This window comes from Colossoma macropomum, unplaced genomic scaffold, assembly GCF_904425465.1.
Source record: "Colossoma macropomum unplaced genomic scaffold, Colossoma_macropomum, whole genome shotgun sequence".
Taxonomy (NCBI): Eukaryota; Metazoa; Chordata; class Actinopteri; order Characiformes; family Serrasalmidae; genus Colossoma; species Colossoma macropomum.
The window spans coordinates 23364838-23615739 of NW_023494801.1; the positions used below are offsets into that span (position 1 = coordinate 23364838).

Below are 250902 nucleotides of genomic sequence, written 5' to 3' on the forward strand. Positions count from 1 at the left end.
TTACATGGGCAGGCAATCAAACCCTAGTCTGCTGGCTGGAAGGCAGAGGCTACCTGCTGTACTATACAAACTGCAAGCAAAAGACCAGATAGTGATGGTTTTATTATCTCACACACCTCAATGCAACAACTATTTAATAAATAAGTTCATGGCTTTAGCTAACAGTTGGAGTGGTGTAGTGGGTAACACTGCTCCACTCAGCAGACTGAGAAAATTAAACACTAAGAAATTCTGAAAATTATGTAAATGTTTCAAAGATTGTACTGCCACTGTGAATATGTATATAGTACGGGAGAGTGGAGCTCAACACATTTTAGTTTTTGCAAAATAATTTAAAATATATTTAATCTGGAATAATCATGTTTTCTACAAGCAACATATACATGTCTGCTACAAACAAACACTTGAACTTTGTTGCTAGCACCTACAGTTTATGTACAATTCCACTGAAAATAACAGGAAGCACAATGTTACCCCAATTTACCCCATAGGTGGATTAACTGTAACAGACAGAGGGTCTGTTGTCTTGCTAGAAAAGTCTGATGAATCAGTGCAAACAAAGTTAATTCAATACCTAATATTCAATATTGTTGCTAGGAAATGTGCAACGTTCAGGTAATGTGGCCAGAAGCACACAATGCTTGACCTTGTATAACAACATAAAAAGTCTGTGTTAAAATGCGCCGTGTTAGGTTATTCCCCGCGCCCCACTATGCACTTAGTTTCAGACACAACATTGGATTAGTCACCCCTGATCTGCACATTTCAGTGTTTTTGCTGCTCCAACAGGCCTCAATTAACCAGCTCATTGACTAGCCTTTTCTCAGGTGAACCGGTGTTATAAAGCTGGGAAAACACTAAACTGTGCTGAGGCAGTAAAGGACCAGAATTGGGAAACACAAGCTTAAGGCTTGTAGCTTAAATCAGTGGTTTTCAGCTCCAGTCCTGGGGACACACTGCCCTGCACAGTTCCTACTGTTTCCTGCCTTAACACACCTGATACAGCTTATCAGGTAATTATCAAGGTCATGAGCTGGAGCAGGTGTGTTGGAAGCAGAGAATATTGTGCAGGGCAGTGGGTCCCCACCAGAGTCGAAAACCACTGGCATAGATGACATTGATGTCTGGAGTGCTGAGGGCTCAAATGCTGCATTTCTTAATCCTCCTGCTCCTGGTGACCCACAGCACTGCAACATTTTTTCTTGATTTGACACACCTGATCCAGCTGAAGGCGACACAGTGGCGCAGTGGGTAGCGCTGTCGCCTCACAGCAAGAATGGCCTGGTTTCGATTCCCGGCCGGGTGACCAGGGTCGTTTCTGTGTGGAGTTTGCATGTTCTCCCCGTGTCTGCGTGGGTTTCCTCCGGGTACTCCGGTTTCCTCCCACAGTCCAAAGACATGCAGTCAGGCTGATTGGACATGCTGAATTGCCCCTAGGTGTGATTGTGTATGTCTGTCTGTCTGCCCTGCGATGGACTGGCGACCTGTCCAGGGTGTATCCTGCCTTCCGCCCAATGACAGCTGGGATAGGCTCCAGCACCCTACCGCGACCCAGAAGGATAAGCGGTTTAGATGATGTATGTATGTATGTATGTATGATCCAGCTGATCGACTGATTACTGAACTCTTCATGAGGTGAATCAAGTGTGTTCAGCTGGAGAATAGTTGAAAATGTGCAGGGTAGTGCATCCGCAGGACTGGAGCTGAAAAACACTGATCGACGCTACAAGCCAAAGCCTTAATAGGCTCAGATTCTGCATTTTTCTTATATTTTATTTTTTTTCAAGCTGAGATCCACTTATAATATCTGTCTGGGTTTAACCAAAAGGAGTCATAATTCATTTTCATATGGCCATTTTCCAACCTCTCTTCATACCTTTGCCTGAAGATGTCATTGCACTGTTTTTGTGTCAGTGGTTGTGCAAGACATTTTTGACCCCAAAGGTTGATGCTGATCTGATCTATGTGGAAGACTTTGGGAGGTAATTTTGTTGCCTTGCCTTTAGAAGCACAAAAGGAAAAATAAAGGAAAAATGTGATAGATTTTGAGGGAAAACATCAAAAAGGCTGTTTTTGTTACTGTGCCTTGAGCGATATATATATAAATGAACTATGTTCTGATTGACTGCACTGTATTTTGGCCCATTCAAAAAGCAGTTTGGACTGAAACACTCCTTATAATGGCAATAAGAATGGGACAATAAGCTGTCAAATTAAATTGAGTCATTCAAAGTGGCATCATGTGAAATGCTCCATTCTAGAGAATTACTTTCATGATGACTGAGGGTTTGTTTTACCATAGTTTTGAGATAGAAAATTTAAGATTTTAGCCTAACCTTTTAAAATCTGTTCATGGTAGAAAGATAGGTATAGGGCAAAAGAGTACCCAAAGAAAATGTTTTTTTTTTTTTTTTTTCAGATTTTCCACTACATTACCATTATCAAGATTTCGTATAAACGTCAGAATACACCTGAAGGTTCACATATGTTTTGGATGGTTAAGAAAATGTCTATATTTGTGTCATAGATATTGCAGCCCCTGGTTCCTACCAATGAATCAGTGCAATTCCATATAACCAATGCAATCCTCTGCAGTGAACCATTTCACATCAACTCTGTATGATTTCTGTTGATGTTTACATCTTAACCATTGAATTGTACAGGAAATTCGAAATGTCGGTGGAATTCCCCTTCAATGAACGCTGCTCGAATGGAACGTTGTGCAGTAGCACACACTGCTAAGTGGGTTTTTAACAGGAAACATCCCAGCATTCACAGCGTTCGTCTCAAACTCATTTCCACTTCATTGCTGGTAAAATATAAACATATGTCTTTTAGAGTTTGAGCACATAAAACAGCTTTGTAAATCACTACCATATTTTAGGGTTGTTTTCTTGAGTTTTGGGGTTGATTATCCCAATTATTGTTCGATTACTCGATGTAGCAAAATACATCGCTGTTCCTTTAAAACGGACCCACTTCAACAAGTACCCTCACATCTCTCTCTCTCTCTCTCTCTCTCTCTCTTTCTCTCTCTCCGCGCTTTGCCAAAGCACACTGTTGAGTGACACTCGAGTCGGTGTCGGTTGAATCTGCACGCTGTGTGTGTTGTGAGCGCTCTGAGACGCGGAGCTGAGGAAAGTGAGTGAAGCTGCTCATCGAGTGCTGTACTGCATAAAATCAGGTGGCTCGGCTGTAGGAAGCGGAGAAAAGCGGGGAGTGAGCCTGAAGTGGACTCGCACCGACATCCGCCGCTGCTTGTTCCAGTCAGCAGAAAAGTCGGCGTAAAGTTCCTCCAACAAAACCCGATGGCAGCAGAACTGGCGTGCAGGTGAACAGTACCTGGCTAAGCCCGGCTAACTGGAAGATTCGTCTACACGTTGAACCCCATCGTGCTTTTTGTTCCTTCGAGCGGCTGCTTCGTTTACGACTTTTCGCCCGAGAGAGTTGCGTCGCTTTTCGTAATGTCCAGGAAAAAGGCGTCGAAGGGCAAAGGCAGCAGCGGCAGTCCATCTGCCGCCACTCCGGCCAAAGAGAGCGGCCGCTCGACCAGGAGCAGCCTAGTGCCCGGGGTGCAGGCCAACGGAGTGGTCCACCCTAGCCGACCTCCGGTCAGCAGCAGCAGCGAGTTCTACGACATCGCCTTCAAGGTGAGCGGATAACAAACGGCACCTGGGGTTTGTGATTTTAAAGCCCGCGCTGAACAATTTTATTGATTCGGACGAGCACATCTTTTCCACATTAACTGTATTACATCAACACAGTTTCCAGAAGTAAACAAACGTGTAATGATGATACTGTGAGCCATAACATTAAAACCACCTCCTTGTTTCTGCGCTCATTGTCTGTTTCATCAGCTCCACTTACCATATGGGTGCAGTTGTAGTCCGTCTGTATTCCTGCATACTTTGTTAACCCCCTTTTACCCTGTTCTTCAATGGTCAGGACCCCTGCGGGACCATCACGGAGCAGGTGTGATATTATTTGGGTTTTGGATCATTCTCAATACTGCAGTGACACTGACGTGGTGGTGGCGTGTTAGTGTGTGTTGTGCTGGTGCGAGTGGATCAGACACGGCAGTGCTGCTGGAGTTTGTAAACACTGTGTCCACTCGCAGGGGGGCGCTGCCCATTATTTTCAGTCCAGCAGTGACGCTGAGGTATTTATCTGCTCTGTGGTGGTCCTGACCATTGAAGAAAAGGGTAATAGGGGGCTAACAAAGCATGCAGAAAAAGATGGACTATCTATAATTGAACTACATCTATAAGTGCGTCTATATGGTAAGTGGAGCTGATAAAATGGACAATGAGAGTAGAAACATGGAGGTGGTTCAGTTCAGTTGCATATGCATAGATCACAAAACTGCTTGGCAAACCCTCTAATGAGCAATCTGGGGGTGACAGTGGCTAGACTCCTTTGGAATGAGAAAGAAACTGAGAAGAATCAAGATTCAGAAAGGGAGCTGGGGTTGACTACAGATAGTGGAATTATTATAGAAACAAACCAAGTTTACAAAATTTCCAGAATTGAACAGATACATTTGAATCAAAAGTCCTGTGAGATAAGGAAGTGGGCAGTGTTCACAAATCTGACCATCTTGGTCATAAACGTGCTGGTAGATATGACCACATACTAGATAAAGAGCTCGATATGAGCATAAGGCAGGATTACTGTGACAAAGAACAAGTTCATGTGGGCTTTGGCAGGCAGCCTACTTAAACTACACGTGTAAAGATTTTGTGTTATGAGCGACAGTGCATCCTGGACTAGAGTTTTAAATGTAAGTTAGGCACACATTTGTGTAATGCAATGTTTTTATGTATTAGAGCTTTGTGTTTTGCATCACAGAAGCTCTGTGTTATCACAATTATATAGTAATACCAATGCTACAACACAGTTATACAAGGACAGGCAACAAAAGATAGAAATGCAAACAATGTGTTACAATTAACCATACATTATCATGCTAATAAAACACAACCCATGCAGTGGCCTGGATACTGCACTGCAACTATGGCACTTGTTGCCCTGTAATACACGGTTGTTGTCACACTTTGGACTGTGATTGCGCTTGCTGGGCAGCTTACTGTTGTGGTTGATAAGCGTAGTTTATGTGTGCAGAGTATTTGTTACACACGGCGTGGGCGAATGCATGAGTTAGATAAAGGCTCTTTGGTATTGTGCCCAAATGGTCGTCCCTGCCATGCGCTTTACCAGATCCACGAGCGCAAACAGTATCACGGCACACATGCAACAGCTGTGTCAACACACGTCGTCGATGGCAGGTGACCTGGAGCGGTCAGCCCATGCAAACAATGAAGCAGCAAGGAATAAAATACATTTGCAGGTTGAGCACAGATCGCTGGTGTAGCTGTTGGACTTTCACTGCAAGCGCCAGTTCTGTGCGAAGACTAATGATGCTCCATTACGATGGAACGTTCCATAATCTGGAACGTCCAGATCATAATAAATCACAGAGATCATAATGAATCGTAATCCAGACTGCATCCTTATATTGCTCTTAGTAGGTGGTCAGAGATGAGAGTGGAATTGGCTATATCCTCCTTCCTGTTAAGGGAACACTCCAGCCTGAGCTCTGTTTGATGCATCTGTAGTGTACAGTCACGTTACCATGGACAGCAATGTCCCTGTGCTTGGCAAACAACAGAAAAAACTGTTGATTTATAAAATAGACAATGGGTGCTTTAGCATAGACTAATATTTTAAGTTTGTTTTGATTTTTTTTTTTGAGTTTTTAAGTAAGCGCAATGAAAGGTATTAAAATTATTGTACATAGTCATTGACTGTGCTGGGCTATGGAAGATTTGGTTGAAAATTGCTGGAGTATCCCCTTAAATGGCTTGTGCATGATTTTAAATATCTCAGTCAGTCTGACAGAGAACTCTAAATGGAATGCATTCAGTTCACTGCAGTTTATTTGTGTAGAGCTTTTTACAGCAGGCCATGTCGAAAAGCAGCTTTGCAGAAATCCAGGTCCAGACCAGCGATGAGCAAGCTGGCAAGACAAAGAGACTGGCAAGGCCATTAGGAAGAAACCCAAACCCAAACCCATCCGTCTTTGATTGTGGATAGTGTAATTTAAATAGAAAGTACAAGATTAGAGTGCAAGAGCACGTGTGAAATGAATGTCAATGTAAATCAGAAATCATAATGCTTGTTTCTTACCTAGACTCTGATGTATTTTTGATTGTGGTACAGTATTACTGAGGGTCTCTGAGCTAGCTGAGTTTTCACTCAGAGTGGTGAGAGGAGGAGTATTGGTTCATATTATTTTTCCCCATCTACTGGTGCACTCGAGATTTAGAAGACATTTTAGAGGCTCATAGAAATCATTACATTTTGATTCAAGAGTACAGGAAAACAAGAATTTGTGCATGAAGTAACAAACTGAAAAGGTCAATTTTGATTTCAGATTGACTTTAACTGAGATTAACAGAGCAAAGATTTCTGAAATAATCGAAAAAATAGAGTTAGAAGTCTGAAAAACTGTCAGAAAACAGCTCAGAACAAGCTCTAGTGGGCTACTGATGTGTTAGACACATATAGAATGATATGAGATTACGGTAGGTAAGGAATGCAAAATGACTGGCTCAGAACTGTAATTTGTTCATTGTTATTACAATATTGGCTTTTGCAATAGTGATATTGCAGAAGGCTGCATTAACAAAAATCTCCTTTGTTGTACTGTGTGCTGTGAGCTTCTGTACCAAACTCAGACATTCCAGATGAGTTTTTATGTTGTTTTTTAAGCCATTCATATGATCCAGGCATATCATACTGTAATGCAGTCACCACATCATCTCAATTTGGAATTTTGTCCATATTATGCAGGCCTGGTCCAGAAACATGCAGGGAATAGACCTATCCATGCACTACTCACAGATGCTTGCTTTTGTATCATCTGTAGTGAGGTAGGATAAGATTTACAAGACATTCACAATTGTCCCATGCATCCTCATGAATTTGCTTTAGAGTTTAGATACATAGTGTTGAGTTTCCAGTTTAAAATGCTAGGATAGTGAATATGATAGCTGGAATATGTTTTGACTAATCGAAAGTAGACAGATTGGTATCGACTGTGAATTTGGCACCATTAGCTTGACTTCATCTGCACCTGTGCTACACAAACAGTGTCAACCTTCACTTCACATCCAAAATAAATAAATATCATTTGAACTTAATAACACACTATACATTTTAGTATTTTAATAAATTGTGTGCTGCAAGCTAATGTGTAGCCAATTATAAATCATAACAGGAGTTCAAAAGGGGATGCGATGTTTGTCTGGTCTCCAGAGCAGCCGGGTGCATTAGGAGAGTGCATTTTGTGCCAAATGTTTCCAGTAAATTAATAAAATCCTCAAGCAAAAACTCAAGTCAAGTCACAATGTCCAACAGATGTCGCAAATACAAATAAAGATGGTTCTGACTCAGGTCTCAGAGTGGGTGTAGTTATGTGTTCAGAAGACCTGTCACTCCAAATCAGTTGACCAATAGAGAGTGCCGGTGAATGCAAAGGAGAAGCAAAAGAGTGATTTTAGTAGGTTAAAATCTATCAGCATATAGAAAAAAATGAAATCAAAGACTTGCAAAATGGGTAATCCATTGATTTCAAAATGAGTGAAAATGTGTAGTAATCTTTTTTTGTCATTATTTGTGTGTGCACCATATTTTGGACATTCTTGAGCATTTTGCCTGTGGACTTCATAGAAGGTGGATGGAACACACAGCTAGCCCCAGAGTGGTCGACTAGCAGGTCTGACCAAAGCTCTCTTTTTATAGAGCTGAAGCAACAGGTCTTGAAGTGGGGAAATAAATCCATAGCAGGCGTCCCCCCAGCACTTCAAAGTGTGGCCTCCTCTGTCTGTGTACCCAACGAGCCGCCAAACGCAGCACCCTCCAGCTCACCCTCCGGGATGGAGTGCCTTTGAAGTGCCTTCTTCCTTGTTATGCTGTTGTGCTGTGTTTTATAGATATGAATTAATGCGTTCCTCAAGAATGCGCTAACCTGTCTTACGCCATGAAAAGCTTCTTTTTGAAATACTTATATAGAGACAACAGTTGAGGGGTCTTTAAGCTCGAAATAACTACACTCAGAGTGCTGTGAGAAGCTTCAAAAGAGGCGCTATAATGAGAAAACAGCTAGGTGGTTTTCAAGTGGTTCCATTTTAGCATCGCTCAGAAGTTGAACTTTGGTTATCAGCCAATTATCACAGTGAATTTACTGAGAAAATGACATATTTTAAAGCCTTAGTTGGGAACTGATGAAACAGCACCACAGCTATGCCATGCTTAGCTCTGAGTTTAATGACAGTGAGTATGGTAAACAGATTAGAAGTATGCAGAATCCAGTTCTCGATCAGCACCATGCGAAAGGCTTAGGCACCTAAGCACATTGTTTAAAACCATTTATTTTGGCAATATGTGTGTTTTTGCTATAAAAAGCATATGTCATTAGAATAGATGCAAGTAAAACATAAATACAGTAAATAAATAAAGTAACAAGAATGACTTATTTTGAAAAAAGTTGTTGACTTTTTGTAAGCAGCTTTGCTGAAGAACAAAGTTTGCTCCCAGACATCTCATGTATGCTCCCAGCCATCACATATATTTGTCAAATTCCATCACTAGCACACTTGATTTAACATAATAAAGCATTTATTAGCCAAACCAGATATAAGATGATAACCGCAAGCAAATATTGGGCTGCCAGGAGATGATGGTGGGAAAGGGTTAAACAAACATACTACATAAAATCACTACCTACTGTATTCATATTTTGTATAAAATTTGTATTTATTCTAACATTAGTGTTTTGAGCAAATAAACACTTCCTGCCCAGACGTAAAAGCTTTATTCTTGTTTTCTCAAGTGCCTAAAACCTTTGCACAGTACCCTGTATCTTCTGCATGTCCAGGGGACTGTCAGTTACCACAAACTATAATTTGGGTGCATTTCCCAGTACTTATTAAAACAAACAGAAAACTGTTGACTCAAAACACATCTAGTCAACTGGGTTTCTGTTCTTTTCTGCAGTACAAGGAAATTGTTGTCTTTTGTTATCGACTTTATGCTACAGATGTGGCAGATAGAGATTAGGTTGAAGAACACTGGAGTATTCCTGTAATGACGTTGCAGTGCATATAAACTTGTTTCTTTATGATAGTATTGCCTTCGTGTCGCATTACTAACAGCATTCACTGACTTAATCGGCTTTATGTACTCACTGGTCACTTTATTAAGCACACCACCTTGTATCTGCACTCGTCCATTTTATCAACTCCACTTACTATGTAGGTGCACATTGTCATTCTGCAGTTATAAACTAGTAGTCTGAGATCTGTTTTTATAGATCTGTTTCCTTGGATAATTAGTTAGCATTCTCAGCACTGCACTGATGGCGGTGTGTTAGTGTGTGTTGCGCCTGTATGCGTGGTTCAGACGCAGCACTGCGGAGTGTTTGAACACTGTGTCCTCTCTTTAATTGTCCACTCTATTAGACACCTACCTTGTTGGTCCACCTAGTAGCTGTAAAATTAGAGATCATCTGTTGCTGCATAGTTTGTGTTAGTCATCCTCTAGTCACTCTTTAGAGGTCAGTTTCTGGTCACAGGCTGGATATTTTTGGTTGGTGGATTCTGCACATTCCAGCAGTGAGACTGACTTTGAAACCATGTGTCACTGCAGTGCTAAGAAATGATCCACCACCCAAATAATACCTGTTCTCTGGTGGTCCTGGGGGGTCCTTTGAGTTTTCTGGCTTTTGCTGAAGAAGGTAAATGGAGCTATTAAATTATACAGATTGACTAGAGTCTATAAATGTAGAACTGCATAGTGCACCTAAATGGGCAAGTGTAGACACAAGGTATGAATACCTTATAAATAGGCCAGTGAATGTAAATGTTAGGCCATCTCAGTTTTGGTAGAACACTTACCACTGCATAACCATAGCATAGTTACTGAAAAGGGTGATTTGAAACCTGCAGCTGCAGGTGAGAACAGTAAGAATCACACCAGTGCTAAATGAACAGTGTGAAGTTACAGCATTAAACTGTAGATGATCCCTTTCACCGTGGCAGTTTTACAGCATGTTTTACAGTGTGCTTTTGGTGCTGCCCTGACCCTGAGATGAGAATTTGGGGGCAGTTCCCGAGTGAGACGTTAGGAGGGATGATTTGTGGGAGCTGGAGTGGCATTTCAGCACACGAGCAGCTGGAGGGAACGAAGGAAGGGGTGTTTATTTTATTGTGGCTGATTTGTGGAGACGTGAAGAGGAGGATGATGAACAGGGGAAATGCAGCGCTCCTCCTGGCTGTCTCAGTGGGATCCTGCAGCATGAGGAGAGAATTGTGTGTGTGCCTCTGTCAATGGATGGCTGATCATATCGGCCAGTACTGAGGTCCTGTAAATGTATTGGTATTGGAGAAAATTACACAGAAAAAATATTTAGTGGACTGTTTTGTATTGTGCCTTTGATATTGTATTTATGCAGTTTATTTTAAATTAAGAAATGTGACAGTTGAGATCTAGGGTACTCGAGTACTGAAATTACTATTTGAGTATTTGTTATGGTGCATCACGAAAGTCAGGGAAAAATTAAAACAACCAATAACTCTGAAATGCGGCAAGGGTTGTAAAGTGCAACAGCGCTGCTTGTATTCAAGATTAATTAAGTGTATTGTATTATACTTTGCTGCAATGAAACACGAACACAATACCAAGGACGCATTGTTAAGAAAGAGATAGCACTGCTGTAATTACTAGAACCACTACAGCTGGCATTAGCTAGAACCAAAACCAATGAAAGGACATTTCTCTGTTCTCCTATCACCTCAACATGTTGGCACATGATCCACTGAGGAGAAAAACACATCACAAGTCATCACCATCTACTACAGCACCAGTTAGCTCTTGTGTTCATTGAGTTCATTAGGTCATCTGAAGATGCAGCCTCTAATACTCAAACACAGTGATCAGAAGATTTCCCTTGGCTATTTTTGAATTCTACTATGTTTTTCTACTCTACACTTTTATGAGCTGCTTAATTTCATTAGTGCTAGGCGTACTTATTTTTTAGCATGCTAGCACCAGTGCACTAGTAACTGTGTTTATGTATTTTGATACATGATTATCAGAAAAAAGCTCATTTTATTCCCCACGGTTAATTAAGCATCTGTTTATTATCTCTTTCAGATATATAGTCAAAATTAGGACTGTCACAATTGCAAAATTGTAGCTGATAATTAATCGCCACATTGTCTTTTTTGTTTATTGTACATAGCTATAACAGTACAAGTCTAAAGTGGCCAGATTGCCTGATCAGCTGTCTTGCTTTCTTGCTGTCAATACTTAATAGCTCCACATAAACCTTTGATTGTGAAAGCTAAAATCTATGGAATTTTTTTGTGATCAGTTTAAATAATTGCAATCAGTTCAGATGATTAGGCGATAATCATGTAATAATAATGTAATAATAACCAGGAGAACTACTACAGCTTCTGTTAGCTAGAGCCAAAAACAATGAAAAGACTTTTATCTGTTCTCCATGTCACCTTGACATGTTGGCACACGATCCACTGAGGAGAAAAAAACTCATCACAAGTCATCACTATCCACCACAGCACCAGTTAGCTCTTGTGTTTGTGTTTTAGGTCATCTGAAGGTGCAGCCTCTGATACTACAACACAGTGATCAGAAGATTTCCCTTGGATATTTTTGAATTATAAGATGGTTACATAAATCTTTGATTGTGAAACAACTGTGGAAAATTATTGTGGTCATTTTGAATAATTGCGATCAGTTCACATGAGTAGGCGATAATCATGTAATAATAATGTAATAATCATGACAGGCCTAGTCAGAATACACATCCCTTTTAAGAACTGACAATTATGTTTGATAATTTGATCAGTCGATGACAACCATATCAGTAAAGCTTTGTTTAATAAATTTTCCTCAGTTGTTTTAAATTATAGAGTTTGGTGTGTAAACACTGTTAAAATTCAATGGAAAATTCAACTCAATGGAATAAAAAAATAATGACAAAAAAATGTAGCTTAGAGGCCCTTCTAAACTACAGGAATCTGTTGATGGAGGGGTGTCCAGTCTTATCCACAAAGGGCAGTTGTGGCTGCAGGTTTTCATTCCAGCAAAGCAGGAGCTCATCTAATCAGTTGTTCGAAGACTAAGTCTAATTGATTAAACAAGTGGAATCAGGTGTGCTCCTGCTTGTTTGGAATGAAAACCTGCAGCCACACCGGTCCTTTTAAGACTGGACACCCCTGGTTTAGGGAATCTGTTTAACCATATTACATTGGTTACTGAAGTTGTTATCTTCTTAGTATTGGCATTAGTATTGGTTTTAACATTTTAAGACTGTTTGTGTTCTAGTGTGTAATAGGGCAAATGGGACAGGGGATGAAGGATGAGAGGAATAGAAGGGCATTAAATGATGCAGGAGATGAGAGCAGAAAAGTGGATGAAGGGTCGCAAAAGCAGAGGAGATGAAAGAACAGGATAGAGAGTGAAATGAAGAGTGAACACAGCGAGAGGGGAGCAAGCAGACCAGAATAAAGCAGATAAGAGGCAATTTCAGCACACCTCGGTGTCAGAAGCTCCCTCTCTCACTCTCTCGCTCTCTCGCACACTCTGGACGATGCCCCGGTCACCGGGCGGGCAGAGCTGCACGCCGTCGCCCAGCTAACCCAATAACACTAATCACATCAAGCCTCTCTGCATCAGAACACTGCATGCAGCCTGGAGGAGAGGAATCCACAGCTGCCTGGCCTGCTGGAAACCTCCTCCACCCGCTCCCGTAACTCACCATTACTGCTCAGACACAATGACCAGGATGCAGCCCCATTCACCCCCATTCATCTGGTCTGCAGAGGCCTAAGGGAGTGGGCTAATGAAGTTACGCAAATAAGGAGCCAAATGAAGGCTAATCAAGAGGGCCAGATGTCCAGTGATGTCAAAATTAGCTTGCAAATTGAAACGTGAACATGGTTGTTACGTTAGCGGTCTAAGCAAATACTACCAGTAAAATTCCCAGTTATATAATGTACAATTTACAAATGTATTTATTGCATGTTACACTGTACAAGATGCTGCATGTGAAATCTTGACCAAATTCTGATGTCAGCTGTGAGAAATCAGTTATGTTCATGTGTGTAGAAAAACAGATTATATGATGAAGATTTTCTGGCAATAGACTTGCGATTCTGCTTGGGTCATCCATCACCTTCTGTTTTTGGTCCAAAAATGGGGTTGTGCAACCCAAAAACTCTCAGCATGAAAGTGGAGATGTTTAAAAGGTGTGGAAGGAGAGTTTGGAGCTGTTTCTGGCAGGGGAAACAAGGGCAACATGAAATGGCCTCTCTCCAATGTGAGCTTAAAGTAAATATTAATAAAAAGTAAAAAATTTTCGGACCGTTACATGGTTATGTCCTTTCAAGGCCGCTCATTGTAAACTGAAGGATGTGCCACTTTCATGTATATACAGTACCGTTTCAGTTGAAAAACTCCAGTCAAAGTGACCAGACTTTGAGACTTGCTCTCAGTTTTTGCAAGAAATCTGCAGGAATACTTTTCCACACCTCCAAAGTTTAGTCTTAGAAGTTAGTTAAATTTTCTTCTTCTCCTGATACAAGTAATCTGAATTACACATTTAGACTCATCAGCCCGTAAAACTTACTCCACATGTCAGATGTCCAGTTGTGGTGTTGTAATGCAATCTTTTAAATCTTTTTTGTGGGCTCTAAGGTGTCCTGGTCATTGTTCTTTGTAAGGGCTTCTTGGCAACTGCACACCCTTTCAGACTCATTATTGAGTTATTCTTCTCACAGTGGAAGGATGGACAGAACACCTGTAGATTTTTTCAGATCTATAGCAAGACTGGAGCTTGATTCTCTGAAAGCTTTAAATATTGTTTATCAGATGGTAACTATTAACTTTTTAGAACTTCCAGTTGTATTTTCACTTATTTTCCTTTAACTTTCCTCTTCCTCATGCAATTGGATTATCAGAGATAACTTCTTTAACTGCAGGAGAAACCTAAGAGAAATCCTGCCCTTAGAGGTGATTAAGGCAGTAATGGTAGCAGAACAAGGCCTGCAAACGTAGCCCATTGAGTTGCATAAATTAATCAAACAGCATGGTTACATATTAACCTGGTCACCTTCCTGGGTGGTGATTTATTCCACAAATTATGTGTAGACTAAATGCTTTCCTCTAGGTCTGTACGTTATGTGCCATGCCTGATTAGTCACACATAGTTAGATGAAAACCTAACCCCTAATAATGTTACATTCATGGTGTAATTTCACTTTGGCTATAAAGTTCTAAAGTATTTTTGCTTGATTTTCTGTTATTATTCATTATGGGGAAAATGTAGTTATGATTTATGAGAAGAGTAAAAAACTATTAGTAGCTGTTATTATCACCGCTGCAGTAGAGTGGAAATTATTTGTTTATGCTGAACTTCGATATTATGATGGAGACCAAGATTCTAAATGCATCCTAATGCATCCAGCAACCAGCCTAGTAATGCAATAAAAAATATATATATATAATAACAACAACAGTAATAATTCTACAACCCCATTTCCAAAAAATTGTTGGGACGCTGTCCAAAATGTAAATAAAAACAAAATTCAATGATGTGCAAATCATTTAAACCCTATATTTCACTGAACATAGTACAAAGACAACATATTAAATGTTGAAAGTGAGAAAATGTATGTTTTTTGAAAAATATATGCCCATTTTGAATTTGATGCCATCAGCGTGTTCCAAAAAAGTTGGGATGGGGGTATGTTTACCATTGTGTTCCATCACCTCTTCTTTTTGACAACACTCTGTAAGTGTTTGGGAACTGAGGAGACCGACTGCTGCAGTTTTCAAAGTGAAATGTCGTATTTTTCATTTTTTAATGTGCCAAATGTTATCAGTGGTGACAGGTCTGGACTGCAGGCAAGCCAGTTTAGCGCCCGGATTCTTTTAACTCGGAGCCATGCTGTTGTAATACATGTAGAATGTGGTTTGATATTGTCTTGCTGAAATAAACAAGGCCTTCCCTGAGAAAGTCATCGTCTGGATGGCAGCATATGTTGCCAAAACATGTATATATCATTCAGTATTAATGGTGCCTTCACAGATGTGCAAGTCACCCATGCCATGCGCACTAATGCACCACTATGCTATCATGAATACTGGCTTTTGAACTGTGCACTGATAACAAGCTGAGTGGTCTTTAGCCTGGAGGAAACAGTGTCCCTGATTTCCAAAAAGAAATTCATATGTTGACTTGTCAGACCACAGGACACTTTTCCACTTCCCCCCAGTCCATTTTAAATGAGCTCGGGTCCAGAGAAGGTGGCAGCGTTCCTGGATCCTGTTTATATATGGTTTCTTCTTTGTGTTTAAGAGTTTTAATTAGCATTTGTGGATGCAGCACCAAACTGTTTTCACAGTGTTTTTCAGAAGTGTTTCTGAGCCCATGCAGTGATTTCCTCTACAGAATCATGTCTGTTTTTAATGCAGTGCCACCTGAGGGCCCAAAGATCATGGCCAGCAAATACTGGTTTTTGGCCTTGTCCCTTGCATACAGAGATTTCTCCCGATTCTTTGAATCTTTTAATGTTATTATGTACCACAGATGATGAAAAGCAGACGTTCTTTGCTATTTTATGTTGAGAAATGTTATTCTTGAATTGTTGCACTATTTTGATTGTGCAGTCTTTCACAGAGTGTTGAACCCCTCCTCATCTTTACTTCTGAAAGACTCAGCCTCTCTGAGATGTTCATTTTATACCCAAAGTTATTGACCTGTTGCCAATCAACCACCAGGTGTTTTTTAGCATTACACAACTTTACCAGCCTTTTGTTGCCTACGTCCCAACTTTTTTGGAACGTGTTATTGGCATCAAATTCAAAATGGGCAAATATTTTTTAAAGAACAATTTCTCAGTTTCAACATTTGATATGTTGTCTTTGTACTATTTTCAATGAAATGTAGGGTTTAAATGATTTGCACATCTTTGCATTTTGTTTTTGTTTACATTTTGCACAGTGTCCCAACTTTTTTGGAAATGGGGTTGTAAAATGAAACCAACGTTTTGGTGAACTCTTGACAGTGAATGCAGGAAAGCTCAAAACTGCTGTATACTGGAGCACGCTAAACTCAGCCACATCCGCTTTAACGTCCGGTGCACTTTCCTACAGCTCTGGACAGCTAGATAGCTGGCACGCTCTTGCTTATTATTGAAAATAAGTGCAAATAATAGCCTGCTAGCTAGCAAGGCAAAGGGGTAGAAAACTTATTTGAACTGCACCTGGAGTTAAAACTGATACTGTCACCTGGAATTGTGAGAGTCCAGCAAGCTGTGCCAAATCCCAATGAATCCACATTGAGTGTGATGTGCTAGCCTATGGGTTGGTAAACATTTGTTTCTCCACAGAGAAACTGGGTTCATAAAAGTGGCAAGTGTGTTGTTTATTCACATTGTTTTCCCATTTTCAAATAATTTATTTATCTAATTTGTTGAATATAATTAAATATTTGTTGCTGCTCTGTTGTTAACCTGCATATCACAAAAACTATACCTCGGATTCATAAGTAAATAAATAAGCACTTCAGCTCAGGCCTAAAATGCCTTAAACTTGCTGATTACTTAACCCTCCTTTATTTGAGCTAAAATGTGTATTAAAAGTAATATATGCCATGCAGTCTGTCAGTAATGAGCTCTGGTGGCAGACTGTGTGTGTGTAAGAGATAGTCATGCACTGTCTGTGCTGCAGAAAATACTTAAGGGACAGTGTGTGTGTTTGTTTTTGTGGGACAGTCAAGGACTCTGAGCTATAGGGCACACTGTGTATGCGTGTGCAGAATCAATGATGATGGGCTGTCTTTGCTCTAGGTGATGCTGGTAGGGGACTCAGGGGTGGGGAAGACCTGTCTGCTGGTGCGCTTCAAAGACGGAGCCTTTCTGGCGGGCAGCTTCATCTCTACAGTGGGCATTGACTTCAGGGTGAGTGTGACAGATGCACGCACATATGCATACACTTACACAACTTCTCTCCACAAAGCTCTCAGGATCAAAAGGACAGTTCCATTGAAAATCAAATCCTCTCTCACATGGAAGCAATCTAAGAGGATGGAACCTGGTAAGAAGTCTATTAGATTACATTTCTTTAATGAGTAGGTCAGTCTTTTCATGTCAGAGACTATTACCAATCCCCTGTTGGGGCCATAGCTGCCTCCCATCATCTGGGGCCTGACCTTGAAGAGTTTATTACAGAGTTTTTACTGCGCTGATTTCTCACTGTTTTAAAAGCCTTCTGGCTAAAAAGGTATTTGCCAAGCAGTATTGATTCTTAAATTAGTTCGACATGCTTTCGTTTAGGGGGTTCCCTTGGTAACAGGTGTGTCTGCTGTGCTAGTTTTGTGGGTGGCTTTAAGCGATAAAAAAGGAGACGTGCTCCCCGAATGAAGCACCTGGGAAAAGCTCAGCTTATCTATGATGAAGTTACAGCTGATATTCAGGCTTCAATTTGAGATGTGTGCAGTTGACCACTGGACAGGACCACTATGCTGTTTGTCATAGAAAAGGAAGGGGTGACAGGTGCACTGCTGTTTGATGGGATGCAGCTATTTTACAACAAATCCATCAAATGGAGCTGTTAGCACCTTATTTTAGCTTGATCAGTTCTGACTTGTTGATGGTTTGTAAAGGAGTGCACCAGTATGCCTATTGTCAATACGTAAATTTGTATAAAATGTAGAAATTGAGACTTCGTCCACTTGGATTAGCCTTTCAGAGAAATGTCACATGTATTTATAGCAGGTTATACATGCAGTAAAATGAATAAACTGCCGACAGCTTGTCGCAGTAACCCAGCATCACCTAAACATTCTGCTCTCCTGGATTACAGTCATCAAATGTTTGAAATATTGATTCAGTCTGAATAAATGATGTTGTGAAATTATCAGGTGATAATGATATGATGCTGCTGTCAATGTGCATCCCAAATTTTGTAAAGAGTCTGTCTGATATGGCCATAATAATGGCTGCCTGATGATATACTAATATCTCACAGATTTATAAATTGCAGTGAAAGCTCTGCTGATGCAGTACTGATGAGAAGTGTTGCAACTAATTTCTCTGATGTTAAGAAATCCCAGGTTTTAGAAAGACTGCTTGCAGTCACCCCTTGCTCCCTTCTGTAATAGAAAGGCACGCAGGACTGATAAATTTAATATTTAAAATCATGTTTAAAATAACAAAAAAATGTGAAATGCATCCAAACCTAACCTTATGAGGATAACACATTATAACACTTATAAAAACTTGTGAAAAATAAGCAAAATAATAGATAATTATCTGAAACAAACCAACCCACCAAGAATTCCAGGAAGCTCCACCCACTCATCTCCTGCTACATTATTTATATAATTTAATCTTACCAGTTACTGTGTAATTGAATAATTAATCATTAAAATGTAAACAAAGTCAGAGCGGTAAAATGTGCCAAGCCTAATGATTGTTGATGAATGCTGCTTTATTGCTTTCTTTTATTTCCATTTATTTGCCTAAACCCAACACACTCAATTCACATTTTGTTTGTTGCAGCATGATACGACCAAGAAATTGAACTGTAGAAAATGATTTCAGTCTTCTTAAATAACTGTGATCATGTCAAAGCTCAAATAATTGTGATTAGGCAATTATGTAATAATTGTGACAGGCCTAGTTGTAAGGAAATCATAAGTTTCTCTACAAGGCATCATTTCTCATTCTGAACTGCTTTGTTTACATGTCAGCAACTGCTGTTTGAGGAATCGTAACAGTTAAGAGCTGTCAATCATCAAAAAACCTGACAATTTACAGTCTGTTTAACTAAAGCCCTATTTGAGCTGAATTAGTTTTACCTGGGAATTTGCTTTGATTTTAATCAAGTATGAATCAGCAAAGCCATAGTTTTTGCAAGTTTGCTAAGCAATAATTCCAAAGTGAATATTGTTCAATAATTCGCTGAACTTGGAACTCCCTAACAAAAATGACACTTCCTTTTTTTTTTTTTTGCGACCTAAAGACAAGGCTAACAGCTGAAGTGGTGCTTGATTTGATCCAGTTTTTTTTATCCTCATGTTCATGACAAGACTGCTGAAATCCACAAGGTTTTTGCTGATGGCTATTATGAAATATCTCTAAAGCATCTTTTGGAAAGGCAAGGTGTTTCCTGTCTTGTTGGGTGGCATTTGGTAAGTTTAATGAGCCCACTATTCTAGCTTAATGCACAACGTTTAGCCACACATGTTATTGTTTGGAAGTGTAAAGCCTGTCTAATCATGCTGGCGTAAAAACATCTGTTTGTAGTAATTTGGACAAATTACACAGATCCTTGATTCTGCATAAATCGACCAGTCAAATCATGCGCAAATTACATTACCTTGACCTCCTCTTGTAAAATGAGTCCAGCTCGAATACGGCTTAAAACTACTGGTAACATTATGTTATCCAATATTATATGTATTTTTAACATCTTAAAATCAATATCTGATAATTCACTAAATGTTTTATGTGGGTCAGGCCCTAATCCTGTGTTGATATCATGTTTTTTTATTGCTGACCATCCATTTGTTGTCAGCTCCTTGGAAACAAAGTGGTTTGGCATGATTTTCCGGCCTGTTCCTGTCTCCCATTGTGCGCTCTGCAGTAAGAGATTGCCACAGTGAAATGTAGAATGGTGTGCTGAACCACTCGCTTGTTTGTCATATTGAATTATTAGGTAATTGTTACGCAGTGCTGTGTTGCATTTCATGCACCTTTTCATTATGAGGCTCAAGGTTCCACTTATTGTATTTACTGTGTGTATATGCTCTGTTTTATCACTCCCTGCAGTCCTCACTGTGTAAGCCAGGGGTGTGTATCATTCAGCAGAAGAGTAGAGAAGCTGTGGAATGACTGAAAGATCCTTTTGACTGTTAGGAATGTGTGTTTTTCTATTGCTTGGTAAGTGTCACACAGACACGAATTGCCTGTGTGCTCACAGAACTACAGAAAAAGAGATAAAAATATAAGAGAGGTAGAGAGAGAGAGAGGCTAAACAGCAGTGTTACACAGTGTGTTATTGTGATATTAGCCTTAGCATCACTGTGAATATAGAAGGCTTCAGTATGTAAATTAGTGTTCACAGACCAATTTTCTCTTGTAAGAAGAAAAAGTTCAAATTGAGCAACTACTACTTGTTCTTATCATTCAAAACAGTAATTTGCCTTAGAACCCAAATCTTAGAGTCCTCACAGCCTTAAAAAGTGATGCAGTCAGGTCTATATATATTTAGACAAAGTTATTGTTGTTTTGAGTGTGTACCATAGCATATTTCAGTTAAAATTAAATAATGAATATGAGCTCAAAGTGCAGACTTTCAGCTTTAAGTTGAAGGGATTTACATCCAAATTAGTTGAATGGTGTAGAAATTACAACCATTACACAACCATTGTCATACACAGGCCCCATCAATTTTTTTAGGGGCTCAAAAGAAATGAAAAGACAAAATTACAATAAATTTAATTGTCTGTTTATCGCTTGGTTGCAAATCGTTTGTAGTCAGTGACTGCCAAGAACCCAGAGACATCACTAGACACAGGGTTTTTTCCCTGATGATGCTTTGCCAGGAGTTTATTGCAGTTGTCTTCAGTTCCTGCTTGTTTTTGGGCGCTTTACATTTGGTTTTGCCTCCAGTAAGTGAAATCCTTGCTTGATTGGATTGAGGGGAGGTGACTGACTTAGCAATTACAGAACATTCCACTTCTTTGCCTTAAAAAAAGTCTTGGGTTGCTTTTGCAGTATGCTTTGGTTCCATTGTCCATTTGCAATGTGAACCTTTGAGGTTTTGAAGCATTTGGTTGAATCTGAGCAGATTATATGGCCTGCTGTACTTAGAATTCATCCTTCTGCTTTTGTCAGCAGTCATCAGTTAATCAGTAAATACAAGGGGGCCAGTTCAAGTGGCAGCCATACATGCCCACGCCATAACACTACCTCCACCATGCTTTACAGATGAGGTGGTGTGCTTTGAATCATGAGCACTTGATCTGTGATCAGACAGGAAATATACAGGCTTTTTAGATGTTTGTTCTGTTGACTCTAATCCAGAAATCCTGTTTTTTGAGACTAACCAGTGGTTTACATCTTGTGGTAAACTGTCTGTATTTACTCTGTCGAAGTCTTCTCTTGGTTATTGATTTTGATACACATACACCTGCTTTTGAACTGGCCTGTTGTGAAGAGTCTTTCTTTGTTCACCAGGGAAAGAATTCTTCTGTCTGCCACCAAAGTTGTCTTTCGGTGTTTCTAAACTCACCAGTGCATTCTTTCTTTCTAAGAATGTACCAAATAGTTGATTTGGCCACACCTAATGCTTTTTGCTTTGGTGAGTTTGTTTTGATTTTTTCAGCCTAATGATGTCTTGCTTCACTGGCCGACAACTCCTTGGACTCTGTGTTGAGAGTTAACAGCAACAGATTGCAAATGAAATCCTATACTTGAAATCAACTGTAGACCTTTTATCTGCTAACCTGTAAGTGAAATAATGAGGGAACATCACACACCTGGCAATGGAACAGCTGAGCAGCCAATTCTTTGGTTACTTTTGAGGCCTTAAAAATGGGGTGGCTTTGTATGAAATTGTAATTCCAACACCATTCACCATTCAGATTTGGATGTTAATACCTTCAGACTTAAGCTAAAAGTCTGCACTTTGAGCTTTCATTTGTTATTTAATTTCAATTCCAGGAAGTTAAATTAACAGAAAGTTTGTCAGTGTCCAAATATATATGGATCTGAATGTATTTCCAAACCTGCTGCTTACATATGGTGCTTTTATCTATTAAAAATAGGTCTAGAAAGTAACGTTATAGGTAGTCTTTTTTCACTTGGAAAAACAACTTTGGCCTGTTTATTGGCCTGTCTGTGAATTCTCTGCTTGCAGGTAAGCGAATGGAAACAGCCTTAACATAAATCTAAGACAGCCTATCAAACAAACCTTATCAGTTATAAGGTCCTGTACAGTTGGCTTAGAGACAGTTTAGGGCATCTGTAAGTGTGGCGTATCACATTGCATAGTTAAATAGATTTCACAAGGACTGTACTATATGAAAAAAGGTGTGACATTCACTTGAGTGAGTGTTATTACAGTATCTGCTTGGTGTTCTCATATAACAAAGGCGCTGGAGCTATGTTGTGCACGCTTGAGCTCAATTTAACTCTTGCATATACCCTTCCAGTAAGAAAATTATATTAATACAGAACATTTTTGAAGAATAATCTGCGAAATTTCTTTCTCTTGTTTTATAGGCATTTCTGCATGTGTTTCCTAGTCTCTATCTACCGATTAAAGAGCCCGTACAACAGCCTTGTGTGGAGACACCTGAAAATATATGCTAATTTCCAGTTGTGGGCAAGTGCTGACTAAGTTAGAATAACCCTGATTGATCAACATTCCCACAAAGGTTAGAACAAATGGGGTTGTGTCAAGTCTTGTGTTGCGCACAAAGACAGATCATTTGTACTCAATGAATAGAAAATGAGACTCAGTATTTTTTACTGTGTTATGTCTAGGGCTGTGCTGTCTCATTCAGGTAATCTTGATAGGCTTGAACCATCAATTACCATCAATTTCCATTCATCACGATTGTTAATCAAGTTGGATGATTTAAATGTCCTCAAAAACGCTGTCCGTGGCTTTAAAGCATTATCTGAGAATTGGTGCTTTTTTACTCTTGTGCTCCCCCTATAGTTGCAGAGTGTATTTCACTTTTAAACCACTGTCATAAATACAAATCGTGCTGTGAGCCCCCTTCATGTGCATTTGTTGACGGGTTGGAGGATACAGAATCTGATCCGACACGCGTGCACGCAATGGGGATTCTGCCAGCGAGACAGAACTTGGCACGACGCCAACAAAAAGAACATCAGAAGAGAAAGAACAATGTGGTAATGAGGTTGCAAACTTTATTTGGCATGAGACTGACAATGACTGACCAAACGTTTTAGTGTGAGATGAATTTGTTCCTTTGCATGCTAGCCTGAAATGGAACTGAGGTTAGGTGATTTTTGGCATCTGGAGACAGGGATGACACAGATAAGGTTATAGCCTTGTTAGAATCTTTTATGAATAACATGGACAGGGATGTACACTCGTTGTTTTTCCGTTAGCTGTGAGACAAACGAGTAAACTAGTAAGAGCTAGTGCAAGATTTCCTCTTTTCCGGTCTCTTGCTATGGCACTCTCTTTCTTTTCCTCTGATAACATCTTCTTCAATATCATGTTAGCATCCGAGCACTAATCTTAGCTTAGATTACACTGCACTAGATTCATGTATGACTGTCTGTTTTGTCCTTTTAGCTGTCTCGGTTGTGTAAGATTCAGTTATTGCAATGGTTACTGCTGCACCATGCTTTTCAAACCTTGAAGCAAAACTTCAGCTTCAGTGTGGAAGGGGTGAAAAGGGATGAGGATGTTGCTCTGTTTCTTTTTGACAGGTAGGTAACATTAACTTATTTTGGCTGTTTCACTGAGACAGTCGGTCAGTATTTTGTTGTCCTGTTTAGTAAGGTTTGTCGGTAGCTTTGCAATTGTAGCAATTGTAGTGACAGTTTGCTAACTCACAACCTAGCTAATGTTAGTTATTTACTTTACTTGTTAAGTTGTTGTTCGCTGTAACGTTGTAACATGCCGTTTGTCCGTACAACATTTGCAACGGGTTTTATGGCTGAAGGGAGGGGTGTACTTGTTTTGCTTTTGAGAATTGCTTATGCGCCTTCAAACGTGGCATCCAACCCCCACCCTAGATCGGTACTGGCTATTGGCTGATTGTACTGAAAGGCGATCAGTGATCAGTATTGACCCCAAAACAATGATTGATCCATCTCTAGCTATAATATACAGCAGTAAAAGACTTCCCTAAGATTTATTAGGCAAAAGCAGTATCAGTCAAATTACTTCAGTAATTTGTTCATTACAACAAAGGTGATTCCAGAGGAGCGTGCCCTAAATAGACAAAATTGCCTGAACACAGACTATATTTACAACAGAAACAAGACATGTTTGTTTGTATGCCAAATAAATCTAAATGTTGACTAATGACATCCAAATACATCCAGGATACATATTTGCTGCTCAAATTGATGTTGCTATGCAGCATTTTTTTTTACCATGAGGCAGTTGTCAAGGAAAATCTGACTATATTTTTTGGATTACATTTTGGATAATAATTTTCCATGAAAATCTGTCTAATCTCTTCTGCTGCTCTGCATATGAAGAGAGGACACGGTTTTGTGCACTGCAGCCGTCCAGCAGGCTAGTTTTGCGAGTGCAAATTCAGTACAGCCTAGGTGCCAGGTACTTTTCCTAATAAAAAGTTTGGTTTAGGTCTTTACTCTGTCACTTTCTTCCTTCATTCTTCACATCATCTCTACAGTATCATGCTGTCTAGGTGACTGGCAGAAGAGTTAAAACAGAGTGACTGGGTGAGTTAAGGCACCAGCACACTGAGTTAAAGCAAAAAAGTCTTTGACTGGCTCTGTGGAACAGCAGTACGACAAATGCGGTGTCGATGTACAATATCCCATCACACAACATGTTTAAAAGTTCAAAGAAGTTTCTAACTGGCGCAGTTGAACAACAGCCTCCTTCATTCTTCACATCATCTTTTCAGTGTCATGTTATCTAAGTGAAAACGGTAGCTAAGTACACTGCATATCATTCCATATCACACATAGGCTTGTAAATTAAATTACATTAAAACCAGAACAGAGAACTGTCGACTGATTTAAGATCAGCAGTACCCAAACATTGGTGTGTATCACATTAATTAGTTGAAATATCACATATATTTTCTTAAACAAGTTTGTTTCTTTCTCTTATGACTTCAGAGGTTGTAAGTGTGACTCAATGTGTGTTCATGTGGTCTGAAACAAAATGGATGCACTGTGCATAATGCATTTTTAGTTTTTTAATCTTTGCTTTTCTGTCATCAAATAGAGTGTGTTCATTTTGCATTATTGCAGCAGAATACATTAGAGAAGTAGTGTTTTTATCCCGTTAGAAGCATCGTACAACACGTGTTTTTTCCTGTGTGGATGAGAATAAGACATTAAAAAATGATTTTAGCCTGCAGTGCTCCTGTGGCTGTTGAGAAGGCAGCATCACAAGCAATGCATCAAGAAAATGATGAATTGTTACAGTGCTAAATAAATAAAAGTAAAGTATTTTGGTCCAAATAATGCAAGACCATGTTTAACCATGTCACGTAACTGATTCTCCACTGCATTGTAATGTATTGCAGGGCATGTCGCAATCACAGTGATTGCAATGCTAGTGTTTTGTCCATATTATGCAGCCCTGCTAGGTAGAGCTGGCATAATAGCTACTTGATCACAAAGAGCCAGGAAAAGTGTATGCAGCGTGGGTGTGTGTGTGGGTGACTGTGGGTGACTGTATATGAGTGTGTAGGTGTACGATGGAGCAGACTTCTCTGAACAGTGTGCGCAGAAGGCTAGCCATGAAGTAGTGAGTGGGGGGTGGGAGCTGCTAAAAATAAATATTTTTAGTCTTGGACACAAGCCTCCATGATAGAGGAAATACATCGCAAAGGGATTTTGAGCAATTTTCGCAGGAAAACATGTGAACATTTTTTGTTGCTTTGATGTTGGTCTAGGGCTTAGTCTGATTAATTATACAGTCCCAGTTATAAAAATAAAAGCATTGCTGTGAGTTTTTACCGGATGCAGTTGTACCTCCCAGTTGGGTTCAGTGGTTTAACAGTGATAAAACTGTATGCGTATCAAGTCAAGCTTTATTGCCATTCCTCTTATCACAGTCAAGTGTTGAGGGAGCAATGAAATATAGCTCCCCCAGAACCACGGGGCTACATTTAACATGATAAAGCAATAACAGCACAGAAGTCAATGAGAAAAATAAAACAGAGAATACTGCACTCCAAACAATGCAACTGTACAGAATACATCTATACAAACAATGAACACAGGACAATAACAGATATACCACCCTTGTTAGGGTTGTCCCAACATCAGAACTAAAGTACAGAGTGTAGTAACCCAATGCTTGATATTAAAATGACACTTTGTCAAAAAAATGTAAACATATCATTGTGAAATCTAACGATTGTGGATATTTAAGATTAGAACAAATAATTTTGGTCAACTCAAATAATTGTGCTGTGCTCACTTTGGCTTATATGGTCTTTCACATTAGCTGGGTAAGTAAGTATTTAAGGAAAATCACAGTATTTCAAAATTATTTGATCTTTAGTGTTTAAAGTTGCGACTCAAACACATGCATCATTTTTACTCTTTAAATAACATACACAAAAGTGACTTGCATGCTAGAAAGAGAAACTTCTAACCGCTGCAAATACATAAAGCCATGTCCATGTGGTCTATATTTAAAAAAATTATATATATATATATATATATATATATATATATATATATATATACAATCTCTGGTGGAATTCAGCTGTAGATGCCTCTGGGAAACCATGGAGTATTTTATTTGTACAATTGTATACAAATAAAACACATAAGCTGTGCAAAAAAAGCTAAAAAAAAAAAAAAGGTTTTTTTTTCAGGTGGTATGTAACACTCTGGGAAACCTCCAGCAGAAAGTAGTGAATTTACTATGCAGTTTGGCAGCCTCTAGTTCTCTGTCAGTTCTCTTTTCCAACACAGCAGTTATCACCTTTGAAGCATCGTCATTATCGCCAATTATGTCACCCTATCAACCAAACTGCATTTAGGCTCTCAAGTACTAGTAGCCACTGGCCTAAATGTTCTGTTGCAGTCTAACATTCATCAGACTGTTTAAAATGCAGAACATGGGTTATACCTTCTGTTGATTGTTCTAGAAATGCATTTGTATGTTACTGAAAAATATTCCACCTGTATGTTTTAGATTTGCTTACTGCTGTGTGCCCATCTGAATTAAATTAACGTGCACAAGTTAATAGAAAACAACAGAACTGAACAGTGTAGAACTGAAAAAACTATTGAACTTTTAATACATTGTGCAACTTTATCGCCTTAGTGTTAGATATAGTGTACAATGATGTGAACTGTCATAGATACATAGCTGCATGTTTGTGTACTAAGGATGTGCACAGGTACTCAAGTACTTGGTTAACCTTTGAGGTGCCGGTATTCAAATACTGAAATCACAACTTTGGTATTCACAAACAGGATCCAAGGTTGTGCCAGTTAGCTGTAGTTTTAGCCCATTAACTCATCTGAGGCAGTCTACGTCATGTTACGACATGAAAACATAACAATTTCCCTTGGCTGTTTTTGAATAATAAAGCAAGACATGTGTTTCTATGTGTGTTGCTATATTATTTGTGCAACACCAGTGCTGTCACCTTAAAAGATAAGCCACAGCTCATTAATTTCATCGCATCTATTTTTTCTCTTTTCTCATGGTTAACCAGATATCTGTTCATGAACTATTATGTCATATATTAAAGTGAGTCAGAACGCACATTGCTATAATGTACGCAGTGTGCTGAGACAGAATCAGCTTTTGCCTTTTACATTCTAATGAACAGAATTCTATTAGCAGGAAGTTTCCCTGGCTCAGCACTCTGATTTGAAAAAAATTGGTCTTTTGGGGACAGATGTGGGCACAGATTTAGGAGCTGTGGGCGTCTATCCTTATAAAGCTTGCTCACAATGTGATGACAAGCCAAACAGACCCAGGGCCTGCAGCACTTACCAGGTCCTGCTTCATGAATATTACTGGTGTCGCCAAAAGCTGAGAGTAGTGAGTAGGTAGCGTCAAAGGTGCTGCATTGTCAACCTGCTCAATTTTCTGTCCCACACTCCACTCTTAACATCACTGTGAGACCTTTCACAGCAGTCTTTCATCATCATCATCATTTACTATTCACTCACTAGCACACAGTCAAGGACAGTGCTCTGCCCCAAGCCCATCACCATGGCAATAGCGCTCTGGCCGCGGGCAGTAGGCTTTACTAGTGCAGTAGATTGAAATAGGTTTTTGTCTGGCTTCTGGTTGGTCGGCAGTGTACTATGATGTGCTGTTCACTTTGCTAGAGCTCAGCTGGACTGTGTATGAAGGACTGGAATGGTGTAGGCTCTCTACTGGGGAATGATTGTGAGCATCTGTCTAAGAGGTCATAACTACTCCGAATGGCAAGCTGTTTTCAACCAGAGCTCTGCTTGTCAGCTAGCCAAGGCTAGCACCCTAATGTTTTGAAGGGATGACTGTGTTGCATAACATGTTTGTGGCAGAATTTCTTTTAAAAACACTAATTACTTTTTGATTTCAACAAGCGCATTCAAACCATTCTGTATGGTGATAGAAGAGTGAATTTGTGTTATCATCTTTTTTTGATGAACGTATGAAAATAATTGCATATACAAAATCCATGTGAACATATGCACATTGTGCAGTCTAAACTATCTCCTTTAACCAATGCTTTCTATCTGTCTTCTGTTTCATTGCTCTTTTGCACAAGGCCAAGTGGAATATAACTGTGTTCAGACCTACTCTGCAGTTTCAAGTTACTGGCCTTTATCAGGAATACTGATAATAAATAATAATACGTTTTCTCCTCAACGCAGTGCCGTATGTGACTACATAAGTGTAGCTCCTGAAAATCATTTTCTGTCATTTTCTCTTATGTAAGAAGGATTCTGGTAAGTTACTATATCCAGTCTCTGCGTGTCAAGAAAAGATGGATGTCAGCCACTTTCGTAGACTGACTGACATCATTCTAGCATGTGCCATTCCCATAGCCTGTAATTAACTTTCTTTTTATGAACTTGTTATCAAACTGGTCACATGACTTGTTGCTGAAAGCACTCTGGAGGATAGTGGTGGCAGTAGAAGGGTGCCACTGTTGTATTCACAACTCCTGTTTCTTAGGCAACCGCTTTTTACAGCTTTCGCTACAAAAGAGGCTCTCTTTCCCAAATGACAGTTTTCACTACATTGTCTTGTACATCTCCTGAGTGACATATGTCAGCCTGTTTTAAACCTTGAGCTACAAAATCTGTGTTAACCTAATGTTAAATGTTGGCAGATGCCATACCTGTCAAGTTGATTTTACTTGCTTTATTAAGAATGGATAAACATCATACCATGGACGATGGTTGTATTGGTTGATGTTGATTTGAAATCTAGCTTTCAAGCAAATGTCATGCTCAATTCATCACTAGTCAACCACATATTAAGCTTACACCTATATTAAAAAACCTTGAAATATCTACACAGAAAGATCTTAGCTTTAGACTTTGCTAGCAAGAACAGGAGTTCAGCAATTGCTACTACCATTCCTGAAAATATTGACCGTCCTTATGTGTTGTTCTCTTTGCATGATCTAACCTTGTGTTTATATGAACATCCTTTGTTTCAGTATGAGTCATTGTGTTCCATCGAATGACAACACCACTCTCCCCCCAGAATGAAGGTAGTATATTCATATAGCCCAAGTCTCCAGTGGAGTAAGCTCCCAATTGCCATGACAACCATGACCAATGACAAGAATGGATGTGTTTGTGAAACTAGATCAAAAAACATTCAGCGTTTGTTCAACAAAGAGTGTATCATGATTATTTATATTTCTGATAGCCTCTTCTGCATGTATCATCATAACTAGAAGGCCAGTTTTTAGGATGAGAAAAGGCCATTTAGCACCATAGTATGCTATGTTCTCTTCTGGCAATTCCACATTGGGGCTTTAATTCCACATATATAAATTATATATATACACTCATATGCACACATATATATATATAATATCCAAGTAAATAAATTGAGTAACTCAGGAGGTCACATATGCTACTTAGAAATAGCTTCTTAAGCTGGTCTTAAGAAATGTTTTTTAGCCCAATTTAAACCCCTATTTGCTCTTTATGATAAATTGTGACAGTCACAAGTGAACTCTAAAGGGAAGTCGGGAGCTCTGTCTGAAGTGGTTGGTGACACGGATGATCTGACTGGAGAAATGAGTCAATCTTCAGCCTTCCAGTGGAGCTCTAGCATAATTGGAGGCCTTCTGATATTTTCAATCGAGACCTGTGCTGGTAACAGTCCTCTATTTCAGGTAATTGTGTGTAATATTACTGCAGTAAGTGGTTAAACCTGGTTGGCGGGGGTACTTTTAGGCTAAAGTTAGAAAAGATATTTCTCTGATATGAATATTACCTCAACAAGCGAACATTCACATCTTCCACTGTGCAGAAAATAATTTACCTCATGTACAACCCCATTTCCAAAAAAGTTGGGACAACTGTGCAAAATGTAAGCAAAAACAAAATGCAATAATGTGCAGATCATTTAAACCCTATATTTAATTGAAAATAGTACAAAGACAACATATCAAATGTTGAAACTGAGAAATTGTATTGTTTATTGAAAAATATTTGCCTATTTTGAATTTGATGCCAACAACACGTTCCAAAAAAGTTGGGACATGGGCAACAAAAGGCTGGTAAAGTTGTGTAATGCTAAAAAAACACCTGGTGGTTGATGGGCAACAGGTCAGTAACATGATTGTGTATAAAAAGAGCATCTCAGAGAGGCTTTCAGAAGTAAAGATGAGGAGGGGTTCACAACTCTGTGAAAGACTGCACAGGCAAATAGTGCAACAATTCAAGAATAACGTTTCTCAACATACATTAGCAAAGAACTTTTGCTTTTCATCATCTGTGGTACATAATAACATTAAAAGATTCAGAGAATCTGGAGAAATCTCTGTATGCAAAGGACAAGGCCAAAAACCAGTATTTGCTGGCCGTGATCTTTGGGCCCTCAGGCAGCACTGCATTAAAACAGGCATGATCCTGTAGTGGAAATCACTGCATGGGCTCAGAAACACTTCTGAAAACCACTGTCTGTGAAAACAGTTCATCGCTGCATCCACAAATGCAAGTTAAAACTCTAAAACACAAAAAAAAAACTACATAAACAGGATCCAGAAACGCCGCCGCCTTCTCTGGGCCCGAGCTCATTTAAAATGGACTGGGGGGAAATGGAAAAGTGTTCTGTGGTCCGACAAGTCAACATATGAATTTCTTTTTGGAAGTCATGGACACTGTGTCGTCCGGACTAAAGACTGATGGTATTCATGATGGTATGGAGGTGCATTAGTGCACATGGCATGGGTGACTGGCACATCTGTGAAGGCACCATTAATGCTGAACAATATATACATGTTTTGGCAACATATGCTGAAATCCAGATGACGTGTTTTTCAGGGAAGGCCCCGTTTATTTCAGCAAGACAATGTCAAATTACATTCTGCATGTATTACAACAGCATGGCTCTGTAGTAAAAGAGTCTGGGAACTAAATTGGCCTGCCTGCAGTCCAGGCTTGTCACCCACTGATAACATTTGGAGGGTTATAAAATGAAAAATACGACAAAGGAGACCCTGAGCTGATGAGGAGCTGAAATCCTATATGAAACATGAACGGGAAAACATTTCACTTTGAAAACTGCAGCAATTGGTTTCCTCAGTTCCCAAACACTTACAGAGTGTTGTTAAAAGAAGAGGTGATAAAACACAGTGGTAAACATGCCCCCGTCCCAACTTTTTTGGAACGTGTTGTTGGCATCGAAATCAAAATGGGCATATATTTTTCAAACAACAATAAAATTTCTCAACTTCAACATTTGATATGTTGTATTTGTAGTATTTTCCTTGAAAAATATGGTTTACATGATTTGCATATCACTGTTTTCTATTTTTATTTAAAATCTGCACAGCGTCCCAACATTTCTGGAAATGGGGTTGTAGAAGACGAATGAGTGCATGCCCATCTACTGTTGAACTGACTGGGTTGTGATGTAACCAAAAGTGGCTAAAACAGTTCCTTTTGCTTTTGAATGGCCGATGCAGTTTGGTTAATTAATAAAAAAATCGTGTTTACGAATGTATTCCTCTGTCTGTCTCATTTGTGCTCCTGAATTTGTTGCACAGCCCTGTTAAACTGACGACTAACAAAGTACCTAAAGGAGCTAATTAAGTGGTCTGTTTTTTGTTCCATGGCAGCTTGCTAAACGTCTTCCTTTCCAGTCTAAATACAGCATGTTTAACCGTACCACTACACAAGCAAGCTCTTTATACAAGTTTAGTGACATGTACGCTGTGCACATGCAAACTTCTTATGCTAGTTTAAGCTTAACGCCTCAACTTATGACAGTGCCAACTATTTCTGTAACATCGGCTTTTGTGGAAAAGTGTTGTGCATTACAGTTGAGGGTGTAATGATTTCAATAGAATATCAAAAAGTTTTAATTACAAAGAATTGACCTTTTAAATCATTCAATAGTCAGTGATCAAGACTCTTTACTCGGAGTAAAGTGGGCAGGGAGGGGTTAGGCTCATGCCACGCACGTACCCAAGATAAAATGATTGGGCTTCAAGTGATGTCACTTCGGCTGGTAGCATCTGTTTATGAAGTGAAAATGAACCCATTGTTTTTGGCCACAAGCTATCAAGACAGAGGTTTAGCCCAGATATGAAAGGCCAAATTATACTGCCAGGAGCTATAATATTGTCATTTTCTTGTCAATATCATTTTCTTTTATTTTACCCCAAGACTATTCCAAACCACAAAAATATTTAGCATAAGTAACCTTAACTTCACTTTCCAAAAGATTATGTGCTTAAACCAGCCCTGCTGCATTTGCACGTTTTATACTGTCCCCTTACACGCCTGACACACAAAAAATCTCAACACCAATTCAAGTACACCATTGCAGGCAATTTGCCTCGGTGTCTCACTTTTCTGCTGCTGAAGTAGAGGATGATGTGCAGGGTGAGCTGAAAATGGATGGAAAAAAGCAGAAGAGATAGAAAGATTTATATATATATATATATATATATATATATATATATATATATATATATATATATGGATCCGAGCCATCACAGAGTCGTGCTTCTCCGTTTCGCTCATCCTTCAAAGCCAATTAACAGCTCCCTCTGATGGGTCTCCCTTGCCCCTCCAACACTCAAGTGCCATGGCCAAAATTGGCTCTTTCACTGCCTCCTTCTGATGATCTCCTACCCCCTTTACCCTTTGTGAGCACTTTGCCCTTAGATGTTAGCACTCAAGCACAAGCTATTCTCACTTCCCAGAAAGACAGAAGACTGGGCTTTTATACTGTATTAACTGGTCAGGTCTACCTTGCCTCTTGCTTTGCATTAACTGCGTGTTCTGAGATGACCTTAGCACCTTGTTTATTGAGTGAGACAATTGAGAGAGAAGAACTGGAACAAGCTTTCTCCTTAACCAGCTTTACCCAGGCATCAAGTTAAAAAATAAGCACCAAGCATAGAAAGATAGATATGGCTAGTGGATCTGATCAGTCCTTGTTGTGGCCATGCCCATGCTTAAGAATAGCTCCAGATGCCTTTTTCCACATTTGATCTTATACTTGATTCTTTACTTGATTTATTTTAGATTTTAGCTGGCTTTTAACTACTGTAACTGTTTTCTACTGTGTCCGGATTTGATGTAACTATACTACGTGCATGAGGGCAGTGCAAAAAAATAAAATCTCAGTGCTTGAAATTATTGTTTTCATCTGTGGTTGAGATATATGGACTAGTCTAGAGCTGTGTGGATGAGATTATTCATCTAGTTTTGGGAAAAAAAACAGTTTCAGTGCACCTTGTCCTAAATTCTTTGGAACTGTTCAGAAGGGAATGAAACTCCACTCTTCTAAAAAGAGATTTTTCCACTTTTTACACCACCGAACTCTCAGATGTGCGTTTGTCTTTGTAATGAGAGGTTTATGGACTGCAACCTTACTATAATATCCCTCTTTATGTAGTTGTGGACGAACTGTTCTTGCTGACACAGTTTGATTACATCTTGTACTGACATGCTCCTAAATCACCTTAGAAACAATTGCATTTTTTTCTTACACAGCGCACTAATGCACAAGCATCATGGTTATTTAATGTGCATTTTCGACCGCAAATTTCAACCAGCCATATTTACTGGTCTATTTTCCATAGATTTAAGTGCAGATTAGCTATGGTTCCTAACGGAACAGTAGCCATTGGCTAAAGCTCTTGCCATTCGTGCCCTAATAATAAACCCTCTTTCAAAGTCACTGAGAGATGAACTGGGCCTGCTCAGGATTTCTGTACATGCTACAGAGCATTGTAGGATGTTAATTGTTGAAGTGTATCATAACATACACCTGTCTGGAAGCATCTTCATGAGTTATGCTTCTCTGCTCCATTACTAAAGTTTTTCCTTTAATTTTTCACTATGTTCTGCATGTTCTCAACTATCTTACCTGGACAAAACAACAAAAACTAGTTGCAATGAAACCTTAAAAATGAAGACTTGTTCCTATTTTCGTGTCTATTGAGATGAATTGATTAGTATGCAACTGTGTATATGATTTTATTCAGCTACTTTGGAGAACACATATTTTTTTGGGGGGGGGGGCAGAGTATCATCATTTATGAAAACAAAGCATGCATCAGCATTGAGATGGGTCATGTATTTACTTGTGAGTTGCTAACCTCAGACCTTAGAGGTTATGCTCTGTTAACCTTTTTAACATTATTATTCCACGCCTCAGCCTGTTCCACCACATACTTGTATTCATCTGGTACCACAGCATGTTCAAGGTTCAAGATCAGTCTTCCATCTGCTCGTCTGTGTCTTTCAAAAGAGTAGCACTTTATTTAACCTCAGTGGAGTTAACTCACTACTTATAATTTTCCTTTGTACCTGTGACTCAGAAAGCCACAATTGCTCTTCAGCCTACAAGGAGCTCGGCCATCAAGACATTAGCAATAGAGTCTGAATCACCCTGCTGTGGAGGCAATGGTTGAAGCACCTCCACCGCAGGACATCTTGATCCTGTGGTGCAGCAGCAAGGGTCTCTGGATGGCAGGGAGAGGAATGAGGCCTTGACCCAGCGCTTTATACCCAGGAGGAAAGCTCAGGCTTAATCATCTACAGTGGCACAAGCCTCCCCCAGCTCGATTTCTCCTGAAGGATTGCTGTAGAACTATTGGCGTGATTAATGTGGTAGATGGGAATGTCCTCAGCGCTGATATATGATTCGTCCCAGGTGCTATGATAAGGGTCTGATGGTTTTAAAACTGTCCTGGGATCTTATAATCAGGATAACATGATTGCATTTAGCTTTGATCGGACTTGCAAGGTGACCCTCAGTGTTGTACACATGGCAATGTGAATGAACTGAACAGATGAGGCAGCTGAAACACTGGTACATATTAGGGCTGCACATTCGAGTATTTTCTTTTTCAAATACTGTTTAATATCGCATAATAGGAATGCGCCTGGGCATGCGAGTACCCGACTAACCATTCAGTGTGCCAGTATTCAAATACTGAAATCACTGTTTGAGATGGAGAAAATAAACAGGCTAACTGTTCAGGGAAAGACAATGTTATGTTATAATAGGACTGCAAATTGTGACAGTTTTCCAATTAAGTGTATTGTACTATGAAACATTATTAAGGATGTGACTGAGAAGGCTGAGATAGCGTCACCGGCTCTGGCATGGCTTTTTCAGTAGCTAGGCTAACTATTCTAGCTGATTTTAGCTAGATCTAGAAACAGTGGAAACATATTTTTCTGACAAACTACCAGGTTGAGACGTCGTCCACTGAGGAAAGAAAATACCTCGGATGGAATATAACAGGTCCTTAGCAGCTTCCAGCTCTGTACTGGTTAGTATTAGCTCCTCTGAAGAGACTTCTGTTACCCATTCAAATCTGAAACCTACTGATTTCCCATGGCTATTTTTGAATAATAAAATGTGTTTTCAGATTTTACCCTTCAGGGCTATCAGCTAAAAAGTAAGTCTTTTGAGTGGTTAAATGGGTGTCTGTCGATTGTGAAATTGTAAAGAGATCCACAGTTTAGTTATAATAACAGAAATAATGACAGAAAGAAACTCAACACCATTTAGATTTTTACAAACTTTAAAACAGCTTTAAAATGTTTCCTAGAAGATGCAGGTAACCAGTGCAGTTATTTCAAATAAGGATGATACTTGTTCCCCGTTTTTTGGTTGTTTTTGTTTGAAGTGTCTGTGCTGCTGTTGCGTCTGTGCTGCTGCATTTTGTACAAATTGTAGGGGATGTATTGTTTGAAATTTGTATTTGTTTGACGTTTATTGAATTTAGAGATCTAAATCAGATAGAAATTTATAATGAATACCTTGTTTATCTCTAGGTTCATAAAAGTGGTAAAAGTATTGTTTATGAATGATTTAAAATGTATTCGAATATTTCCTTTATCACACTTGATTAAGCTCCCACACATAAATACAGCATATGCAAACCCTTGGTTGCTGAATCTCTGTTTCTCATTGGTCAGCTTTCTTGCAGGTGGAGTATGTTAGAAAATGCAGTTTTAATGAGCAGTGGAGCTCTCTCTTCTGGGGTTCAATATTGATCCTGCTTTGGGCAAGTTTCTCTATATTTTTCTCTTTCACTGAGCTCACAGGCCTCTGTCTTCTTCTTGGCTTTTAGATAGAGATGATATGGATTCCTGGTAGGGTTACCATCTTGTCTTTCAAAATTCCTGGACACCCAATCGATGACACCATGCAGTGGGTATGATGGTGCTGTGGTGCTTCCAAAATGTTTCCAAAATTCCAAAACAGTTGCTAAACCTGTCCTAAACCAGTCAAACCCATCCTTTATTTTGGAAATTGTTTGAGTGGGTGAAAAAACACCCCAGGAGGAGTTTAAGCTTCGTTAAAAATGCCACGATATAAAAATGTTCGGATTCTGGGACATTCTGTGGAAAACAAGTTTGTCCACTGGATGGTTGGCAATTTAAAAATAATACTTAAATCTGAGAGAATTGTCCTTTTCCAATATGATTTACAAGTCACTCAATGAAATAATTATAACAATGAATATGATTAGATAATATTTAAATAAGATTATATTAAGTCATTAGTTACTCCTTTAACTTTTAATGCAATTAAGCAACTTTTTAGGGATGTTTCTGTTATGTCTATCAACGCCTGATCATTTTACAGCTTAAAGTGGGAGTAATGACTCCCACATTGTTGTGTATAGAATGAAATGATTGGTTAGCAAGGTCCCTAATTTGTATACTTATCGCAGAGGTGTTCCAGTTTGACATTTCTGGTATGCTAACCTAGTCAAAAAGTTTGACCATGTAACTATGTATATATAACTATGTAAAATGCAAGTTGGAGAAAATTAAAGTAAAAAAAATTATAATGAATTCTGAACATCACCACTCATACGTGCATTTGAGGGCTGGGACCACATATATCGATTTATCTCTAATGATTGAGAATAGCCATGCAGCATTGGCCGATACATACATGAAAAATATAGGGTATCAGTATCAACCCAGAGATTCCATGTCTGTGCATCCATAGGTTAGTTGTTAGTCTTTTCATTCTCTATTTTTATAAATTTCGTATGCTGAAATCTTCACATGAAGTCTGATGCATTGTTTTTATTGAAGACTGAGAGCATGGAAAGAAGATACAATGTAAGAAAAAAATGATGCAGTGAGCAGTAACGGTGATGAGGTTATCATTTGTCTTTTAGCCAGTGCAACTCAGAGACGCAGATGCTGGGCAACAGCCCATTCTGCTAAGAAAAATAAGCAAACAGTGCAAGAAGACCCACCCACTCACAGGAGCTGGAGCTTACTAATTGTATTATGTGTGTGGAACTCGAGGTTCTGCTTCAGCTCAAAGCTCTGAGCATTAAAATACTACTAGAGCAACCATGAACGCTGATGTTTTGTCCGTGGCTTTGTCACAGATTGGAAACTGTCTTAGATATACAGGTAGTATGTAACTGCCTATAGTTTTACATAATGAAAACAATCTCTGTTTGTCAATAATTGTGTCCCAATTTATTGATTGCCCTAGTTTTATACAATTCAGCGTTTATTTTCTGTGGGGAGATATCGTCAAGTGCAAAGTTCTACAAGGTCTCGCTGTACATTCCTGTAGTAGAAATGAGCAAAAAGCAAAAACAAAAGATTATATTATCCTCTACCACATTTAAACTGTTCCTAGAAATAGTATCCTGAATAATTAAATGACACATTTGATTCTGACGTTTGTAGGCAACTGTATTTTAGGTGGCAGTTCTCAAGCTTGGGATAATTTTGAAGGGCTGGAAAAAGTACTTAATCCTGTAAAGTTGCATTTAAACAGAGAATGGCATGAGTTCCTGGTCAGTTCTGCATCCCTCCGTAGAATTTGAAAGTGGTTTGTTTTTCTTTTATGGGCGAAAGAGAATTATTCTAGTTGAATTTTTGAGTTACACAAAGGCCCTTTTAGTAAAGGTGAGGATATTCTGAGTATGTACTACATTACATGAAACTGCTCTTCAGAAAAGATTGAATGATGTTTAACATATAGCCTGTAATGTTAAGTAAGGGTATGAGGCAGGGTGAGCTGGCATGTTGGGTTTAAACGCTGTAAATGTCAGGCTCACAGCTGTGCCGCCTCCCTCTGGACCACTCTCCCACTCCCTTCCCGTCACTCCAATCTGAGTCAGCCATTCAGTCTGCCCTGCGGCCGCCCTCATGGCGGTTAGCGTGACCTGTCTTTATCCTCTCGACTCCCTTCCTGTGGAGCACGGAGCAGCAGGCATGGAGCCCACACCTTCCTGCTGTTTCGCAAGCCTGGGGTAAAGAGCTGAAGCAGTGGGCCGTGTGGTGAAGGTGGAATTGGTTCTGTGGTGGGTGCACAGTCAGTGGCCTTGGCTTGACCTTATCCTTCTTTTTCTGTGTGGCTCCTGAGGGCCGAGGCTGCGTTCTTATTGTGTGTGTGTGTATATAGGGGTTGAATGGATGGGTAGATGTGTGGATGGATGGGTAGATGGATGTGTAGATGGATGGATGATTAGATGCCAGAAGCCTATCTGCTGCATCATTAACCTTGGCCAGAAGGAGACATGCTAATTTGGACGTTTTCTCTGTGCTTGTCAATAAAGCATAATGTCTTTGCCTTTGGAATCGAAAATCTTCAGTATTCCTAGGAGAGAGCAAGTGGTGGAGAGTGAAAAGATAGCAAATTTCAGTTCAGAAAAACAGTGATTTGTCCACAAAATGAATTACATTAATGGTTTTCAAATTACTTTTGGATAACACACCACCCCATGCACAGGGGAGACTTTGTTTCCTTGTTCGGGCAATTACTTGCCAAATGCTAAAGAAATAAAAATATCAGCAAGCTTTTATCAGACCGCATTAAAAGACCGTTTTTTTTTTCTGTCGGCAGCTGAAAATGGTGGTGTGGCCATACAGTGAGGTCATATACATTGTATACATCATATACCGTCGCACAGAAAATTTTGGGCACCTTGGTCAAATTGCATGTTTTGTTGATTGTGGAAATACATTAACACATCCTCTACAGCGAAATTATGGACATTTTAATGCACATTTGCTGTTCATTAGCAGAATTTAGCATGTTAACATGAAGTGCGGCTTGTGCATTGGATTGATGTTTAGATTTGACCAATATTTCAAACTGAGATTTGATTATTCTGGAAGAGCAGGATGTTTAAGTGATATTGGTAACTGCACTAAAGTACTAGTTTAATGTTGCTCTAACAATCTATGAATTATGGAAGCATATCAGTATCAAAATGAAAATGTAATATGTGAAATGGAAATGTATTTGTATGTTCGCATTCAAATTTCCCACTCATTTATGCAATGTTGAGTACAAATTTAAAGCTCTAATTAAATTTCTAGTAGCTTTATTTAAATTAAAATGTATTTCCAGAACTGCGTATTTATGCTTAATGTGGTTATGCAATAATTGAGCCAAAATGATAATTAAAATGTAATTTATCTTAAATATATTTGCACTTTCTAAGAATCAAAGAGAACACCAAGCTAGAAAGATGGCAAAATTCAAATGTAAATGGGAAACAGTGGCTCTTGCCCACATATTCTTGCCTACTGAGCTCATTCTGTGTCAAATTGCCTTTGAAAATGTATTTGACCAGATTGCATTTTCATTTTCATTGTCTTTCCAACTTGTCAATCATTCTGTCAGTGCAGGGCCAGCAGCACATTCAGGAAAAGACTTTATCTGACAACATGGCAGCCGAAGAGTTTATAGCTACTCTTACATTAGCAGGTGAAGTGAAGAAGAGAAATAGAGCCACTTGTGAGGCTAAATGTCTTTATACACGACCCCATGAGAAAGTGTTTAATTGAACAAGGTTTCTAGATCAATCTTGCTGATAAAAAATGAGGCTGAACTTGGCTTCATTCTCGCTTCATTCTCGAATTTGTGGTCCACCTTAAACAGCAGCAGTTATATTCTGGTGACTGAGAACAGTGTCTGAAAGTGAGACATAGAGATTCCAGTTAATGCCATGCAGAGATATCTTCTACAATGTCAGCATCAGAAGTGGATATATTGCTCTGCTAATCTCCTACGTGAATTGTGGAGGGATGCAGCCATTGTTAATGCCAGCTAACATTACATTCACAAACAAAGCCCCAGTCTGCTGATTTTACCAGCTGGCTATGATCCAGCTCACTGTGTTACACATATACCTGAATTCTTGCATTATTAATTTCTAAATGCAAAAGCAGGACGTTAAAGACCTCCTAGCTGAATTTGGTTGAATTATGACACAGTACCAACACAGTACAGCAGCTGTGTGATTGTGTTATTTACATGTCTGTGTATACCAGTAAGATTACAAATAAATACTTTTATGAGCACATTTTTGGTAACAAAAAGGAGAACGCAGCAGTATATCCACATCATTATTACATTAGAAGATGCCTTTGATGCTGAATTAATCTCTATCTGCTGCATCTGTAGCTTATGGTCGGCTAACAGTGACAAGCATTTTGACCAACTAATTAAAACAGAAACATGTGCCATGTGTTTGATTAAAGATTCTTTGTGGGTCGTGTATAAAGAAAAAGTAATCGTCACAAAATGATACATAACCCTGTTTTGCTTCATCTTAAGAAAGAAAAGGCTATGAAAATGAAAAAGCAGTCTGCATTTTCAAAGACACTCTGATACAGAATGAGCTCAGTAGGCGAGAGTATGTAATTGCAAAAAGGAGAGGTGCTGTTTCCCATTTACATTTGAATTTTTTTTCTTTCTAACTTGGTGTTCTCTTTGATAAAGCGGTTTAAATGCATTATTGAAGAGTGAAAATGCATATAAGGCAAGTTACATTTTAAATATCATACTTATAAAGCATCTAAATTGTTGTTTAAGTGAAATATCAATACTAGTATACCAAATGGCAAATAGAAATCACAGTATTAAAATTTAATTTTCATTTTTGAGCTCAAAATTTAAATGCATGCAAATACACTGCCATTTTACATATTACATTGTTGTTTTACTTTTGATACTGCTATACTTACATACACCAATACTCGTATTTATATGTAATGCCAATCCAATCCAATTTTTTATGTATCAGCATCAGTATCAACATTGGCAGATCTGCACATGAAACAGATCAGATATCAGCATCAGCCCATGTAAAAAGATGAGCTATAGTCAGTAACTATACATCTACAAAATAATGTAGTGGCTAGGAAGTGCCTTTTTGAGTGACAATAAGTCAGTTAAAAAAGGTGTTGATTACAAACCTTCATAGCAGCGAATTTTCATACACAGCTCCCTTTTCTGACGATCATACAACCCCATTAAAAATGTGATGAGATCTGATCTCTCCGGGTCATAACTCTCTGTTATAAAGTGTAGCTCAGGTTTAGAAGATCAGGTGTGTGTTTGTGTGTGGGAGAATACGAGGGCGCAGATGTGTTTGTATGCAGAACAGGCGATAAGGATACCAGTGGGATTAACACAGTGTTATAGCTCATTAATCCAGGTATCTCTCGTATAGAACAGCTGTCTACACTGATTCTCTACAAAACAGAGAGAGAGTGGTAAAGAGAAAGAACTGAGGCATGTGTTGTTGGATTCATGATCAACTGAGCATGGTGGTACAAAACATAAGGAAGAATATTAGCTTGAGAAAAAGTTCATTATGATCAGTAACCAGTGATTGGATTTTTGTTTGATTTTACTAAATTGATTTACTTTTTAATAAATTGATCATCTGGGTCAACTGATTCATTTTGCACTGGGGTGGGTGCTGCTGTGGAGCAGACCGGCCGATTTTCTATGAGCACAGGGCTACGTGACGATGTAAATCAAAGCCAACGTACAAAACTATATCAAACTTCATGCTGTGATTTCTAAACAAAAACAGGCTCTCTTCATATTCTGTATTTTACCTTCTCTTTATCTGGTCTTTATTCTGCACTCATTAAAGTAGGCTAATAGGTCAGCAGAATGCTAACATACTAAGATACTAACAGGCCAATAACATTCAGACAGGATTTGTAGTCAAATATTTCTTTTCAAGCTCATTGCGAAACTTCAGCATACAAGTTAAAAAGAACACATATTGGAAGCTTCAAATATGTGTTTAAGCAAGAGCGTAAATGCTAATGCTGATGCTAATCTGTTAACCCTACCCCTCTACTCATGCATTGTAAATAAAATGCAAAGGTTATTGAAATGACTGGAATATTATATGCTTCATGTAATGTTCATGTTTCTTTTATCAGTTTGAGTGCCGTCATAAGATCGCAGTGCTCTGTGGGTTTGGTTCCTTTGAATTACTGAACCATTTCCTGTTGAATGTGTTTAGAAACTGCCTCTCCAGTTCGACTGACTGAGTGAGTGAATTACGTAAAGTCAAATATGTTGAAGAACCAACGAGGTTCTGCGCAGTCTGGAACCGCTGCAGTGTCATTCAGGATCATTTTTTGGTTCTTTGGACTGCACAAATGCCTACCAGGAAGTTACAGAATGAAAATATACACAAATTCAAAAAGGTAATATATTAGGTTAAATTGTAAAAGGTTATTATTAGAATTTTATTTGGCGCTTCAGCCTATAACACAGACATAAACATGAAAAGGACCAATGCAAAAGGAAAAGCACAGTTCAAAAGAACGATTCATTCACAAATTGGACATCACTACCATGTGCTTGTCAGTCCTTAATAGTATTGTACCCAATCCCCCACAACAAGAAATAGTCATGTTTTCTTCCTGCCACATGGACCTGATTGATGTGGTCTGCCAGATGTTGTTTTCCAGGTGTCAGCTGTTTTATTCCATGTTGACAGAAAGCCAAGATCTAATCTTCTTCGACAAGATCAATATCATTTACAACGGCTCAGTTGGCTGAGTAGTTTTTACTTTAATTCCATGGTGAGGTCAACAAACTGGATCAGACAGAAGAGTCAAATTATGGTTTGTCCACTCAATAAGCCTGAGTCTGCTAATAGGATGTGGCATACATGAGCACTGGAGATTATGCAAATGACATGCAAAATGAAATGACCTCTTTTTGAAAATACTCAAGCAGGCAGTGTTGTGTTTTTGGAAGGGATGACGAGAAGGTCAACCAATTACCTACAAGTGTTACAGTGTAAAACAGCCACAACTTGGATTACATTTGTTCAGCCTAGCTAATGTTATGACTTAATAATAACCATTACAACATGGTGAAATTTGCAAGATCATAATTAGTTTTTTTGCCTAATGACTAATCTTTAAACCAAAAGCATAGATAATGTTGTATGAAGTAGCCCATTTTGATGTTAAAAACACTGAAAGCCTAGCTTTAATGACCTGGTAACAGCCAGGTGTTTCCTCATTATTTTCTGATTATTTACACTTCAGCCTAATGCGAGTTTGTCAAAAGTGTGATAATTTATAAAAGCACACTCCAGCACATATGCAAATGTTGCTAATGAGTTGGCAAGAGCCTGGAAGCACCAGTGAAGACTCAGTGGTATAATTTCAGTGGACTGGCTCTCAGATTTTGCATTGCACTAGTTCATTTCGACTGTTCACATAAAAAGGGTTTGAGATGTGTTCTCTGGGACGTCAATAGGCGCTTCTCAAGGTGAGGAGTAACATGAACTGAGAATATGGGGAAGACACATGCACAGGGAGGGAGGTAGGGCTGTAATATTTATTGTATTTCTGTCGTCATTGCAATGTAAGTTTTCTCAGTAAACATGCATTCATTTGCTACAACAACAAATTACGTTGCACTTGTGCATTATGTGACTCAACTGGGTTCCCTTTATAAGTCACAGCCATGTAAGGTTTCGCCCTTATCAGGAGATTGTATGTTGAAATTCCTGCAATGCAACCAAAAGGCCAGTAATTACTGGCTTATTATCATCAATATTCTGGAAAAATACATTGTCAGTATCCATTGATATTATAAGCCAACTAATACACTGTTAGAAATAAAGGTTCTTTGCAGGTACATTTTCTATTCATCGAGGTACAAACAATGTAAATGTGCCCTCAAAGGTACCACAGTGGTTTTAGAGTCCAATTGTGTTTTTCCCAGGTGAAAAGTATGTATTTGTACCTTTTCATAACCGAATGTTTTAAAGCAGAACAATAAAATGAAAAGTCTGGAGACGAGATGGGGTGTATGGAGTCAATACAACTTTGAAAATATAATTTTAGTGGATTATGGTACAGTTATGTTCCCTGACTAAAGGTACTGAGATGTACCGTTGAGGGCACCACCCCAGTGACATGAGGGGTACTGCCCCGGTGACAGTTTCATACCTTTATTTGTGAGAGTGTATAATGATTGGGCTCTAATGTGCATAGGACAAATGCACAGCCTTTGGGACTCTTATAGAGAAGACTCCTTAGACCTTGGGTTCATCCTGATGCTAATATCAAAAGGTTTGTTTTGGTATAAATTTATGTCAGTGAGAACCATAGGCCACATTTAAAATGGCAAAACCCAGCAGTCCAATAGATTTTTGACATTTACCTTTTATAAGTGGATCTTTCATACTAGATAGTAGGTGAAAACAGCCCTGCATGTGAATATAAGAATCTTAGTTCTGATCTCTGAAATAAACTGGGCTTCTAGTTCAGGAAATGAGAGTGCCACTGATGACATGACTTCTGGGAGAAAGCCTGAGAGCTCAATGTGAGGCTGACTCAAATTTATTAAAGCATTGAATGAACTGGGGTTCATAGTTATTTGATGTACTATAGGACTACAGAGGCTTCCAGTAACTACTGACGACTAGGCTTACTCAGCACAGGATTGGCCTATGCTAATACCTTCAGGGAGTTGGCTGCAGAGGATACTGAGAAACAGAACATCTTTCTCACCTTTGAAGTGTCAGGCTCTACTCACCACTCAGCAAATGATTCCACTTCACTTACAGCCTCTGACAGTGTGATGGGTGTCGACAAGGCTGGCAAGAAAGCTTTGGCTATCTTCCCCCAAATAGTCCTATAGATTGCAAGCTTGAAGAAATCTCTCAACCAAATAATGCTAACATGACACATTATAGTTGAAGGCTAGAGGGAACCCATTAGCATGATCTCATTTACATATGACAGCATTTAGATAATGCATTTTTGGGCAAAGAATTCCTTTAACAGTGCAAGTACTCTTACCATCCACTTTGTTAGAAACACCTACTTCATAGGTGTACAACCGCAGATTGGAGCCCATCTGTTGTTATGCACAATCTGTAGCCATCTGTTGTCATGAATTGGTCACTTTCTGACCACATGACTACTTGTGACCAGGTTTTTGTGTGTGTTGTCAACACAGCAGTGACATAGTGAGTGCAGAGCCATCAATGGGGATTTTATACACCGATGAACCAAAACATTATGACCGCTCACAGATGGAGTGAATAACATTTTAATCTCATAACAGCGGTCATACATTAGACCACTGTCTACAGTACGAAACATTGGTGGATATGGATGGCGCAGGGCTTGAAGACCTGAATGACTTTGACAAGGGCTAAATCACTATGGCCAGACGACTGGGTCAGAGCATCTCTGAAATGGCAAGGCTTGCGGGGTGTTCCTGGTCAGCAGTGGTGATTACCTACCAACAGTGGTCTCAGGAGGGACAAGCCATGAACTGGCAACGACAGCTGTCCCATCCAGTTTGAATTGACAGATGGGCTATTTAAACTTTTCATAATGGCAACAGGAGAAATGTGTCACAACAAACAGTGCACCACCCTGCTTTATGGGCCCGCATAGGATCAGACCAGTCAGGGTGCCAGTGCTAACACCCTACCACACTGCACACATTGTTTGGGAACATAATAGAGAGATCAAGGTGTGTTGCCCTGGCCAACAAATTCTCAATAATATTGAGGTTTTGGGGGCTACAGTTTGTAACTCTACACCAGTAAGTGGCCATTGTAGGCTCATGTGCATATAGTATGAGGTAGTAGAGGGGGTGGGCAATATAGTATGATATATGATTTGGCAAAAATATAATAGGACATTTTAATATCATAACACATGAATTACTCATACTCATTGTAGAGTTCAAGATAACCTTTTCCCCAGATTTGTTTGGATAAGTGTACTAAAAGTAAAAAAAAATAAAAAAAATAAGATAAAATAAATAAATAAAATAGACACGCACATGTCTTAGACTATTAATTTATTCTTACAAAAGCTAGTATTATTACTTCATTGTTATATGTATTATATATATTTATTCTTCCTCATGTCATAACAAAGCAAGATATCTATGCACTTGCTTTATGTTTTCAAAGACCTCTTCTGTTGTCATTTTAGTGTTGGGGGGAGGGTGCGTGAACGTATGTCTTCTGTACTTTTATATAGAATTGTTGCTGTATGCTGACACGTATCCAGTGCGCCTGATGCACGAGCGGTGTTTTCCATTAATATACCTGAGATGACACATATTTTCATAACACTTTAGTGATTACTTTCAATAAACAGCAGTGCCGACAAACAACAACCCAGTTTTGTCTGCCTGGTTAAGGAAACACCTACAATCTGTTCAAAATGTCTCTGATGTGGATGGATCAAAATCAACCCACAAAAACTGAAACTCACTCGCTTCGTCGAATTCTCCTGCTTTCCTGACATTTTGAATCATGCCTCACACTACAAACAAGTGTTTGGCTGACAGCAATGTGATTGGCTAGATTTGAGTTGGCACACGACTGGAATACACATTTTTCCCCGTGATGAGGTGAAGGCGAATTAAGGCAATATCACGTACAGTTCTTCACTGTCAAAAGTACACTTTGGTTGATTGTCAGCTTGCCAGACCGGTAAGTGAATCAGTGACCACTGATTAAGGTCTAGAGGATGACTGGTATACACCTAAGGTACACCTGATGTACCTAAGCAAAGCTGCGCTCTCAGAAAAGGTCCTGAACTGTCACTGTCACCTCTAGTGACTGGAATGGTATCCTCAAGGGTACGTCTTCGGTGCATTTAGCTAGGGAACATAATTGTACTATATGCAACTGATTATAAATGTATATATTTAAATAGCACCTTCATCAAATCCAAGGATGTTTTAGTAACCAAGACAGGGTGTGTGGGGTCAATACAAAATATATATATATATATATATATATATATATATATATATATGTGTGTGTGTGTGTGTGTGTATATATATATATGTATGTATATATATATATATATATATATATATATATATATATGTATTGACCCCACACACCCAGTCTTGACTCCAGCCTGTTTATTTTATTGTTCTGTTTTGAAATATTAGGGTATGAAAGGTTGCAAATACATACTTTTCTCCTGGTAAAAAAACTTATTTAAGGTTCACTGTTGGACCTTAAAACCTCTGTTGTACTTTTGAGGCTACATTTATGTTATTTGTACACTGATGACTGTAAAACATATCTACAGGGTAGCTTTTTTCTGACAGTGTACATCACAGCTTGAGCAACACAACCTCTTTGCAACTAAGGACTGTCGTGTCAAACTACTAAGCTTAACAAAGAAACACTTTGAGCAAACCAAACATGAGGTAGTCACACAACAACTACATCTAATGAAGTGACAAGTAGGCCAGACAAACACTGACCCGAACAAAGGGTTCGATAAAGGCTAGAATGAATGGGGAACACTTGGGAGAGGGAGGAGACAGAGACTACAGACAGGTGAGGATCCTAATAGGGAAGGTGGGAAAAGGGGTGGGACAAAGAACCAATAGCACAAACACATGACAGAAAGCACATGGCTACAAAACAGAGCAAGAAACAGACACAGAAACAAAGGGGAACCCGTGACAAGGACTTTTCAAGTACACCGTAGTTGTATAGCTCCCCAAGCGGAGAGGGACCATAAGGACTTTTTCTGGGCTAACTAAGTAACTCCATGTAACTAAGCAACATGGTCTTGGGAATCCTCCCCCTGCAAGCTGCGGAAGCTGTGTGTGCTGCATGCGTTGTTTTATTTATTGCTGATTATGTGTTTTGTTCCTAAAACATCCTTGGATTTGATGAAGGTGCTATATAAATTAAACATTATTATTATTATTATTATTATTATTATTATTATTATTATTACACAACCACTGGCATTTTTGCTATACTTAATATTATTGTACCAGTGGAACATACATTAACATGCCACTATCATCTTGGTATCAATGCTGTGCTAAGAGTGGTGCACCAGCCAAAAAATCTCCCAGTGATAGGGCCAAACCTTAAACAGCTGCACTTCTTGAGAGCCACTGTTATGTCCCTCTCTGTTTAATGAAACATACAGTACTGCACAAAAGTCAGAGACCACTCTGTTTATTTCATTTTCAGTTATATATTATTCAGGGTCAGAAAATAAGATCTCTGAAGATATTAAAGGATGTTAGTTTTGGTTAAAAATAAACTTATATACTTATTTGTTGAAACTATGTAATTTTCTGTTATTTATGTTTTTTTCTGATGCTGCAAAAGGACTCATTTGTACTGAATGGCCATTTTGACAGGAAATTAAAGGAATGAAAGGGTGGTCTCTGACATTTACACAGTACTGTACAGTTGTTCAGTGTTGTCCATCATATGGTCCCTAGGCAGTAAGTTGGAAAATTATGGATCCAGACCTCTCCTTCTGTTCGTGAAAGAAGTGCTCTTAGAAATCCATTTCCTAACACACTAATTTTGCCTCTCCACTCTTTTTCTTATGACTGTTTGTTTCTCTCCAAAGTGAAGTGGAAACTCTTTATGCTTTCCCAGACAGGCACAGTGATAATCATATGCATTATAAGTTTTAAAATGATGGTGTGTGCAGATGATTCAGTCTGAAGACAGAAACAGAGAGAATGGAATGGGAAACAGACAGAGAGCAGACACAGTGTCCTGTACATTGTATTAATGTGCACACTAAGAGTGAAAAAACTATGCAGGAAATAGACTTCTAAAGAGGATGGACAGAAGTTGTTCTATGTTTGCATTCAGGTTTTTCCAAGAACCGTTTTTGTGATCTTTCTGTGATCTCAGACAAAGCAGGCTTTGTAGCAGCGACTGCCCTCATTCAGGGCGCCTGTTTTTTTTCCAGTCGCACTTGGTCGATTTCCTGCTCACAGTTGTGACTGTGATTTCTCCATTCTGATCTGTCTTATTCGCTCTTTCTCTGTGTTAACATCCCTCTCTCTCTCTCTCTGTCTCTCTCTCTCCGTTTCTCTTTTTGTCTCTCTGTCTCTCTCTCTCTCTGGGGTCTGCAGATGTGAGAAATGATGCAGCTTTGAGGATGCAGTTGAGTGACTGTTCTGTTTTTGTGCCTCCCAAATGAATGGGATTAAGATGAATAATAAAATCAAACAGAGAGAGAGAGAGAGAGAGAGAGAGAGAGAGAGAGAGAGAGAGAGAAGCTGCTCGTGTTTGCTTGCCCCTGGGTAGAAACTCATCGTTTTCTTTCGTCACCTCATTACCATAGCTCCTCATAATAGAAATCATATTCATGTCTTGGAGCACCTTTGCGATTAGCAAACCTCGTTACATTATTTATTTAAATGGATTTGAATGTTCTGTCTCGACTCCATTATGTCTTTGTTAGTCGTGCTGCCTTCCTAAAAGCATTTTAACATCTGTAATACTCCATTAACCTGGTAGATGGACAGACTTTTTAGTTGTTGTAAGATGGAGAGACAGATGAAGAAAGATATCTATGTGTTCTCCTCTGCTCTGTGGTGGATTTATTTCCTCTAGGTTTGGCTATGATTCTAATTAATGGAAAGGACAATTGCCACCTGCCACCTTAATGTCAACAGGATGTGGAAAAGGCCAATCCAGAGGAGGGCTCATGAATATTTCAGATGTTCATGTCGGAAGGATACATTCCTACTGAAATTTGGATTACTGTTCTGCTTCATGACCGTCTTCTCCAAAGACTGTCCATTAAGGGTGGGAAATATGCAGTTTATAGCATGGTATTTTTCACAATGATTATGTCACAAAAAACAAAAAAAGATTTGTTGCATGTTTAAGTGTGTTGGTTGCTCTACCATTTAAGAAGTGGTTGAATGTGAAACATGCCATTCTATTAAAACTTACCAGTTATTTACAGCAGTGCTGATAGAAACCAGAAGTGTAAAGCATTTAATGCCTCCAAAAGCTTCTTTCACGGAGATGAAATGGTTACAGATATGTTTTCTGATGCCTGGGGAAATAGTCCCCAAAGAAATCTTTACTAATTATTAATTACTATTGAATACACATTCGATAGTAAGTAAAATGGCTATATTTGTGTTGTAGACTCCTGGTTCCTGTCATCACCACTGTAAAGAAATCTGAGGTGGTTTCTCTACAATGCAAAATTTTACTTTAAACCAGTCTCACAAACTTTGCAATCTCAATGACTGAATTATGTAGAAATATCAGAATTCTCCCTTAGGCTGCTCTAATTCATGTGTAATTTGTCTTGGGGGTGGAGCTAAGTGAAAATCATTTTTGGATTTATGATGAGATTCACCGTACAGTAAAATCCAATGTCACACTGGTATTTATTTTTATGCCAGTATACCTACCACTCAGTTCAAAATAGAAATAGATTGGATATGTTGACTGTCTATGACACCTTCATACACTGCAGTTGCACATCATTAGGACTGCACAGAAGCCTATCTCTGAAACCCTGTATTACAATCTCAGCCTACATCACTGACTCACCCTGAGAAGGTGATTCACAGCATCTTTCTATACTCAGAATTCTGAGGAGTCTGCGATTTGATTTTTGTGTTAGACCCTGCTGATAATGGCTGGCCTCCTTGGTCCAAAGCACCTACCCACTTTGGCTATTACCATAAAGCCTGTTCCATGCTCGGTTATCCTCCCTGCCAGTGTTCGAAATGGAGATCCTTTCCTCTCAGTGGGGTTGGGAATGAGGATTTGAACTCTCAATCCCAGCTCAGCTTATAGAAAAAAGAGCAAAAACAACACAAGGGCTTAGATGTGTTTGCCTGGATTTGAATATGAATTTATTCAAGGACATGTGTGAAATCCCAAAGGCCTATCTGGCCTCAATCGATGCGCTCTCACTTGCCCTGCTCAAATAGGCACCGCCCCTGCAGACTCTGTCAATAATAGAAAGGTTCCGGCACATTCCGGGGATAGGCTGCAGAGTCAATACTCATTTGGAGAGTTTTTGGTGGCTTTGCTGCTCTGGGAAATTGTAACAGGGTGTTTATCACTCCAGATGACTACACATGCTTCTGTAACAAAATAAAGGAGGATTAAGCTGACTGACAAAGGAGGTCAGAAGTGAATGTGCTTGCTTAGCACTTCAGCCCACTGTTAGTTTGTGCAAATGGGCTTATGAAACAATTTTGCAAACTAATGTGATTAAGGCACTGACTTGAAATGAAGCTAACTTTTTGAGCGCAAAGGCCATGATGAGTAATAGTGATGTTTTACGGATACTGTCCCGGGAGTCAGTAGCGAGTGAGTACCATTATGCCAGCACCCAACTCTATAGTGCCGCGTAGTGTCCCAGAGCACAGAGCAGGCTGGCACCCAGTTGGTCCCACCTAGTGCCATAGAGTTCACCAACTGGCAGGCTCCCCCCATTGATTGCCTAGTACCCCAGAGCACACGAACCTGCCAGCGTCCAGTTCCCTAGTGCCCTAGAGTGCACAACAGACCTGAATCCAGTTTGCCTAGTGCCTAGTGCCTCGGAGTGCACCAGAGGGCCAAGGCTCATGTCCCATGCTGCATTTAGTGCTCGGGAGGGCACTTAGAGGCTGGGGTCTACTCCTCCAGCACCACCTATTGCCTCGGAAAGCACAGAGGGTCCACTGCCCACTTCCCTAGCATCGCTCAGTGCCTTGGAGCACTGCGGCAGGCTGAAACCAGTGAGGCCAAGTGCTCACTCGCTGCTGTTTTCAGGGCCAGGCAGTGCTCAGTCACATTGCTTGCAGCATACATACATCCATACATCATCCAAACCGCTTATCCTTCTGTGTTGCGGTGGGGTGCTGGAGCCTATCCCAGCTGTCATTGGGCGGAAGGCAGGATACACCCTGGACAGGTCGCCAGTCCATCGCAGGGCCTTGCAGCATAGTTTCTTTTCATTTTCATTTGTTTATGAATAAATAGGGACAAGCTCATTATCACTCTTTATGTTAAATGTGACCAAGTTTTACTGCCTTTCCAGCGATGTGCATTGTAGATCAACACATGAGACAGCTGGATTCCTCAAATTCAATCTCTTAGGTGTTTGACAGATTGTTGTGAGTTAACACATGCCTCAGGCGTCGTACAAACCCAGCAGCTAACAAAAAAACAAGACATTGCTGAACAGACAAAAATAGTCAGAAAGTCTCATCCATGCCCATGCCTTACCCCGATATGTTTTGGTAGCATTCTTTTGTTTTTCTCTTGGTCAGCAGCAGAGACCTATGATAAATAAATGACCATCATGTTGCATAAAGTATTTATGAAGGATGAGTCTGGGGAGGATCGATGGTGTTTTTGTGCTTGGACTGTGTCTAATTGAGGCTGTTTGGAGTAGGGAGGCAGGGACATGGAGTACAGGACTTGGGGCGATGAATGGGGCCAGGATGTGCTGACACTGCTCTCTTGCTCACTCTCTCTCTTTCTCTCTTTCTAAGGGCTGTCCTTGCCCTAATTAAGCCCTGAACACTGTGCCCACACCGCTGTTCTCCTGTGCCCTGGGCTGAGAGGCTTAAAGGAATACTTTGCCTAAATGTGGCTAACATGCTTGAAAGCTAATGAGGACCTGTTAGCATGGCGTGATTTGCATTATGTTAACTAGGCCCCAGTAGCAATCATTATTCATGGAGCCAACCATGCTTGACTAGCAGTCATTATTCATAACGTTAACTTGCCACTGCTAAATCTCTGTTATTAGCAGTGTTACAGTATAAATTAATCGCTCTTAAATGAATTTCTACTGGGGGCTCATGAACTCTGCAGGAGTTACTCATGGTTACTAATGGTGTTACTACCTAGCCGTTTTGGGAGGAATGTAGAGAGAGGGACAACTCTATTCTCCCCTAAAAGTGAAAATGATGGCCTCAACTTTCAGACTGCCTGTAATTGTGTGCAGTTGCTTACACTGACAAGACTGCAGTAGGTGCCGTCTGTTAAGCTGCCACTTAAGCTGAGACCTCGGGCAAGCTCTCTGTCAATATGGGCTGTATTCTGACAGAATAACTTAAACGTCCAGCTGGGAAAGAAGTGTAGCATGTAGAGAACTGATGATATATACACCAAAATGTGTGTAAAAAGCAAATTGCATAGTAATTTGCTCTATAGAAAAGTGTTGCATGTGGAAAAGTGTAGCATGTAGAGAACTGACTGTGTATACACCAAATGTGTGTACAGAGCAAATTGCATTGCAATTTCTTTTTTTTTTTCTTGCTCAAGTGAATTTTCCTGGCCCAGATAACTATGCAGGTGTTACACTCTTTTCAGCAAAATTTTCTTCTAGTTCTTGTTTCTTTTTTTAGATCATATAAAATATGTGGTCCATCTCAGAAATGACTCTTTTCAAGTTTGCTTTTATGTTGCATATAGAAGAACTGACAATAGTAACATGCCTGTTCCGTTCATTGCTCTTTGTAGTGCCAGCCTTTGTTTGCTCACACTGTCACGTACAACAATTTTTATGTTCCATGCCTTTTGGTGTGTTGGAACCGTGTTGCCTTTGGAATGGAAATAATTTAAGAGACTGCAGTCTTAAGGATTAAAGCTGTAAACATTTCGTAGCCTATATTGGGGGTGGGGTTGTGGTGGCTTGGGGGGCCTTAATAAAATCCAGTGGTTAGATTCAGTAAACCAGCCATTATGCCTCACTTAACAAAATCCCACCTGTATTAACTGACTTATATGTGTAACAGCTCCAGTATGTAGCCCACCGGTAATTTTTACTGTAGCCAAATGGCCCTGAGTGAAAAGCACTAACTACTCTACATCACCCTACTCACCCTGTCTGTTACTATAATCAGAGAGCATGTACTACTGTAAGTTCTTGGTTCCTTCCGGGCCAGTGGTCCAACCCAGAGCAAAGTTACAGGCCTTTTTTTAATAGGGGCCAGTGAGACATAAATGTCTTTTCCAATAAAGGAACTCAGATAGTGTAGATCTGAACCTTCTTGGTTCACATGCTTGCGTTTCTGCTTAACTGTACTCCTGGGATTAACTTCAGCCTTGAAGTCTCTTTGATTTGGTTGTTGTTCTTCATTCCACAACACAGTTGAACACAAGAATCCTAGCATGTTTGCCTCAAACAGTAGGGGTAATTGTGTTAGTTATATTAAACTTTATTTACATCTACAACAGTGTGTCTGACAATACAAATCAGTTGGGTGAGAAGTGTACTGGCTGTACTAAGCCTGGATCACTTCTGATCCTTTATTCTTTTTTATGTTCTACACCACTGTGATATTAGGGCCATAAATGGACATCGTCCACAACTTGAGGCAATGGCTTTAGAAGTTAAAAAGCGGTTGAATTGTCTGCATTGTATAGCTATTTTGAAATAATATGTGTTTAATTCTATGTGTTCTGTTAGAACATTGATCAAAGGATAGGCGCATAAATCATGAGTGCAGCTAAATGCTTCGAGCCTGTTTTCTGGCATACCACATGAAGCATGTATAAAATACATCCTACGATGTTTATAAAACAAAACAAAAATATATCAGAGAGTTTAGTGTGTAACACTATGCACTTAGCAAAAACTAAGTGCTTTTAGTGTAGTATTTTAAAAATAACTGGTAGCCAGACTCTTCAGATCAGGTCAGTTAATCAAGTAATAACTTTTATCAATATTAAACACAGGAAGAAAGCATATTAGTTCAGAGTGTCACATTGTGCACACACTGAAAATGAAGTGATTTTTATTGTAGCATTAATTGATAACCGAGCACTAACCATATTCCCAAACCTGTTCCTGGAGGCCCACTGCTCTGCACATTGCAGTGCTTTATTTTCTTTAACACCTGCACCTCAGCTCAGGAAGGGGCTGTTAATGAGCTGATTAGTTTGATCAAATGTGTAGGGAAAACATTCAAATGCGCAGAGCAGTGGGCCTTTTGGACCAGGACAGGAAATAGCCTTGGGCTGATGTAATAGAATATAGCAGTAATTTAGTAAGTTCCAACGTTATGCAAATGATCATTCTTTTGTTGTGCTTCTTTTATTGCTTCACCTTTATTTAACCATTCCCTTCACAGAATCATTCTAATCTGCAGTTAGTAGAAGAATGTAGACAATAGAAAAGATTGCACTTAATCACAGGCTGTACAAACACAAACACCACCAACTAATTGCTTACACACATGCATACCTTGAATGTCTCTTGAAAAGATTATAATGTAGAAAATTATAATGTAGATTTTGTGAGGCAAAGAATTCTGGTTTACATGCAAATGATGCAAAAACTCCTCTAGATGAGATCTACTCTCTGGTAGAAAGTAAAATGAACAAGCTCGTCCAGATGAAAGGTGCCAAAGTACCCTTGGATGTTAACAGTGTTCCATTGTCTGTGCAGAATGTATTTATATATTATAAATTATTCAGTAATATTAGAAGCTAGACCAGTTTGTAATTATATAGTAATTAAATTACCATCTGGAATAGGGGTGTCATGATACGCATGTTAATATTTTTTTTTTTATAATATAGATGTTGCAAGACAATAAGCGCTGTGAGCTGAGTCCAGTTAGATTTCGTGCTATAAAATACATGGAATGGTTTCTGTAGTTTCACAGAAAGTTACAGAAGTTACAGAAAAAAACCTTCCACTGTGCAGCTCTGGGAACTGAAAAGTAACTGGATGGTTGATTAGCCAGGCTGTTTGAAATGGCGAAGTTTCTCAGTAAACTACAGTAATGATGGGCAAAGAAGTGGTAGACAGAGTGCCGACATTGCTCAATGTGAGGATCGAATACCTGTGCTAATACTTCAAATATGCTAGCTCATTTGTGAAGACATCACCAAAATGTGTCAGTTACCAGAGCGAGGAGAAAATATGAAGCTAAAGTTAGCTAGTTCTTGTTAAAATTTTCTGTTCCACTTTGAATGGAGTGGCAGTTACATGATACTACTGATCCATTTAAGGTGGAACAGAAAGTTTTAATAAGAAACGTGCAAATGTGAAGCCAACTTCAGCCTTGTGGAGACAAGAAGTCTCAGCAGCTACTTCTACCCACAGGAGTCAAACAGCTGCTAAGTGCTGATTCTGTTTGAGGAAAACAAATAACTCGCTCTGTAGAGATGTTAGTAGCTATCTCTATTCAGTTGTAGAGTCCACCTCTATTCGGTTGTGGATTCTGTAGTGGAAGTGTTTGAGCCACATTAGAAAATCCCCTTTCACGCTCATTTCAGCCAAAAGGTAAGTGCCACCTTTTGTTTATATTCTTTGTTATTTCTTCTATAAGGAAATGACTTGTGCCAGTGATCCCTTCAACAAGCACTGTTGCTATTAAAGACAAATTACAAAAAAATTATAACGATAATAATAATTTTGAGAATTAGCAAGATAAATAAATAAATTCAAAATAAACATTAAAGTTATGTTAGCATTTCTTTTCTTATTCTGTGTCAAAAATATATCGTATTGTGATGCTAAACCAACAATGCATACTGTCGATCAGTGCAAGCTATAGGATAAGATTCTGCCACATAATGATGTCGTTTTTGTCTGATAATGCTGCAGGGAATAGTTGTTTGTCTATTTTTAAAAATTTCATCCAAGCTTAGTTTAGCTTACATTAGCCAGTACTCAGTATTAACGTACAAGTCATTTACTTCTTTACCTTATGATGCAAGTCATATGGCAGTGTTCTTGGAGCTGTATATTGACTCCGATCGACGTGGGAGATGTGGAGCGTCTGTACTGCTACTGATGTTGTGCAGGGGTAATCGCCCTGTTCTCATTTGATAGTGGATCAACAGTTGTGACTGCGCTAGCTAAAAAGATGTGGGAGTCAGAGTTAAGTTAGTGGCAACTAAAAGAATTTTTTTTTGGGGGATGCTGTGTAGTCAATAACTGACACGCCTGTTATCATGATCAGTTTACATAGAATCACTTGCAGCTGAAGCTGACGTTACTGAAAAAGTGTCAGACAGACAGCAGTGCAGCTTAACCAATTATTTACTCCTCCTGGTGAGGACCAAGCACTATTACAGCAATACTAAGTGCTGCAGAATGGAAGCTAGAGTCATATGGACAACTTCTGTGTTTAGTATGTAGTGGGAATGCTATTGATGTGTATGCTACAACCAAAAACAGTTATACTTCAACCAGTATTTATAATAAAAAGAAAAATAAACACTAATTTTTGGTCATGTTGACAATGCCTGACAGCAATGTATTTCACTCTACTTTTCCTTCAGTGTCTCTCTGAAGTCTTCTGTCCTTTATAAGGTCTTCTGGTTCTTTGTTGACGCTGATCTCTTAGGCTATGTTCACACTTGGTATTAACGTCCATCTTGAGTGGTCTCATCGTAAGTGGACGGCGAGACGTGTAGCTGTTCACACCTGGCACTTCCATGTGTTTCATATGCGCCTCCAGCAATTGAATTTTATGAGTGGGGGAGGGTACCACCCACGTTTACTATGTCAGTTTCTCACTGCATTTATTGTCAGACAAAAATATACCATGTTTGTAGTGTTTGTACTGTATACCTATCAAAGTAGTGATGATCCTCCATGATCATTTTTTACATTCACTGTTTCACAACATGCAGCTCACTTGTCAGGTACTGCATTGAATAACCCATGGGAAAGTGACACAAAAATATTTTTTCTTCTCTGGTTTGACTGGCTGTTGCCGTATGATCTAAACATATTGTTATGTCATATGTGGACCTACAGCCTAATAATGATAAAATGTTCAGTCAAGCCTATGAAGTAATTTGAGTCTTCATCTCAGATGAGTCTACATTATGAAAGAAACTTAAAAACAGTGTCAAATCACTTTTGTACATAGTGTTTTGTGTTTTTTTGGTCATAAACATTGCTTGTTTCTTTTAAGTGTGGCAGCACTTTGGGCCATTTGACTTCTCTTGTCCTTCCTATAAGGGCAAAGGTTTTTCGGAGGTCCAGCAATGGAAACATGACTGATGATATTCCACTCATGTCACAGAGGCTGATTAGAATGCAACCATGCTCAGACGACAGGGCGCCATTGCCACTGAATATACATGAGCATTCACTTCAAATGCATCTTTGTTTTAGGCTTGACAAACAGAGATTGCATTTTTGGCTTGATCAGCTTTTTTTTTTTACGGGGCCTTTGAGCTGTGAAGTCTGAGGGCAGTATAGAAAGAGCTGCCAGTAGAGAAAGAGGGAAAGGTGATTTTCTTGCCACATGGGTATTATGTCTGCCACAACGGGGTGATGGTGATGAAATCAACAGTAACGTCTAGCTGAGTAGTTCAAATAAGCAGTGTTCTGTTGCTATATATAGAGTATGAGAGCTTGAATTGCTACTAAATACTATCTTTCTTCTATCTAAATATGCTATATTTGTAGATGTGATGCCACCGTGTGCTCGAGGTGAATCATCAGCTAATTAGCAGACTGATTAAATTCAGTTGTGGGCTGACTGTTTGGACAGGGATTCGGAGCTTGGCATCAGTGCTTGCAGTCAAAGATCAGTTGGGCCAGAGGGACAAGCCTTTCAGTAATTATATCAGTTTTTGGGGATGCTCACTGCCAGCTGACCTCTTGCCACTCGGGAAATGAAGGAGATTAGTGCTGTGTCATTGTGTTGACTGGTCAGTGCCATTGGGGGTTAAAGGGCAGAGGGCAGCCTAGAGACAGCATTTTATTCTGTAAGAGGCAGGCAGAAATCTCTGAGTGTATGTGTAGAGAGAGTAGCTTTCTAAACTTGGAAGATCAAACTGTAAGTGACCGATGTTGTTCTCCCTTAAATATGTGTGTGTGTCTGTATGTGTGTGTGTGTATGTAATGAGAATTTTTCTCACTTTTTTGAATAAAAGACTTTGTATTGCTATGTTTGCTGCAAAAATAATAGAACCAAATGAAAAATTTTAAATGTAGTCAATATATCAAATATTTCTCAGTATGAGTTTGTACTAAGAATATTGTAAGGTTGTTAAACTTGAACATATTTTACACGTTGTAAGTAATTTTATGCTATACAATGTTTTATTGTATTGGTAAAATATTTTACTTGTTCCAAGCATTATGTTTTGAAATAAGCATAAGTATATGCACTTTTTCTCTAAACATGCTCTACGAGCTGATATGAACATTTTGATAAAAGCATTTGATTTAATACAAAATTTATACTGTGTTTTATACTCAAGCAGTACTATATTATGTAAGAGTATGTAAATATTATAGTACTGGGGGTGGAGCTACCTAGAATTCTCTATATAAGAAAAGAAACCATATATATATATATATATATATATATATATATATATATTAATGAGTATATTGCACACACATATATATATATATATATATATATATATATATATATATATATATATATACGTGAGGATGTGTTACTTATTTTCACTTTGAAAATCTACAAAACATGTCATTTGACCAGGAGTGTTCAAACTTTTGCGCACGACTGTACATGACTGTACATTACCTCATATTTTTCTTGATAGTGTTTTGTGTTAAGATTCACCGGTTCAGCCTGTCTTGCTGTGATATAGTTAAACAGGGGGTGATTATCAGTGCATTACTGATATTTTTGCTGATAATGATAAAGCCACAGGTCATCAATTTTAGCCAATGTTATCGGCCAACTGATGTATCGACTGGGCTCCATACCTGTTGTAAGTTAATTGTGTTAGTGAAATCAGAAACACGCCTATACACATATTCGGCCTACAGCAGTGTATCCAGCCCCTTCATGTTGAAGTATTAAGAAGTATTTCAGTTTGGACTGGTTTTGGATGAGGCACAATACAAGACAGCCAGTCAGAATAGAGGTTGTTTAGAGATGAGTTGATTAAAGGCACAGTAACAAAAACAACTAATTCTAAAGGATAAAGAGAGGTTAGAAAATGGTCATGTAGAAATGCATTACAATGCATTTGGTAAACAGACCATGCAAATACTGGACAGTTATGATTTATTTAAATAAAGTCAGAATGCTAACATGTTTTAAAAGATGCATTTTGTAGATGTTTAAAGCTGTCTTTTTAAATATTATTTATAGCCCGTTATCTGTTTTATTTATAGATCAGGCTTCAGATGCAGGCCAGGCTAGAGTAGAGTTAATGTTAGGATTAACCAGATTTAATTATGGTTCTAGAGTATACAATAGCAATATAAGTAGAGCTATGTGTGAGGGAGAGGGGAAGAAGGAGAGATTATTAAAAACGAGCCGAAGAGCTTGGAGTACTGCATTATTGATAGTCTGGAGGGGAAGCAGCATGTGATTGGTCAGAGGAGAAACACTCAGCTGGGCTATAGATGAGGCTTTCTTCTGCAGAATTACTGCTCTCACACACCACATAAGCATCTATGTGCTCTTTTACCCTTTTACTCTGCATATGGCTCCAGTTTTCTACTGTAAAAAACTGGGCATGCATCAATATCGGAATTGTGGACATATACATATATATGTGACTATATCTGCCTGGATTGGCATTACGGAGAAATGGTACCTATTGTAAAGGGTTACAAATGAAGTAAAATTGATAAATTGCAGTTTATTTATTTCAGTAACCCATTACCTTAACGTTCTGCGCTTCTGGAGTATGATAAATAGATAATCAAATGTTGGTTTGAAGTATTGGTCAAATCCAAACATCTGTCCGATGCTGAAATATTTTCTGAGGCAAATATCTGCCGCTACTGATATGTTGCGGATATCACTGTGCATTAGGCCTGGGCGATAGGGAATGAAAGAACTAACACTTGTTAAAAATGTTGGGAATTTAGGGTTCACTTTTCCTTTAAGAAGTGTGCGGGCATACGCCCCAATAATCGAGAGAGAGAGAGAGACAGAGACACAGAGAGAGACAGAGAGAGATTTTGTTAAAATCTGCCTGTTCTTTCTGCTATGCATTATGATGCTAGCTTTACCATCCGCAAGGCTCTTCCCCTTCTACTTATTTCACTTTACATTAAGTTCAGCTTGAGTGCATGGAATCGAAAATAAATGCTGACCAAGTAAAGGTCTCCAAGTAAAATTTGCAGTATATTACATACAGCTTAAGTCTGGTGGTGATGCTCCAGATTGACGTTATAACAAAGCAAAACACCTTGTTTTTAAATATGGAAAGCATGTGGGCACGGTTTTGGAAATCACTTGCAGCCAGACTGCAGTATTAGCACACAAGTTCAAATAGCACAGCACAGTTCAAATAGTTTTTAAAGGATTTTGGGCTACTCATTATTGTATTATTTAATATGTATTTATAATATAGAGTTTTATTAACGATTTTCAGTTAAAAAAATGTTCATAATAAAGCATATAAGGTAAAAATAGAATAGGAAAGTAGGTCAAAGCTGCAGTAGAGCGCATGTATTGGTTGGGGCTGGGGTTGGCAGCGACACAATTGATAATCATGATTTTTTAACAGGAAAATATTGTGCTAATAATTTTGTATCGATATCACCCAGGCCTCCTGTGTATCCCTACAAAAATACCCACAAAAATAAGCAAAAATATTCACGTTTATCCACATTGCAATTGATGTACCTTTCCATTTCTCTCTTTCTCTCTTTCTCCCTCTCTCTCTCCCTAATTTCAGAACAAAGTGCTCAACGTTGATGGGGTGAAGGTCAAGCTCCAGGTAAGGTTCACTCTCCTACCCAAAACAGTACCACATCTAGTCCATTCCAAGGGCTGTAATTGTGCTTGTATTGAGTAAAATGTGCTTTTAGCTTTAGCCTAAAAGACATGAGTGATTTAGAGAACATGTACCTGGATGCTCCTTTCGCAAAGACTCTAAGCAATGCTTTTAACGTCGCTCAGTGAGTGCTTGAGTTTGTGCAACATGCCTTTTAAAGATTCCTGCCTTTTTTGCGTAAATTCAATCAATGTCCTCATCTGGAGACAAATGTCCTATTAGTGTTTACTAAGACTGAGACAGGCTCTTCACATTAATTTTGTACAGACTATTAGTCTCATTAGCCTTTTCTCCAGACGTCTTTTTCTCTTTTCTCTCTCACACACATATATAATAGGCTACGTCTCTTGCTTTACTTGCTTTCTCATTCTGTCGATTACAAACCTGCAGTTGTGCAAGTTGTTGTGAAAAAAACCTTAATTAGGCCAGAGATGGAGGGTTTTGCCGTGTGATGTGTTCATTTGAGCTAATTGGCTCAGAGCTCCCCCTCACGCAAACGCCGCCAGGCAAATGAAGCTCTGTTCCTCATTAGAGCCACATAGGGTGGGAACCACGTGGGGTTAAGAAGGATGAAACTTCAGCAGAAGTCACCTGATGGAGTGTAAGTAACAGGGGAAAACAGCCTGCACACGCGTGCATGTGCTTATATGTACACTCTGTAGCATTAAGTGAGTAAAAGCCTGTCTCTGAAGGAAAGCACTGAGGGGGTTTCATTAGAAGAAAAAGCACTGGCTGTAATCAGCGTCACATCACCTCAGGCAAGAGGAGGGGGCGAAGTTCATTTGTCCGTGAGGGAAATAAGTTATGGGGGAAAAATGACTGATGAAGACGAAAGGCCTCAATTACCAGTGATGAGGGCCGGAACAACGGGGGCAGAGTGACAGTCAACATCAATTTCTATACTTGACTGGGACAGAGAAAGACAGCCGTTGTTGGTCCTGCATAAACACTCCAGCTCACTTTGCCTTCATACAGGCAGGAAAGAAAAGAGATAGATGTGAAGAGGAGCTTAGCTATGAGATCTTAGTTTCCAGTTGATATTTGAATGATATTTGAATTTGAATGTCAAGCTTGTCCTCTAACTTAAGTTATTTAGAGTGAAGCACTGTAGGTGGAGTTGGCACTTAGGTACACCTACCTTGTAACTACACTCATTGGCCATTTTATCAGAAACACCTTCCAGTTTGTGCAGTTTGTAGGTTTACAGTTATTGACTGTAGTCCATCTGTTGCTGTACAGTTTATCAGCCAGGCAACAGGAGGAGAGGAGGCAACATAGTATAAACACTGACTAGATTTTATTTGGGTGATGGACCATTTTCAACTCTTAAGTGTTGCTAGGATTCTTAAATACACTAAAGGTGTAAATGCTACATACTTTTGTGCAAAATTAATGTTGTTTTTATCACAATTTGATCATTTTCAGTGATAAAATAAGCCAATAATGCAACAAATGGCCATCAACATTTTAATTACCAACTTACACACAAACACTCTCAAACAAGAACAGTGTGTGCTGTCTAGGACAATCTAATACATTTTATTAGGAAGACACTCTGTGTTAGAACAGTTTAGTGAAATCCTGCTTAATCGTGTGTGTTGCGCTGGTACAAGTGTATCAGACACAGCAGTGATGCCGAGGTGTCACTGCTAGGTTCAAAGTGGTCCAACACCCAAAATTATGCAGGCAAAATTGACCCTGAAGCCAGAAACTGGCCATTGATGAAGGGCTGGAGTATGGCTAACACAAACTGTGAAAGGAAAAAGATGAGCTAATGGTACACTTACAAGTACCAACAGTATAGATGTGTGTTGTAGGTGTAGACTACACAGTGTATGAAAACTCCAGTTAAAACACTCGGTTGTTCTAATACAGAGTGGCTTCCCATGTAAATGTACTGGATTCTCTCAGACAGCGTACACTCTTTTTGTGTTTTACATGTGTGTGTAAAGTGGTACTTAAAATATTTATGATGATTTGTTGAGATATTACTACATTTTATCACTTCATAGAAAATTATCAAATTGTAATAAAGAGAATATAAATCTTTCATGAAAATATGCAAAAAATCCTCTAAAATACTGTAAGAATCTTAAATGAAAACTACAGGAGCTGCAGTTAAAAATTGGTACCTTCTTATTCAGACTAGTGATACAAAACTGATGCTGCCTAGATGTCTGTGACAAGTCCATATCGGACGGTTAACCCTGGGTGTTTACTAAGTCAGGAAGGTAAACCAGCATAAAACCACATTAATTCAGCTTTTGTATTGAGTGTTTTAACCCAGATTTTCTCATCTGTGACAGAGCAGAATATGTGCAGAGGCAGTGTCACCATTGAGCTGCTGCATATAGTTTAAAAATGGCTTCAGTGGACCACAGCATTGTGAGACTGTAAAGCATCACGTAGCAGAGTAATGCTATAGAAAGCAAATGAACAAGTTCAAGTCCATTTTTACACTCTACTGATTTAAATCTAATGAAATAAAACTTTCAACATCATTTATCAAGCTTGGAACAAATTTACTATTTAATAACTCAAGCTAAAAGATACAAGGTGAAAAACAGAGAAGGCTGTAACGCTAGTGGAGGTAACAGACATTTGTCTGTTTGTCTGACAGTTTGTCTGTTTTGTCTGTTTTCTTCTGTGACCTTTATATGACTTTAGTTTAATGTAGTAATGGTAAAAATGCTGAGTGGGGCATTGAGAAACTGAACAGTGCCAGGTGTGGCAGAGTGCCAGTGCCACAGCGCATCAATTCGGAGTGTTGGTGCCAGTGAACACCATAAGGTTTCAAATTTTTGGACACTGCACAATATGTCCAATGCACGGAGGCCTTAAATGTTTGAACTGGAGTCAGTCAGAGAGCACAAAGAGATTGCTACGGAGGGCCAACTACTGACCAGGATGGAGGGTAAGCGTTTATATTCATGTTCATAGCCCTGTTTTATAGTGGGTGTGCCTGATAAAATGTCAAATGAGTGTAGATACAAGGTAGGACCTAATAAACCAGCAACACAGTACAGGCATACTGCATATCTTTATTTCTTTGAATTCATTTGAATGCTACTGAGCTAGAGAACTTGCATCTACAGTGACTTGAGCATCATTAAGTTCATTGTGTGTTGGATCAACTGCTGAATTCTTTTAAACTAGATAAGTGCCACCTCCTATACAAACATATTTGTATAAGCATTCCTGTGCATTTTGAAGCAGATGAAGAGGTGTTGCTAGGATTTAATACCTCTCAAAAGTTGGAGAGTAAGCAGGACATATAATACAGGTCTCTGGTGACCTCTTCTCTACAGTGTAAGCAGGATTTATGGCTTCCTCCCTGTAGGCTGTGCACACTGGAGGAGGGAACTTATGGTGAACCTTTGAAAAGGTCCTGAAAGTGAGCAATATGAAAAACAGTTAACGCTTAATGGAAGATGAAAGCTAAACATCCTCTCATCTTTCCCTCTCTCCTTCTTCAGATCTGGGACACTGCAGGACAGGAGCGCTTCCGCAGTGTTACTCACGCCTACTACCGCGATGCCCATGGTGAGATATTAACACACATACATACATTTATCACAGTATTTGTACAGACAAGCAGTTTTGGTAAGGCTGAAGGGGTTTTTTGCCTACAAATCCCTGCATGTGCCCCTCCACCACAAATGAATTCAAAATTATGTGCTGTAGTTGCACCAGTTGTGCACCATTAAATCGAGTTGCACCACACAAACTAGTTTTTATGTTGAGCTTAGTATTTACTAAATATTCACACCTCCTCCTAAACTGAAACCAGATAGAACGCACAAAAAAAGACTAAAAACATGACGTTTTTGGGTTAACTAAGCGAAAAACACAAAATGCTGTATGCTGCAGTTTAATTAACAGCTCTAATCATCACCCTTGTTTTGACTCTGAACGTGAAGCTAACATCCACAGCTCCAGCTCAGCAAGACACAGCAGCTGCCGAAATGTCTTCACTGATGCTGCTGTTATGTCAGGCCAGAAACTTGTTTAAAAATGCTGCATATTTGGTTGTTGCAAGGAAATTTTAAGAATAAACAGACAATGGCTATAGATATTCATTTTTATGAATTTGAACTTGTACACATTGTTCTCTTTTATACTGAATATTTTTCTATGATCCATGATACCACATTTATAGACTGGTACTGGACATGTTATTGTCATGTTAAAGTGATGTACGCATTGGTTGTTGCTAGTTAAGACATGATTTATGGATTTGTTGGATAGTTTAAGACTAAGTATTGTTAACTAAGAACTTAGTAAAGACTTTACATACAAATTTTAGTCACAAACGTAAGCAAAACTGTTGCAACCCAGTCCAGAATCTTATCTTAGAACTACGATATACTCAAAAACAATATCTCAGGCATCAGGCATTGTATTTGTAACCATTTTGTGTAACCACTGTGAAGAATTCAGAATCATTGAGTTTCTCTGGAATGGAGCATTTCATATTAAACCACTCTGAATGACATTATTTACATGTTATGATGGTTTAATTATGCAAAGATTTAGAAAATTGGTGCATAATTAGAAAAAGGAACAGTCCAACATTTTTCAATCTAATCTTTATTTGTCATATCTAATGACCTGAAGCATCTACACACAGGCTTCTTTTGTTAGTGTGTTTAAAAATCAACATGTTTTCTGTTTTTTTATTGTACATGCTCATCAACCATTTAGCAGACATTGTGTCTCTGTATATGGAAGTTATTAGTAGAACCTGGTCCTTGTGAATATTGTTATGACTATTTATTTATTCATGCATTTTTTTAACATCCTTACCCTTGTATCTGTGTGATTGTGTGTGTGTGTCTGTGTGCATGTCGTAGGAGCACAGGTGTGAGAGATGTGTTCTTCCTGTATGAATGACACCTCCATGAAAGAAGGTGTGAGTTGTAATGATGAGAGGTGATGCAAGCACACGGGAATGAATGCACACACATGCATAAGCTTGAATTTGCACACATGTGCACACAGACTTTGTTAAAAAACTAACTTCTATGTCTTTTATTTATTTCTGTTACTCTTTCCTTACAGTGCTTCTTTCCATCATTCTCTACTGCTTTGACTAACACTTAATTATAAAGGAAGCACAATACAGTGGTTTGAAGGTAGAGCTTCTCCTGTCCAAACAGCTCCTAGGTCGGGGTTGCTGACATTACCTGATGTTAGGTAATTATGTAACTAAGAATCACACTTACTCTTTGGTCTTTTTTTTTAAATGTATTTATTCTCTTGAATGATGTTGAGTGATGTTTTACTGATGTCAGTAAAACAGAGGGTCAACAGTATCAGCTCATGTTATAGGCCAATGTGTATATTGATTGGGCCCCAGATGGGAAATCTTTGTGATAGTATGTGATACAATAAAAGTAAACTTTTCTAAATGAACACGGCAAATACTTGTGGCATTTGCCTTGTTCTCCTCCCATTTTAGTACTGTACTATGGTAGTTTTGTAGATATTAGGGTCTCTGGGTAGTGATGAACCAAACCACCACAAAACCACCTATTTCTTAGGATATCATATGTACTGAATATCTGGAACAATCTGGAGAAGCTGCCTGATTTAAAGTACACTGTTAGAGGGAATGGTTTCATGCAGGCTAAAGAAAAGACTTCATAGCTCTAAAAAATGTTCAGTATTTAACATTTTCTGCAAATGCCATTTTAAAGACTCCTAAGGATACTTCACAAAAGAATCTATTGATTTTGAATAGACCACTTATGGTTAAGGGATTTGTTGTCAAATACGCAATTATTGAACATAAACACAGCAGGTTTTTTCATATTTCACTGACAACAATTCTGCATTTAAAATAAACCTGTTACAGCAAACCAGATTACAATAAACAACACAAAACTTTTAATTATGGGAACTAGCAATTCAGCAAGGGGGTTTTAAATGCTTTTAGATGCTTCAAACAGCAATACATAGTCTCACTGACTCCTGTGAGTGGTGTCAAAGCTAATGCATCAATGAAGTGTCAACACAATAAATTAACGGCACCAATTTTTTTAACACTGTTACCACATTTTTCTAGCTTGACTCTTCTAACCATCTGTATTTCCAGCCCCAATGTTTTCACACATTATTGTCCCCACCAGTCTAGCCCTATCATTTAAAAACAGCTTTTCAATAACAAGTTCCGTTATTGACTCTCTTGACAAAAGTTCCAGCTACCGCAGTGAGGTGAATTTGTTTATCACTGAAGTGCATCAAGTCTGAAGTATCATTTACAAACAAAACACATCAGCAGTGTGAGTAATTCAGCGGACTGCACTGGCTGCAGCTCACAGGACAGCTATTGATAAATCAGCAACCTGCAAACTAACAAAAGCAATTGCAAAATTGCAAAACAGAGAAGTTGGAACATGCAGCCACTGTTGCTCTCTCTGGATGTTGGGACCGCGTTCACCCTGCGTTCATGTCATTTTCTGATTTTACTTGGAGCAGTGAGTAAAGGCACTGTAAGTGACGTAAAAGCATTTGTCAAGTTGTTGCCATTTTGTCCTGTGTTATTTCGCAATTGAATTCTTTCTGTCAGCGCCACCTATTAGTGATCTCCCATACCACCAGTCAGTGAGCCCCTCTAAAATATAAAGGGGTGGAATGAGTTAATTTGGCTATTGAGAAATGGAATTTAAATGTGACACATCATAATCTATCTATAAGCTTTAGACTCAATGCTCTTTTACTCTCTGCTGAATTAAATAACCTTTATTTTAAGGGTATTGTGCATTATTTTCCAGAAGGCACAATAATACGTTTCAGCACAACCTTTTGAGAGGGGTTCCATCCTGAAAAAAAGGGTTCCAAAAAGGAATCTGTAAATGGCAGTGTAAAAGGAGTGCTGTAAATGGCATTTAAAGTTCCTGTATAGACGTTGTATTGAACCTTAGATGCTATATGGAACTGTTTGATACAGATCTGGCCTTTTATTGTGTGAATTGTGTGATATCAAAGGATGACATTTAGTCTCAATTACATCTGTCATGAGCCCTGCAATGAAATGTGGACACAAGGCAATTTTGGCCAGTGCGACCACAGAATAGAACCTAATTGGTTTCAGGAAACTGTCATGGGCAGAAGGATGTTGAAGTGACGGCAGCGTAGCTGGGACCCGTTCATCAATTTTGTGTCGCATCTCGGCAGTTATGAGACCCAGCAGAATAAAACGACGGACTTGTGTTTGAAATGCCCTTTTGTCTCTCTGAAGATTGGCAGCTTAAGCCACCTTAATGGAGCTGAGAGTATTGCTTGGAAATTAAAGCTAGCTGACTTTAAACCCAATCACAACCAGTCTTATAGGAAAGGGTCACTAAAGGTTCAGGAGGGCACAGTTCTTTATTGCAGCAGTATAATTCTTTACTATTCTGCAGTCCTTGCCTTGGTTTTCAAAAGCTGCTGTTCACAGCCAGAAGTGGAGCTGGAGAAAGCAGACACTTCAGTCTTCTTTCCTTTTTTTATTTTCTTAAAAAAATAGAACAGTTTAATTAGTTATTATTCATGACAACATCATGTGTGATGGTGATGATGGTGATACAACAACTTATGACACTTATATTGGGTGGGATGAGAGCTTGATCAATATAACAATTCTGTGGATCATACTGATACTAGTCTTAGTGGCTAATAAATCTGCAACCCCATTTCCAGTTGGAAATAAAATATGTAAATAAAAATATGTAAATAAAAATATGCAAATTATGTAAACCATATTTTTAAAGAAAAATACTACAAAGACAACATATCAAATGTTGAAACTGAGAAATTTTATTGTTTTTTGAAAAATATTTGCCCATCAGTTCGGGGTCTCTTTTGTCATATTTTTCATTTCGTAATGCACCAAATGTTTTCAGTGGTGACAGGTCTGGACTGCAGGCAGGTCAGTTTAGCATCCAAACTATGTTAATATGGAGCAATGCTGCTGTAATACATGCAGAATGTAGTTTGACATTGTCTTGCTGAAATAAGCAAGGCTTTCCCTGAAAAAGAAGTTGTCTAGATGGCGGTATATGTTGCCAAAACATGTATATATTGTTCAGCATTAATGGTGTCTTCACAGATGTGCCAGTCACCCCTGTCATGTGCACTAATGCAGCCCTATACCATCATGAATACTGGCTTTTGAACTGTGCACTGATAACAAGCTGAGTCTTTAGACCGGAGGACACAGTGTCCATGATTTCCAAAAAGAATTTCAAATGTTGATTTGTCGGACCACAGGCACTTCTCCACTTCCCCAGTCCATTTTAAATGAGCTTGGGTCCAGATAAGGTGGCAACATTCCTGGTTCCTGTTTATATACGCTTTCTTCTTTGCGTTTAAGAGTTTTAACTTGCATTTGTGGATGCAGTGACAAACTGTTTTCACAGACAGTGGTTTTCAGATGTGTTCCTGAGCCCATGCAGTGATTTCCACTAGAGAACCATGTCTGTTTTTAATGCAGTGCCAACTGTTTTTTGGCCTTGTCCCTTGCATACAGAGATTTCTCCAGATTCTCTGAATCTTTTAATGATGTTATGTACTGTAGATTATGAAAAGCAAAAGTTCTTTGCCGTTTTATGTTGAGAAACATTATTCTTGAACTTTTGCACTATTTGTTTGTGCAGTCTTTCACAGAGTGGTGAACCCCTCCCCATCTTTACTTCTGAAAGACTCACCCTCTCTGGGATGCTTTTTTATACCCAATCTTGGTACTGACCTGTTGCCAATCAACCACCAGGTGTTTTTTTTAGCATTACACAACTTTACGAGCCTTTTGTTGCCTCCGCCCCAACTTTTTTGGAACGTGTTGTTGGCATCACATTCAAAATAGGCATATATTTTTCAAAGAACAATAAAATTTCTCAGTTTCAACATTTAATATATTGTCTTTGTACTATTGTCAATGACATATAGAGTTTAAATGATTTGCACATCTTTGCATTTTGTTTTTATTTACATTCCGCACAGAGTCCCAACTTTTCTGGAAATGGGGCTATAATAATTGATATCAACTGTCAACTTTACAGTCAAATCCAGAACTTATTTACACCGTCCTCCCCCCCAAGAAACTGGGCAAAAACATATGTAAAATAAACAATACATATTTACAGAATACAGATTTAAATGTTTCTCAAAAAACATACTACAAATCTAACAGAAGTCCTACAAGAATGTTGTTTTATTTTAAGAATCTTGCCAAAAATATGAAGCATAATAATATTTAAAGGATTATTGTAAATAAAGAAACTTACTGGAACTTGGCTGTCCCCCATGACCATTTCCTGTTTTCCTGCGGTATAAATACGAGATTACATGCATGTAAAATCCCTTTGTCATACATCACAATGGGTAAAACCAAAGACCTGTCAAAGATGAGACAGAAGGTTGTGGACCTACACAGATTAAAAATTGTTTTAAAAAAATAGTCAATTGAAATTACTATTAAGCCTAATTAGGGCTAGAATGAAAACATTTGAAAAACATAGAAGAGTAAATTTGCCCAGAGAAGGATGCATGAGCCAACTGCTCCCACATGCAGTGAGGAGGATGGTAAGAGAGGTAAAGAGGAGCTCAAAGATCTCAGCTTCACAACTGCATAGTTCATTTGAATCTTGGGGTTTTCAGTTTTCAGAATCCACTCTCATATGCCACCTCCATAACCAGAAGCTTTTTGGAAGTGTTTCACAAAAGAAGCCTTGTGAAAATCGATGGCATAATGAATTCCAGTAAATATCAGAAATTCTTTGCCCAAAGTCTGTCTGCATCTGCCAGAAGGCTGAAACTTGACCGTAGGTGGACCTTTCAGCAAGATAATGACCCCAAAAACACATCAAAGTCCACACAGAAATGGTTGTGGGAACATAAAATCAACATTTTGCAATGACCCTTTCAGTCTCCAGATCTGAAACCAGTTAAAAAAACAGATTTGTGTTGAGGAGGGTGCTCCAAAAGCAAAGACTCAAGAATATCAAGGAGCTAGAAATGTTCTACATGGAAAAGTGGTCCAAGATCCCAGAACAGTTGTTCTCCAACCTTGTTAAGCATTAAAAAATATGGCTTAGTACTGATATTCCCTCCTGGGAAGGCTTGAGTAAATATTAAAAATGGGGGTGCCAATATTTTGGAAGCTGGGTTTTTTTAGTCCAAAACATGGTGTAAAAATAACATTATGCACCCATTAGTTTAGGAACAAACGATCACTCATTGCATGTGCTGTTTATGTAATACAGTGAGTAAAGCTTTTCATTTTTAATAAAGCTGCCAGTAATTCTGACTGTAAAATTATTATATTCCAAAAGTTCTAGTTGAACAGTGATTTACTGGATCATATGATTGTCAGATATCAAGGGTCACACTTCTTAAACTCAACACTTAAAACACCTGAAAGATACTTATTATGTTATTATTAAATTATGTGTTGTAGGTCTGGGGGTCAGAGCTACCCATAATTCTTTGCTCCTTTTTTTAATCATAGGTTGTATTTGGATTTTACATGTTTTTGTCTTTCTGGGATTTAATGTTCAAATTGTACAGTCTGCATTGCTGTACTGTACTTAAACAGAGGGTCTTTGCCTTGGTTTTTAAAAGCTGCCTTTCACAGTGCTAAATGGAGCTGAAGAAAGCAAAGGATCAACCATTGGACAAGAATCCTTTTTGCGGTTGAGGTTAGAGAAAGGTCCAGGGATGTTTAGTGCTATTCCCTGGTGCGCTGGCTTTCTATACACATTCAGCCATCACCTGTCAAACGCACATGGTCACATACTCATGTGCGCATACTCTGCTTCCTGGCCTTTTTCCTAGGCCGTGGCTCAGGTGGTTACTTTTACATAAAGCTAAAAAAAAGTGGAGGGGGCCAAAGTTTCTCTCTCTCCAGTAATTCAGAACAAGTGAACATGAAGGGAAGTAGAGGTGGAACGACCAGTCTGTTTTCCGGATGCATTTCGTTTCAACTGAATTGCTCAGGTTACTTGCTGTAGGAGCAGTGAGGGCAGACTATAATCTATTTTTAAGCAGCTCATGAGCAGCTGTTATTTTTCTTCTCCCTTAAGCATTTATTTATTTGTCTGATGCAGAGGCAACATAGCAGCTATTTCTGCATTCAGTGGCAGAAATAGATTGTCTCTTCTAATAGGATTTTTCAGTGCTGTTGAAGTAAATAATTCAATTTTGTTGTGGTTTTCATTTTCAGTCAAAATAAGTTATTCATTTTTCAGTGTCAGATAAAAAGCAGGAAACATTTATTTACCAGAAAACAAGTGTAATATCATGTCTATCAGTATTTAATTTGTCCACTGTTTACTTGTTTGCACTCTACTGCCACTTTAAAACTTAGAAGAACAAGTACTAAATATATCTTCAGATTTCTTAAAATAAATTGAAAGAAAGTCACCCAAAATGATTGGAAGCTGTTATAAAAGCAAAGGGTGGCCACAAATATCTGATATTATATTTAGTTACCAAGGCTTCTGTGTAATTTTCTGTTGAATATATGCTTGTGCTTATTTCTGGGCCTGAAAAATTAATAACTTACACTTAACAACCGTTTTGACTTGAAATCAAACAAATTAAAGTTCTCTGATTTTTACACAGTACTGTACTTCACACTTCAGTTGAGGTTTATTTTAACTCTGATGAAACAAATCAGTAATAAGCCCTCAGCGATTTGAAGTTCATTCTGAATGTGTGTGCACGCTTGCTCAGAAGCAATCACAGTGCATAATGTTCTTTATAAAGTGATATAAAACAGAGTTAAAGTGTACGTCTCTGGTGTGACGCCCACATAAGATCAGGTTAAACAAGAGAACTTTTTCTATATCGTTCTGTTTACTGTTCTGTAATAGTGCGCTTATGGGATTGTAGCCCATGCCGTTCCCAATACGACTGTATGGACAGGGAGATCTGATCCTTTCATATGGATTCTAGGCCTTCAATAAAACGAGACATGCTCTCCAAAGTGAATGCTGTAGCATGTCTTCAGAGAACGAGGAGTGTTTCTTGTCTCCTGTAGTTCAGCATACTTCACAGAAGAAAGTTACCACGGATGAAAAGATGGAAACACTTTGTGCAAACAGGACGGCCCTAGATGGATATTCTGTGAACTAGAAAAGAAGATAAAACCCTGATCCCTGGTAAAAATCTCACTTGGAGTTAGACAGGCCTGTTTTGTTTTCCTCTTGCTTTCCAATCAGGCCCAGCAGAGAAGTCATCTCTGGGAAGAAAGATTGCACCGATGCTCCAATGTTAAGACATAGAGCCAGTGTGATAGGCCTTCCTTTCCTTTATCTCCAAGCTGAGCTGCTCTCCATCACACAGCCTAATGATGCCTCTCTCTTTCACAACAATAACAGCAAAAGTACTTCACCAGTGCTGGTGATGTCTTTGGCCCCATGACTCTGCAAGCATTTGACAGGCTGTGATAGATGGAGATGGTGAGGTTGTTGTCTCTCAGAGAAGAGAGTAGTGGGCAGTGGGATGGCTCTAGCGTGGCAGGGGCTATACATACCATAGCAATAAAATGAGAGCTGTTTTTTTCAAGAGAAAAGCTCTCCAGTGTGCCAAGCAGGTTGGTAAGATGGAGACCTACGGTCCTGTGGAAAAGTCATAAATTCATTTTTTCAGGTAATATAAGGAGATTAGATAAGATAATCGACAAAAACTGGAGTTCAAAAAATGATTAAAAGTTATAGAGAAAATGGAACTCCTGTCAGCTGTGCCTGAGGACCTGGAGGACCTCCCCAACTGTCACCATCAGATAAACACTACATAGAGCTTTCATCTTTGAGAGAGAGGAGAAAATTAAGCTCCACTCTTGCTTCAGATCTGAAAAAACCTACAGTTGTTTCTGACTATCCTTCCACTGTAAGATGACGTTATGTTTCTGAAAGGATGTGTAGCTGTCAAGAAGTTATTACAGAAAAAAGAAAATTTGCAAATTAAGCAAAGAAGCTGCTGCTGTTTTTAGAACAATGGACTGACCACCCCAGAGTTCAGACCTCAACATCACTGAATGTGTTTGGGGTTCTTCTTGTGAGAAAAATAACATGCAACTAACTTCTAGGACTTAACTTTAGAGGTGTGGAAAAATATCCCTGCACATTTCTTTGAAAAACTGAAATCTCCTGAAAAGAATGGAAGTCAAAAGGTGGACACAGTAAATACCAGAAAAAGAAAAAAATATATATTTAGCTGGTAAAGCTTCTTTATAGTTTTCTATTTCACTTTTTTCCTAACACTGAGAAAACAAATAACTCGCACTTAACAGCCGTTTTGTCTGGAAAGGACGGTCCCTCACTTTTGCACGGCCCTATAGATAGGGCTTAATTTGTGCCAGAACAAGATAGGATCTTGCACTTCTTATGGTGGATCTCACACCTCTTTCACTTATGAAATAAATGTATGCAATGCAGTGTTCCATTTTCATTTTCTACAAACCAGTGTTATGCTCTGCGTACTGGAGAGCTTCTCTTTGATTGACCAGCTCCTAGCTGTATTCAATTTTATTGTTATGGTATGGGCTCTACACCCACTCACTCTACTTTTGCAATTAAAAGCCTCACTTGGATGTCATAGAGACTTCAGTTAACAATCCTTTCTCCCTCCTCCCCTCAGAAAATTACAGACCGAATTACCTACTATTATTCACAAAATCATGGTCTGATAATTGTGTCCCTGTCTGGATACAAATGTCTGGAAGGCGCACTTGTGTCATGTTGGAAAAACAGTTTTTTGACCGCTGCTACTCGCCGTATTTAATCTTCTAGGGCGTGTGTCCATATTAAACATTTGCCAAGTTGTGAAATGGTAGATTCTTTGGAGCTCTTTCAACTGTTTACTTGATCTGGGTAGTAGAGCTTTGTCTCCATCCTCTCTACCCTGGGAGAGCACTAGCTGGACGAGAAATGAAAAAAGAATGTCTATCAGAGAAGCGAGTTCTCACAGGCTGATTTGAAGGGTGATTATACTAGCAACTACACGTATAGAGCACTTTATATTCTCACACAATACCATCCAAGCATTGCTTTATATGCACCATACCATCAACTTTCCACATGAATAGAGTGTAATCATATAACCACTGCTGACACACGTCCAGGAGGCATAAACAGACGTCACCCTGATAACTAATCAGATCTGAATAGGGCTATTTCTTTATTCATAGTTCTCTTAACTCATGTTGTTATTGTTTTGCTATCTGGCGTTGACCCATGAATCATGTGTTCCCCTCAGGAATCTTGATTTTTGTCATTCCTCATGATCTAAGTGAGTTTTTCCCTGCTGCTGTCACCTTTGGCGTGCTCATTAGAGGCTTGGATCCAGATTTCTATAGGGCTACTTTATGGCAGCTGTTGACCGTGTACTAAACAAGTACATTTTGAATTTGGACTTGCTATATCCCAATAGCAAAGTGTAGCAGATTTAAATGAAAGGCATGTAGCTATAAGATATTCAGTTAAATCACATGTACATGTCACGTCACTCTTCTTTTTAAGTACCTAGTATTTGAGTGTACACAACAACCTTTTGGAGTAAATGTAGAAAAGACAAGTACATTTGTTTGATTATTTTACATGCTGAAGACAGAAGTCAAGCTACTGACTCATAGCATCTGTTGATGAACTGCTTGTGCTTTAGCAGGAACACAATTTGCAAAGAAGCTGTTGAATTTCTCTGAAGAGCCCATCTAACATGTGCTTTGGGAACCCACATGACAAAATGTTTGATGCGTAAGAACCTGTTTAACACATTTGTTAATCCTAAGATCCAGCATTATCCGGAAACCTCCCACTGGACTGCATACCTAAATCACCTTTAATACACACTCTTTTTATGTGTTCGGAGACGCCTCTCTCCCTCCTCCAATCAGTCTACCAGATCTGTCACTACTCAGTGATCCACAACTTTGTAATTTGCAGATTAAAGGAGAATTCCAAATCAAAATCGCTGCATAATTAAATCATTAAGATGTAATAAAGTTCAATCAGAGTAGTTTGATGTGAAATTCTTCGTTCTACTGAAACTTGCAGAATTCAAATTTGTTCCAAGCGGTGATGATGGAAACAGATGTCCAAAGTGTTTAGTGCCTTTTAAAGGTACATGACAGGAAGCTATTACATGAAATTATGAATACATTGCCAGATTAGTGAGACACCTTTTTTTCCATAATGGAGTGGTGCATACAAGGTGTTGTAAGACACAATGGTCCTCAAAACTTATTTGTTTGGATTTATTGCACACCATGAAAATGTTTGCCTGCGAATACTAAGATTCTGAGTTTAATTCCCTGTCTAGGATAACGTTCGCAAAATGAATCTATGCAAATCTTTGTGGATGTATGTTTTAGAGGTCCCTCATCTATAATCACTACAAATGAAGGCCTTTCTGAGTAATCTTACTGCCCACTGTATGTCTTCTGTGTCCTAAAGCTGGCACACAAGGCCTCGTTGTGCTTAGACCCCGCAGATTGTGACTTACGACCTTGTTTTGCTCTCCGGTGTCAATCAGAGAAGGATGAGTCTTGGTTGTTTTTGTTTTCCTTGCCACTGTCACTCTTGGCTTGCGCGTTAGAGGCTTGGTCCTAGATTTCTATGAAACTGCTTTGGCAACGTCTCTCAACATTTTACCTTTATTAACATAACAAATAAAAGCTTAGAAGACATTTGTAGGTTCACTGGTCATTTTGAATAGAAAATAATGGCTACATTGGTGTTGTATACATTGTGGTTCCTATCACCACCACTGTAAAGAAAATCTTAAATAGTGTACAATTAGTCTACAATTAACTATTTCACATCGAACTGCTCTGAATTACTTTGTTTATATCTCAAACATTTGAATATGCAGATATATTGGTAAATCATTGGAATTCCCCTTTAAACACTGAACATGAGAACCAGAGGATGGGTAGTTGCATGACAGAGGGAATTGTGCATCGATAGGCCCTAGTGACTGAACAGCCAGCTCAGGAGGGTTATAGGAAAGAGGGTGACAGCAGTTGATCATTTTGTCATTGGATTCACTGCTAGTGGGATGAGTTTTTTTTTTCAAAGGTGTAAAGTGTAAAGACCATTGTAGAAGTAAAACATTAGTATCATTGTGAACACTGTAACAATAGGACATTCCAGCCTAAAACTAGCATTCTGTTATATTATTTGCTGTGTTATGCAGTATTCTACAGCACAGAGTTCCCTCAGCCTCGTTGATTTGACAAAATTCAGGATTTTGTAAGTTTTGTGTTTTCCTTCATCAGTGTTCTGTTCCTACAATACCTAGCATGCATTACACAAATATATCATACAAACATTGTAAAATTCCCTTATGACAATAAAGAAATCCTGACTGCTAGCATAGCGACTGATGTAGGGGTTAATAAATATAGTTGTGATATTCAGCAATAATGTTAGGTGTCTGCATTAACCAGTGCTTGTAGTTTTTCAAAAGTGTTTCCCATCTTCAAAATACATCCTCAGAAGGGGCTTTACTAGTACTCAAATCAGGAAATCTCACTCTAGAAATTACTGGGGCATGTGAGTCGGCATGGTTACAGCATATGGTTGCATTTTCTATTTTGTCCGAAGTCTCCCTTTGGGGGATCTCTGCGTCGAGATGATTGTGAAAAAGTGCCCCGATCAGTAGATCGGACACTTCAAATCAGTAAAATGGACACTGAAAATCAGTAGATCAGATATTACCCATGAAAAATGGGCATAAAGCAGAGCCGTCTGTTTCTCTCTGCTCCATTTCCAGCTCTTTTCTTTTTGATGGAAAGAGTCTGATTTCGTCTCCCTCTGGAACCTCTCATTCCCCAATTGGAGTTTACTACCGTGTCTTCTTAAGCGTATCAGATCTCATCTGTTCTGTCAGTTTTTCTCTCTGCTCTCTCACTCTCCCACTCCAGTTGCTGCTGTGCTGACTCTCTGACAGCACTCAGTGTTGAATACTTCAGTTATACCAAAGTTGCACTTTTCACAGGAAAAAAAAGATCTTCTGAAGGGCTTGAGTAGTAAAGGACGGGCAGTTAAGTCCATTTTTCAAACAAGTCTCACATTTCTGATGCAGAAGAAGAAAGCTGTTTAGACCAGGCATGTTTGCATGTGGATTTTAGCTCTGTTGAGTTATAAAATCTGTTTAAGAATTGATTCTATTCCTGAGAAAATTACCATTGATATTGGAGACTTTGGAGAAAAAGATATATGCAGAATACAAACACATTCACACTCAAGTACTATCACAAACAAGCCTACCCACCCGAGCATGCAGCAAATCACACCTGCTTGCTCACACACACTCGAGTGCTGAAATGAACAGATAAGAGGAGTGCAGAGAAGCCAATCAGGAGAAGGTTCTGTTACCTTCCTATCATCCTCCACATCCTCTACTCTCAGCAGCAGCCCTACTCTTCACTCTCTTAAACGCTGGGTTAAAATTTCACTTCAGTACCCACACAGACACACAGAATGACAGAATGGTGCTAAATCGAATGCCTTTGTGCTTTGATATTTTATTCATATTATTTACATGCGTGAAGATATCCCAAGTTTTTGACCTTTTTGAGCATTTTGACCTGTAATGCTTAAGGTGTCCCAGGTCAAATCCATTAAATTTGCTCTGCACTACACTTCCTCAGTGGTTCTTGGCTTGCTTCTAGCACTTTTACACCTTTAGTTGGTGTAGAACATTTCCCATATGTGGAGGTTCTGTAAATGGGAATTCAGCATAGCTACTGATGTAGAGGCTGAATACAGTTGTGATAGTCAGCTTCTGAGCAGTAATATTAGCATGTATAATCTTTTAGAAGATCCTACCAGCTTCAAGATTTGGAGGAATTTTCCTAGTATTCAAATAAATGGGAATTCCACTGATTTTTCAAAAGTACTACGTTATTCAGTAGTTATAATAAACAATATCATTCAGAGTGGTTTGATGTGAAATGATGCACTGTAGAGAAATTCAGATTTCTTTACAGTGGTGGTGATAGGTCTACAACACAAATAAAGCCATTTTATTTACTATTAAAAAGAACCAGCCTATGCGTGTTATGTGAGTTTTCTATGCAATTTTGATTATTTTGATTACTTTGTTAGTGCTTTTTGTTAGAATAAGTGAGAGCACTGCGATTTAAACCCTGGAGCATACCAGTAAGCAGTCTGCTTTAAAATGAACTCTTAATGTGGTTTATTTTGAATTATGAACGCAAAACACAGCAAAGACAGAATGAACCATAGTCTCCTCCACATACCTTCTTTGGTATGTTCAACAGATACATTTCTGATGCTGTTTTCACATGTCAATGTGCGTTAGAGAATCTCTCTATGACCTCTGTACTGGAAATTATGACTTTGTTCAAAGACATGTTCAAATTAGACATGTTCAAATTAGACATGTTCAAAGCATTATAACGTACTCTGTGTAAAGAAGGGGAAAGTCAAAGGAAAATGCGTGTTAAAACAATAGAGTTCAAAAATGATTCAAAGATATGGAAAAAATTACGACCTAACAACTGTGCGAGATCTGGCAAACTAACACAGATGTTACCAGCTTGTTAAGCTTTCATCTTTGAGAGAGAGAAGAAAATCAAGCACCCCTCTCCACTCAGATCTGGGAAAATCCACAGGTGTTTCTGTCCATCCTTCCACTGTGAGAAGACAACTCAACATTATGAGTCTGCAAGGATGCGTAGCTGTCAAGGTGCTGTTACTGAGAAAAGGGAACAGATAAAAAGAAAGAAGTATGCACTAGAACTGTGCACTTAAACTGGACATCTGAGATGTGGAATAAGATTTTATGAGTAATTATTATGTAATTGAGATTACTTGGAATGGGTATGGAATGGCCTCTGACAGCTGATTGCTTTAGAATACTCTGCAAACACAGTTACGTTGTGACAACCCATTGTTTTGGTGCCTGCAACGTTGTCACAATGTTTAAATGTAATTCCTCAGAAAGTTGTGACAACGTTATCTGACAGCATTGTGAGAACATAGTGGCAACGTTGTCAGTATGTTGTCACGACCTCCTAGAATCATCATAGGTTCCATTATGTTGTGCATGGAACTCCATTTTCGCGAAGTTACCAACAAGTAGTCATAACACAAACGTTACTGAATAATGACCTTGTTCAGACAACGTAAACAGCACCACCTTTTGACAATGTTGTATGCAACATTGTAAGACAGTAGGCAATGTTGTGACAATGTTGTGTGTTTGCTGGGTATCACAAGGCATACATAAAACAAGTGCAGCATTCTTCAGAAAGTATGTTGGCTATTATCCCAGTTATTTTTGCCAAATGTACATGCTAAAATTTGTTTCAGTTGTGATTTTTTTGTTCATATGACTTTTGTTGGTATCTTTTGGTTCAGTGTCAAATAGATTGGTGTAAATGAACCAGAATTAAAATGCAGTAATGGATCAATTTTTGCTTTGGCCCAGACCAAGGGAACTGAACTACAAATATAGAAGCAACCTAAGTGAATATATATCTCCTTTCAGACTACTCATGCTGTTCTACAGAACTACTTAACATAAATCCATTCAAGCCTATAAGAATCAGCACCCTGCTGCTCCGTTAGCTGTACCCAAAGTTCATTAGCTTAGTGCTTGAGTTTCTCGCTGACAGGCTCTGATAAAGACTCATGCTTGTGTTCCAGCGAATTAGGCCAGGCAGCCGATTTGTCAGCCTGGCTGACAATGAGCGAGCAATGCAATTACCCAGCATTATGAAAATTCAGCCTTGAGAAGAAATAAAAGAAGCCAGACATATAGGAACCGCCACTGCAGAAGTTCAAAAGGAGGTGCACCAAAGGCCAGACAGAAACTTTCTTGTAAATTGGTAATAGAACTAAATGAGATTTTTATGTTTGATGAACTTTTCCCAGGTGGGAGCTCTGGTTAACTGAATAACTAACCACCTCTGTTTCCTTCTTTCCTTTCTCTTTCCCACTGTCTTTCTTTTTCCCTCTCTCTCTTTCTCGCTTTGTTTTCCTCTCTGTTGTTTTCTTCTCCTCCCTGTTTCCTCCAGCTTTGCTGCTCCTGTATGATGTCACCAACAAAGCTTCTTTTGACAACATTCGGGTAAGAGCGTCACTGCATGCTTTTATTCACTCGGATAATAGCTTGCAAAATAGCCCATCATTAATGTGGTACCATTACTGCTATGCACTGTTAAAGGTGTCTGTCCAACAGAGCCTTTGATATTGTATGCACTTTTGTATATATATAGTATAGTTATTTTTTCTTTTCATTGTGGAGAGCAAATATATCCATGTGTCCAGGTTTTTAGTCTTTCAGAGAATGAGAGCGGTGGGGTTGGGGGGGTTTCAATCTGCTAGTTTAGCTCAGGCCCTTGGGGTGCTATTATAGACCTGTTCTCCCCAGCTGTCTGTCTCTGTGGTGCCGCTGCTGGAGGAGCTGTCAGTCCTCGAGGTGGACTTGCATACTTCAGCTCAAAGGTGCAGGCAGTTCACTGAAAGACACTAAATATCAAACTTACACACACACAGGCGCTTTAAGGAATACCTCACCCCCAGAATACAAGAGAATGATGAACATGCCAGCTCTGAAATATCAGGTCTGTCATGCTCCTGGAAAACAGCTTGGCTGAACGTTCAACCATATTTAATTTCCCAGTCTGATGGGATAGCATAAGGCCTAATGACTTCAATTTAGCCATTTTCTAAAAGCCATTCTGATGGAAAGCGCATTAAAACTAAATGCATTTTTACGAAGTTCAGTGGCATTAATGGAGTTACAAATGACTTCTCAGCGAGAGTAAGTTGATATGTATTTCTAAAACTCAAGGGAGCTGTAATATTAGTATGTAGTTTGTATGGTAAGCCTGTGCAAACACTGTAGAAAGGAAGACATGACCATGCATATTGTTGAATACAAATTGTAGTAGTGTATACAGGAACAGTTACATGTAACAAAATGTGTTGTGCATATTAACTCACTTGTAATTTTTTTTTTAGCATTTTTAGCAATGATACTGCAATGTTTGTCTAGGTTAGTGGTCAATGAGTGGTGGTCATGCATGCGGGATCAGGTTTAGAAAACATATTTCTTAACCTTAAGTACATTATTTTAAATTAGCAATGCTTTTGGAACCCACAATTTCAACTGGTCAGGGAAAGGTAATACACCCGAAGCTTGAGGGTGAATCTTTGCCATCAGCAAGAGAGCAATCTCTACATTTGTCTTTTTAGTTCTACTAGCTTTAAGCAATATTAATATAAATAAGTAGAGTGCCACTTTTTTTTCTCAGCAAGCGCATGTCGTTATGTAATTCTAAAGGTGTGATCATGACAAGGTTTAGCATTAGCTATAAAGCAATCTCAGTTAATATTATTAGTTATACTAGCTGTAACTGATATTTTATAAAGTTGAATTGAACCCACTGAATCTGACATTTACAGTCCTGATTTGGTTCTCTTTTATATGTGGTATTGAAATACACATCCTATATGTGGCAATGTGATCTAAGACTGAATAGTCAGATTTGAATTCATTCTAATTTATGCTAATCCAACTCAATCTTGATCATAGTTTTGTGGACACAGGAACAGACACCTGACAGCAGCATCATTAAAATGCCTGTTGTTAAGGTTATGAGTGTAACACGCTCAAGTAGTGTGAACAGATCAGGGACACAGCGTTGTCTAACAAGAGAATTCAAACTAAAACGTATTCAAAATCAGGTGTACTTCACATATATTAAAAAAGGCACCAAGGAGCCTCACATAGACCAAATATCTTTACCGCTATGCATTGCGGTTTTGCCACTGAGTTTGCAGCTCTTGCATTCAGAAACTGAGCTTCCTTTCTCTGCTTAATCAGCTTTCACAATTAAAACAAGCACAGAAGTGCACATTTTTTTACTCTGTGTAAACTTTGTTCGACATGGTCTTTTTAGTGTCTGCTGTTTGTCCTTCAAATTTAAAGTAGCAGTCTGCACAGCACATTTTAATGTAGCGTGAAGTCTATTGATTCCATTGAGTGTATTGATGTAGAGGACAGCTGTGTTTTGTTGGATGAGCGTGCTGAGTGGATCAGTTTTCTTTTACGCATGCAGGTCAGTTCTTGAGCGTACAGGTCACATTAAAAAGATAATTAAAAAGGATACTTTAGTTTGGATTTGAGATGATTTTACCCGCAGCCAGACTGTAGCCTAAGTTCAGCAATTATGTCTAAAAAAACTCTTGGCAGACAATAAATATGATCTTAGATAAAACTAAGAGATTATGGGCTATTAAAGACAATATCAATTAATCATAAGAAGCCCTTTTGTGCATGCAGATCAGTTCTGGAGTGAGAACTCTTCAGCCTGTTGGGAGAAATAAGTCACATTAAAAATTAAATGTGAATGAAAACAAAACCAAAAAAAAAACAGATTTGAACAGTAAATTGGGTTTGGGACACTTTCACCTGCAGTCCACATATAGCCTAAGTTTAACAGTTATGTCTGAAAACTCTTGGAAGACCTTTGCAAACATTCAAAATATGACCTTGGATAAAAGTAATAGATTTATAGGCTATAAAAGACAAAATCAATTAACAATAAAAAGCCTTTGCCCATCCAATGAGGACTAGGTTGTGCCCGCTATAAAATATTGTGTGGACCGCTGATCTAGATTAATGCTTTTCTGGTCCAGAATGGAAAGGAAGATTGAAAGTCCAGATGCTATCAACACAGGAGAGCTACCCTTTCCATACAATCTGTCAAAAAGACAAAGGTGTGGGAATAAAATGGTGATAAAGTGTTGCATGTTTCCTTATTCTTATTAATAGGGCCAGAAGCTAACCTGATTTGCTGGGTGAGTTAGGCTGTGTAGTGTAGGGATTTGAGGAATGAGGTTGAACCACAAGATAAATGCTTTTAATAGCAGTCCTGATGCAATAGCAGAGAAACGATTAACTAATTTCATGCCCACACCTGTAATATTGAACAGTCATTTGCTAATGTAGGACTCGATTTGTTGTCTATCTGCCACCCTTTTCCCCTAGCTAACAACCTACTCTTGTGTGCATGCATACACGCGAACGCACAGTGTATGGATCCTAACAGAGCTGACGAATGTGAAACAAATGACTCAGCCCAAACTAATCTGCGTTAGTAGCGGATGGGTAACCTGCTGTTGTGGCCAGCTAAAACATTTGTCAGAGATAACAGCATGAAAAATGAAGTTAATCAGCATAGCCTGACCACGCCAGCCACTGGCCCCCAACCGTTTTTCCACAGATAAAAACATTTGTCTCATCGGATTCCTGTCATGTCACATTCCCATGAGCCCAGTTGGCCCTCATTATAAAGTAAAGTGGCCTCTTTTGATGAGTGCACCCTAGTGGTGCGAAATAGATTTTGGTGCATTCTGAAGTCAGTGTGGAGGAGTGAAATTAATCAGAGCACAGCTGCTCATGCATCATCTTATTCTTGCTCTTCAGAGAGTACAACTTCCTCATTTACTAGGAGAGATTCGGTGCGTATGCCACCGGCAATGAAGCGCTCGACCCCCACAAATGAATATTTGATCAATCTTCAGTGTCTTTTCTTCTGTTCCTCTCTCATCAGAGCTCATATACTTTCCTATATTTAGCTCTATAGAAAAGCAGTTGCACACTAATTTGCCAGTATTCCTCCTTTCTAGTCCAACTACATGATGTAGTGTTTTCCCTGCCCATGCCCGTGCACTGATTCAGCTCAGCGGTCCAGACCATTCAGGTGTTTTGGAGAAGGGAAAATGCTAAACTGCAGAAGGGCTGTCACGATTGCTCAGTTGAACTCGATGGATTGATTAAAATTGATTGAAATTTACTTTCTTGCTGTAACAGCAATGATTAGTTGGCAGTTTGCATGATGATAATGCATATTTTACATTGTCTTGCTGATTCCTCTTATAATAAAAAACTGTCATGATGAACAGAAAACATGATCTAAATGACTTGGCTTGAGTTACTGTTGAGTTACAGTCGAGAAACTCTTGATCTCCTGGGATTTTCCCACACAACAGTCTCTAGATCTTACACAGAATAATAATTACAAAAATAAAAATGAAGGGCCGAACTTTTTAGTGCTGACTGGAATGTTTCAGTACCTCAAATCACTACTCTTTACAGTAGTGGTGGTCAGAAAAGCATCTCTGAAAACTCTTGGCTACAACATCTGAGGGGCACAAAGTGTTCCATTCCTATCACCCAAGAACAGGAATCTGAGGTTACATTGGGTGCAGGCTCACCGAAACTGGACAGTTGAGGAGTGGAAAAATGTTGTGTCAGATGAATTTCGGTTTCTGTTGTGACACTCGGATGTCAGAATTTGACGTAAACGGCATGGACCCAATGTGTCAGCAGTTCAGGCTGGTGGTGGTGGTGTAATGATGTGGGGAATTTTTCTTGGCACACACTGAAACCCCCAAATACCAGTCGAGCATCGTTTGCCACAGCCTGTCTGAGTATTGTTGCTGACCAAATTCAGGTCCGCAATTTAGCCATCTTCAACGTGCCTTGTCACAAAGCACAAGTCATCTCTGACTGATTCATGAAAATGACAATGACTGCAGTGACCTCCAAAGTCACCAGATCTGAATCCAATAGAGCACCTCTTAGTCATGGTAGAACACGGTATGAAGGCTTAGCTGATAAGTCTTCAGCAAAGACATGAGTCATGGCAACATGGACCGCAATATCTAAGGTTTGTTTCCAGCGCTTTGAACCTGTTTACACCTGGTCACTTCATGCATGTTGAGTAGGATTATATCTGGACAAGACTAAGCCACTAAAAAATGCAAGCGTAAACACACGCAAGACGGATTTGAAACAGATTCGATCACTCAGACCACTGTGTTAACACATCCGTCTCTCCAGAACAGATTCAACAACCAAAATCCCTCCCAGTACAACAAAAACCCCTCCCAGTATAACTGAAACTCCTCCACATGAAGTACGTCACTGGGTGCATGGTAATTGGTTGTTGTGTACTGTGCGGATTTGCATATTCCGTCCCTCACAGCAATCACATTTCAGTCCAACTAACTGGAGATGTAGAGTACAACTTTGGCTAAAATCTTATCAGGATACAACCCAGATACAAGTTACATGAAGTCACCACAGGCCAAAGAAGAATTCAGACTGTTCTGAGAGCAAAGGGGGGAATGGTATTACAGTGATGTTCCTGATAAAGTGGCCGGCGAGTATATATGCATTTTCTTTCGCCACTTAATATTATAATAAGTCTTTCCTTAAGAAGGTTTCATTATTTGTCTTTTCCCAACAAAGTGTACAGCTCAGTTGTTGAGATGTAAATAAAGTAATTCGTCATTCGAGTAGTTTCATATGAATTGCTCTGTTTTAGAAAAATGTCAGAATTTCTTCACAGTGGTGGTGATAGGAGCCAGATATCTTAAGCCCATTAAAGCTACCACACAGAATATCATTACACAAAATGGTTATGTATACACTGCCTAATGCCTGAGACTTTGCATTTTGCATTTTGGCCTAAAACTTTTTTTTTTTAATCTACTCATGGTGGAGAGGTAAATGTAAAATATTGTGAGGCAAAACAGTACCTAAAGAAAAAGAAAGTTTTTTTTACCATCATTAACATATAAAAACTGTAAAGAAAATCTGAGTTGGCAAGTTTCTCCACAGTGAACCATTTCACATCAGACCACTCTGAATGACTCAACCATTGGTGGAATTCCCTTTAAGTCTGGATGCTCAATTAGTCGTCAAAGTGATCTGTATATTCAACTATTTCTAATATATGTGATATTGACAGCTGAACTATGCAATAATAAGGATAATTCAGGACAGAGACCGAAGAATCCAGCTCAGAGATATACTGTGCATGGAGGTTTTAAATCATAGACAATATATGTACTGTCTCCAGGCATTCTATTCATTTAGTCATTAGTATCAGGGAGAGGCTAGAAGCTGAATGATAGTCATTGTGGGAGTCAGGGAACTGCTAGTGAGACAGATGAGGTGAGTGTCAGATGGCAGATTGTGTGCACGTAAGTGTGTGTGTCCGAGAAAGAGAGGCTTTTTCAGCATTGAGCAGTCTTGGAAATGCTGTCTTTCTATCCATATGGACTCATACAGCATGGGCAGCATTCTGATATCCAGCCACATGAAAGAGTTACAGTAAAGTTACAGTCTTTCTAGATTTCTTTTAATATAAAGTCCCCAAAGTTGTTGACTGTGGTTTTGATTTTCTACACAGTTACCCAAATAAGAGAATTCTGTTACTGGCACAGACGTAGACGTGGCTCTGCTTTCACCTGCCAGTATAACAATAGACTATATAATATAGATCTATAGCCTGTTTCAGTGTATTTGCAGCATTGATGCAGTTGGATATTTTGCCAGATGAGATTAATCTAGTGCATAAGCCTGAATGTAGCACAATTGGAATGGACACCTGCCCAGTTTTCACCCTGACTTTTACCTGTTGCGTTCAGATATTAGCTTGGAATGTAATTTATCCTATTTTTGCCAAGTTAGCTAGAATGACTTGTTTGACTTTGTAAGAATGCACAGTGAAGTGCAGCAAGGTTGCAGTGCTTCAGTGGAAGTTCGTTGAGGTTATGCATTATGTATGCAAAAATGAGACCTGCGTATGAACCCAGGAGGTCTTCACTCTTTGTACATGCGTTTATTTGTTATTCAAAAGGAAAATATTATACAGCTATGGAGGTATTTACCTTAAACAAATTCCTGTGAAGTCATTAGAATATTCAGTACTCATTAGAATAATAAAGGAATCAGGTTAAAGAGCAGATGCTTAACATATTGTTGCTGTCAGGACAAAACCTTAAATCTCCATTTTACATTATGTGAAAATTTCATAACGAGTCGATTCAGCGACCTCCAGTGCTGCTCTGCTTCTCCACAGCACTACACTCAACATTGCTGCTACAACATGAAATAAAATCCAGAGTGAAACTAAAGATAAGCCATATTAGGTGAAATGTGGCTTGAAATTTACACTGCGAAAGGCAGTCAATCTAGTCTTTGAGTAAAACAGACAAACACTAATCGTCTGTTACTGACGCTAATGTTACAAGTCCAGTAACGTCGTAAACTTTTTCAAATCGTAACTTAAGCTTAAAAAGAGCAAATTTGTGAAGAGCTAGTTTGCTGATACCAACCGGGATAATTTCATAAAATTATGTTTAAATTTTTACTCTATATGTGTAGAGTTAAAAATGAGCTTGAGCTCGGTGCTTATCTGTGCTTTTTTGCAACTCTTCTGCATGGTGCAGAGCTTCTTGTCCAGTGTTCAGAAGACCTCAGATCACTGCTTAGCAACCATTTCTGTCTGCTGTTACTTTGGTCAAGCTTTTAGTTCGCAGTGCACCAGCATTTTTTTCATGTCTGGTTATAAGAGGAGACTTTTATGAGTTTTCGGCTATTTCTATTGCAATTCACTTTGCCGCTGTTGTGGTTTTCCTAACAGCTGCTTCCATTTTGCAGTAGGTTTAATGTTTTTAACAATGGGATAAAATGGCTAATCTCTCTAAAAACTGGATATGATATAATCTCAGATGATGACAAAGTTGACTTGAAATGTAACTATTTTGAATGTTTTTGGGCCACCGAGCAACTGCTGTTTGTTTCATTTGATGCATTCAATCAGTTTGAAAAATGGTTGCTGAGTGTTGTGAGGTTTTGTTAAGTGTGAGAGTTCTCTGCTAGTACTAGCCATATATAATATGAATATAGTGTAATACAAAGACACAAGTCAATAGATCATTCATGTTTTCAACAATTATGTCAAGATAGTCTTGGATCTATGAAGATTTTGCTTGATCACGTCAGGTCTTGTGGACTTCAAATTCAAAATCTTTTCCTGATAAATTTGCTGCCGCTTTGCTGAACAGCAGTATATATTAGCACTGATTGGAGGGCTAAAGAAATTAGGCAGCGTTTGTAGTTGGTCAGTAATCATTGATAAGAAGTAGAGGCAATTGTGATTTGATTGCATAAGAAGCAGAGGCTATTCACGGGCCCCTGTTTAGATACCCTGCAGCCCCAGACGCTACGCCACTTTTAAATTAAAAGGGCTTGGATTTCAAACCCCATTCTGTACCTTCAGAATCACCACAAAAACATACTACAATGCAGAAAACATTCATGCCAGTAAAAACATTCCACTACAGTATGCAACCAAACTGAGCCCATCAAAGTCAGAATATAAAAATAAGAAGCTCTGCAGAAGCTTCTGTTTGCTTTCAGCAAAACTCAAGGTAACTTCAAAATCCTGTCAATTCCAAGGCCTCATTTTGGCATCAGAAAAAAGTATGTTTAAAAATATCTTGAGTAGAAGCAGTGCAGCAGTGCACACATGAGATACAGGTATAGAGAACAAAAGAGGTGTTGATTTAATTACATGCTTATTTGACAGTCGTCTTAAACCGGGATTATAATTTGTTAAGGATTAGAATCCAAAGGATTATTAAAATTCATAAAGAGGGATTTCAGTATCTAATCTAACAGCTTGAGTGCTGTTTTATGCTTTCTGGAAATAAGGTGTGTTTTCATGTGCATGCATGTGTATGCCCTTGTGACAGATTGTTGGGAGCTGATCTTTATTCTGAAGTGTCTTGCTCTTTCACCTCCACCCACTGTCAAAATCTTTGACAGCCAGACCTGTCTTCTGTTAGACATCCTTGACAGGACCATCAAGAAATCCATCTGTAACGTCACATTGAATCCTCAGAGCTGCCATTGACCCAAATGAAAGAATACACTAAAGATCCTAATATGTTTTTTATGCATATATTTACTAAAATTACTATAATGCCTGGACAGACTAGGGCTGATATCAAGCATCTCAGAGTAAGAACGCTGATCTGAGATCTAGGGGTGGGAATACAGGCCCCAGCATTCACAATCATATATTTATATCAAACAAATACAAAGTGAATTATGTGCAGTTTCATCAGTTTGGTTGGAACAAATGCATTTACTAAGATACATCATGGGTCTTAGAAAAACAACAAAAGCACTGAATTCTAACTGGTGCTTTAACCAGTACATTTAGAGGGCAGCTCTGAGTGATGTTTGTTTATTTGAGCACAAGCTGTTTCTGTCATATTTATCTGTATTTAGAAGCTAATTGGCAAAATGGATAATCAACCGATTTAGCCACTTAAATCTGGCACTTTAAACGTTGTATACAGTAGACAAAAAAGGATGATAAAATTGTTAATTACAATTAATAATCTATAATAATAAATGAAAAAATTTCATTAACCTGATTTGCCCATTTACATTTTATTTGTTAAGTAGATAAACATTCAAAACAAACTTTATCCTTATATATTTAACAAAGGCTTTTATTCAGGGTTATTTTTAAAATGGCAGGTGAATGTAGCGCCAAGAGTGTTGTCCACTGATTTGTCTTGGGTATATTATAGTGGTAATTCCTGCCTAGATAAGGAATTGAACCCTTTTCTCTGTTAGTGTGAGTGTGTTATCCACTGAGCTGTCTGACCTCTTCTAATAATGCCTAGATAGGGAATTGAATCCTTTTCTTATGAGAGTGTATGTGTGTTATCCACTGAGCTGTTTGACCTCTTCTAATAATGACTCCACTGAAACCTTAGTCTCACCAGAAAGAAATGGTGCCATTGTGTCAGTTTGGACAGAAATTCACTTTGGTAATCCATTAGTCTACCAATACACATGAAAAATATTAATTAATAATAAAAAAATAAAATAATGATTCTTGGGCCTCTGTGCATCAATTCTGTTTTAGACCCAAAATCACACTGTATCGATTTTTTCTCTCAACACTGTTAAGATCAGGGCCCATAGTTAGCAAACATCTCAGAGTAAAAGTGCTGGTCTTGGCTCAGCTTATGTCTTTTAAGTAACACTAAATAGACTTAGTTGACCTGATGAGATCAGAGCTTAGATCAGTGTCCCAGTAATACTTTTCAGTTTTATAAACTGTAGTTTAGTGGTTCCTAACCCTGGTGCTGGAGGACCCCCTGCCCTGCACATTGTTGGTTTTTCCTGCCAAAACACACCCACTTCAACTCAGGAAGGGCTTGTTTATTAGCTGATTAGTTGGATCAGGTATGTTGGGAACAAAGAAAATACTGAAATTTGCAGGACAGGGGGTTCTCCAGGACCAGGGTTGGAAACCACAGTATAAACAAATCTACGCTGATTGCAGAGCAACATGCTCACTCGGACAAGTTTGTTTGGCCTTTGTCTAATGTGATTGTGGCAGCCCAGTGGACATAACTGTTTGAGGGAAAATGTTATAAAGCAAGAGAAGGGGAAAAATAGGCCACTTTTTATTCTAAAGTTCAGTCAAGGCAGGCAGTGGCCCAATCTGACCCCAAAGCCCTCAAACAAGGAATTGAAAGATACAAAACAGAAATGTTAAGGCTTGCCAGAAGAGTCTTTTCCAGCAACATGGATCTCTCTCTCTCTCTCCCTCTTTCTCTCTCTCTCTCTCTCTCTCTCTCTCTCTCTCTCTCACTCTGTCTCTGCATGTCAAAATGCAGAAGTGGCGCTAAATGCAGATGCCCATGGGCTGAGCGTCTGCAGTCTGGAGCCATTTCCCCACTGCCTCACTGGTGCTAATTCATTCTAATGATCGCTAATGCTGAGAAATGGAGCGATGAAAACAAAAGGGCGATCACCCCTCTAGCACATACTTCTCTGTCTCACACTCTCTCTCTCTCTCTCTCTCTCTCTCTCTCTCTCTCTCTCTCTCTCTCTCAGCCTGTGCAGATGGTTACCTCCAGCTAACTGTGTCAACAGGATGGCTATTATTCATCAGGGTCTGGCTGCTCTAGATATGATTGAACTTTTTTTAAGCTTTATACAGAGGCAAAAATGGACTTTAGTAACATTTGTGCTGTTATTTAAGTAATACAATTCTTAAATGGCATCATCTCATTCTCCTTCTCTTCTCATACGAAAAGAACACAATCTGCTGAAGCAGTAGATTTTTGTTATAAACTACCATTATGAGCAAATCTGAATCTGAATGATTAGGAATCTGCCTCAGTCGCCTTATGTTTCTGATGGCTATCAAAATATTAGCCGTTGACCTGAATTCTGTTGCATTGGCAGCATTCATTGTAATGCCTAATTCTACTGCTTTCCTTTTATACAAGCTAACAAAGAAAACACAAATACATTTTGCATTGCTTAATATAGTAATGCATGTTATTGTTATTATTGTTGCTTTTATGTTAGAAGACAGTGCCGCTTTAATTATATCAATTAAATCACTGCTAAATTAATCTTTTCCATGTGTAAAGGATATGCACACAGTAGGAGAGAGTGAGGCAGAACTAACTCAGAGCGAGATGTAATACAGACTTTTTATGTAGTTAAACAATTTCAAGCATGCTTTTGGTGATCTCGCATTACCATTGCAGGTCTCATTTATTAATTTTGACAGCAATTGGACAGATATTTCTTCAGATTGGCTCTGAAAACAGTTTTGTACCATTAAAGTTCTTTTTTATCAAAATGTTCTTTGACTACTGTATTGGCTGCATAAGTCACAGAAAATATATTATTATACTCACCTTCTTGGTGTCTGTAATATTGTGCTGTTTTGCAATAGTGTTATCACTGTTTCTTTTAATCACTATTTATCATTTTACAACTAAGCCTCCCAAGGTATACAGGGAGATAAGTCCATATCCTCCAATCCTTTTATGTACAGATTAATCAAAAACACTCTAAAGATATCATTTAAATAAACTATAAAGGTTGGAGAGCTTGCCTGGTCTACAACAAAGAATTAAATTTAATTAGTTTTTGCATCAATTTACTAGACTAGTAGTGACTGTTACAACTAGCCCCTAGGTCTGTTACAATTAACCCCACCTATGGGGTAAGTTGGAGCATTATTACTTACTCAAATATTTTCAATTATTTTAGCGGAAAAAGAGATTAGGTCCCCACACGTGGCATTTGTTAGACCTATTCTACTACAAGGCATGTTGTTCTTTGTTAGGTCTATTCTTCTCTTCTGATAATACCAACTCTTCAGCAATAGAGTAATAGAAGTGAACAAAACTGAAAAGGAACAATCCATCATGAACAATATAGGGCGTGTTGTTATTAGCAACTACATAGTTTGCTATATGACAATAGTTGCTTTCAAGGGAGAGCCCTCTACCCTGTCTGTCTATTTCAAGCAGCTATCCAAGTCAAGTCATTTCACACAGTTAGTTTTCTAATGCATAAGCTACCTAGCCCCTAGAAGGCCCATGCTAATTCAACACAAAGAGTAATTCTCATTCTTTCAAGAGAAGAAGAAGGGAGCTTTTATATCCCCCATATCCATAATAAGATGAGGCTATTTCTGGAGAAATCTGAATAGCAGACTAAGAGTCAACCTTGAGGGAGAAACTACAGTGATTAATCTCAGACTCACTGGCATCAACTCGCTGTGGACAGCCTTGAGCTATCAGGCGTGGGGGAGGGGCATGCACTATAAACCTTTCTATCCAGATTGCACATCCAGCATGACAGTTCAAAAACGCAAACTCAAAAAGTAAAGTTCTGTAAACATAGCTGCTACAGAGAACTCAACCATGTAGGCTCCTTCATGATGTGTACACTGTGAATACTCTTTTTACATTTGGTCTAATTATTTCTCACGTGTAACCATGTAAGCAAATGATGAATCTGTTCAAAGTGTGGTTTCTAAACTCTTAATTGACCACATGTTCGAAAGTAGCGGAGGAGATATTTTATTATGAATTTTAAATTTTTTATTGAATTTCAAAGAAAACATTCTGAATATTTTTATTTTACGGAACCAAAAAACATTCAAGTTTTTGCCTTTCTTGACATTAAAAAAAAATAAGTTTAGTTTAAAGTACTGACTTGAACCTGTCCATACACAATGTAAATCAAATATCAATGTAAGATATTACATAACTATTCAATTATGTAATTGCATTTACACAGTACAGCAAAATGACTAACTGTAAAAATGACTGAACCTAAAATGTACAGTACAATATCTTACCATTTCATAACTCGTGCAGTACTCCACAGTGTGTTCCGCGTAACTGTACTGTAGGATAAATGAAAGGCGTCCTCTCTTTCTAAGCACTGACAGGTCAGAGTCTGGCAGGTCTGAGCTTCAGAGGCCGAGAGTTTGGCTCCACTCCAGCCTCTGCTTTGTCTGCCAAACCACTCTTCTTTTTAACGACATGACCGATCCATCTGTGGAGATCGAACAGAGATTTATACTGCGCCAATGAACTGCATCCATTTTTCTCACTGTCTTTTGAAATCAGACACCCACACACTTGTACACACATTTCACTGTGGCCAGCAGAGGATTTTAAATGCCAGCAGGTGCAGGTGGGCTGTGCTGTATGCCACTTTACTCGTGCTTGTACATTAATACCGTTTTTGTCCTTACCACACAAACACACATCCACAGGCCTATTACATCTATAGCCTTGATAGCCTGAGGTCAGAGTAAGTGAGTCTGAGTGAGTAAACTAAATAAAACAACTTTTATCTTTGCCAAATAACCTACATGCAATATTTCATGGATACTACTGGCATTTTTTCCTATTCCTACTATTACATAATTTACAAAGACTGCTGCTATCACTGCTTTACTGAGCAGAGCCGGTTGCAATATATATAATAATAATCATGGCTCAATTTCATAACAATAATAATAATAATATTAATAATAATAATAATAATAATAATAATATGTTTCATTTATATAGCACCTTTCTCAAACCCAAGGACACTTTACAAAACTAACAAAATACATACCAAACAATAAATTAAACAACACACAAACACACACACTCCCTGCAGTTGATGGGGGCAGCCTCACCTAAGTGGCAGGCCCAGGAAACCATGGAGTAAGTGTAGAGCATTGAATGAGCAGCAAGGCCAAGGCAGCCACGTAGCTGCAGTGTAGCATCAGTCAAGCAGCCAGTCTAGGCAGCCTCATAGATGTGTTTTAGCATAGGTCAAGCAGCCTGTCCAAGCAGCCTTATAGATGTGTTTTAGCATCATCAGTCAAGCGGCCAATCCAGGCAGCCTTATAGATGTGTTTTAGCATCATTGCTTAAACGACCAGTCCAGGCAGCCTCATAGGTGTGATGTAGCATTGTTGAACAAACAGCCGGTCCAGCGAGCCTTGTAGCTGTGATACAATGTCACTTAAGCAGACGGTCCACACCAACTCTCAGCTGCTCTGTATCATCACTTGAACGGCCAGCCCAAGAATCCTTTGAGCTACAGGGCAAAGTTACTCTCAGCCTCTATCTCGGTGGATGCAATGAAAAACTCTTTAACGTCAAAAATAAATTAAATAAAAGCTGATATAAAGCAGCAGCCATATTGTGCCAGCGTACTTACGCTGGAACACACACATTTGAGAGGGGACATGAAAGGGGTCCGCTTCAGTTCTAAAGAATCTCTAAAGAATCTTTATCTGCTAAAACAGTAAAGAAGCCCTGAGCAAGATGCTAATGTTTTGATTTTATACAATTCTGTATGAGAGTCTGAATATACTGACTGTTGTTTTTCACCATTTTCCTAGACTAAAAAGTTGTATTTGCTGTACTAGAGAAAGAACAGATTCAGTTTAAATTCAACACAAAATGGACACTAGAGCTAAGTTTTTACACTTTCAGTCAGAGAGAAGCAGCCAGCTTCAAGATTTGTCAATGAAGCTGAGGTTTTCTAGTCTTTAAACTAGAAAGTCTTGCTTTTGAGATTACTGCACTGCAACAGGAAATGAATAGGCATGTTTAAAAGATGTAACAGTGATTAATTTTGGCCAGAGTGCCTCTTTAATGTCAGTGTATCACCTCACATTTACTATTGATATTTTTATTCCACCAATAGTTGAGGTTTACACACGAAGTTGACAAAAAATACAAACCCATTTCCAAAAAAGTTGGGATGCTGTGCAGAATGTGAATAAAAACAGAATGCAATAATATGCAAATCATGTAAACCATATTTTTAAAGGGAAATACTACAAAGACAATATATCAAATGTTGAAATCGAGAATTTTTTTTGCCTTTTGAAAAATATATGCCCATTTTGAATTTATTGCCAGCAACACGTTCCAAAAAACTTGGGACGGGGGCATGTTTACCACTGTGTTTCATCAACTCTTCTTTTAACAACACTCTGTAAGTGTTTGGGAACTGAGGAGACCAACTGATGTAGTTTTGACAGTGAAATGTTTTTGCATTCTTGTTTGATGTAGGATTTCAGCTGCTCAACAGTTCGGGGCTTATTTGTCATATTTCTCATTTAATAATGTGCCAGATGTTTTCAGTGGTGACAGTTTTGAACTGCAGGCAGGTCAGTTTAGCACCTGGACACTTTTAACCTGGAGCAATGCTGTTGTAATTCATGTAGAATGTGGTTTGGCATTGTCTTGCTTAAATAAGCAAGGCCTTCCCTGAAAAAGACACAGTCTGGATGGCAAAATATGTTGACAAACCATGTATATATCGTTCAGCATTAATGGTGCCTTCACAGATATGCCAGTCACCCATGCCATGTGCACTAATGCATCCCCATACTGTCATGAATACTGACTTTTGAACTGTGCACAGTATCCATGATTTCCAAAAAGAATTTCAAATGTTGATTTGTCGGACCACAGAACACTTTTCTGCTTTGCCTCAGTCCATTTTAAATGAGCTCGGGCCCAGAGAAGGTGGCAGCATTTCTGGATCCTGGTTTTATATGGTTTCTTCTTTGCATTTTAGAGTTTTAACTCTAGCCCATGCAGTGATTTCCACTAGAGAACCACGTCTGTTTTTAATGCAGTGACAACTGAGGGCCCAAAGCTCACAGCCAGCAAATACTGGTTTCTGGCCTTGTCCCTTGCATACAGAGATTTCTCCAGATTCTCTGAATCTTTTAATGATATTATGTACTGTAGATGATGAAAGCAAAAGTTCTTTGCTATTTTACATTGAAAAACGTTATTCTTGAATTGTTGCACTATTTGATTGTGGAGTCTTTCACAGAGTGGTGAACCCTCTCCCCATCAATACTTCTGAAAGACTCAGCCTCTCTGGGAAGCTCTTTTATACCCAATCTTGGTACTGACCTGTTGCCAATCAACCACCAGGTGTTTTTACCATTACACAACTTTACCAGCCTTTTGTTGCCCCGTCCCAACCTTTTTGGAATGTGTTGTTGCCATCAAATTAAAAATGGATATATATTTTTCAAAAAACAATAAAATTTCTCAGATTCAGGCTCCCGAGTGGCGCAAATGAGATCACGAGTTCAATCCCTGGTGATGCTTCAGCCATCCGTGGCCGGGAGTCCAAGAGAGCATAATTGGCCTTGCTCTCTGGGTGAGTAGGATGGCACCCCTTCTCCCCCCATAACTCAGCGCAATGCTAGTCAGTGTAGGCTGTTAGCTGGTGTAGCAGATCTGGTGGTTGGCGCTTTCCTCCGGGCGCGTTCACCGGTCCAATGACGTTGCATGAGTGGTAGTTCAAGAAGATGCAGCGGCCGGCTTCACAGGTCTCAGAAGAAGCCTGTGCTAGCCTTCGCCTTCAAAAAAAAACAAAAATTCTCAGTTTCAACCTTTGATATGTAGTCTTTGTACTATTTTTAATGAAGTATAGGTTTTAAATTATTTGCACATCATTGCATTTTGTTTTTTTTACATTTTGCACAGCATCCCAACTTTTTCGAAAATGGGGTTGTACAAAAAACATAAAAATAATACGCTGTTTATATTCATGCTTGACTGTAGCCAATATCCCACAGCTGGTTCTAAATGGTTTTAGATTCTGATTGTTGTCTGGGCAAACCAATACAGTATAACATCAGTGACTTCTTTTTCCTGTGCTAAAGGGTAAAACATTAGCCATACCTATGGTTCATAACCGCCACCCACCATTTCCCTTGATTTTTTTCTATTTATCAGTTCTATCAGAAGCATCCACAAGACCGTGCCTTGGGGTAGTTTCCTCTGTTGTCATGAAATGAAAGATGAAGTATGCCATAGATGCCACACTAGCTTTTTCTTATGATGGACAGTCCAGTGGCAGAGAGTAAACAGGTCCTGTAGAGACACAGGTGTATGAAAGTGGTCAGTTCATCTCTCTGACTGTATTAAACTGCTTAGCTCCATTGATCTGTCCACATTAGGAGAATTAACTTGTCCTTTTATGAGACATAGGGTCACTCAATGATAAATCTCCTCACACAAGATATTATATATTACACGCCTTAGCTATATTTTGCCAAAGTTGATAACTAGACATTTTAGAACACATTCAATACATCAACAATAACAATATTTATTTGTATAGCGCTTTTTACAGCTAATGTTGTCTTAAAGCAGCTTTACAGAGAAGCAATAAAATCAGTGTGATATTTTGTGTAGGTATGTTGTTTTTCCCTTTTCTGTGAATATCATAAACACATGGTTCAAATTAGCAGTCATGGATCATTATTAGCTGCCAAATATGAATAATTCAACAGAGTTTTTGACCTTTTCATAAGACACTATGTGCCTTGCACTGTGAATATTGAGGTGGTGCTGTTACCAATGCATTTTTGATTGTTCCCAACCAAATGTTTTAAATCGCTAATATCAATAATGGAAAGCAGTAGGCCATGTTATATGTCATATTTCAATAAGTCAAGCTTCATGTCATATTTCTTAACTTGGCTTACCGCAGATGAATTCCTCAGGTCGGGCAGTTAAGCTTGCTTGTTTTTAATTTATAGAAATTTCAGAAATTTTTTTTCAATTTTATGTGGATATTTTGTGCTCCTAAAATGCTTTGAACCAAAACTGAATGTACAAATAAGCTTTTTGCTTCTTTTCCTTTGATACATTTTTATAAAACATTCATGGGAAGGTTCTTGGCTACATTCCTTTTGAATGATTTTGACTTTGTATTTGAATGTGCGGTTCAAAGACATTTCACTACCTATCCTTGCCAGCATATCGTGAGTTCCAAGCTTTTCATCTTGTATCTCCATTGATCTTGGGCTTTATATGCTTACAGATTATTCCAGCAAACGGAGAGTCAGTTTGTACATGCATGTTCAGTAGGTTGGCGTACTCTTTCTTCATTGTGTTAGTCATGTGGCTGGTTTAGCTGTGTGTAAATGCTGCCAATTTCACTGGCCAAAATGAACTTTCTAATCAATTTCTTTATTAATGTCCTGATTCAGCTACATCCAAACATGCTTTACATGGGTCAGTAACATGACATGCATTTTTTCTGTCCAAATGTCCATTCGTCTTAAGTATTAAAGCCTCTTCCTTAACTAGTAAAGTCTAAAAATATCAGGTGGTGCGAACATCGAACCATATATGGATATTATATAAACTATTAAAAATGTAATTTAGTTCTATTAAATGCTAAATAAAATTGTTTGGCATGTTTTTATGTTTGAAACCTTTGAAACTAAAACACATCACAAAATAGGGCAATTTTAAAAACATTGAAAACCTTTTTGTCTGTAAATCCTGATTTCTTCAAATGTCACATGGCACAGCTGACACCAAAGGACTTTTATTCTTACATGCTTTTAAGAGTGGGCAAGGGTATTGAATCATAAAGAAGACCCCAAATAACCTTTAGAAAGCAATGCCAAGGTCTTCTAAGTCAGGCATTATGGCCTCAGGCAAACCATAAAAAATTGTTGTTATTATAATAATCATATGTATTTGATTTATAGTATAACGTCAAAGTTTTATACAGGTGTCCAAGTAAATAAAGTTTATATATATTAATATATGTTTTGTGCGGTAGTGGTATATTTTATGTATATTTTATGTATGTAATATCAATATGGTCATGGACTTTGTTCCAAAACACATTAAAGACTTAAATAAATATAGAGCATTTTGAAATTCTTTTTTTTTTGCATAATATAATTTTTAATAAGAATGTTTTAAGCCATTGTTTTGAAAGGCTTATTTGTCATTGACTTTAAAACAAGCATTACAGTGCCTTTGTTCGGAACTTCTTGGCACAGCGGTGCAGTCAGTGCATTCCAAAGCGACTCCCCATGCAAAGCGACAGCCTTCTTGTTGATTGAATTTTGAACCTTGCCAGCTTCTGGGATCGCAACACCGCTTGGCATTGCATTGGCCCCGAGCACGAAATTAAAAAGTAACCATTCATTTTGTTGATTGCAAGTGTTTTTTTTTTCATTCTATTCAATAAAGAACCAAATTGAGTTTAAACGATGCCGTCCTGCAGCCTTCCTCAGGCATTAAATAGCCATTAAATAGACATTTCGTCCTGAAAGAGGTAGGCAAAGAATGCTGGAGTGACTGAAATGAGTGATTTATCAGTGTTGGTATGAAAGGTAGCAGCTGGGTGATGTTGGAGAATGGATGTGAAAGGCATGGCCGCCCCAAGGGAATATCACTGAAATATTTCTCTTACTTTCTGTGAGTCAGGCAATTACACATCACGCTGTACCATGAAGGTAAAATGTTACTACAGCAAAGAAATGTGGAGGAGGCATTCGTTTCATTATTGCACATAACATTTTGTTCAGTGTGTTGTGGGGATTAGTCACAGAGACATTAACATGTCTTGCACTTTATCTTCCTAAAAAATAATTTAATTTCAGTGTGATGAGTCAACCACACGGAGAGAATTATTTTATCTATCTGAATGATTCAGGTAAAACTCTCATTTGGAACGCTCCCTTATGTTTTATATTTCTAACTTTGCATTCACACCAGCGGTGGTGTGCTGCTGCAAAGAGGTCAGAGATCATTCATTTTTAATGACAGCTGGTGATTTCCAAAGACAGGAGGCACCGTGAATGGGGGGGAGGGGGCGGAGTCGGCAATGCAACAAAGTTGAGCAAAGTATAACTTTATGCACATTAGGAGTGAAGCAATGTGCTGATTACCAATGGGAATTGAGCAGAGTGGCATGTACTTTATCACCTCATTCCTAGATATTTGCTCCTAATAGAGATGAATGAGTAGAATGGCAGCTTTACTTTAGTAGCAAATAGATGACGATTGCATTAACCAAAACTGTTTTCTTCACATTCTGTCTGTGTAGATTGTGATGCACTATGCAAGGATTTCTCTCCAGGATTGTTATTTTTAGCAGGAGCTTGTCTGATTTGTGGTAAGAACTGGGTGGGTAGGGATCTGATTTGCAGTAAAATATATTTTCTATGCGCTCTATAGCCACTAGCCACTGAAGTACAGTTGTGGCACTTACTTGCCATCAGTGAAACCATGGCAACCAACAATACACTTCAGTTCAGAAAACAATTTGGGTGACAAGGTAACAAGTCAGTGTGAACACAGGGAAAGAGATTTGAGATGGTGCAGTAAGGTTAATAATGTTCACTCAATATAGATGCAAAGGGCTGACGGGATAAAGAGGGAGTGGTTATTTATCTGAGGTTCTCTCTATGTTCTCTCTGTGTGCCAAATGCTTGAATGGAATTGGTTGGAATGACCTGTACTTTTGTAATTGAATTTATTTGATTAATTCATGGTAAATGGTGGAATTTGAATCCCCCCAGTCTGTCCAGTCTAGAAAGCTACACAAGAATAGCAGTAGCGTTAAAACCAAGCGGCAATACACGGGTATGGGGGTGAAATAATTCTTTTTCACGGTTACAGCGGGAATGGAGATACTACTAATGGGGGATATCACACTAATACAGTATAGTTTTAACCTAGTAGAAATTACCTGTTCATGGAGGACCCACGCTGCGACATCTTTCAGTAATGTTGTTATAGTGGAAAAAATTAATTACATTTTAAAGTGTTTCTCTTATTCTAGACAGTAAAGTCTGGCAGATGGAAAAAATGTCAGAGACTGTTGAGGAAAAGACAGAATTTCATCCCTGTGCAACTCTCTACTCCAGTCACAACAATACATGACTTTGATATACGAAGTTTCCACCAAAACCAACACATTCTAGGTCATTCTAAGACTATCACATGCTGTTTATATTCATAATAAGCTAACAACCCAAAATGGGTTATAATACCATGTTATTACTATGGATTTTAAAAAAAATATTTCTGACATTATTTGGATATATGCTTATATTCACACTTTTCTAGAATTCACATACAGACAGCAGCAGATTTGATTGTTTAGACTGTTCCAGGGCTCTGCCACCTCCCTTACATTTAGCTGGGACTTGAAAACATATGCACATATATACTTTCGGTGTCAGCTGAAAAACTCTCATCACCTGGCCTTTCTTGTTGCTGCAAGGCCATATTTGAAAGTATCATCCTGTCTTGCATGTCTGTCTGGTTTGACTCTATAACTGCTCTCTCTAAAGGAAAATTACAGTCCGTTGTCAAGTTTGCTATGAAAGTTATTAGATGTGGCCTCTCCTCCACTGAAAATGTCCTTAGGCTCAGGGTAAACATAGCCTCAGCAAGATCACTTTCCTACTGCTGTAACCCTTAACCCCTCTTAACCATCTGCTTCCCATTCAGTCACCTGCAAGTTACAGAAATATCTACAGTACTATGCAAAAGTCAAAAACTTTTTATTTATTTAATTTCCAGTCAAAACCCATAAGATATTACATTTTTCAAGAAATATATTTCTGAGGAAATTAAATATAACATAATCTACTTACCAAAACTGGAGTTCAAAAAAGTTACTAAACAATAAATAGAAAGTAAGACTTCTAACAACCGTGCAAGACTTGGTAGACTGCCAAAACTGTCAGCATCAGATAAACAGTACTTTTGAGAGATGGGATAAAATCAGAATCACAGAAGACTTCCAACTTCCAGTACAAAGGGAGAGAGCAGAAATATGCACCATCAGGGATTCCATGAGGGCAAGTTTGAGAACCGCTGCACATAATCAAGCATTGCACTTGGTACTGATGTTTCTAAGGATGTGTTAGTATTGGTTGTATTCTATGCCATTTTATTGTATTTGTGAGTAAATCCATTGTAGACAGCAGCGAAACTGCCAAAACAATCTCCAGCACATCATCTGTACTGCTGTGAAAAGTGCTGCTAATTGAAAGTATTCTAAATTATGAAATATGCTACCTCAAATTACTTTCAAATTTCCAAATCTGCCAAAATGAACTGCAGCACATCATCCATACTGCCAGAAAAACTGGTTGCCTCTGAAATCGTACTCTATGAGAACTCATTATGTGGTCATTTCCACCTAGATGAGGACAGAAGCTGTAGCACGCTCAACACATTTTACCGTCAAATATAATTACCCATTACCGTCTGTATGTCTCTCGCTCCTGAGGGAGTAGAGCTGCTTTGGTGATCGTTTCTTTCTCTTCTACACCTGCTCCAATTAAGACGCATGGGGCTGATATATGCCACTAAGTGCAGTGCTCCTGGGGTCCAGTGTGCTGGTTTTGCTGTCGGTAATTTTCACACTGTGATAATCACGGTGGTAAAAAATGGTCCTCAGTTATGCTCACTGGAATGGACATGTTCAGTGGTGTAATGGCATAAATGTTCTGTAAGGGTTAGCTTCCCTTTCATGGCAAACTCTAGTAAATGCAAACTGACTTCTGTCATACTCTTGTTTTGTGTCTTTTGTGCTTCAAGAGATAGAGGTCCATATGTGTGTGAGAAGGCCGAGCACAAAATTAGCCTTGATGTGGCCAAAATATACGCACTTGTAATACGTCTTAAACTAATGTTCAGTTTCCTGAGGCTGTAGATAATCACTGAGCATAAGAGTGTCTGATTTAAAATGTGCAGTGAAACAGTGAAGCAGTCCACAAGTGCAAGTTCAGTGATGAAAGATTAAAAATGAAGTTATTTTAAACCAAAACATTCTACAGGGGTCTAATTATAATAATAGCATTTAGAAATCAATAATACCTGAAGTGTGATATAGGAGTCTCTGGGTGAACTCTGTAGGGGTTCTGAGAGTTGAAATAGTGTTATTCTGCTGGTAAATATTCTTGCTATGACTTTTTATCTGTTACTTCTTATTCTTAAGGAAAGCAGCCTAGATCCTGTCAGCTTTTGCAATTATAGACCGAACTCTAAACTCTTATTCTTAGCCAAATTATTAGTAGTTATCACTTCACATTTACAGCCTCACCTTTTCTCAATATCCTCTATGAGCCCTTTCAGTCTGGTTTCTATTCTTTCCACTGTACCGAGACTGCCCTCATCAGGGTCACAACAGACCTTCTGGCTCTGGCTCGTTTGTCACTCTTGGATTTTGGCACGAGAATACACTTCTCACCCATCTTTTCACTATTGGTATCACTGCTGCAGCTTTATCAGACAGCAGTTCATCTCTATCCACAACCACAAATCCTCCTCTGTTACTGTTACTCAGGGTGTACCACAGGGCTCGGTTCTTGGATCTATTATCATTATTATTTACATGCTTCCACTTGGTCAGATAATCCGTTCTCATGGCCTCAGTTTCATCTTGTCTGTCATTTTTCAAAATTCATACTGAAGCCCTCTTGAACTACTCGTAACATTGGTGTCATCTTTCAAATCTTCACTTACCTTTACTGCTCTCATTAGTTTAATAGTGAAGATTCTATTTTTCCATCTGCACAATACTGCACTTCTTTATCCACCCCTTAGCATGTCTGAAACACTCATTCATGCCTTTGTCATATCCTGTCTTGCTTAGTGGTCTGCCTGTAAAATCACTTTCCAGATCACAGCATACCCAAAATACAACGGCATGGATACTCAGACATACTAAGGAATCTGAGCACATTACTCCCATCATCAGTAAGCTTCAGTGGTTGCCTGTTTCTTTTTGCATACAGTATAAAATGCTCCTGATTACATATCAGTGCATATATGTATAGTGCACCCTATCATGTATGTATCCTATATACTTTACTAAAAGAGATGCTAATTTTTGACAGTCTGCTGACACTTTACACCTCTGGAGGTGACTAATTTTGCAGCTTATTATCTGAGGACTTCCTTGCGAATGAACGCGGGCACGACTGCATAATTAAATATGAGCAGCACAATATAACCATGTATTTGACTTATTCATTTGAATGAAAAAATATGAAAAAAGTTGACCGGAAGCTTGTTTTCACCAGGTAGGAGAAAAAGGCTATGTCCCAAACTGCATGCCACACCATTAAAATGCATTAATTAGTGTAGTATGTAAATACAGAAGTGTGTGGTTTGGGATGCAGTCAATTTTTTTTTTTTGTTTTGTTTTGTTTTTTTTTCTGATTCTGGTTTAAACTGTAACTCTTTAGAATGAAATAATGACATTATCTGAGAACATGATTTATTGGACCAAAATAATAATGAACTACACTGTTAAAATTGAGAGGTCAGCTCAACTCAAAATGATATGGTAACTGATTACATGGCTTTTATTGAGTTAACTCAACTTGAGGACGCCAGAGTTCACCCAACTTAAACTTCTTAGTCGAGTCAAAAGAGCTCTTAATTTTTTAGTTTAGTTTGAATCCCAGCAATACCACAGCTGTCCATATCCGGAAGCCATAGAGGAAAATATGCCAAATGGGACTGTGTGATAGAAGGAGTGCCAGCTAGTGGGGAAATTGTGTGAAACAGCACAAGTTAAGTTTTGTTTATCTAACTGAGATGCAGACCAAGAAACAGTAGCTGAGAGTTTTTGACTCAACTAAGAGGTTTGAGTTTGGTGAACTCTTGTGTCCTCAAATTGAGTCAACTCAAGAAAAGCCATGTAATCAGTTATTGTATCATTTTAAGTTGGGCAGAACTCATTTTTTACAGTGTAAAGAATAAGTTATTACTCTTTGAGAAATATTTGAGAGCATGATTACTTTAACAATGCATTGTTATTTTGGAAAAAAATAAGATATTTACTTAATGAATAAAAACTGAGATACTAAGTAATTATTTTGACTGTTTTGAAACAAATGTTCATTTCATTTGGTGGTTTGTGCTGAACTTGAGTTCTCTACCGAGTGCATTTGGAATTTGTGTGTATTGTAAAATCCCTGTTTAATTTTACTGATTGCTCTCTGCTCAGTTGGGAACTATATGATTTGAACTTAAGGTGAGCTTGTCCTCTTAGCTCTAGTGCAGTGCATCAAACCATGGCTGTGACATCTCTGTAACAGAAGCCACAACATGAACAAAGTAACAAGTAGCGTTGGTAATGCAGGGACTACAGAGAAATGAGAGAAAAAAGAATCATTATGTAGAAAAGCCCTGCAATTAAGACACTTTAATGAGTGTAAAATAATAGAAAATACCAGTTTAAAATACTGTTTTACTAAAATACATTGGTTAAGTTTTTTTTCATTTCCTTCATGAAATTAATAATGATATAAAATGGTGAGCCTTCACATCGAGCTCTCTTTTTTCTCTGTCTCTCAACAACAACAAAGGCAGCCATGTTAGTGCCAAAAATAAGCTTTTCTCAGGCATTAAACAGTGCACAGTCAGTCTTTATTATCAGCCTTAGTAAATCAGAATAAGTCCTTCATTATGATAGTCTCCACATATTTCACATTTTCATTTTATTACAGGCGCTAAGGAGCCGCTGCCCCTTTTCAGCAAACTGTGACAACCACTTTTTAACACCAAAACAAGTTTTGCAATGGCACAAAATGTTAAGTAAATGTAGTTTTTGCCCATACTTGGTAAATCACTTGTGGGTTTGATAACGGCACTACATAAATACAGATAGTCTCCTAAGTAAGTAGTGGGCATTATACTGGTTCTTCCAGTACAGTGGTTGAATGAATCCATTGCATGCTAGTTGAATGCTCAGGAGTCTGGGAAGTTTCAGTTACATGTCAAGTAAAACTGAAAATGTAGCAGTCCCTCTGTTAACACCCACTCTACTGTCAGTTGCAGTCTGAGGTAGTCAAGTCTATTTTCAAGCCAGTTTCGAAGATAAATATGAAAGGAACAGCTTGTATCTTGGAGTTAGCTTTAGCCTAGCATGTACACTAGACCACTTGCCACGCTTTAGTTTCCTCTCGCGCTGCCTGAGGCACCATCTCACTCAGACTGTTGCATCAGACGACGTGGTCTCAGGGCCTGGTCTTCACAACTGACTAAAAATCTGCTGTAGCAGCTGCCACTGATAGCGTGAATAACACCCAAATTCCAGCAGTGTCTGATGGTCATGATTGTAGGGGACGCACATATGACTGTAATTATGGAATAATAAGCCCTAGTATGTAATAAGACTTAAATGATCATAATTCACCACACTGGCTTTGAAAAGTGTTCCCAATTTTCCATGAAAACTGTATCCCACTTTATGCAGTATTGTCACCAAAATGGTACAGTACTTATTACCCATTTTACCACAAAGTTCTGTATAATTGCTGCAATATATATTTTCCAATGCCTGTTATCCCACAAATGCACCATGCTAGAAAATTTACATAAATAAATGCATTTTCTTTTTTTGGATTTTAACCCAATTATCTCCCCAATTTAGTCGTCGCCAATTCCACCCGCTAGTTAGGACTCCCCCAATCACACGATACTATCAACGCTAGGAGGGTGAAGGCTAACACAGGCTTCCTCCGAGACCTGTGAAGCCAACCACCACTTCTTTTCGAACTGCCGCTCACGCAACGTCATTGGACAGCCGAACGCGCTCGGAGGAAAGCGCCAACCGCTAGATCTGTTACGTCAGCTTCCAGACGCCTGCGCTGACTAGCATCGCTTTAGGTGATGGGGGGAGAAGGAGGGGCCATCCTACCCACCCAGAGAGAGCGAGGTCACTTGTGCTCTCTTGGACTCCCGGCTACGGATGGCTGTAGCATCACCAGGGATCGAACTGGCGATCTCCTGATAACAGGGCCAACGCTTAGACGGTTGCGCCACTCGGGAGCCTATAAATGCATATTTTTATAAACAATTCACTACAAGTATTATCATCGTTAAAGTAAACTTCAAAGCAGCACACCTTGGAGTTACCTCTACTTTCACCTGGTTTTAAGAAGCAGAGAAAATTTATGCAAAACTAGTCATTCGAAATGTAGTAATTTGAACAGAACATGTAATCAGCTGTTCTTCCATTATCTCCGTCCATTTGTGATCATCCCATGTTTTACACAATCTTACTTCAAATGCATATGTATGTGTTTCTCCATGCACACACTACAGAAAGTTTTGTATTTTCATACTTAAAGGACACATATTTTCCCTGTGTTCTTTGAAAAACATCTGTGATGAGTAGGGGAAAATGCTTAATTTGAGCTTTTGTGTAGTGTTTTAATCTAGAATCTTCTCATCTGATGAGATGGCTGACTTCGTGGGGGGTGTGACTGGGCAGAACAGGTGTGGGGTCAGGGTTGGGGTAGTCATTGTGCTGCTGTGTAGAGCTCAAAAATAAATCTTGCTGACTCACACACAAATTTAGCGTTAACTGTCCTTTATAGACCTGTCTATAAAGTGTCTGTGCCACTGTGAGGCAAGAATGTTGATGTCTTCAGTCGCAAAAGGGATGCAGACATTTGTCCTAGAGGGCACCTGTTATCAGTTAAGCTGAAATACCGAGACTAACTAGGTGTTTCTTGCCTATACAAGCTAGGGCTTGAAAACATGACTTACTGTAAACTTGGCAAGCAATGATTACATTTGTTAACATTCACCATGTTATTTGCTACAAAATCAAGTTGGAAATGTTAGAGTTGATGGTGCCATGGTGCAAGGCACTACTGTGGCATAGAAATGGGAAGAAAATCCCTTCGGCCTATAGAATCCCGTGCTTGTTTTTTGAAAGGAAAATGCGCCAAAACACCATGAATTCACGATTTCTTGAATATGGTATGACAATTAACATAAATGTGAACTGGCAAGAAAAAAAAAATATTTACTTGGTCTCCTTTAACATGCATGCTTTTTCAGGCAGAATGTATTCCAATAAAATTGCTATTAATTTTAACTCCAGGACTGTTAAAATGTCCCTCTGTAGTGGCCTGGCCTCTGTGAAGTTCCAGATGGAACATCTCTTTTAGAAGTTACCTGATGCAATCTCGATCCATCTCCACAAAATTAAGGAAATACATTTCTGCTCCTCTATTTCATGCTGTACTTTGAGCTAAGGTAGGGAGCTGCAGAAAGGCCATTCTGAACTGGATCATAATGAATGTTTAGGTGACGGAGAGCTGGAAGCTACCTGGGGAAAATAACTTGCTCTGCTTTTTTACTTGCTTCATCTTTTTTCCTCTCCTTTTGCTCTGTGAGTGTGAATTATTCTCAGCTTTCAGAGAGCATGTGGAGAGGGCAGAGTCATTTGTAGCTATTTCACTGAGTCGATGCTGAAGGCTTAGTGTTATGCCAAGATTCTGAGATTGTTGTTCGACTTTGGCTGTTTCAGACTGTGCTGCTCATGCAGCTGTTAAAGACAACTTGCATCCATTCTCTTCAGCTTAAAGCAATGGTTTATCCAGTTTTTCACTTACTCCATATGTAATCCTGTCCATATTTTGCTTATTTAGTTCAACACTGGAGCTATGAGGCTAATGTTGCTAACAAACACTAGACATCAGTAGTCACCCAAATCTTTTCTGCAGTTACATTCTAAAAACTTCTCTCAAATCGATGAATCCACATCCAGGTCTTCACTTAAGTCATACAGACTTTTCAGCATGGTTTAAGACAGTATAACTTACTGCAAACTATAAAAATAAACTGAGCTAAATACAGGCGGCACGGTGGCACAGTGGGTAGCGCTGTCGCCTCACAGCAAGAAGGGCCTGGGTTCGATTCCCGGCCAGGTGACCAGGGTCATTTCTGTGTGGAGTTTGCATGTTCTCCCCGTGTCGGTGTGGGTTTCCTCCCACAGTCCAAAAACATGCAGTCAGGCCAATTGGACGTGCTAAATTGCCCCTAGGTGTGAATGTGTATGTCTGTCTGCCCTGCGATGGACTGGCGACCTGTCCAGGGTGTATCCTGCCTTCCGCCCAATGACAGCTGGGATAGGCTCCAGCACCCCACCGCGACCCAGAAGGATAAGCGGTTTAGATGATGGATGAGCTAAATACAGTGGGCAGCCTTTTCAGATAGCAGGGATGTTTTGCCATTCTCCGACTCTTCATCAATGTTCATCATTATATGCATTTCCCTTGTTTTTTTTTTTTTTAATAAACAACTGTTAATCTTAATTTGAACTGAACATGTTTATGCAGTCAAGTCCGTACATATTTGGACACAGACAGTTGTTACTGTTTTAGCTGTCTACCACAGTAATAAAATAATGACTGTATGCTTAAAATGCAGGTTTTTCATGCATAGCCTCCCATTTTTAGTTGCTCCTAATACAGTCATAAAATCAGTTGTTATTTTTAATACTTGGTTAAAAATCGTTTGCAGTCAGTGACTGAAGTCTGAAACTCTGTTTTTCTTACCCGATGATGCTCTACCAGGCCTTTACTGCATATTAATTTTATCCCCAGTATATTGTGGTATGTAGCTACAATAATAATAAATTCATCAATGTCCAAATATTTAAGCACAAATCTGTACATATAAGCAACATCCATGTGCCTGCATGATGTGTGTGCACACAAGGGGTTTCAGATTCTGCGGGTTGGGTCAGAAGGGAGTCCAAATGGGAGCCATGAGTGATGGCCTGAAGACGCCACCAGAGCCCTGGCAACAGTGAGGACCGCGAGAGACAGTGGGAGGACCATTTTCACTCCACCTCTTGCAGCTCTTTAGTCGCTGTGTGGGGCTTTGCTGCCAGGCACAGGCACAAACCCAGTTATCTAAAATGCCTACACAATCAAGGTCGATTTATTCTTATAGTTCACAGTAAGTCATATTGTGTCTTAAACCACACTGATATCTCTACACAACTTCAGTGAAGATCTGGATGTGGATTGGGAGATGTTTGGGGCATGTTTTGCAAAAAAGATGTGAGTGAATACATGCAGCATTAGCAATGTTAGTACCATAGCTGCAGTGTTAAACAAAAGAAGACAATTTGGACACTAAACATATTTTGGCTGCAGGCCCGTATACTAATAGACCCCAGAGGTCTATTTGTGTACTATTTGAACAAGTGCCCTCCTGGTCAGCGTGTAATAATTGTGTTGTGTACGGCCTCTGCAGTTGTTCAGTTTCCATTTTTTGAGGCGAAACTCAATTTCATGAGACGGGACCCCTCTGGAGCAGACTGTGGAGAATTTGCATCAGTGATTACAACCTGATGTGTATGCATGGAGTGCAGCAGTGTCAGAAATCCTGTTGTTGAAGCATCGATAATGTCTTTCTGAAAAAGACATCACATTCTGTAACGTGGGCCATTCAGATCAACCAAACATAATGTTGGCAGTAAGGGGTACTAATAACTTGCTAAACCAAGTTGTTATTGTTAAAACAGATTTAATCGAGGCTCTGTAGGCTGCCTGTAAGAGTCTTGAGAGGGTGAGACTCTAAAACTGCATTTGCCTTTCTCTGAAACATGATTAGACTGTCCCTCTGGATAAAAGTACATGGCATATGCTGGAAGTGAAATTTAATTTCATTCTCATTCACGTCTCACTTTTTTTTCTTTTGAGCCGCCTGCACTTCAAAATGTCTGCTTGGCGGATCGACAGGGTAAGCGGAAAATTTTGTGAATTTGATTTATCGCTGAACCGTTCCTTCAACCACATTAAAACTGAACAACATTGAAACCACAAAGGAAGCAAGAACAAAATACCCAAGCGTCATTTTAAACGATGGTCTTTGCTTTTCTTTTCTTGCACATAGGCTTCTGAAGGCTGATTCTTTCCTGTCTCTAGGCTCATAGTGAAGTGCTCAGAAAGACTGAAGAATTGAGGCTTGTTTTCTTCTTGTAGAGGAGCCGGCTGAAAGCACAGTGGGTGATGATTGGACTGCAGTGCCTCTTGATGGTAGTTCAGCTCCTCATCGGTGCACCTGAATGAAATGGATTCCTCTGCCTCATTTAAGGTGTCCACGCTTCAGCGAGATTTCAAGATCTGATCACATGCAAGCCTCAGAGGGAGACAGTGATAGGATGAGCAGAGATAGGATCGAATGAGTTGTGTGCACACACTGACACATTTAGCTAAGCATATGTATTTGGACGGGGGAGTAAAACATAAACACAAGAGGGAGTGTATTACAGCTGTGATGCTTGCAGTAACACATGAAGCTGAGTGTTTTATTGCTTTTATAGAATCATTTTTCGAAGTAAAGAAAGAGGTAAAGCAAAACATTGTTTTAAATACAGTACTGTACAGAAGTCAAAGAACAGCCTTCATTTGTTTAAATAATAAAAACTAGACTTAAAGATATATTGGACTCCTAACAACCATACAAGATCTGTAAGACCACCAAAACTAACACAATCAGATAAACAGTGCTTAACAGGAGAAAGGAGAACAGCACTAGAGAGGACAAAATCAAGCTCCATTCTTGCTTCAGATCTAAACAAATTTGCATAACAAAGAAGCTGCTGACCGCTCCAGAGTCAGGACCTCAACAACACTGAATGTATTTGAGATTCCTTGGATCATGAGAAACAGAAAATAGAACCAACTTGTAAGACTGAACCTTGGAGGTGTAGAAAAATATCCCTGCAAATTTCTTCAAAAAACTGAAAGCAACTCCCCTGAAAAGAATGGAAGCTTTAAAAAGGCAAAGGTAGTGACTAAATTTTGAAATTATATTTAGTTTTTGATGCCTCTGTTTGATATTTTGTCAAATAAAAGTTTTCTTGTTTTCCTAATGCTACAAAAATAGCTAACAACTTGTCCTCAGTGGCTGTTTTGACTGGAAATTTAATAAATGATGGGGGTCCTTGATTTTTGCATTTTTCTTCCACTAAAATTAGCTCTAACAGTTTAAGGCGACCGTTTTTGTTGCTTAGGAACCATATTGTTGTTGTTTTTTTTGTAGTGCTTCAGTTTCAACTGAGCATATGAACAAGTAAATGTAATGCAAACTGAAGTTGTGTAAAGACAGAATTTGACCACATATCCGTTCCATGCAGGAACCGACTTCAAGCAACCCACACTTTTGATATTTTCCTCCGAGGTGCCCTGCCAGGCCCTAATGGTAGCTGCTTTTGGCTGTTGCTTGTTTAGGAGCTTTTGTGACTTCAGTTTCTTCTTCAACAAGTCAAATTCATGCTGGGTTGGATTTAAACGAGGAAACAAACTTGGTCTGTTTAAAACTTTCCACTTTTTCTTTCTGATGAACTCCTTGGGGAAGAGTGCAGGATGTGTTGGGTCATTTTTATCTTGCTGCATTATGAACTTCTGCCCAGTCAGTTTGAAAACATTTTGTTTTGGACATCAGACGATAAGTTTCTGTAAACTTCCAGTGAAGCAGTTCCACATGGCAGCCGTGCCAAAGCCATGACCCTGTGTCTTGTGCTTAAGACACATTGAAATCTCTGTCATTCACCATGGTTCCCTTTTACTTTGTGTTCAGGGTATTTAGGAAAGAAACCCCTCTTTTCTTAACCACACAGATTACTGATCTATAGACACAATCTGATTCTGACAGGCAGTGAAACTTAAAATCTCAGTTTCAGCTTGGGAGTGGGAAATTATCCAGAAAGTGAAATCTGTGCTAGTTTGTCTTTACTGAGAGGACTCCTGCAGCTCAGTAACTAGTAAATGTTTTTACTGCGATGCATGAACTAATATTAATGCACTTGGTCACAGTTAAAACCACACACACAATGTAAAAACTACTTAATGTCAGTCACAATATTCCTTATTGCTGCCTTGCTGTTCTTTTGAGCTAGCAGTGTTATCTGTCTGAGCAGAACCCAGTGAAACAAGAAGGCATGTTCATGAAAATGTTAGTTGAGACATGTCATTATAACAATAGCTATAACAGAGGCTATATTTAGTGCTAGAAGTTTTAGTTTTAGTCAGTCAGTCAGTGGCCCAGGCAGAGTAAAGCTGGCAATATGCTTCAAGTGATAATGTAATTAAACAAAATCACTGTGGTAGGAGTAATTAAAGCTGTGCTATGTATGATTTGGAGACTGGTGAAAATGTTTAATTGCATGCAACAAGCAGAAGAACATTTTGTAATGTTTTTTGCATTTGCTTGTATTTTGGATCCTTTCCCCGAGCAGATAAATCTGATGATTGTGAGTGCGTTGAAAGAGTATTCAAAGAGAACTTGGTGGAGGATGTGTTTTCCAAAGATGTAAGTGAATTTACTACATCTGTCATCTTCATCAGTATAATGTCAATTTTAAATCTGAAATCTAAACATTGAGGCCATACTTTCTTATTGAATTTGTGTGTATGTCTTGATCCCAAAAACTACTGTGAGATTGTATGTCTTTCTGACATAATGAACTGCCAAAGGCCCACTCTGTGCGCTGACACAAACAAGTGGCCCAGTTGCAGTCAGCGCCCACTGCACCATGCAAACTACCGCGCGTTTTGGCCAAATTGTTTCGCGAAGTACTTTTCCTTTGAAGGATGCTACCAGCTGTCATTTGTCAGTCAGTCCACCACTGTTTCACTAGCACATTTTACTCAGGTTCTTTAGGACCAATGAATTTTGCCCCAAAACGTTTGAAGGTGTGTCCCAGCCCTGTTACTCCCTTTCCAGAAAAACTTCTCTGGCTTATCTTCATAGTTCTTTTCAAATTCCAGTACTGACCCTTCTGTTTTTGCCACTGGTGAGTGATTTGCATCTTACATTTTGTCTAGCTTCTATATTTCTTCTCTTGAGGTCTTCTGTCTTCTTGAATTGTAAATCTGTACGCTCTGCCGAATGCGATTTCTTTGACTGTTCATTTGTGGTTTTGCTTCACCAGTCTACCGATTTTTTCGGTTGCCACTTGCTTTAGTCTTCTTTGGATGGTCTGACCTTCACAAATTGCTTAACCTTTCAGTAGTTTCTCTCCCTATCAAGATGTTCCATTCTGTTGATTTTGCAATGTGCCATGGTCCTGCCATGGCATTTATCTTAATTTTCCTAACTTGCTTTTTCATTGTAGTCTGTTATTTAGTTTTCATCTTAGTTTATCCTTTCACCTCAAAACCAGACTCAAAAAGCAAACTCCAACCACTCCTACACATTTACAGCGCTTTTATCTGTGCACAAGAGAGAACATGGAACACTTGAGCAATTAGAATCTATTTTGTCCTTCCTTGCATTCATTTCATTTATGCTGCCTTTCACTCCCTTTTTTGAGAACAAAAGGTGTCTTTGTTCACGTGTCTCTTGCCCGTGGAGGATTGCTGATTTGCTGGTGTGTTACTTCTTTTTTGAATTTGACACGTGTCTTAAGATTAAGTATTTCAACTAGCATGTCAAAAAATGTACACAGATCGTACGAGACCCATCTTGCCAGATTTAGTGTGCTTTCGAGTCGCTTCCTGAAGGCTTAGGAAGTGTGGATGCGAGTATGAGTGGTTCAGTAGTAAAGAAGCTTCTCTCGCAGATAACTTCCTCTTCCTTCCTTCCTGCTGCGAGTGATTTTCTGTCTGTTCAGTCTTCATTGTTTTGTGTTCACCACTGCCATCTCTCCCAGGAGAGCAGGCCTACATTCTCCCCAATTTTGCTGCACACTGAATGGGGAAATGCCATCTGTGACTTCCAACACAGCTGGTATTAGGAGTGGATGCCCTGATCAAAGAGAAGACAGAGCGCTGCTGTTGCTGCCAGGCAAATCCCCTCAGTTACCATGTTTACATGCATACCAGAGGTTCAGTATTCATCTTAGTCTAAGAACTGAGCATGTAAACAGCATTGTCATGGTCCAACTAAGGTCTGGGCTAAGCATAGCAAGATTAAAACATGGTCAAGGCCTATATCGTCCAGACTTTTAGAGATAAAGATATTTTGTGTCACATGAAATCAATGTCATGTAAATAATTTTGTCTGGTCCAGGTTGTTTTCACAAGTAGTTTGTTTGAGTTTCTGTGATTCAGTTGATTTCACACTGCAACAGCATAAAACCAACCAAAACCGTGTGTAAATAATACCCTTTTGGGTGTTCATTGGTCAGACATTTTGCAGGGATACCAGTGCTGTGTTACTTTCATATTTGCCTCCATGAAAATAGAAAAACAGAAAATAGAGATGCTTAACGTCTATGTGCATTACAATCAAAGCAACAATAATAAACCTTATTTGATTTCTTTGTGATTGTGTCTCTTTATGACTGGTTTGTCAATTTGAGTTTGCTGGGCTTAAAATACATATAAAATACAAGCACAAATAAATCATACACCAGTAGCCAAAATCTCACACCAACACAGCTCTACAGAAGTAGTGTTACTCAAGTGACTGCAGGGAACCGGGAACACAACGGAAGCCACGCCAGAAGCAAAAGCACCGCACTTCCTCCTGGGCATCTCTCTTTTATTGGCGGCTCCCCCTGGTGGTGCCTCAGTGTATCTTCCCTCGGCTCTGCAATAAATACAGAAGACACACTACAAAAAAAAACCAAAAAAAACACTATGACCCATAGGGTCATAACACCTCCACAACTAAGCAATGTTGTTCTACAGTCTTGATATAGCATCTGCTACAACATTTTCACTGCCTTTCTTATGCTGGATCTCAAGATTGAAATCTTGAATCATTAAAAACCATCTCATTAACCACTGGTTGGCATTATGCATTCGATATAAAAAAAACCAAAGGGTTATGGTCAGTATAGACCACCACAGGCAAATTGCTAGACCCCAAATACACTTCAAAATGCTGCAAGGCCAACAGGAGAGCTAATGCTTCTTTCTCTATGGTACTGTATGCAACCAAAACACATTCAGGTCTGGACTCTTGGGTGGCCAGTTCAACACCAGGAGCTTTTTTGATTTGCAAATTTCATTCTTTTCTCTTTAACAACTTCTTTACATCTAAACATCTTTTCTGACCAATAGCATTGATTAACAATTTTTTGAGTTCCTGACTTAATTTCAGCCACACAAGGAGGCACCCACATTCAGTGTTTTTTTCCCTTACTTTTTCAACTTAAGACTGTATTGTTTACCTTACTGAGACGCAGTACTACAAATGTAGGAGAACTCTAACTAAGCTACGTTTGAGTTAGGGAACTCAGTTAACTCAGAAAAAAACTGTGCAGCTGGTTCTTTCATCATTCTAAGTTGACCTGACATTAATTTTCTGTACTGTGTAGATAAAGTCTTTTATTAGCAAAAGAACCTACTTGAATGGCTTCTATTTATTTTTCCCCAAACTGTCAAATTAGGATGACCTACTTTGATTGTGCTTTCTTAGTTGAACAAGCAAATGTAAATTACTCTCAAGCAACATTCTGAATAATACACTTCACTATGATTATGCATATGTATTCTTCTTTTCTCCAGTGTTCTAAAGGTTCTTTGGGAGTAGAAGCTAGATGATGTGGAATATGTGATGTGTGCTCAAAAACAAGCATGTTTATTTGGGCTTGTCTTTCTTATGCTCATTTTCAGGTTATGTAACCCTCATTAAACAATGCTTGTCAAAAATACACTGGGAAACATTATTTTGTGCTACTTACCACATCCACACAATAAAACTTGAAAGCGGGTCTTTGACTTAAGTGTGGAAAAAGTCAGGGAGCTTTCTTGCGAACTACAGCAATCTCTCCCTCTGTGTGTCTATTAAAAATTCATAGAAAGTCCTTCACAAAGTGCCCGAAGGGTTTTGTAACACCTCAGTACCTTTCATACACCTTTTAAATGTCCTGCTAAGCTCAGAAAGTTAAGTGGATGATTCATCAAGATTACAGGCAAAGATCATCTGAAGTGCTTCATGCTTGTCATGTGCAGTTCAGACAAGGCTGGAATTCATATTAGTTGACATCAGATGGTCTGGTAGGCTTCTGATAGCATGGATCTGCTACAGCTCCTTTTTGTCTGTTGGATGGAGGGTTGCTGCCAGCTCCCCAAAAATAGCCTGGACTCTGCCGCCCACCCACTTACCAGCCTGCAGTGTCAGATTCCTGAACTCTGCCTGCCTGTGCTTTCAGCCATGCACACAGAGATCAAATTAAAATGCAGCAAAGTTATTTCCTAAACACGGATTAAGCTTGGTTCTGCTCTAGATCACACTGGCCCATAGCACAGTTCAGTCTCCCTCAAAAATATCCTGAAATTAGAACTTCTTTCCCTCAGAGCAGGAAAATTTGACAATCTGTTAATTTGCACTGGATTCATAAAACTGGGAGTTGCAGTCTGCAAAAAGTTACTGACATGATTCAAATGGGACTATAATCACAAAGACACAGTACTAAGATAGAGCCAGAGACTACTCAATACAGCTGTTAAGCACAACATATTCATTATTCAGCATCAGGAAAAAAGCAGAAAACATATATTTAACAAAAAATTACATAGAAGCCTGGACAACTAAATATGAAATCAGATTTTTCAGTATTTAGTGTGTTCACCCATTGCCTCAAGTCTGAGTAGCCAGGCCAATGTTGTGAGAACATCTGCAGCTTCTCTGTTTGCACGTTTTCTTTTTTTCTATTTCCTTTTCTCAGAAACAACTTCTTAACAGCTACACATCCTTTCAGACTTATAGTTTTGAGTTGTCTTTCTACAGTGAAAGGATGGACAGAAACACCTGATTTTCAATGATCTAAAGCAAGAGTGAGGCTTCATTTTTTCCTGTCTCTCATAGATAAAAGTTTTAAGTATTGTTTGATAGTAGCAGTTTTGGTGGTCTACCAGGACTTTCATTGTTGTTTGAAATCCCATTTTTCTGTATCTTTTAATATGTTTTGGGAAACTCTTTTTTTCCTATTCTCTTTTGATGTTCCCTGTCCTTATGCAAGTGGATTATTTTATGTCTAATCTCCTCAGAAACATATCCTGAAAAATGACTTGTACTTAATGGCCAATTTGACTGGATATGAAATAAATGTTGGGTGGTTTTTAACTTTTGTACAGTTTGGTACTCGGCTAAAAAATGAAATTGCCCCACCTCCCCTTGTACAACTAATGCTGACTGAATAACACTTGCATTAGTTATTCGTAAAATGTCCCTTTTAGCTTGGAGCTACAATTAAAACCAACTCCCAGGTAACTAAACCAGTTATGAGCCAAGCAACCAGTCTATGACTCATTCACACACGCAGTTTTACCACAAACAGTGCTCCATGAGGAAGCCTAGTGAACCAGAGTGAACAAGATGAGGGAGAATAGAGTGCTACCGAAGTAAGTTTGAGTTGGTTTGTTGCAGAAGTCAAAAAATGTATATTTTTGGACAGAACTGATAATGTTCAAAATATTCAGTGTCATCATTTATGGATTTCAAGGTACACTACATAACCTTGAACGTCTGTCTCAAATGCAGAGTAGGCTCAGGGCACTTTTTTCTGCTAGATGGCTCTGACAACAAAAAACAAACCAAACCACCAGTGAACCCACATTTAAAAGCAGCATTCCTCATGATTGCAGTGAGAAGGAGATCACAGGAGCCCTCTTTCTGACTCAGTAAGGCTTCTTTTTTGCTGGCATTCACAGTGACAACAGCGATACTGGTTGCCATGTTGTTTTTCTTGTGTGCATGCCAGAGTTCTTCCGTCTGTTCTGTCCGCCTTCATGGCTTTACTCTCGCTTTACTAAAGGCTACACAGCTAATCACAACAAAAGGAAAGGGACTACACCACTCCAATGTTTATGGCCAGGTAAAGCTATTATTCACAAATTGTATGTATGTTATGTTCATACTTTTCAAAAAAAACGCTTTTGCTTTGCACTTTGCATGCTGGTTATCTCTCAGCGGGCTCTGTACCCTCTTGTCCTGCTACAAGTGGCCGCTTGTGTAACATAGGCTTGATGTAGTTAGACAGGATTGTGATAATTCTACTGATTTAACTTAGTGCCACCACTGCTTTAGAAAAAAAAAACAGAATTGTTAATTTCAGTTTTCGGTTTTGACTTAATGCTGTCATTTCAGCATCTAATGGCAACCAACATAGCAAAACTGATAATAATGATCTGACTTCCATTCTTTTTTATGGATTATTACAGCAGATCCGGTGGTTCTTCTGACAGAATATTCTACGATTGATCTGTTTCATGATGCTGAGGCTAAGTTTCCTACTACGTGCTCAGAAAGCCTGTGTCTTAGCACATCTTTTCAGGTGTGAGACCTCAGTGGGGATTCTCTTAAGACCAACATCAAACCGTCATGTCAGCGCAAAATCGGCTTAGCGTATCCAAGCTCTTCACATGCTCCTTTGAAGTGCTGAAGCATGAGTACAGAATGGGTACTGTATCCAGACAATGACAAGGTTTCTCTCCATTTCATCATCCAGAGGATTACTAGACCCTCTAACGCTTAGGATGTTTGTCTGTTAATGCCCAAGGTGAGGAGATCAGGTTCTCCATTCAGCGCTATCAGCAGAGAACACAGCTTGGCAGACTCGCTCCCGGTGACATGCTGTTGCACATAAAGGAAGAGTGACACTTAAGCTTCCTTGAAAATTGGATTGTGGATTGATGTTATGCAGAAGAGGCATGAAAGGAGGTGGTGCCACCTGTCTGTAGTTAAATAATGCTGTAACAACACTCTCTAGCTCGGTCTCTCTGCTATATTCTGCTCATGCTCATGAGAACCGTCGCTCATGAGTCAGGTGAACTCCACCGCTGTGCTCTTAATCTATGCATAATGCATGATCATTACCGTGCATTGTAGAAAGCACACTGGAAGTCGAAAGCCTTGTGGCTCTCGCCTCTCTCAGTGGTTTGCAGCAGGCAGAGTGTTTGAAATGTGCTCTGAGAGTTAGACGCTCCACACACTTTGGAATGTAAATGCGCTGTAATGTGTGAGTTAGATAGAAATGGGTCTGATTTTTTCATGTTGAATTTACGTGTTTTGCACCAGTCATGTGTAACTTGTCGCTTGAGGCTAAACACCTCCTGCACATCCGTGGCAGCATGTCAAAATGTAGGTGTTTTTGTTTACTGCCTCAAGGCCATGAGAACTCACCTGATAACAAGTGCTTAATTACTGCCTGCTAATTTGTTCAGGCCTTGCCATCATGGCCATGCTCAAGGACTGATTATATAGAGGTTAATAAAAATATCTGCCCTCACTTTTTCACTCTCTATCTCTCTGTTTTTTTTTTTTCCTGGCCCTGACCAGGGTAATGGACTTTTTTGATTGGGTTTTTTTGTAACGATGCCATTTGTTAATCATTAATGCAATATTGGTGTATTGCAGATGGCTGTAATATGCAAATGAGCCCTCTAACAAATGACAAATGTTATTGTGCACTGTACCGTCTTGACAACATATAAGCCATTCCAGATGAGTTATTTGGGTGTTATTTGGGTGAGATGCATTAGGGAATTGTGGGCTTATGCCAATATTTTTCATGCACATACAGTTGTATGCAAAAAATGTGAACAACCCTGGTAAAATTACGTACTTAAAAACATACTTAAAAATGGCATTTTGCTGAAATTACCGGAAAGAATAAAACATAAAATTTAAAATGTGCAGTAACTTTCGCACAGCATGTGTACTTATTTTGCACACAGAAAATCAACAAAACTAGCCCAGGGGTGCCCAAGCATTATATATCTGTCCTCCATGTCACTGCTGTTGACAAGAAAACCTTATATCTCCAAAATGGTAGCTTTACAGGAGAAGGAATAATCATACTTTACTATTAATGTAAGTCAGTGTAACCAGATTTTTTCCAAGCAATTTCAGACCAGGGATGCACTGATATGGAAGTTGTGGCCTGATGCAAATACCTGATATGTTTTGTCTGTGTATCTGCTGTTGCCGATACCAATGCTGATATAAAGAAATTAGAACTACCTGCATTTGCATTAGGATTACGGAGAAATGTAACTTTTTATAGCTGGTTATAAATTAAGTACAATGAATAAAATGTGGATTTTTAAGGCATTGTAATCTAGTTTCATCTAAAATAAATATGTTATCAGATATCAGTTTAAAATACCGGTCAGACCTAAACATCATAAAAACTGATGCTGGTCATTTTTTTTTTAACCAATAATCTACCAATACTGATGTGGTTCAGATTCCATCCCTGTTTGTGCATCCCTATTTGAAATAATGCAGGCCAGTCTTCAGCCTATCAAGGGTTAACCAATCTGTTTTTTCATATAAGACATCTCAAAATCTCAATATGTGGCAGCATAATCTCAATGTGATATTTTGTCCTAATCGTGCAAATCTAGCCTGTTTTATTTTAGCTACTGTACTCTACAGTATTAACTAAACAAGACTGATATCTGTCAACCTGAATGGCAGCTCCATAGTTTTGAGATGAGCAGCCTTTGTAGCCATTCTGTCATCATCACCCATAGACAAAAGAGGTCTGTCATGCCTGCTTCAGAAAACCAGCTATGGGTGACGTCTGTATATTGTGTCTTCTCTATTATGACTGCCTGGAGGACAGTCTATATAAAGCTTCCCTCAATTAGACAATGCATTCCTCCCCTTCCTGTTTGTCATTTGTATCATGGAACAACTCCCATTATGTCACATAAGAGTCAAAATAACGTGTTGACCTTTAATGAAAGCTAAATTTAGGAACCTTTTGTTTGACAATGCACTGTTTTTTGTGAATGACTCCGTTGAGTGGGATTGTCTGTGTGAACAGAGACTTCACATTTGGGATGGAAATGGAAGAAAACCCTACTAGTTTAATGGTTCGCAACCCGAGTCCTGGAGACTCCATGTAGTGCAGTTTTTTTGGGTTCTTCCTGCTCTAACAAATGTGATTAAATTCATCTACAAGCTACAAATCCTTTTTAGAGCTGGTATCACGTGTACCATCGGATGAATCTGGAATGGCTCCAAATTATATATGTACCTATGTAGTGCATTATGTGTAAACTCTACACCCCAAATCATGCAAAATATGTCAAATTTAAACCCAAGTGTTTCAGCCACAGTGTATACACCTTTCTATAGACGTATAAAGCATTATTTGTGTGTAGATGTCATACTTTCATGCCCTCAAAACAGCTGTTTTCACTCATGGTGGGAACTTAACTGATACCACAGTAGGAGAAATGAACATATACCATGTCCTATTAGCAAGCGACGCAAACGAGAACAGCAAAAAGCAAGCAGCAGAGCAGGATGCAATGCGCCATTTTTAAAGCATAGTCTGTTTCTGTTTTTAACGTGTTACGTCACTCTGCCATTCCACCTTAAAACAGAAGAAAATCTTCCTTGAAGTAGGGTAAAGAGGGCTCTCTACGACCCTTCCAGTAAACCATTTGGAGAAGAACAGCCAGAGTGCTGGAAGTTAGAAGTGAAGAGACTGTTTGTTTTGTGTTAGACAGCTAAATAGTTCGGTTAGCTAAGTAGATATCATTTAGCATAACCAAGCTGCCCAACATCAGGGCGGTAAAATCTAAACAGTGTTATTCAGACTACAAACCATTAAAGCGTTCTACTGCTGGCCGGCGCTGGCGCCTGAGACTTCAGAGGCGGGGCTATGAAGATGACCATACGCAAAGGCTCATGGTATGCACACACCCTGCTGAAAATTAACTATGTTGTTTTTGTTGTTGTCTGTTAGTTATAGTTATATGTATGTGTTACTTGTGTTGTTTGGAGTCAGGGGCTGTGGGTTTTGTGTGAGGGGGCACAGGGGAAGTGCAGGAGAGGCCACCATCAGTCATATACTTTGGTGGTGACTTCCGCTGCGCTTTCAGTGTCTTGTATGTGCCCCTTTCTGTCTGTGTGCTCAATAAAGAGCACTTCTTGAAGCAGATCATGGCTCCCCTGTGTTTCCTCTTCTGCAGATGCTACACAATTCAATACATGCCCCAAACCACAGCTGGACAACTCCATCAGTAAAGCTGCTATCTTTGGATTGGTCTGTGGTTTGTTTATGTTTTGAGTTGTCACACACTTGCTGTTTCCAATGTAGACATCCTGCAGGCCTTGCGACACGAGGTGGTACTACATTTGAACGCCTACTTGCTGTCAGGACACGGCATAATTTTGTGTTACGGCCGATCATAATCCTGACACTTGCGATTGTTTTCCTAAATGTTTCAGGACTTTTCCTAAAAAATCCTCCAATCACTGCTTAATAACTGTTACATCATTCTTTATTATCTCGCTCAAGCTTTCAAGTTTTTAGCATTGAGCTAGCATTCCTATGAATAACTTTGAATTGAAGCATTTGTGTGGACTGGCCATCATGAGCATTAATTATGATGTTAGCCGTGAGCGTTCTTCTTAATGACTTTGGCTAAAGAACATGTAGAAAAGCTAAATTATAAAGGTAGGATTTTCACCAGTAAGTCGAGCTTTGCTTAGGACCCTCTATAGGCTATGACTGGCACTGTGTCCACACTAATGTGATTGTGTGTATTTAATATCACACTACACCAAATTACTGAACACAAACACGTCTACTCGGATGTCAACAATATGCTTCCTTCTAAAGTTTCCTAAAAATCAGTGTGCCAAAAGAGTAATTTGAGGCAATACTATAGAAAAGCCCACCGTAGTTCCCTAAAGAGCTTTTCATTTTACTGGTTTCAGGTGAGGTTTTTTTAGGAACTATCAGATTTAAATGCTTCATAGTCTATAGCTGGGTACCAGAGGTAGCACAGTAGGGTAAACACAAACATATGCCCGAGCTGAGGGCCAGGATTCAGAACTACTGACTGCTTTAGGAAACCGAAAGTGCTTCTTGTTAGGCCTTGAACTGAAGAACAGTGAAGAGTGACTGTTGTACTGTTGGAAAAGGTTTTGTACTGTTGGAAAAGGTTCTCCTTAAGTGACTGTGAAACAGTAAATCCTATCTGCTTATTCCACTAATACCTCCTTTGTATCTCTCTTAAACAAAACAACCAACCTCGATCTCATTTGCCAGTAATTAGCAGCATATTTTCCCACGCTCTCCCTACATGACCTGCAGCAAAGAGAACCTGGTTTTTAGTTTTTAATCCTATACTTTCATACAATGTTTTTACTGTAAAAGTCTCTCTGAAGAAGACCTTAGAGTTAAACTCTCTATACACCTTCCTGTCATTCTTCTCTCTCTTCATTTTGGATTAATTAAGAGAGCGGATAGCCCCCCCTTGTTCTGAAAGCCAGGGCCGATTTCCCCCGATCCTCATTAGCCCCCTGGCAAAGGAACAGCATTTCAGAGTCCATATTTACAAAGTATCTCAGAGCAAAAGAGCTATTTGGGGAATGTTCCTTTATCTCTCACTTTGAATCAGTGGTTTGATCCCGGTTCACCAGGGAACTGCACATCTATTACATTGCTCTGTAGCTTGCTATGGTTCTGCAGAGAGAACGGCTCTGCAGACGACTTCACACAAACTCATTTAATGTCGAAAAACACAACACAAATTCCGATTTTCACAGCGTCCGAGGCTAATCCTCTCAAATGGGCCTGTATAAACAGACAATTATGGGCATGTAGAGCCTCATACAAACACAAAAAAGTGGGATTTAAAGTGCAGCGTTGTTGTCGTAGTCCTACTTTAATGAAGCCCAGCTGCACCCGTGGCTGTAATTGACTTAATAGCAGCAGCGGCAGCAACGCACCTCATAGGAACAGGCACCATAATGTTGTCTGCTGAAAAGGCTTTTACGGCGCCAATCACAGCACAATGAGATGGAAGTGCAAGAGAAGCGGGGCCTGTTTTACCAGAGATAGTGGGTGGCGTTGTGAACGTGCGAGAAGCAGCCCACAATGTGCAGGTAAAACAGCCGCCTCATCGAAAACTCGTTCTCTGCCATGTCTTTTACGGACACTGCTCTAATGACTAATACCAGCCCTGTAAGTGAATGGAAATGAGCAATCACCCTGAGCAATGAGCGAATGGGGACAGATTCGTTCTTGGAAGAAGCTTGCAGTGAAATTGAAATGATAATGAAATCCTGAAGAATTGGATTAGAAGTACAGGGGAGAAAGGAGAGAATAGAACATTATAGATTGACTTTAACTGACTTTTATGTAGTCCAGGGATGGTTTGGCAGCGTTAAAAAAATGCTTGGCTTCAGACTCAGAATGTAAATCGGTCATAAATTATTCTTTACCCAGTGGATTTTGTGGAGAGCTTTGGAAAGGATCACAGGAGAACTCGTCGTTTACCTACTTTCCTTGCTTAAGCAGTCTCTTTCATTTAAAGCAGTATCAGGTAGTCTATAAGTTAGTAAAGAAGAACATGGATATCGCTCTCTCACCGCCCACAGTACCGCCTGTATACATCAGTGGATGACAGTAGTGCGCTCTCATAGTCTCTCTTTGATGTGCTATGTCAGAGGTCTGGCTGCTGGTCGCTAGCATGCAGCTTGTGTGACAGGCAGTCTGGGAGGAAGATGATAGAGCTGGGTGGATGAAGGCTCTGCATCTCCTCACTGGCGTTGGACAGCTCTATTCTATTGTTAATGGCCATTGATTTGAGATGCATCTGAGAGACTCAGAACATCAGAGAAGGGTCTACCTTCACAGAAAGTGCCACCCCTGAACTGTCATTCAGAAGCAGGTTATCTACGCCATCCAAAGTTGAGCTCAGATAACATGGACTTTCACTTTAGACGTACTCGGTCCCTGGTTGCAAAGACGTTGCAAGCCACGTTCTGAACCTTATCCTCTGAACATATATCCACATATAAAGATGGCTTAAAGAAGTTAGATTTTTTTTGCACTGGCAGATTCTCTTTTCCAGAATGGCTTATAATTTATTCATGTTACAGAGATATGCAAATGTAGTGTTAGGAGTCTTGCCCAAGGACTCTTATTGGTATAGCATGGTGTGCTTGCCCAAGTGGGCAAACTCTAGTCTGCTATGCAGGGGTGTTTCCCAATATGCTGTGTCAACCTTCACTGTGTGACATCTATACAAATGGGTGAAAGTATTGACAAAACTCAAAGCTTTTGAATGGCTACTAAAATTGTAGCTATGCCAACATATTTTTGTTAAGTTTTTAGGACAGTAGAATCTACATTAGCAAGTCTGTTAAAGATTACTTAACTCACATGGATTGTACAGTGCTAAACCACTGGCTGCAATCTTCCATTCTTAACTACATTGTTTAGCTCCAGTGCAAACTTCAAACACCAAAGATGTCTTGATCAACTAAATTTTGGTTGCTTTTTATGTTGAATTTGAATTGCACTTTTAAGTTTTATTTAAACCATCGCTTGATGACTCAAGATGAGGCTATGAGATGTCTGATGCCTTTGCTATCAGTCCTGATTCAGCAGATGGGTGGGTCACTGGTGGGGCAAAAACACCCTCAGATTGGCATGTTATAGTGTTAGAGAACAGAGCTATGTTCAAGTGATTTTCAGTGCCCAGGAATGGACTGGAAGGTGGGTCAGATTTGTAGGAGGTCATATACCTGATAAGCAACAGTGGAGAAACTGTCCTTGAGTGAAAATTTACTCTGTTAAAAGTGGATGTATGAAAACAAAAGAAACTTGAATGAAAGTCAAACATATATACATTTAAATATGTATGTAAGTATGCAAAAGTAAAAAACGTAGAATCAGTACATGCGTTTAATTTTAGCAATATGTAATGTAATGATTTCACCCACACTAGTGTGTCCACCCTTTTCAACAAACTCAGTAGTTAGTGGTGTGGTGACTAATAGGCAGTCCTGGCACAAAGGCAAATTAGTGTAGTTAAAGAGATTCATTTTACACCGATGTGAATTTTAAATGCTCGGGAACACTGGCAAGAGAAAAATGAAAGTAGAATCTCCTGGGTTTTGAGATCTGTGATAAATACTTTGAAAGTTTAAATTAAAATGCAAGGAGTGAAAAGTGTGCTTAGTGTTCAGTACAAGTATTCGATGTGAATAATACTTCAGTATGCAGATCTTCCAAAATAGTACTTAGGTATAGTAACAAAGTACAATTTCTAAATGTTTTGCACCCCTGTCTGTATCTAGTTTAAGCACTGTCCATAAATACAATAACATTGGGCTTTATTTCACCAATATCTTCCTAAGCTTTTTCTTTGTTCATAAGAAATGTCCTTAGAAAAAGTCTACGTCAGATTTGTGACATGTTCTTAAACTGCAGTACTGTTTGCGCCTTTATGCTCTTGAGTGTGTGTAGATTCTGTTCTTACCTAAGAACAAATCCCAAATGAGGAAACTTTGGTGAGAATCTTCGGTATCAGAATCTTCAGAATCATCAGAATCTTCTTGAAATTCCTACTGAAACCGCATAAGTGGGTTTTAAGAAGAAATGTCTTCTCAAGAACGGTTGGTGAATGAGGCTCATTGATCCGACACTTGATCTGAATTATAATAACCAGAGTCCTGACCTGGGCTCGAAGAAATGGGACATTGATTTTAGGTTATTTAGACAGCAAACATTGAGTCATTTATCTGCATTTTCAGTATGCTGAGATGAGTGATGTCACTTTGGCGTGCAACGAGTCTACGGATGCGTCAATTTTAGCACTTAACAGTAGATGGATGGATGTCTGATTGTAGTTTCTCTGGGCCAGGGCGCCTAATGTTGTTGTTAGAGAGGTGATGAGGCAACTAGGCGATTATTCTGCTCGACTGTGGGTCTTTTTGCAGTAAAGCTTTATTGTTTTGCCCCCCCCCCCACCGTTCCTGCCTTTACATAGCTGCGCATTTGTTTTCATTGCTGCAGTTATTTATAACCGTTGCTTTATTGTGCTCTCTCTCTGTTTCTCTCTCTTTCCTCCAGGCTTGGCTATCAGAGATTCATGAGTATGCTCAGCAAGATGTGGTTCTGATGCTGCTGGGGAATAAGGTAAATCTGTAAAATTACACCAGCCTTGTCCATCTCTGCACATTTTATCCCCTTTTATAAGGCCTGTTCGTTTAGATCAGTACTGTTAGGTTAGAATTGCCAGCCCCTCTGTGCCGAGGTGGGAGCATCTCATATAGCAGATCAGCAGCCATGCCTGAAGGGGACGGAAGATGGATTAGCATTGTGTATCAATACACGGCACAGCTGGGGGAACAAGTAACAGATGTTTAGCCTTTCAGTCCAAAATAGCCTCAGTATTCTGTAGAATGGAAAATAAATAAATAAATTTCCCCTCATCAGGATTCTGCTGGTGTACACCTCCTTACTCCAGAACTCTCGCTCTTATAAGATATTCATTTTTTTTTGAGAGTTTACGACGCCCAAACAAATGTGAATCAAACCCTCACACATACTTACAGAAAAACATTAACAGAACAGAGACAGTTGCCGGGGTAATACGTTTTCACTGCATGCCCTGAGGATGGAGGTAAAGGGCTACAAATACCTCTAGACAGAATGACAAGAGAAATAAAAGAAGTGCATGAGTGGAGGAGAGAAATAAGTACTCTCTCCTGTCAAAAATGACTTGTACCATTCCACTGCTGACAAAATAACACCTGAATATAAAGCAATTGCATGTTTCTCACAAGATGCAATGTACTGCAAAATGGAAATAGTTCATTTAAAAAATATTGTATTTGCATCATTTGATGGAATCTGATAATGATCCACTTAAGGCATCAAAACATGATGCTTGAAAAAGTGCTGGTTCTTGCCCATAGAGCCCGACCTCAGAACCCTTCATCAGCTTTTAAGGCATCTCTAAACCCTCCCTTTAGCTTTCTAGACACATACAAACCTTTCTTTTAGCTTCTTAGATACATCTAAGCCTTTGCTTTAACGTTGTAGATACTTCTAAATCCTCCCATCAGCTTCCTAGATACCTCTACATTTTTTCTTTCAGGTTTCTAACAACAAACAGGATTGCTTTGTTGTTTTCAGTCTTATCAGATGTGTATCTTTCATTGGGTATTGTGCACTGCTTAGTCTGATCTCCAAGCGATAATTAGAGCAGGAAAGCTGGGTATGATTTTGCAAGTGTTTAAGATGTTTGTCTCTGTAGGCTGATGCTTCACATGACAGATCAGTCAGGAGAGAGGAGGGCGAGAGGCTGGCTAAGGTGAGTTCCCCCATCAGACCATCAGAAAACCACACTTTTTTTAATATTCTTGTAGGCTACAGGCCTGTTTTAAGGATTCGTACCTATCTGGTGCAGGTATCAAGTCATGTACAGAAATGATCTGTTCTGAAGCTCAGTAAAACCTGAATTGAAAATTTTCACTTTAAAAAGATTTGAGGAAAAAAAATTATAAAGCTCACAGAGTTTGTAGAAGCAGATATTGATAGAAGAATACAAAACTCTAGGTTGTTAGTTTGTCTTAATAAAAGTGTGCATGGGTAATTCACTCAGGTGACTGTTGCAGATGCCAGTACTAGAATACTAAGAGCACTGTTTGGGTCAGTGTACACTACTATTAGGTAGGCCTACCTTGTATCCACACTCATCAGTTTTATCAGGTCCAATTTATAGTACTTCATTTCAAGTTGTAGTCAGTTTCTGTGCATAATTTCCCACCCTTTACCCCTTTCATCAAAGATAAGCACCCTCACAGGACCACCACTGTGCAGTTATTATTTAGGTGGTGGTCCATTCTCAGAACTGCGGTGACATATTCAATGAGTGTAGCTACAGTGCTGTGCAGAAGAGACCATCCTTCATTCGTTAAATTTCCAGTCAGAATGTTTAATTTCATGAAGTACAAGTTACTAATTTTTCAGCATCAGAAAAAAGCAGAAGGCATTTATTTAACAAAAATGACACATACGGCTCAACAACAAATGTTTTCAGTATTTAGTGTGTCCACCCCTTGCCTTTATTACTGTTCATTTCAGGAGACTTGCTTTCAGGTTTTCTAAGAATCTGCTGGATATTTTTCCACACTTTCAAAGTTCAGTCTTAGAAGTTGGTTGCATTTTCTGCTTCTGATGATCCAAGTAATCCCAAACACAGTTAATGATGTTGAGGTCTGGACTCTGGAGAGATCAGTTCATTGTTCTGAGAACACTAGGTGCTTCTTAGTCTGGTTTGCAGAATCTTTTTTCACTAAGAGGTTCTTAGTGACATCTAAACATCCTTTAGACCCATAGCGCTGAGTTGTCTTCTCACACTGGAAGCTTGGACAGAAACACCTGTGGATTTTTTTCAGATCTGAAGCAAGAGTGTAGCTTGATTTTCTCCTCTCTCCCTTCAGAAATAATAACTTCCTCCTGAAAAATAAATAGCTTGTACTTAATATCCGTTTTAAAAAATGAATGGTGGTCTCTGATTTCTGCAAAGTATTGTACCTAATAAAATGGCCAGTGAGTATATTTATCTAATCATTAATCATGTAGGCTACAACACAAAGAATAGGGTTACATTCTCTAACCTTTTTCTCTCCATAGCTCTCCATAGTGACTGTTTTTATTATAGACTGCTACTCTTTTATAACAAGGTTACAAGGTTACATGTTACATAAAGAAAGTTTCATTGAAGTGAGAAATTATTTTTTGGCCAGTTTTTATTATGGACAGTGAAATATCAAAATTAGTCAGAATGCACACCCCTACTAGTTACAGTAATGTTCTTTTGGATTCTATAGCTATGTGTCACTACTTCAGGGATCTACACTACTACACGTTATATTAATAATAATTGTTTTATATACAATAATAACCTATATAACTCGGAAACATATTATTGTTAATTATATTTTGTATGATTCAATATTATTATGTAATTAACTACTATATTCTAGACATGAAAATGTTTTTTTATGTTGTATTTCAAGTTGAATAACAACAAAAAGTTATTAAATGATTAATCATGTACAATATATGTATGTTTTGGGTGTGTGTGTGTGTCTGTGTGTGTTTTGATATCTATCAGAATCTGAATCTTTATATGTCTTTACTACAAGTGCCAGATGTACAAGAAATGTCTCTTGGTGCAGGCATCATCATAAAATTAAACCAAATAATATGAAATATAAAGATACAATTACTGTTTATTCTGTGAATTTAACATATTTGGTGGGGGGTCAGATATAATGTGTCACATGCAAATGTTATGGCACAATTCATATGTTTTATTTTTTATTTCCCATATATTAAATTCAGCAAATAAATAGAAATTATGCTCTACAATTTGCAGAAAATGTCTATACTTTTTTCTCTGTGAAAGAAGTGTTAAATTTTCACATAGAAAATCAACAAATCATGTAATTTGACCAGAGGTGTTCAAGCTTTTGCATTCGGCTGTGTAGATGCATAAAATAGATAATAGATATGAAGATAATCTGCAAGAACACAAAGAATGTGCAATGTGAGTAAGGAACAATTACAGTCAAGTGCTGAAGTACATATATACAGCTTGCAGAGCGAACGATAAGACTATATATGTAAATATGTTTATATAATATGTATATTTGCAGTAAGTAAGTAAAGTACATGTGTGTTTGGATAACAGTAGAGGGAAAGTTGAAAAGGTCCTCATTCATAAGTTTTTTGGCATGGTTTGGCTCTGCATGTTCACACGCCAGGCATGAGCTACGGAGAACAGTGCAGTTTGCTGAGAAAATCATCGGCTGCAAGACCCTGTTGATTTTTACTCAACTAGCAAGGAATAGGGTGGTGAAAATCATGGGCGACCCCTCACATCCCAGTCACTCTCTTTTCCAGCAGTTTCCATCTCATTGTGGTGTATACAATGAATACAATGCAATGGTACATACAATGAAACAATGCAGTGGTATATACAGTGAATACAGTGGTTATGTACATTACAGTGTGTGTGTAATAAAGTGCATGTGCAGCAGTTTAAAGCAGAAGGGTGGTAGAAGCGGCCTTGTTTAGGAGGATGATGGCCTGGGGAAAGAAGCTGTGAAGGTGGTGATTGCTGCAAGTCTTTAGGGTTCTCAGGCTTGGTCTCACTGAGATGGAAACCGCTGGAAAAGAGAGTGACCGTGATGTGAGGGGTCGCCCATGATTTTCACCACCTTATTCTTTCCTTGATGAGTAAAGATCTTCAACAAGGTTCTGCAGCCGATGATTTGCTCTGCATGTTGCACCGTCCTCTGTAGCTAGCTCCTGGTGTGTGAAGATGCAGAGCCAAACCAAAGGAAGATGAAGGATGTGATGATGGATTATTTTATGGTAATATAGAACTGGACCAGCAAAGGCAGCCAAAATTCCTTGAGCTGTTGCAGGAAATACAGTGTATGCCCCTCTGCAAGTTTCTGACTTTAGCCAACTACCCAGATTACTATTGATTTTCACTATTACTCTATAAAAGAGACTCTGTCTGCCGAAGCACAGAACCAATTGTAAACATCTTTCCAGGTCTGATTTATAACGGAGGGGTTATAAACTGAGAGATTTCTGTTGGTATAAGGGTGGGACAACAGACTTTTGACTTCTGTGAATATCCTCAGTGTCCCCTCACACTCTAGCTATCTGGCCCATTGTGCTAGTTAAGCTGTGTATTGAAACACTAGTAATTTATTCCTGAAGGTTCACAAATGAGGTACTGTGCATGCTTATGCATGGTGTGTTTGCTGCAGAGGACTGTGGTGACAATATTAATACTGCTCTGGCATTCACTGTTATTGCTGTAGCTTAATTGTACCATCTCTCTCAGGACCTGCTTTGTATTATTAACACTTTAGCTGAGACTCTGAGAAGATGCTGCATCAGGGAGTTTGTGAAGATGTAGCACAATATTCTCAGTGCATTTTGTGCTTGACAGATTGAACAAAACAGAGTAGTAATTATAGCAATTATATTAATAGTAATTATAAGTATTTGAGTAAGATTAATACTTATACAATTTACACGTTACAGGGACATGGATTTCCTTTGTTTTTTTCACTCTGTGTTTCTGTGATAATGAGTTAATTTATTTTCTTGAGATCTTGTGATTATTTGTCACTATCACAGCAAAATGAATGTTGTTTTCTTGAGATTTTGAGTTCTGTTTATCATTATTACATTCATTAATGTTGTGATAATTGCATAAATATCTCAAGATCTTGAGAAAACATTTATTGTGTCACGATAATCATATAAATAACTCAAGATCTTGAGAAAACAAATGAAAACTTATCACAGCAAAAACTTTCCAGCTCAAGCTGTTTATGAAAAACCCAAAAGTAGAGTACAAATGTTACAACTTACCCCATAGGCAGTGTTTATAGTACCAGACAGGGGCTAGCTGTAACAGTCACTGCAACATCTGATAAATCAGTGCAAACACAATTCAAAAATAAGCATGTATGAAAAGAGAGGCTGTGTCAGATGTAGCAAATTTACTGACCACAAGTGGCAGAGCTAATGTAAGCACAATAAAATCTTTTGTGCATAAAAAAAATGAACTTTTTTTTATATATAGGGGTACGGCATGGACTTTTCTCATTTTTACATTGAGAGGCTTAGCTATTTTCTGGTACAAAAAACTTAAAAAGTTGAGTCTTCAGGGTGAATTAAGAAGTGCCAGTCTGAATGCTGTCAAAAGGTATAGATGATGTTGCTATGGGAATATGAGATGACCAAAAGCTTGTTCTACATAAATGTGTTTAAAATCCCCTTAAAATCCCAGGATTTTTATATTCTAAGTAACTCCAGTTACTTCAATGCAAACTGGTTAAGCTATTCTAAAGTTATAGAAGTGTGTAATAAAACTCTGGAGTTGCCGGCTGGCCATGGCCATTTAAGTGTCTAAAAATGTTCTTAATAGTGTCTAAAAATGTTCTTAAATTCATAAGGAATAGTGGAAAACATACATTTTGAAGCCATTTCATGTTATGAATAAATTAATGACAGTAGAATTTGCATTTATCTTAGATTTGCTATGCATATGTTGAAAATTCTTATGCTTGTTGGTCCTCGAACTTTGTGAGAGTCTTGCATAACTGCAAGAGAGATTTGCAGTGATGGGAAGGTAATGGAATCTGACATTTATCAGACAACATAATAGAGTTATTCAGTTACAGTTTAAAAATGATTTTCTGAAGGTTAAATATTCACCGTCTACTCAGACCAAGTCCATCGTTTATGTTTTTATGTGTGTGTGCCTTAGGAGTTTGGGGTGCCCTTCATGGAGACAAGTGCTCGATCTGGCCTCAATGTGGAGCTGGCCTTCACTGCCATAGCCAAGTGAGTGGACCTTCTGATATCTGACAAAGGTGCAGGCAGGCACGTGTTCTCTGAAAGAAATAAAATAGCTAAAAAGCATGAAATATAAATGAAGACACTTTGAGAGAGCTCCTCTGAAACTGTTTGTTTGTTTGTGAGAGTGATAAAACACAAGAGTGATCCTCTTATCTCTGTCCCCTTGGATCTGTCCTTGCTCCCTCCCTCTCTCTCTCTCTCTCTCTCTCTTCCTCTCATCCTCCATCCATCTTCTTTCTTCTGTTTCTGTCTTTGTTTTTGCAGAGAGCTGAAGCACAGGTCCATGAAGGAGCCAGACGAGCCCAAGTTTAAACTGCATGAGTACGTCAACAAGGAGATGAAGACCGCAGGGTGCTGCAGGTCCTAAAGCTACAAGTGTGTGTGTGTGTGTATCAGTGTGTACAATACTGTGCAAATATCAGAGACTACCCTTCATTTATTTAATTTCTGTTCAAAATGGCCATAAGAGAAAATGGGATGCCTAACAACCATGCAAGACCTGGTAGACAACCAAAACTGTGCCCATCAGATAAACAGTACTTAAACCTTTCAACTTTGAGAAAAAGGAGAAATTCAAGCTCCACTCCTGCTTCAGATCTGAAAAAATACAAAGTGTTTCTGTCCAGCCTTCCACTGTGAAAAGACAAACTCAGCAGGTCGGAAAGGATATGTGTTCCCCAAACAATGGACTGAGCAGCCCAGAGTCCAGACCTCAACATCACTGAATGTGTTTAAGGTTACTTGGATGGTGAAATGCAGAAAATGTAACCAGCTTCTAAAACTGAACTGAGAGGTTCTGTGGAAAAATATTCCTGCAGACTTCCCTAAACTAGTCTCCCAAAAGAAATGGAAGCTGTAATAAAAGCAAAAGGTAGACACACTAAATACTGAATTTTTTGATATTATATTTGAGGCTTGTGCCTAATTTTCTGCTGTTTTTATCTGACACCAAAAAATGAATAGCTTGTACTTAATGACCATTTTGACTGGAAATTAAATAAATGAAGTACGGTTTCTGAGTTTTGCAGTGCTCTGCATGCACATGTGGTTCTCATGACTATGTTTACATTTGTATGAATGCTTGCGTGAATGTGTGAACACACTGTTATCTGGCAGGTTAAAAAAGGTCATGCATCACACTGAGGCATTTTGTCAGGTTATTCTCACTCAACTAGGAGGGGGGCTGTCACATGGCCTTGTTACATCATGTGTGTTTTTAAGCTTTTCCAAGCCTGTTAGAGCCAGGAAGAACTCCTGGGGACTCGGTTCTTTATTTTTTGCTCTCTCTCTATTTCTCTCTCAACCTTCTGTTTCTGGAGAAGCACAATTCTGCTCTAATTCATCTTCCTTTCTGGCTGTGAATGCACCCCACACCTTGGCCTTCACATCACCCAATCCCCTAACACTGGCTACACAGCAGTCAGTCCATGACCACAAATGACTTTGACCACTTGGGTAATAGCCAAAAGCTCCTACAAGCTCTATGTATTCAGCTCTGGTAGCAAATAAAAAATGAACTCTAATAGCAATGTGCCAGCTCAGCCGCAAACAAGTACTCACAAGTCCAGCTCGGCTGGATTAGTTTTACTTTGTTGGGAAAAGTGGGGAACAGCGCTTTACAACAAAATGATTTCTGATTACTGAGATCTGTGATATGAATCCAGTCAGAATCTGCAATATCCATCATTTTTACAAGTGAGATAAATTATAATTCCAGTTCAAATAGACTTTATAGCCCTAAATTCTATTCAAGCTAGATTAGCTTTACCAGAGGAGGTCCGGTTATGTAATTTGATTGGGCAGATTATGTGGCATAACGTATCTGTGTAATTTCCCCAAATTACGCTGGGTCGAAACATCATAGCCCAGGTGTTCACGTCAGCTTTGCCAGATAGAATAGCACTACCCTCTAGCACTACACTCACCTTACCAGATCTTACCCAACAAGACAGAAATTGCACTGCCTTGCGAGAGGTACTTCTAAGATATTTCAGTTTTATTCTTCTAATTAGACCATTGCCAAAGATTTTGTAGATTACAGTAGTCTTGTTTTGAACATGAGGATAAAGGAACTGTGCCAGGTCAAGCTTCATTTTTAGCAATTAGCTTTGTCTTGCATTCGTGTTGTCTGTTAACAGGCTTTGTTATTGTATTACCCTGAGGTCGATTCAAACTGGACTATTATTATCCACGGACCTCTGGGTTCAGCGAATTATAGAAAGTAATTAGCTCTGGAATTATTACTTAGCAGGCTTGTAAAAGCTACGGCCACTGCAGTTTCATAATGGATTAACATTACAAATCTCGTTGGTAATCACCTTTTCACTCAAATTACATCTTCCTGGGTAAAACAAATCCAGCTCAAATAGGGCTTTAGCTTTCTGTGGGAAGGTACAGTAATTTAAGTGATTACCTACAAGATTCATGATGAGTCTGAGAAGTAATAAATCTGGAGGGTTTTTTTTTTTAAGAACTCCCTTACTAAAGTGTCCTCACAGTAATGTATAATAAAAATTGCTAATAGACACAGACATGAATCATGTTAATGTTTTAAATGTGGCACCTCTAGCATAGTGCAGACGTGTCTGTGAAGTTTTAACCCAGGCTGTCTGAGATAATTTAGGGAAATTTCACGGATGCTTATCCTGAATTGGTCAGTCAAATCCTTACACATTAGATTACGAATCCAAATAGTGCTTCATAACTTCCATATAACATGCTTGTTTCTGTCTTGCATTTTTCTATGGACCAAATTTCTTCTACTCAGTGTTGAATGCTGTATGATTAGTATTAAGGTACTGCAGGTAAGCAGTATGTACCTCCATACTAACTCTTTTACATGCAGCCAAAAGCTACTAACTGATGGTAGGGTAAAGTATATACAGTGTATTTTTTCATGAATAAACTGAAAACCTGTTGTCTCAAGACTCACTTACAATAGAAGCCATTAAGCAGTTGTTGAATTCTGTGAAGTTTCATCCACCTTTCAAACCAGTCAGATCGCTGAAAGAACACATTATACAGATTTACAGCTTAATTTATAAACACTTTTACTGACAGAATTAAGTAACTCCTTAATGGCTTATATATTTACGTTTTGAATTAACAGGTTTTCTGTTCTTTTACTGAGTACAGGGAAACACCATTCATTGAATAACGCTGAGGAATTTCTGTAACTGTCCTAGGGAACAGTGTCAAATTCAGCCTGAACCTCCGTCAAACCTCTACAGTGCTCTCATGCACACACAAACACGTGCAATTCAATCGGTCACATTCCATCAACTCCGTAGTGACAAGTGGCCAGAAGTGGCCATTCACCATGAAGCGTTGAGGGCATTCTGAGCCATCCATTTTCTGTCCACTGGGTTTAGGCAACATCACATGATAAATTAAAAGGGGTACGTTTTGGAACATAACCATCATTGCAGTTTTACACAGAGTATCACAGCCATGTTTGGACACCAGCATTTAGTCAGAATAAAAGGCATTTTCTCCAAAGCTTCCATTCTGGAGCTTTGTTTCTTTAACGTGTTAAAGCTAGAATTATGTTTTTGGCTTGTTGAAGTGTAGACATTAATCATCAGTTAATTCTGATGTTTACTTTTTTTAACATAAGCATATTTTATTGATGTATATATTGAATAAGCTAACTGGTTTCCATGTAATTTAGCTCTAAAAAATCCTGATTATAGCTTTAACAAAACAGGAAGCCATTCTTTTTGTCCTTTGTTTGAATACAATAATTGAAGAAATATAAATGTTAATGGTTAAAGCTATATTATGGATGAAAGCTGTACATTTTGCAGAATTCTTATTTTGAAAAGCAGCGTGTACATTTTTCTATCTATCATTTGCGTTTTATGTCTGTACACAAACGTTTATTAAGTTGAAGGGGTATTATGTGTTAGTGCTGTAATAAATCTAATCCACCAAGTCAAGCAGAAGTAGTGCATAGATGAACCCCAATATGTACTTTACTGAAATACTGAATAAAAAAGTCGTACAAAAAATCATCTAAAATAATGTCTGAATAATTGCAAACAAGCGTGTTAGTACTTTGTCATTTTGTAAATCATTGTGTAAAGTGTTGTACAGGGATTTAAAAAGAGAAAAATGTACATTAAAAGTAAGGAAACTGGTACATTTATCTTATTTTTTTCCAATGTCTGACTCTTTGGAATGTACAGTGCCTATAGAACCTCTATATGCCTCTAGATGAGACATCTGCGTTTTTTGGCCCAACCATTCAAATTTGAGAATAAATGCTATAAATTAAATACTGATTTTCTTCTTCTTATCCTTCTACTTTTTCCCTAAAAAATGACAATTGTTTCCAAAATAATTATTCTTGTCGACCCTTTAGTAAAGTCTGCTGCACAAAACCAACCGTTGTGTTTTATAAAGGTGTGTGGAAGGACACTTCCTCCAGTTGCTTGCTTCTTAGCCAGTTTGGAAGACATGATCTAGTCCAAAGTTTGGTACCATATGCCAGTCATTGCGTCTATTTGTAATAATAAAGGCTTCCATGAATCTGACGATTCCATGCTAAGAAACAGCCACAGAAACTGTTAGAAAACATGGCTTCTCGGCTGTCATGCACTATTTACAACCAATTTATAACTACATTTTACTGCAATTTCAGAACAGAAATAATGCATCTTAAAGTATGCTTTTGACACTAGTTAATAAATACTAGAAAAATCAGGCGATATACCGTACATTTTTAAATAAACTGTTTAGAATCACTACAGCTGATGAAACTGAATTTTGTTTTTTATTTAATTTGATAACCTTCAGAAAGTGTTGGGTTTTGACTACATAGAGCTGTAACATAAAATCAGTTCTTAGGGGTATGCAGACTTTGTATAGGCACATTATAGCGTAATATAAGTAGTTTTGTCTATGTGCAGTGTATATCTGCTTTGAAGATATATGAATGTAATGCATACAGCATATGCTTTTAATGCTTACTCTCAGCCGTTTTTGTCAAAATTAAGGAAATGATTTTGCTCTTTGATTCTGTCTACTTGCCAATTTTTAGCAATCACTATGTTTGTGATTGCTGTTAAGTAGAGGTAGCTATTGATTTCCCTAGTCAGCTTTTGTTGTTTTTTTATCTTTAACGTTTTGATTATGGAAATAACTATACATTATGTATGTCTTCTGCTTTCCAGTTATAACTATAATGTGCATCCTGGCAATGCATTTGTGACCTTTTTGAGACTTTAGCTTCTCACTCTTCATTAATTTCATGTTTAATAAAAGTTTCAATTGGAAATACATGGGATGTTCTGAAATCTTTTTGTAACAAAGGATAAAGTTCAATTTGCAAAGTGTAATTATAATGAAAAGAGTTGAATGGTTTTTAGGGTTGGTTTGACTGATTTGATAACGTTTGAGTCTTCTACTAGAGTGAATTCAGTGAAAGGGAGACACTTTTTGGTAAATAAAGCAAACCTAAATGAAAGCTACATATATAATCATACTTTGTATTTATGTCAGTTGTCCCAAGCCCCTCAGATGTAAATGTGTTAAAAAAGTATCGAATGTAGCTTCTTTTTGCCACACCACACAGGGGCATCAACAAGAGCCTGGCTTAAATACTAAATACACTGATATGTTTCACGCCATAGCGGTCATGGCGTAGTAACCCTTAAAATGTCATAATATAGGATACCTTTAAAAGGTGTCCCACTTTAGCAAAAGTAGGACAATAATTAAAACCCACCTTGTCAAATAAATACAATCTTATAACAATATATGAAGTTTTCCAAATGCTGTAAGAGTTTCCAAAATGCTGTATATCCATATCCAATATTGGATATAACCAGGTTTGAAAATAAGTCAAAACTACATTTTTATGTCTCTCATAAGGCCCACTTCCTACAACGTATATGTTAAATCTTAAGATCTTTGTAAATCTTCTGAAAGCAGTGTTTAATGCATTTTAGAACTAAACCAATTTTTTTATTGGCCTAAAAATCTATTTTTTAAAAAAGTCTATGTTTTATCTCTTTATATATCCAATTTTAAATTATGTCCATGCCCACAATAATGATGTCAGGCCAATGGGAGCAGACACAATGAAAGCACCCTTGTGGTAGTTTTTCACAAAAAAAAAAGCAGCATGAATTTTATTTGTCCCACTTTACCTGATGTCCCACTTGTTAAACTCACTCTACATTAGTGTCAGGCTTCAGCCAGTGAGGCAGTCTTATGTGTATGTATATAATATAGGGCTAGTTTCCTGGACATGGATTTAAACATAGTCTAGGATTAAATGGTAACGCCACAATGGGAATTTTATGATTGAAATGCTTCAATGTAAGTTTAAGCTAAATCTGAGCCCAGGAAACAAGACTAGTGTTTGTGTAATGGAGTGGCTGTGATGCAAGAGAAATTTCAGAGATGTCGGACAATAAGGATTTTATCATATATGCCTGAAGTTTACTGTTGGAAGTGCTTTGGTTAGATGCTGACCTTATTGATTTTGTGATTATGGCTACATCCAAACCGCATACTGACATACTATGCATACTACATTACTGAAAGCAGTATTATTGGTGGTGTACCTATAACATACTATTTAGGATGGTAGTATGTGGTTTTGGACGCAGCCTATCTCTCCAAACTTTCAAGAGTAAACCACATCTTGAGTTGTAACACCTATAACAGCAGTGCACTCTACTGGGAGATGTTTGCAATTTCATGAGAACTGTGTTATTGGAAGATTTGTCCATAACAATACATACACCAAGGGCATTTTTCTTTAAAATATTTTTTATGCGCGGAACGTCCTCAAAGCTCAGCAAGTGAATTTATAGCTGATTGATTACATGGCCACTGTTAAACAAAATTTCTCTTCAAATGTCGTCCTTTGATATTCACACAAGTATACCTGACTCTCAGCTCAACACAGTAAGACAAACAAATAAATAAATAAATAACTGGAGTTACATTTGACACATTTACCTAGTAGTTATGCACATGTCTCTCAGGCTATAAGGGGCTACTTCAAGGAATCATACATTCTCAGGTCAAAGTGCCAACAGCAGCAATACATTCTACTGACCTGCGCCGTGTGATCGATTTCTATCTCCCTTTTACTTAATGTCACCATCAAACGACATCTTTGCTATAAAGGAGTAAAGAATGGTCATTTACACAATGGCACTGGACGATGCAGAGAGATGGCTGGGTGGATGTTTATGAACAGTATTTTAAAGCACAAAGTTGGCACAGTCGCAGAGTCGGCACGGACGGGTGTTCTTGGCCTGCTGTCTTGGCCTGCGGTGTCTCTCCATGCCCCTTGCGATAGGCTCTGGTGCTGTGTGTCCCCTGAGGGCTTCCGTAGCTGCTCTGAGTCCGGCACCAGTACAGAGCTCTCTCTCCCCCAGCTTCTCTCATGGCTTATGCTTAAAGTGGGCCTCCACTGCATTTGGCAAAAACAGAAAGAAAACATTGAGGTCAATGCCACCTTTTCCCTTTCTAAGCCACGCTATGTAAGGTTTGGGGTTTTGGAGACCTCTCTGGTAGAAATGTGTAATTGCATGCAACGTGCAGAAGAACATTTTGTAGCATGGGCTGTGCTTCAAAACCCTTCCCCAGTGGAGATGAATCTGATGATTGCAATCGCATTGAAAGGGTACTGAAAGAGAACTCAGTCAAAACTCGTTGAAGGATGTGTATTCTGAGGATGTAAGTAAATTATCTACTATTGTCATCATATCTTCATTAGTGTAACGTTAAATAAATAAACATACCACATAAAAACATCCACAAAATTGTCAGTTTATTAAGAAATACCTACACTAGTACCTACACTAATTTGCCATTTTATCAGGTACACATACTAGGTACTGGCATCAGCCAATTTTAATCAAGTAGCTTCAGCCAATTTTAATCAAGCAGAACTGACTATGTTTTGTTTAAAAGCAGGGATGGTGCCTTTTAAATGATGTTTACTGTGACTGTTGTCACTGCTGTAACCATCCACCATCCAAATAATACTTGGTCGGCAGTCCTAGTTCTATTCACTGATGAACAGGGTAGAGGGTGGCAACGAATTGTGGAACAGATGGGCTACAGTTAATAATTGTAAAGCTACAAAGTGTTCCTTGATGGTAAGGTGCCTGTTAACACAGTTAATGAGTATAAGTACAAGGTATACCTAATAAACTGGCTGCTTAATGTATGCAGGGCGTGGGTACTCCAGAACCTGAGTTGGGGATTGCTATGTTTGCTGGAGGTCCCTATGCCTCAAAGTACAGCGTATACATAATGAACTGGATCAAGACCGGATCTAAATCCTAGCTTAAGATACTCTAAGGCCTTGTTTGCACCTGGCGCAACTGTGGCCAAAACACGTTTAAAACAGATTTAAATCTGATCCCTAAACCACTTCAGAGTCCCAGATGCACTTTAATTTCTTGTGTTATACAAGTTTAAGTGCATGCATCACTTAAAGCCACATTTGATGAACAACTCCAACCCCCAACACTGTGACGACGCTTGTCCCTACTTTTCTGCATATGGGGAAGGGGCCGCCCTTCGGACTGCTGCCACTTCCGTTCAACCCCGACCCGAGTTTTTCCTTTGAGTTTAATACAGTTGCCTATTTCACCAGCCTGTGCATTAAGCTAGCCCGGTAAATCATCATATTAACTGTCTTGCTACAATGTATTACGTATTTATATATTTAACACATGTGGTCCCTGACCGTGATAACTAACACAGGGAGCTAATTACTGTGAACAACAGTCTTCTTGGATTGACTTTACCTCTAAGAAAATAAACATCAACATTGTGATTTTAAGGCAGCAACCATCTTTTGAATAGAACACTAATAAGGAGCAACCCAGGGAATTGGTTGTTGTATATGAGCTCATTTGCATATTACTCACCATATATTTCAATCTGACTGAATGGAGATGCATTTGACATGTACGTGTACAGTCATGTGCAAAAGTCTGGGTCCCCCGGTCAAATTATTATTATTTTTCACTTAGAAAACAAGTTAACAAGTTAATCCTCTACACAGAACACACTTAGGCACATTTTAGCATACTGTTATGGTGCTGAATTTAACATACTGGAAAAAATAAAACATAAATTGTGTCCTTTGCAGAAGTTCAGGTACATTTTGTATTTTATGTTTTATTTTTTCCGAACTTCAAAACTTAGCAAATAATAGAAACTGCACAAAAAAGCTGCTGAAAATTGCCATATTTAAGTTTGTGTTAAAACTTTGTGTTCAAACTTTTGCATATGACTGTGAATGCATGTGTTAATAAAATATTATAAGTCATGAACAGTTGAATGGGTATGTGAGTTTCTGAGACATGGCTTAGTAATGCCATAAGCATCCACACATAAAAATCTGTGTTGGTGAAATCTGAAAATTTGCAAATTATTCTTTAATGTCACAAGCATAAGCTCTCAGAGGGAACACACTAAAGGTCAGCACTATATTTCTTAATGATCTGTGTAGAACAAGACATTTTGCCTGAAGATGCAAAAACAAAGCCGAGTTAGAGGTTAAGAGTAAGATCCACACTGTTAAAGGGGAGATTACCTGCATACTCCTGAGGTAACATAGGTCTGTTGACCACGCCCTGAAACACGGCTATCCACTCCTTCTGCTCCTCCTCTGTCTCACAGGCAAACAGGAACTTTCTGTCTGGTGTCACTATGGTGATGCCAAACTGCCAGTGGTAGCCCTGGGTGGAGGAGGGCAGGCCTGGTAAGACTGTGTATCCACTCTCCTTACTGCCGATGAACACTTCTCCTCGCGCATACGCATCCTAAGCAAAAAACAGAATCATCACTCTCATCAAATAGTTAGCAGACTACCCAACTGTGAGAATACTTATTGTAAATTAGACATACAAATTTAAACTGGTTTAAAAAGTTTGCCTGCTTCACAAACAAAACCGACAAGACAGTAGAATAAACTATTGCACAGAACAAACAAGCACTGCAAGCCTTTTGTAGATTCAAAGTAGGTCTTAAGATAGGATTTAAAAGTGTCGATAGTGGAGTAAGACCCGATATAAAAGGGTAAACTGTTTCACAGTCCAGTGGAGAAAGCTCAGTCATCCTTTACCTTTGACCACAGAAGTAAAAAGTGTAATTGATTTGAGAACCTAATAGATCAGGAGGTGGAATGACAAGATTGATAAACCGAGTGGCGCCAAGTTAAGTAGTGCTTTAAAAGCAAATAATAAAACCTAGAAATCAATTCTGTATTTAGCAGGAAGCCACTGAAAGGAGGTTTCTTCCTCATGCCAGTAAGTAGTATGGCAACTGCATTTCAAAGTAAGTGCAAAGGAGAAAGAGTGACTAACTGATTTCAATATACAGAGAACTGCAGTAGTCAAGACAGGAAGTGATAACATTCAAAACTCTCTAGACCCTTAAATGAAATGAAAATTAAACAAATGACCAATTACTCTTAGCTGGAAGAAGCAAAGTCTTATAAAAGTGTTTATTGGTTTATCAAATTCTAGAGACTAGCTGAAGTTGAAAAATTTCTGTGTGTTTATGTTTGGAATCAGATGCCACCAGTCATATCAAAAGCAGAACTACAGTCCAGGAGAACTAGAATAGCACAATTTCCAGAATCAGCAGAGAGCAGTAAATCATAGGACACAAGCAGAGCTGACTGTGCACTTGGGTCCTAAAGCCAAGCCAAAAATTTGAGTCTAGACTGAGCATTTTGACAAGTGGCCGAACACTGCATGTTTGAAAAAGGATGGGGCAGTGCCATAAACTAAATAGAGGTTATTAAAAGAAGGATAGTAATAGGCTTCATATGAACAACTATGTTTGTCAGATGAAAGCGAGAGACACATGCTTGAACTGGTTCAAAAGAGCAGAACATTTGACTCATAAGGTGAGATGTAAGAACTTGCCCTACTTAAAGTTATTAGGAACGCACTGATCATGATTTCTTATGGCTGATTTTGATTCTGTTTTCTTTATAGCCACACTGGCCAATGGGTGCTTTTTCTGGTCAATTTTACTGACCTAAGCTAAACCCAAAGCTATTTAAATTGGTCAAACTGATATTTTAATTCATAAATGACCAATCATATTTAAATAACATTAAATAAAGTGCTGCATCAAAAGTAATGAGGCAACTCGCTATTATGCACAATGAGTCATCCATAATTATATGACATTTTGCTATTCCTGTAGCAGCAGCACTCAAATACAGCACAAGTACACATTATTTACATCATAAAATTACAAAGATTGGCCAAAACCTAAATAATACATTGGCCGATTGCTGATCGCATTTTTGGAGCAATAATTGCAGATTTTGATCGTGCAGCCCTATTTAAGCTGCATAATATTCAGCTGTAGGGTCATGGTTTTAATTTTGCCTGTGCTCCCACCTCTATCACCTAATAAATATATTTAAGAAAGCTTTTGGACTGAATTTTGTACAAAAATTTGACTTTACTGGCAATAGCAATATCTTACACCTTGTTCAGAAACACCAAGCCTAATTTTACATACCAGCTGCTACAGATACCCAAGGTCTTCAAGAGCACATAAATATAACCACCTGATGGCTGCTGGTCTGATCTAAGTGGTGAATGAGCTTTGAGACTGAGCAAGTGCAAATCTAACAGCACCATCTACTGGACGTTTCTGAATAGCACCCATGATGAGTAAGCACTCTGCATTTAGACCATTACCAGCCATTATGAGCTCCATAATGACAGACTTTGTGCATAACTGACAGCATGCAAGTGCATAAGTGCAGTTTCACCAAGACAATGAACACAGAATGAGTCTAACTGGCTACATGAACCATTCACAAAGAGAAAAGACAGCAAACCCTGTCTCATCAAGGCTGCAGTTATTTGGCTACATTTACATCTAGAAGTGCTTTTTATCCACTCAGAGCATTTATACTATCTAGTACAAAAAGGCCAAAGTCATTGCCACAAACAAAGGTCAGTGCCTAAACCAAGATAGAAAGATCCACTATACAAGACAATACAGGACATAACGATAGGTACAAGATTAGTAACAAGACAGGAACAGGAATTTTGTTCCATGGACCTGACCTGGACCTGCTTGACCCGATATCCTCTTCTCTGTGCTGGCAAACAGGTGGTGTAACAAACTTCCTATAGCTGTCTGAATACCAGAGTCCTTCGCTGTCCTCAAACTCAAAACTAAACCATTCGGTTAAAACTGGTTGTATGCAGCTGGCTTGGGGATGACAGTCTTGCCTGGAAGTTGGGGCTATGAACTCCAAAACAGCAAATGTTACAGGCTAGTTTCGAACACTGCAGTTTTCAAACAAAAACTCTCGAATTACAATTTTCTCTTTCAAGTTTCACTTACACAAAGTGCACCATGCAGGATAACATTGCTAACAATTTCAGAGTGACCAGCCAGAATAATGCAAACTGCCTCATGAGAGCTTTCATTCATTATTGCCAGCATTAGCATTTTTGAGTAAAGTAGTTTTGAAAAGAGGCATTGTCTCACTTTCCAGCCCTGCCCCATTAGTAGTCTTCACAGAGTCTCATCATAAAGGGTTGCTCACCAAAGGGTCTTTGAAGTACATGAGTCTCCTGTCATCCAAAGTAAACCAGCGCTTCTTAAAACCTTCCGTATGCTGGAAGAGACACAAAACAGGGACAATTAGCCCCCATAAACCTTGGAACAGCCTCCATAAAGCCTTTTGCACTTACAAACACAAAAGCATTTTGTTGATTGTTGTTTAATTAACACTCCGCTTTTCTCAGTATACATCTACAAATTCTCTCAAGATACTGCTGGTGATGTCTCAAGCAAGGCTTAAATGGTGCTGTCTAGGCCTGAGGTCAAACTCGAGCAGAACCATGATGTGCAAAGTTATCAAATGACATTTAAAAGAAGTAAACCAGCCCCAACCTTTGGACCAGTCTTCTCCATGTAGCCCTCTTTAATATAGTTCCTCGTTAGTTTGGACACCAGCTAGATGAGTGAAGAGAGAACAAACACATTTTGGTTATGTTTAGACTGCACAGAGTTTGAACAGACAGGACATGAGCTGATGAAATTTTAACCACAAAACCTCAAGTTCCTTTAAAGAGAATGGGCAGGCAGATGGTGCTAGTGTTGTAGTATTTATAGTATTTTTTGTACATTCTGTGTGTGCTGTGGTTTACTTACATCAACATCATGGGCTCCAGGAAAAGCAACTTGTAAGTAATGGAATCTAGCAGCTCTTATGGCATTGAACCAGTCAACCATTTCCTACAACACACAAACACCTCACTCAAGAAGCACTCCAGCAAAACTTCTCACTTAGCAAAATTTTTAGTCAGATAAGCCTAAAGTCAGGACTGTCCAATAGGAGGGGAGCTGAGAGACATTACTAGGCAACCCTCGTCTTAGTAAGTTCTCCAGCTTACCTAAAAATCCTGATGTGGAATAACCCAGACCACAGAAATTATTGTTGTCCAGGAGTTATTCACATCATGCAGTTTCACTTTGTGTCCAGTAGAGGTAGTCAAATGCTACCAGTTTTTCAAATCTCCCTCTAATGTTCTGCAGCAAAACATATTGTAGTTTGTGCTAAACAATGTTGGATCAGTTTCAGACAGTAAACATCAAATAAACTGACTTTTATTCTACCGATCAATGCATGTCCCAAGTTTTAGTATTCTTTTTTTTGAAAAGGTAAAGAACATAACTTAGTTGAATAAAACAGTAATCTGAATATATGTACTATGTAGACTCTAGATCTATTATTTAGTATTTAATTTTAAGACTCAATTTTAAGACTATTTAGTAAATAAAATGCATTTCATTCAGTAAGTACTTTGACACTAAAGCATGTAGCTATGCAAGTGAGGAACTGAAGTGTGGAAATAGAGAACATAGTGTAAATACAATACAATAGTGTGATACAAAACTGTACAATTGTATTGTAAAAAGTGTTATATTAAACATCCAGCAAAGTTTGAAGATAAAAATATAATAAAACCCTGCCAGCTTTTATATGGTGGTGTCTTAAAAACGGTTCTTATTCACTTTACTGCTAGATGTGCATCCAGGGACCGGTTGAACGAATGAATGGACAGATGGATGGACGGACAGATAAGTGAGCTTGGCAGCCTAGTTTTACTCGCTAAGTTAGCTTTTGCTTGTTAATAGTTTTCTCTCTGTATGTTTCTGACTCGAACAGAGAGAAAGAAGTCATAGGGGAACAAAGTTTTGGTAAAGCTGTGGGGGTGGGACAAACCATGTCAGTGAACACTGAAAAGTTATTCACAGAACATACTTTGTACATGTGTACCATATACCCAAAAGAGCAAGATAAACCTACTTTGAAAGAAAACACAGATTTAGGATCTCTTGGGCTTTAAGGGATTTTGGTCCTCACCTTCCCATCTTCGTGGTACACAAAGATGTTCCTGGTACTGTTGTCCTTCAGGTAGGTTATCTGGAGTCCATGAGGGTTGCCAATCTTTGTAGGCTGGAAGGTGGCGTTGATGGTTTGTATCTTCATCGAGGCCTTGGGCTCTCTGGCCTAAAAGAGACATCAACACACCCACACACATGCATCTCCATATAATCCTTCAGGTAGGAGTGCTGTTTCAGATGCATCTTTTCAAGCTTCTGAACTAAACCTTAAGTGGAAGACTGTCATTTTTGATTACTGGTTTGGCCAGATTTCAACATGATCTGATTATTATGTTTTCCACAATTAAAAACAGACTTCTTACTCTGGTATATGTACACCGAGCATGACCAGTTAAATAATCTAGTTTTACATCAAAACTGTTTCAGGTTTCAAATTCAGGAAAGGTCAGTGAGTGTAGCCTTTTCCAATCTGCACTTTAGAAGTGATCAACTAGGTTGTGACAGAAAGAAAGAAAGAAAAAAAAAGGAAAACGGAAGAAAGCCTTTTAATAGTGTGTCTACCCTAGAAAGGAGAAGTGGCTGAGAAGAACAGAATCAAGCGTTCCACAATGGCAATGTTCTCAACATTTCCAGTGGTATTTTTTGACCTGTGGCAATGAGGGGAACTTCACGAATGCATGGCGAAGCACCCCTGCGTCACACAGGCACAGATAAACAAGAGAAGGAGAGAAAGAGAGAGAGGGATGGCAAGGGTAGCTCACGTCATGCTTGTTGAAGTATTTCAGCGCTCCCTCCCGTTCGGACAGAATAAATTTTCGACTCAGGAACTGACCGTTGTCTCGCCCACGTTTCCATAGAAACCCTTCCCTGTAGCCTGTGCAGAGAAGAACAGCAGGGGTCGCACTTAAAGACACACAAATGGTAGGCAGGAAAACACAGGAGAGGGCCAACATAAGACAGAGGATTAAAACCAAAAGTTTCTTTAGAAAAAGACAGAGAGAGTGAGACTGAAAGAAAGAGTGGAGTTTGAGAAGGGGGATTTCCAATGTAGCTGCATGCGGTGTGTCCTGCTATCACAGAAACCCAGTCTTCCACATTCCTGAACCTTCACACACACATACACACACACACATACACACACACACACACACACACAGGGACCTAGCTCTGAGGCGTCTCTGTCTCGGACAGCCATAAATTATTCACCTTGGATTGGCAGAGCGATCAATAGCTTTCTAGAGTGGGACGATCAATGCTGGGTCCACACACAGTGCTTCTCAGACCTGCCCTACTGGCTAAACCACTCTAACCAAAATATACATACACTTCCTCAAATTTAAAATACACTACAATACATGCCAATACAAGTCCCAATACAGAAAAAAAACGTATTTCCATACTGTGGTAATTTTCAGCCAAAACGGACATCATGTACAAGTTTTTTTCAGAAGATATTTTTGAGCAGATGAGATATAAAATAATTTACTTGCATAAGAAATGGGCAAGTTGCTGTGAAGAAGCTGTTACTGAGAAAAAGAAATGGACCAAAAAAAAAAAAGAAAATTTGCAAATGCTGTCTTTGTGGACTCACCACCCCAGAGTCCAGACCTCAGCATAACTGGATGTGATTGGGTCATTTACTTGAACATAAAGAATGGTCTCTGACTTTTGCACAGTACTGTATATTTCTCCATATGCACGCTGATATGTTATGCTGGCCTTTCCTCTCTGCTTTAATTTTCAGTTAAAGATGAAGCAATATTTTGGCTTGCTTACTTGATATTTATTATACTACATGCAATATAATCAGTATTAAACTGAGTACTTTATTTGCTCCAGTCTTTTCAATGTATTGTTCAATATCTGTTCGTACTGAATTGAGAGGCTAATATTAAACAATACAAACAGTCGCTCCTGGTTTGATGGTGTGTATTTTGTCCACTCCACCTTGTTCACAAAAAAAAACAACTAAATATTATTACACATATCATGCATTGTGACACTGCATATCATCTTATATGTATATATATATATATATATATATATATATATATATATATATATATATATATTCACACGGGGCCACATCTTTCTTTCCTTTTAATATGCACACATCAATGGTTTTATGTGTGTTTTGACATTTCCTTCTTCCTGATACTGAGCACTGTGAGAATGTGACTTTACCTCAGCAGGAGCCAGTATGTTTGGTTTAGGGAAAGCAAGCTTAGACGGGTTGTCATAGGAACCTCTATCGCTTAACCTAATGCTCAGGCAGGAGTGTAAACAAGGGGAGGCAGAAACAACAGACACCCGATACTGCTGAACTCCCTCATTCAATGGAGCACTCTCTCTTACTTCACTTTCACTCTCTCTTTATTCTTTTCCCTGTGGAAAAAACTGAGCCAGGCAGGGTTTCTGGCACACATATACACAAACACACACACACACACACACACACACACACACATTCTGGAGAGCACTGCCTCCGCCCCAGCTGGTTACTGTCACAGACATCTCTTCATCAATCCATCTGAGCCGAGAGCAGAAGTGCACAGTCACTGTCTTTCCATGCCAGCGTAGCACTTCCACACACGATCCAACACACCACCCATTCTGTTCCCCTCCACAACAGAGGCACTGTCGGACCTAATCACAACCCCCCCAGTCCCGAACAACCCTGTGCATAAGCCTCATACCGTAAACTCGATAGATGCCCCAGATGCTCCACATTGTTGGGATAGTACTCATTCCAGCAGCATTGTTCCATTTGCAAGTCCTTCTGCAGATGAAATCGCACATGTTTCAAAAGTGTCTGCTTCAAACATTCACAAGTCTCCTTGCAGTTTTGTTGGCATGCAAAACGAAGCCGATTAAAATGTCATTAGCTGAGTGTGCTGCCTCAGACCCCACTGAAACATAGTCTTAAATATCTGATGACAGCGCTGGCAGTGCGAGTCAAACCCCCGACAATTTACAGGCGGCCATAAACCAGGAGTGTAAAACTGGGAGAGAAAACACAGGCCTGAGGAAGACGGAGAGGAATGAGTAACGGCTCCATTTCACTAGCAGAATTAATGCTGGCTAATACTGCTGTGGAAAAGGCTCATTGTCCCTGCAGCGCAGAAGAGCTGGCAACTGAGAATAAAGAACTCTTTGACCTCCTCATATACACACATGCCAAGAAACACATTCACTCAAAGCTCTTACTGCCGATCATTTTAATAATTAATCGAATAGTCACAGTCTTTAAAAAAGGCTAAACAATTAAATTACTATGAAATGATTAAAGTATGATTGAAGTCAACCCATCCTGCATGTTGTCTTCACTGCAGCTTCCCATGATAAAGAAGTGAGGTAAGACTAAAACAATCTAAAAATGTGATGGTGATAAATAAAACAAACTTAACTCCAACTATTCAGTGAGACAAAAGCTGTATTTGAACAAGAGGGCTACAATCGCAGATTCTATCATAGCAAGCAGCTAGGCGTCAGCCTGACTGTTTACATCTCACTGCCACCTGCTGAACATTTTGTTATTTATGAAATGTAAATAATAGTTTTAAAGGGTGATTTTGTGAACAAATACTCCTTTAGAAATACAAATAAGTATTTGAAGCCTCTAAAATGCTATTTGGGCATGCCCTAAAAATTTGAAGGGAAAAGAATAATGACTCTGATCCGATCCCTAACAAATCTAACATTTACGCTGTTGTATGTGATGTGATGATCTTATCTGTGTGTTTGTGTAGGGCAGTAGAGTGAGTAATATGAGCATGATAGCCCACTTTTAGATGTTCATCTTTGTGAAGTTCTTCAGTTACAAATAGCTCATTTTAAACCTTAGTAGTTTTTAATGAAGAAACATCCATTTGGTATCGTCCAAAATTCAAGCTTTCAGAATCAGTATTGAAAAAAGGTTTAAATGAACAATAACAAACCATACAAAGCCTTTGAAGATATTCCAACCATAGTTAAAAAGGAGTCTTTAAAAAGTCTTTAAAATGAGTTAACCTAAACATATGTAAAACACTATGTGGCCAAAAGGGCATATAAATCTAAAAAATAAAACTATATTAAAATATAAAACTGTTATTTTATTTATTTACAATTTTGCAATTAAAAGGATCTTGTTAGCCCTAGTATATGCACATGGCTTCAAACTCTCCACCCCTCCTATACACATACCCTGCTTGAGTGATGAGGTCATCTGACAAAGCTGAACTTAAGAATGGCCCTCACTTGCTCATCTGTAATGCAGCACCCAGTTGAGGCTAGAAGAAATGAGAAGGAGGTCCAGTCAGCACAGTTCTGTCTGACACTGCTTCTCCTGGTTCTCACTGATCACCAGTCAGGTTTTTAACTACATGCACACCCACAAACACATGCAACGCCTCAAGACACTGCAGTATCAGCCCAACCTTAATAGTCACAGAAATTTACTGGAGGCTGTCCAGATTTTGTATCTGCATCAACAGGCAGTGCCTGTCTGTCTCAGCAAGTTCATGCACATTCACAAACTAGCCACAGTGATCATTCGCACCATCAGCAAACCTAACCCCATAACTGAACTGCCTGTGTTGTAGCGTCTCAGCTAGCCTTCCACTTAATTGAATAGAAACCATCATTACGGCTCTGCAGCTTTCACCCAATGTCATTCAATAACTGTCTGGTTAATTAATGTTAATCCAATTTTACTTAATACCACTTTCCCTTAACATCTTTGTTTCTTCTGCCATTACAACGTTTAAGGAGGCAAGGCATTTCATAGCTAGAAGCTCAAATTAAATGTGACTTTTATGTAAATCCAGCAAGCATTTTTGCCGCATCACTGAATACTGAACCTCAAGCCATCAACAACAAGAAACACAGCGTGGTGGTTCCCGGAGAGGAATACAAAAGGCAGCATTGACACTCTCTCTGCCCAGGCCTGCACACAGGACAGCATTGAGTCGAGCGCAAAGCACTGACAGTCACGGGAAACACACAAACATAGCACAGGTCAGCTATGCTGCTGCCTCAAGCAATGTATGTGTTCACCTACAACAATAGCAGCACCCACATCATTCCTCCCAACCAACTCCACATAGCACAGAACTCCTCCGCAAACCTATGGTACAAACAGAGCTATAAAGCGGGGCAAATCAGAAACTATTTAATGGAGATGATGTGATATATACACAATGCAACTTAAAAAGAAAAACTTAAAAATACATACAAACCAGACAACTGCAAATGGTGCCACTATATGAATATAATAGACAGTCATGGTCCAGTGTAACTCCATATAAACAAATACTGTAGTCAATGCAGACACAGAAGCATGCATTTCATAATGGTTCTACTCCTACATGTTCATGAGGGGTATAAATCTTTAACCAATCAGAATGATTCAGTTTGATTCAGATTGTATAGGCTACAATTCAACGCATCATAAAAGCACAAATTTTACCAAGACTGAATTTGATACAATGATCTGAATAATTCCTTTTAACTTAAGTAATGTAAATGATTAACTGATTAATCAATCAATTGCTCGAACCATGTTATCAAAAATGTTGAAAATGGATATATTATCCAAATCAAGTAACATTTTGAAATGTATATGAGGTCAAAAGAAGCAGCAGGTTTTCCTACTAAAAAATAAAGTGCGCAGCTAAAAATAGTGGTGTTTAGGACCACTATTCAGCTTCTTCGTCCATGTTCTCCAAGAGAAAGTGTGATGGCGATGTGGGGAAATCACACATACATATGCAAAGATATAGAGAAGGATGTGATGGTTGGAGTCTTAGTATAATTGGAACAACTATTTACAAAGTAGTGGAATACAGACAAAAAACAACGCATAAGCCTTTTTTCTTTCTTTTTAATATTTTTATGTTTAGCAATAGCACAAGAATATTTTGGGCCTTAATTAAAATTAAGTAACTTAGTTAAAATAAAAATTTTCAAACACAAATTATTAACTTAATATTAGAAGTTCACACACACACATTTTCTAAACTGCTTATCCTTCTGGGTCGCGGGGGGAGCTGGAGCCTATCTCAGCAGTCATGGGCAACAGGCATTTTAGAAGTTCAGTGAACTCAAAAATTTAAGTTAACCAGGTTACTCATTGAAGTTAAAAAGTTGCATTATTTTTTTACAGTGTGTTTTACTGAATGTTGTTACAATCAATTCTAACATTCCAAAACCGATGCAGTTGAATTACCATTTTCAGATCAATACACCATGATGCACTGATGCATTTTTATACTCCTAATATTTACATCAGTAAGCCATTTTTACCATGACCATTGCATAACTTAAATTCTTGGTGCTACAGATGTAATTTAATAATTTAAAAATAGAGAGAAAAAAAAAAGTTTTTTATTAGGTCTAAATTTTCTGTAACAGTGTTAGATACATAGACCAACAGACATTCACCTTGATAAAGGCTTTGATAGAAGCAGTACAATGATTTAAAGGGTGCTAAATTCTATATGACCATATCCATCTGATCCCAAACTAGTTTCATGTCTTATGCATTATTGATCAGCTCTTGCATATTAGTGGAGGTTTCTCCCCCCAGCCCTCTGCTCTGACTCCCCCCTAATTAAACCTTGGCAGATAATTAATGCTGGCAGATCTTTCATTAGGGACTTGCTGTTCCTCAGGTCCTCAGATGCATTAGGCCTGCCTTTAACCAAAAATGCTTACAATGCTGTCCTGAAAAAAATAGCATATCTTTAGAAATGTTATAGTATCTGGCATCTGACAGATCTTTGTAATATTCTATGTTCATACATCTATCCCTATTAAGTAAACATTGAATGTGTAGTTTTGGCTGCATTTTTAACAGTCTATAGGGACAGCAAAGATGGATGTATGCAGAGATTCCTGAGTGGTGCAACCGTTTAAGCACTGGCACTATTGTGGAAGACTTCAAACCCTGGTTTAATGTATTAGCAGCATCTCCAAAAGAGTGGCTGGCTTCATTTATCTCAAAGAAAGCATATGCTAGCATTCATGCTCCCAGCTTGGTAGTGTCGTGTGATACAGGGAGACGTGAACAACAGGTAAAAACTGGCCACAACTAAATACAAGGAAAAAAGGAATAAAAGATTCACAACAATCAGCAAGTGATGAGTATACAGGTTTATGCAAGACATGCTCTAATAAGACCAAGTAAGGTTAAGATAACTGAACTAAAAGCAACAATCTTAATGGTGAGAAAACAAACAGCTTCTGGGAGGAAAAACAAAGTGAGAGAGAAAGAGAGGACACTAAAGGGCAGCAGGGCTCCCCTGGTGGGCTATGCAGACAGGCTAATGGTACAGAATGACTGTTAGACTAATTGAGCTAGGCGCAACAGATGAAGAATGACACTGCTCGGCTTTGTTTTCTGGACCACGAACAAAAGCAACTACACAGGTTAGCTGTAGGTACTGATGCCGTTTGATATCATAATATTCTGACAAAAATAATAATTATAATATATCAGATGACGTATAAGCTTGCATTAGTAAATGAATTCATGCTTTCTGGATATCACCACTACCTGCTAAAAAACATAGCATGTTTTGATGGGACTGTTTTGTTTTCTAATAATCAAATTATATCAAAGGGAATGTTACACATTACTATAAACACTAACCAAACAGATACCACATTTACAAAAAGAAATCTTTACTAAAACATTATAGCATTAGTTTGTATGTATTTTGAACTTTCAACTGTCTTTCAAACCAAACCAAAGCACCCAGCAAATGAAATACATAGTTTACTTGGTTATTATCTATTAATATCACAAACTGAAACTCCATATTACAGTGTGACATCAATGCTGGTATACCAATATAGAAAATGTAACAGACACAGGAAGCATGAGAAAGAGAGAAACAGAGAGAGACAGAGACAGAAAGATAAAGTGAAAGGAAAGACCTAGCCAGAGAGCGTAATCTGTCATCTGATCTCTCGTTCTACTGCCTTGCCCACTCGACCCCACAGTCATTAGAGAATCTAATGTGCTAATCATTTGCACACAAAAGTATAAAATAGCAACTTCAAGATATAAAAGCTGACTGGCTGAGGCACATTCACAGCAATGGCAAAATACTTGACGTACACACACTAATGAGAGCACAACTAAATACTGTATTAATGCACTTTTATGGACTGTGGAACATAGTACTGATAGGTGGAGCCAGGTATAATCATATATTTAAAGTAAACAGCCCAAAACCCTTTTAAACATGCCCTATGTAATAACCTATTTTTTGTTTAAACTGATGATATGGTAACAATTGCATTATCAAAAAAATAATTAAAATGGGTGATGAAATGACACAGTGATGACCGACTGAAAGTTATTTATTCTAAAGTTCTGAAGTTATATTTACCTCTGTTTACCAGTTAGCTTTGGCTCAGGGTCCCTTAGTAGCTCTCAAAAAACAACTGCTTATTCATAGTATTCAATTGCGCATGGTAATGTTCTGAACTCTGAAGAAACGCAGGTTATATGGATGCAGTCCACCATTCTAGCCGATCTTTTCCTCATAGCGTTTTTAGAGACCGCATCTAAAACGTCCACCTATCTTTTCAGCTTCTTGTTTTTTATCCACCTGCAGGGTTGTAACTGCAGTACTGGTGATGAGACAAGCACTATCAGAGCACAGACAGAGTTATAGCTCGCCTACCAACACGGCAATGTGGTCTTTTTAATGACGTAATCGAATACTGTGAGTTGTACCCTCATATGTATAATTCAAAAATGTTCCTCAACCTGAATGATAAACAGATAAAAAAGAAAAATGTTGTTTTTTTGGATTTTTTTTAAACAATAGCATTGTTTAAAATTAATCAATAAACAACTTTCTCTGATCTGGAGGGAGGAAGTATTTACCATAATCAGAGGTGGGTAATCCAAGTCCAAAAAGCAAAAAACATGTCAAACTCCTGGACAGCCACATCTTGCAGAGATTTGTGTTTGAAAATGTATGAAGTGTATGAAATGACTTTACTAATTAGTCAATGACTCGAATCAAGAGAGATATACGAGAAGAACTATGAGAAGATAAAAGAGACCTAGAATGCTAAAACGTGCAGTGCTGTGGCCCACCAGGACTGGATTCTGACAGGATCTTTTTTTTTTTTTGCCATGAACAGAAATGGCAAAAAATGGAAGAGGGAAAACTTGGAGAATTTGGTACAAAAAACAATATAAATTTACAAACAATTTTACAACAGTGAACCAGCATGCCCACTCTTCACGACATGCAAATTTGACTTTACAATGTATCAAGCTTAATGCTGCATTCGGGAGAATTTTCTAGCACACATTTAGATGCTGAGTGATTTTGCTTAGCTCCGTTTTGGTAAGCTTTTTAAACGGCAGCATGTAAAATCTGTACTTTGTTCTTTAGGTTGAGGAGGCTGTACTGGCCAATAACTTTGGCCAGTGCAATCCACAAATGTAGCCAAGTCCGGTTTTGGCTGTTACTGTGATGACACTGTGTAACACACCACACTTTTTGAGAATGTGAAAATCCATTTGATTTATAATTATGACCATGAGACCGCAGCAAAGACAAAGGCAAATAAATAAATAAATAAATAAATGAATGAATGAATGAATGAACAAACAGTCTTACAAGTAAACCTTGGGTTGGGCCAATATTCAGTGTTATAAATTTAATTATATTTCATACCTATATTATATATATATATATTGCACTATATGTATAATTATATTTTAACCACTATGACTGTATGTAAATAAAAAGTCAAACTTTCTGAAATAGTTAAATAAACTTGGAACACTGATGTTTCAGGTGCTATATCTAGCATATCTAAATAAGCCAGATTCTAAAGACAGTCTCCAAGTAAACAGGGATTTCTTTTCTGTTTGTTATATAGGTAATGTTCTCTGAATGCTGAATGCTGAGTGGTGCTTTACTAGTTGAGCAGTTGGTTATGGAACAAATACTTGGTTGGACAATTACAGGAGTCGTTGCAATGCCTATTTGAGACATTAAATATTGTCGTAATGTAAGAAGCTGTACTTTAGCCAGATGCGCTTGCTCAGTAATCCTATCTGACACATCCCACAAGTTTGGAACTCTGGGTCCATTAAGCTCCTGGAAGGTAGGGCCTCAGAGCACACTCTGAGCCTGGGGAAAAGGAGTGGTGAGATGGGAGAGCTCTGTGGTCTCATGCCTGTGGTTTTCCTGGATCATGTGTCACACTGGCAGGCCAGAGTGATGAACAATGAAGCTGGACTCTCAGACAAGCCCTGGCACATAACCAGAGCAGAAGAACAAGAAAAAAGTGAGGCATGAAAGGTATGTGCATGTTGCTTACAAAAATGAGGAAAAAAGAGACAGAGAGAGAAGCCAAACAGAGTGCTACAGTGTGTGTGTGTGAGAGAGAGAGGGAGAGAGAGAGAGAGAGAATAGTCTCTTACCTGCTGAATATGGCTCCTGTCTCTCCACTTAGATAACATAGTGAGAGAGAGAGAGAGAGAGAGAGAGAGAGAGAGAGAATGAGAGAGACAATATTCTCTTACCTGCCGAATACGGCTCCTGTCTCTCCACGTATATGAACTCATTCCTTTCGTATCTGGCTCGAATCCACTGTTCTCGCAGCAGCCTGTGGGGCAAGCCACATATTTTAATTTTCCTTTTTTTTCTGTTTCTGCCTTCATTTCATAATGGCAGACTCTCTGGTGCAGTCTTACTCTTTTTAGGACTTTTATACATGAAAAGATGCTGTATGACTATGGTTGCTATCCCAGGGGCCAGTTTTTTCCGAAAATGTTCAACAAAGAACTCTGTGATTCAACAACTATTGGATATGTTCCCGCTTTACTTTAAAAGCGGCGCTAAAAGATCCGCCTTGCTATCTGTCAAGATCTATTCCTCCCCAATCTCTTGCTGATAATTCACCTCATTAAAATTCTACCTGCTCCTCCTCTCCTGTCCTCCATTCATTCTGCCTTCCCTCTTCTTTGCATGTCAGTGAGATAACTGAACATGCACTCTGCTGTGTGAATAAACAAACAGAAGCGGTCTGTGTGTATGTGCTTGTTAGGGGTTTAGACAGGCAGTGGTTGACCACTTCAGCATAGCATATCTAACAGCATAGCACATTCAACTGTTTGTCTCAGCTATATATACATATTCACACACGAAACCCCCTATTATTTTAGCCGTTTGTGGCTCATGAACCCAACCTCCCACCCTCGCGCTGTGTGTGGCTGGCTCATGTGTTTCTGGGTGTCTTTAAATACAATGCCTCCACGGCCAAACCACAGTGGGACCAGTAAGGAAAATGGAGCACAAAAACCGAGGCAAGGCAAAACTAATAGTTGTCATGACATTATTAATATCTCCACTGCTGTGCTCAAAGACTTCCCACAAGGCCTTCCTCAAAAGAAGTTATGCTAGTCTGAGGCCCTTTTCCTTTAGTCTTTAAACAAATGGCTTTGAAATGTAGGCCTATCATAGTCAAACAAAAGCTGATTATTAATTTCCATACACACAACTGCAATTAACGATACAAGGCTGGTTGTACACTGTGAGACTTTCATGCACTTTTACTTGCTTGAATGCTACATGAAACTGAATTGCACTTGAGCTGCATGATGTAACTGCAACTCATTTGAAACTCTGCTGCAGGACATGCAAGTGTCTCAACTTCGTGGAATAAGTTTAATAAAACAGCTAATCAAAACAGCAATTATGCATCTCGTAATCATGTCAAACAACATACTTTCAAACAACTGATTTCACCACTTCAGTGGACAAGAAAATAAAACAGAAAATGACTTTGACGGTTGAAAGCTAGATACTTGTGCTTCCAGGACATCAAGTACGCTGTAACCATAATTGCTATTTAAACATTCATTTTCCAAGTCGTAATATACATAGATAAAAAAGTCAAATATATAGCAAAGAAGATAGATAGATAGATAGATAGATAGATAGATAGATAGATAGATAGATAGAAAGACTGATATATAGAAAAAAAAATTACAATGACGCCTTGGAAAAACATCCAAAAATTATATAAATGCTGCAAATGTAAATTACACTTCATTGATGACTTTATAGTAAAAACGAAACAGTATTTAAAAAAAATATGAGCGTCTAATTGTCTGTCTTTAATTTAACTTTAATTTTTGATTTTTTAAATAACTGATTTAAATATAAATCAATATTAAAAACTAAAAGCATAAATATGGTGCTATAATTGTAAGTTTCAAGGTAGTACTGAACCTTTCCTATAACTAGAATTTAAGAAAGAGGCTCTGGTGGTAGATCTGTGTAATAGGTGTTGTAAATTTTTGTCCTTGCCCAAAGAAGAGAGTCAGGAGGCCACTGGATACTGGAAGATGGTTTATTGTAGAGCTCTCAAATCCTGGCATAATTTGTCAATTCTTTATATAACACGCTTTACATAATGCAGCTGTCAGTGGTTAATGTCTACATAGGTTGGATTTGTGCTAGTGTAGCTAACAATGAAAGAAAAAACAAATTGCAAGCATCATGTAAATGAGAACATTTCGACTAGCCCCTAGTAAGTTCCAATCTGGGTAAATGTGAATTCCACCAATTTTGTCCATACTGCAGATGTAGCCATTTTATTTACTATACAAACTGCCGGTGAACCAACACAAGTCTTCTTGAGTTTTTATATCTAATGTTGATAATGTTAAAACAGTGGTAAGTCTGAAAATATTATTTTTTTGGTGCACTATTTTGTCTTAGCCTCGCATGTACCTCTCTGCCATGAATACATTTAGGAAAAAATATGTTTTAGGCCAAAACATTCTCTCCTAACTATCATAAAACAATGTTTGGGCTTCAGGCAGTGTGTTTTTAACTACACTCATCATCAAAAAAATAGTTACACCCAAAAGGAAGTGTCGAACTGCAATGCTATTCGAAAGGAAGATAAAGGTTACCAGGAACAATAAATGATTAAAATTTAGACTGATATGGGCAATATTTATTGAGCTACACATGCAGAAGTAGTGTCTCTCAGCATGGCCTCAGGCTGCCATGTTTGCTAACGCAACATGCCAGACATCTCAATAAGGAGTTGTAGAGGCTCCTAATGGTTTCCTGCAATAATCCATCCCACGCAGCTTAAATATTCTCACGCAGTTCCTGCAGATTTTGCAATAGAGGTGGAATGTTCATAGTGCATCCAATAGCATCCCACACACATTTTCAAACGGTGATAGGTCAGGTTAAGTGGCTGGCCATGGCATAGTATCTGTGTCTTCAAGGCAAGCCCTCTAGACGGCAGCAGCAAGTGGAAGAGCGTTATTCTGCTGGAACAGCGCACCGGAGTGTTCAGAAAAGGTAGGGCCACTGGTTGCAGGACCTCATTAACATAACGTTGGGCTGTCGAAGTACCTGTAATGAAGACCAGAGGTGATCTGGCATCGTACGAAATTGCACCCCACAGCATGACACCAGGGCTTCTGGACATGTGACGCGTGACAAACCATTCATCTTGCCGCTGACCACGGTGCCTTCACACATGGATTCGCTGGTCATCTCCACCAAGACAAAAGCAGGACTCGTCACTGAAGATGACCCACTGCCATTCTGAGTCACTCTAGCAATCTAGCATGACACCATTGCAGTCTTTGGCAATGTTGACATGGTGTTAAGGGCAGTCGTCGTAATGGTCTGCATGCATGTAGTCTTGCGTCGTGCAGCCGTTTGCCAATGGTGCTTGCACTAACAGGATGACTCATGGAGGACACCACTGTTCGCTGAATGTCTGCAATTGTGGCTGTTGGGTCACGCTGCACATGTCAGACAATTCGTCGGTTCTCCCTCTCCCTGGTTTGTGTAGGTCTCCCAGAAGGGGTGCCTTCTTCTATCCATTGCCGCTAACACCGTGCTATGGTGATATCCACACAACCGGTATGGCATGCAATATGATGATAAGACCATCCCTATGATGCGACCTCTCTCAAACTTTTCCAACTGCTCAAATTGCTTTCGAACTCTTCTCCAAAGCAGACTATGCTTGCAAAAGATGCTACCAACACAACAGCATGAGCCAGAATGGAAAGCATGCACAACAGGACGACCTTATATAGACGATAAGGCTGTTCTTGCTTACGTCACATGTTGGGCCGAGCGTGAAACCTGAACCATTTGCATGTCTCACAATGTCAAACCCACCCATTTAAGTTTCATTCCTGTCAGTTAATTCCTTCTGGGTGCAACAATTTTTTTTGATGATCAGTGTATTTTGTGTAGTAACGTTCTCTAAGGTAGCTTTAAGAGGCATTAAACACTTAGGACATTAAGTTTCATTCACCACCATCGTGAAGAATTCTGACTAAGTTAAGTTTCTCTAGTCGGAGCATTTCACGTCTTAACGATTTAATAATACAGACATTCACTACAACATTCCTACTTTTACCAAGTTTAGATTTTTGATTGGAGCATTCCTTCAAGAGAATCCAAAAGGGTTAAAGGTCACAAGGCCACTGTACAGAAAGACAGAGGACATTTCTACTCACTGGCAGTCTGTGTGTGTCGGGCAGTAATAGAATGCCGGCACCTTCTGTTCGTACTTGGCTTTGGCAGCGCTGTTGCCGGTGGAGGCCATGAACTAGAGCAAAAAGAGAAAGAGACAGATGGGTATTGTAAAGTATTGTAGCTGAGATGCCATTATCATTACATCTTCACATAGGAAAGAGATCTATAAAGAAAATCTAAAGCAGCTGACCAGATGGCTAAGTGCAGCTTTATATTTAAAGTGAAATCCAGACAAGCCAAAGGAATCCAGTGGGACAGCATGCATAGACAGTGCATACTGTAAATCTCTGTGTGTCTCATGAATACACTGTGAACAGTATATGCAATATGAGGAGCTAATGAGCCACAATCTGCGGAGATCAGGCCTGTATGTCATTGGGAGGCCAAGCCCCCAGGGAGAGCCCTGCTGCTGATGTTCCTCCTCATCCATCCTCTTTATCACCTTCATTACCTTACCACTGTGCCCAAACATCTCCCAAACAGTGATTAAACAGAACAAGCATATATGTACAAAAAACAATGAAGCTGATTATTTAAAAAAATTCCATATCCTGTCTTAGTAATGTTTGTGTTCAAACATCGATCAAAGAAGATTTAAAATTCACTGGTTTCTGTTTTAAATTTGCATTTTACCTACTGTCAACTTTTTTTGGAATTGGGTTTATAGCTCTAAGGAGTGCTTGCTTAAGCAAACTATCATCCCAGTCTACTACTACGATTTTGCTACTGGTTTCCATACTGCTCAAGGCTACTACAGTAACTTTATACCACCTCTGACAGTCATCCAGAACTCATAGCCACATTAGCAACTAGTTTGACCTCTTTTGATATTTTGCCACAGGTGGCAAAAAGACAACTAGAGGTTAATACTGATTTTTAAAAAACTTAAGTACATGCAGAACTACCTAAGACCTTTATTTCTGATTGCAGTATGTACTACATATAGCTAGCTAGAGCTGAAATGATATAATACAATTTGATATGCCGGCAAATAAATAACTCACTTGCCAACTAAATCACCACCGAATCAATATCCAGCATGTGGTTTTCCGAACCAATATCCAGCATGAGGTTATTTAAATATTTTAACTGTGAACCCAATTTATAGATATTTCATAAGTATATATGTTATATTTCATATGCTATGCAACTGAAGTTTGTGAGAAACACTATGCTTACGCTACTCCCTCCCTGCAGTGTAAACCCACACATTTACACTTTGGCACTATACTTATATTCAACACTTCCTCATCCCTATTTTCTGTTTTATTTTAGGCCTCAAAATGGGTTTGGCCAGCAAATCCTCAGACTCCTTGTCATTTCAGTAAACCATTTCAAATCTGTTTCTCCTGTGTAGCAATTTACCTTTTACTTACAACGTAAACCATTTCAAGCAGACCATTTACTTGAAAAAAACACTCTATAATCTCTGTAATGGTCATATCTAGAATGATGCAAGCGGTCATTCAGACAGATAGCAATGCACTATAATAGCAGCTGAAAAGCACCACACCAATGCCCCACATACAGAAGATTGAAGATCTGACTCTTACTGCACACAGGAATTCCATTGCTGTAGTAATAAAAGTCTTAAAAAAAAGGCTACTAACAATACATTCACCTACCACTGTAAATCACTTTAGAGAAAAGCATCTGCTAAACATTTAAATTTAAAAAAGAACAAGAAATGCTAAAGGCAGCATGGCTTCTATTGTGTTGCCTCACAACAAGAGAAGAAATTACCTGTAGGTTTTAAAAAAGCAAGTTGTTCCACATTTTGTTTGTTGCATTGAAGTGTTGGAGTGTTACACTGAACTTGTTTATTTACACCGTGAATATCTTAATATAATATATATTTTAAATAAAGCATAAACGTAAAAGTGAGGCTTGAACTTCAAGTCTCTTGTGTCATTATTTTAATTTATAGTACAGTGCAATTTCCAGTCAAAATATTCATTACGTCCAAGTTATTCATTTTTCAGGAGAGGATGGAATAGAGAAAAAGAAGAGAATTTGCAAATCTGCCAAAGCTGCTGGTGTTTTCAGAACAATAGACTGGCCACCCGAGAGCCAAGACCTCAGCATTACTGAACGTGTTCAGGATTACCTGAATAGTGAGAAGCACAATATACAGCCGACTTTTAAGACTAAACCTTCAAAGCAAGTCTACTGAAAAAAAATGGAAGCTGTAAATAAAGGCAAAGAGTTAACAGAAAAATATCACATTATATTTAGTTTAGCTGTGTAATTTGCTATTAATTTTTTAAAAAGAACTGAATAACTTGTACTTAATGCCCATTTTGACTATACATCAAAGAAATGAAAGGTGGTCTCTAACTTTTGCACAGTTCTGTATATCTTAATGAAACAAGAACAGCCCAGTTAGATCAGAGCAATCAGTTGAGATCAGTGAGAGCTACAGTACTGACCGAAGCTAGCTGTGCTTCGTTTACCCCTCTGCAGCCATGCTGCAAGCCAGAAAAGGTAAATAAGCTCTCGAAATACCTCACTGTTGACGGTGTTTATTAGCATCAGGTTTTGTTTAGTCATTTTGCAAGTTCTCGTTGCAGTCACCAAAGAGATTGCTGGTTGTGCGTTGTCACACCTGGCAACACAGCTGGGTGCTGTTTTTTTTAAATTGATGGACACGTGGTGGAAAGACGGACACTGCCATCTTTCTTTGTGAAAGGCTCCTATGCATAACTCTTTTTCGATGTTTCATGTCTCACTGCTTCACTGCACTGCAATACGAACAATTAGACTAAATCACCAATGTATCAACGTTTAATTAATCGTTAACAACCCTAATCAAAATGCAACTGAAAAAAACAAGACAAAACAATCAGATAAAGGATCTGAGGCTGACAGACACATGTTGCAGGTACTTGTTTCTTACATAATTGTAAAGCAACAGTAATAAAATTGAAGACACTGTGTCTCCAGACTCCAGTGTATATTCAGACAAAACGTTCTTCTCCTACCACCTGTTCAACTGGAAAATAAGTTGTAGGGGTCTACAAATTCTAGTAAGCATTTAGCCACAACTGCAGTTTTCTCTGGCTAATATAACCTCATTAATTACAAGCATAAAGAAAATGCACATTCCACAGTCATTGGTTGACCCAAATAATGAGACAACAGCACCACACATCAACCTTTTTAATAAACCACAGCAACAACTAACTTCCTCTGCTGCTCTCTCCTCACCCACAGACCCCTGTCACTGCACTAGGAAATGCTCCACTGCAGCACACTCTCCTAAGCCCTTTACTTCACATTCAGATGAATCCTTCTACCTTGCATTTAATAGGCTGCTGGCATCAGCACTGATAGCTTGCCTTAACACCACACAGAAAAACTACATACTCAGCCTGTCTGTGGCCCCTTTGTCCATCTCTCTCTCTCACACACACATAAAAACATAGATATATAGTATTAGTTGCTGCCTCATCCATCCCACAGCCATATTGAGACTGATGACTTGCTTGATTGCCTCGAGCGGCTTGGCAGGGGAAGGATTCGTGTGCCTAGCCAGAGAGGCCTGAGCCAAGGCTGCAGCAGGAGCTGGAGCAGTAAAGAAAAACGTAGAGATGGCATCAATTTCATTTCCAGTAGCAGTATTGGGCCGATACCAGGATGTTATATCATAGACAAAAAAAGAACAAAACCATGTGATTCTATTACAGACCTAGGCTGAAATAGTACAGAATTACCATTAGGTAAATAAGGCCACATGACAATAACAGACACATGCTACCTAACTTTATAATTAGATCAATGAGAAGCTACAATACCTCTTATGTGTATACATTTTCAGTGCATTAAAATAAAATTGATTTTATGCATTTATGCCTCTCAAAGTCTGAAAAACATAAGGTGGGATGACTGTCCAACCATGTACACAAATTAAGAAACTATATGAAATTCTAAATGACGCTTGCAATCACAATAATTATTAACCTTTTAGCATGTTTTACAATATTATCAAGACATTATATTATATTATACAGGGAGATTCACTCGAAAGAGGCCCCGAATATTCTGTTGTAACTCCTGTTAGGATGAAGCAACCTGAACCAAAAAAAAATATGCTACGTACCTTGACGTATGTGTAATCAATTACATTTTCAGACGGCCTCCGCCACGAGATGGGATCAATGATCCCATCGTTTCAAGTTTCTGCATCATCTTCTGAATAACACTCTTTGAGGATACGTCACAGACACCATATTTCTTCCTAAATTCACTCTCACATCGCTTAAACGAATTGGTGACCCAATAGGTTCGCACCATGAAGACGTGCTGCTCAATACTGGACACCACCATCCTGATAATAAGTCGAGTGACTGAGTGAAGGGGTATGGGGGTCTGCACCCGGAAGTTGCAAACGAAGGTTAAACGTTGAGACAGCTGTCCGGCGCCTACCTCATCGCTCCGATGCAGGGGCATCCCAGCTTGGTCGAAGCTCCATATACTGAGAAGCTCATTGCACGTTGTTTCGTTCAGATTGCTTCGTCCTAGAGAGAGTTATTACAGAATATTCGGGGCCTCTTTCAAGTGAATCTCCCTGTATTATAGCATTATAAAAAAACTCCCTTTTTAAAATACATTTTAATGTAAAAAATTGGACACCAACCAGCACCAGTTGAGGGCACCTCCTTGTATTTACACTCTTTGTCCATTTACCATATAGGAGCACTTTGCAGTTCAACAATTACAGACTGTAGTCCATCTGTTTCTCTGCATAATTTTTACTCTGTTCTCTGAGTGTTCAGGACACTCAGAGGACCACCACAGAACAGGTAATATTTGGGTGGTGGATCATTCTCAGCACTGCAGTTACACTGACATGGCAGTAATGTGTTAGTGTGTGTTGCACTGGTATAAGTGGATCAGACACAGCCGTGGTGCTGGAGTTTTTAAAATTTTTATTAGACACACCTAATGTGTTGGGTCACCTTGAAGATGTAAAGTTATAGATGATAGCTCATCTGTTGCTGCACAGTTTGTGTTGTTCATCCTTCACCAGTAATCACAAGGCGCTGCCCACAGGACACTGCCACTACTGGCTGGATATTTTGGGGTGGTGGACTGTTCTCAGTCCAGCGGTGACAGTGAGGTTTTTAAAAACTCCAGCAGCACTGCTGTGTCTTAGCTGTGCAACACACACTAACACACAACCACCACCACATCAGTGTCGCTGCAGTGCTGAGAATGATCCACCACCCAAATAAAATCTTTAAACTCACAACATGTTCAAAATTAGGGCATTCAGATTCAGATAAAACATTAGGGCATTCAGATTCAGATAAAACATTCAGATTCACTATAAAACATTCGTCCATATATTTTGATTTCATGAAATGTCACATGGCACAACCAACAATAAACCACGTTTATTCTGATGTGCTTTTAGAAAAAGTAGACAGGTACTTCATCATGAAAGAAGACTCTAAGCAATGTCGATGGTACAATGATAAGGCCTGTAGCCATTTCAAAAGATTTTGAGATAGATAGGATAGACAGGTCAGAGAAAATCTCGTTAAATATGTTTTTTTTTTCTAACTTCATTTTTAAGAAAAAAGTTCAGAAAAATGGTATATTCTTCAAACAACTTATGAAGCACTTAAATTTATCAATTTATCATGGATACTACCTCAGCTTCTCTTGCCCATCCTTGTCTTTTGCTTTCTGCTGTCACCCCACATTTACTGTATTTTCCAAGAAGAATTTTTTTCCTGTTGGCTATTTCTTCCACGATTTACTTCCATTAATATTTACCTCTAGTCCTTGTTCGCTAAAATTTTCTGAACGCTTCGTTTGATGTTTTTTCCCCATTTTGCTGTCCTTTTGCTGAGTGGATTAAACAAAATAACGGAAATAATGGTTAAAATTATTCAAAATATATCCTGTGTGGTTTATGGTGAGCTGTAAAATGTAATATAGCGTAGATAAGAAAACAATAAAGACTTTCTTATGAAAATCTTAAGGAAATAATTAAGATTATAGAGAATATTTGAGAACGTCTTAAGTTTGTTTTTTTTTGGGAATTGCATTTAAAAATATTCTTATGAACTTCTTAGTGTCTGTCTAAAGTTTTTTATTAAGAAAGCTTTTGTGAGTCCGGCCCCAGGTTCCCAAGTCGGGTTGTAGTAAGGTGGCGTGACCCCAGGAAAACAATGAAAATGTATCATGACTGAAATACTGTTTATTTATTTGAAAAAAGTATTACCTTTCAAGGACTTCAAGGACAAAGGTTTTTACAAGTGTCCAAATACAAAGACTAGTTTATACACATTTCAGTAGTTGTAAATTTAATTAGTTGCATAACAACTTAAATTAAATTTTCTCTTGAGATAACCTTAGGAAATACTTATGGGTAAAGTGTGTTGCACAAAAAAAAATCTTGGATAGGGTATCCTTAGGAGAAATAGGCATTAATTCCTACATTTTCCATTAACAATCAAATTTCCTTTAAGTTATTCCTCAAGTGTTGCATAAAGTTCCTTAACTGTCATCTCCCTAAATATAACTGAAGGTAAGGAAAAAGCTCCCTTAAGATTATTGGCCAACACAAGACGGTGAAGATACAGCTGTGTTTTTGAAGTGTTTGAAGAGGAGAATGTACCTGAGAAAGTTCTTCATGATAGAGAGAATCCTAAGTGATAATACCTATTTGACCATTGTTAAATGTATAAAGCTAATGAGTTGAACGCGGCCTCAACCTTGACCATACCATTAGCCGATAAATTATGGTCTCTGATACATTTCCATGACTCCTTCTATCAAAACTGCATACACATTTTAGTGAATGCAAAGCTACAAACTTAAAGAAATAACATCTTTAAGATAAGTTAAATGTACAGGAAATAGATAGATAAATAAATTAACACACATTTACACCTACATTAATAATGCATGCTCAGACTGAGTGTTGTGAGTTCTGATAGCCTACCTAGCTTTCACAGCAGCAGCCAAATGATGTCAAGGATTTTTTTTTGTCAAGGAATTTTTTTTTCAGAAAAAATGTTGTTAGCAGCCACGCAGTAATGCAACATATAAATTTGTTAAAAGAGAGATTTTATTTTAATCTGTGAGATAAACTTTACTCTGCTCTGCTCCAAACATAAAGAGACAGATAAACTTTGTGGTTGAACCTAAAACCCACCTCTTTTGTCAGGAAAGGGACTGACTGACATGCAAAATGGCTGACCATAAATGATTCTGCATGACATAAAGAGGCAAGCAAATGCAGAACCAGTCAAAATGTTAAAAAATACATCTGTGTATCGATATATTATGCTGACTGTTTTAAAAATGTCCATGAAACATGTTCACATCCTCTTAGCTGCTAATCATAAGTTTCGTTAATGAGAGAATGCTGTCATGGATATAATGGAACTTAACTATGGCAAAACCTCAATCACTGTAGTAAACCCCTCAGCACTTTCCCTCAGCTAAGAGAAACGTCTAAGGGATTTTATGCAACACCCTTAACAAATTCCCTTTAGTAAGAGAAGACCATCCCTAAAGTTTTATACTTAAGGGAAACAACACTATAAGGCAAAATCTCCTTACATCTACTGTAAGGACAGGCACATGCCATGGACAGGCACAGCCACCACATTCTACCTCTGTGGCTCTCAAAGTCCCTCATCCTTTTTCAAAGATATTCCTTTCCAAAAACTTACTTTTTTCTGTACTTTTTTCCATGGCTACAGAAATAATGAAAAGAAAGAATGAGAATGAAAATGTTACAGCTGTCATCATACCCAAGGAATTCAACCTCCTTTCATCCACCTGAGTGCCTCCCTCTCTGCACCTCCTCTTGACATTTTAAAAGAGGGCTTACTGGAGAGTGACATCGCTCACCTAGCCTTTGTTGAAAAAGCGAACAAAGAAAGCTCAGCCACTCACTTCGACCTCAGAGTTCTCCCAGGGGTCGAGGAAGATGGACTTGACCCGGCTGATCTGAGGGATGTTGCGGTGGATGCCTGAGCAGCTCTGACACACAAAGACGCCCAAGGTGAAGGACGCCCACTCCGGGCCTGTGAGACACAGAGCATGAGTCTGAGTAGAATTCATAATTACACATGGATAAACAAAGGTGGAGGTGAACCTGTCTGAGTTCTTAAAGTCATTAAAGTTTTGGGTAAGAGCTGGTAAAAATGGTCATTGTACAAACAAGAGGTGTTTTGAAATACAGATGAGATATGTGTGTTTATACACTGAGTTGTTTGTTAGGTATTCTTAACATTTATAAAAATAAAGATGCTGAAATGGACTGTTGAAAACATGTTCTCAACAAAAACAACAAAACATTCTTTACTGCTTAACCTTTTGATCCTTCATTCTAAACGTTAACAAAAACATAACCTTCATTTAAAGTACAATGTAGGGGTCGACCGATTATTGGTTGGACCGATACTCAGAGCTGATATTTAGCATTTTTATAATTTTATAATTATCGGAATCGGCATGTGAACATGCTTCCTTCCCTGCGCCTTTTGTTATTTATGTGCATATCTGATACAATCGCGATCAACAAAACACTCTTCCGTAGTCTGGTCCAACGCCCTGCCTACCGGGCTACTGGATTGCTTGAAATGTAGATGACGCATCAAGTACTACCAACCAGCACTTCTGTAGTCTTGTCTGTTTCCCGTTCCATGTCGAGTAAATGCAATCAAACATGCCTTTCTGTGTTTGTGAGAGATGCGGGAGGGAACAAAGAAACACCTGCTTCGCTCCTACAGTGAGAGGAAAAGCTGAAAACATAACGGTTGAACAGTGTACCTGGCAAAAAGCTCAATACATTCAATCATATAACTTCACTCACTCTAGCCAAAAAAAAATGACTTGTGCGTGGAGCTTGAGCCCTGCCCAAAACATCAAATTAGTTTGGTGAGAATGAGGTTTCTGTGTGTGACAGCAAACAAGGTGTGCGGACCCACACTGCTTCTGTAGGAGATGAGATGTGTGCGTCTACAGCGGAGCTTCAGTGGACCAACCATGCAGACAAGCTTCCAGAAAGTGGTAAATTATTTGAGAAATCATATCGTATACTTTTACATTTAATGAATAAGTTACGCATAATGTCTGGTCATTTTCATTTATGTTTTCGCTCCTCAAAAGCACAGATAGCTGCAGCTCGCTACATCCAAAGATTCTATAACTCTGCTTAGGCTAAATTGGCCATTTACATGGAATCATGCAACACATTTTCAAGAGCCAATCAGAAAACATCTGATACCCATCCAACTACAGCCTGTTATCACATAAAATAAATTCTGTCTTGGGTGAAACAAGAAAATTAAATAAACACATTAACATTCATATTCCCTCATTGCTGTTCATCTGTTTAAAGTTATTTTTATTAGCTGTTTTTTTTTTTTTATCTTAAAGGTACTTTAAAAATGGTTAAGTTACTATTTTTGCAGTTTATACCATCTAGAGCTCAAAGCACATGGTTACATTCTTGTCAATTTTTACACTATAAACATCAAATGTATGGTAAATGATTACTGGCCCCAAATATCGGCTTTGGGTATCCGTGATTACTAATAATCTGTGTCAGCCCTGTGTATATATATATACACATATTTTTCTATATGATATATAATATAATAAATGCATTCCCACTCATATATTATGTTTTAAAGTTCCCCTGAGTGATTAGGAACACTTAGATGGTCAGCCATGTCTTCCTGGGGTACAAATATGAGGTGACACACAGGCCAAATCCCCCTAGTCACCATTAGTATGAGAAAAATTAGAGAATACAGTTATGCTGTGCAGCAAAAATTGTTGGGCTGCACAATAATAGCTAAACAGGGGGAAATGCCCATTATCAGGGCAATAATTGAGAGGGTTAAAACAACTGGTGATCTTAAGAATCTGCCAGGAAGAGGATCTATGTCTATTTTGACCCTACTTACTGTGAGACGGATGGTCAAAGGGTCTCCAACAAAGTTTGTCAGAACGTCAACAATTAGACACCACCTACATAACCACATGTTGTTTGGGAGAACTGCAAGAAGAAAGCCTCTGCTGTCAAGGACCAACAATCTCAGACGCCTTCAGTTTGCTATTATTACTGGAACTTTCAGAGATCTATGTTCTATGTTCTATGGTAAGATGAGACCAAAATGGAGGTTTTTGCATCAAAGACCAGAGGTGGTTTGGTATAGACAGAAAGACAGCCATGCAGAAAAGTACCTTATCGACACTGTGAAGTATGGTGGTGGATCTGTGATGTTCTGGGGTTGCCATGGACATCCAGATACATGGTATCATGAACTCCATCAAGTACTAGCAGATCTTAAATCAAAACCTATATGCCTCAGCCAGGAAGCTTAAACTGGCTCATGGTTGGATGTTCCAATGACCTAAAGCACACCTCAAAATCAACACAAAAATGGTTCAATGACCACAGAATCAAGGTTTTTTAAAAGAACAATCAGGTTTCAAAATTTTATTTTTGTTAATTTTACGAATGAAAGGTTTAAAGGATAAACAATAAAGAATGATTTTTACAGCTCATTTTGCTCATGTTTACCAGGGGTGCCAGTATTTCTGCAGGGCACTGTAGATGCACTTTGCATACAATTACTGACTAAAGCCCATCTGTTGCTGCTAGGGATGTAAACAATTAACTGATTAAATGGCACCTAACTAAAAAACAATTGTTTATTCAATGCTATCATTTAAAAAAGGGTTCATTTAATTTTATTTCCAACAAATAACAGTTCCTATTTCAATAGGCAGGATTATCATTCAAGTTAAGAAATGTTTTTCAAGTGTATGTATGTGAGTGCAATAGGCAAATGGTATTGAAAGCTTTCAATAGCTACTGAGGTACACTGAGCCATATTTAGCCCCAGTTATGGCATTCATGTGTGTTTTAATTTGGGCTAGAAATCAGTGGTTATTACAACTTTAGAACTGTCTTTGAGAACTGTCTTTTTTCCAGTCACTTCATCAAGGATTTAGTTTTTGGTGATATAATCATGAACAAATCACAGCTGTCAGGTCCTCAGTTTAAATAAAACTGGCTTCTTTCAGATAGTATTTTTAATACAGTTTCAGGCTGTTTACTTTATACACATACTTATGCCAGACCCCATCTATGGGTACTACATTCCACAGTCCATGGAGTCTGTGGAGGCCACTGGAGTTCCTCTCCTCCAAGCTCATCAAACCATGTCTGCATAGACCTTGCTCATGGGCACAGTCACGTTGGGACTGGAAAGGGCCTTCTCCAAACTGTTGCCACAAAGTTGCAAACAATGGTTTAAGATGTCTTTGTATGCTGTAGCATTAACATTACCATTTACTGTAAGTAAGGCTCCTTAAAAACAGCCCCATTATTCCTCCTCCACCAAACTGTGGTTAGGTTTAACTTTAGGTAGTTTTTAATCTTGTGTACACTTATTGGCCACTGCATTTGACACACTGCCTTGTTGGTATCCTTTGTAGGTGTACAGTTAAAAACTATAGCTCACTACACTACTTTTATTGGTTAGTAGTGGTCAGTTTTTTAACAGTGCCACTGTTGACTGGATATATTTGGTTGATGGACTACTTTCAACACAGCAGTAATATTGATGTGTTTAAAAAATCAGCAATGCTGCTGTGCTTGATACACTCAACAACCACTAACATGCCACCACCATGCTTGGATCACTGACGATAGTCCACCACGCTAATACTTTCTGGTCAGTGGTGTTCCTATGGAGTCTGTTTCCACTGATGGACGGGGTAGAAAGGGGCTGACAAACTGTGCAGCAACAGATTTGTTGTCCTATGAGGGGCACAAATTATCTCTCATAAAATGGCCAGGGAGTGTACAATTTAGGACTATGTAATAAACATGCAACTCAGTGTGAATTGAGTGTAAAATTCTGGCATTTTGTTTTTTTCACAAGGTCTGGTTAAAACTTTTGTGTGGGTTTATGTAGCAAAAACATTCATTATTCCTTTTACATGGCTAATTGCCATGGCTTCTCTTTAGTCCTTAGAATTAAACAGGCTGTTTTTGTTGCTGTGTCTTTAAGACTGATACATGTCAGCTCTGTTCTGACTGGCTGCCCTATATTGTGCCTCATGTAGAAAGCAAATACTCTCTAGAACTTCGGAGTAAATGGGTGGAGCTAAACTGCTGTTGGTTGAAAAGGCAGACATAAAATCAATGCACACACAGCCAGAGAGAGAGAGAGAAAGAGAGAGAGGGAGAGAAAGAGACAGAGAGAGAGAAAATGCATCAATTCTTACAAGGAGCCCATGGGATCAGAGAGAAGGAATGTGAATGCATTTCATCCCTTCTTCCTATATACCAGCGGAGGAGCAACAATGACGAGAGGCATCATACAACATATAGAGAGACGTTAACAGTAAGAGCATGAGAGAGAAAAAGAGAATGCAAAAGGACAGGAAGAGGCTGACAGAGAACACTGACTGAAACCTTTGTGTGGTAACCAAATCAGGCTTAGATGCAGGCTAGGCTTAGGCTGGTGGCTTAGTTGAAAACAGTTTTCCACATTTCTACATTAGGAGAGTTCAATTAAAAGGCAGTTTCACTGATTTTTCAAAATTACTGAATGACTCAATTACTGTCAGATGTAAAGAGTTTCATGTGATAGGATGTACTGTAAAGAGCCGCCTAGCTAGGCTAGGGCTAAGAGCTCCACTTGCCTAGTTAGCTTATGTAATGGCCTATAGATCCAAACACCACAGGTTTGATTCCATCTGCTTTGCTGTTACAAGTGCAGACGATGAAAACTTCTGTCTTCATGTCTGATAAAGCAAAGTTGTATGATTGGTGTTGGAGTGACAAAGTTGAAATCAAAAATGTTCAGTGGTGTTTGGTGCTGTAGTCTGCTGAGCTAGGCTAATGCTAGCATAACATTTGTTAGCAGGCTAAAAGTTACATCCGTCGTAGTTCAGGCTTGGTTCCAGCTGGTTCCAGCTAACTGTTGCTTAAATAACACCCATTTAGAGGATAAAGAGTACAAAAATTTATGACTGAATTGAATGGTGTTGGAGTGACAGCTGGAATCGAATACGTTCTGCAGCATTTTGCCTCTTGGCCATTTGTCAAGCCACTCTCTTGTGTAGTTTTCTTTAAGTCAAGTCAAGAGGCTTTTATTGTCAAGAGGCTTTTATTGTCATTCCATCTATGTACAAGTACACAGTGGACTGAACTTACGTTCCTCCATGAACAAGGTGCAACATGGAACAAAAGAGTACAAAATGCAAACGTGCAGACATAAGTGTGCAAACAAATATTAAACTAGAAACAATACAATAAATACAATAAATTAAACTGGACATGAGGTAGTGGGATAAGGTGCAGAAATATTTAACATGCTGTGACCATGCTTTCCTAGTTCTAATTTAGAAGCACCGTAGATGGAAAAAGAAACAGCAACAGGTCTCATGAGTTCGCACCAGCGCGGAATGGTACAATACCTGTCCTGGGAACCTATCCTGGGAACCATTTGACTCCACAGTGGAAAGGAGCCCAATGTCTACAAAACAAATATCACCTGTTTCTTGTATGATAGGTGAAACAAAAAGCTCAGCGGGCAGCTTGACCATCGGGCACAAGCATGAATGACAAGAAACACAACAAAGTTCACGGCAAAACATTTGGCAAGTTGTGGACCGTCTGGTTCGTATCATCACCACCGTGAACAAGTAATTTTCAGTAATTTTTTTCTATATTGGCACGTTTTACATCAAATTCACTGTGAATGTGGAATGTGATGATACAAAAAAGTCCAAATCTGAGGAATTACCCTTTAACTGTTTACTTAAAGGAGAATAAAATTTTTAAGCAAACTGCATAATTAAATGGTTAAGATGAACAAAATCATTTTGCGTTGTTTTGATGTGAAATGCTGTATCCTAGAGAAATTTACCAAGTCATCGTTGTTCACAGTGGTGGTGACAGGAACAAAACGTCTTAAGAGTTTAATGCCTCTGAAAGCCCCCTCCAAGAAAGTTATTAAATGGAATGGATACACTGTCTGATGCCTGAGACCCTATTTTACGATAGTCTTATAATAGGATTATAGCCTAAAACATATTTTTAAACTCTATTCATGGTGGAGGGGTGCATGCAGGGTATTCTTAAGACAAAACAGTCTCCAAAGATTACATTTTTTTTTTTTTAGATTCACCACTATTTTACCATGATCAACATTCCATATAAAACCAAATGTAGGTTCACTGGGGGTCTTGGACAGTAAATAAAATTGAAACATTTGTGTTGTAGACATCACACCCTGTATCCTAATGTCATCACTGTAAAGAAAGTGAGTGTCTCTAGAACTAAGCATTTGTCAATAAAACAATCCAAATGACGTTATTTACATTTCTTTTTAATTATGCAGAAATTCTGAAATATTGGTGGAACTCCCCTTGAAAGAGGTCAGTGGGAGGGTCACTAAATTCTCTATTAAAAGTAATACCAAAGTTCTTGCAGGAAAGTCTGTCCACTCAGTGGCCATCTTGGCAATGCCAATGAGCAATTATTATATTATAATCTCATAAATAGTTTGTAGCGTTTGGCTCATTAATGCACAAAAACATGTTTTTTTCAGGTTGTTCTAGCATGCGTGTATCTTTACAACCAAGGGGGCTTTTCCCACTTGCGGCTTAACCATAAAGCTGATAAGTTTGCTAATAATGCTGATAATTTTGGTAAAGCTGATAAAATTGAAAGGCAGGACTTTCCCCGTAAACAGATGCCATGTAGAGCATTATGAGCTTTCCCATTCATATTTCAAACATTGACCGGTCTTCTCCTTTATAACGTCTCTGGTAATGCTGAATGAACTATATTGTATTATGTTAGAGCTTACGCAGCCAAGGTGTGTTGTCAGCCATCAGACCAGAAGAAAATACAAAGTGGTGCTAACCAAGTGAACGCTTGAGTGAAGCAGAGAGATTTTTGTTGATTGTGCTGCGGCCATGCTGACCAATCTCAAACGGTCTCGCTGACTGTGCTTTAAGCAGAATGCTCTACCACTGCCATTATCACAAAATGTGCTCTGACTGCTAAAATATAAAATTTCTTGATTCATCTTTTTTGATATCCAATTCTTTTTAAACTTAGTAAGTGTGTAAAGATGTATTGATGCAGTGATGAAAGCAGCAATGCAACTGCATCCAAGTACACCAATCAGCCCTAACATTAAAACTACATCCTTGTTCCTTCACTCCTTTTCCATTTTATCAGCTCCACTTACCATACAAGTCCACTCTGTAGTTCTACAATTACAGACTGTAGTCCATCTGTTGCTCTGCATATTTTGTTAGTCCCCTTTTACCCTGTTCTTCAATGGCAAGGACCACCACAGAGCAGGTGTTATTTGGGTGGTGGATCATTCTCAGCACTGCAGTGGCACTGACGTGGTGGTGGCATGTTAGTGTGTGTTGTGCTGGTATGATTCAGAAAAAGTATGCAGAGAAACAGTTGTTTAGCCAAAGCTACTTCTCAATCATAAAAATGCAAATATACAGTATCTGTCCAAAAGTCAGAGACTACTCTTCATTTATTTCATTTTCAGTCAAAAAGGCCATTTAAGCACAAGTTCTTCATTTTTCTGAGGAGATTTGGTCTACAATGATCCACTTGAAGGGGAGAAGGGAAAAGTAAAAGGAAAATAGATGGAAGTAAAAAAGTGGAAAAAGGGACAAAAAAAGACTTGGTAGACCACCATCAGCTAAACAGTACATAAAGCTTTCATCTTCAAGATGAAATTCAAGCTGTACTCTTACTTCAAATTTATGACATTTATGTTTATGACAACATTTATGTTTATGTCCATCCTCCCACTGTGAGAAGACAACTTAACGCTATGGGAAATAAAAAAATAAAGAACAAAAAAAAACTGGTGGCATTCTCAGAACAAAGTACAGGCCACCTCAGAGCCCAGACCTCAAAATCACTGAATATGTTTGGCATTACTTATATTTGGAAACAGAAAATTGCAATCAACTTCTAAGAATTTGGGAGGTGCTTAAAAGAAGCATGGAAAAATATTCCTGCAGATTTTCTCAGGAACGGGCCATTGGTCAGTGTTCTTACTAATAATTGTACTAGTACAAATGAATGCCATTTCAAAAAGGGGAAACTTATAGCAAAAGACACACTTACATAAAATGCAAATATCAAATACCATTAATACATTAGAATTATAATAAACCACATAAAGTAGAAGAGCCCAGAAAGTCAATATTAATTTAGCAGGCTTTTTAACAAACATTTTAACTGAGGTCCCAAATGATTCACCTTAATACACAAAAACAGAATCTGTGTTTGGCCCAAGCTAATCACAGCCTCTAATATTTTGCTTTATCTACAGATCATCTGTCAGAGTTTACCATTAGCAGGCCCTAGTAAGCCCCTTTACTTTATTTGCAGTGAGCACAGGGCTACCTTCAAGATTTGAAAAGGACAAAGCAGATTTTGGCAGGTGTTAGAAGTGTGGATGACACAAAAAGGCTGGGACATAAAGATGGATACAAACTGTTGGCTGCAAAATCAATTGAGCATCATATTGAGTTCCTCTGAGCACTGAAACACTGAAACAACCGGGTGTGTCACTCTCCTCTTTTCCACACCCTTTGAGCTTTCAGCCAGATTAGTTCCAAACCATCCAACACAGAACATAAAAGGACCGCAACCATTTCAGATCATCAATGGGTTGCCTGTGTCACTGTGCATCCTTCAACATTTCTACATCAGGACGAGTAAACAACTTAGCTCAGTGTTTTGAAGGGAAATGGGCAATTCCATCTGGTCGATGACACGCCTTTATAGAGTAGTTCCCCACATCTCCTTGTCTCTGCTGTTTTAAAGGGGAGACACAGAACTGAAACCACAAACGGTAGCCTCACTATTCTTCAAAGCTTGCTTTGGTGGGTTCTTCCGATTCAGGCAAAGTTCGTGGAGAGTTCAGATTATTAGAAAATCTCTTTGAACTCAGATCTGAGAAACTGGTGTGATGGGGGAAAATTGTAATAGTGGCAGTCATAATTTTTGAAAGAAAGACAAAAAGAAAGAGAGAGAGAGAGAGAGAGGAGAAAGAAAAGGTAGGACAGAGAAAGAAAAACAGCTGAAGAAAGGATGAGTTTCTATGCCTCATTGTGTCACCTTGGGACACAAGTTGCAGGGCCATATGTTCTATTGTAAATGTTAATTACGGTGGCAGGTAAACAAGCTCAACAAAACCAAATGTTTATCCATGCGCATTCATGTATGACTGGGCATCACGATTAACGTAATTAATGAATTCCCTAACAACTTTCACTGCGTCCCATTCCTCTGAACAGTTTGGTGCTCCAGTCATATTTCTGCAAATGGCAGTTACTTATTGTATTTGGGTTCTATGGAGTGGGACAAAGCATTTCACAAAGTAGCAGAAGTGCCTTCCCTTTTGACAATTGCTACGGTGAGCCTTTAAGACCTGCTACTCCAGATGTATAGAGCAATGAGCCTCACATAAGCAAAACAGCTAGATAACGTTACCATTATCAAATAAATATTTAATATATATCCAGTTTACTTGAGCCTCTTGATTACACCTGGCACATTTACAACCCATATTAAATGCAAGTACACTTTTAAAAACATGGTTCTTCAAGGGTTCTTTAGTAAATGGTATGGTTCTATTTAGAACCACGAGTTCTATATAAAACCATTTCATGCTTAAATGGTCCTTTGCATGGTGAAATGGTTCTTCAGATTGATGGAGAATATGTTGTATATGGTAATATGTAGAATTTGTTGAATACGGTTCTATATAGCATCCAAAATGGTTTTTCTTTAGCTATGATGTCAAGCTTGTAACAATAGAAGAGGTTTTCAGCAGCAGTACCAATCCACATCCCCATTTCAGCCAGGGGATGGGACATTTCGCAGATAGTAAAGCTTTCATGATTGCATGTTTAGTGAGAGGACAGCTGTAGCTCACTAATCTGGTAAAAATGCTTTAACGAGATACTGATACATAAATAAGGCACTTGGTTACAGTATACACCGATCAGGCATAACATTATGACCACCTCCTTGTCTCTACACTCATTGTCCATTTGATCAGCTCCACTTACTATATAGGTGCACTTTGTAGTTCTACAATTACAGACTGTAGTCCATCTGTTTCTCTGCATACTTTATTAACCCCCTTTTACCCTGTTCTTCAGTGGTCATGACCCCCATAGACCGTCATAGAGCAGGTACTATTTGGGTGGTGGATCATTCTCAGCACTGCAGTAACACCGATGCGGTGGTGGTGTGTTAGTGTGTGTTGAACTGCTCTGTGAGGGTCCATGGGGTCCTGGCCCCTGAAGAACAGGGTAAAAGGGGGCTAACAAAGTATGCAGAGAAACAGATGGACTACAGTCTGTAGTTGTAGAACTACAAAGTGCACCTATATAGTAAGTGGAGCTGATAAAATGGAAAATGAGCGTAGAAACATGTTATGCCTGATCGGTGTATGTTACCATACTATAAGATTTTACCAACTGTCAGTTTAAATATTTCTTACTGCTACCTTGCTAAACTAAGATTTGATGTTCTTCAGAGATGTTAGCTTGCAAGGTCTGCTATATGAAACTAAAAAGAGATGGAAGGTATCTTGCTGAACGTAGTGCAGCACAGGGTCAGAACAGACACTGACACTGCTCATGAACAGGTTCATAGGGACATCTTACTAGCATGATATATCCCCCGCATCATGTTATATATATATAAAATATTATATATATATATATGTATATATATATATATATATATATATAATGTTTTATTTTTATTATTTTTTTAACTATAGGTTTAGCCCCAGTACCTTTGGAGGCGCAGCACCACCCCAGACCTTAGTTATCATACTACAAAGGAATTCACACTTTAACCACATTTAAGAGTTGAACCAAAAAGCCTGACAACCAAGCATTCTCTGTCCTACATAACGAGAAAAAAGCCACAGCCAAAAGAAAGAACTCTCTGTGTGAGTGAGCATAAAGCAGGTTAAAATGCACCTAATCATGTGTGGATGAATTGAGCACGCTAATTTTGCATTAAGCAGAACAGATTAGCAGTATGGAAGCTAAAGGAAGAGAAGATGAGGACCAGAAGAAAATACAACCAATACACGATTCCGACAGACCGCAGTAAATTCAATTTTATGCTCATGGGGAGGGAGGCAGGTACGATTATGGATTCAATTTTGCTTTTATCAACACACTCACATAATTACCAAAAATACAAAGCAAAACAATAACTAGAAAGGCTACTTGTGTTGTATCAGAATGTATGCAGCTTATCTGACTGCAAAAAATCTATCTTAACCAACCCAAAACTCAGAAGTTGCGGCAGAGCAAATATACAGTTTCAATCAGTTCCAACTCATAACAGATGCTGTGGGTGCTATCCTACAAAATGAGAAAATTAATCCATTCAACAGTAGCGTATATGCGGTTCACCACTGCCAAGAAAGCAGACAAGTGTAAGAGTCTACTGCCAGAGAAAACATAATACGGTAGCAAAGAAAGAGAGGTGAGAACACTCTAAATCCTACACTACATGTCAAAGTTTGTAGAAACCTACTAATCCATTGATGATTTTTTTTAAGAAATCAAGGGTATTAATAGGGAGTTTGTCCCGTTTACTACAGTAACAGCCTCTACTCTTCTGGGAAGGCTTTACACTAAATGTTTGAACATTGCTGTGAGAATTTGATTGCATTCAGCCACAAGACCACTAGTGAGGTCAGGTACTGATGCTGGATGATTTGTTCTGAATCACAAACACTGCTCCTGATTTAGCTCGTCCCAACGGTACTGGATGGAGCTTCATCACTCCACAGAACACAATTCCACTGCTACCATGGCCCAGCGCTGGGTAGCTTTATACCCCCTAATCGACGCTCGTCATTGGGCATGGTGATCTCAGGCTCTTGTGTGGCTACTCCAGACTGTCCTATTCTATAAGCAATGCTTTTCTATGAAGATTATACAGGCCGTGTGTGCATAATTGAACAGCTGTGTCAGAAATAAGTGCACCTTATGGGTCCTATAGCGCAGAACTCCAGTTGTGGCACCCCCTGCTCTGCATAACACTTGATTCACACCTAATTTAGCTCAAGAGTTTGATAATTAGCTAAGTCAGGTATGTTACAGCAGTGGACGTGCCGTAACTGGAGTTGGGATCTGCTGCTGTTAATTATATAGAATTTGTGGTAATAGATTACTGAAGGTCAGTATTTTTAAGGCTACATGACCTTCATAAGCCTTTCATAACATACATAATTTGTTATTTACTTCTTTTGATAATTTTTATTTCAACAAGCATCAAGCTGCTTTTGTCCATGCACATGTCATTTCACTGGCAGCAAGTGTTATGACAACTGACACTTGTTGGTGTAAGCCTTTAAAAAGGTCCATATAGATTTATATAATTTGTCCTGAAAGGCTTATATAGGTGTTAAATAGCTTTATGAATGATCCTCTGCTGGTCCATCCGAATTTGTATGTCTAGAGCATGTTTCCCAAGCCCTGATGAATGAATCCTGACAAAATATGCTGGCAGGCTGAGTCATATTTTTTTCCATTACACAAATGTCATTTGTACTGAGACGTTTTAGGTTCACAAGTCACTGTCAGGCTTGATGAGTCAGCTTATTCCCTTGTTTTCCCAACTGTGCAAGTCAATGGCTTTCATACTTATGCCCAACCATAAATCCTAAAGGGAAGAGATTTACTAAAGTACTCCGCTGATATGCACTCACTCAGATGTGATCACACAAACATGAGAGCAGCAGAACTACGGGAGGCGTTCGTTTGATAGGACCAGTAAGACAATGGGCCTCATTCACCAACATGTTCCTAAGGTTTTTCTTAAATTTTTTCTTGAGAAAAGTCCTGAGAAAAAAGTAATTCATGACGTGTTTTCTTAAACCGCAGAAACGTTCACACCTTTGTGCTCTTGAGTGTATGTAGATTCTGTTCTTACCCAAGAACAAATGGTAAATAAGAAAACATTGGTGAATGTCAGGATCTTCGTAAAAACTGTGTAAAAGGGTTTTAGGAAGAATTTTCTTTTTACGAACGGTTGGTGAGTGAGGTCTAATGAGTATCCGATAAGGCAGGCCACAAATACCAGAATTGACCTTTGAATTGCCTTTTGCACTTAACATCCAGCACAAAGCTGATAACCTTACTGTTGTGTCATCATTCTGTAATCAACCATATAAACCTGTGAGTTATTCACTGGACAAACGAACCAGTCGCAAACGTTCCTGGGGTGAGGCTCACCAAGGTGATCTTTGAGGAACAGATGGAAGTTCACACTCAATGCCACCACTCTTCGTCACTAACTAGGTAATGTCTTGAGTAGGCTTCCTAATGCATCCCTCCATAACACAGATTTAATGTGCACCATGCTTTTTTTTTTTTGTGAGCCATTATGTGCAACTGAATTCAGAAGTCAGCTAGACCCCATTACAAGGATATCAAATACAATTATACAGTTTTAACAGCAAAGATGTAATCAGAGTGGGTTTAAGAGGGTGGAGGAAAATGCACATTTAAATAAACTCTGAAATAGTAAGGTGCAAGGGGGAGGTTGATATAAATAACATGATATGGGGGATTACCTCTTCTAGTCTGGTGCTGCATACAGATTTACACAAGGTACCACCAGTGCCAAAGATGCATTAGAGTACACAGCGACACTGGAATTGGGGATAATTGAGGTCAGTGTTCTCATTTAACCTTGTACACAAAAATCACATCATTACACCTGCTAAATCTAAACAGAAACCCTACACACCCACATACTGTACCGCTCTGCAACTGTAAGACTTTGGCTGCTCTCTCAACACCACCGCAATGCAAACAGGACTGATAACTCTACAAGCAATGGGAAAGGTGTTGCATGAGAGAGGAAGGTGTGATCGAGAAACGAAAGAAATAAGAAGTTTTCCGAGTGGTACAGTCTCAAAAAAAGATGGTTCTTCAAGTGTTCTTCAGGGGAGAATGGTTCTATTTAGAACCATGAGTTCTATACAGAACAATTTCGTTCTTTACATGCTGAAATATTTCCTCAGACTGATGGACTGCGTGTTGTATATGGTTCTACATAGCACCAAAAACGTTTTTTCTATATTTATGATGTCAAGTTCGTATACAATAGCAGAATCCTTTTTGGTGTTGCTATATAACCATATACAACACACTCTCCGTCAACCATTTCTTCATGCAAAGAACCGTTTAAGCGTGAAATGATTCTATTTAGAACCACTGCCTTTACTAAAGAACCCTTGAAGAACCATCTTAAGAGTGTAGACTAGGCGTAGTCTATACTGGTTTGGTCATTATAAATGAGGTTTCTGGCGGTTTGCCCTCTCGGAACCTCCTTCCTAAAACAACAAACTCCCAAAAGACAGAAAGGCTGATTTACACTGGTGATACCTCGCCCTAAACTCCTCATCTCGACTCTAAACCAAGCGCCTCCTTCACCCTCGACTTGACTTTACACTGTTCCAGACTCGCAAACATCTGATTCCGCGACCCGGTTATGTATGCAGGTTTGCATTTAACGTTCAGTCGCAGAAGACGACCTTGCTCCTGAAACCGCCCGAACAGACCCCATTTATTCGTCAGCCGGGCTGCGTGGTCCTCACCTGGAGCGCCGCAGTCCGCGCAGACCCCGTTTCCTGCTCTGTCGAGAAGCTCCAACATTCGGCGTCGGATGGTCTCTTGCTCAGAGGCCATGTCGAGAACTGAAGGAGGCCGTTTGTGCAGGTGAACAGCCGAACTGCAGCAGTTCTCTCTGCCGTTCTTCGCCGCTGTCTCTCTCTCTCGAGCGCACACGCGCGCGGGCAACGAGCAGCGAGCTCGGGACGTGCACGCGCGTCAGGCGACTGAAGACTGCCGGCACATTCCACACCAGTACGTGTCAAACAGCCTACAGGGGTCGGTTAGCCTTCAGTAAAGAACGCTTAAAGGACAGGGACAGTATTTGTGCTCTTGGACGCCGAAGCGGCGAATGAATTCCGGCTCGTTCCCTCAGCCGGTTTCTCTAAGGGTTCGCCTCCTTTTTACCGCCCTCTCTCTCTGAAACAGAGACCTCCAGCGGTCATGCGCTTACAGCATGCCTCCCTTAATCTCACGCAGGTCATAACAGACTGGTGCTGGAAGACACTGCAAATGCACTTCAACATGTTCACTAAAGCAGGGAATTGAATGTATAGTTAGTGTTGCGATTATGAAACTTCATGGCTTACAAAGTGGAAGTGGTCACTGTATTACCACCAAACCTGTAGCCTGCAGGATTCTGATCTGACAGTTACTTAGCATGGCCATTTTTGTCCACATACCACAGAAATTCAATGCAGTATTAAAAAGGATGTAACCCAACTTGAGCAAAAAACAAAGGATTTCAGTTTGTAAAGAAACTGGCATTTTAATTATTGATCCAAAATACAGACGAGTCAAGTTTTCAGTTTGGTAACTACGTAAAAACAAAGGTAAAAAATATGCAAGCAAATGTGTGTAATAGCCTAGTTTTGTCAAAATTTCATACAGCAGCGGTCGCCAACCCTCCTCCTGGAGATCTACTTTTCTGCAAAGTTTAGTTCTAACCGGTACCCCGATACCCAACACTAATGCATCTGATCCAGCCAATCAAGGACATCTGAAGAAGTTAATCAGCTGGAGCAGGTGTGGCAGATTGGAGATGGAAACAGACTCCGCAAGAAGGCAGCTCTCCGGGAATGGGTTAGTGACCACTGCCTTACAGTATGCACAACACACAGAGAAGAAAAATCTACACACGCTTTCTCTAGAGTGGACACAAAATGTGATGGCATGGTGCATTTAGGTACAAACAAAATCCTGAGAAAGGAAAAAAATGCTGCTTTAATGAATATGAATCAAAACCAGAATTTAATAGTTTCTGTCCATTCAGACTACAGCCTGAAGTGTCCACCAGGTCTCCATCAAGAACAGAAGATGCGACACTGCACTAAAAGCTTTGTAGAGCTCAGGGACAGCCTCCTTATCGTGAGGAGTTGGAGCTGGAGCGTGAGCGATGGCGTCTGCGGCCCGCAGACCTGGAACGAGAGCGCCTCCGCACTGGGGAGCGGCGCCGCGGTGACCGAGACCTGTAAGGGCACAACATGCTTCATCAGCTGAGAAAATGCATATACATATACAAAGTGCATTCATAGAAATATGACCTTATTCCGATGGAATTGTTTCAGCAGAGGACCCATTTAAAAAAAAAAATTAAAAAAATGCAATTTGCACTTGCAAATTCCAAATCACTTAACTGGTAGACTCAGCTTCGCAGCACAGGAATATAGTATTTATCCATGAGAAAAAAATGCATTTTACTCTGTTGCTTCACTACAGGTGTAAAACTGCTCATACCACCAATGAACAGTTTCTTTAAAATATACCACATAGTAAAATAAAATATGCACTGGCTTTGGTGGGTGAAAAAGTGATGCGTTTCTCAAAACCCCATAGTTCACTCAAATCGATTTGTAAACATAAATAAGGAAATAAGTCCATACCACTGCCTGAAAAGATGAAAGGCAGCTGGCTATACTATACAATAATTCATATTCAAGCGAACTGAGCTCTTTAAATGAGAAATGATCTTATAATTTAGCTTGGTACATTATGTTGAATTTACTTAAAGAACTTAATTCCGCCACCTAGCCTTGGGCTGAGAATCGATACTGAATATCACAATAATTTAAGTGCCACTACTATGCAAATCTTAGTTCTTTTTTGTTCTTTGTTATTATTTTATATTGCTTCACCTTTACTTGCCATTTTTCTTCATATAATCATTTTAATCTATAATAAATTAAAAACACAAAACAAAAAAGATGGGGACACACACAAATGAAAAAAAAAACTCTGGCACATGAGCTCTACTCTCCAATAGACAGTAAAAAAAAATAAATAAACAAATTAAAAAAAATAAAAAGGGGGACAAGCTTGTTCAGAAGAAGGGTGTCAGTTTGTTGATTTTGCCAGTATGTTAATTTAATGGATCCTTTCCTCTGTTACAGACCAGATCTATCATTTTATAAATCTTTAAGTAATATTTTAAGAACATATTCCTGTCTCTGCCAGCATACATATCTCAGCTTGAGGTGGCAAGCTCTGCCTAGCGACCTGAATCACCATTCAGAAAACCTTAACTGTGAGACCTAGCCAGTAAATAATACCATTCAAGCTGCATGAGCCCAAGGAGACAATACTGACCTTCTCCTCATGCGAGGTGGAGTACGACGCCACATTGGGGGAGGAGGGGGCATCCTGCGTGGAGGAGACAGTCTGCGGGGGGCAGGCCGTACCCTTGGAGTCAGGACAGCTGTTGCTGTGATTTCCTGACCGTCTATCTGACCTGATGTTTGTAAAAAGAAACAAAACACAAAAGGGTTCAGTTTTTGTACTGCTCTTCACCCCAGCATGTGAGTCAGTCATTAAGTTCTATCTTGCCACTGCAATTATTTTCATAATAAAAAGCCCTCTCAGTGATACAAAAGAAATATATAAATGCACTTTTTACTGAAAAGATAAAAAAAATTCCTGTGTTAGTATCTAGCGTGACCATTTGCCTGTAGCAGCGCAACATATTTTTTCAGATTTTATATCAAACTGCAACAGAATGAGAGCAAAAAAAAAAAGTTCATATTTTTGTTCAGTTTACACTGGATGCAATAATTGCACAGCTGAGCCACACTTTAAGGAATATAGACTCACAAGTAAACAAAAAGGGGGGGAGAAAAAAAAACCCTGATGTGCAGCATCAACTGAATAACACAATTACTATATTCCTACTCTTTTACATCAGCTGACTTAGTATTAATTTCCAAGCAGGAAGCAATACAGAAATGCAAGAACCTACCTCCATCCATGTGTTTTAGGGCCTTCTGCGCCTCCTCTGGAGTCTCATACTCAACGTAGGCATAGCCCCTCGATAAGTTTGGATGAAAACGGTCTGACGGCATGTCAATCATTTTGATCTTGCCATACGTAGAGAATATCTCTTGAATGTGATCCTAAAATTAATACAAGTCAATAAAAACAGATGCTTTGTAAATTAAATTATTTCATTCTGTGTGGTCAGTTTAACATATCAAATTCCTTTAGAGTGCATCTTACCTTAGTGACATTCCTAGTCAGTCTTCCTACATGAAGTTTGGTAGGTTTAGGGCTAGGGCTCCTCCTCTTCCGTTCTTTGTCGTCACCCCTTTTCTGCGATTTGGACCTGCACGGTAGTTAAATTACATGTTCAGATTTGACCTTGCCAATCTCTAGGTGTCTGGGATGAAACATTTAAAGAAACTCAAATGCCAGCACAGTTAGCAAGAAATGAAAGGTAATGGTAAACTAATCAGCATGTCTGCACTGATGACTTTGGGTTTTCCTTTATTATTTCTAATATTAACTCAGCATTCCATTAAAGCTCCAGGTATTAACTGCTGCAAAATTGTCACTGATGTCCCGAGCTAAGCTGGGTTTAACAGAAGAGGGCATTTTAAACATAGATACATCAACAAATGCAGCCTTACGATTCTTCAAAGGCCTCTTCTGCAATAAAACTTAAACTGATCTGCTTTTGACAGTTTAAAGGTACTGAAAGCTGAGTAAGTTTTGATCAAAAATGATCAAAAACCACCCTTCTTTCCCATTAAGACGGAATGGAGGTACACAAGGCATGGGTTTCAAAACTTTTAAATACAAAAACCTTAAATACAACTGGCAAAGTGTTAGCTGTATAAAATTTGGACTTCTAGTAGGTATTTATAATATGAAACTGATTTAGGTAAAACAGGACATTACTGGCAAAAAATGTCACTATTTTTAACAAGACATTTCTCTTACTCCCGTGGGGCCAGAAGTGATCTCATTAGAGCTCCAGACATTAACTGCTGGAAAGAGAATGTCAGGGGACAACCACGAGAAATTCTGGGCTTAACGTAGGTGGGAATGTAGGTAGGAAACAAACTGAGCTGAAATTTCTAAACCAATCCAACGCGTTGCGAATGCAAAGCTCCAAGTAAGGGGTAACTGTGCGCACGTTAAGCAGCGTGGAATTCAAAGGGCACAGACTACTGAAATCTAGGGGTGGGTTTTAGAGAGAGCCTTCTCTGCAATCCAGCACTAAGTGTTTTACAAGTTGTCTCCAGACATGCATTCTCATTATGAGATCACATGTGGCGCCGCAAGACTACATTTCTCTTTGTTTTCTGAGCATGCTGTGGGATACGAGACATATTAAACATGCTGCTACAGGTAAAACTCAACTTTTTTTTTTTTTACTAATGCCAGACCACCACATATGCGAGTCATCCATGCCCAGTTTATCTACGGTCTAGTCTACTGAGTTTGCTTTGTACTAAACACAGTCATCAAAACAAGCATCTAGGATGACTGACATGATGGCTGAACAATAACTTCTCAATTACTGTGGGAATACTGACTGTTGCATTATTGATACTATAGAGAGCTGCAATATATAAATTAATCTTCTAACAAATCATATGATCCAACAAAATAATGCAGCCTGAACTTTAACTGTCATTATTGTATCTTGCCCATATAGAGCAATATGGTATGACGTTTACATACAGCCCTAACTGAAACCAACAGCACAGCATGACCATGGAAAAACAAGTATTCAGTTACAAAATACAGGACTTCTCCTTTAAATTTGGGTTACAATTCACTCTAATTCATTACACTAACACTATCAAGGATGAACGCAGCCTACTTTGAACGTGAGCGTCTGCGATTGTCGTGCCGCCGGCGGCTGGGGCTGGGGCTGGGTGACCCTGAGGAGCCAGAGGAGCTGGAGGAGCGAGAAGAGCTGGAGGACCCAGACCGGCTAGAGCCTGAAGAGGAGCTGGAGCCGCTGGAGGAACCCGAGCTGGAACCAGAGCTGCTGCTTGAGCTGGAACTGGATCTTGATCTAAGAGCAAATGAAGGCACAGGGTAAGCTATGAGCATATAATGAGAGGGTGTCACAGAGGAAAAATGGTTGATAAGTAAGAAAAGTAATTTTACGGGAAAAACACTAGATAACACATACATACATAGTAGGCTGCATCAATCTCACCTGCTGCTGCTGCTCCCAGTAGAGTTACTGCGGCGTTTACGATTCTTGTCCCTTCCCCTCTCCTTCTCAGTACCTTCCTTTGCCCCAGCCTTTTCTTTGCCCCTCTCTCTAGCTTTATCTTCCGAACGCTCCCTGCGTTTAGTAGGTGACGGGGCCCTGCACGTATGGAAGAGGAATGAAAAAAATGTTTAAATAATCACAAAAACAACCAAAAATCATTTGTCACATATCATTCATGTTTTCAAGGAACTCAACGCTTACTTTAATTATTCTAATTCAAATTGTCACTTTAGTTTACTTCCAAAGCTCCGCTATTTAACCTAAGTAGTGCGGCTATAGCTAATGTGTTCAACTTGCGTCCTCTGCAGAAACTACTATTTTATACACTGGTAGACATTTGATTAAAAAAAAAATCTCAGAATAAGAGAGATGTTTAGGTTTGACCCATGTTTAAAACCAACATTTGATAATGTATTTATTGTATTCTAAAGGAGAAAACACATTTTGGTGATGCTTTTGGATGAACCTGGTCAATTACTTTCTTATGGAAATTTCATGAACAAGTGGTCTTTTTCTGTAAAATAAAGAACATTGTGCTGTAACACTATACCTCAAGGTCTAATAATGTTTAATGAAATCTCATTTGCAATTTTATTGCATTTCCAAATTTAAACATTTGCTTTAAATTAATGGTTGGGTCTTTAGGAGTAAGAACTGCTCCAATTAATGAATTAGAGAAGTGTTCTTTAACAAAAGAAAAATTCTGCCTAGAGTGACATCACTTTGGAATTCTCATTTTAGTCTTTTGAAATAAAACTTGGTCCCTTCCTTACAAGTGTGGCTTTTATAATAAAGTTTGAGAAGTACATTTAAAAAATCTTGCATAATATAAACCTGTGTAATTATAATCTTTCTAAATTTACAGATATGGACCAGAATTGTTTATTTTGCACAAAAAATGGTTTCAATTCCAGTATGTTTTGTAATTTTTACTTTGAATCTGGTGATACTCTTTGGGAAATATTTTTGACTGGTCAAAATATGGTAAATGCAAGCCATGCCTCAGGGATTTCTTAGTTGAATTTAATATTTATTGAGTCTCTTAAATGGCTTAGCAATAAAAAAGCTACATCTAATATTAGTTATTAATATTAATATGAGGGACTAAGCTTGCTAGAAGACTGACTGTGTTGTCATTGTCTGATTTTGTTGACTACTAATGTTTATAATTAATATTTAATACAGATGGCCTTGATCATAATGTTATATGTATATATACTAATAAGAAAATAACTTATTGGTGATGCTGGGCTAATGCACTAAAATGACCGCATTTTACTGAAATTGTAACCTTATAGAAAATAATGTTATATTTCTCTGTAATGATAACCCAGGTCTAACGTTAGTCCCAACTATGTTAAAACAAAATATATATTGTTATTTAAAAAAAATGTCACAATTCAACGCAATACGTTTTTCATGTATTGCATGTTTCATTATAGAGTGCAAAATTATTCCCGTTTAACCTAATTTAGTGCAACATACTAAGCCCAATATTAAACCATAAAGAAATACGTTAAAGAACAATGTATTCCTAGTTTTCGATAGTATAAATAACGTTACTGCTGTTTCTTTTTTTTCTAGGTTCCAGCTGATCAGACATCTGAGAAATAAATATCGTGACATGTCGTGTAACTTATCGTTAAAATTTCTTTAAGTATCGTTACATTATACTTTTGCCACAGCGCCCACCTTTATTATAAATGTTGGTGTGGATATCTGCAGATACTTTAACTGTGAACCTGAAAAGCACAATTACCAAATCGGCAAAATCCTACCATTTCAGTCATATATTCTAAAGAGAAAGAAATCAAACGATAAAGCAGGTTAAGCTAACGAATAACATTAAGCTAGTAGGCCTCCATACGTCGGCATTTACCCTACTGGCCGTTACAGCAGCTTAGCTAGCTAGCGTTAGCTATCTCAAAATTACTTTTCGGTTTTCTCAAGCTCCACTATCGTAGTAAATGATTCTGATATATACATATAACAGCGCATGACACTACTAATACAATATAGTGACAAATGTTAAACCAGTGTTAGTTGGCCCTAAGCTAAAATGTTGCTAATGTTAGCTAGCGACAATACGGCATTATATTTATGTACAAGTTCGCCAGTTAGCTAACCTAGCTAACTAGCCATTCAGATAAAGCAGCACTACAAACCAGACGATAACTAACATTACCTCCAGTTAGTCCACAGACTGCTACGTTCTTGAAAAAAAAAGACTATACATGTGATAGTACGTAACAAAAGCAACGCACAACTTTCATTCATTAGCCAACAGTAGTTAGCTAGTTAGCTAGCTAGCTCCAGTCTTAGGCTATAATGCAAACCATGCACTAACTAGCAACCGATTAGCGTGCTACATTAGCCTGACGAGGCCGGAATTGCCGTATTATTTCGCGGCTTCTTGTTCGAATTTTCCCGTTTCTCCTTAAGTGCAGAATGTAGAAGTCGCCAGAATGCAACTGCTGTACCATTTAAGGTTGAACTGGAAAATTCGAATAAGCAGCATACTTCAGCTTCGTGTTAGCATAAGCAATGCTTAGAACAATAATAATAATAAAAAAAACCTACAGGAGATTTAACCAATCATATCAGTTTGCACTCAGAATCTAAAACGGTAGTAGCAATATGCGAGAAATCAGTGATTCCTTATCGGAAGATTTTTAAAGAGAAACTTAAAAAAAAACCTCACATCTTCACAAGGCTCACACTCTCCACCGCTAAAGCGTCGGCGCCTCTGCCCTTGCGTTAATATCCAGATTACGTCACTTACTGTGCGACGGTATTGTTTTTTTCCACAGAGCCTCTTGTTTGTTTATGAATTGTGTGAACTGCGAGTGTCTTTCTCTGTGCTTTCTAATAGAGCAAGCAAGCGTCTTGTCTATTTCAGCGAGGTAAAAATGTTCATGTGCTTCACGGAACCGTACCGTTGCGATTTAGCTGCCTGCAATAGCGCCTTTGTATCTACAAACACTTCATCGTCGCGTTAGGTGAGTAAGTTAGCTAGTTAGCTGAAAAGCTAATACTGGATAGCGGTCTGCTGTTTCTGTCCGGCAAACGTTTTTGACTAGCGAACCCAGACTGTAGTGCCAGCTGACAAGCTAATATATTTATTTTTGAGAGTTTATTAACTCATTTTAAAATCAACAAATTTAAGAGCGTTTTTTTTCTGGGTTTAGTGTAACAATTTAAGTTATGCTGTTGGTGCAACAGCGTCTTGTAACTTAATTGAAATGTGGAAGTAATAAACTGCAGCATGGTTGTTGTTTGTTAGTTGTTATTTGCAGACCCCTTATACTTTAATTTCGGGTCATGCTGCCTGTGTAACCAAATGCAGGCCTAAATTTTTAGAATTACACGACGTTGAAATGTACACTCACTGGTCGCCTAATTAGGTCAACTTATCTCTTACCTTGTATCTAGAATCTGTTTTATAAGGTCCACTTACCATATAGGTGCACGTTGTTGTTCTTCAACTACAGATTATAATCTATCTGTTGCTCTGTATAATTTGTTAACCCCCATTTAACACATTCATCAATGGTCACCTCAGTGTCACTAGAGACTTCTATGTCAGTATTCTATCCCTGTGTACCTGCATCTCATTTATTTATCTACCTCAGGCTAATTGCACATACGGAAATGTGTACAACAGTACATTTCATAGTTTTATTACATAATTTATTACTGTACAACTGTACATTGGAATAATGCAATATTAGTGTATATTGTGTATATGTGTATATTCAGAGTCAGTGTATATATATTTCTTTTTCTTCTTAGATATTTATAATTTTTGTATGTAAATTTTACAAGGGGGCTACGCACCTAAGATTTTCACTCACTCTACACCTGTGTAAATGTGATGTGACAATAAACGTGATTTGATTTGATTAACAGCATCCTGTGACCAGAGACTGACCTCAGCTCTTGTTTCTAACCTTACTTCTACAAAGTGGGCCAACAAGGTAGCAATCTAAAAAAGTGGACAGTAAATATACAGTTCTTAAAAAACTCCACCACTCAAATAATACCTACCTAGTAATGGTTCTGTGTGAGTCTTGATAAACAGAGTAAAGGGGGGATGACAAATTATGTAGAGTAACAGATGGACATGTGATATGAGATCTGTAAATGTAGCTCTACAAAGATCTGGACCCGATTAAATAGACAATGATTGTAGATACAAGGCAGTTGTACATATGCATTGTCTAAGTTGCTACCTGGCCGTTGACTCTTGACTTTTTTTTTCAGTCTAATAAAATTTTAGAGAGCGACCATGGGCAGGCTGGACGATGCCGCCAAGCGCAAGGTGGTTGAACTGCGTGAGGCAGGCCTGAGTTTCCGCAAGATCAAAGCTGTCTTGGAACTGGAGAACATCAAAGTGTCAGCACAGGCCATCTACCTCTTCTTAAAGGAGTTTCATGGAAGAACTCGGCCAAAAGACTCCACACCTGGGAACAGTGGACCTGCACCAGCTTCAGGTTTGGCGCTGGCAAGGGAGGTGGGGCTCAGTGAAGTGAGGCAAAGTGGCTGGAGTGAGCAGCAACTGAGGAGTCTGCTGCGAGAGGCCTCACGCATCACAAGTTACCCATCCACCCCAGACTCTTCAGGGCAGAGTGGGGCACCTCAAGACTCCAGAGGACAGTCCTCGGGGGCAGGGACAGCTAGCAATGAGCACCAGGAGGGGGACGGAAAGGACGAAGACGTCCGTATCGTCAGTGTCACCTCACTGGCGCAGAACACCCAACATGGGAGCATTAATACCGTGCGATCAGGGATTAGCTCAGGAGCCATGACTAGTGCATTTTCAAGGAGAAGATACACACCCTCACCAGCCAACCCGGTGCTTGTGGCTCGGAAAAGACTCCTGGATAAGGCATTATTCCACAGGGCAAGGGTATGCATCATCTATTTGACAAAAGTTTCACTTTAGTTTTCTTCAATGTGGGTATGCGGTGTGTTGCATTTTAAATTTCTCTTTGCATTGTTCTGCTTTTTGTCCTGTTTAGGTAAGGGACAGTGGTCCTCAGCCTGGCCAACAGGCAGTATCGTTACTGAGAAGAGATCAATCTTGTTTCACCGGCTCTGAAGGGAGGAAAGTCATGTTACCTCAAACGGCCTCATATGATCTCACAACTGCCCGACCTCCTCATGTGGTAAGTATAAAAGCATTAAAAAATGTAAACTTAAAGAGCCTGCATGTGGGTTCACACACAACACCTACATAAGTAACATATTAGTTATTAAATAATGATGGTACTGAATAATAATAAGTAAATATGAATACAAGGGCTCAAAGTCTTAAAAGTACAATTCCGCAATAAGTGTGAGATTTAAACAAAATCATTTGTAGTAGTTTAATGTGATAAAGATTACTGACTTACAGTGTGGCGATAAGAACCAGGGTTTTCATGGCTACAGCAATTCACCCATTTTATTTACTATATAAAATGACCAGTTTTATATGTAATGTTGATAATGTTAAAATAGCAGTAAATAGCCTGCTTTACAAGCATTTCAAGAGTGTTCTTACATCATCCATTACATTTTGATTTTGAAATGTAAATATTCAATCTTATTATAAAGTGCAAGATATTGTCGGTAAAGCTTTAACAATAATAGGAATACTTCTTCCTTCAGTTGACTCTGTTTATACTCAATGCATCTTAAAGCAAGCAAAGAGTAATAATTACAGAATCCTATTTTCCTATAGATGCGCTATAGATCTTTAAATACTAAGACAACCTGTTTCAAGAATAGCTTTTTTTGCGGTAAGGTTACTTAAGTTGACTCTGAGTAGTGTATATCAGTGTAGTCCATCAATAATATTTTCAGCCTTTGTAAGAATGCACAGATTAAATTACTGATTAAATTAATTTCAAGATTCTTCTATACTAAATATTCTGTATTGTATTGTGTATTGTTTACTGTATTTGTGTTATTTATGTTTGTGTATTGTGCTACTACTTAGTTGAGTTACATCTTGACACACCAGATACAGTTACCTCTGACATGTTGGTGGCAAGAAAAGATTAATCAGTATCGCTGTCCAACATGAATACGTTAAAAAAATGTTTTTTAGGGCAAAAGCTTTGCAAAACTATTGTAAAACAGTTTCTCAAGCAGCGTATTCATAACCATTTCATGTAATAATATTCTATCATGTAGCTGTTAGAAGTATTAAACACTGCAAATGGCTGGTTCCTATTACCATGCTGTGAATGATTGAGCCTGTAAGTTTCTCTAGAGCAGCTGATTTCACATCAAACTACTTTGAATGCCTTTGTTTACATCTTAATAATTTACTTTTGCATTTTGTGGAATTCCTCTTTAAGTAATCTGTCCCGTGATAGCAAGAGGACACACACACACTCCTGCTAACTATTTTCTGCTCTGCTCTGATATAAACTGAAACAAACCTGTGTTTCTCAGAGAGGTCTCCATCCAGGAGCCAACATTTTTAGACGAGGAATTGTCCAAAGGGCAAACATGCCCTCCCGCTCGCCTCAGCAGCAACCTCGTATTGGCATTCGGCTACCCACCCCGGCCCAGTCAAGTGCCACGCCCCACAATGCAAGCTCCTCTATGCGTCCCCAGGCCCCACCCAGCCAGCCCTCCCCTCCCTCCCAGCAAAGTAGCCCAGATGCAGGAGTGCCAAGCGGACTACCTGAACAGGTCAAGTCTCTGGCCTCAGAGGTTCGCAGTCTCGGCCTGGCTCTGAGGATGATTGTAGAGCAGCAAGGCAGACTGGAGAGGGAGCAGAGCCAGCAGACGCAGGTCCAGAAACAGATTCTCAGTACCTTGCAGGAGCTTGCATCAAAACTGGGCCCCTGCAGCCTTCAGCACACACCAACTCCCACTGTTCCCACCTGCCCCTTCTCCTCAGCTTCCTTTAGCCAGCCCACATTCACCTCCAGCCAAGGCAGCTTTTCTTCATGTGGTCAAGCCCAGTCCAGGTACAGTGAAATTGATGGGTCTGGTCTTGAGAACATTGAGGCGTTTTCTCTGGATGGTCTTAGCTCTGCTACCATTAATGGCTTTCAGCCATGTAGCACGTCAGACACTCTTTCATTCACCCAGGCACATACACCAACATTCACACAGTCACAGACGCAAACTTACACACCAGATGTGCTCTCCTACACACAGTCGCACACAGACACCTTCACGGGAATTGACAAGTCAGCAGAAAGGGCATCAACAAGTACAGAGGCATCTTTTCAAACCAGCAGTTCTTCTTCTCAGTGCTCTACTCAACCCATATCTCCAAATGATGCCCAGCTGACTATCATCAAGGTGGAGAATGTTTAAGTTTCTTTTTTTCTTGGGTACGATGATGTGGTCTTCCTTACAATGGATTTTGCCTAAGAGTTAGTCTTCTTTGATACTGTACTGTAGCGTCAGCCATAGTGGACAACCAGTGGCTGTTGGTTTTCTTTAATGCTTGCATTTTTTACTGTAATGTCTTTAAATGGTATTACCAAACTTAAGTTCAGATGACAAACTGCAAATAAACGTTGACTGTTAGGCTGCTTTCACAAGACATTTTGGTATCCGTCAAAAACACATTCATATGCGTTGCTGTCTTATTGTGGATGTGTTTATAGGTCTTCTCCAGATTTGCAGATACATAGATCTAATGTACACACAACCAAGAAAGTCTACATGGCCACAGGGCTGTCTAATTCTGCCATTCATCTCAGCCGTAAGGGGTATAATGCTGACTATGGCCCAATCCCATTTCACCCCTTGCCCCTACCACTTAGCCCTTAGCCCTCTGTTTTGCGCGTTCACATCTAGGGTTAGGGTGTCCCAATTTTTGTTGAGACAGAGGGGTAGGGCGAAGGGTTAGGGCTACATGGCCCTCCAAACTGAGGTTTTTCAGAGGTACACTCCAAATAAAGTGTTACGAGGGAAAAAAGAAAAACCGGCAAGATGGCTGCGCGAGCGACCAAAGAAACCCACAAATGTAAGTATTTTCTCCATTAAAAAATTGCGATAACCATCGTATTATCTTAGTTTAATGTCGTTTCAATGTATTATGGTCGTTAACTAGCATAAGAATTGCTAATAGCATGCTAATGTCTCGGTAGCTAGCTAGCTAACTTTCCCGGTCCACCTTAAATAGTCTAGCAGTGCTGGCGCCTAAAACGCCTGAATGTAACTGCTGCACCGTTTAAGGTTGAACGGGAAAATACCAACAAGAAGCTGGTGAATAGCTGACTTAAGCTTCGTATCACCAAAGAATTAGCGGTGGGCGATAATAAATAATTGTCTTATACCCCCTCTTTGAAAGGACATGATGCCCTAAATGTAACTAAAGCCCAGCAGCGAGCTTGCTGAACATTTCCCTTCTCTGCTATCACTGAAGACGGGCCGGGTCGCCTACAGAGCACCGCTAGTAGCCTGTTAATGAAGTAATGTTCTTTTTTTTTTTGAGGGTTGTCCCATTACGTAGGGCAAGATTTCAACCACTACCACTTAAAAAAAAAAAAGAAATTGGATTGGGCCTATGTATTAACTTCCAAAGATGTAGCTTGGGATGCAGGCTTCTTCAGACTTTGCTCATGCAGTTACCCAGACTTTGTAGCGAAAGGCACGTGATGGTAAACTTAAGAATAGTTGCCAAAAATAAAGATGAAATATTTTAAACAGACAAATGATAAATGTCTTCCTAAGTAAGTAAAACAGAATTCATGTGCAAATGTGCAGGATATGGTGTCAAGATAAAACGTGGAATAGGGTCAAGCTGAAGTGCTCTTTCTATTGTGCTTTTTATGCAATTGTAGCTGTGCAGCCTCGCAGATCCTACATAACGACGTTGGGCTTTTCAGTGTATGTCACAGAATGCTGGTTCAAAGTCTGCAAGACCGGAGACCTTGGGCCGGAGGCTGGAGATTTTTATATTTATATACTTGAAAGCTTGTATGAGAAAACTGCTTGCAGTTGCTGTTCTTTTTCATGAAACGAAGAAAAAAAAATCCGTGTGCGACCAGTCGCTGTTTGTATGCATCTTTGTAGAGCTTTGAATGTGAGCTGTTAGTTTAAACAAAATTGATGAAAAACGTGACAGACTGAAGCTCCACCCACAGTAATTCATACTGGCTGATGCATGGGTACATCAGAGTATGCTCCATTGAAAGTTCAACTCTGGAGAACTTTTTTTTTGGTGAACAGTGGTGTATAATTGTCACACATTAACATATGGTGGCTTCTGCTGAATGTCAACACATCGTTTTCATTGAAATCAATGAAAGAGATGCGTTTTTTACGGATACAAAACTGTCCTTGTATACGGGGCTTTAATTTTGCCTTTACACACTTGTGTACAATAAATCCAAAGCAATGTATTCACTTTTCTAACAATGTAAAATTCTTCTGTGTAAAATTTAAATGTTAAGCTTTTGAAGATGTGGAGTCAACAAGCAGAAGTTATTCAGAGGAAAAAGGAAAGAAAGTATTTATGTCAGTGTCCCACTTACATAAACCAGTTCAGCAGGTCTTATGCTAGTCTCTTTGTCCATATTGTTCCACCTCTTGGAAGAAAAGGACTGTTAAGAGTGACACTAACAACTATAGCCTGAGCCAACGCATTATAACCCCACAAAATCCTTTCAGAATGTCATGTATGTTGTACTAACACAAGGGATATGAACATACAGTCTGTCGCATGTTGCTTCTATACTGTTCTTTGCACTGAGCACTCATACGGCCATGACAAAATAATAGAAACACCACATAATATATTCAGTACTGCCTTTTGAATTTAGAATGGCTTCAGTCTTTCTTGGAGTTATGATTCACACAGTGTGCCACACACAACAGTAATGGACAGTGAGGAGTTTGTTGCTGAGGCTCCTGCAGGTTAGCGTCTGCCCTGATTGAGTATTTTGTCTGTTCCTGTCCAGCAGCTTTGTACTGTAATCACTGTTATTTTGTAAAGTATTTACTGTCATCCTTTTTTTTTACACTGCCCATTTTAACATATTAAAATATTGCTGTCAGTGATTGATATGCCTGTGACTAGCCTGTGATGTTTCTTCTCAAAATTTGTGATATTTTAGAATTGTCAAAGGTGTTCTTTTTAAGCTCAGCACAATTGAGTTTCTATTACACTAGGAAAATGAAATAAAATAGGTTTGTTATATGTATATTTTTTCACATAGTTTTGGAGCATTTCTGTTGGTCCATTTATCAGGAAATTTTTGCACAGTGTAAAGAACAGCTTACATTTGCAAATTCTGTTAAAAATGCAACACTGGAGGTACACGGTTTTGTTCCAGCAGCAATAATTAATCCATTCCAGTACAACAAACTAGTATGAAAGTATGTAAATTTATTTTATGTAGCACATTTAAACCAAAATGCTTTACAATGAATGGACAAAATTTTTCCTGCCATTAGTTCTCCACTTTAACCATTTACACATAAAAACACAGTTACAGTCTGTTTTGGCTTCAGGTCTCACCAGCAGATGGCGTTGATGTATCAGTCTTGTTCATCTCACTAATGAATGCGAAGACATGCTGGTACTTGGCCATGCTGAGAACTACAGGCAGAGAATTTGTAGAGGAAAATTACCACTGTGTAGTGTCTTTCAGGTTTCTCAAAAGCTAGAGGGCGCTCCTGAGCAAGTCCAAAATGAATGGGTTAAGATCATTTGTGCAAAATCATAGTTTATAAATGCTCAAACATTTTTTATATAAAAGAATACATTAATTTCCTGAACACATAACGACATAAAATATTTTAACATTGCCATTATATTTAAAACACATTGGAACTTGGCACCCCACGTACATCCATGATGTCAGTGAATATATGATGTCATGAATAGCCAATGAGCTGCTCTGCTCACCAACCAATCAGTACTCAGTAGTAGTAATGCTAGCATCCTGCTGCCCAAAACCTGCTTGCTGTAGGAAAAAGGATAAATGTCGTTTTTCTGCATAAGTGATTAGAAATTATTTAAATTTTTCATTTTTAGCTGTTTAGCTCCATTTACCCCCATTAATTGAGAAATCGCTCATGGGTGCCCTCTGGCATTTTGCTGTCATGTTTTTGATATAACTGGGAGAAGTAGGAAGAGACCAGACTCCTCATAAACCAGCTGTGCTATGAAGTTGTTATATATTGGTTCATGTGGCGGCACAACAGTCTCTAAAATGTGATCTCAAATAACGTGGATGTTTGATTCATTGGGCCTGCACACTAGGGCATTCATGCATTTTTAATCTTTTGAACTTTATATTTGAAAAATATTTAAAATGTTAATGCCTGAAATGATCTAAAATGTACTTAATGACATGCCATCCATCATGGTTTTTGTCTGTTCTATCAAAGGCACATCAGATATCTCTCTGCAATTTTATTTAATACATCAAAGTCATTTTTATTTAAATTTGCTAAAAAAGTTTATACCACTTTTGAAGTGCACCTTTTTTTTTCTTTTCATTGAATTTTTTTTTCAAGATTCAGTATCTATTTGGAGTGTCATCAGACCCACTTTGTATGGACACATGCCCGGTAATTAATTTTTGCTGTTTTGTGACTTGAATATTTGAATTTTTAAACGAATTTTATGTGTCATTAACTATGAAGCACCAGGTCATATTTAGCATTGCTTAACATAAAAAGCATAAGATATAAAATAAGCTGTGGATTTTATTGCATAAAAGAGCAGATTGGTTTTTGTAGTCTACAATCACAACTGCTTTGATACTTCTAAACTCCGCTAGTGACTCTGTGGTATCAGATCAGAAAATCAGAATTAAGCAATGAGGCTTGTAATGTGAACATAGCCAAAGGCACAAACTGAAGGCCTTGCTGTAACAGCAGTCATTGGGCAGAAGGCAGGAAACACACTGGACAGGTCGCCAATCTATTGCAGAGCAAACAGACAGACATATACATCCACACACACAGTCACACCGAGGGGCAATTTAGCATGTCCAATTGGCCTGACCACATGTCTTTGGACTGTGGGAGGAATCCCATGCAGACATGGGGAGAACATGCAAACTCCACACAGAAGGGACCCTGGTTGCCCAGCCAGGGAATCAAGCCCAGGCCCTTCTTGCTGAAAATAAATAAAACATTAAAAAACTAAATTGGTGCAATATCCTTTTTATCCACTTAGTTGTAATATTTCAAAGTATAGTATCAAAAATAGTGAAGAATGGACAACCTTTGGCCATGTCTGGCTTTCTGAGAGCTCTTAGTGGACCAAGGGTTGGGGGCACATTGTGGGCAAAGCTGGGCCACTGCTCTGGACACCACATTGTTCATGATGGCCAGGACAGATTGTGACAACCAAGGGGTGCAGAGTGAGATCCAGGCAGCTAGGCTTCAAACTTTCTCTTGGGGAGATCAGTGGTAATGACCTGGGCCAAACCAGTCATTTTGGCCAGGAGAGAGTGTCTAGACTGGGCTAGCACAGCTTCTCATTGAGGTAATTCTGGCTGAAGCTAAGATCCAGAGGAGACTCGGTAGCTTCAGGAGTCAGTCTTGCTTGGGCCTGGCTTTGAGAAGTCCTGGGTTTGGAACCAGAGCCCAGTTTAGCCTTGACCTACAAACAGGGATTTACATGGTTCAGGAGCTTGGGGCAGCCTTGGCAGAAGTAGCTGTTCTTTAACATTTGTTTCTAAAGAAAAGTAAGATGAGAACAGCCTCTTTGCATGCATGATAGGTATTCAGCTGCAGTTGTTGTAAGCCAGAGATAATTAGTTCTGGTCTTGGATGATTAGCACAGTTTGATGATACCCTGCTTTAACAACCCAAGTTGAGAACAACAAATTATAATAAACTCTGGCAGTCCAGCACCTGAACTGATGGTCCGTATTTTAAGGTGTCTTGCCGATTCTCTTACATCTATAAAGATGCTCCTTGACTTTTTGAACCTATAGACGTTAAGCTTGTACATGAAGCACTTCACAACTGTAGTTTAAAAGATTTTTGACTCTGTCTATGGAATTCAGTCATGAAAAGCATAATGTCAATGACAGTGCAGGTCCCCCAGTACATTATTTCAGTCTAGTATAAATCATCAACCAAATCTTGAAGGTTTGTTCTTTGTTCCTACAATTGTTGCTATGTTCATTTGATAAAAAGTAACTTGTGGCAGGAGCATTGTTGAATGGCATGTGGCACTTGCCACTGGCACAAGAGGAAATGATGTTTAACATGCCTCTGCCACACTGACTATAGAGTGGATCCTGCCACTGACGTACTAGTAAGTCCACTGCTTTTGGCAGGGGATATTTTTCATTAGAAAGGCCAGCTATGAGCAGGCAAAATCGATTAATGAATTTAGGTAGTTTATAGACAGAAAAATCTGGTTTGGTTTGATCACAACAGAAGGGAAAGAGGGAGACTGAATTTGCAATTAGGTACGGTGTCGGGTACACCAAGAGAATGGTCTAGGCCTGAATACTTGACCCCTATTGTGAGGGGATCCAATGGCTTTGTTATGTTGTGGGAAACATTTTGCCTCTATGGTCTAGGTCCACTTGTTTGCTTAGAGGGAAGGGTCATTGCAAATCAAAAGTTATTCTGACTGCTTTTGTCCTGTGATGGAACATTTCTGTCCTGACAGAATTGGTCTTTTCCAGCATGGCTGTAATCTTCAGAAGCATGAGGGGTCGCAAAATACTGAATGATTTGATAAGTGTGAAAATGATATAAATATTATGCACTTCATAATTGCTAGATCTCAACCCCATTGAACACCAATGGGAGATTTTGGACTAAGATTTTGGACAGTGCAATCCACCACCATTATCAAAACACTAATTGTGGGAATATCTTCTGGAAGAAGGCTTTTCATTCCTCCAGTACAGTTCCAGAGACTTGTAGAATCTGTACCAAGGTGCATTTAAGCTGTTCTAGCAGCTACTAGTGATCCAACACCTCATCAAGACACTTTTTGTCTCTTTTAGAGATGTGGTCAATATAGTTCAGTCCGTCAGCCTGTCCTAAAGTCCACACTTGCCATTTGTGTTTTTGCTTAACACATTTATGTGATATGTTTCTGAATTTTTAAAAAGTGTAGAAAGTGAAAAGGCACTTTTTAACCACCAAAAATATCCAAAAAAAGAGATTTTGGGGTCAATGTTATGGGCAGCAGCTGCACATATCATTACATATTTAAAGAAGTGACTTTTAATAGTGACTTTGTGAGTAGCATTTGCTGAAGTAACTTGTTTCTTACTTTGTTTCTTATGATGTTTGGCTATGGTTGTGGAGAAGGTTAGGCTATGGTTGTGGAGAAGCAGGTGTCACATGCAGGATGGAGAGCTGGTCGGACTGAACCAGTGGGCTAAGTAGCTGATGATTTTCACCTGTGCCTTGTTTCTGCCAGCCTACTTTTAGCCATCTCCATCTCCACACCTGCACCCAGTGTCCTCACTCCTCCCACCTTTAATAGTTGTTACAAGGGTATTCACAGACTATAGCAGATTGTTGTTCATAATGATTACCCAATGATACATTTTGAACAAACTTTTTACATGTGTACTTATTTTAAGATGCACAACGAAATAGTCATATGAAGGATTTTATTGTTAATTTAAATAAAAGTAAATATATATTTTAGTGAAACTATCTGTAGTCTATTTTGTTAAATTTATTTTAAGGACAATACAAATTGCACAGCGGATAGCAGAAATGCTGGGCAAGATTAGGTGAAAAGCAGGCCTTATTGCTGTAATTAATAATGTAATAGTGTCATAAGGTCAATGGCTGGCCTACATATGAAGCTGCGCACTCTAATCTTTCGTTGTCTTTATGCAGGGCCAGAGCAGTTATCTCTATAAGCAAACTGCAACTGGTCTCACCCTACAAGAATTTGTGGTTTAATAAAGTACTTAATGAGGTCCTTCAAACAGTTCATAATAAATGTTAATGTAAGAAGCCAAAACTCCTTTAAACAACTGACTGACATTTTAATTAATACAAAGTAGCATGTTTCTGTTATAAATTTATTATAAATACATACATACCACTGGAATCAATAAATATATTTTAAAACAACATGATGCATTAGTATTTAACAGTAATAAAAGAATAGTGGAAAAGAGCATTGCAAATATAAAACCTTCAGCAGTTAGATCATTAGTACATCATTACATTCCTGAACAGCAAAACTAAGGTTGTGAAAGTAAACTGCAGAAACCCTAAAATATCAACTTAACCTAATCCAAGACTAATAAAAGACTTGTTTGCTGCTACTGCATTCTGATTAGATTTGTAATCCAGTCTACATTTTCTGCTCTCTTCCACCTACTGACTCATCTGAGCCAGGCAGTCAGCAGTCTGCAGCTCTTGGTTGCCAGGTTCAGCTGTGGGGTGGTTTATAATAGTAGGGGTCTCAAACTACTAGCCTGTGGTACATATATATATATATATGTGTGTTGTTGTAAGAAAACCTTGTATCTCCCAAGTGATAACTTTACAGGAAAAGGAAAAAACCTGCTTTACTCTTTACTTTTTTCCAAGTCATATTGGGCTATTTCTTTTTGTGCATTCTTCATGAAATTTACATTTATTTATGTCAAAAACTGAAAGAAGGAGATACAAGGTTATCTTCTGAGAGCAGCTATATATATATATATATATATATATATATATATATATATATATATATATATATATATATATATGAAATATCTCATGGGTAGATATGCTTTACCCACCGGACACTGTGACTAGTTAACCAACATAGGCCATTAAATGTCAACTTAGGACAAAAATTTAGTGCATGCAAGAGGAACCATTCAAACAAAAACATAATGCAGCATTAACACTGCACACTGAGTAAATGTGTAATTTAGCTAAAATTTTGGTGTTATTACTTAAACTGATAAATCTGTTAATCTGCCACTGTGGATTTCTTCATGATATAGTGGTAGGTACCACATGTCAGAATTAAGAAATGAATAGATTTAGCAAAATAATCCACTGAATACACAAAAATAGCTAATCTACTCTACTTTGCTTTGTAAAGGCTCTTGCATTCAGCAGAAACAGCAATGCTTTCAAAATAAAAGTCCCATATTATTATGTTGTTAAATGCAAGTGTATCTGGTTTATTTTAACACTAAATTATTTAGTAAACATTATGTATTTAAACTACTACTACTAATAATAATAATAAAAGAATAATAAAACTATTATTATTATTAATATTATTATTACTACTACTACTACTACAAATTAGTAGTATTAGTAGTTTGCGTTGATTAAGATGTACTTGTTTTAGCATATATGTTGTGTTGTTAAAATCCATGCTACTTCAACTTTTTTTCCTGACCTTCCTTTGAGACTACTACCTGGCTGCTGGCACCCAGGATATTAAATTCGAGACCCCTCATGTAAAATAAAAATGTGGACTGACTGGGGTCCCGAATTGAGGGATTCTGAGATGGGAAAGGTTGATTTCAAAGTGCACTCATTTTTGTCTCATAAACTGAAATGTTGTCAAGAAAATTCATCAAGAGCAACTACTGGCGTCTGACTGCACACAGTTTGTGTGGGGTAGGCGAGAGAGTGACTCCAAAAACTGGTGTAAGGTCCAGTTCCTCCTCAGACATGCCTGGTGGAGGAGTGAAGCGGAAGTGTTGCAGGAGGGAGGTGAAAAAGAGGAACAGCTCCATCCTGGCCAGACTCTCTCCCAGACACACCCGGCGCCCTGAAAACAGAAAGAAGGAGAGACTGAGAAGCTGAAACTTCAGTACTTCAGTAACTTGAGTAACCAAAGGACCATGACATTGAGCACAGATAGCACTTTCCAATGTACCTGCAGAAAATGGCATGAAGGCCTCTTTCTTGACAAATTGCCCCTGCTCATCAAGAAAGTGTGCTGGGTTGAAGGTGTTAGGGCTCTCCCACTCATTCTCATCCCTCAACACAGACGTCAGCAGAGGAAACACAGAGGTTCCCTAAAAGGAGCAGGGAAAGAGCTAAGGAAAGCAATGCCACATCTAAATTTCAAATAAAAGCTCTTTTCAAACAACTCTTTGTGCCATTCTTTACAACATAAACTTTTACACTACTATTCAAAAGTTTAGAATAAATGTCATTAATAGCATAAACCAAATTTTCAGCAGATAAAGGTATGAAAGGATGCGCTAATCCTATGCACTTTATCATGTTTCAGATTAATACTAGGAAGTTACTAAAAATGTTGTACATGTTCTCATTATATATTAGGGGTGCGGGAAAAAAGATGCATCGCGATGCAGACGTTGGACGATTCTGAATCGATTCATAAATTTCAAAAATAGATTTTCTAAATATTTAATTTATAACGTAATGCTGACGGAACGCAAAGGGCGGAACTTGGAACTGGGTAAGTGCGGCGCCCGGACGGTTTGTGGCGGCACATAACAAAAACACTACTGGATGAGTGAGAAATCCGACCGGCACCCTCTGCATTAAAGCCAGGTTAGGTCAGGAGTCGCAACACAAATGAGAGCTTTTTGTCCTTTCAACAAAAATCAAACCACCTTGGAAGCCAACGTTTAATATTCAGTATGTGATAATGTCGTAGTTTAGGCTAAAAAATATAAACGAAAACACGGAGTTACTCCGCTCTGCTTTAAGCTTTAGCTCAGCTTTAGCTGCTTTTCTTCCAACTCCACCAGAACAGTTTCTTGTAAAATGTCTCTCAGCTTTCGGCTGTTTTATGAGGCTGAAGTCGCTTTTCACTCGCCAGCTTCTTGCTGAACTTTCCCGTTCCACCTTAAATTCTGACTGAGGCGCCGAATGTAAATGCGGCACCATTTAAGGTGGAACGGGAAAATTAGAAAGAGAAACGACTTAATCTAAGCAACTATTTAGTTAGTGTTTGACAGTCTCTCGTTGCGGATTTATCTTGCCAGGAAACCAATTGCGCTGCTTACGAATGCGAATAAGTTCATTTATCTCCAAATGTTCGTCTGTCTTTCTCTTTTCCTTTTCGTTCGCTACTCGGTCGGCGAAACCTCGTTGCTACGTGACCTGCAGTCTTTCGCGCCGCCCCAACTCTATCACGAGACCAAAACCGAAGTTATAAAATCACTGAATTAAACGGGTAGGAAAGCTGTAACGCGCTCTGTGGTCATCCATTACCACTGGATCTTATGTCACCGTAACAGCGCATTTCATCGCAGATGAGTGGCAGCCGCGTCTCATGTGCTCCAAACAAGAGCAGTGAATGAGAGCCTACCAAGTCCTCAGACAGTAAGAAAATAGAAATCCTGTATAGAAAAAAAAGATGCATCGAGATGCATCGATAATCGTTTTATAATCGCATCGCAGCCATCTGAATCGTAATTGAATTGAATCGTGAGGTGCCAAGATTCCCACCCCTATTATAAATATCATATATTTTATATATATATATATATATATATATATATATATATATATATATATATATATATATATATGTATGTATATGATGTTTTAAAACGATATAAAGGATACCATATATTTTTAAATTCACAGCAAAAATGTGAATTGGAAAATACATGGTATCCAAAAAAAAAAGAAACAAGTGAATATATGTGGGTGTGTGTGTGTGTGTAGCATGCATTTCATACATGTATATATTGTATATATGTATTGTATTTATGCATACACACATGCACAAGAACCAAACTTGGGTACTCATTACTGTATTCTTCTAAGTAAGATATTTTTTAATGTTTTTTTTACAGTATTTATGTTGATTTGTAATTATTGTAGTCAGTCATGTGAAAAATACCTTCTTGATGATGAAGCCCTGGAACTGAATGTCACATGTGGTGGTGTGAGGGAGACTCATGGGCACTATGTTGGCCACTCTTTGGATTTCATGGATCACTGCATTAGTATAAGGCAAGTTCTTCCTGTCCTCTACTACTGGCTGACGATCACCAACCACCCTGTCGATCTCCTCCTGTACCCAGTCTGAGAAGACAGAAAACAAGTGAGGGAACCATGCTTCAAAATGTTTTAATTAAATGCCTTTGACAAAAACAGTAATATGTGTTTATATGTGGTTTATATCCTTACCCTGTATATGTGGGTACTTGGCCATTATCAGCATAGACCAGCGCAGTGTTGTGCTTGTTGTGTCAGTACCAGCTACAAACAGGTTGGATACTGTAGAGTACAAATTCTGCTCATGGAACAAAGAATGTTTTTGTCCTGATTCCTGAAAGAAAACAGTTAAAGCAGATTCATTTTTGATAGTAGAGAAACCACCAAACAGCACCGCATCATCCTGTCTCTCACCTCTGCTTTCTGCTTGGTTGTTAAAAAGCAATCCACAAAACATCTGGATTCTTCTGGGTTCAGTGTTTCCTTAAGACCCTTTATAAGCTCTGCCATCTCCTTAAAGTTGCATTCAATGTAATCCATGAGCTTCCTCCATGTCTTAAGCCAAGGACCAAGCCAGGGGAATACATTATAAAGCTGCAAATTGTATGAGCACAAACAGTTCACAAATAGTTACATTCATGTACATATTTCATTGATGATGATATGGTTGACTGCTTTATGGTTGACTGCTGAGGGAAAGCCACACTGTGGCTACTCTAGAAGTGACAGCTGCATTGCCTAACTGGTGACTAATGTCACTGGTTTTGCCCAAGCTGAGCAAGCTGTCTCTTGGCTAATCTAGATATGACAGCTGTATTGCTTAACTGGCTATATTACTGGTTTTGTCCAAGTTGAGAAAGTTGTCTCTGGTAGAAGTGTTAGGAAATCAGCGGCGGTACTACCTGTATTGCAGGAGATCCACCCATTTGGACACATTCATTTGCCCTGTCCACCATGGCCTTGAACTGTGGGTTTTCATAGTCAAATCTGTTGCCATAAACAATAGAGCAAATCACATTTGACACAGCACAGTTCACAGGCCTGCTGGTATCAAATGCCTCTCCTGGATGAAAACAAACAAATTCACAAACAAATAAATTACTAAGACAATGAAGTAAATTAAATAAGAAAGTACTACTACTGATAAGAATAATAAGTAGTAGTGATACCCACTGGCTCACCTCTGTGTGTCTCAAAAACCTCTTTCAAGTACTGGATCTCCTCTAAGATTTTCTTTTGGCTCCCACTTTTGCCCATCCCAAAGTTCTTAAGAGTTGTGAGAGCGAAACGTCTCATCACTTTCCAGTCATTTCCATTAGCAAACAGGATACCTGTTGGCAAGATGCTCAAGTTTTCACTATAAAACAAATACTCTACAGTCACATTTCAGCAATTATATGATTGGAGGCACTTATTTTTACCATGCCCTTTGTTGTAGTCATAAAATAACGGGATAATGTCTCTGTCTCCAAATTCCTCGCCATGATTCACCAGTGCCTCTTTTACGGCCTTGTATCCTGCTAAAATGATCACTTTCTTTGGACCAATGTATGTTGTGAAAACTGATCCATACTGCTTGGAAAGCTGCAAATGGAAGCAAAGAATAAATGTAACTTGCACAACTGAGAAGAAAAAAAAACAAAAACAATAAACAGCTGTTCTTTTTTCTTAATACACTTACCTCATAAAGAGACTCATGGGGCCTTTTGAGGTCCAGCTGGAGCAAGTTTCCCAAGAGAGGCAGTGGTTTGGGTCCTGGAGGCTCCTTAGCATTACTACCAGCTGAGAAAGAAAAGAAGAAATAAACCACCAGCAGAAACAGCAGGCCACATAGCACTGCAGTGGTGCCTGGGATGTTTAGGATAAGGGATTCTACCAAACCCATGACAAGTAAAGACAGTAGACTGGCACTGTCAACTGAAAGCTTCATACAAAAATACCTCATCAATATATAGCCCTCCAGTTTGTGAAATTTCAAAACGAAAGAATGTAATGGAAAGAAATGAACAAGCTGACTCACACAGGGAATTACACATGAAAAGACAAGTTTCCTGTAATGAAGGGTGTCATAAGGGCAGAAAAGGCCAGCGTGATGTAAATATTCATGGTCAGAAACAAACATACTTATTTACATGCTTTATAAAGGTTTTTTTTTATTTCACAGAAATAAAGGCCTTTTAATTTTATCTGAGCATTTGTGTTTTTGAGAAACTATTTGTTCCACAGTTACAAATAGCCACTCGTGACAGTAGCAACCTTACTATTTCATTGCTTACTGTCTCTGATCAGGTTGGATCAGGGCACCACTTTACAACAAGATTACCCTTATAAAAAGGTTTATGAATGGTTTAATTTAATAATGCCTTAACAATCATTTATAAGCAAGGGAAACACAAACATAAAGATAGTTTACAGTGACCTGTTGCTTGCCGAATAGTGAGCCCATACTAATCTATACAGGAAAACTTAAGATGTTACTGTTTTTTTTTGTTTTTTTTTATCTTACTTTGTTTTCTCAATCAGTCAGCAATATACCTATACGTGCCATCACATATTCATAATCAGGTTCCCTGGTTCCCTTTTTTAAGTGTTATAACTGCCTATTAATGCTTTCTAAGGTCTTTATGACATTATTAATGACCGTAATTGTAAACTATTCACAAGTCCTTCATTGGTTTAGTCTTATTATGAATTGGTACGGTGATAATAAACAATACTACCTGACAAGCCAGATACTGACTATGTAATACATAGGGGGTTACACATTGATCATTTGAAATAAATCAGCAAAGTAATTTGGTACTTGGTCTACATTTTGCTGTAAATAACCTCATGTACTACAGTTTAACTCACTTAGACAAAAATATAGTTTTTTGACAAATAAATGTCTCTTACAATGTCAACCCTCTGCAGTATTGCCTGCTTCAGTAATACTTTGTTTTGAGTGGTCAGTATTACAGAGTATCAGTAACACACCAGGGAAGTAGCAGTGAGGTAGCAGTAGAACAGCATCTGAATACATTGAGGTAAATATCTTGAAGATGTACTGTTTAAATATTACTTGCATTAAGTAGACATATTGTTGATGTGTGAAGCAGACTTTATATGGTAATTCCATTAGGCAAAAGCTAACAAGAGATAAGGTTGGGATTAGGTTTCAGGTTGAGGTTGAGATAAAAGATAGGGTTATCTTAGGTTGGGATTAGGGTTAGGTTAGGGTTAGGGTTAGGAATGGGTGTAGGTTTAGTGTTGAAGTTAGGGTTAGGGTTAGATTTAGGAGAAGGTGTAAGTTACGTGTTTAAATTAGGGTTAGGTTTAGGATTAGGTGTAGGTTTGGTGTTGAATTTAGGGTGAGGTTTAGGAGTAGGTGTAAGTTTAGTGTTAAATTAGGTTTATGTTTAGTAGGAGGAGGAGGTTTAGTGTTGAAGTTGGGTGAGGTTTAGGACTAGGTGTAGCTTTAGTGTTGAGTTTAGGGTTAAATTTGGGACTAGGTGTAGGTATAGTGTTTAAGGGTTAGGGTTAGGAAAATGGCTAAATGTAGGTCCAAAATTAGGGTTGGGATTAGGTTTTTGATTGATTTTGAGATGAGATTTGGGGTTAGTATTGGAATAAGGTTTAAATGTAGGACCAGAAGTAGGGTTAGGAATAAGACAAGGGTTAAACTCAGGACCAGAGTTAGGGTTAGGGTTAGACAATGGTTAAATGTAAGTCCAAAATGAGGGTTGGGATTAGGTTTTGGACTGAGTAACACAAGATTTGTGGTTTGTTTTGGGTTAAAGTTTAAATTTATGATCCAAGCTGCGGTTAGGATTAGCACATGGGTTCATCTTAAGGCCACAACTAGGGCTAGGGTTAGATAAAAGTTTAAATGTACGTCCAAAATGAGGGTTGAGATTAGGTTTTGTGTTCAGTGTAACATAGGATTTATGGTTAGCATTGGGACAAATTTTAAATTTAGGATCCAAGCTAGGGTTAGGAATAGGACAAAGGATCATCTTAAGGCCAGACCTAGTGTTAGGGTTTGGAAAATGATCAAATGTAGGTTCAAAATGAGGGCTGGGTTTACATTATGGATTGATTGTAATATAGGATTGGTGGTTAGTATTGGGACAAAGTTTAAATTCACAATCTGAGCTAAGGTTTGGAATAGGACGAGAGTTCATCTTAAGGCCTGAACTAGGATTACAGTTCGGAAAATGGATAAATGTAGGTCCAAAATGAGGGTTCGAATTACGTTTTGGTTTGATTGTAACATAGGATTTGTGGGTTTTTTGGAAAAAGTTTCAATTTAGGATCCAAGCTAAGGTTAGGAATAGCATAAGTGTTCATCTTAAAGCCAGAACTAGGGTCACAGTAGGAAGATGGTTAAATGTAGGTCAAAAATGTGGGTTGGCATTACGTTTTGGATTGTTTGTAACATAGGATTGGGGGATAGTATTGGACAATGTTTATATTCACAATCTGAGCTAAGGTTTGGATTAGGACAAGCGTTCATCTTAAGACCAGAAGTAGGATCAGTGTTAGGAAAATAGTTAAATATGGGTCCAAAATGAGGGTTGGGATTACATGTTGGAATGATTGTAACATAGGATTTGTGGTTAGTATTGGGACAATGTTTAAATTTACTAACCGATCTAGGGTTAGGAATAAGACAAGGGTTAATCTTTGAGTTTGGAAATGGTTAAATGTAGGCCTAAAATGAGGATTGGGTTTACATTTTGGATCAATTTTAAGGGGAGATTTGTGGTCAGTATTGAGATAAAGTTTAAATTTAAGAACCAAGCTAGAGGTAGTAGTAGCACAAGGGTTCATTATAAGTCCAGTCCTTGGTTTAGGGTTAGGAAATGGTTAAATGTAGGTCTAAAATGAGGACTGGGATAACATTTTTGATTGATTGTAACATAGGATTTGTGATTTGTTATTGGAAAAAGTTTAAATTTAGAATCCAAGCTAGGGTTAGGAATAGAACAAGGGTTCATTTTAATGCCACAACTAGGGTTAGGGTTAGGTAAATGGTCAAATGTAGGTCAAAAATGAGGGATGAGATTACACTTTCGATTTATTCTGACGTAGGATTTGTGGTTTGTTTTGGGAAAAAGTTTAAATTTATGATCCAAGCTAGTTTTAGGAATAGCACAAGGGTTCATCTCAAGGCCACACTAGAGTTAGGGTTTGGAAAATGGTTAAATGTAGGTCCAAAATTCGGGATGGAGTTAGTTTTAGGACTAAATTTAAGAAGAGATTTGAGGTTAGTATTTAAAACAAGGCTTATATTTAAGATTAAAGGTAAGGTTAGGTATAGGATAAGGTTTAAAATCAAGGACAGAGATTAGTATTAGGAAATTGGTAGGTTAGGAAATTGGTTAAATATACATCCAATATAAGGGTTCGATTTCAGTTTTGGACTGATTTTAAGCAATGATTTGTTGTTAGTATTGGAACAAAGCTTAACCTTTGTTCAATACCCTGACATACCTCTGACTGTAAATTTAAACTTTGTCCCAATACTAACCAAAAATCCTTTGTTACAATCAATCCAAAATCTAATCCCAACCATCATTTTGGACCTATATTTAACCATTTTCCTAATCCTAACCCTAGATCTGTCTTAAAATGAACCCTTGTCCTGGTCTTTACTCTAGCTTGGATCCTAAATTTAAACCTCATCACAAAACAAGCCACAAATCCTATGGTAAAATCAATCAAAAACCTAATCCCAAACCTCATTTTGGACTTACATTTGACCATTTTCCTAACCCTAACCCTAGGTCTGGCTTTAAGATTAAACCTTGTCCTTTTCCTAACCCCAGCTCTGATCGTAATTTAAACTTTGTCCCAGTACTAACCTCAAATCCTAAATTACAATCAATCCAAAACCTAATTTCAACCCTCATTTTAGACTTACATTTAACCATTTTCCTAACGCTAAACCAAGTTGTGGCCTTGTTCTAAACCTAACATCGGATTGTAAAGCTTTTTAAATCCTGTTTTACAATCAATCCAAAACATAATCCCACAATTTTGGACGTACATTTAACAATTGTCCTAACCCTAACCCTAGTTCTAGCCTTAAAATGAACCCTTGTGCTATTCCTAACCTGAGCTTGGACCCTAAATTTAAACTGTATCCCAAAACAAACCACACTTCCTGTGTTGGGTCAATCCAAAAGCTAATCCGAACCCTCATTTTGAACATACATTTAACCATTTTCCTAACCCTAACCCACTTGTCCTATTCCTAACCCTAGCTATGAATATAAATTTAAACTTTATCCCAATACTAACTACAAATGCTATGTTACAATCAATCCAAAATGTAATCCCAACCCTTACTTTTGACCTACATTTAACCATTTTCCTAACCCTAACCCTAGGTCTGGTCTTAAGATGAACACTTGTGCTATTCCTAAGCCTAGATTGGATCATAAATTTAAAATATATCCCAAAACAAACTTCAAATCCTGTGTTACAATCAATCCAAAATGTAATCCCAACCCTCATTTTGGACCTACATTTAAACATTTTCCTAACCCTAACCCTAGTTCTGGCCTGGAGATGAACACTTGTGCTATTCCTAACCCTAGCTTGGATCTAAATTTAAACATTATCCCAAAACAAAACACAAATCCTAGGTTACAATCAACCCAAAATGTAATCCCAACCCACATTTTGCACACACATTTAATCATTTTCCTAAAATAACCCTTGTTCTGGCCTTAAAATGAACACTTGTCCTATTCTGAACCCTAGCTCGGATCATAAATTTAAACTTTGGCCAAATACTAAACACAAATCCTATGTCACAATCAATCCAAAACCTAATCCCAACCGTTATTTTGGACCTACATTTAACCATTCTCCTAACCCTAACCCTAGTTGTGAACTTAAGATGAACCCTTATGATATTCCTAACCATAGCTTGGATCCTAAATTTAAACTTCATCCCAAAACAAACCACAATTCCTGTGTTACAGGTAATCCAAAACCTAATCCCAATCCTTATTTTGAACCCTAGCTCGGATCGTAAATTGAATCTTTGTCCCAATACTAACCACAAATCTTATTTTACAATCAATCCAAAATGTAATCCCAACCCTCATTTTGGACCCTCATTTAATCATTTTCCAAACCCTAACCTTAGTTCTGGCCTTGAAATGAAAACTTGTCCTGTTCCAAACCCTAGCTCGGATCATGAATTTAAACTCACTCATTTTGGACCTACATTTAACCATTTTCCTAACGCTAAACCAAGTTTTGGCCTTAAGATGAACCCTAGTTCTAATCCTAACCCTGGGTTGGATCGTAAATTTAAACTTTGTCCCAATAATTACCACAAATCCTTTGTTACAATCAATCCAAAATGTAAACCCAACCCTCATTTTGGACCTACATTTAACCATTTTCCGAACCTTAACCCTAGTTCTGGCCCTAAGATGAACCCTTGTCCTATTCCAAACCCTAGCTCGGATCATAAATTTAAACTTTATCCTCATTCCAACCACCAATTCTATGTTACAATCAATCCAAAACCTAATCCCAACCTTCATTTTGGACCTACATTTAACCACTGTCCTAACTCTAGTTCTGGCCTTAGGATGAACCCTCGTATTATTCATAACCCTAACCTGGATCCTAAATTTAAACTTTTTCCCAAACAAACCACAAATCATATGTTTACAATCAATCCAAACCTAATCCCACACCTCATTTTTGACCTACATTTAACCATTTTCCTAACCCTAACCCTAGTTCTGGACTTAAGATGAACCTTTGTCCTATTCCTAACCCTAGCTCAGATCGTAAATTTAAACTTTGTCCCAATACTGACCACAAATCCTATGTTACTATTCTGCCCCTGCTAAAATGTAGTGCTCATGCCTGCTAGCTCAGCAGATAGATAGCAGGTTCTTCCAAAGAATTCCAAGAGGCCAAATTTTAACAACAGGAATGTTTACTCAGAAGAAGCACTGTAAAAGTGAAACAAATGTAATAAGTAATATATTTATGTGTTGAGTTCGCTTTGCAATACATATTATCAAGTAACTCTATACTTTGTACTAAGGATCTAGGATGTAAGAATTATAAGAATCGCCATTAAAGTTACAGTGTTTAGCTTAATGCTAATATGAATGGAAATTCTCAAAGACATGCTAACAAATTAGCGTCATTTTCTACTACATTAATTTAGTTATTACTTAACACATATCACTATTTTTTCATAAGGAGGTCCGTAAGAAAACTATCTTCCATCATCCACATAGAAATTCTTCATGATGAATTGCTTAGCCTCTGTCCCATATTCTTTCTCTCCCTGTAGAGCAGCTCTCCTTAAGCCATATATGGACACGGCAGGAGAGGGGCTGTTCCTGAACACATGAACTTTCATGTGGTATTCTGTGACTTTCTTTTCAGGATCATTACCTTCGAACCGCAGAAACCTGAGGAAGTGACGGTGGTCTTCACGGACAATGAAACAGTAGAACATCTGTTGTATATCTGCTGTTACTGCCACAGGTTCTTTGCGGAAGCGAAGGAGTACACCTAGTAATGTATTGTTCATATCTGGTCCACTGAGAAGGATGTCATTAAGGGAGATACCATCATGCTTTGCACTAGAGTCAAACACCACCCGTATCTGTTCTGGCTTCTGGGGGTGACAGACACCAAAAAAAGGTAAGTACCAACGCTCTTGATGTTCTTCAAATGGTGGGGCTGGCTCAGCTTGATCTAAGTCGAACATGGTCTGCATGAATTTGAAAAAGTGTGCTTTCATGATGGGGTTTCTCTTAAGAGTGTGGCACAGTGATGAGAGACGCTTCACAGCCTGGTCTCTGTTTTTGGGGAGGTGACACCTGGGAGATTTAAAGGGCAACGGCGCCACCCAACTATTTGATTCATCCATGTAGACTTCTCGGTTCATGATCTCAAGAAACACTTTATCATCTGCCGACATAGCTGGTTTGTCATCGTGCAGTGTTTTTTGGAACACTTCACTGCTAAGGCCATCTGTTTCATCACTGAAAGTAATGGTGTCTGTGGTGCTTGTGAAACTGTAGGGTGGCATAACAACGTCAAGAGTTTCTTCAATGTGAATACTGTTGGTACAGGGTGTAAGAAAGGAGGTGTGTCCATTACTCAGAATGCTGGTTCTGAATGAATTGATGCTGGATGGCTTGTGTGCTCCTCCAATACACATTTCTCGGATAATCACCCATCCAAGGTCAAGACGTTGGGTGAACGGTGCATTGTGAGGTCCATTGCGCTGCTCTCTAATTTTGTGAACTTGCAGTTTGTCTTGTCCAAGGAGAAGGAGGATGGCTGCCTTTGGGTCTAAAGGAGGAATCTTTTTCGCCACTGAGCTGAGATGTGGGTAATGTTTGCCGATTTCTCGTGTTGGGATTTTGGATCTGTCATCTGGTAACATATCACACTCTATCAGTGTGGGGAGAGAGATTAGTTTCCTTCTATCCAGTGATTCCACAACAAAGTTATTTGCTCATTGCCCAGCTGCCTCGATTACTCCAGAGCATGTTTTCAGGGTGTATGGAGGCCCAGCCTCTCTGATCCCAAAGTAATCGAAGAACTCAGTCCATGCCAGTGACCTTTTACTTTGCTCGTCAAGGACGACATAGGATTTCATAGCTTTTTCTCTCTGGCCAGCTGGATACACTCTGACTAGCAAGATTTTGGAGCATGATCTTGATGTGGATACTTTTCCGCAGATTTCAGTGCACTTGGATGTCTCTGACACAGTAGTATTTTCCTGCTGCTCCCCGCCTTGATCTTCAATAGCTGGTGAAGTCTCAGCTTTCCACAGAGCTGGACCTGGATGTAGAGCAGGAGGGTGTTTATTGCTGTTACACTCCTTGCACTCTACGGGCTTCACACAATTTTTAGCAAAATGACTCGTTGAAGCACAGCATCTGTAGCATATGTTCCATTCCTTGAAGAAGGCTTGCCTCTCTTCTAAGGGTTTGTTTCTGAAACCACGACACTTCCGTAATGGGTGAGGCTTGTTGTGTAAGGGACACTGCTTGCCAGGGTCATCAGATCTTTTCATTGATGAATGACTGTGGCTAGACTTTACTGAAACTTTGGTTTTCCTTACAGCACCAGGTGTTCTGATGTTGGGTTTGAATGGTGGGCCTTTCTCTATCTTGACTACGTTTGAGCTCCCGTTCGTTATGCAGGCGAAACTGGGATCATTACGGGTCCTAGCTTGATCACACACAAACTTAACAAAAAAGGAGAGGGGGGGGGGTAAGTTGCTCTGTATTCTTCTTTGTAACAAGACCCTATGGTGATCCACTTTTCTTGTAAGAACAATGGGAGCCTCTGAACAACTGGAGTTACTCCACATGCGGTACTAAGAAAGACCAGGTAGGTGTCCTCCTGCCATAGCTGCATCGAGTTCTAAGAGAATATCTCTTAGTTCCCTTAGCTTATGAATATCTTTATTAGTGATTCTTGGAAACTGTTCCACTTTCCTGAGGAGGGCATCCTCTATCATTTCAGGCGAGCCATAGTAGTCCTCCAACCTCTGCCACACCGTGCTGAGGCCGGCACCGGCATCGTGAACATATTCTGCCCTTATTCTCTTAGCTAAGTCCTGTAGTGTTAGTGTTGTGTGTGTTGATATCCTGTATGGATGTTTGCTGAACAGTTAAGTTCAGAAACTCATGATCACTGATTTCACTTGACTGCAGATCACTCTTCATCATGTAGCATTTCGCTGTCTCAGTGTTGGCCAAGGCTGGCTGGTGCATAAGTGAAGACGACAGTCCAAGTGGCTTGGAGTCTTTAAGTGAGCTGGGCACTGGGTTAAGTGTAGTAGGATGCTGTACAGTATCACTGGGATGCTGAATTTCACCAAGAGGCTGTGACATAGTAGCTTTAACGGGTTGAAATGGTTCTCCAAACTGCCTTTCGGCAGTTGCTTCTAAGACTTCAGCTTCAGCTATAGCAGCTGCAGCAGCTCTCTCTAACTGAAATGCGAGCATATTTGCTTGAAGCTCTTTTTCTTTCTGTCTGCTTCTGCTGTGACTCTTTGTCGCTCTCCTTCAAAGCATGCTTGTGCTTTCATCATATCTGCTTCTCGATGAGCGAACGAGACTTGCGCCCTTGCAGCCTCTGCTTTAACACAAGCTCTGATAGCCATTGCACTGGCAGAAGAAAGCTGACTTGTGCGAGAGGAGCAGAAGCAACATGACCTTGTTTCAAGTGTTTCTTCCATGCTTAGCTCATAAATTAACCTTTTTAGGCAGCCATCAGAATGAATGTCTTTTTACTACTCTGCCCCTGCTAAAATGTTGTAGTGCTTGTGCCTGCTAGCTTAGCAGATAGATAACAGGTTCTTCCAAAGAATTCCAAGAGGCCAAATTTTAACAACAGGAATGTTTACTCAGAAGAAGCACTGTAAAAGTGAAACAGATGTAATAAGTAACATACTTATGTGTTGAGTTCGCTTTGCAATACATATGATCAAGTAACTCTATACTTTGTACTAAGGATCTAGGATGTAAGAATGTATAAGAATCGCCGTTAAAGTTACAGTGTTTAGCTTAATGCTAATATGAATGGAAATTCTCATAGACATGCTAACAAATTAGCGCCATTTACCACTACATGAATTTAGTGATTACTTAACACACATCGCTATTTTTTTCATAAGGAGGTACGTAAGAAGACTATCTTGTTAAGAAAATAAAGATATATACTCACAGACATATGCCTTTCATGACCTAACAATGTAAGTTTAACTTGGAAAAAACATTGCTATTCTGCAGCATCGTACTCAAAGGCTGAACTACAGCAACTCTAAAGGTACAAACTTAATGCTAACTGCTATAAAGAATAACCACTAGAGGTTGCTCTTGGGTAACAGACAGCACAGTTACAATCAATCCTAAACGTAATCCCAGTGCTCATTTTAGACCTACATTTAATCATTTTCCTAACCCTAGCCCTAGTTCTAGCATTAAAATGAGCCATCGTGCTATTCCTAACCCTAGCTACCATCATAAATTTAAACTTTATCCCAAAACAAACCTCAAATCCCTTTGTACAATCAATCCAAAACGTAATCTCAACCCTCATTTTGGACCTATATTTAACCTTTTCCTAATCCTAACCCTATTTCTGGCCTTAAAATGAACCCTTGTCCTAGCTCTGATAGTGATTTTAAACTTTGTCCCACTATTAACCACAAATCCTGTGTTACAATCAGTCCAAATCCATATCCGAACCCTAATTTTGGACCTACATTTACCGAATTTCCTAACCCTAACCCTAGCTCTGGCCTTAAGATGAACCCTTGTCTTATACCAAAGCGTACCTCTGATCCTTAATTTAAGCATTGTCCTAATACTAACCACAAATCTTATGTTACAATCAATCCAAAACCTAATCCCAACCCTCATTTTGGACTTACATTTAACCATTTTCCTAAGAGTAACCCTAGCTCTGGCCTTGACTTTAACACTTGTCCTATTCCTAACCCTACCTCTGATCCTAAATTTAAGCATTGTCCCAATACTAACCACAAATCGTACATTAAAATCGATCCAAAACCTAATCCCAACCCTCATTTTGGACCTACAATTAAGCATTTCCCTAACCCTAACCCTAGCTCTGACCTTAAGATTTACCCTTTTCCTCTACCTCACCCTACCTCTGATCCTAAATTTAAACCTTGTCCCAATACTAACCACAAATATCTCATTAAAATCAATTCAAAACCTAATCCCAACCCTCATTTTGGACCTACCTTTAACCATTTTCCTAACCCTAACCCTTATCCTGGCCCTAATCCTAACCCTAACCTAAACCCCTGCCAAATTCCTAATTCTAACAATAACCAAAACCTAATCCAGTTAAGTCTCTTGATAATCTATTGAATGTGTTGACTGCTGCTACATCTTTAAAATGTTGTTAACATTTTACTGAGAGCCTGTTGAGTGTTTATTTCATCTCAACAGGACCACTCAAAATAAAGTCTCACCCTCATTTCAGTTGCAGCTCATCCATACCAGCCTCATGTGAATCATATTCATCTGCTGGTGATTATTTCATTGTTTGTCTGTGCATATATTCCCTGCTGTTTAAAATGTAATATCTGTACGTCTCTGTCATTTTGTGTATTGTGTATTGTGTAAATTGTAAGACAGATTATCCCATTTGCAGTTTTATAATGCTGTCTTTTGGTTTCTGGCCTTACTGTTGTTCTTCCTGTCTTGTTTTTGTGTTTCTTTCTTGTATGGCAAGAAGATTAGTCTGAATCAAAAAATGAAAAACACTTTTTTTAGTGATGTAATAGTCTCATCCTTATAGCCGACAGGGCCGGAATTCTGATTCATTGGTTTTGTGAATCAGTAAACCACAAGAAGAAAGTTTGTGATGAAGCAACGAGGACTCCACAGACATATGATCACTTGGATGATTTACTTTATGAATCACGGTTTGGGTAATGTGTTCCTTTCATTTGACATAACTATAGGTTGAAAAGTGAGCTCAGCGAGCTTTCTAGTAAATTCAGCAGAGGATATCTTACCTAAAGCCATATGCTGGTGTATTTTGTCTTTTTATGAGGTGTCACAAGCTTTTAAAGGAACACAGATAGGCACCATTTTTCACTTTAACTGTGTTTTTAAGTGATAACATTTAAGGTTATAGAAAGCTTAATAGATGCCAACTCAAATATGTAGTTCCTATATGCTAGATAATGAATTATGTTGTATTATCTTTTATTAGGAGATAATAATGATGAGGTAGAGTATTTTAAAGTGAAATACATGGAAATTAATATACTAATTAAAGCCTGTACTATAGTACAAATTAAATCCAATACAGAAATACAGAAAATTGGAGAAAGTTTGAGAAAATAATTTGTTTATTTCATTCTATTTGTTTGTGTACAATCAAAATTTGAAAATGTTCTTGAGCTTGTGAATAACAATGAGTTCATTGAAGATAACATGCCCAAACAAAATTAATTCAAACTTGACATTACGACTAAAGGAGAAGTGTCTGAGAACTGAGACTGACCAATATGTTCTGCTAGTACATTAATTACACATTTACAGCTCACAATTTTACTGCTCCTTAGCTTAGTTACATTAGTTACATTAATCAGTTAGCATGAACTCATATCAGAACATAAGCAGCATCTTTAAGTTTAATAAAGCACTATCATACCTGTTCTTCTGAAACAAGACAGTGAAAAGAATAGAAAAAAAAAACACGATACCAAGTCAGCTAACTGTTTCTCTACATTAGTGTTGTAATTCTCGAGTCTGGTTTCGGTCTCAATGTCATTTGGGCTCTGTCTTGTCTCTGTCTGTCTTGCAGTAGGGCAATGCCTCCTTTTGAAAAAATTAGAAACTGAACATTTTTGCCATCATGATTGACATTACCGTATTAGTTAAACTGTGTTCCAATAGTAGCTCTAGGTTCAAACTGGCTTGTTAGACCCATGACCAGTGGGGTAATTTGGTTTCATCTCATGAGTGTTTTACATCAACAAGCCCACAGAAACATGCCAATGTCACATTTTGTGAGCATCAAAGTCATAAAGGACCAGGAAATCGTGTACCCTGCCCAGGAGAGGGTTACTGGGACCTACCAATGGGGCTAGGCCTGTGGGTAGTGTTCCTCGGCGAGCGCCTGGTGGTCAGGCAGCCCATGTAACCCAGCCGGGCTCAGCCCGAAAAGGTAACATGGGAGGCCCACCACCCGCAAGGTCCAGCATGGGGGACCGGTGGAGTGCCGTATAGGGAGTGGAAGATGCAGGGAGGCCCTTGGCAGCATGGACCCCTGCAGCGGAAACTGGCTCTTGGTATGTGGAAGGTAACCTTACTGGGGAGGAAGGAGCTGGAGCTTGTGCAGGAGGTTCCAACTAGATATACTTGGGTTCACCTCCACCCACAGAGTCGGCTCTGGAACCAAAGTCCTTGACAGGGGTTGGTCCCTCTCCTACTTAGGAGTTGCACAGGGTGAGAGGCGCCAGGCAGGTGTGGGGATACTCACGAGTCCCTGGTTGGCTGCTCTATAATTGGAGTTTGTCCTGGTGGACGAGAGGGTCGCCTCAATGAGAATTAAAATTGCAGGGAACAAAACTCTGACTGTTGCATGTGCTTACGCACCAAACAACAGTTTGGAGTATTTGGCCTTCTTGGAGTGAGTGGGTGGGGTTCTGGAAAGGGCCCCACCTATAGACTCCATAATCTTGCTGGGAGACTTCAAAGCTCATGTTGGTAATGACTGGGAGACCTGAAGAGAGATGACTGGTAAGAACAGCCTGCCTGATCTGGAATGGTGAATTGTTATTGGACGTCTGTGCATGGTTTGTGCATAATGAACACCAAGTCGAACACAAGGAAGTTCATAAGTGTACATGGTACTAGAGCTACTTGCGTCAAAGGTCAATGTCAATGTTTGTTGTCGTTTCATCTGACTTGGGACCATATGTTCTGGACACTCAGGTGAAGAGAGATGTCATCCGATCACCCTCTGGTGGTGAGTTGGATCAGATGGCAGGGAAGACTGATGGTCAGACCCAGTATGCCCAAGCGGATAGTGAAGGTTTGCTGGGAACAACTGTCAGAGGCCCCTGTTCAAAATGATTTTAACTCCCACTTCTGGGATAGCTTTTCTCATGTTCAAGAGGAGGTAGGGGACATGGAGTCCGAATGGACCCTGTTCAAAACCTCCATCGTGGAAGCTGCTGGGCATAGTAGTGGCCAAAAGCTTGTTGGTTCCTGTCAGGGTAGTAACCCAAGAACCCCCTGGTGGCCTTTAGGGACTTCAAGGCCCAGATGACTTCCCAACCCAGCACATAGACACCAACAGGCAAAAAAGGCAGCAGCGGCAATGGTGGCAGAGGCAAAATCCAGGGCATGGGAATAGTTTGGCGAGGCCAAAGAAAAGGACTTTTGGTCAGCTTTGAGAAGGTTTGGTTTCACCCAAGCTGTATTTGGCAGGGTGGAGAAACTCTGACTTCAAATGAGGATATTGTCAGTTGGTGGAGGGAGCACTTTGAGGAACTCCTTAATCCGAAGGACATGCCTCCCTTACAGGAGTCAGGCCCCGAGACATTTTTAATTTTTTTTGGGGGGATTTTAACCCAATTATCTCCCCAATTTAGTCATCGCCAATTCCACCCGCTAATAAGGACTCCCCCAATCACACGATACTATCAACAATAGAAGGGCGAAGGCTAACACAGGCTTCTGTGAAGCCAGCCACCGCTTCTTTTCGAACTGCCGTTCACGCAACGTCGTTGGACAGCTGAACGCGCTCGGAGGAAAGCGCCAACCACCAGATCTGTTACGTCAGCTAACAGACGTCTGCGCTGACTAGCATCGCATTAAATGATGGGGGGAGAAGGAGGGGCCATCCTACCCACCCAGAGAGAGCGAGGCCAATTGCGCTCTCTTGGACTCCTGGCTACGGATGGCTGTAGCATCACCAGGGATCGAACTTGCAATCTCCTGATGACAGGGCCAATGCTTAGACGGTTGCACCACTCGGGAGCCAGGCCCCGAGACTTCTGGCGTGTCAGCCTCCATTTTCCAGGTGGAGGTCACTAAGGTAGTTCGTAAGCTCCTCAGTGGTAAGGCACCAGGGGTGAATAAGATTTGCCCAGAAATGCTTTAGGCTCTGGATGTTGGGGGTGTGTGCCAACTTCCAGGGTATCCACTGCTCAGCCTCCCTGGGAAAGTTTATGCCAAGGTGCTGCAAAGGAGACTCTGACCGATAGTCAAATCTCAGATTGAGGAGGAAGAATGTGGATTCCATCCCGGTCACGGAACAATGGACCAGCTTGAGGGCGCATGGGAGTTTGCCAACCCAGTCTACATGTATATTGTGGACTTGGAGAAGGTTTACGACTGTGTTCTCCGATATATCTTGTGGGGGGTCCTCTGGGAGTATAGGGTGCAAGGACTACTGCTCTGGGCCATTCAATCTCTGTACTCCCGGAGTGAGAGTTGTGTTCGTACACTTGGCATTAAGTCAAGCTTGTTCAGAGTTAGTGTTGGACTCTAACTCTCCAAGATTGTGCCTTGTCCTCACTCTTGTTCATGATATTCATGGACAGGGTGTCAAGGCATAGCCGAGGTATGAAGGTATCTCGGGGTCTTTTTTACGAGGGATGGGAAGAGGGATCATAAGATTGGCTAGGACAGGCAGCAGCAGTAATGTGGTCACTGTACTGGGCTGCAGGGGTAAAGAGGGAGCTGAGCCATAAGGCAAAGCTCTCTGTTTACCAATCAGTCTACATCCCAATCTTCACTTATGGTCATGAGCTGTGGGTAATGACCGAAAAAATTTGATTGAGAATGCAAGTGGCAGAAATGAGCTTTCTTTGCAGGGAGGCAGGCTACACTCTACTTGATAGGGTGAGGAGCTTGGTCATCTGGGAGGAGCTCAGAGTAGAGCCACTGCTCCTCCGCATTGAGAGGAGCCAGTTGAGGTGTTTACCAGGCACGGCCTGCTGGGACAAGACCCCGGGGTAGTCCTAGGACCCGCTGGAGGGATTATATCTCTAAGTTGGCCTAGGAGCAGCTTGGGGTCCCTTGTAATGAGCTGGAGGAAGTTGTGGCGGACAGGGTCTGGGATTCTCTGCTCTCCCAACTGCTACCGTGACCCTATCTGGACTAAGTAGTTAATGACGATGATGCAGATGATGATGATCATATAGGGTCATATAACTCTATAAATTATAAACTTGTGTAAATAATACTTTTTTATTATTTGTGTGTTTATTTTATTTTTAATTTATTGAGGGAAGATGAAAGCTTTAGACTCATCATGTGTCACGCATCCATCGAGCTCTAAAACTAATCTGCACTCTATCTCCCAGAATTCTCTGGGAGATCACCTGATTTCTGAACTTCCTTTGCGCTCCAATCAGCGCTCTTGATCTCCAGAGTACTGATGCTATTCACCTGCATTATTTGTCATATGACCTCCTTAGTTTAGTTTATAGACCCGGGCTTTAGCCACAGTTAGTTGCAAGGTGTTATATCAATTGTGATCTACTGAGCGTTCTCTGCCTTTTGCCTTACCCTTTGGATTGATTGCCTGTCTCATTGGATACCTGTTTTTGACCTGATTGCTTTTTTGCCTAACCCTTTTGGACTGTTCGCCCTGTGTTATGATCGTCTGTTTGTATTTGCTTTACCTTTTGGATTTGACCCCTGCCTGTTTTGTGACTATGAACCTGAACAGTAAAGCCTCATTTGTGTTTTCTGACCGCGAGCATCTGACTCTTGTTGGCACATTACATCATGAGTTTATTTCTGAATTATAAAATTTTATTTAAAAATGTCCCATTTTAGACTTTTATGCATATTATGTGGGACTTCCCAAAAGTTTATGCTTTTTGGGAGGGGGTTGTTGATCACATCTATTCTCTAACCAAGACATACTTCCCCATGGACCCTGAACTTCATTTACTGAATGATAAATGATAAAGTTCCCCATTACGGAAATTTCCCGGAAAATATGGCTGGCTGGCTGGCTTGACGGCGGCGAAAAAAGTCATTGTCCACCACTGGCTACCCCCTCACAACCTGTCCATATATCATTGGCTCCATACCTTACTGGATATCCTATATCTGGAACTGTCATATGCAAGAATTAGCAATGCTGGCACTAGAACTCTTTAATACATGGATTTACAGAATTTCTAAAATCAGGACCCTTGTGCTTGCTTAATTATACGCTGTGTTTAAGTTGTGAACGATGTAACTGAATTCTCATGTGTCCTATGTTGTAGCTATGTGTTTTTTGTTGTTGTTTGTTTTTTGTTTTTGTTTTTTTCTCTTCTGTAAGTCCTATGTGTGTGTGGGTCAGGGCTCGAATGGGGGGGTTGTTGTTCTTTAAGTGGAAAATAAAAAATAAATCACAAAAAAAAAAGTCCCATTTTAGCCACACTACTGCATTTTAGATCAGGAAGTGAGATCCTTGTCCCATGGTGTCACACATCCCTCCGGCTCTGAGGCACACTCTGACTCCATCTCCCAGAATCCTGACCTTCCCTTGCGCTCCAATCAGCGCAAACTCTGTTAACCTGTCTTGTTTGTCACATGACCATAGTAGTTTAGTTTATAAACCTGGGCTTTAGCATAATCTATTGCAAGGTATTGCGTCTATCCAGATCTTCTGAGAGTTCTATTGTGTTTGTTATTCCTGTTTATGACCGTTTTGCCTGTTTATTCGACTCTGCCTTTTACCTGACTCTTTTGGATTGTTTATCTTCTGTGATGTTTATATTTTTGTGCTGGCTGTCTTTTCAGGATTTGACCCATGCCTGTTTTTTGACCACAAACCTGGATTTTGATTCTATCAGTAAAGCCTCCTTTTCTCCTTTTAACCGCGACCATCTGAATCTTTCTGGTACTTTACACATGGTGCCACATGGTAAGCAGTTATATGTTATTGTGTTGAAGTAAAAGTGTCTCAAATTCTGAAAATCAGTGTGTAACATTAAGAATTGTCATGTTTCATGTATTGAAACACTTTTATGCAATGAAGTGAACTTTTTTCTGTTTTAATGAAAAATATTATGATTGTACATGTGTACAACTGTTCAAAGCTGTGTTTGCTTGTCATGTACTGGCTAGCATTTTCAGTTATGCCCAAAACAAGCCAGAATTGTCACTACAGACATAGTCACTTCCAAAACATTTCGTATAGTTTTGGTAGTGTTCAGATTTGTTTATGACAAAATGGAATGTTCAGTCATTTGTTTTAATAAAATAAACATAAAGGTGTAGGGTTACTCAAAGCAAAGGGGTTTAGTCTGAAGTCCAAGTCAGTTAAAAGCCTGAAACTCTGACTTTGAACCAGTTCAGTGGAATGATCCCTATAGACCAACAACAACAGTAAGAGTGAAGGGTTTTGTTTCAGGTTACATGGTATGATTCTTCTTAGGCAATTATTACTGATAATCTAACATATTACTGCCAGACAATCAGATTGAAAGCATAAATGTTAAGCATTGCGGCTAACTGCACACAGTTTGTGGGGGGAGGGGCTCAGTGTGAAGCCTACAGCTGGTGTGAGGTCCAGCTGATCCTCAGACACGCCTGGTGGAGGAGTGAAACGGAAGTGTTTCAGGAAGGAGGTGAAGAATAGGAAGAGCTCCATTCTGGCCAGACTCTCTCCCACGCAGACTCTGCGGCCTGAAAGCAGAAATGGAAAGTTAAAATTATGGCACAATTTCTTTGAACACTAGATACATCACAAAAGGATTTCAAAATACCTGCAGAAAATGGCATGAAGGCATCTCTCTTAACAAATCGTCCCTGCTTGTCAAGGAAGTGTGCTGGGTTGAAGGTGTTGGGGACCTCCCACTCATTCTCATCTCTCAACACAGATGTCAACAGTGGAAGCACAGAAGTTCCCTGTAGAGAACTTTTATAGTGACAGATTTCCATGACAAGCCAACTGCGTATAACCATGTTTCAATTCACAGCTTTTAGCTGTGAGTTATACACCGTATTACAAACTGCATATGTTTTGCCATGTGTTTCGCTGTATTTAATTTAGATCTGTTTCTAATTAACCTCATAGGCTGACCTTCTTAATGAAGAAGCCCTGAAAGTGAACATCGCAACTGGTGGTGTGAGGTACACTCATGGGCACTATGTTGGCCAGTCTCTGGATTTCATGGATTACTGCATCAGTGTAAGGCAAGTTCTTCCTGTCCTCCATCACTGGCTGACGATCTCCAACCACCCTGTCAATCTCTTCCTGGACTCGATCTGGAGCCGAGAAAAACTTGAGTCTCATTATTAACATGAAAACAGAAGCACACAAGACTTTTAGTATTCATAAACAAAACCAAGAAATCTTTACTAAAACAATAAATAATCATGGCATTTTGGTACTATAAAATTTCTGCATGTGTCACTGTCTTTAAACACTTTCAGTTTCAGTATTCCTCATTCATACCTTGCACATGAGGGTATTTGGCCATTAGTAGAAGGCTCCAGCGCAGAGTTGCGGCAGTTGTGTCAGTACCAGCACCAAAGAGGTTGGCAACTGTGTAAAGTAGGTTTTGTTTATGAAACAGAGTGTTCTTCTCTCCAGATTCCTAACCAGTGAAACAGAATGGAGCATCAGCCAAACACAAATGAGCTGTGCATGGGGCTCATCTCATGATGGTTCACAGATCTCAGGCTTACAGATTTGGTGTTAAATTTTAGTTACCATCCCTGACATTCAGTCAAGTAGTAAACAGTGTGTCTGCATGTCAATCAGGTAGTCTGAGGCAGAGTTTTTTACCAAACTCTAACCATTTTACTATTTTATGAATGATTTGCCAATCCTTCACAAACATTAACAGCCTACAAGGCTTTTGTCCTAAAAATGTTCTTAAATTGTCCTTAAATATCTTTAAAATGATGCTTGCTTTGCTTTTGTTCTGGGATGCAGCATTAATCTTCTTTTTGTCTTTTTAGGTGTTTCCCAGTGTTTTTATTTCCTTTACTTAAAACGTGTTCCTTCTATGTTTACACTGAAGATCAGATGAGATAACCCCTAAAAATAGCATATCACTCATCAAAATATAATTTTTTATGCCAAGAGCACACAATATAATGGATATAAAGTAACTGCACAAACAAAGTCTTCATTCTGCAAATTCAACATTTCTGTAGACAGCACAAGAAAGACATACCTCTGCATTTTGTTTGCGTACAAGAAAACAATCCACCAGGCCTCTGCAGTCCAGAGGGTTCAGTGTTTGCTGTAGACGGTCCACTAGCCCATTTATCTGTTTGATACAGTTCTCGCGGTTTTTCAGAATGAGTTTTCTGTTCTTTATCCAAGAACGAAGCCAGGGAAACATGTTGTACAACTATAGGTACACACAGGTACATACATTAACAATCTTGTGTCAACTGATTATATATTTTTGCACCTTTAAATAAGATGTACATACACTAATTCATAATCAAGGCTGTAATCTAAACATCATAGTGGTCATAATGAGAGTTTCCTGTTTAGATGCAGAAGGTACCTGTATAGAAGCTGAGCCAATAAGTCTGACATTCTCGTTGCTCTTCGTTACCATATCTTTGAACAGAGGATCACTGTATTCAAACCTGCTTCCATACGCAATGGATGAGATGATATTTGAAACAGCATAATTCACTGGCTGTGTGGTATCAAACGGTTTTCCTGTAAGGCAGTAAGCAGTGATTAATTTTTTGATGATTTATACACATTTCCTGAAGTGTACATTCTCGAATCCCTGGGCATTTTTTAGAATAGTGCACCCATTTACCTATGGCAGACATTGCATTTAGAGATGGCCACGAAAAAAGAATGAATGATTCTGTAACAAATGTAACCTAAAATAGCTCAGAATTGTAGCAACAGAACAAGTTTACAGGGAACCTAGTTACTCCCTACTCATCCCATTATAATTAAAAAAAAAATAGTCTCAGGGCTAGTTGTGATCTCGTAACAAGAACATCTAGGGACAACCATTAGAAATTTTGGCCTAAATATGGGAGGGAACGGAGACTTATTAGGGTGGATCAATCCAACAATTCAGGCCATTGCAACACATGAAGGTGGTGCTTAGTAGGGGGCAAGGTGTGCTTTCTGACAACTTTCTGACATTAGTCCATGGCTATAACTGTCCATGGCTATAATGTTTTTCTGAGAATCACGACTTTAAAGCCTAACTGATTATTACTGGAGGCCCCTGTTAGCTATCTGTCAAGCTGGTTTCAGGCATTTTACTTCATATACATGTAAAATTCCTGATAGCAGGGATATTGATCCTATATTTGTTTTTCATCTGAATCATCATTTTGTTTGAGATTGAAATTTCAATGTCAGAACAAAAGTTCTTTTTTCCTCATGTTGGCAAAAATGTCATTGAATACACATTGATAAAAGTAGCCAGAGATGAAAGTAGCCCATTCTTCATGTTTTGGAAAAAAAAGAAATAAAAAAGAAAACCATCCTTAGCGTAAGGCATTTTGCACAACAGCTGCTTAAGCTGCTTAAAGCAGAAAGCTTTTACTTCTTGTTTTTATTTTTCAGAACCCCAGAGGAAAAAGCAGATCTCCTGAAGTAAGTCAGTCAATTGCTGTTTAAAAACTCCTGATAGTTTTAATATGTCTAATTTTTCACTATTAATAAGTTTTTGAAAAGCTTTTTTGTTGTTAGCTTGTTATCTGGTAAAGCTGAATAAAGATTTATCTGAAACTATTTGAAAACTTTGCGTTTTCTTAATAGACAAAAAAGCTAAAGTTTGCTTCATTTGACTTTATAAGAAATGATTTTTGCTGTAGATGAAGCAGAATGGCTTTGATAATGTTTTATTGAAGTAATAGAAATATTAAAAGGTTACATTGTGTTAAACTTTTGTTAAACTTTCAGTGTTGTTGCAATATTATTCAAGGTGCAAACGTGATTAAAAATCAAAATCAGATTGGAATGTTGATTCAGTTAAGTTCTTAGGAGCTTTCACAAGAATAAATTTAAGTAAAAATTTAAGAAGATATTTGTGAATGAGGTCCAATGTACACATACACGTTATCCTGCTGAAAGAGGCCACTGCCATAAGAAATCTTTTTGAGATAAGATGAGAGACATGAGATGTAGTAATAAGTGCACTGTCCATCACTCTGCAATGTCTGGCCAGAGCTTCACAAAGCACTAATAAATATCATTCCACACCACCGCCATGAAGTCCACAACAATGGTCACATAGATGGCACCTGTCAAATTGACGTCCACATGAATGAGCTCAACATTCCCTTTACTGGCTTGTTTTCCTCCCACAGTGCATCCTGGTGCCTTCACTTCCCCAAGCAAAGAGTACAAATGTACCTGTTCGTCCATGTGATGTAAAAGAAAACAAGACTTTTTGGACCAGGCGGCATTCTTCCATTGCTTCAAAGTCCAGTTCTGATGCAGGTTAGCATAGACACTCAGACTGTTCTGCAACTATGCAGCCCCATACACAGCAAACGCAATACACTGTATGTTGTGACACATTCCCTCTGTAACCATCATTAAAAATTTCTGTGCCACAGTAGACTTTCCATTAATTCAGACTGACAGACGTTGTCGCTGGTTAGTGGTTTGTGCCTCCTTGGACCACTGTGAGTAGGTTCTTACCTCTGCTGATCAGGAGCACCCCATAAGCCTTGCTGTTTCACAGATATCCCAACCCAGTCAATTTATCATTTGTCAGTGTCACTCAAGTCTTAACACCTGTCCATTTCTCTTGTATCCAACGTCTACTACAAGAAATAACTGTTCCCTTACCATTTAATATATCCCAGATTTTGACTTGTGCTGTTTTTATGAGATAGTCAATGCAATTCTCTTTATCTGTGAGGGGTCTCAGTGTTTTCGCTGATTGGTGAATGGGAATGCAAACATTTACACCTGTTTTACTTTGAATGCTCAGTCAAAAACTTTCAAATTTAAAAATCACAAGATAATATGCATTTTATTTCGTTTTTATTTGAATAAACTCAAACTCAAATATTCAGTAGAATAATTTGGCATAAATTTCTGTTAATTGCAAGTTATATGTAGGATGTAGCTTTGTGTACAAAATAAATATTTGTTAATAACTCTAAAATTTGACATAAATTTACCTTTAAACTGCTCAAACACGTCTCTCAAGTAACACGTCTCTTCTATGATTTTCTCTTCACTGCCTTTTTTGCCCATACCAAAGTCGCGAAGGGCAGAGAGAGAAAAGCGTCTCATCTCTTTCCAGTTCTCCCCATTGGAAAACAGAATTCCTGCAGTTGAGCAGAAAACAGAAAAATATCTAGCAGCTCTGTAAATCTCAGCTTACTAGTGAAAGAAAGATAAAGCACTTTTTTATAATAAAATTTAGGATCGAATGTTGACTTATGTCTACAGATATGCATTATGCACAAGGATTGAGCAAAATAATAGAAGCACCCAAATGGTTCAAATTTTGAAAAGTTTTTCTTTTTTATTTTTTAATTTTGAAATAATTATAAAAGACAAATGTGCTTACTTCTTATTCACTTCTATATCAACAATGTTTTATAAACTGTAAATGACATGCTATTGAACTGTAATTGCACTGGCTTCAAAAAGATATTTATAACACAGTAGACTTACCATATCCTTGGCTGTACTCAGTGAATATAGGAGTGATGTCTCTGTCTCCAAATTCCTCTGCATGATTCACCAGGGCTTGCTTGACAGTTTGATATCCTGCCAAAACAACCACTTTCTTCGGACCAAAATACACAGTAAATATGGATCCATATTGTTTTGACATCTGCAAACAGTAACAGCAAGTAGGAAAAAGTCTGTATTAAATATAGAGTTCGTGCAAAGATAGCATTTATGCTGAAATGCAGGATCCACTTGTCCAGTAGCCAATTCTACTAATAAAATACAACCACTTAGTTTGATTCCCAGATGTCATCCCTTTCTGTAACCACCTAAAGCAAAACATTTTAAATACTGCAGGGTAACAAATTACCCTGCAGAAATTTTATAGTTTTGAAATATGCTCATTTTGGATTTGATGGCAGCAACACATTTCAAAACAGTTGGGACATCTGTTTGGGCAACAAAAGACTGGTAGTTCTTTTATGCTAAAAACACCTGGTGGCTAAGTAGATTAATTGGCAACAGGTTAGTACCATGACTTCTGTGAGCAAATCCTTCATTTCTAATGAAGTTCAACCTGCTTGGCTGTGTCGTGGAGAGGCATCCTCAGGTGGACTTTGCCATTGTCATAGCTAGTCGTAGCTCCCCTGAAAAAAACACCTTTCTTCACCATACATCAGAAATATGACGTATGGTGGGGAAAAAGTTGATATTCCTACCACAGCTATAAATACCCTGTTATTTGGTTGCAATGGGGAGCTTGCTCAAAGAGTTGCCATCATTCTAAGCAGTGTCACATGACTCCTTGTTTTGCAATGGTTTGTGGGATTCCATTGTGGTCACTGTGTAATCACAATAAAGTGGTTGAAAAGGTTTCCAGTCATTATCTGTTTTATTTTTGTGCAAAACTGACTATTTTTTTTTGCTGTCATTTAATGCTAGCTAGGTAGCCAACATGGGTGAGCTTCTATTAACAATGATTTGTTTTTAACTTTACAGCAGGAACATTTACTAAAAGAAACATGTAAGACTCTTGGTAACATTTAGTAACAAGTAAGACTCTTGGTTAAATTAATATGCGACTGAACGCTGCAGCTTTCTGACTCCCATTCTAAATCCATAGGCATTAATATGGAGCTGGTCCCCTCTTTGCAGCTATAACAGCTTCCACTCTTCTGTGATGTTTTCTACAATATTTTGGAGTGTGTTTTAGGAATTTTTGCCCATTCATCCAGAAGAGCATTTGTGAGGTCAGACACTGATGTTGGACAAGAGGGTCTGGCTCGCAATCTGTTCTAGTTCATCTTAAAGGTGTTTGATGGGGTTGAGGTCAGTGCTCTGTGCGGGCCAGTCAAGTTCTTCCACACCAAACTCACCCAGCCATGCCTTTATGAACCTTGCTTTGTGTGCTGTGGCACAGTCATGCTGGAACAGAAAAGAACCCTCCCCAAACTCTTCCCACAAAGTTGAAAGCATACAATTGTCCAAAATGTTTTGGTCTGCTGAAGCATTAAGTTTCCCTTCACTGGAACTAGGGGCCTAGGCCAAGCCCTGAAAAACAACCCAACTGTACACTTGGCACAATGCAGTCAGGCAGGAAACATTCTCCTTGCATTCACCAAACCCAGACTCGTCCATCAGACTGCCAGATAGAGAAGCGTAATTTATCACTCCACAGACCACGTTTCCACTGCTCTAGAGTCCAGCAGCAGTGTACTTTACACCACTCCATCCAACGGTTGGCATTGTGCTTGGTGATGTAAGGCTTGCATTCTGTTGCTCAGCCATGGAAACTCATGCCATGAAGCTCCTGGTACACAGTTTTGCCAGAGGAGGTTTGGAACTCTTTTATGAGTGACTTTTATGCATTATGCAATATTTAGCTGCACAGAAGAAAAACAGGAAGTAGTACTCAGGAGCACATTTTCCTTCGTGGACTGAGCATCTCAGTATTGCAGTCCTCTTAATCCTTTGCCTTGAAATCCACAAAAAGGCTTCATCTATAAGTGTCACACTGTTTATAATTATATTAATGTGTTTATGTTGATATTTCTTGGGTTGAGTACAGAATTTATGATAATGGTTAGTTTACTGTCAGCTACATGTAGATGTGTTAGTGATTGGTGGTTAAAGCATTGGTGTTTGTTTAAATGATACTGATGTATTTTCATCTTTCATTACTTACACTGAAATACCTACCTTTAAGCACTTGTTCAAATTGTTTTTTCAGTAATCCTGTCTATACAAATGTACAAGAGATATTATTTAGTACTTACACAGGTACTTATCAATTTGTATTTTGTGTTCTTTTTGCAGTTTTACAAATGACATATTTTCCTACATTAAATCCTACCAAACACAACAACTTGTCTGTTCCTTGGAGGATGCGTGGCTGAAGAATATAATGTTAAGCTAGCTGTATAGCTGAAAATAGGTTGCCTGCAACAAGTTTTAGCGAGGACAGCATAATGCGCCTCAGAACTTGGCGACCCTGCTCTGTAACTGTTTCCACTTTTCAAGGATACTACTCACACTAGATTATGGAATATCTAGGATGGAAGAAATTTCACAAACTGATTTGGTGCGGTGGTGGTATCCCATTACAGTACCACACTCGAATTCAGTGAGCTCTTTAGAATGAGTCATTCTGTAACAAATGTTTGCAAAGGCAGACTGCATGGCTAGGTGCTTGATTTTATACAGTATTGTGTCCCAATATATATACATGTAATATATACACGTCCCAATGTATACATGTAATCCCACAATAACCCTGTTGCTTGATTAGTTTTGAAGTGTTTTTAAACAGCTAAGTAGAACTTTTTTTAAATCATTACTTTTAGTCAGCTCTTGACTTCTACTTAATGCAGTGATAAACCTGAGTATTTAAAGGTTAAAAAGCCAGATAACTCTGCTGTATTATGTATACTCAGGAGAGTATCTTCATCATCAGCCAGAGACAATCACGTGGTAAAGGATGTCATCGCTGATAACAAAAACTATTTATTTGATAACTTAAGATTCAAAACGGCATAAACACAGCACATTTGGTGTGATTTGGATGTTGGTGGGGAGCTGAGTGGTGTCACAAAAAAAAAAAAGAGATTCCTTAGCCTATAATTTGATAAATACAACAGTACAAACGTTTCTTTTAATGGCTCAAACCAGAACAAACACAGCACAAGAGAAAAGTGAGGATATAAAGAAGGAAAAATATATGAAGAAACAACAAAGTTTAAAGAACTTTTAGGAAACAATCCTGGGCACCCCTCCATTTAGTGTGATCATTTAGTGGGATCTGTGACTGTATCATCAAACAGAATCTAGATTCTCTGTTCTCTTCAGCTCACCCCACAGTTTTAGAACATTGGACTGTGGTGGCGATTCTAATGATAGAATTTTAATTTTGTCTTTTGAGAATGTTGTCATTAGAGAACTCTACTAATTTTCAAATGTGCATAGGTTTGGTGTTTGTCTTGTCTGAGCATGTCAGAGGGTCACTGCTAATGTGTGCAGGCTTTATGCAGCACACAGTTCCAATAACAAATCTGGGCAACTCACTCAGATTAATGTTCTACTCTTTTTACATAACAAAGCAGTGAATCACTCCACCTGTTTTGCTTTCTTTGCTTGTAGTTTGCTTTGGTCTTTTGACTTTTTTTGTTTTATTTTAACTAATAATAGGCCTGTTGTTTATAGGACAGTGTTGATAAGAGGAACATTACCTCTTACATTAAGCACTTAGATTGGTCTAGAAATTTCACACCCTGATTAGCCCAAAATGTGTCCTCTTTTGCTGCAGTAAAAGCATGTACTCTTCTGGGAAGGCTTTACATGAAACATTGTAACATTACTGTGTGAATTTGATTGCTTTGTCTGGTTACTTTTATACCTATAGTATATGCATTCTCTGCTTTTTCATCAATACATTTGAATTTTGTACTTAAATCTGCTTTTTATGTTTAAATTTATCTTTTAATAGATTGCAATTACATGTCTGACCACAAAGGCACTATAGCATCATAGGTCAGTTGCTTCAGCAAGTTGTTTAGAAATATACATACTTAAAGTAAACCCAATAAACAAGACACTCACAGAAAAGAGACTGATATAGGGTCTCTTGAGGTCAAGATGTAGTAAGTTTCCCAGGATAGGTAATGGCTTGGGCCCTGGAGGTTCCTTCCCTTTTCCCTGAGAGTTGGAGCGAGAGGCGCGAAGGTAAGCAATTGGAAGAAGGATCAACACAGCACCAAACAATATGCTTCTGCTCGTAGGTTGTAGAAGAAGCTCTTCCACCAAAGCCATTGCTAAAAAGGTAACTTATTAAAAAAAAATAAACGATATATGAGTTTTATGCAAAATGTAGAGAAGAATGTACTACTCAGGTAGCAAGTGGTATTTGAGTGTAAAGGCCTGAAATGGCCTTAAAATAAGTTGTCAGGGACTAGTCAGGCACCAGGGGTGGAGCTATGTTCAAAACTAGAGCGACAGGAAAAGTTTATGCCACCTGCTGACAGTTTGCATGGAGAATTTTTAACAATGTTTCAACAGAAGGTGTCATTGCAGTGTCCAGTCACTGGGGTCAGTACAACAAACAGGCTGACAACTGTAAAATGGATCAAAGTGTTCTGTTCCAAAGTGAAAATCAGGTCAAAGAGTATTCTCCGAGCTAAAGAACATTGAGTGTTCTCACACTCATGGCACTGTTACACATGCTATGCACTGTTATACCTACTTTATTCAGAGTGTCTAATGTATTTTTTCCAATTGTATGAAATCCACTTTTGTTTAAAAAATGTGGTATTAACACAACATTAATAAAAAACACATTTAGCAAAGTGAAACATTTGTAGACTGTATTCACACAATTTATGGATAAAGCACATCTGTCTTGCAAATACAGCAACGTAACAAAAAAATGAGTATGCAAATCAGGCCTGGAGTTAGTAAGCTGCTTGGCATGTTCACATGTTTATGTGTTGTATGGCACATGGCATGGTGTTTATTGGTTTGTAATGGTTTCTGCTTGCGAGCTAATAAAGAGCACTGCACGTTTTCCAATAATGCTTCCTGGTCTCATCTGTTCTTTAGAGTTGGAGTTGGTTAACAGCAAGTGGTCTGCTCTGCAGCTTGTTGCTGTCCCGGTGACTGACTTTGCTCCTTGCTGTGCCGGTGACTGACTTTGCTCCTTGCAAAAGTTGGCATGTTAAATAGTTTTGCAAGCCAAAGTTAATCAATGGCAGAAAGTCTGGTACCTTTCACTGCATAATGTGCACATGGACCACCTGCCTTTTTGGAAAGAAGCTGTTTCACTGACATCCAAAATGACCAATCGCAGCCTGCTGTATCGGAGCAGAGTGTAGGGCAAGATGATTGAAAATCCTATGCATGTATCTTGCTCTGAAAGGCTCATTTTTCATCATAATGTCTAGTGCAGACAGCTGTTTGCTACTGCTGACTAGAATTTAGCTGAATGATAAAAAATGCTGCATGGGGGTGTGTATACATGGACGTACTGATAGCCAGTCAAAATGCAGACAGAATTTTGATAATTGTGGCCAGCTCTGTATGCAAAACATGTCAGATGCTCTGCTTACTTGTGAGCAATGGTTGAGAATTAAACATTAAGTTAATGTTTACAGGTGTGTATTTAGTACACAATCTATGAGCTGGTGAAAGATTGAACGCTATTAAAAGGCTACTGCCACCTGTTGCTTTGGCACTGGATGGGCAAGCAATACAGATTTAAGGAAAAATAAAAGCTGTATGTGAACGGGAAAGAGAATACTATGAAATACAAGTAGACACTATTAATATTATTCTATGTGCTCGAACCTGTAGATAAAAAGCAAAGTCACTTTTTCTGTTTTTTGGCCTAGATAAGCATCTCTATATTAGCAAATCAGCACATTACCAAAAATTGTCAAAACAATAACAAGAATTAGAATCAAAATAAAGTCCACTGAATTTACAGTTTTTTTTTCTGGCATAATTATTTAAACCATACAGCATACACGTCAAAACACAATATTTAATCACAAAGTAATAAATCAGCAGCTATAGAATGAGCACTAGCATATGCAGAACAATAGCAAGAGTGACAAGTTCCATTTTAGGATACGTATGTTTCATTTCAGGCAGTTCATTGTACAACCCCATTTCCAAACAAGTTGGGGCACTGTGCAGAATGTAAATAAAAATAGGATGCAATGATGTGCAAATCATGTGAACCATATTTTTAAAGTAAATAGTACAAAGACAACATATCAAATGTTGAAAGTGAGGAATTTTATTGTTTTTTGACAAATATATGCCCATTTTTAATTTGATGCCAACAACACATTCCCAAAAAGTTAGGACGGGGGCATGTTTACCACTGTGTTTCATCACCTTTTCTTTTAACAACACTGTGTAAGTTTTGGGAGCTGTAGAGACCAACTGCTATAGTTTTGAAAGTGAAAGTTTTCTCATTCTTGTTTGATATAGGATTTCAACAGTTTGGGGTCTCCTTTGTTGTATTTTTTATTTCATAATGCAGCAAATGTTTCAGTGGGTGACAGGTCTGGACTGCAAGCAGGTCAGTTTAGCACCCAGGCTCTTTTAATATGGAGCAATGCTGTCGTAATACATGCAGAATGCGGTTTGACATTGTCTTGCTGAAATAAGCTAGACCTTCCCTGAAAAAGACGTTGTCTGGACGGCAGCATATATTGTCAAAACATGTATATATCGTTCAGCATTAATGGTGCATTCACAGATGTGCACATCACCCATGACATGTGCACTAATGTTTTTTGGTCTTGTCCCTTGCATACAGAGATTTCTCCAGATTCTCTGAACCTTTTAATGTTATTATGTATCGTAGATGATGAAAAGCAAAAGTCCTTTGCTATTTTATGTTGAGAAACGTTATTCTTGAATTGCTGCACATTTTGCTCATGCAGTCTTTCACAGAATGGTGAACTCCTCCTCATCTTTACTTCTGAAAGACTCAGCCTCTCTGGGATGCTCTTTTTATACCCAGTCATGTTACTGACCTGTTGACAATCAACCACTGGGTGTTTTTATTAGCATTACACAACTTTACCAGCCCTTTGTTGCCCCGTTCCAACTTTTTTGGAATGTGTTGTTGGCATTAAATTAAAAATGGGCATATATTTTTCAAAATACAATAAAATTTCTCAGTTTCAACATTTGACATGTTGTCCTTGCACTATTTTCAATGAAATATAGGGTTTAAATGATTTGCACATCATTGCCTTTTTATTTTTATTTACATTTTGTGTCCCAACTTGTTTGGAAAAAATGGGGTTGTACTTGAAAGAGAAAGATCTCCATCCTGACCAGACTCTCTCCCACACAGACCATGCACCCTGAAAGCAGAAACATATATTTTATTGAGTGAAAATTACACTTTGATTTCTTTGAACGCAAAATGGATCACAGTAACACTCCAAAAGCAATTCAAAATACTGCAGAAACTGGCATGAAGGCTTCTCTATTAACAAATCATCTCTGCTCATCAAGGAGGTGTTCTGGGTTGAAGGTGTTGGGGGTCTCCCATTCATTCTCAACACAGATGCCAACAGTGGAAACAGGTTCCCTGTAGAGAATTAGAAATTTTATAAATGACCATAGAAATCTTCTCCGTAGATTTCAATCCATAGTCATCGTCTAATTAATCTTTAGTAGTTTCAGACCTTTTTGAATTGCAAACACATAGTAAAAATGTTTTTATGCCATTCTATTAGATCAGGATTTCTCAACCTATGGGCTGCGGACCACCGGTGGGCCATGAAGCACCCTCTTTTTGGTCTGTGGACCTGTACTCAGGGGGAGGCAGTAGTTCGTAGTGGGCCAGTAACATCACTTTAAGTCATAAAAACATGTGGAAAAAGATTAACTTAGGCCTAATAATTAAAAATCAAAAAATCAGACATATCCAAATTATAACCAATATCAATATTAACAAAGACATATAAATGAAAGTAACCGCAGTCACAGGCTAATAAAATGTCATAAGTTTGATGTAATGCTGTCGCGGGCACACAGTGCAGACAGTTAGTCAGAGATGGAGAGGTTTCTCAGAGCGCTTTCTCCTACTTTATTTGATGCGGACATATCAAACTTCTTTAGTTTCCTCTGTTTTGACATGTTTGTTAATGTTACACCCATATGCATCAAACAGCTGAACCAGACCGGCAAAAACTGGTCCATTTTATGTTCAGTTCACTGCTGGTGTGAACGCATTTTATGAAGAAACAAGGTAATTCATCTGTAGAGCCTACTTTCTTTTTCTAGCAGCACATCAGTGCTGTACTGTCAGCATAATCTGCATGTTTTAATGTCTGACTCTTTACAGACTCTCATTGCTCTCGCTTCTGCAGATGGAGCTGCAGCTGAAAAAAAGAACAGACAAGCTATAAAATAATAGCGAAGAGATGTGTTTGATTTCTGCGAATAATAGCAAAGAGATGTTTGATTTCTGGGAAAGCATCAGTGACCTGAGTAGAGTAAACTCAAATTGATAAACTGATGACAAATAAGTACATATAAAGTAAGGTATATTGTTATTGTTGAATGTGGCAACACTAATCCAAAAGCCCACTGATTGGAGTGAGGTTTATTTCAAATGAGGCCATAAAACCATCAAAACTAAAGAGACATTTCCAGACCAAATGGTTTTCATGTAATGTTTTTAACAGTAATTTAAATTTTGGCTTCTGTGATTGAACTAAAATGGGTGATCTGATTTCTTTCAGGCCCTAATTCACAGGTTTTCAGTGTGAGCAATTAAGGAGAAAAAGCTATAAACAAGAAACTTGATTTTAGTTTTCCTGTAGGCTGCTATGCTTTATATTTATAAACAAGTGGACCTTGGGGTGGAAAAGATTGAGAACCCCTGTTTTAGATATTTGTCTCATCAATCTCATAGACTGACCTTCTTGATGAAGAAGCTCTCATGGGTGCTATGTTGGCCACTCTCTGTGCTTCATGGATCACTGCATCAGTGTAATGCAAGTTCTTCCTGTTCTCCATCACTGGCTAGTGACCTCTAACGTGTCAGTCTCCTCCTGGACTTAATCTGGAGTATTTTTGTGTTTTTTGGAGTATTTTTCCTTCATAATCTTGGGGTACTTGGCCATTAGCAGAAGGCACCAGTGCAGGGTTGTGGCTGTTGTGTCAGTGCAAGAAACAAAGAGGTTGGCAACCATGTAGGTTTTGTTTATTGAACAGAATGTTCTTCTCTCCAGATTTCTGACCAATAAAACAGAAATGCGGTTTGTGAGAAAAGGCACAAGCAAATGACCTGTGCATAAGGCTCCTCTCATTACTGTTCACCACAGGTGAACACATTTGGCATTTAATTTTTATTACTATTACTATCTCTCTAAGGCATGGTTTATTAAAAAAAAAAACTATAAATATTTTACCATTAGGAGTAATCCATCATTGATCACTTCAGATCAGTTCTTTGCAAACGTTATCAGCCAACAGAGCAGATTTTAGTCAGATAAGTATTAAAAAATGAACAATTACATCCAAATCAGATGGTAAACTTCAACTTAACAAGATACAGGACTGTATAAAAGACATAAAAGACTGGATGTCAAGTAACTTCCTCCTACTCAACTCAGATAAAAGAGAGGTTCTTCTTCTTGGGCCAAAAGCTGCTACAAACGAACTAATTTAACACTTAAACTTAATAGTTTCTCAGTTGCATCAGGTACATCTTTAAAACATCTTGGTGTCATGTTAGATCCTGATCTGTCCTTCGATGCACATATAACAAATATTACTAGAATAGCTTTCCTGCATCTCTGCAATATTACTAAATTAAGTAATATACTAAATGCACTGTCTCTACGGGATGCAGAAAAGCTAGTTCATGCATTACCTCGAGGTTTGATTACTGTAATGTTCTGCTGTCTGGATGTTGCAGCAAAAGCCTCAACAAGCTCCAGTTAGTCCAAAATGCTGCAGCCAGAGTCCTCACAAGAACCAGAAAGTTCGACCATTTCAGCCCATTTTTATCAAACCTACACTGGTTGCCAGTAAAATTTTGCATTGATTTCAAAATTCTTTTAGTGACATATAAATTTCTAAATGGCTTCACCCCTCAGTACCTGAGTGAACTCTCTTATTATGAACCATCACACCTACTCAGATTACAAGGTGCTTGCTTACTATCAGAGGGTAGAGCCTTCTCATTCATAGCCCCCCAGCTTTGGAATAATCTTCCAGTCAGTGTTTGGGACTCACATCCTCAGTCTTTAAGTCTATGCTACAAACTTACTTGTTTAGTCAAGACTTTGGTAATTAGTTTTTCCTGTCAGATGGAAAAGGTGCAGATATGGGGGTTCAAGGACATAGTGTATTATGGTAAATTGGAAGTGTTGATGCTGTCATCCTGCTGCTCTCACGCATTCATAACTCAAGTTTGCTGATGGTGGAGTGGAGGGGCACTGACATCTCAGGGAGCCCTCATGCCTCTCTTACCTTTCTGGCTCTCCCTTTTAGTTAGGCTGTAATAACTGGACCTACCAGAGTCCCTGCTGCACTCTGTTAACACTGTAAGCTGTGATCAGTCATTCTTGTCAAAACTAACACTCTGTGAGTTTTCCTTTTCTTTGCCGAGTTGAACAGCTGCCCATCCTGTGCAGTCTGATGCTGTTACTTCTTCTGCCTTGATCGGGTGCCCACCTTCTGGACCAGTTTGACCACCATGGAGTTTCTCACTGTACAACACTGTGCAAACCTTACCTTCATGAACTGACATTTCTGATGATGCTGCTGCACAGATTCAGACTCTTTAATTATAACCATTGCTTCACCTGTTTTTCCCCATTTCTGTATTTTAATATTTTATACTAATGCTGTTTGCTATCCTGTGTTGACCAGAGGAGGATGGGTTCCTCTATTGAGTCTTGGTTCCTCCCAAGGTTTCTTCCTCTTGCTCTTAGGAAGTTTTTCCTTGCTACTGTTGCCATTGGCTTGTTCATGGTGGCTTAGACCTGGATTTTTCTGTAAAGCTGCTTTGTGACAACGCCTGTTGTAAAAAGTGCTATATAAATAAATTTTGACTTGAAACTTTTGACTTAACATCCTCAACTTTTATTTCTGTAAAAATAGTGTGTGCTACATCTGCGCTGGGCTATATCAGTTATCTTAAGGCAGAAGTCATACCAAGCAACTTGTCCCAATCATGTAGCAGGTTTAGCAATAGTTGACAATGTTTAACAAATGCACACCGCTGGTGGACTGTGACCATGAGAACTAAGTTCAGTTTAGTTGGGCCATAAATGTCAAAACTTTCAGCTTCAGTTGCTATGAGGCTTTTTGGCCATTCTCTGATAAACTCTTTTTTTTAGCTTGTGTCAGACATTGACCTATAACTTTCCTTATGAGTTATGGTTTTACAGTGACTCGTTGAGTAAAAAAAACCCTGGTATTTTCCATTTCTAAAACTCACTGAAACTTAGGACACACAAAATTGGTACCAACCAATGTAAATAAAAATGCCTCATGCCCCAAAGTTCATGCTTTTGTTTTTTGTCCTTTCATGTGAATGTCCTAATGTGTCCCAATTCTAAAACATGGAAAAGCACAGCATGCATGACCAAGCTAAACACAACTTTGTTAAACGATGACTCTTTTAAATAAAAGTCAACTAAAAATTACAGACATGTATTTTTTTTCTTCCAGAAATCATTAGGCTTTTTCTGAAATCCTAGAAATCCTGAGGTTGAGTTAAATGATTTATATATGCATAATTGTAACACTGAGAGTTCCAGATTTAGATGAATAAATGCACCTGTACAGAAGCTGAGCCAATAAGCTGAATGTTCTATTCTCCAAATAACCATGTCTTTGAACAGAGGATCACTATATTCAAACCTGCTTCTATTTACAATGGCTGAGATGATATTTTATGTGGTATAAGTCATGGGCTGTGTGGGATCAAATGGTTTTCCTGTAACACATTAAGATGTTAGAGAGGGCGAAAAAATGTAAGTCTAACAAAACTAACCTGAAATCGCACAGAATTGCAGAGTAGCACATAAGGCAGTTTATAGCTTCACAGACATGAAAGGAAGATTTGAGAGAAATTGTCTATTCACTCCCATCCATTTCGGGGTTTCTTCGATGAAAAAATAAAGGTGCCTCTGAGTCATTATCATATGTTCTCTGACATCTACAAGGGAAACTGAAATTTCCTTCATTAACCAAATGGGAAAAAAAAAATTAGCATGCCATTCCAGCATCGATCACAAGGGCAAATTTAATTCATTAAGCTGCCAATACAGAGGCAACTAGAGAACTGGCCATCATATAGTTAAAGTGAGTCAAATTTTCTTTTGTTGATTGTAACAGTTCATCCTACTTTTGAGGGCTTGTGTACAAAAGGCATAGCATGCATATTCTAAAAAAGAAAGAAAATTGCATAATTCATTTATACCAATCAATTATTTGAAAGCCTAATTGAAATTGGCACCAATAATGTTCAAACAGCTTTGGCATCTGCCAGAAGGTATAAGCACATGATCAGTATGAGGAACACTTCTACTTGTACTCAACTAAAATTATCACTAAAGTAACAGTATTTTTTCCTCAGGATTTTTTTGTAATCTTTCCATACCTGCTGTTGTACTGATTTTTTTTGTGGAATAGTGGTAGTAATAATGGAATAGTGGTTCCTTTTCAGGAATAGGCCTACCAAAATTTCACAGAGACAACTCATCCAGGAGGTCACAAATAAACCCAGAAAAACATCTAAAGAACTGCAGGCCTCACTTGTTTCAGTTAAGATCATTGTACATGATTCCACAATAAGAAAGACACTGGGGAACAGTGGCATCCATGGGAGAGCTGCAAGGCGCAAACCACTGCTGACCAAAAAGAACACAGAAGCTTGTCTCTTGTCTGATGAGTCAAATGTGGAACCTTTTAAAAGACATGGGTCCTGTTACATGTAGCTTAAAGTTAACACTGCAGTTAAAGTTAATTAATCGATGGAACCATAAATTCTGCTCTCTACCAGAAAATCAATGATAACGTCTGCCCATCAGTTTGTGACCTAAAGCTGAAGCTCATTTGGGTTATGAAGCAAGACAGTGATTAAGGTTATGGAGTTGCCGTGTCAAAGCCCTGACTTTGAATCCTAATGAAATGCTATAGCAAGAACCTTAACGTGCAATTCATGCTCAAAAATCCTTCAATGTAGCCAAATTAAAACAATTTTGCAGAGTAGGACAAAATCCCTCCAGAACAATGTTAAAGACTCATCATTGCAAGTTATCGCAAACATTTGATTGCAGTTGTTACTGCCAAAGGTGGCACAACCAGGTATTGGTTTAAATAGGTTTAAATAGGTTTAAATTGGTATTGCATTAAAACAAAATTTTATGCATTTTGTTTTTACTTGTGTTAGTTACAAATTAGCAAGGGACAAATACATTTTACAGCACTGTAAAACATTAAATATCTTATCTTTGTACTGCTTTCATTGAAATACAGGCCAAGGTGGATTTACAAATCATTGTTTTCAGTTTTTATTTACATTTTACATATTG

At 38.8% G+C, this 250902-nt stretch overlaps 6 protein-coding genes across 7 annotated transcripts; 2 read left to right on the forward strand and 4 right to left on the reverse strand.

Annotated features, from left to right (window-relative positions):
• The first annotated feature begins 3087 nt into the window (after positions 1–3087).
• On the forward strand, positions 3088–136659 carry LOC118821830 (ras-related protein Rab-26-like). The gene is made up of 9 exons (XM_036590566.1): positions 3088–3650; positions 16938–17048; positions 62186–62227; positions 65761–65827; positions 82317–82369; positions 129872–129937; positions 131061–131117; positions 136113–136189; positions 136469–136659. The coding sequence occupies exons 1-9, from the start codon at positions 3465–3467 to the stop codon at positions 136569–136571; spliced, it is 762 nt and encodes a 253-aa protein (XP_036446459.1). The 5' UTR covers positions 3088–3464; the 3' UTR covers positions 136572–136659.
• A 6206-nt stretch (positions 136660–142865) lies between these two features.
• On the reverse strand, positions 142866–188529 carry LOC118820993 (arf-GAP with dual PH domain-containing protein 1). 2 transcript variants are annotated; one of them, XM_036589377.1, is made up of 11 exons: positions 187818–188529; positions 173044–173174; positions 165108–165199; positions 161124–161206; positions 151342–151454; positions 150600–150746; positions 149384–149467; positions 149123–149185; positions 148773–148844; positions 145779–146007; positions 142866–143636 (listed from the first exon to the last, which is right to left on the reverse strand). In XM_036589377.1, the coding sequence occupies exons 1-11, from the start codon at positions 187906–187908 to the stop codon at positions 143608–143610; spliced, it is 1134 nt and encodes a 377-aa protein (XP_036445270.1). In that variant the 5' UTR covers positions 187909–188529; the 3' UTR covers positions 142866–143607. The 2 variants fall into 2 exon arrangements, with proteins under 2 accessions (XP_036445270.1, XP_036445271.1); XM_036589378.1 differs by lacking the exons at positions 165108–165199; positions 173044–173174; positions 187818–188529 and adding an exon at positions 161519–161563.
• A 44-nt stretch (positions 188530–188573) lies between these two features.
• LOC118820994 (RNA-binding protein with serine-rich domain 1) lies at positions 188574–196106 on the reverse strand. Its single transcript, XM_036589379.1, has 7 exons — positions 196038–196106; positions 193277–193432; positions 192932–193129; positions 191320–191425; positions 191063–191216; positions 190417–190558; positions 188574–189299 (listed from the first exon to the last, which is right to left on the reverse strand). Coding segments are annotated over exons 1-7 (864 nt in total). The 5' UTR covers positions 196040–196106; the 3' UTR covers positions 188574–189193.
• Positions 196107–196131: 25 nt separating this feature from the next.
• LOC118820995 lies at positions 196132–201171 on the forward strand. Its single transcript, XM_036589380.1, has 4 exons — positions 196132–196335; positions 197600–198245; positions 198358–198504; positions 199781–201171. The coding sequence occupies exons 2-4, from the start codon at positions 197625–197627 to the stop codon at positions 200657–200659; spliced, it is 1647 nt and encodes a 548-aa protein (XP_036445273.1). The 5' UTR covers positions 196132–196335; positions 197600–197624; the 3' UTR covers positions 200660–201171.
• An 8642-nt stretch (positions 201172–209813) lies between these two features.
• LOC118821464 (cytochrome P450 2K1-like) lies at positions 209814–214090 on the reverse strand. The gene is made up of 9 exons (XM_036590081.1): positions 213873–214090; positions 213613–213775; positions 213373–213522; positions 213094–213254; positions 212606–212785; positions 212384–212525; positions 212094–212278; positions 210144–210285; positions 209814–210035 (listed from the first exon to the last, which is right to left on the reverse strand). The coding sequence occupies exons 1-9, from the start codon at positions 214074–214076 to the stop codon at positions 209848–209850; spliced, it is 1515 nt and encodes a 504-aa protein (XP_036445974.1). The 5' UTR covers positions 214077–214090; the 3' UTR covers positions 209814–209847.
• Positions 214091–231080: 16990 nt separating this feature from the next.
• On the reverse strand, positions 231081–241764 carry LOC118821465 (cytochrome P450 2K1-like). Its single transcript, XM_036590082.1, has 9 exons — positions 241424–241764; positions 237329–237491; positions 236827–236976; positions 234219–234379; positions 233877–234056; positions 233150–233291; positions 232775–232959; positions 232458–232599; positions 231081–232377 (listed from the first exon to the last, which is right to left on the reverse strand). Exons 1-9 carry the CDS (start codon positions 241631–241633, stop codon positions 232187–232189), a joined length of 1524 nt encoding a protein of 507 aa, XP_036445975.1. The 5' UTR covers positions 241634–241764; the 3' UTR covers positions 231081–232186.
• Positions 241765–250902: the final 9138 nt, after the last annotated feature.

Coding starts and splice junctions, on each gene's coding strand:
- LOC118820993 (XM_036589377.1), bottom strand. CDS start 187,908: ATGGCCTCTGAGCAAGAGACCATCCGACGCCGAATGTTGGAGCTTCTC. Junction 165,200..173,043: donor GGGAGAACTCTGAGGTCGAA/GTGAGTGGCTGA, acceptor TTTTTGCTCTAG/TTCATGGCCTCCACCGGCAA. Junction 150,747..151,341: donor AATACTTCAACAAGCATGAC/GTGAGCTACCCT, acceptor TGTCTCTTTTAG/GCCAGAGAGCCCAAGGCCTC.
- LOC118820995 (XM_036589380.1), top strand. CDS start 197,625: ATGGGCAGGCTGGACGATGCCGCCAAGCGCAAGGTGGTTGAACTGCGT. Junction 198,246..198,357: donor CATTATTCCACAGGGCAAGG/GTATGCATCATC, acceptor TGTCCTGTTTAG/GTAAGGGACAGTGGTCCTCA. Junction 198,505..199,780: donor CTGCCCGACCTCCTCATGTG/GTAAGTATAAAA, acceptor TGTGTTTCTCAG/AGAGGTCTCCATCCAGGAGC.
- LOC118821464 (XM_036590081.1), bottom strand. CDS start 214,076: ATGGGTTTGGTAGAATCCCTTATCCTAAACATCCCAGGCACCACTGCA. Junction 212,279..212,383: donor CAAGTACCCACATATACAGG/GTAAGGATATAA, acceptor CTGTCTTCTCAG/ACTGGGTACAGGAGGAGATC. Junction 210,036..210,143: donor CTTCATGCCATTTTCTGCAG/GTACATTGGAAA, acceptor TTCTGTTTTCAG/GGCGCCGGGTGTGTCTGGGA.
- LOC118821830 (XM_036590566.1), top strand. CDS start 3,465: ATGTCCAGGAAAAAGGCGTCGAAGGGCAAAGGCAGCAGCGGCAGTCCA. Junction 62,228..65,760: donor GGGTGAAGGTCAAGCTCCAG/GTAAGGTTCACT, acceptor CTCCTTCTTCAG/ATCTGGGACACTGCAGGACA. Junction 131,118..136,112: donor AGGGCGAGAGGCTGGCTAAG/GTGAGTTCCCCC, acceptor TGTGTGCCTTAG/GAGTTTGGGGTGCCCTTCAT.
- LOC118820994 (XM_036589379.1), bottom strand. Junction 191,426..192,931: donor CGCAGACGCTCACGTTCAAA/GTAGGCTGCGTT, acceptor ACTACCGTGCAG/GTCCAAATCGCAGAAAAGGG. Junction 189,300..190,416: donor CCACCTCGCATGAGGAGAAG/GTCAGTATTGTC, acceptor GTGCCCTTACAG/GTCTCGGTCACCGCGGCGCC.
- LOC118821465 (XM_036590082.1), bottom strand. CDS start 241,633: ATGGCTTTGGTGGAAGAGCTTCTTCTACAACCTACGAGCAGAAGCATA. Junction 232,600..232,774: donor AGGGCTTCTTCATTAAGAAG/GTCAGCCTATGA, acceptor AGTTCTCTACAG/GGAACTTCTGTGCTTCCACT. Junction 232,378..232,457: donor CTTCATGCCATTTTCTGCAG/GTATTTTGAAAT, acceptor TTCTGCTTTCAG/GCCGCAGAGTCTGCGTGGGA.